The sequence below is a fragment of the Anser brachyrhynchus genome (genome assembly GCF_964034855.1).
Source record: "Anser brachyrhynchus genome assembly, chromosome: 3".
NCBI classification, from domain to species: domain Eukaryota; kingdom Metazoa; phylum Chordata; class Aves; order Anseriformes; family Anatidae; genus Anser; species Anser brachyrhynchus.
In genome coordinates this window covers 100,185,979-100,474,336 of record NC_137696.1, presented here as the reverse complement: position 1 = coordinate 100,474,336, position 288,358 = coordinate 100,185,979, and the positions used below count along the sequence as shown (strand labels likewise).

General features: G+C 37.6%; 3 protein-coding genes and 2 long non-coding RNA genes across 7 annotated transcripts; 1 reads left to right on the top strand and 4 right to left on the bottom strand.

Annotated features, from left to right (window-relative positions):
* Positions 1-7,799: 7,799 nt before the first annotated feature.
* BMP5 (bone morphogenetic protein 5) lies at positions 7,800-74,385 on the bottom strand. 3 transcript variants are annotated; one of them, XM_080586498.1, is made up of 8 exons: positions 74,068-74,357; positions 73,104-73,471; positions 50,481-50,673; positions 45,074-45,222; positions 34,074-34,271; positions 26,539-26,615; positions 24,571-24,681; positions 18,670-20,897 (listed from the first exon to the last, which is right to left on the bottom strand). In XM_080586498.1, the coding sequence occupies exons 2-8, from the start codon at positions 73,351-73,353 to the stop codon at positions 20,748-20,750; spliced, it is 1,128 nt and encodes a 375-aa protein (XP_080442624.1). In that variant the 5' UTR covers positions 73,354-73,471; positions 74,068-74,357; the 3' UTR covers positions 18,670-20,747. The 3 variants fall into 3 exon arrangements, with proteins under 3 accessions (XP_080442623.1, XP_080442624.1, XP_080442622.1); XM_080586497.1 differs by lacking the exon at positions 18,670-20,897 and adding an exon at positions 7,800-7,883 and having other exon boundaries at positions 73,104-74,385; XM_080586496.1 differs by having other exon boundaries at positions 73,104-74,372.
* A 6,330-nt stretch (positions 74,386-80,715) lies between these two features.
* On the bottom strand, positions 80,716-121,425 carry LOC308192784 (uncharacterized protein; the record flags this gene model as incomplete). Its single annotated transcript, XM_080586696.1, has 3 exons — positions 80,716-81,875; positions 82,415-82,895; positions 121,329-121,425. The coding sequence occupies 3 exons, from the start codon at positions 121,423-121,425 to the stop codon at positions 81,674-81,676; spliced, it is 780 nt and encodes a 259-aa protein (XP_080442822.1). The 3' UTR covers positions 80,716-81,673.
* An 11,908-nt stretch (positions 121,426-133,333) lies between these two features.
* Positions 133,334-271,606, bottom strand: COL21A1 (collagen type XXI alpha 1 chain). The gene is made up of 31 exons (XM_080586506.1): positions 271,430-271,606; positions 269,069-269,147; positions 218,659-218,778; positions 216,138-216,689; positions 211,196-211,364; positions 210,258-210,474; positions 208,225-208,398; positions 205,472-205,549; positions 203,115-203,123; positions 201,601-201,684; positions 199,244-199,306; positions 187,919-187,972; positions 186,265-186,318; positions 183,773-183,826; positions 182,850-182,903; positions 181,547-181,600; positions 181,415-181,468; positions 178,712-178,765; positions 160,211-160,255; positions 159,804-159,857; positions 151,989-152,042; positions 150,662-150,715; positions 149,396-149,467; positions 144,818-144,853; positions 144,099-144,143; positions 141,941-141,973; positions 137,919-138,065; positions 137,770-137,824; positions 137,277-137,477; positions 135,504-135,581; positions 133,334-134,777 (listed from the first exon to the last, which is right to left on the bottom strand). Exons 3-31 carry the CDS (start codon positions 218,744-218,746, stop codon positions 134,590-134,592), a joined length of 2,874 nt encoding a protein of 957 aa, XP_080442632.1. The 5' UTR covers positions 218,747-218,778; positions 269,069-269,147; positions 271,430-271,606; the 3' UTR covers positions 133,334-134,589.
* LOC308192669 lies at positions 249,084-265,018 on the top strand. The gene is made up of 2 exons (XR_013948977.1): positions 249,084-263,743; positions 263,848-265,018. It is a non-coding gene; the product is annotated as an uncharacterized lncRNA (long non-coding RNA).
* A 7,118-nt stretch (positions 271,607-278,724) lies between the features above and the next one.
* On the bottom strand, positions 278,725-287,404 carry LOC308192670. The gene is made up of 3 exons (XR_013948978.1): positions 287,180-287,404; positions 282,188-282,312; positions 278,725-279,537 (listed from the first exon to the last, which is right to left on the bottom strand). It is a non-coding gene; the product is annotated as an uncharacterized lncRNA (long non-coding RNA).
* Positions 287,405-288,358: the final 954 nt, after the last annotated feature.

Genomic DNA, 288,358 nt, shown 5'->3' with positions numbered 1-288,358 from the left:
CTTTTAATTATCTCAGTCCAGTAATGACTGGTAATCTCGTCACTTTAAGCTTTACTGTACCTGTTGTTCTCTGCTTACTACACCTGGAAAAGCAGATGTGGAGCCTCCTTTTCCAAGCCTTTCTTACTGCTTCTTTCTTCACCTTCTGGTCCACACCACTCCACCACCCCACTGGTTTAACAAAACAGAAATGCTACATTTATCTAAATTCTTGAAGGATGCTACATTATATATATAATAATGGAACATATAAAATATATTGATGCTTTATGTGTTAAACTAAGAGTAACCCCCTAGCTTGGTTAGCCTATCTTTCATTGGTTGAACTTGATTTTCCCTCAATGAATTCAAAGTTCATTTGCTATTTTAAGGGAATCCAGTAAAATTTTGTTCTGTGGGAGGGCAGTACAGTGGGGAAATAGTGAGGTTTGGCTTGCAGCAGAATTAGCTGGAGAATTTCTGGGTTTTGGCTGTACTTACTGTAATAGCAGATTAGTCTATGCTGAGAGATTTACTAGGGCCTGCACAAAATTAGAAAACCAAATTTTCTTATGGTGGAAACTTCTCTACCATGTGAAAGCCTGCTTAGATATTCTCTGCGCAATCTACCACTAGCTGCTTTCCTCAGACATCCGATACCTGCATCATAGCAATGCCATCTGAGGAAAACATTTCTTTTGATCCCTTGGATGTGCTTTCTTGCACATTTGAAAATGGAAAGAAAGTTAGACAAGGGAAAAAGTCTAGAATTTCATTCCCTGCACTGTTTCTCCATAGCCTAGCAATTATTCAGGAGATAAATGACTGGATTCTAATAGATACAGCAAAACAAGTTTCCATGATTATTGGTGAATGAACTACAGTTATGAAATAGTTTTGCCACTGTTTTTGACTAAACCTCTGCCAAACAGGTAGTTGTTTATCATAAGAATCTGCAATGAGCATTTCATTTTTATTCAAAACTCATTTATATTGATTTCATATCAGTAGAACTCATTCTGGCTCATGGCATTTTTCCTGATTTAAACCCGTACAGATCTGAACAGAATCTGACAGTGAAGAGAACTAAAGTCCTACTGATACTGGAACTCATAGCTGTTGAACAGAAAAGCTTTTATGCATGTGTCAGTGTTATTGAAAAATGTGTTATGTCACAATGCTTAGTGCATAAATCTTAGTTCAGTCTTGGTTTTCTCTAAGAGATCCTGATGTTTTCTCCCACATAATTTCTTCAGCTTTTCTTTTTTCCTCTTTGCTCAAACACTTTGTATATTTGTGTTTAACACTGAATAACTTTTAACAGAGAAAAACTATTTCCACATATAAATTGATTTTAGGAACCAAAAATATGCGAAAGCTACTTCATGGATTTCTGGCCTTGTATCAGGAAACTGTGGAGAAGTAAACATTACATCTCATCTACTGACCATGAGGTCATGGTACACTCAGTTATGAAAAGTCATTTATAAACTACTACCTTTGTGGTTTGGGGGAGGGGGATGGTTTTTGTTTTGTACCTTGAAAATCCTTAACCCTAAGGATTCACTCTTATGGGAATAAATCTGTAAGTTAGGTTAGCCTAGGACTGGATGCTGTTGTTAGAAGCAGGGTGTCATTATTTAAAAAAAAAAAAAAAAAAAGCAGCCACACTGGACAGGAGGAACAAGTTATTTGCACTGTAGCAAGAAATCCTCAGATCAAGCAGCCCCTTTCAAAGTGTGATTGTGGAATGTAGCAGCTGCTCAAGATTCTGCTAACTTGTGGGAGATTCATGACCAGTAGATTAATTTGCTTTTCACCAATTATAATTTATCTTACATCAGGACTGTTTACATTTTCTATGTCATCTACATGCATTAGCACCAGGTTAATGTGCAAACCGTGTATTAAATTATGTCCTGTATAAATCTTTCCTGCTAAATAGCAGAGTCCTTGTCCTTACTTCCTGAGAATAACCTTTGATCTCCACATCAACAATGAAAATAATTACCATCTCTGCCCAACCCAGGACAAGTCATTTCACTCCTAAATAGCTGCACAGCTGGAGACAGATGTGTGCCTCTCCCTGGATAGACCCTGCAGGGTCTTCCACAAGGCTTTATATCATACTTGTCATTCGTTTATCAGTGTCCAAATGTTGTACACTAGAAATGTGTGTAAAACATTCTCAGAATTTCAAACAATAACAAATCAGAATGGGGGAGGGGGAAGAAAAGGCTGCAGGAAAAAATAGAAGTCTCCCAGCTGTGCAAACCTAAGTAGTTGTATTAACAGCAAATGAATTCTGAAAGTTGCCTTCTGCCATCTCCAGCAAAAGTTGATTCAGGGAATGCAGTATTGATTTTCAAATCCAGTGCCAGACTAATGAAAAAATGTGTAAAACCTACCTTAGCATGTACAAAGACATCCAGACTATGGTATTCTATTCAGAGAAATAATGCATTTTTTTTTCAGGAACCTGATATTTCTGTGTGCTGTGGAGCACAGAGTATTTCTAATATCTTTTTTTTTTTTTTTTCAGCTAAAGAAGATTTTTCTCTCAAGTGTATATCTCATGTTGGATTCTGTTTTCCCCTTAATTTTATGACTATGTCTCTTTTAAGCCAAAATAATTTTCTATCTTTATTTTTTTCTTAATCATATGAAAGATTGTATCATTTCTGCTACATTATAAAAAAGAATATTGAAGAATGATATGATAAAGGGAAATGATGTATTTCTAATATTTTTTATGATACAATAAACAGAAAGAATTTAAAGGAGAACAGAGATGGAGAAGATAAATTAAAAATATTTTTAACATTACCTCATGAAATTCAATATCACAAGCTTATCTCAATCAATTATATGGCTACTGATAAACAGGTTATTACAGTTAAGCTTAATTTAAAAAGTTTTGTGTCTTAGGAGGAATATAAAAACCTTCAAAGCCAATTTAATGAGACAACTCTTATTGAAAATTTTTAAGAATCCTCTGAGATCAAACTTCATATGAGTTTGATCCAATATGGTAAATGCAACTCAAAAGGAAAAAGATGATGTTAAGCAGTCTGAATAATAATCTTAAATATATTTTATTTTTTGAGTTGGGAAATCAGTAGGATTCAAGCAGAAAGTATCAATCACATCTAAATAAGAGAAGAATTGTCTAATTAGGTTTATATTTTTCCCTCCTTTGCAGCCACTTACTTTGTTATCAGTCATCCCTGGTCTCTGCAGGAAGCAGGGACAGCCCTGGATGACTGCTCCATTGCTCACTACCACAACCCTTTTCACCTGAGAGCAGCACCTCTTCCAGCTCTCTTATTTCAAAACATCAAGGTGAAGTCAAGTGGGAGAACAGTCTTGAGGCAAAAAATATGAAACTGCCTGTTGTCTAATGGCCATGTTCACTTGATCACTCTTGTACTTTGCTATTTGAGAATTCAGGACAGCCTCTCTGGCTGAAGAAAAGATCTCATCCTCGCTGAATGCTCTTTTTGGTCCTGTGGCTCTATTTATCTTCTACTGTCAGTGGAAACACGTCCGTACTAATGAACAAAATGGGCCATGGCTCATCTTGTGCCTCAAAGGACAAATGGTATGGCATAGTGCACACCTATAGAGCCAAGTTGCTCTCCAGTCTTCCTATGAAGACAGCCTTATCCATATCACCTCCTGGGAGCAGTCTCCCAGCCCACAACATCCCTGAATTGAGATGAGGCATAAGAGAGTGTCAACTAGCATGAGCCAAAACTATGCCCAGAGTGAACAACAGTAATTATTTACCAGCAGTTCAAAGACGGACAACAGGATGGACATGGAAACAGGACTGACCCATGCCCTGGCCTTGTTTAATTTAAGTGGAGACGTTTAAGTGTAGGCTAAAATTGCCATCCTGACTCATGAGGTGTGTTTCAAATGTACAGAGGAAGCAAATGGTCAAATTTCTGTGGGCATTTGTGTATCTGCTGTGCATGGTCTTACTGTTTTATTAGTTATACACAATTCTTTAGCAGTGGAATCACAAAAAAAAATACTTCTCTTCATTCACATGAAAAACAAGTTTGTAACTGGCAATCGTAGAACAGAACTAAAGCTAACAATGCAAGACAAGGAGAAAAAGCTACTGTACTTCAAAGCTATTTGCTGAAATTCAGTTGTATAAGCAATCCCATTCTTTTCTGCAGTGAGATCTCCCAAAATAGTGAGCTGTGTCTGATGAAAATTAGATCAGCTACTATGTGAAGATCTCATATTACATTCACCAGAGAAACGCAGTAGGCTTTCTTGGTCTACATCTCTTTAACATTTCTGTGAATGGGAGGCTTCACAGTGACCACAGCGTTCAGAGTCCAGATAACATATCCTGAAGCAACTGGGGAGTATCACATTCTATATAAAACATTTTTCAGCTAATACAGCAAGCAGTGATACTTTCAAAAGCTTCTAAGTGACTTAAAAGCGTAAGTCCCCTTTTCAGCTGGGACCCTGCTTTGTATCAGGTACAGTCATCAAAAAGCTGAGCACCATGACCCCAGTGCTTTACATACCTCGCCATCCCCAGGAGTGCTCTGCAGGAGTTAAGTCTCTCTCTCTGGGGTCCAGAAGCTGAATGGAGAACTCACTAAGCTAATGAGCACATGGTGCTAAAGCAATTTTGGAAGATTTGCTGAAGCCTGTAGTGCATGAAGAAGGCCCCATGTAGCTGGAATTCATGCCATGAATTCCTTTGAAAGCTAATATTTTTGCAGTCTTAGGCATAAAACTCAATATCAGTGGTAAAAGGTAATCATGTCAGCATTCCCTTTACCTAAAAAGCTGAGTGTTAGAGACCAAGTTGCGGTAATTTGGGGTTCACAGCAGCGTGAGGGGATTTGATCCCACATTTCCCTCATGAATTCTTCAATCATTAAGGTAACAGCCCTCATAATTATAAGCATATTTTTAGTCCTGCAATGAGATTTAATGCTCTCCCTAAAGAAGAACAATTCTGTCAGGCAATATTAGGGCTACTTTGTTCCAAAACATCCATCAGAATTGAAAGCCACCCTGCAGATACCCAGGTAAGGCATATGTAACTGAGAATGGCAGTTGCATACCACATACCTGGCAGGGTGGAGAAGATGAGGAGGACCTGCAGGAATAATCCATGGGTGGAGAATGACAGTAGTTCCCTATGCTCCCATAGGATGGAGCGGGCTGGGCTGGGTGCTCAGCTAGATCCCAGGAAGATCTGGCAGTGTTGGCTTCAGATCTTGAGTCACCTGCTACCACAGAGACAATTCTGGATGTGCAGCAGCTCACGTGATACAGTCAGGTGATTTGGCTTCCAAATGAACTTAAATTGCTCATTAAAAAAATTAAGGACAGATTAAAAAATAAAGGTGCAAATCTCTCAAAGTTAAAGTAAACTTCACAAACACTGTGTTACTGAAGGGTGGGGAACCCATCTTCACTCCTGTGGTATTTTTGTGTGGCTTAATCCAGCATGCTCTGAAGCTGAGTTTCCACATCAGCTGAGCCAGCCGACAGTCCCTCTCACTCATGCTCCCACCCTTTCTACTACACTGACTTCAGCATTTGACAAGCATTGCACTGAACCCGGTCAATGTGCTGGGAAAACAACAGCCTTTTTTTCACATTAATTTTGTGCTGGATTTGCCTGCTGAAATGACTCAGCTGGAGATGCCCAAACAAACTGAAGGGAGAGCTCAGGACTCTGGCATCCAGCATTTAAATCAGGTTACGCTTGCACAGCAACCCAGTGAGCCTGCCAATGAAACAGGTAGGGATTACCTGGGCTTTGTTGTAAAGGTAAGGTGTCTAGCTACTAATCAAGTGCAGCCAGTCCTAGAACTCTCAAAGGAAAATATTCAAGCATTTTTAGAGTACTTCACTGGAAGGAATTTGAGTTTAGGCAATTTGACAATTTGATGATGCTTAAGTTGACATTCTTTTTTTTTTTTAATTTTTGTTTGGGTGAAAATATTTATTCTAGCAGTAAAATAGCGTTTGGATTCCTAGATCAATTTGACATTTTTAACTCCTGGTATCAAAGCTACTTTTAAAAATGTGCTGGAAGTCCCTAATTTGTGTAAGTGTCTTTGAGAATTTTACCCATTATGATCCCAAACTATTCAAGGATAACTGTAAATGCTGTAATAACTTCTGTGTTTTACAAGTCTGTAGTAGGCTTTTCAAGCAAACATTACATATGATAAGTACACATTACTATATTAACACCTTTATAGTCCAACTCTGTCAAAGGCAAACAAGAGTTGGACGTAGAGAGAATCTGCATTTAAATAACAATTGATTAACTGTAGTGCTTAACAACAAGATATGAAGGAAATTGCTGATGACTTAAGGAGATTCTCTAATTTTTTTTCCCATTAGTCAGACTCCTGACTCCAATTGCAGTATGTACTAAGTAAGCAGAAGTACCATATGAAGTAGTACTCAGCTTGAGCTTCCTTGGAAGATTGATTATCATTATGATTGTCACAGTTGCTCTCAGAACGGTCTCTCCTAGTATCTATTGTTAGTTATGTGTTTGAAAATGATGTTTCTGTGAATAATAAATTTTAATTTATATTCATTATAATGCTTACTTTATTACCTTACTTTTACACAAACTTACTTCCTGCTGCTTAAGAAAGAATTTATAAAAAAACAATCCATAACATCTTACTATCCATGAGGGACTTTAATCCAAATCTTGAAATTTCTTTCACTTCCTGAGATCCTCCTTGCGAACAGGCCCCAAGAAGGATCCAACAATCCCAGCAGAGTCTGCCATTCTCATATTTCTACTTATTCTTCATACTTTCATGAATAAGTTTAAAATGAAAGTACAGCAGTCACAGCACAAATGTGGTAACTGAAAAGACAGTAGATGATCATATCTTTATGCATTTTCACACATTGTAATTCATTATCAATCATATTTTTCTGTGGCTGTCTGAGCTCTAAGAATTGACAAATACTCTAAATAGCAGGTAAAAACAAACATAAGAGGAGTGATTATACCTAGTTTACCTACTCAAAATCTATTTCAATGGCAGTAAAACAGAAAAAAAAATCAGGGGAGCTAGAAAGGGAAAGGAGTTTATACTGCGATTCTAATCAGATTTTCGTCAACTAGTAAAATTGTTACAAGTGCTTTTTATCAAACAACAAGAGTAAGTCTAGAAATTACAGAAATTCAAGCTTTTCAATTGCATGTAGAACCCATGGGACTAAAATCTGGGCTTTTTGTATCTTTCCATTATTTGTCACTGAGATGTATGCTGGTTGTTGGGTGAATTCCAGATCCAGGTTTCCTTTGTTTGTGCACAGTGCTGTCACAGAGTGCCGTGACATGGGAAAGCTCCATTTCTCGTTGCTGCAGGTGTGTCAACTCTCCAGGTGATATCAATCAAATATAATAAAGCTACTCCAAAAAGCACCAGCTGCAGATCTAGCCCAAGGACTGAAGCTTTGAGCCTTATGCACGACATCTCAAAGCAAAGTCATATGTGATGGTAACAAAACACAGCCCAAGCAGTATTGTTTTCATGTAAAAAACACTGCTGCTCTTTGACAGTGTGAATTGGGACTGATCCATGCAGACCAAACACCCATGCTCAGCAACTGCAAAGTAAGAGCAAAACTTGTCTGAAGAAGGATGTAAGAGGACTACGCCATGCTCTACTTTCTGTGCCATCCTTCATGGAGCAGTCTAGTACTCTGCACACACTATCTGGAAGAAGCCACAAATCAGCCAAGCACAGGTTCATACTTCAGAGAGACCTAGCTCTTTGCAACTGACTTTTACCTGTCATCCAGAGAACTCAGAAAGTCAACTGCAGAATGTACAGCTTGGGATTTTCACATTGTGTTCTGGCCTTTCCAGTGGTATTCTGCATAAACCAATTCATTGCAGTCAACAGCACATCACTTGTTTGAAATAGATTAAATGAAAAAAAGGCTAAAATTCCATTCAAAGGCCAATCTGTATTCCAGGAGGAGATATTTTCCTTATTTATACATGCAAATAAAGCACTTAAAACAAAAAACATCAGAGAGAAAGACACATATGTGCAAATAGTTGGAGAATATGTGCTAACAAATAGAGAACTAAAACCATTTTCACAGCAATAGCAGGTGAAGAGGAAAATGAAAAATGGCAGATGAGGTAGCAATGCTCAGAAGGTTAAAATTAGTAAAGGGAGAATTATAACTGTTTAGAACTTGTCATATATCTCATGGCTTGAAATAATACAAATATAGAAATAGGTTTTCATAAAGATTCTGTGGTATGTTATGAAGCGCTGATCTAAAAGAACAGATGGTGCTGTAGAGAAATGGAGATCCGCATTACCTCTCTGCATACAATAAGAAGAGATGTGGAATTTCCTCAACTTCACACTCTTGACCTTTGCACTGTCCCCAAAACGCCTGTTATGCCTTACCTTTTATTTTTACAGAGCTTAGCTAGAACAGCGATTTGAAGGAAATGGGAGACAGATTTGTGGACTGGGTGATGGAGGACAGTGATTATAGAAAAGACACAGAGAGATTGATATGAAAAGCAGGCAGGCAGCCAAGATTGCCTTCAAGATTTGCATCTTAACGGGTAGCATGAGGAGAGAGATATGGTAAGGAACAAGAAACTGGTTAGGCAAATAATTGGTCAAACAGACCTTAGTATGGATGCTGGTGATTTGTGATCACCAGGTCAACAAGGATTTATGTGTACTAGTGCAGTGGATGGAGGAGCCAATTGGGGACCTTGATGATGGTTTTCACTTGGTTTCCAAGTGGTTTCACTTAGAAGCGCTTAGATATCAAGGGGAGCTTGCATGATAGATTTCTGAATGTAGAGACATTAAATATACATTACAGTTCACCAGTATAAACAGGGTTAGAGACTGAAAAGTTAAGAAGAGAAATATGAAAAAACAAAATGTTTCTTGGGGTGTCTCTGTTGTTCCTTAAGGGCTCTTGGTCCCTTGGGATGTTCAGCATCTACCATTTGTTCAGGAGATGAAACAAAAATGTATAGCCAGAAATCAAAACAAGATCTAAACCCATCTGGGGATATCACCTCACCAGTATTTTAACTGAACGCACAGTCTTCTTGCTCCAAACTATTTTGAGATAGTTATCCACTTTCTCATTATAGATGAGGTCTATAGTTCCATCTACCTTTTTTTTTTTTTTTTTTTAGTCTGAAAATAAATGTAGGGTTGGGAGTAGCAAGTATTCTGATCCAGCAAGTTCACTATGATTTTGGACATATGCTTCCAAAGTTAAAAAATGGAGATGACACTGAGTGTGCTAAAACTGAAGCATAAAACCTGAACCCTTTGGTTTCTAGTGACATCAATAGATGTCCTAAAGGAGCTATACAGTAAAGAATGTTACCATAACCACCTGTACTTCTCTCTGGCTTATTCACTCATAGATTAATGTCATCAGGGAAATAAAGATCAACACAACTGACAAGTATATTTAAGCACTGATTTCAGTTCTCTCTTGCCCTACTTGTAGATGGCAGGAGCGAACTGTGTACACCTTGCTTGAGCATGTACGCCCCTGGAAATATTTCTGTAATGCAATGAATCATCCCACTATGTCACTAATTACAGAAACCTCCTCTCAGTTCCAGTGAGCCATCAGCTCTATACGTTATGTTTCTCAGTCTTTTTCACAATATGTCAAATATTCTGAGAACAAGAACATCAGTGTTTTAGAGACTGGAGGAAGTCACTTCAAAGGAAGTGATACAAATAAATAAATAAATAAATAGATAGATAGCCTGAGCAAATAACCACCTTCGATAGTCACTAAAGAAGTTCTTTAGGGTGGAACAAACTATAACATTGAAATCAAGTGAGCACATCAGAATATAGGGAAGGAAGAGCCTCGATAAATAAGGTATAATTTTCTAATAAAGTACTATATCACATGGTGTGTATATGCAAATAACTTACATGACTACTGATATATCTGAGTCCTTCATTATCACTAAAGAATTTATCCTCTTAATTCACCTGTGATATTAATAAATGCTTCTATTATTGTATTACAAATGAGAACAGAATAAGGTGCCTAAGTCCTACCAAGGCAAACCTATCTTTGAAAATTTTCACCTATCACAAAAAGAAGCATATGGTAGACTAGAATTAGGAAACAAACCAACATTCAATGCCCGAAGTAGCACTATTTCTGTTCTGCTCTACAAATTTCAATCTCAGAATGTTTCACAAAAACTAATTTATTTCATTTGTCTTTTATAAATGCATCATCAAGACATGCAAATATGGAATTTTTGATTTCCAAAGTTTCATAGTGAATCAGAGACAGAAGCAAGGAAACAATCCAGAGATTAAGAACCCTTCTCTTTTTCTCATATAAATGAAGCCCAAGACTCTGGGCTTATAATCTTGAAACTGTATCTTAAGTTTTAGTAATAACTTATATGATATGAGCTAAACATGTGACCTCAAACATCAGTCCTCAGCCTTTCCAAAATTAATTGACTAAATAGTTTTTATAGACAGTCACTGCTGTTTTGTTTTTGTTTTTTTTCTTTACCAGCCAGACAAAAATGGGGAGAAAGGATCCTTATGTACTAGAACACAGCCAAGGGTTAAATAAAGTAGGTACAATATGAAAACTGTACAAATGAAGGGGCTCCTTTAGGAAAATATCTCCATTTGTATTGATTTGAATATTTACAAAGATTTACATCTTTGTGCTTAACAAGGCGAAGGTTAAATAAGGCTACTTTGAGTTATATTAAAACTTTACTAACTGGACTGCATGTATACTGTAATAGACCTTTTTAAAAAAAGAAAATATCTACCATACAATCTTGACCTTGGAAGAGATTGAGAAGACAAGTGCTGTCAGTGGCTCCTATTCCTACAGATCTTAGCCAGCATCAAAAATATCAGCAGAACATTTTCTATTTTCATTTAATTCTCTCTGCATTTTCATTGGAATTGTGTGTACATTTCAATATCAGGCTGCCAAAGTGAAGAAATTCTCAGCTCTGTGCAGATGAGTGTATGGCTAAGTGTCTAATGTAGTTAACCACTTCACTGCATCTTCGAAGCAATGCATGAGACAGGGGAGCTATCAGTTTTTGCAAAAGTAGGACCCTCAGAGATGCAACGAATCAAAGATAAAAGTACTCCTGACAGGACAATAGTCAGAAGATGGTGCTATTATAACAGAACTTCTAAGACAGCTGGGGTCCTACATGAAACCAAAGATTACAAGACAGGCTCAAGAGAAAGGAAGCCATAAGTGAAAAATAGCAACTTGATTTCAAAGCAAGTTGATGCTCAGCATCTCTCTGAATACTCTTTACAGAAAGGTACTCACTGAATTAGAGATCCTTTGATTTTTTGCCTTGGCTTGCTTGCACTGTTCACACCAAAGAGGAAACACATACACATACCAAAGAGGAAAAACATACACATTAAATTGCCATTCACAAACTTTTGCAAAACTGTTTGGATCTTATCAGCTCTCTTCAGAGACCCACAGATGATTAGGAACATTTTCATATATTTCTACACCATGTAGTGTACCTCCATGTCAAGATGTAGGTTCTGACTGACATGCTGTTAGTATTGCAAACAATCTGGAAACGTGCAATAACACATCTGCACGGCTTCTGGAATAGGGTTAGCTCAAGTATCTGCATAAAACTGCTGGATTCTGTCACATAAAAATAGCCTTAGAAACACTTCCTTTTCTCTTTTTAAGGGAAAAAAATGGAAGTTGCCCAAATTTTCATTGACAGAATACCAACTTTTCTGCAGTGTGAAAAGACTGAAGCATGACTGTGAAAGAGAAAAGGCTGATATTGGTGAGAAAATGAGCAAACAAGACTGTAATTACCAAAGCATCTGTTTGCATGTAAATGAGTGTGGTAATTACACAGATAGAAAGTGGATCTTTAGAAATGCATGAAATTAGAGTAGTTCACAGGAAGTTAGTTGCAGCAATTCATATGATGAGTGAGAGGGATTCTGCAGGCTTTGGGCAATCATGAAAACAAGATTATAGAGAAAAATACAGAACCATTAAGAAAGAAAAAAAAAACACCTATATAAATGTGGTTTGCAATCTGATGGAGTTCTGATTCTTGGTAGAAAACTACTGTGTCATTTTTAATATCTAGAATGCAAAAGACATATATTTATATCATGAAAATCTACCTGGGCACAAGTGTCCTCCTCATGACCCAGCTATGTCAATGGAAATACCATTCCTGGCTGCCCTTCTGGAGGTATTGGTATTAGTATACTTAGTAACCTTCTAGTGAAACAGTCTGTTCAACAACAACAACAAAGCAAAACAAAAAAATCAGCAGAAGAAAAGATCCCATTTGTGAGCTAAAATAGCATGACTAGCTTCATAGGATAGGGTAGAAGCCAGGGCAGAAGCCATCTGCACTGCCATTGTTGCACTCAGACAAGAATATTAGTGCTGAGCTTAGTTACAGCCTCATTTTAGAAGACAGAGCTACAATGAAGGCTTTCAGGGAACCTACACACCTGCAATCAGCTATGAACATATGCAGAGCTGTTCCTACTGCCTTGTAACCAAGGATTTTAAGGAGAGGGATATCATAGCTGTGTATTATATTTAGTTACTTAAATTAAAAAAAAAAAAAAAGGAAATATATGCATGTAATCTGATTCTTGCCTTGACAGTTATTACCTGACTTATTGGCTTATTTCTTATAGGTTTTTCAACAGCAGAGTTCAGTTTAGGGGAAAGATACAGAAGAGTGAAAGGAAAACATGGTAAGAAGCATTTAGCAATACTACTTAGTTATTCTACAGTAAATCCAGAGGAACACAATCTCTTCTACTGTAGTTTGTATTTACATCATGGGAAAAGCTAAGAGAATGGCAAAAAACTTAGAGACACTTGGTGGAAATGGGGTGTAACATGATTGAAGAGAGGGGTCAAATTCTTTCCTGCCAAAGATGAGGAAACCTCTGTGAAAATGTCAGTGAAGCTTCACTGAGTAACACTAGTACAGCTTTTAGCCAGTATGGGAATTTTACAATGAATATTTTTCTGTTGTTGAAATAGAGGCATATCTTTAAGCACTTTTCTGATAAAATGCTGACATTTTCAGTGTGCTTGACCGTGCATGGTTCTGCCAGACACCTCTCCCATTTGCCTGCAGTGGACATGAAGATGCAGATCTCCTGGACAGCCCCCACATCTGGACTGTGTCAGAGAAGGGAACCCTGCAGCTTCCAGGCTGCTTTCCATGAACCTGGGAACCCGCAGTCCCCAGCAGTCCTGGCTCCTCGTCAGGGTACGTCGGCACCCCGCCACCCCAGCCCTTGCCAAGCTGCCAGGGCTTCTGCAAGATGTGGACATAACCCTGGGTCCTCTGCTCCCACCAACCTGGGTTTGGATGCTTTCGATCTTAAATGTTGTTGTGATCTTTTTTTTTTTATTTTTTTTTTATTTTTTTTTTCTAACTAATGCAAGTTTGGGAATTTCAGTTCAATTCTGAACTGAGTGTTTTTTTCCCCCAGAATTGTATGTTATGACTTTCAGCCAGTTTTTGCTGTGGATAGATGATAGGAAAGAGCAAAAGCATAGTGGCTTGGTTATAAGGAGAAGAAAACTGAGAATTAAGCAGTTAAATTGTGTTCTGGCTCAAGTAAAGTTCTCATTACCTCACTGTCCAATACAGATAAACAGTAAGAATCAGAAATATGTTCATGAGGATTTCAAGGCCACTGCTAATTTTCGTGGATTTATATCAGTGTATCTGAGAGTAACTATCTGGTCCTTGGATATATGTCCTGAGGTAAGCAACATAGATCCTGCTAATTAACTCTTTAATTTTGTCTGAATTAATAGATTTCAAAACATGAAATTTGACCAGGGTCAGTAGTTTGCTTCCTTAATTCAAGTTTTTTACTAGCTATATCGACATAGTTAAATTTTCTTGGTAAATGCACAAATACTTTTCAAAGGAAGGTTTCATGGAACTCTATGTACTTACCTACACATCTTTATCCACAAGAATTTATAACATTATATCAAATCAAGAAAATCCCAGACAAGTGAGAAAAAGGAAAAGAAAAGTTAGCAAAAAGGTTTCTCAAAGTTTTACATCCCAATTAAACAAGTAACTGGCTTGGCAGGTCTTGTCTTTGTTCCATCCCTGCAGCACAGTGTAGGAAAGAGCATTCCCTGTGGGAGTTGTTAGTCTTGAATAGCAAAACAGATAACGTGGAGAAGGCTGAAAAGAGTTGTTTCAGAGCTTAAGGAAGAAACACTCATTTTGAAAAGGAATCCCGGTAGTGGGTATATAATTGGCCCAAATAAAAGGGAACACACTTTCTTGTGGCAAGTAATTCAAGACAGCTCAGCAACCAAGATAATCAGACATGAAAAGCATTGTTTATCAATTAGATCAATTAAGGAATTTTGATGTATGTGCCATGTTTCTCCACCTTGTCTTGTCTAACTTTTGGTCTCTGAGCAGCTGAGTAGCTCTAGGCTTGAGACTAGATTTCTCCTTTGCGGAAGGACTTCTTGGGGGCAGAGAAAAAGCCCTCTCCAAGTTTTCTCATTACAGCTTAGTTGAAGATCTTTCTCATTTTTATAAATGTTTCTATTCACAAGTCAGTTGGAGACCCAGAAGAGACCAGAACAAGTTAGACAGGCAAGGTCCTGTTTCCATATCTCTGCTTCAATTCCACTCTCTCGAAGAACTGTTCCCTGGAAAATATGTTGCTTTCCAGCCAACATCTGCCCTGAGATCCCCTGCTACAGAGATTTTAACATAGTCTTAACTCATTGATGAACATCTCACTGAGCAGAAGAAGTGTGTAAGGAGGAAAAGGGACGGAGGGAGGAATCACTGCCTTCAACTCCACTGGTACAGATTTACAACTTTGTTGAAAAGGTGCTCCAAGATCTGATTCAAAGAGATCTTGATTAATTCCATAGAAATAGCTTCAAAATATAACCACCCACACATAGAAAGGTAGAGTCTGCACCCTGCACATGCCCAGATTTTATCAGTCACTGCCTGGATTTTCACCAAAAAAAATAATCATGAAACTTGAAAAGTACTTGGTAAATGCAATTATAGGTCCAGGTAAAGCCCTAAGATTGCCGATAATCAGTAAGAGATACGAGCTGCAGTGATGGGACTCTGAAGTGTATCTGTCACTCCACAAACAGTGTGGGATAAGTGTTAGAGCATGGGATGCTGGAGATCTCATCTCCCCTGTACTGCTTCTCTCCTGCTCTAATCTTAGGCAAATGTCTCCACCTTTCTGTACCTGTAAGGTGGCAATAATAATAACACATACTTCTTTTATAAAGCATTAACATCTGCTAAAGCAATGAAAATATCTTCATTCCTATTAATAATAATAATTGATGGTGCCCATCTGGCAGCAAAAACATGCAGGAACAGAACACAAAGCATTTAGCTGGAAACGTAGCAGTCAGGAGAAATGGCTGTGTCATGTGTTGTAAATATGGAAAACAGAATGCAAAAGGCCCATTTAATTCACATGAGATTCCTGATCCCTCATGTACCACGTTTGGTGATGATTTATTTGAATTAAGATGGCAAGAAAATCTCCTCTTGCTGGTTTTTGTTGGATTTTTAGTTTAGTTTTCTTTTGTTTTTAATCAAGCTCTTGCTCAAGCCATGTGAGTAAGTATCCAGTAACACATTGTAAATCACAGTTTGCAAGTTCTCTGACTGCAGATGAGATAGTAAAAGATAATGCTGTATAATTCACATGTGGCTTGTTCGTCATTCAAGCACCACATGTCAGATTCTCCCAATGCACAGCCGAATGTGTGAGCAGAAAAGTTGGTAGAGATTGCAAAGAACATAATTTAAAAGTCTTGGTTATTAGAAACCTCTGCTTATTCCTGAAACAATTCAGAATCTTATGAGTACAAGCCTAAGAACTTTTTAAAACTACCTTAAGAGTCATCTTTGAGTCAATTTGCCATGCAGGCATTGCAAGGCAATAAAAAAATAAATGGAACAGAAAAAATATGCAGTCAGCAATTGAGACAACATTTACCAGGTAAAATGGATGAGAAAAAAATTATTCCAAAATGGTAGTGTCTGACAGCATGATAAAAAATAGGAATTTTAAAACAATATAATGGTGTTTGAAAAGTGTCATGGGTTGCCATTTCCTGCAGTTGCTCAGAAAAGGTCTATAGCGCAGCCACTGTTGTAAACCCAGTTTGTAGTCTTTGCTCAGAAATTGATGAATTGTAACCCAAAACTGCAATTCCTCTATATTGTCCATAATGAAAGCCTCAGTACCAGTGTCTACGGTATAGATGTAACAAATAGCACTCAGCTATGTAGAATTTAATACAATGAGGTCATGAATTGTCTAACATTTGGCTCCTATCATAATATGAATGCTAACTATTGTTTTACAGTCCTACAGGTACCAGCATTCAAAATAAACAGCTGCGCAGTCCTGTGCAGCTATGAAGGACTGGTTTCTTAGTCCTGAAGATAGCTGAACTTCTCATATGGTTCCTTTTATATTAACTACCTAGTCACTCAATACAAATGCAAATGTATCTAAAAACCTAAACAGGCCACTGCAGAAGGAAGAGTCACACGGTTGGAAAGGACTTGTCAGTCAGGATAAACTTTCAACAAGAACAAGGAACGATCATCCTTCTTGCTTGAAGACATCCATGCCAACGTTTGTCTGAGAAATCTCTAGTTGTTTCATAGTGATTGGATGCACTGCTATGTTGTCAGCTACCAGCCAGCTTTATATGAATTTATTTTTTGGCTAAAAAAAAGGGGCTAATGCAAACTGAAAGAAGCATGTTCTTGACTATCAGTAAACCTCTCCCACCTGTTTCCTAATTAATGAAAGATTTAAACCTTTGGCCAATTTCAGGAAAACTTGACCCTATAAATACTTTGTAGAAATGGACTTCCAGAAAAAGAAGAGGTGCCCATCAGGTTCCAAACTAGAGGAAGCCTGTTAATGTGGCTAGCACATCAGAGAATTTGCAAATGCTCTACACTTCAGTCAGTCAGAGCTCACCTTGCCATCATTGCACTCACAGGACTTTATCAACATCACAGTCACAGGACTATGTGCTTTTAAAGGAAGATTAAATAATTCTTGCTGGAATACTGCACGTTTCAGCTCTGACTACCACAGGGTGAATACTTCTAAGCCATAGAAATGGTCACTGGTAGCATACTGCAAACATTTGATTTTGGTCAAGAATGTATAGTAATAATGTTAACATTATGAGTAAATCGAAGATTTAGAAGCTCTGACCCATAATGAAACAATAATTTTCAGAGTCATAGAATCGTTTAGGTTGGAAAAGACCTCTAAGATCATCAAGACCAACCATTAACCACAGACTGCCAAGTCTACCACTAAACCATGTCCCTAAGCACAACATCTACACGTTTTTTTAATACCTCCAGGGATGGTGACTCAACCGTTTCCCTAGGCAGACTGTTCCAATGCTTCACAACCCTTTCAGTGAAGAAATTTTTCCTAATATCCAACATAAACCTCCCCTGATGCAACTTGAGGCCATTTCCTCTTGTCCAGTTCCTTGTTCCTGGGGAGAAGAGACCGACTCCCACCCCGCTACAAACTCTTTTGAGGTAGCTGTAAAGAGTGATGAAATCTCCCCTGAGCCTCCTTTTCTCCAAGCTAAACAACCCCAGTTCCTGCAGCCGCTCCTCATAAGTCTTGTTCTCTAGACCATTCACCAGCTTCATTGCACTCCAGCACTTCGATGTCCTTCTTGTAGTGAGGGGCCCAAAACTGAACACGGTACTCGAGGTGCAGCCTCACCAGAGACGAGTACGGAGGGACAATCACTTCCCTAGTCCTGCTGGCCACACTCTTTCTTATATGAGCCAGGATGCTGCTGGCCTTCTTGGCCACTTGTGCACACTGCTGGCTCGTTTTCCTTTTTCTTTTTCTTTTGCTCTTTAAACTCTTTCCATTGTTAAGGATGCATAAAACTTAAACAACTTTAAAAAGGATAAAATTCTCATGTCTCCTAAATGATAATGGAATGAACTTAGCAACTAACTATATAAATAAATACAGATTATATATATATATATAATTCAATACAGTTACATGCATATTGTTATATACATATTTATATTTATATATATTATGTTTAAATATATATAAAGCAAAAGCTAATTGATACAACCTAATAAACAAAAAGCCCTATACTAGGTACTCTTGTAGAAGGGATTAACTGAACAAGTTTTCATGAAAACACACCTACAACCTTGTTCAGAGCATGGTGAAGGTGGTGCCACTATCCTTTCTTTCAAACAGAGGAATGATCAGTTAGGTATTTAAGGAAATCTTAAAGAATATTTCTGCTTTCTAGTATATTTTGAGCAGAATGTGAGCAGTTTGGAGGTATGATTTGGAAGTGTAATATTTATTTAAAAATTAGATGTTTCAATGAGCTGCAACTTAAGACAAAAAAAAAAGTGATTTTGCAAACTATCTTCATTAAAAAATGAACTGCAACAAAATCTATGCATAACTATTGGCAATCTCTTGCTTTTACCTTTAAGAGAATAGATGAAGCTGGTGTCATTTTGTCATGTGTCAGAAGCAAAATCACAGTAGAACAAGATAGCGTTAGAGGTTTATTATGTCTCAAAATATAGAAATATATTCCAACAGCATATTTTAAAGAATAATATAACAATAATCTTCAGTTTCTTATTCTCAAAATGGTACACCATCATTTAAAAATATATTACTTAATGTACCCCAAACTTAGTTTCCATCAAATTCTATTTAGAATAAATCAAGTTCTAAAAAGCATATCCACCTACCCACTTTATACAGAAACAAGTAAATTTTCTGAAGGTAACTGAGGAATTTAAATTGTTTTATTTAGCTGTTCCAAAATGATAATTCAGTTGGGGACATAGTATTTTGATATAAACCCTTGTGCATGAACTGCAACTAAACATAGATATGTAGGTAATGTAAGCATAAAATAGAAATTGAAGTGTAAAATGGAACTGTTGTATCGAGGAGAAAGAGCTCCCAAGACTGAAATCAGAACTGTTAATTAAAAAAAAAAAAAAAAAAAACAAAACAAAACAAAAAATGATTGTATGCATAAAAAGATGTATGTAATATTCCAATAGCAAGATAAATTAGTTTCTGCAAAAAAGGCAGTTGCACATTTGCATGCATACACAGTCACACACACACTGATTTTATCAGTGTCATCATCTGAGTTTTCTGAAATATGTCTTAAATAACCACTAAAGTCAGAGTTTACATGAATAGATTGTCTAAAGAGAAACTGAAATGTTGTATTCATTTTTAACAACACTCTGAGAACTGTTTAAATGAAGCATTTTTAATCAAGGCAATTCATGATAAAAGCATATTATACTTAGCCATTTAATAAAGAGAAAACAGAGTTACTATTTTCCCATTTTGATAACGTGAAAACAAACAGATGTCCAAATATTCTAAATGTGGTAAATTTAAAATAAGCATATGGGTGGTAGTGATGGGAATGATAATCTGTAATAAATTGTGCAATTCACAACCACAGGATTTTATTTGAGGCCGAAAATTTAGGGAGGTTAAAAATGATTTGTATGGATTTAAGAATTTTCAAAGTTGTAATAACTGATGTTAAAAGGAAAGATATCCCATCTTACATCTTATTATTGAAACCAAACCTGTTAGAAAGGAAGATGGGACAAAAAGTAGGCTGCAAATTACCCAGCAGTTCGTTATGAAAGGTGTTTTTCATCTTTCCTTGTGAACAACCACCATCAGGGTCAAGTATATAATAACTTGTCTTTGTAATGGTAGCACTTGTGTGGTTTTTGTTTGATTTGACCTTATGTTGTTATAAAAATATTTGCCACGGTAGTGTGATGTGATAGGTAATAGACTGATGTGATTTGAGGTAAGAATGTTGTAGTTCAATTTTTAGTGTTAACTTGGAAAGTCAGAGAGAGATGCTAGAGTCTGTCTCCACAGAATTCCTGAAGCTTTGGGCCTTTTGCAAGCCCTGTGGCCCACAAGCCAAGAAGTAACACGCTCCTCCAGTTACACTCATCTTGTTAAAGAAAATAGTTACAACAATTATGTGCAATCTCTTCACTTCTATTTTCTATCTACTATTTATTTACTTAAACGCTGTTCAACATTTCACTTTTTCTACTGGAGCAGAACTTCTAAAAGAAAAAATATGTTTAGCCAAGCAGTTTTGTTTATTTTTTTTTCTGTGCCTTTTTCTAAATAAATACCTTTCCACAGTTTTCATTGGCACAATATGACCAAACGTATTTTAGTTCCTTTAACAATATGAAGCAGTAACAGAAGTTCTGGAGTTTCTAACTTAAAAAAAAAATCAGTACAAAGGTTTTACTTAAAAGTATTGAAATGGAATGAAATAGGTTCCAGTATGTTCAATTGAAAAAATTAGTTTTTGAAGTTCTACTGCATAGTAAGGTGACCCATAATATAAATGGTTTTGAAATTTTGCTCATACAAAAGAAACTATATACTTTTAAATAAATAAAAGCTACTATATACATTATATTGTACATTTAAATGAGAGATGACATGAAATGGAACAAATTTAGGACTGCCTTTTCATCAGCAAGGCTCATATCTTGACTTTATTACAATACTGAATAAACCCCTCTGCTTTAGATTATTATTTTTTTCACTCTAGTGGCAGCCGCATGAACGCACCACCATATTCCTGTATTTTTTTAAAATAACATTGGAACTGTCATCAAAGTAGAGCACGGAGATTGCATTCAGTTTTGTTGGTGCACAGCATGGCTTTGGTACATGATCAGGGAACATCAAATGAACCTGAAAGACAGATAAATACATAGCTCATATATCAAACAGAGAGGTACAAGTACAACGTCAGTGCAAGACATGTCTTTGCAATTCAGAGAGTTCTGTGGTTGCAGATTTTCCTCGGTTAGCAACTTTAAAGCACAGCTTACCTCCAGAATGTTGCTCTGATTTCAATCGTGCGGGCAGAGTTATACAATAATAGCAGATGGAGAGATAAATGAGGAGGAGCGGCCAAGATACAAAGTTGGTTTTCAGATGAAATTTAGAAAAGAGTTGAAGCTAGGCTGTAGTTCAGGAAAACACATATGTTAGTGCCATCTCTGCTGAGGATGATGCTTAACATGAAGCACATGCTCATGTCCTTGGTCTCACTGAGACTCCAGCATATGCTAAAATGCTTTCTCACATAGAGTCTCAGCATGGAGGAAAGTTTGTTACAGGCAGCAAAGGCTGTGCAGGCAAAGGCTGGTACTGAAACACTGTTTTCAGTCTACGAAAGAGTAAGATGTAGGTTTTCAGACAGCATGAGTGTATTTAAAGGTTTTATCTAGGTATCTGTGGATCCAATTCTACTTCCACTGAAGTCAAAATCAATTCATAATGTGGGTGCCAGCTGGACAGGAGGTATGGGGAAAGGACAGAGACAGAGAAGGCTTTCTGTACACTAGGCTGAAATATATCAATGAAAGGTTAAAGAGAAGGAAAACAGTTTTGAACAGCATCCCAGATTGAACAAGATCTAGTGGAAATATCTGAAAATTGGGGAAATACAAGTTCTTTGTACTTGAAAGAAGGTTGGATGTAATACTCTACACGTGCTGAAGACTTGGAAACTGGGGAGGCCAGAAAGGAGGGAGTTGTAATACAGAGGGCAAGAGATTATTAAAGCATGGATGAAGTCTTCAGCAGTAATAGGTTTCATTTGTATGTTAAGTCTTTGTAAATCTGTTAGAGCCATCTGTCTCGCAGTGATATAAGCCCAGAGACTTTGCCAGACAACAGAGAACAGTCTATCAGGAAAAGATTTTTACATAACTGTTACCATGAGAAGATCTTTTGAAATGAGCAATAATAAATTCTGAAGTAGCAATTTAGAAAGGGTTTAGACACATTTAAAAACAGTTTAACAAATGAATAGCAAAGCATTGGAGAAAAGAGTGATTGTGCCTTGTCTAAGCAGATGTTTGCCCTGCCATCAGTGCTGGTTCTGCCAGCCCCTGCCACCCCAGAAAGGAGCCCCATGGCCCTGCTAGCCCCTCACAACAGTGATGCTCACAGCCTTTTAAAGAGTGAGCATCTTTATTAAGGCAATAATTCCAAAAGCCTGGAAATCAGTGGGTCTACCTGCTGACCCTCTGACTTGAGTGACCATGAGGTCAGTTCCGTGCCAGCACCTTTTCAGTGTCTGATGGGAGGAAAAGAAAGCTAATGTAATTTATTAAGTACAGTCTATCTTGTATTTATATGCATCTGTGTCTTCTGTCTGCCTTAGTTCAGCCTCAGAAAAAGAAGAGAGAGAGGTACTGGCCCAGCATTTCTCCTATGCTTATTACAAAAGAAAAGAAAAGAAAAATGAGTCAGTAATGTTTGGAGGGGTACCAAGGAACAATCACTCCCCAAACCAAAGAGTGGGCCTTTTTAGAATGGTGTAATCAGTATGGCTGAGAGATGATTACATTTGGATTAGGGTGGGGTGTATGAATAATTGTTTCCCAAGCCATCCCCATGTGCACACCTTGTGTAAATCTGAATTGTGCGTAATTTAAACCAGAAAGCATACAACTACTGTTATCTCATCTAATTTATGTGCAGTTAAAATTTAATTAGCCTCATGATTTTTTGGCTGCACAACTGAATGCATATACAGTACATGCAGAGGGAGACACACAATTCCAAAAAGGCCATAAAAAGGAGGGAAAAATCTAAGTATCCAATTTAAAAAAAAAAAAAAAAGTGGACAATCTACACATATTTCTTAACCATAGTAAATTAAGCATTTTTGGAAAGAGTAGACGTAGAAGAGAAAATAGCACTGGGCCACTTCTTATTTAAAAGCCCATAATTGTAGAAAGGAACTCTAACCTGGGGATTGCACTGATATTGGCAAATTTTCTGGGCAATGTTTACATAATGCTAAACTTCTGCTTTGCTGACCTATTTCTTTGCAGTTCGGGACTGTATGTATTCTGTTCTTCATCATCTCCTAGGCACATTGCTATATTCCTTGCCAAATAGCATTTGATGTTCCACTTCACCTGAACCTCTTACCACAATTCTGTATATTTCCAGACTCTGACTTTTTCCCTTCTTTTTGTGAATCTTGCTGACTTCAGTTCTGGGATAGAGGAATAATGTTACACCGGTGGCTGGACTTGTAGAAGGTGCATAAATGAGACGTTGAACGGAAAGAAAAAGGTCTCAGAACATGCTGAGTTTCTAAGAATATCCATTTCACTTAAGATAGCAACATTCACAAGAAAATTTTGTTTTCTGTCAGAAACAAACAGGGAAGACCAAACTTTCTTTGCTTGGGGGTTTTGTTTTATTTTCTTTACTTTTGGTTTTGCTCGGGAGGGTAAAAGCTGCACACTTTTCTGAAGGGGAAAGGCTTTTCAGGACAAGTTTGTTGTTGTTGTTGTTTGTTTGTTTGTTTGTTGTTTTTTTGTCAAAATCAAAGAAGATCAGCAACAAGCAACACAGACTCATCAGGATAGTCAGGTGTAAGGACACTTTTCTATCATCAGTTTAAATCAGAGGGAAGCTTAAACCCATGTTTCTCTATTTGCAGTCAAGTGCCTTGATGTTTTCAGAAGCTCATTAAGGATGGCAATCTTCTCTCCTGATTTCATCCTCCCACTCCCTTCTTGTGTATCTCATTTCTCTGTTGCATAATCAGTCTGCTAATAGTGATGATGTTCAGAGACTGTTCTTCAGCTGGCACAGGTGAAAAATCATGACCAGACATCAGACCCATAGCATTGCATTCTAAAGGTCTCAATTTCTGGAGGTGCTGTGTTTTCGAAAATATAGCTGAATACTTCTGGGCTGGAGGAGGACTTGCCAGCTGCTCCAACTAAGATCATCCTTTTGGCTGCTCTGGCTGGTGCACAGGACTAACTGGCAGAGGCAAAAGGCTGCCTGCAAATCTTTTACATGTACCAGGCAGAGCAACAAATCCAAACACACTTATAAATAAGTTCTATTTGTTAGCCAGGCGTGACTGAACACAATTTCTTACATGCAAATGCATCTGTTTGCAAAGATTCACACTAAATTACATTTTAAAGCTCTCTGCCAACAGCTGACAATAGAGGTCCACTGAGTGGCCAAATGTCAACAATTCCGTAAGGTATATTATATAGATGCTAACATGGAGCTTCAATAAGCTACAAAAAACTCCGGGGGAGCAGGGGCCCCCTTTGGTTCCTGTCTACACAATTCTCCAATAATAAGACATGGTCTTTTGATGTATTATTGCTTTTGAAATGCAATGGAAACCTATCGCACAGACCATTCTGGACAGTTCATCTGCTCTCCACTGTAATCATCAAATCATATCTTTGAAATGGGTAATTATTTATAGAAATAATCAAGGTTCAATAGTAGTAAGCAGAGGAAGAAACAGGCCCTGTCCCAAGACATGAGTGCAAAATAGACAAGTATAACATAGGCAGAGGCATACCAGTGTCTGAACGATGGCGTGGTTTGTTGCGTTCATGTGGGCATTGAGGGGAAACGAACACTCTCCATCGCAGTAAAATGCAGCATAGCCCTCTGGTGCAATAATCCAGTCCTAAAACAAGAACAAATAAACCCACTCCTTTTTTTTTTTCCTCACTCAGAAAATATAAAACTATATCAAGCTAACTAAGACTTGTCCAAGGACAAAATGAACTTCAGAATGTGGCATGTTAAAATACTTTTTTTGCCAAAAAGAAAAAAATAAAAAAGAGAGAAAAAGAAAAGCATTTGCTTTCTTCCTGCAAAACTCCAATGAAAATTAGATTAAAGAGAAATCTGTGCTGAATACCAACTAATGAGGCTGTAACAGGAATTAAAGGCCCAAACATGTTTGTTAAAATACTTTTCTTCCCAGAGTGAAACTCTTGGATGCTTTTTTGTGTAACAAAATTAATTAAAATCTATCCTCTTTCTTCATCATATTCATTACCATTAATTGTATAATTTCATTAGACTAATGGTTACTAGAGATTACCCAGTCGAATGGTACCGAATCATGTATTTTGAGAACGTCTACCAACACAAACAGCATACGGAAAAGATGAAATGGGGGAAAATATTTTAAAATGTTAATGAAATCTATGCATTTAATTTGCTGAATTCTTCTTTTGTTAGGCAAAGGTATTGGAGTTGCTGTGGGAAAAAGGGAGAGAAGCAAGTACCTATTTCATGGTTTTTGTTTCTTTTTCCACCCTGAGACTCCACCCCGAATCTCACAGATCAACTATTATACAGTGTAACTTTGGTTCTCCAACAGAAACTCTGAACTTTTCAAGTATTTTTTGTGGAAAAAAAAAAAAAAAAGATTTTCTTTCTTGACTGACTGATTTAAGAGCCTTGTGCATTGGGGGGCATATCAGAATTTCACATTTCAAAAAATGAAAGAACTTGTGATACCTGACAAAGACAGAGAGACAATGGCTCACTTGTTCAGTAGCCTGAGCTCAAGTCAATACGACAAACTTACTCTGTCACCATGGACAGGGTACTTATGCTCTGCAAACTTGGGAAAAGACTATCTGCCTACTTCTTCAGGCTGCTGTGAGGATACACATACTACAAAATTCAGACAGGGCCTTGAGAAGATATGAGAATCTGAGCTAGATGTCTTAAGGATGAGCTTTCATTAAAGAGCACACTTTTTCTTCTCGAGACTATATAGTCTGTTTTCCTCATAGAGATGCCGTTTGAAATAATTCAGAGAAATGTGAAAGCAGACATCTCTGATTTCTTAACAACATATGCAACATTTCTAGGTTATAGGCTTCTGGTGGCCTTCTTGTTCTCTCTTTATAGACTGCTCCTTATCTTAAAACAAACAAACAAACAAACAAACAAAAAACTAGACTGATCTCTATTTTCTTTTCCTCATCATGCCCTATCTCTGTCTTTGTGACCTTTTACTACAAGTACCTTCTTTTTCTCGTTACTATACAACAGGGAGAGTTTGTCCTAGGAATTACATCAACTTAGCATCAGTGTAAAAGCCACTGAGCAGTGATCCAAGCTCTCCTTGCCTATGAACCCCAAAGAAGTGAAATCTCTCTGAGTTGCAGTAGACTAGAGAAAGGAGAATTTGAGTGCAAATTTCAAAAGTTTCTTTGCTTACTGTGGGAATTTTTGTTTTATCTACTGCAGGTCTACTCAGATCTTGAGTAATGGTCCAGATTTATCTTTTAGTGAATAAATCCAGATCGTAAAGTCAGTCATCTGCAAAATGTTTGAGAGAATAGCAGCCAAAAAAAGTAAAGAGATAGTGATAGGGTTGCATTGCAGAATGCATTTAAAGAATTTGTCTCTCATCAGTGAAATACCAATTACCATGAGAAGAACAGACTGTAAATACTGGGAGACAGTAAAATAGATTGTGCCATTTAGCACTGATAGGAAACAGAATTTATAACCATACCTGCCATCCCAAGTCTCGGAAACTCACGTAAAGTTCATGTTTCTTACATGCTTGCTTTTGCTCACTTGTGTTATAATCTATAGGAAGAAAATAAAAATTAATAACTTTTTTTTTTTTAGAAACATTGCTAGAACTGACAAGATTTAGCTCCTGAACAAACTGTAAAAAGGAAAGGTACAAGCATACTGTCATTTGTCCTCACAGAGTCGGTAATAATGTCAGTATAAACTAGGAAATTCAGAATCACCAGTATCAGCCTAATGCAATTTGTGTACAGCAGAAACGACACCCTCAGCATTAGGGAAAACAGTTCACATGACCTGTTTGCTCTCTAGCTATGTAACAAATCCTATAATATTCATATAGGTAATTCAAGGAGGACACCGACAGCCTGATCTAAGGTATACTGAAGTCTTCGGCCTGTTGGCACAGATTTAATTGTCAGGTAAAGAAAGTAGCCCAGTTCAAAAGATAAATTAACAAAGACAAAAATTGTCCTGAAACAACAAAACTTCCAAAGGTCTATTATTAGCATGTTTTTTACTCATTTTTAAATCATATTTTCTGGAAACATTCACCAGTCAATGATCTTTAGTTTTAAATCTACTAATATACACAAGTAGAATAACAGCTGCTCTTTTAAGGTTTGAATGTTTCTGTAGTGTCAGAAATATGTCAGGATCAAAGGACATGAAGAACCTTCCATATGTGCTTCTCCAGAACAATCTTAAGTCTTGAGAAAATGTAGTATTTGTTCCCCACTGCCCCTGAGGAACAGGAAAAGAAGGAGGTGTAGACATGCCTTCACTCCATTAGCAGCCCAGAATTGGTTTAGAGAGCTATTTGAGTGATGCAATCAGTGAGGCATGTGATGGAGCAGGGTTCCGTTTAAAGAATGCTTAAAGTGTGGGGTTTTTTGACCAAAATAACTATTCTGACAGAAAAGAAAAAAAAAGTTGGCTGAAATTCATGAAAAAAAAAAAAAAGACACTGAAAAACAAACAAAATCTTCATTTTCAAGAACAGATTTTTTTTAGATAAAGTTTCTTAACACTTGAAGCTGAAATGGGATGGTCTCTGTTTAAAAGTTCCAGGAAAATTGAAAGAGTGTCCTTTTTCATATAAAATGAAAAAGAAAAACACCACACAATTTTCATTGCACCCTGTTATAACATGGAAGAGCTTTCTGTTGGCTGGAAGAACTTCATGACTTGCCATAGAAACTGTAGAAGAGAGAAGGAGGTTCTTCTAGAATTTGTACTTTGATCCTACAAGGTTTCTTACAGTTTGATTGAATGAAAAGCTTGCATATATGTTTAGAAATATTAATAGTCTCATTAATTAAAGCTCACAATTAGGTACTGTGAAATCATAGAATTTGTAGGCTGCAAAAAGTCTCAGTGATAATTTAGTTCATCTTTCTGCTGTAACATGGAATTGGTATATACAGAGTATTGCTGACAGTTGTTTGCCTAATGTATAGTCCAAAACCTCCAAGGCAGTGAAATGTATAGCATCTGAGATAACCTGTTGTAGTGCTTCTCTATCTTTGTAGAAAACTCTTCCAAATAACTGTCCTAAATGATCTTTTCTGTGAATTTACCAATTGCTTCTTGTCAACTGTATCATTGTTTCCCTGAATTCTTCTCACTTTCTCTGTGACTTTCTGAAGATCTGATAGCCAAAACTGAACACAGTCTCATGTAAAGTAAAACAATTACTTGCTATGACTTTTGGATGATTTTCTAGCTGTAGACCACAGAATGGGAATTTTAAAGCAAAATCACACTGCTGAATGATCAACTTCAGATCCTTTTTTGATGTAATGCTGCCTAGTCATTTTAGGATTGCTTTGTATTTATATAAATCACCAGCATCATTGCAGAGTCACTGTCTGACATTTTGAGTGTTCTGGAGTAGTGACTGGAGAATATTTCTCATGATTCAGAAATGGGAAATGCCACACCCATCTTCAAGAAGGGCAATCAGCCTAACCTCAGTTTCTGGGAAGGCTGTGTATCAAACCCTCCTGGAAGCCACATCGAGGCATATGAAGAACAAAAAGGTGTTTGGGAACAGTCAACTTGGATTTACAAAGGCCTAACTGCGCCTAAACAACCTGACAGTTTCCTGTGATGAGCTGGCTAGCTTTGTGGGCTAGTCAGAACTGGGTGTTCACATTGCTTTTTGGAAGGTTTTTGAGATGGTCTCCCATAGTATTCTTATAGCCAAATTGATCAGATATGGTTTGGATAGGTAAAGAATATAACAAGTGGAAACTTGGCTGGACTGCTGGGCTCAGAGGGTTGTGATCAGTGGTACGAAGTCCAGCTGGCAGCTGGCTGCTACGGATGTCCCTCAGGGACCAGTACCGGTGCCAGTACTGTTTAATGTCTTTGTTAGCAACCTGGACAATGGGACAGAGTGTGCTCTCAGCAAGTTCACAGAGAATACCAGACCTGGGGAGAGTCATCCATCATCCAAATTACCAATAAAATGTTGGACCAAATCAGATCCAGAAGAGACTCAATGAGATATCATTAAAAATACCCGTCCAAATTTTACTTTTATTGATAACATGCTATTTGAATATATATATATATATTTTTTTTATCAAGCTATGTATATATTTTCTGTTGAAGGCACCTGGGCCCCAAAATGTCTCCTGAGATGGTGTCAAAAACTGTGCACAAGTTGAGATATATCCATTTGCAGTTCTAAATAACTTGTAATATCGTCATGAGTGTTAAGTTAGGCTTTCTAACCTATAATATCCTAAACCCCATTCCTTTTTAAAGGTGAATACTACTTTCTTTCCTAGCCCTAGCATTTTCCTAGCATTCTCTTAGACCTTAATGAGCTATTTCTCAATGACAGCCATTAAAGATTCAGCTCAGTTCTCCACAGGTAGCTAGTTACCTGCTGCCATGTGAGATACCGTCTCTTGGCAGGTAGGGCCAAAATATATGCCCACATCCTATACAGAACTCCTGCATCTTTCTGGAGTAGCCACTGAAAGCAAGGCAGGATACTCTAAGACACGATGAGTTTCCAAAAATCTATATGCTTTCAATATAACCAAGAACTCTTAGTCATCCCTTGTGCTGAATTGCCTGTAATCTAGCATGTTCTGCACATACATTAGAAGTAAGGCAGTGGAAGGGGAGTGCAAAGGAACTTTAAATTCGAAAAAATTGAACTGTCTCACTATTTCTTTACAAGGATCTGTATACTGATTTTCACTAATATCAGCACTTGTAGGAGGTAAATATTGAGCTTTTATGTTTCAGCCATTAATAAGAATTTTAAATTCAGTATATACAATGCAAGTCACTTTGAAAAAAAACAAAAAAAACAAAAAAAAAACTATGACTGAAAAATGTGGGAAAGATATGCATATGAGACAGTCAGGGAAGTCACAATCTGCTTTTAGATAGCACCCAAGCAGTCAAACTAATGTAAGCTGAAGACTGTGCTTTTGTAAGTTCTCTCAGTCATGACATTTCCATATTTAAGAATATGTACAGAAGTTTTAGTACTAGAATACAGCAGAAGTGTCTACAGTTAAAGGAGAAAGGCTGAATAATAAACGTGCATCACTGCTGAGATGTGTTGATTGTCTTGATATTCTGAATTACTTGAATATAGGTTAACCAGGAGTGGATGTGCAGTCACACCACGTTACCTGATATGGTGGTCTGCATTTTATGTGAAGACATGAATCTTTAGCCATGTAATCCACACACCTATGAAGAAAGCTAAACTCAGGCAATGTGTATTCCTTCCTTGAATTCTATCTTTCATACAAGACAAACGTGTCTATTGTAACATTGCATGTAAGAATCAAATGTGACATTTATAACAAGATTTGGTGCCAAGCATCCAATTTCATATAATGCAGCTTCAAGGCCCATATGCTTATTTTGTCAAGAATCAAAACTATAGGATATTATGGGTAAGTGACTGTTGTTCCCAACATTGTCAGGGATGGCAGTTAGGGTTCAAACCCCTACATAGCAGAAGGAGTTGTGGAAGGAGGGCAAGAAAATATAAGAAATTTATAAAAGAATTATTATTATTATTTATTTATTTTGGCAGGGAAAATAAAGACATTGAGACGTGACTATGTATACTATCATGTGTTCTTCATTAATTAGTGTGACATCAACCAACAAAATACAGGAAATGCACAGTTAAGCACTGTTTGTTTTTTTTTGTCTCATCACATTATGGCCAAAATGTATGTAGTTTACTGTGTAGTAAGTATTCAAATGTGGATATCCTCTAGTGCCTAATTATACATATATCAATATATTCTTTTTAGGTAAAGCTCAAAAAGAAAAAATAAAGTCAGACTTTGTTTCAAGGCAGAGTTATATGAGGTACTTTGGGAACAAATTGTCTTGTTTTGATTTGTTTTATTTTTTCATTTTATGTTCAGTTTGACCACGATAGAACTGGATAAGTAATAAACACTTCTATCCTCTGTGCAGGCAGGTGAGGTCTGAATGCTAAGTTTCTTTTCTGTGTCTTTGCACTACATTGAGTTCATGTTCTTTTGAAGATTTTAGGAACATAGGGATGCTGGCATCAAATCTGTTAATATTTACCCAGCTGTTATAATAATAACTGGTGCATATAGATTTTATTTTCTCCATTTTGTGTTTGTCTATATCCTCATGAATAATTCAAAAATGTGTTTTCCAGTGGAAGGGGAGAACTGAGTTGCCCAGCAGGGCTATCCTTTTTGATGTGCTGAGAATATAGTAACACTAATCGCTGGGGTCCAAAAACATAGAAAAGAAATGAGACAAAAAGCAAAAGACAAAAGGCAACAGGAAGGAAGAAGAAAAAAAAAAAAAAAAGAAGTGGGAAAAAAAATAGAAAAATAGAAAGAGAAAAAACAAGAGAAAATCAAAAAGAAAAGGAAGTAAGGATTGGAGTAAATTTGGGATTGACCTGCAGAGAAAAATATAACTGAACGCTGTGACTTATAAGTAACGACATACCTACGTGGCTCTGGCTACTTAGATGAACATTTGTCACTGTCAAAGTCTGACTTGGATGCTCTGGATATAGGTTGTAGAACAAGCTTAGAAACAAGCATCTACATCACACAGTGACTTTTGCCCATCCCTGTGTCTTTTGCTTCCACAGGGCCTTGCATCAGGGAATAAATGAGAATTGAATGTGGCCTCACAGACCACTGTGAGGAGGAGAATGGGCAGAGTTCTTTGGGTTTTTCTTTTGATGAAATATGAAGAGAAGAACTAGAAACCTCTGGAAGCTGTGTAGAACTAGCAGCCAGCCTCCTCCAAGAAGCTTGCTGCAGTGAAACCCATCCAGTGCACTTGTCCAGTTCCTGGGGCTGCTATACAGAAGAAAAAGGGCATAGCTTTTCCCTGATAGCAGGCTGTGCCTGTGTTCTGCAAAGATGTGAACATCTGGGAAATAAGAATGTGTTCTCTCCTTCAAATCATTTTTTCACACTGCAGCATCTGGATAGAATGTGCACATTACCTTTGCAGTCATCAGTGTGCTCATCCACAGATTTTAGTGAGATTTTTTTCAATAATTATCAAAACAGAAAGCATTTTAGATCACTTACAGCATGAAAATTCCCATAACTGATCTTTAAGGGCATACAAACAAAAGGAGTTTGTTTATGTGTGATATGGGTACTGCTGGTGAAAACTGCAAGGCAACAGCATGAAAGCAAATTTGCTGTTGTGCAGGAGCTAGTCCTACAAGCAGTTTTGCTACGGAGGACATTGCTATGTGAGGCTGCTATGTGAGACTCATCTACCTGTAGCTTTACCACCTATTCCAGCCTGCCCACATCTTGCTACCCCCATCTCCAGTCACAGGTTGCTGCCCATGCCTTGATGCAACTGCACATGCAATTGCTTCTTAATCTAATTTTGTTCTAACACTAAGGTTTTCTGAAACTACAATCTTTTTGACAGAAATATGGCATGGATCAACATATATAGTGATGCATATCTATGGCTATGCAGGCTGGGGCCCAAAAGAGGTTAGGAGAAAATTTGTTTCATAATACACATTTCACTAGAGATATTCTGATTTTTCTTGTTTTACAGCAGTTCTGGAGCAAGACTGGATGCATAAATGAGGCTGACCAGTGTTTTGAGACATACATACAACTCTTCATGAGGCAATTCTCATGCTGATGCAACTTGCTGGCATGTGTTAAGGCTGATTTTTTTCCCAGGTTAAACCAGCAGGGAGCTTGTGTTCATCTTTCCTGTTATAATCAAGCAGGCTTAACAAACCTGTGCAGTTTTCATTTCCTCATGGACTAGAAAGACGGGATTCAATTTGAAGTATGATACTTATATTTAGGTATCTTAAAAGTAATGTGCACTTAGATTACTTTTTCAATATATATATATATAATTCTCAAAATTAGTAGACATTTTCCAGAAAATATTAGAAGACTTTAACTTTTTTTGCTGTTGTTGTTCAGAGAGAATATTACTTACCCTGGAGGTAACAGAGAGTATTTTAGATTTAATGCAGTTACAAAGAGCATATTTGACTGTATTTAAAGAAAACAAAACCAAAAACAACACAAGAAAACCTCATGTTGTACTATTCAGTCCAAAGTCTTTATGAAAATAGCAGAAGTACATTGTATGGTAGCAGGAAAATCGAAGGAACGGTTTCTGCAGAACCAAAGCTGATCATACTAGAATCATCCAAAAGGCAAATTCATTTCCTTTTCTGAAGTGAATGAATATAGAGCTAGCATAAGCTAGCAAACGTAACTGATGTGCATGCTTAAACCACATCTGAGTTACAAGACTTCTGAAGAAGTTTAAATAGTTAATAAGGACAGAATGCTTAGTCAATATCACTTTATAAATAATGGATAATAATACCTTTTTGATATAGGGCATGTATTATTTTTTTAATAATAAGAAGTTAAAATTGCCTAGCTGGTGACTTTTTTGTTATTTATTTATAATTGCTCTCCTACAATATCGACTGACGGGAGTTAAAAGTTAGTTGTGCAGATGAGCTGTTTGTATTATAGTTACACAGAATATCAGAAAACCTTTCGATATTCAAAAACAAACAAACAAATAAAACAGTTGTAAACAGAGATCCCTGGTGCCTTAATAAATGTTAGGAGCTTTACAAAACGTAGGATCTTCAGAAGGAACTCGTGCATCCCTCTAAGTCACCTACCTCAGAAATAACTATGTTCCAGATCTGCAATTGAAACTAGAGAAATAGCAGTGCATTTTTTTCTACCTACACCTCAAATACAAATAAAATTGAGTCATACATGTAAGTGAACCAACTCACTGAAGGTAGATCATGCTCAGAGTCAGCATAACAAAAGAGGCTTAAGCAAAGCTATAGGGGCAGGCAGAAACATGGCAGGAACACAGTTTCTGACAGCTCAGCCAATGAGCAATGTCTTGTTAAACTGCTGAGACACCACTGCATTTGAGCAGGTGCCCATAACTCCTGTAAACAGAGACTGGTAATTCATAGCTTCGTCTTACCCCCAACACTTGGCATCCTAGAAGACTCCTGATGACTACTAGATTTGTTGCGGTTCTGATTTTTTCTTTTATTGTTGGCTGCTCGAACAGAACGGAAAAGCACTTCGCTCGCCTTGAAGAATGCAACCATGAATGGCTGTTTAGACTGAGGCCCTTGTCTTCCAACCAGGCCAGCAGATTTAACACTGATACTTCGACCTATAAGGCAATGGAAATCATAAGTTATATATATGAGGTGAAGTTCTGCCCCTACTGAAGACACACTGGGATTTCCACCAGTGGCTGAAGCAAGGCAAGGATTTTGCCCATAACCCTGAAGTTACACGAATAGAAATCCTAACCTCCTTTTGTTTAAGAGAACTTAAAGGACAAAAAATTCAACAGTTTACAAAAGTTTCAACAGCTTTACAGGTAATTTGTCATTGCATGAAGTCTCCATACACTGTGTATATTATTCAATACATGGATATTTTAATTCAGTCTCACGTATGCATCTATAGAAGTGAAAAAATAAATGAGTCCCATTAAAGTCTATAGGCTATCAAAAGGATAATGTAATGCAGTCATCTAGTTTTTGCATCGCTTGGGTGTCAGATGTGAAAACTTATATCCCCAAAGCAAATATGTGGCAAAGAGAAGCATGGATAATAAATATACCTCTGCTTTAAAAACAAATATTGTACAGTGTTACTCAAACTGATGTCCATTCACTAGTAAAGGTAGGAAGGTGTTCAGTTGCTCAAGAGAACAGGGTTTGAAATATGGACTTTATTGATTCTGGTTCTGCACCCAAGGGATGTGCATATTTCTCAAAAATATTTGTTCAGCCAGGACCATGTGGTAGCCTCACTATATTATAGGATCTAAACCTCAGTAAAAGAAAAGAAAGCAAAACAACTCACTGAAACTGCATCAGTGACATTTCAGCAAATAAACCCTTGCTCTTAACAGAATTTATTTTGGCAGCATAAACACTTTTGTGCATACGTGTATTATGCAGAGCCCTTCAACCGTCAGAAAACGAGACAGTGTCATGTGAAGCTGTGCAGCTGTGCTGGGTGGGGGACACAGAGGTCCTTTAAATGGGGAGGTGCAGGCACGAGCACCACCCGCGCTGCAGCATCAGGGCACCGGGGGACTCCTCTAAACTGGCTGGAAATGTTTGTTGTGCGGACAACAAAGGAGCATCTGCCTCGCTAACCTGCAATACCATTAGCTTAATCACCCTGAAAGAGAACTTACAAATAAGCCTAGGAATCAACCTTATAGAAATAAGCATATAGGTTTCCTTTTCAAACACAAACGTACAGTGGCTGTATGCCAGAGTCTATATTTCTTAGAAAAACTCTATCACTGGCGTAAATGAAAGAGGCAGTTTGATTTGTGGTTAAAGTAGTTTCCATTCTACTTCCACTGTAACAAATGTATTAATTCAGCTCAGACTTCCTCCTTCTGGCAGCCCTTTTGCAGTAAAAAGAGAAATTAGAAGTTCCAGCCAAATACCATACCTTGAACTGACCCACTTCAATACATAAACACTTTTACAACATGTTTATTCAGGTGTAGCACTTTAAATTGGTTTAAGATGTTTCCAGTGACAGAGAGCCCAGCAAAGGCAGGAGAAGAACTGAGAAAGTTAGCAGTTATGGAGCAGAGTAATTGGCAACATATTCTGAACAATTTTGATAATTACTTTTTTGACTGCAAGGGAAAAATATATTTGTTGAAGCTTCTGATTTCATTTTAAATGTCTTTTTAGTCTTGCATTTCTTTAATTCTTCTTTTCATGTATTTATGTATGTAACTATTAAATAATTCAGTAACATTAATTTCTATATGTTCAAATATTCTGTTGCAAGTCAGATATGAAAAACTGTACAGACTATTCTCTATTCATTGAACATGGACAAACCAACCTCTTACCACAAAGTTCCAAGTTTCCCCTCATTTCTAGAGGGAATATTTTTTATTATTTTTCTTTATTTTTCGTTCCAAGGACTTTCAGAATTTTAATTTTATCTGTAAAAGATTAATACCTTACTGCTGAATAGTATTTTAAGAATACTATTAGATTTATATACTGAGTGCTGTAAAGATGTGTGTAGGTTTTCTGAATTTAAATCTAGGTTCTCTGAATTTACAATGGTGGATATTGTGTGCGAAGCAAAATATCCTTCAAACCAATGTGAACTCCCTTTAAAATAACTTTTAATATTATTAAGTTTCCTCTGGGTTTCCTTTAGACTTCAGCAATAAGATGACTATTAAGATTCCACAAGTTAGGGCTTACTTACTTATTCAGGGTATAGAGATATACCATAAAAAATTAAGCCTGTAACCCACAGCCTTTTTACACACAGAAACAGTTTATGTGACTTTATTCCTTTATTTGTTTGATCTTCTAAGCAGCCAGCCTGAGTTTTTAGGACCCATTTTTTTCAGTTCATGAATAGTATATGCACTGAATCTGCTCCTAGTGAAGTCAAGACAAAAACGATTATTGGCTTCAGTGGGTTCATCATTAAACTTTTCTCTCTTGGTTTATCATATACCTTAGCTTAACTCTAACCTTCAGAAGATGAAGCAATCAAAATATACACTGCCCTTGAGACACTAAATTTCTTCTGAGGAAGATCTCTGAACTGTTTGGTTTGGAAATTCAAACTACATATGTTGTCTCCATTTTAGGTTGCTTCTGTGTAAAAGAAAGTTTGCATTTACAGAACTTCTATTGTTCTTTATTAAATAAAAATCCTGCTGCTGAAAAGCATCAAACATTTTGCTATAGCAGAGGATCAATCTCTTTGTCATAGTCTTGCCATAGTCTGGCGGTCACACCTTTTTCCATAGCATGGATTTCAGAACACAGTAAGAAAAATCTTACCCTAACTTGAACTGGTAGCAAGAAGCATTCATAGACTTCATTTTTAGTAAGTGGTTGTAGTTTATCATTGCTAGTAACCATTTAGAAAACCTTTCTCTTGGCCTCAGTGACAACTGGAAATTCAGGTCTCTCCAGCACAGTTGTTCCCTACTGTGATACTAGAGCAGCATTTCCCAAAGTCAGCTGAATGGATCAGGTTGATCCCACATCTTCCCTGGCTTCACCAATTGGAAAAACCGAAACAGCAAGGTGTATCTCCACCTCTCTTGAGCGTGTCTGAAGAAGAATCAAATATGGTCAAGCATTCTGAATAATTGGCTTGGTTTTATACTTTCATATCTTTAATCCTGAAGATTTCAAAGGTTTTTTTTTTCAGACTGTATAGATGCACACAGTGCAAGAAACCAGCAGTCGGTGATGCCCACTTCACTGAACCTAGCCACTGCATTTGAGCTACACCTAGCAAAAAGAAATAAGTGCAACAGATGGACTTACTCTGTGCAGGGACAATCTAGAGCCCTTGTATTCCTCACATTCTGGCACGTGCTTCTCAATCCTGCTATGATAATTTATTGTCTCTTTTCCATATTGACAGGTATATTTGGGGACTTAAAACTTGTTTAAAGCATTATGTCCCAAATCTGCTCAACTCCTTACTTCTTATTTATATGATTCTGAGTCCTTGGCAAGATATGTTTGTTTGACTTGGCATTTAAACTTATTTTTGGCTTTTATTCTATTTGATAGTAAAGTGCCCTTAGCAGTTTGCATAAAAGGTTGTATGGAAGTGCTGGTCTGAGTGACTGAATTGAATTAATATTATTTCCCTTTTAACATTCTGGCCTCTTATAATAAAGGAATATCTGTTTCAAAAACAGATGTTTTCATCTGTTGAATATCTGTTTTTCAAAAAAGCTGTGACATTCAGCTTAAAAGGTACTACCTCAACAATCTCGATAATTTTTTTTTATTTATTTTTTAACCCACAGAATAAGAACAGCAGTCAGAATCAACACTCTGGAGCTATTTGCTGTATCACTCCTGTGCATTATTTTCTGCTGTCACATGCAGTTACAGCATACAACTCCTTTCATAAACTGATTGAGTTCCATCTTAAAAATTCATTTTCTCCCCCAGCTACTCCAAATGGAAATGCAAGAGCGTTTCAAGCTTTCAGTAATAATCTGTCTCACAGTCCTGACCTGGAGAGATCACTTCATATTTCATGGCATTCTGAATCCTGACTTTTTCTGAGATCGCCAGCATGGATGCCAGTGACAGTGGTAAGATTTGTGACCTGGCTCTCTCTCCTCATGCAGTATATATTTTATGTAAGGCATTGAGCAGACACTAATTTTGCAAGAGCTTTCAGCCATTATGCGTCTTGGCCAGATTTACACTGGCAACACAGGACAACAAGTGATTCCAAGATCCATTATTTTGTCCTGAGTCATCGAACTGCAGCAAACCACTCATTTTGTTATGAAAAACAAGCACTTATTTACTTTCAAAAGTGTTCAACAAGCCACAAAACACATTTCACAGATTAACCGCTACCTCTAGATCACAGTAGTTATTTTGGTAATAATTTTACATATTTGTAGATAGAATTATGAACTTCAGTGATGTTGGGAATTCATTTCTGGTCTCTTGAAAAAAAATACCAAAACATTCCAATGCCACATCTATGGTTTCCTTCTTGTAGGGAGTGATCCCAGTGAAGACTGGGGAAGTCCTTTTGGAGAAAGACCCTGAGTATACAGGGTCCAATAATGTCTAACTTGAGCAAACACACTCCTGAGGTTCTGAGTCTGAAAGCTCACTAGGTATTTTCAAAATTAGATAGAAACTTGCTTGATTTCTCATGCCTGAACAGTGTTCTTGTGAGCAATGGGACTTCACAGAAACAAAAGAATTGAGGGAGAGCTTGGCTATCAAAGCTTAAATGAAGATTTATTTTTAAAATGAAAAGTGAAAAGCTAACAACACAGATATGATGGTCTATATATAAGGCATCCACAACCCTCCAACTCTAAAGTATTTTATACTCTCTCTACTGGATTACCTCCATAAACTGTTACACAAACTTTTCCTTTGGTAGACACATTTATCTACATGGACATAAAATACAGCTTTTGAAACAAGCTTCATGTATTTTATTGACTTGTCTGCTCCCTGGAGGCTTTAAGGAATTCTGAAAAATGGGTGGTCTTGGATGGTCTGCTGTGCATTTCCGAGGCTTCACAGCTTTAGTCAAAACTAAACTTCCAGCCTTGTTATTAAAATCTTACATTTTGTTGTTTTTATTCTGTTCACTTGAATGAATTTTGCATATCTTTTTGTGTTGATTTTGGTATTCATAAAGCTCTTGAAGAAAGCACTTGGGATAATTTGTGAACACGTTAGGAACCATGGCATGTTGTATAAGGCAGCAGTACCGTGTATGCTTACACAAAAAAATCAGATGTAATCATACATGAAAACTCTTGCTAAGTACTTGATTTATCCTTTACATTTAATGTACTTAAACTGTGAATTGTCTGTGGGAGTCCTAGGGCTTTTCTGAACGGTTAAGAATGTGTTCAGGAAGACCATAAAACAAGTAGGGATTAGATTAATTGGTCATCCACTAAAGAATACAATGGATAAAAACATTCTGAATGAAACTAAGCAAAAACGCTAATTATTATTCCTAAACTACTGGTGCTTAAATGCAGATGTATCCTTCATCTGCCTGGGAAGCAGGGCAGAGGGGGAGTTGCACAGCCACACAGCTAGGACCAGTATGCTCCAGTATGCACTGGTGGCTGGAGGAAGGGCAGGAGCCTATCTCAAGTAAGTGTGCCCATACTAACACGGGGTGTGTTCACATTGTTGGCTACAAGCAGATGCAAGAAAATGCTGGTGGTATTTCTGACCCAGCTGGAAACAGGTTACACCTATTTTCAAAAAGTAAGGGGTGCCCTGGAGCGCTCCCAGGTGCTGGAGCTGGACAATCCACACTTCTTGGGGCCATCCAAGGTGCTGCTGCCATGCTCATGACCAGTGCCAGCTGTCCCCAGGCTCTCCTGTGGCAGCTGCCGTGTGGCCACCCTTTTTCTGGATGCTGAGAGAGTCATCCCTCTGGCTCGTTTCACACCAGCAAAGCTCAGTGCCCCACGGTATTCCCGAGCATGTTTAATTTACTCATATAATTTTGGCCAAAGTCAGCTCTGAACCAGAACTCTCATGTAGCTGTACTTAGGCAGTGCTTGAGCCCAAGCTAATAAAACCTGCTGAGGGGCAGGATATATTAGCTTGGGTTCAGTGCTGTGCTAACATGGCTATATGGCTTCCAGATGGCTCAGAATTTAGGCAGAGCTATTGCTTGCCAAAGTCCATATATATATCAATATATATATATATCTTAAATTCCCCCTCTGTAAGGACACTAATGAAGGTGAAATCACTCCTGATGGTTTTGCCTTGTAAATACCAGCTCCACCAAAGGACTTCAATGTGACAACCCAGCAGCATCCTCTGGACTACCTGCCAGATACTGTGGTCACATAGGGTAGGTGCCAAGGTTGACTGGGGGCAACCTCGAGGTGAGATTGGTAACACTGAGTGTTGTAAAGGAGAGGTCAAGACCAATGTGAAAGTGTGCAGCCAATTGCCTGTAAGAGCCAGGGTGCTGCCACGGTTTGTTATGGGTTAAAAGCAATTTGGGCACCTCCTGCAGTGCATACCCCAGAAGAGAAGGTGGCCATGCTGCCTCTAAAGACTTCATAGGAGAAAAGGAAAGGACCTTGAAAGTCCCAAGCTGAGATGAAGAGAAGGTTAAAAACAAAACAAAACAAAAAAAAAAAAACAACACAGAGATACAGGGTCTCCTAGTGTCTCCCCCATGACACTGACGAAGGAGCTCCCCAGTCTTTCTTGCAGCATGTAGGAGTAGGAGCTAACTCCCCTTCCAGGGGACACACATAATAGTGTACCCAAGTACGTGCTGGAGAAAGACTTGGCCTTCCCCAGCCTTCACTTGGATCAGGATATTTTTGTTCAAGTTTCCCTTTGCTCTGAGGAAAAAAATAATACCTGAAGTAAGGGTCAGAGTCAGGGAGCTGAAGACTGTTGTTGTCTGCCTACCTCAAACAGCAAGTCTAAGAAAACCTGCCTTAGGACTACATGGTGACAGAAATCACCTTAATCGGCTTGGGTTTTTCAAAGTAAGTACCAGTTTCTTCCCCTGTGATGCACAGGCTGATGGAAAATAACTGCAAGCCACAGCGGTCCAGGAAAACACACAGAAATATGGGCTACGAAGGCTACCCAGGATGTTATATTGAGAGGTGTGTATTTGGGATCTGTTTTTTTGTTTTGTTTTGTTTCTTTGGTTTTTTTTTCCTATGGATCACCAGTAATCATAGTTACACACTTTCTCCCTCTCCCATCTTCTGTAGACAACATTAGGTTCTCCTCAGCACTGACATAAACTGCAAAAGGAAGGCTCTTGCAGATTTGTACTTCTCCATTAGAAGTGATGTGCAAATTGTTGCTAACTTCTAATTATAAAATTGTTAAGTGTTAATACAAAGGTGCTGATTCACTGGAACATGTTTTAAGTCTTTGGACACATATGGCATATATACAGGAAAAGCGTCACATGGAGCATTTCAAATCGTTTCTGCATCTGCATTGATTTTACGCTGCAATTCATCTAACACCCGCACTTCCATCAGTGTGAAAATGATCACCTCTTGTTTTAAACACCATGGAGAGTTTTGGTGTCAAAAGGAGGGAATTGGCCAAAAGGAGATGCTGCAGAATGCTAAGGAGACTTTAAAAAAGAGAATCAAAAAAAAAAAAAAAAAAAAAAAAGATCCTTAATTTCCACAGCCCCAGGGAAACAGTGCATTATATGTTGACAGCTTCCATATGTGTCATGCAAACCTTTATTCTTACTGCTCAAAATAAAACGTCCCATTAAGAGAAAAAGTCTACATTTCATGCTAAAATGATGCGTATGACACCAAATACTGTCTTAAAGAGAAAAGAAAACACATTCCAATGTCATGTGGCTTTTTGTACTTTTTCAGCATTTTCAAAGGGGGGAAAATATGAATTACAGTAACCAGACATTGTTCCAGAGTTGTTTTTATCATACTGTTATATTAAATAGCTACAATTTTTTGTATTCCTCATGTAGACATTATTATTTTATATTTATCTTCTTCAGGGATCACTAGAGAATTTTATCTCCACAAGTAATTGCTTAAAAAGTCACTGAAAGATAACCATAAGAAAGATTACTATTAATGATAATGATAACAACACAGTAGCACCTTGAAGTCTCAGCAATTACCAGTGTCCCATTTTAAAGGTGCTGTTATGAATACATCTGAAAAAAAATGAGTACGTATTTACAGACTCTATTATCCAGGGCCCCAGTGCAGCATCTGTCTACCCCAAATATGAATCTTCTGACTTAATGGAATCAGATTTAGTTTAACGGCCCATTGCAATAGAGAGGATAGGGTCTTATCACAAATATCTCTCCAGTTATGGGGGCAGAACTCCTGTACTTCCCATAAACTCAATGGGCAGCTGAAGGCATGTGGAAAGGTGCTTCAGACCTGCATGAACTGAAGTTTCCTTGAGCCAATGGCAGGTTTTTCCATTGCTTTGAATCAGTCCCTGGGTTTTGGTAGGGAAGTGGTTGGAGGAAAGGTGGGTGGGGTTCTCTGGGTTGCAGAGTCCACTACAAACTGAGTCATGTACAAAAATTCATGTTTCATCTGTACACAAACATGTCATTCAACTGCTGGTGTTTCTAATAGCTTCCAGAAGTAACAGCAACCCAATAAAAATAATCAAAGCCTTAAGAGCAAAATTGTAAGAGCATGAAAGGATGATTTTCCTTATGCTAAAATGAAGCGGTATAGCACAGGTCTTCCCAACAGTTTTGAGAATTCTAGTCTCTGGAAGGGCACTCTTCTTGCATGAATAAACTGAAAAGGGAACAGAAAGTGAGGAAAGAGAGGAATTCCCTCCTCACTTGAGCAGCTGTGTTGAGAAATTCAAATAAGCGAGGTGCAGAAGGTAAAGCTGCCTGTGGCTTTGGAATTTAAAATAGAAAATTATCTATCACCTTTCTGATCTTGGGAGTAAGACAGGGGAAATATTTATATAAGCTGTTCTTTTACAATTTCTTCAGTGTATTAATCTAAATGTTTCCTTTTAGCCATACAAACTTTCCTGCTGTTTACTGAATGAATATAAGGTTGAGGCTAGAACCAACAAATTGCTAGTTACAGGATTTCTTAATGAGTGTCTTTCATGGGTATTTCATTTTCAAGAATTTCTTTATTTGAATCTCCTGGGAAAAAAAATAAAATAAAAAATAAAAATAAAAATAAAAATAAAAATAAAAATAAAAATAAAAATAAAAATAAAAATAAAAATAAAAATAAAAATAAAAATAAAAATAAAAATAAAAATAAAAATAAAAATAAAATAAAATAAAATAATAAAATAAAATAAAATAAAATAAAATAAAATAAAATAAAATAAAATAAAATAAAATAAAATAAAATAAAATAAAATAAAATAAAATAAAATAAAATAAAATAAAATAAAATAAAATAAAATAAATAAAATAAAATAAAATAAAAAGAAGAAGAAGAAAAAAGTTAAGGATGGAGTTTATTCTGGAGCAGCAAAACTGGCTGGGAGCCAGTCCACCTCATTTGGATGACTGACGAAGGTGTCACCTCTCCAAAATGTTAAGGTCTTAAAACTGGCCTTAATAAAACCATGCTCCATGCTGCCTCCCTGCACAGCTCATGCTCAGGTGCAGGCCATTTGAAGAGTCGAATGCAGCAGCAATGTGGTCTACTTAGTATCAGTGCCTTCCTTTTCTGCTGACTATATCTGGACTTTGTGGGCAATGTTAGGTGAAATTGTGCACCCTAGTTCAAGACTTTTCACAGCACTGTGTCTAAAGGAGGACTTCGGGGCCCACGACAGCCTTTTGCATAACTCTCCAGCAGCCAGAGCACTTGCCAGAAAAGTATGAGGGTCTTTGTTCACAGCCCAGCTGAGCCTGAGGGAGAATGCAGATCAAAAACAATGAGAAAATGTAGCCAGAACAAAGAAAGAAGAAAAAATATATATATTAATCCTTACACCAGGGTTTCTTCTGCTACTCATTAACATTATGTCAGCTAAGGTTTAGATTAACTGGCATCATAGATCCCCTGACCTCTGACACAGAAAGCTTTTTGACAAGAAAGAGCTAAATCTGAAAGTTTGCTTGTAAAGTAGTACAGATTAAGTGAACCATCACAGAAAAAAAAGGTATATAATTCTCTTTTTATTAGTTTCTAAAGAAGTCTAAGAAAGAATACTTCTTCTAAAAACAGTGTTTTGAACTGAGATGCATTTTCACTTTTTAATAAACAGTATAACTGTGAATAATGTAGTAGTCGAGTAAATTTGTCCTATAAAAAACCCACAGTTATTACTTCAGATTTGTTAGAATTCTTTCTAATTTTCGGCTAATAAAAATTTTCAAGATTTCAAAGTTTTGACCCATTTCAAGGTAAAAAAGTTTTGAAGTTAACTTTTTTTTTTTTTGTTGAAGGATAGAAAAACAGTTTCCAAATTACCCTATTCTTAACCTTTCTACAGCATTAGTATCAGGGTCTAGGAGGTCATTTCTGAAATATTCGGAGGTTGTTTTATACCTTTCTCCACGCTTCAGCCCACAAAGATATTTAGAAACTTTATAAACCAAAAATTCCACAAATCTGCTAGAATTTCCTGACTGCATGTAGGTAATCATCAGTGGAAGAACATTAAAATGGAACTTGATTTTTCATGTAAGAACTTTTATCCCAAACTTCATTTAATCTAGCTTGATTCAGTTAGCCTTATAATTGTTATATTCCACAGAATTAAGAACAATAAACAGTTTCCAGACCGTAGCTGCAGCAGGACAAGCCTGTGTTCTTCATTTATAAACCCTCCATGGATTGCCACCCAGTAGAGTTAAAAAACACCCATCCAGAAAAGGTTCACAGCAACAGGATGACAAGAGCATATATGGAGCTATGATCTATAGTAACTCTCTTACCGTCCTCAGTTTCAGCGCAGAGCTGCAAGCCCAGATTGTTCTGTGGATTAATCACCCAGTGATTGCTGGTCACAGTAATGTCAAACACAAACCAACCCACATCAGAAGCTTGAGCCCTTCTTGTGTCTAACAGGAACAAGTCTGCATCCCTAAGTTAAAGAAAATAGAGAGTTACGACATCCAAATATTATTATATTTTGCCCTTAACTTCCTTGCTGACAATAACTTCCTCCAGCCCAAATGAATAATCCTTCGACACAGCCTCATCACAACGCAGCACAGCATGTGCTGTAGCCAGCATATAATTGTTAAGTATAATATAGGTATTTCCCCTTACAGGCCTTTCTGAAATGACTCTCATCATATGAAAGCTGCAGTTCTGGAAAATCTGAAAAAATCTAGCTTCCTGATATAAATACACAAAATATGTAATTGAGACTGTGTATAAAGGATTCATCTTTCAGCACCAGAATGTCTCAGGAATATTAACTTTTATAAACCATCCAGTGCAAAAGACAAAAAATGTCAAAATCACGTTCCAATTTCAACTAAATTCAAAGGAATAGCATTGCTAAAAAAGTCTGTTATTAATAACATATGACAGCAGTTATATCATATAACAAAACATGAATATATGACAGTTTCATATTAGTACAGATGTTTAGAAAATAAGTCTATATATCAAAGTAGAAATTATATACCAATTCAATAATGTAATTATTACATTTTAACCCTCGATTCCCTGGTATATTCTCAGATTTGTTCCCATGAAATTTTCCAGTAATTCAGAAGGGCTGCTCAGGGGAGTTAGTATAATTGTGTTACTAAATGTTTAGCATGGATCGTTTATTTGTTCTGTTTTCACATATCTCCTGACACAATTGGTTCCAGAACCACATCTGTATTACAAATAATTTACTGCAATGAATATACTAAAAACAAGATATTTAACTCTCATCAGTTTCATTTTACATGCTTCTACAAAGCAGCATGCATTATTAAAAACTGTTTTCACAATTTAGCCTTTTAAACTTAAATCTCTTGTTAGAGAAACCTATTCCTTTTCTGCCATAAATAGTAATCAAAACAACAATACGCAAGAAAAAAATGTTTTACTTTACATTTTGACTGTCCAAATCAACTAAAGACAGACTTGGCTCGCACAGACCTTAGAGTTGAATTGTTACCTTACAGACAGCATGAATATATGCTTAAAGAGGTAGGAGAGATGGAAAGAACAGTCTTTTGTATAATAAGTGAATTTAAAATTATGGTGATCCTGTCACTGTATTCTCATGCTGCTTAATCACAATGACATGGCAGGAATTTACTGTTTTATCTTGACTAACCACTTTACACGCACTACAAGCCTTTTACACTGAAAAAACATCTTGCGTAGCTCTTGAAACAGTGCTTGTTCAACACGCAGAAAAATAAGACAAAATGCACTCAGACAAGCATACAACATTTGCTTACATGTGAGAAATATCTACATAATCAGGTCAAAGAGCTCAGCAACAATGAAGGAATTTTTTTTTTTTTTTTAAATTAGGGAAATTGAAAGAGCTTTCTTTAAATTTGTCCTTTTGCCTTCCTTTAAAGGATAATCTTTTGCTGGGCTCTTACCGTTTGTGTTCTAGTAGAACTGTGTGAATGACCACACAAGGAGAAAACATACCTTCTCCCTCTGGAGCTAACATGAAAACAGTCTTACGATTTAAAAGAGCCTGACTCCCTGCGCTAGCACTGAACAAATTAACAACGTACCGCAAGCTCATAAATAGTACTCTCTGGAGTCTTAAATGCCCATTTTTTTCTCTAATAAGCAGTTTTATCGGAACTTTAAAACTGAATGGTATAATTCTGAATGCGACAGGCTTTGACATGGTTATTTGTAAATATATTGTGTATCATTCAATAAATTTAATAGAAAACTGTAAAACTGTTTAGAATAAAAAGTATTACAATATTACAGTGCCATAATTTCACATTTGTATTGTCTCCTCCTGAAATACATAATCATTTTCCCATATACATTCTTTCAGCTCCAAACTTTGCTGTGAATAATATAAAAAGTCCTCAAAAGTCAGTGCGTGCAATATCTATGTGCCAACTCAGAATAGGGGACTACTAATGGTGCAGCCCAGAAATCTGCATAAAAGACAAATTTTCTCCTGCAGTGTGGCTTTATTATTCTGTACGGCAGCAGAAATTCACACCACTTTGTCTTGGCATTGATATGTCAATCTTCTTGCTCACCTTCCTGCAAGCAGGATCTAGCTATGGTAATAGCCAGCAGACTGTTCTTACCCATTTACTCAGCAAACAAACCAAAAATTAGTTGTGAGTACCTAGAGAAAAATAGAACTCATTCTTAAGAACAGATAGTGAAAGCCTCCAGACCAGTGCAAATGATTTGGTCCACATAATAGTCATTTACTACAGAAATTCAAAATATTACTCAGGAAAAAAAGTTTTTTTTCCCCAGAATTCCTATAACATCAGGTGAAAACCTGACTCTTCAAAAGTCAGTGACAGCTCAGGGTTCAGTTTTCCACCATTAGCTAGTGTCTCAAATTTCTCATCACATTTTGTGACATTTTTAATTTTAAAATTCTCTTTTATTCTGTGAAGAGAAAAACAAACAAACAAACGAAAATCACACTTAAAATGAAAAACAGCTGCAAATTTTGGCTCTAATTTTTTTTTAAAAAAATCTATTTAAAATTACAACACATGATAAAAAAGTAAGGCATTATGTCGTAAATAGCCTGAAATGCAACAGTGAACACATTCAGGCAGAATACAGCTGATTGTCTTTACCTTTATGGAGTCTCTTTAAGTTTAGTGACCTCAGTTTGGACCCAAACGGCCCGTTGTCTACAAAAGAAATGCTACTGTAGTCAACAATCTCAGCAAAGAGGTTATGGTCAGAACATCTAAGAAGCTCCAGATCTCCTGGGTCATTTAAGCAAGGAAAGGTGGAATAAACCACCTATACGTTCCTTGAAACCCAGCAAAGTTTTTGACCAGATCAAATCATGACTACTATTACTATGTAATAGGCCATCCCCATAACGCTGCTTCACCTCTCGCCTCATTCCAGAAAGCTGCTCTAGTATCTTAATGCCACTTGAGGATTCCCTAATGTGGGAAGAATCCTTCGGGTTTAGTTAAATTAGTGGCTAGCTGCCACCAGATCATGAACAAGGATTTGGCCTGTTGGAGCACATTACTTTCGTCATGAGAAAAGATCAGGGTAGGAGTACATTGGCAGGGCCGAGTAGGAAAGTTTGCCTTGCCATTGGCTGTGCTTTACACTTTTCCTTAGAACAAATAGAAAACTTCAGTCTCAAAGACTGTCATTTCAGCAAACTCTGAGTGAATTCAATATGCACGCTTCAGCAGCCATGCTGCCACAGAGACAGAAAAATGTCTGAAACTATAAAGTCTGCAACACAGAAACCATAAACCATGACCACGCCTTGCCTAAAGGCATAGCAAAACCTGTAGCAGGTTGTAGGACTCCATCGGATACCCACATTTCCCCTTTCAGATCAAAGAAGGGTGGATGGCCAGGGTCAAACTGAGCAGCTCTGCTGTGGTATGACACTAGCAGGGAGCGTGGAGCACAGCAATTGCACAAAAATTTGCACCTAAATCTGAAAATTTTGCATCTAAAATCTCACGTACACATGTAGGACAAACCCATGAAGTCTGAGCCCCAAAGCAAAAGCTGTAACGTTATTGCAGAAACCAATAATACAATATTTTTGGGAGCTCTTCTGTCTGGAGTTATAAAGAAGCAAGTGGGAAAGGTTTCTTGTTTCTAATATGAGCACTAGAGAGGCTGTGATCTTCTCCTACCGCAACACATTGAGGCATTTACCTCCATACACTCCATGTATAAGTAGAGACCAGCAAAATCAGCAATAGGAGGGAAACATTTGACCATTAGACTAAGTCTGAAGTTTCCTTAGTTATACTAGTGAAAAACAAATAGGTGGTGTGTCATTACACATGCACTTTTCCAGCATTGTGATTCCATCAGAAGACAAGAGGATTTTATGCTTATAAATGGAAATATATAAGTTTATAAAATTATGTTTATAAATATAGTGCTTTTACTATCTTAGAAATGTGCAGATGAACTATTGAAAGAAAGTACTAGTATTCTCCAATGGTTTAATAGAGACAATTGTCATTTTAATAAGCCAGATGCTATTTAAGTTTCATCTTGCTTCAAAGGCTTAAGCTGTTTTCCCTTCTCTGAAATAGAACAGAAATCACTCACTGAGAAAACATAAAAACAAAAAATGAAACCCATTAAAACAGATTAGAAAACCAACTTTTCCCATTAGTTCTTAAAAATAAAATTAAATCTGTAGAGTTTGCAGGTAAAGAGATTTCATCAACCTAGCCTTGACCTGTGCTCTTCAAATGGATATATTTTTTTCCCTTCCTGTTTCTTTCCTTCCTCCAAGAAGCTTCTTTTGGGACCTATATCAACAGAAATTCTGCAAGCTGAACACAGAGGAAAAAAAATCCTGCACAAATCTAGTAAGAAAGCAGAAGATACTCTGGAAGGATAAGTGCTTTCCCACCTGTTGGTTCTGCTCCGTTGACACATAACTCCCTGTTTATAGCCATAAAGTTTTTTAACTTGGTGTTCAGAGATCTCACCTGGAAGGTACAAGCTCAAGGTTCTACTTACAAGGTTCTTACTTAAACTACTAAGTAGATTAGCTACTTTGCCTCATCAAATCTGGTCATTTACTCATTTTTGTAGGTTTTGAACAGTCTTGGAAATATGTCACTCGCACTGTTCTACATACTCGGAATCAGAGATTTGCTCACATGTGACGTTATATTTGCTTTGATTTTCAGTTATTGTAAGCACCATGTGTCATTTTATAGACAGTGCATGACTCCATCTTTTAATCACGTTCTGCAGAACATTAAAAGACATACCAAAAAAGCCACACTCCTTCAAAAGTCAGCAAAGTTGAACAGTCTATCTGCCTTTAAGGAGCTAGCTGAATCTTGGCTTGTAGTATGTCGGTGTCAGCAAATGGTGTATTTCCCAAATCTAGACGCTTCGACTGAGCATACAAATCCACCATTTGCTCACCAAGAACATGAACCTTCACCCCCTCTGTCTATGGGCAGACTGTTTGGTGAGATTGGATATGCAACTCTCCATAAACCTGGAATAAATTACATTGAAGATAAGTTTTATTCTTGCTCAGTATTTGTTGTCGTTGCCTAGGAATTAATGCAACACAAGCCACAGCGATAGCAATAATGCCTTTTCGAGGGTATGCTTATGGTCAGTTATCATCTCTCTAATTCAGATAGAAGCCTGGGACATTGTTTCAGGCATAATACACTCATGCTGGCAAGGTACCTGTTGGGATACTCCTTGATGATCTGGTATATGCTAATCTGAATCGTTTCATTCTCAAAGCGGCTGTTGCTTCGATCTTTGTATATCCGGAATTCGGCTGCTGTCACTGCTTCTCCATGTGGGATTTGAGTAAGGTCAAACCGAAATTCCTTGTAGTGCCTTCTCTGGTGGGAGAAGTCCTTGTCTCTTTCAACTGTTAGAAAAAGAGTTGAATGCAAATTAAAGAGACAAAGTGAGAGACAACACCCATTTCCCATGATTAATGAAGCATTCCCCATGCTTAGGAGTAAACAAACAGGACAATATAAAACTGTGCAAATAATAAAACCACAAGCCCAGACGTACTTCCAGTTAAAGGAAATTCCACAAGCTAAGTGTCTTCAGTTCAAAAGGAAAAACCCTCAGTGGCTTTTATACAAATTCCAGAAGCCAGAGTGGAAAGAATATTAAAAAAAAAAATTAAAAAAAAAAAAATAAAGCTGAAAGAGGGCATGTTGTAAAGTAACTAGAAATATGGAGAAACTTAAAGCTGCAGAAGGATTTAGGACTTCAATTTAGTTGTAAGCACAGCAGCAGTAATGCCAGAGACATAGGTGACTTTGGAAAACACTAATTGCCACCATTATCCAGGCAGCTGAGAGGAAAGCTGATCATTCCCTCTCAATGTAATAAATCCTGAAGTAGTGCTAAAGTGCACTACAACCACTATATATTCAAGAAGCGGTCACATATAAATTAACACATGCTGTAGTCTAATGGCATCAGTGTCATCTTGCTAGTGGTCAGAAGGAGCCGTGAATCAGGGCCCAGAGGTTCTGGCAACCCGTCAGCAAAGGCAGGGGCGCTCCTGGCTTGAGGCGTCCCCCCAAACATGCAGGGTGTGCAGGGCAGCTGCCAGAGTTTCTGACACCACAATTTAAAGAACAAAACAAAACAACTAATCTCATTATTGCTTAATTCAGGATCATGCGGAATTTTAAAGTGGAGTGGACAGAGCACTTTAGCTGATTTCAGTGTACAACTGATTTGCGGCTAATTCAGATGTCTGCTGCAGTTCTGACCCTGAGTTAGGAGCCACTCCTGCAAAGAAATATCTGTTTTGATGTGGCAAGTGAACGTACAGGCCATAGTACTGGCTGATGACCATCTTACAGGATGAATAGTTCGACTTAAGAGATGTGGAAAGGAAAATCATCCATGGTTTTCCCTTCTACAGAGAGTAACACTGACCTGTTAAGAAGCTGTGCCCAGTGCCCTGTGGCAGTGAAGTTCCACCTTCCTCATGAGGTGCTTTGCTGGACTGATGGTGGACAAAGCCAAACACTCAGAGCTGGGATTCAGGATAACCAGCTAAAGATTTGTGACTGCACCCAGCTCCACTAAATGCTCCCTCCCACAAACCTTGCTCTCTTACTGAGTTTTGGCATTATCTGTCCTCAGATCTGAGAGAGGAACAACCTCAGTTCCGAAAATGTGTAGGTATAGATTACTGCATTACATGTATAAACAATAAAATGCATGTATTATTACAATAGATGTATATTTATACTTATATGTTCATGTTTATGTGTACATCTGCATAAATTTACATACATACACAATGCATATGTGTTTGTATATATATATAAGTAGTATGCATGTTATAAAGTATATGTAGTCTTCCAAAACAGAAATCTGCTGAAAGAAAAAACTGTTTTGGTGTTGCCATATAAAGTTATGGTTATGGGCATATTAAAATGAAAGCAACTGAAGCAAAAGTATTTACATTATTTTCAGAGCAGTAGTTAGCAGCTAAGTCACCTGTGGCCATAGAGCTATCCCTTACAGTACACTTCTCTTTCATCCCTGCAAAAATGTAAACTATCCTCGTTTTTATAAGCACAATTTTTGAAAACGTACAAAACTGTGTTGCCTGAAGAATCACCAAAAATAAAATATATAGGCTATAAGAACACTTCATCTTCAGTGAAAATAACTTTCTCTTGGCTGACAAAAGGAAAATTGTCTGCTAACTGCATGGTTTACTTGGCTCAAGTGTGTATTTAGCTTACGTGGGTTTGCCATCTTACAGTACGTAGAAAAAGTAAAGCAGAAAAGAGGCAGAAGCATGTAAACGGGCTGCTCTGTACCTGAAGATGAATGTGCTGCTACTGAAGAGAAACAGGATACGGTCTATTTAGCAGCTCCGCTGCTCGGCTCTAAGCTGTGAGACATATACAGAGATCTAACTTGAGGTTTGGGGCCTGTTTGCCTTTTTTTTTTAAATGTACATTTCTGAAAGAACTTGGCAGAGATTAGCATATGCAAATGCACTGAACCAGGGAGGATTTTTCTAGTATGAAGAGTCTGCCGCAAGTTTCTAATGTTATAGCTGAGGATTGCTGGGCTAACGTGGAACAGATATGTCAATAATCCGCAAATGAAAAATATATTAAAGCCAGAATTAATGTATCAGTAATATCTTGGGTTTGTGTTTATTCAGCAAGTATTTACCAGCATTCATGGGTAACTAAGCACAACTCACTGTGAGTACGCACTGGAGAATTAGACTCTGAATAAAAGTATTAAATGCCAGTACTCCTGGCCTGAGCTGTTTTTATTTGGGTTTGAGGTTTCTTTTTGTCTAGTTTCTTACAAGTATATTCTAATTAATAACATTAGTTTGGAAACAGCAGTTGTCTCCATATACACTGCAGTTTGGACATAAACCTCTACAACACACTGCAATAATGCTGATGGGATTCTCTCAGGACCACTCACAACTGCTGAAAGAATACTGATAGCCCTTGTCCGTAGAGCCCCAAATTAATTATTACAGCTAACACAGATATTACTTATCCACGTATAACCCAGGAAGAGACAGCACAGCCATCTGAAAGGGACAGAATTTCAGATTTTCCTTAGTCCTAGATTTGCCAGGACAGAATTGGCAGGCAAGGCAAGACTTGGGAGTATCAAGAGCCTCCACAAATGAAGGGTTGTATAAAACAGGCACTAAAATTCATGAAAAACCCTGATTCCAGGGAAGTCCCACCCTCTGCATTGGAGCCAGATTCTCAACCCGTAAATTTCTGTAAGCCAAAGCACAAAACATAAAAACAATTTTTATGAATTTAGACAAGTCAAGATCTTGCATTATATAGCAGACTGGAAAAAAAATCACAACAATGTTGCGGTATTGTCTAGCGACTAGAATAATAAAATATAAAAGATAAATGTTATTTAATGATACTGAGTATTTTAATACAGAAAATAATATACAAATCTAGATCTCTTCTACATCTAAAAAGTGCCTTGCTAGGGAAGACTTTGAATGCACAGTAAGGTTCCTTATCGGGTCCATTGCACTGCTGAAATGACATGGAGTGCAGAGGTGCACCATGTCTCAAGTATTTTTATTTCAGTGCATCCCTGCATTTTTGGCAGCCCAAAAAATACAGGTTAAGATTTTTTAAAGTATTCCGTTCTTTCAGATCATTCTCGTGTCATTCCAGCTCTGCTCAGTTCATCTGCCAAAATGCCTCTCTGTGGGACAGATCATAGCATCTAAAAAATAGTTGACCAGAAAATCAGGAAGTCCTTTTTTAACCATCAGAGGCATATCATTTTTGTAATTAAAAAGGACTAGTATACCAGTGTCAGTTCTGATTACAATAAAATTCTTCATTTGCTGTCATTGATCAGGATTCCTAGCACCAGCTTTTTGAACTGGTATTTTTACACCACCTGAAACTAATATATTCAGCACTATGGTTACATCAGACAAATCATAGCTCAGGGGAATATCACAAACACCTGTGTGTGTAAGATAGGAAAGAATGATATTTTCCACCCATGTGGCTCACTGATGAAATATTCACACTGTACTAACACTCAGCCCAATCACAAAAAGACTGAAGGCAAATTTACACCACAGAGATACTTTGGAAAAATGAGTCATCTTTAATATGAAGAGAAATTATTATTCACAAATTTTCATTAACACAAGTATAAATCACACAGATGGATGTGCAATAAGTAATCAGTATATTATCAATTCTGCTATAAACGTCTGACTGAGCTTAAAAAAATGTAAAAAGTGCTGGCAAGAAGTTTATGTCACAGTGTATGAGGGACTATTATACGTGCTCTTTCATTAGCAGTTAGCTCCCCACTGACATGTGTTTTGCTTTTCCTGAAGAGGCTGGTATGTGGTGACATGTATGGAAAGTGAAAGCTTCTTTAGCATGTGGGGAGCAAACCAAAGCCAGGTTGAAACAGGCTGATTTTACAACATAAGGTCTTAGGATCCCAACTGGATTCACAAATAGTGAATCTTCCCTAATCAACTTAATGTCATTGTTTAACTACTACTTATACATGCCAAGGCATGGTCTTACAGACCATGTAACTATAAGGGGCCATTTGCACTAATCTCACTGAATTTCACTGTTTGACTCTGGATTCTTTGTATAAGCACTAAGTAAACCAGTCAGTTTTAATCACTTCAAGGTGATAAAGGTTACAGTAAGCCGATACACTACAAACGACACTCGTTTACATCTTGAATATAATGAAATGATAGTTTATCTACAGTGAACACTTGTGCTTATCTGACAGAAACAGGTCAAAGGTTCCAGGCGTTTTCTCCTGAAATTACTCAGTGCTGCCTCTAATGACTGATAATTGAAAGCAGAGGCTGGAAATATCAAATGTGGTAGGTGACAGATAAGCAACAGATTAATGCAAGTACTCTGTTACAGGACACTAAAAGGTCAGAGGCCCTAGGAATTAGCTATTGTGCTACTGTGAAAAGACAGACATCAAATAGCTATTTACCTCATTCTTGCTCTGTTCTCCAGCATTCAAATCCTAGAAACCCATTCTCTCTTCTACAATTAGACTACTTGAAGTGACAACACTTTTTACACAATACGGCAAAAAGGTTTTATAGGGTGTATTGACAAAAGAAAAGGTGCGATCCCAGAGCAGAATGAAAGATGCTTTGCTATTATGGATGTCAGTATGTTAATGAAATGCATCACAGAGAATTTAAGAACATTCAGCAGAACGTGATTCTCAGTTGAGGTAGGCCAGACTTTTAAAAATATACATTTCAAAGCTTTGTAACTTTGTGTAGGCTTTTAGGCTGTAGAATACAAACATTAACTTTAAGAAAGTTAAATTAAGCTTATCTCAAGAAGTATATCTTTCATCTTTTTATTCCTCAAAACACAAATTCTAATTCAAAGTTTGTTGAAGTAAATTCAAGTCTTTTCATTCTGTCTGTTGGTTTTTGTATAAGAATTAGTCTTCTAAAAAAATCTTAAATTGAGTGTACTTTTAAAGATCAAGTGCGATGACAAATACTCTCCAAAAGTGATCATTTAAAAAAATGTGCAGACAAAGGAAATACTTGTCTAAGCAAAGCTACTTTAATTGTAAAAGGTTATAATGTTTTTATAAAACTAAAAGAATCCTGATCAAGACTTGAGAAATTTATTTTGAGTTAGATATCAAAATTCACAAAAATAGTCACCTGCGCTCACGGGAATGTTTTGGACACCAGAGCCTGACACAGTCACTGGAGAGACACTTCTTTTTGTTAAGGGTCAGCTGCCTTGCAGCAGTCCATAATAAGAACAGACGAGTTTATCTACCTTTCTCCTTCAGTCAACTGTGGCTCCAGTCCATAGGAGTAAGAGATAGCTTTTTCTCAACAAACACTTCAACCCATACCAGATAATTTCAATGACTACATCTTAACTGCCAGGATATTGAGTAGCTCAGTGGTGGGACATCCTGGGCCACTGCACAAACACAACACAGGAGTTGGTGGTCAAAATGAAAAAATATATGTATATACATACATATCTGAATTTTTGTTCCTGCATTTGTTTTGCGTTTTTCTTTTTAATCCATTTATTGATATTAGGCATCTACTAGATAATCATTAATCTGAGTGTTTTAACTACAAAGCTTCGGAGTCATATGCCCACTTGCTTATTGTTCTTTTAGTACCAAATCTACTGCATTTCTTTCCAAACTGAGATTCATTTTCATCAGCAGAGCAAGTGGGGGCTGGGACCCCCACTTATATTCTGAAGCCAGTAGTAAGGGAAAGTGGGCGATTTAGACTTAATATGTCATTTCCCTTCCCATCTCCCTCTCCATGTTGAGGTGGGAACCAAAACCACATCCTCTGTTTCCTTGGTGAGTGGTCTATTAGGCAAACAAAAGGTGAATGAAGATGCAATCATTACCATCTGGTTTCTTCATGCAAATAGATTGCATAGAGTTCATAAATGTCTGTCCATATGCCTTAGCCATGTTCAGAATTTGTCTTTTGAACTGAAATCTTTTGAGAATTCTGGGCAAAATGGATCAGTGAATACTCAAAGCCCAAGAGCAGTCTTATTGGGATACCTTATGTCAGAAATGTAGGCACTTGAAGATGGGTATTCCCAAAATTACCTGTCTTCTTGAGTTACATTCCATTCATATCCTATCCTAAGCATCAAACTCATCATCAGTCTTAGTCCAAATTCTGAATCTGATCCTCTTCCAAATGAAGCAAAATTATTTCTGCAATCAGTGAGAATTTTGTTTAATTAAGGAGGGCAAGTCTCCAAAAATCTTACATTTCTCATTGTAGCAGTTCATTTAAAAAAAAAAAAAAAAGCTTTATTGCAGTGCTGTATATTTGACTTTCTCTGTATTTATTATTATTAGGCTGGTTGTATTTAAAGTAATTATAGATTTACAGATGTGGTTTTGAAAGAGTGATGTAAATTGGTTTTATAAAATATGTACTTTCTTATTAAAACACAAAGGAGAAGGCTTGGTAGGTCATACTCTGAGGCAAGCTACACTACTGTAAATTTAAAGTTATTTCACTAAAGTCTTTATTTTCAGTCAGTTACTGACATCAATGAGCAACATTTAGCTATTTTGGTTAACTAAATTAGGGACAGTTAGAAAATTATTTGATGAAATACTATGCAGTTAGTGGCAGTTTCAATAAATGAAAAATCATCTATTGTTTATTGAATCCAGACTTCTAATGGTAGAATATCCCTTCCATAATTGCACAGAATTACTGAAATGTATGAATTGCAAAGTAGTTCAAGGCAAGATAAGGTCAATGAGAAAACCTTCAGTGACTGCAGCTGAATCTAGAGCAAGAGTGAAAAGGAGAAAAAAAAAAAAGGTGTTTTAATACCCCATGCTCAAAAAAAAAAAAAAAGTTAGGATATTCATGGATCTTAGCCAACTATTTAGTATTACATCTTTTGAGAATGACCAGAAAAGCACTCTTCTATGATTGAATTTTTAATTTCTTAATTTTTTTATTGTAGTTAATAAGATCTGATAGATTTTTTACCAACAACAATAAAAAATTGAAAAAGTAAAAATAGGAAAATAGTTTGAAACCCTGAGTACTTATTAAGGTAGACTTTCAAATGATATGATTTTTACATTCTAGAAAGCGGTAGGCAGAGACTAAGCAAATAATGGAAAAATTTACAAAGACATTGTAAAATATAGGAGAATATGTAAAAATTATAAATTTCTTTTTTATTTTTTCTGGAATTATTTTGAGAATTAGAACTCAGTAGCTAAAAGCTTTCAGCATTCCTCGTGAGCAGGAAAAGATTTCCCAGGAACTATAGAGCAGTGCCTGCCAGCAGCTTTTATAAGCACAGACCTAAACAAATGCCTAGACCAAAGAGGCATAACTGAGCTGCGCTTTCTCAGGCACAATCTCCCAGATGTTCTGTACACCACGAGATTACCTGCGATGCCTTTCTGTAACTTCACACTATTCAAAATATGGGACAAAATATTTGTTTTAATGAAATTGCTGTTTTTCATTCAATAGCCAATGTTTTGCTGAAAATTTCACTGGTAAATATGTGGTATTCATTCAATTTACTGTTTTCAGTATCTTCCAAGTCAAATGCACTTGCTCAAGTCAAAACAAGTGCTACACTGCAGCTGCTCCAATGATAATTAAATGCTGGAAAGCTTGCAGTTGTTGATACAGAATAAGTGGAAAAGCAGCACCCTGCTTTTCTTATGCTGGTCTGATCCTGGCCAATGCAACAGTAGGAATAAATAACTTGAATAAGAGATTGGGTGATTCCTGCTGTAACACAGTTTTGGAAGTGAACAGTACTGTGAGAGCCTATGTCTGCATATTACCACAGATCGAATTTAAAGGGTAGTTGATAAAGCCATTCTTCACAATCTTTTTTTTTTCTCTTAGTTTCTACAGTATAATGTGCTGCATCCCTTCAACCTCTTGAATGCAAAACTTTCACTTCAGACATTCAGCTGCAGCACAAAGCACAACAAACGATACACTGCATATATGCCCTTTTTAATTCCACTAATAGTGGTAGAATATATCTCAGCTGAATCTTCCATAAATTTAGTGGATGAAAGTCCAGATGATGGCAGCCTCTAGGAATAACATAAGAGGTCTTGCTGGGTCCAATTTTGGGCAGTCAATAGTGATGTGTGCCAAGAGTGGGAAACATCACAACCAAATGTTCGGGGGAGGCGATGAAGAAAGGATCATGTGCAGTTTGCTGTTTTGAATGGAACAAGTAGAAGCCTGTGGTTCATCATTGTTTTAAGTCACTTTGTACTGCAAAGGCATTCTGATCATAAATACCTACGCTAAAAATGCATGTCCACTAGATTTTTGGTTGTGTTCAGTTTCATCAATGAAAAACAGATCCTTACTTAAAAAAAAAAAAAAAAAAAAAAAAGGAACAGATAGAGAAAAGATCACTGCATTACACAGTTCTGAGCTAATGCATAGATAAATTAACTAATCCTTACTCTACCATGACTGAAGTTGTTAATTATTTCTGTATTTTCAATGATGTCTATTTCTCATGGGCTTTGGCAAAACCAGTATATTTTGATACCTTCTGTCAATAGACTTCTATTTTATCTCATATGTGATTTTGTTTTTCTCTAATCACAAATTGTCGCAAAGAAAACTAACAATTATTCCCAGGTTTCTGACTGTGTGAGAAAGTCAGGATGTCAGATCAACACAACCTCAAGGTTAACAAATGACATAAAAAAAAAGAAATTCCTCTTGGGCTCAGCTGCAAGTGAATAGGAACAAAAGTTATACCTCTGGGATCCAATGGTCAGAAAATAGGTGTAAGTTATAACTGTTTTGACACTGTAAAAGTATACTGATGGAACATAACTTCTGAGAAGGGTGAAAGGGCATATATCATCATAGGGCAACTGGCAGGGGAGTAAAAGCTAAACACTAAAGCACATTCTATCTTCCCACATCTTCTTAGTTCCTGTTCACGTTAACCCTCTACTCACTTCCAACCCAACGGTGCCAAGCTACTCCACCATTTACCGTTCATAGAGGTTGTCTAATAAGCTCCAGCCATTCCCCACAGTGGAATTTGTCATAAGAGCACCCATGGAAGTCGTTTCTGCGTGTCAAACTGGGTATGACTGGACACGCACTGTTTTCTGCTTAGCCTGTACTCGCATCTGAGTATTTTAATACTACCCATTCCCATTAACACTGACCAAACATTCAGTAAAAATCTGTCCAGCTGTAATAATGTCAAGGAAGGAAAACCTCACAATCATCTCACTCAGAGTCAAGGAATGTCTATTACACATAATAATTTTAAATTTATTTTTATATGCTGTATTTTATATAGGATACACAAAGAGGAAGGGGAAGGAGAAAGGGAAGAGGATGAAGAGCCAGGAGAGTGGGTAAAAATGGTAAGGTCTGGCAATTTCATAGGACAGGTTTTAACTGCCAATTTGGGAGCTAGCTGTGATTATCACAGCTCGTTACCCTGACTCAGGCTGCACCCTCTCCTCTACAGCTCTGGTGGTCTAATCAGATTATGATTAATTCATTGCAAGGAGAGATTATTTCATCTACAAATAATTCCCCGTAATGAGTAAGTGCCCTCACTGGGAAGGAAAAAAACACCTGCTTTTATTTATTTATTTTTTTCTTTTCCCTGAAAGAAGCTTAAATTAAATCTTACCAAAGTTAATGATTATTTCAACCCTCTTTCAGCACAGAAACTCTCTGGCTGTTAGTGAACAACTAAAAGATCTCTGGGCTGGCCATCCAGCATTATGCCTACACTGCCAGAGGAAAAAAAAAAAAAGTCTTTGCAGAAAATATTTGTGCCATGGGGAAAAAAAAAACCAAAAAACTCAGATTTGCTATACGTAACTTAAGGACATGTGGTGATCCCTCACAGTAGGTTATTTTGGACAGATGCAGACAGAAAGATACAGGAGTGTCAAAATTACTTAAAAACAACCAACCAACCAACTGCAAGATAACTTCCAAAGAAGAGAGAAATAGCACAACACTTTGAACATATAGAAGTGTTAATTCAGCAATTGTCCATGTAAGATTATAAACCCACTTCCAAAAATTACAATAAAATAACAATAACAAGAACAATATAACAATAATTAATAATAATAAAATCATCATCATCATCATCATCATCATAAAGCAGGAACAATTACTGTCAATGTAGAAGACAAGACTAAGAGCCTTCTTTGTGATGACAGACTCCCAGAAAGGCTGAGGTTGGCAGGGACCTGTGGAGGTGACCTGGTCCACCTCCCTGTTCAAGTAGCGACGCCCAGGGCAGGCTGCCCAGGCCCACGTCCAGATGGACATACTTGAATACTTCTTGCATTCTCACCGTTATTCCACCTGGGGCTGCATTTCTGATCTATATATAGACATAATGTTTTATGGTATATCTACTTGGTTCCTGACAAACTACTTACAAAAGCAGTACCCTGGGTGATCACAGAGTTCTACTGTGACTACTGCCCTAATCTTTGATGATAGGCCTAGTTTTTTTATAAAGTAATTCAGAGCTGTCTGTTGCCTATCTCCAAAACTGGAAGCATCACGGCATCTTCTTTTCAGTTTTGTTTTCATTCCCATTTTGATGAGACCGCACTCCCTGCCTGAAGACAAGCTGGACCAGCAAATTTTAATGGAGTACCCAGTAAATCTCACAGACCAAGGTGATATAATGTTAATAAAAGAAGCTTCATTCCTGTATGGCAGCAAATGGCAATGTAAATACAAGATGAGCCAGTCTGGATTTTTTCTCATAACTTATTCAGGAGCTGTCCCCATTGAGCCCAGCTTTCAGCTCATGTGTGTGCCTGTTTCACTCGAGTCCCCTGATGAACATTAGGTCTCTTCCGTACATACACATTTGCTAGTATTTTTGCCTTTCTAATGAATACAAGTAAATATAGACAAAGTGGAACACAGCAGCTGGGAAACCAAAATGGGGGAAAAATATTGTTAATCCTAATGGCATCGGTCCCTCCTTTCTGACCCAGTGAACTGTGGCATGAACTTAAAATACTTGGTATTCACTCCTTAGCATAAACTGTCTCTGGATATTCCATTGTTATATATATATGGCAATAATATATATGTATATATATATTATAAAATATTATTTAGAGTGTACTTTATATATATATATATCTCCTTGTAAAATGTTGTCTCCTTATGATATACAGCCTCACTAAACATGATTAATAATTTCATGTCTTAAGAAGTGATAAAAAGTACGACTTTTTGAAGAGTCACGTGGTTAAAATAGAAACTCATCTCAAGAACTATAAAATGATATTAATAAAGCAGCACGCCAAGGAATCAAAGAATTTTATTCCGAAAAAATACATAATATTAAATGACTTTAATAAAGAATATTATATTGTGTTACAATGCATGTACCTCCCAAAATTCTGAACAAAAATATCAAGCATTCTTGAAATTCATCATATTTAATAGTATGATTTCACTTACACCTACTACAGGATAACACCAAAGAGAATTTAAACATTATGATCTTTTGGTTACCTTACTATGATATTCAGCAAAGTCTGTGTTTTGTTTTTAATCATGTAAGCTTGTAATTTAAATCAACATATAAAAACATTCATCTGTGTAAATGCAATTGTGTATAGCTGTACTGCAGGTTTAGCCTTTGCTCCCCGAAAGTCTTGGTACAGATTTTGAGCTTTTGCAATAATTCCGTTCACTTCGTGGTGTGAGAGTCACGGGCAGTACTGTATCAGCCTACAGCTTCACAGCACAGCACCAAGTAGCTTGTTCTTTTTTTGTCTAGAATGTGACACACGCTGAATGACAGACCTTTTACAATAAATCCATAATTATGTGTAGTTCACAGACAATTAATTCTTCATGACACTTCATTCTCCAGTAAGTCTAATTATCAGTGTTTTAATAAAATAAGAATGAAGGTATATTCCTTTGCCTTGTGTTTTTTAAAGTCCTGGGTCTAAATTTGTACTTGGTATTCGTCAGCAGTGTTCTGCTGACATTAATAGAGATGAAATATTAAATCAGCTAAGGATATGTATGTGTATGTATGCTTATATACAACATAGACACCACCTGTCTTTTTATTTTATAGCTTCCACTCTTTTTTGTCTTCATTCATTTTAGGAAATGAATTCAATATAATCTGTTTGTGAAAAGTGAGCTATGAAACAACAACAATAGAGAAAGCACATATATATATCATTTTTACTGAGAAGACAAGCAATATGGTAAATCCCAAGTGTTTCAAAAGACATCAACTATATGACAAGCATTACAAAATATGAAGTGTTTGAAGATGCTTTCTGAGTCTTTAGAATACCCATTTTCTAGAACTGCATCTGTTTCTGTGTGTTGATTTGTTTTTATTTTTATTTTTCTGCAACAACAGGAGATAATTGCTGCTTTTTAATGAACCCTTAGATGTTCCCATAAATCATCAACTCACAGAAAATCTCATACCAAATATTATACAACTCTCAATAAGCTCATGGGAACTAGCAATTCTAGGGAAGCATAAGGAACTCTGAAGTTTTGGAAAACCACAGGGAGATTGCTTGCGGTGACAGAGGCTCATCTCTTTTATCTCATCATATGTGAACTTCAGCCCTTGCAGTGCTGTTGATAGGCTTCTCACTCCTTCCCTGATCTCTTTAGAGAAAGCTCCAAGCTGAGAATCAGAGAGGAGAAGCCCTTCTCAGAACAACGAAAATTGAGGAACTTTATTCTGAGAAGTACTGAGGATCAAAATGGAGCAGTTTAATGATCGAATTTTGCAATCAATTGGACAAAGCACAACACTTATTGACCTAACTAGGAGATTACTCAGCACCTCATACCACTAAATTCTTCTGCTGTTTTAGTCTTCAGTTCTTTGGAGCAGATCCATAAACTCTCCTCCTTATTTCAAAATGTTACGACAGGATGTAATTAAGTACAATTAACAAGGAGGTCAAACGGTCATCTGATAAACACTGGCCCAAACAGGCAGCTTGAAAGGTCAGGGCTGCTAAAACCACATAGTATTGATGGGAAAGAATATTATGATTTAAAGGGGAAAAAATCCCAGTGACTAAAACTGCAGAGATTTACATGCTTGCTATATTACATACACAAACTCATGCACACACACTGATACGCATGCACACATGCCTCGGAGAGGCACCAGCCCACGCTATGGGAACAAGAGCAAAACTAATCACATGCTCGCTGTTCTTTATACCAGGTCTGAAATGTCAGATTTGGTTCTCTATTTCTAGTATTTGTTTTTCTTTTTCATTATTTTGCAAAACCGTCTCTTTTAAGAACAGTAAAAAGTCTTCTTGTCCAGGGCTTATAGAAGCCCTAAGATCCTTACAGAAGGACCTTCCCAAAGCAATGTCCCTGCTGTCCCATCATAAATCACCACAAAGACTACAGCTGTCATGGTGTTGCACACTAGGGTTGCTCATGCTCCACGGTCTTTATTATCCACACTACCACTTAGTCCTCTTTAAATCATACTCTTTCACATCAATACTATATGGTTTTATCCACACCCACGCTTTTGATTTCTCTGCTAACTTTTTTTGCAAAGCATACCATTAGAATCCCGTGGCTCCAGACACCAGTGCCATTGGGTGCCACCCACCTTCTGCTCCAAAATCAGACTCACAAACCATTTAGCAGCCCTGCTCTTTCATCTCCTGCAGCCCAGGTTTGCCTGGACTGAACTTAAAATCTCTACCTCCAAAACTGATGCTATCCATATTGTAAAAGTCCAACACAACACTTTTTTTGAACTTACTTTGAGGTAAGTGAATATTCCATCTATACTTCCCTCTCCATTTTTAAAACATGGGATATTTTAAATGGTTATACCCAGACAAATTATCATTAATTTATCACTGTACTGGATCATGGCCACAGCTTTTCAAGAGAAAATGAATAAAGTTTCATAAATTTAACTATAGTCAAATTTATAGTCAAATTTATGAGAATTAGAACAACAATAATTTAATTCAATAGGTACAGACTACAAGAGGGATTTTACAAACCAGGTTCTCATGGGGTCTGAATGGATAATATTGCTAAGCTGGTAGAAAACAAACCTAATAGAAATTTCAGCTGTTTGAGTTCCTGCCTCTTCCTGATTCTTCTCCAAAAACAGATTTAGGTGAAATTTTGCTTCCGTAGAGCTACCAGTTGTCAGCTATGGGTATATATCATTCGCCATCACTAGCTGCCCTGATTAACTTTCTAGGCTCTGACTCATTAATAACTGTTGTCTCAATTTGCCCTGCATTACAATGGGAACAAAGTAAAGCTGCAGTCTGGCAAGGTACCACACAGGCCACCGAATTATATAATTATATAATAGTGGCCGATCTCAATCTATTGCACTCGAGCAGTTGCTCAAAAAAGAGTTGGAAACTAAAAGTTTAGATTCACCTTTTGGAGCACCTCTGAAGAATCGTGGGAAGTTTCAGAGTGGGAAGCCACACTGTAAAACCTCTCCTTTTCTGCTTAGTTTACAGTCATTTTTTTTATATTGAAACAAGTTCATAATCCAGTCCCAAACACAAAGCAGCTTCTGCTAGGTGTACCCCACCCACAAACTTAAATAATGTAGTTGTCAGGGTTGACAAGTTCTGCCTGCTGTAGCACTTCTGTGTTTTATAGGAAATTTTAACTAGGGGTGTTATTTTAAGAGATGAGCAAATGGGGAAACCCCATGGCCTAGCCAATAAAATATGAACTTTAGGTGCAATGGAGCACTCATAAATATGACTCAGAACAAGGGGATTCATTGTTTCTCCCGACCCCTTTTAGCTGCTCCTCTGATCTCAACCTCTCAGTGTGCGTCATGGCAGCCCTCATCCTTTAACCTGCGGTTTTTAAAAGCTAGCTTCGACGTTATTTATGGCTGCCAACCTTAGTAGCCCGTCTGTGTACTCCCTGCACAAAGGCTGGAGGTGGGGAGGGCTGCGTTTTATTTTGCAGGAATGAAAATTTTTGCCTGGGGAGGTTGGGGTAGTTGCTCTGCCACAAGGGATTGTGAAGAAAAGTGCTCCCTTCACCTGCAAGGCTTGCTGGAAAAAGAGACCCAAATCCCAACTCATTTTCTCTTTCTTTTACTCGTTATCCATATTTATCATGTTCTATCTCATTTTCTCCTCTCTGTGTATCTCTGTTTGCACCTTCTTCCTCCTACCATTACTCCCCTCTTCTGTCCCCCCAGATTCTCTAGCATTATTGGCCTGGGCAGTGCCCTCAGTGCTGCAATACCATGCCCCATGTGGGGCTCCCCAGCAACACCAGTGTCTCCCAGCCTACCCCGTGTCCGCCCCGAACCTTTCCCAGGCCCACTGGCCGCTGCCTGCTGAGAAGAGGCCTCTCCTCCCTCTGCAGCCTGCGCTGTGCCCTGCCATTTTCTTCTCATTCCTCCATCTCCCGTGCTGTCGCGCGGTCTCACCGCTTCTCTTCCTTTAATCCCTTCTCCAGCCGAACGCCACTGACATAAAATTAAAGTTCAGTGACCCTGCCCAGACGGAGGGGGCTAGAGACAAGGGAAAGGACAAGCAGGAGAGGATGGGGAAAAGTGTGGGAAATAATTATGAAGTCTGGTAGCAGCCAGAGCTCTCCTGAAACCCTGGGGAGCCTTTCTTTAGCTGGAGGCCGCAATTGGCACTTCATAAACTGTTCATTCTCAGCTATGTGGAAACACCAGACGACACCTAGCATGATCAGACTATAATCAATCAATTTTCTGCAGAACTCTATTAGCCTGTGGGCCTGTGAAAGCAAGCTGAAAGGAACTGCCATGGCTAAAAAGAGAAGAGAAAGGAACTGCCCATCTCGTAATTACCCCCATAACTCAGGCAGTAAGCAGGCAGGTAGCCATGGCGAAATTCTTCACATAATTTAACATCCAGAGAAAATAATAACAGAAGCAGTAAGTGTTGGAGACCACATATGTGCCAAAGTTGTCCCGTTATCTAAGCATATAAACTGGGGTTTAGGAGGAGAACCAAGAGGATTTCCATCCAGTCCATGGCAGGCCAATTCCTCCCCTAACATCCTCCACATAGAGGCGTCTCTGCAAGCCGCCCTCTTTCTCTTTCATGGCTAGCCAGAGTCACTCCAAGATTGTGTTTTCCTGGGAAAATATGTACTGTACAATACATACAATCCCCACAACCCCACCCAAAGTCTGTGTTTAGTCTGGAAAGCAGCGCTTTCTAAAGAAGCAGCGGAACTGGGTCAGCCATTCTTCCCAATGGGAAAAATATTATTAACAATATATATTTATATATACGCATGCATATATATAGCTTTTCACCATGCACGTCTAACCATCTGCTAAATCAGTTTCTCTTCAGTTATCTGCAATTTCTTTCAAATCTGTCGGCAAGGAAAGTCAGACAGTTTTATGCCCCAGTTAATGGAGAGCTTGACATTTTTTTGGCTGGGTAGATAGAATAATTTACTTGGATTTAAAGTGTTAACTTTGGCAAAAAAAAATAATTGACAGTTATAAAAACATTATTTTGGTAGATGATATTCACGGATAGCACACAAACCTATTTTGAGGTAGAACTATATAGTTCATAAAGTTCATGTAACATGAGAGATTTCAAAGGAAATATAAAATATTTCAATAGAAAACAACAAATGTAGTATAATTCCAAAAAGGAATATGGAGAATATTTCTTGCTTAAAATCAAAAACAATTCCTAACAACGTGTGTCATCACACAAATATTGGTTAAATCTGCCCAATGAGTTGTAAGAATTGGGTGAGGATTTTTAGGGAATAAAGTGAGTAAAGCCTGTGAGTAAAGCCCTTTTGTTCTATAAATAAATAAATAAATAAATAAATAAAAACATGTTCTGTAAAAAGTTATCTTAATATTTAATTTGAGCATAGAAAATGCTTCCATATTAAAAGTTATTTCTAATGCCTGATTGGGTACCAATGTGACAACAAATTATTTCATCTCACTGATTGGGTGACTAAAATTTTATCAAGGGAGAAAAAAATCAGGATTTCAAGATACCAGTGAGGTCTTCGGATGAAGGTTAAATCAGACCCACTTGATCTAATTTCATTTAAATTTTAAATAAAAGAGTGAAAAATACCATCTTACTGATTTTGGGTTGCCTTTACAAAAGCTTCAAAAACACTCTGTCATTTTTTCTTGGTATTAGTCCAACTCCACAAATAAAGACATGGGGTCTATTTTTTATTTAACAAGTTTTATTTTATCTCTGTAATAGCATCCCTCTGTCCACAGCAAGATAATAGTACTATTTCTGTCACTTCACTTAAGGCTGTGTCAATATTTTCATTAGAAGTCTGCATTTTAAAGACTAAAACTGTACCATAGCCAAGGAAATTCATGTAAGGTTAAAAGTAAGACAGCAACATATGAAATTGAGTGGAAAAGAAAAAGAAAGAAAAAGAATAAGAAAGAAAGAAAGAAAGAAAGAAAGAAAGAAAGAAAGAAAGAAAGAAAGAAAGAAAGAGAAAGAAAGAAAGAAGAAAGAGAGAGAGAGAAAGAGAAAGAAAGAAAGAAAGAAAGAAAGAAAGAAAGAAAGAAAGAAAGAAAGAAAGAAAGAAAGAAAGAAAGAAAGAAAGAAAGAAAGAAAGAAAGAAAGAAAGAAAGAAAGAAAGAAAGAAAGAAAGAAAGAAAAAGAAAAGAAAAGAAAGAAAGAAAAAGAAAGAAAGAGAGAGAACTCATTCTCAAGCTTTGAGGGGAGAAGTTAATGATCCTGAGGCCTTTTTGCATGTATCCTTCAAACCCAACTCCCCTTCCACAATTCCTGACATTTTATGGCTTAGCACTCCATATCCCTCACTGGTGATATGTTAGCTGTGAGGGGAAGCTTGTAGAAACTGAATTAGTTTAATTTAGGAAACTAGCTACTATATACGCTCCAGATCTGATTGCAGTTAGCAATCCTTTCTTTCTCAGATGTAATGCAAATATGTTTGTACAGGTATTCAGTGTGGATTGATATACTGTAGGTTTCTTAAAGCATTTCTATAAAAGTTGTGCTCTACCATGTTAGCATTCTCGGCTGAACACAATGGGTTGTAAATCTTGTGAATTTATGTATTTGCTCAGTGTTTTAAAGAAGAACATAATCTTCAAGGCAGCGTATGACCTTGGGGTAGAGAAACTGAAGAAATATGAACAGCTTTCTGTGCCTCTAATAGGCAACATTCCCTTGGATTTCCCTGTCTGATTTAAGAACTGATCACAGCGGGTGTGATTTTAAATTATTAATTATTTTAATTAAGATTGTGGGATCACACTGAGTGTGAAGAAGATAAGGTGTCGTTCAATGGTGCATTAATTACTTTAAAAATCTCCATAATATTGGCATTGTTATCTAAACTAGCATGGGTAGGTCAAAGGCACACATTTTATAGTGATCTTCCCATTTGAGTCTCTGAAATTAATTTTTGATGCTAAGAACAAACAGCTTGACAGAAAAACACAAAACTTTTATATACTTATCCCCTATCATATATAGTACAGATCAATTCACAGGAAAATATGCAGAAAGAAGTTGAGTTGCTTAGCAAACGCAGCAATCTGTTTTGAGAAAAATTTACGGATGTGTTGTAAACAAATGAAACTACAGAACATTTGAATTGAATGAGAAGGAACACTTAAGTCCAGTGGATTTAATGATCACTATGATGCTAATGGAAAATTCAGTCCTTGAAATGCTTGAATGTATTTTTTTTTAAAAGTGCTGCTGTTTCTCCAAGTATCAGGCATGTGTATGTTTTTCATACAATCCCTCTCTTTTGGTGAGAGGTGAGGAGTGGGAACGCTAACATTTATCTTAAAAAAGTCCTTCCCCAACTAAATTTTTGAGTGAGCAGAAAAGTGAGTAGAGCTACATGAGCATTATTTGTCTGTTCTCTGAGGAACAGGGTATCCTATACATGTCATTTTGGGAGATCAGCCAAAAAGAAGATGCCAGAACTCTAAACAGTCAGGGATTTGCAACAATATAATAAAATATAACAACAGGATAAAAAACACCCAGTGAGGAAAACAAAGTCCTGAACTTGTAGGTGATATAATCAGATCTTTGAAAACCCCAGTGTATTTAGTGGAGGATTTATTCTTTGACTGCTGGACCAACCCCAGTTAACTCTTCTGCTACAATCATCAATATTTATGGAGAGCTGCCAATGCACACAGTCTTATACAAAATACAGGAGAAGGCATAGTCTCTGTCTTGTCGTATCTTTCAAGAAAGAAAGAGATGGAAATTCTGCTATAAATTCCAGTATAAAGAGCAGGTGTTTACAATTTCAACTTCAGGAGAAGTAAATGCAGTCTTGTTTTTCTCCCTGGTTGCTTGACAGACTTATAATTGCAGTTCCCTTGATGAATATTTTTTAAATTTGCTTTGGAAAATGAGGTATTTGCAGCTCTGACAGGTTGATTTTTATCAAAATTAGCATATAAGTTCCTATTTTTAATCTTTAATATAAAAATATTTTTAAACTTTTTTTAATCTTACTCAGTCTTTTCAATCTAATGCTTCATAATTCTTATCAAACATCTCAGCTACATATTTCTTGTTTAAATATATTTGTCTTAAATTATTATAACTGGCTGCAATTATATACAAAAGTTTCAATTTAAAATATCAAGATGATTAATAAAGCTTTATAATTACACTTTATGTAATTAATGGTGTGCAAGTATGAACATGGTGAATACTATTTCCAGAGCAGATTAATTTGATGCAAGTCGACTGAGGCTTCAAATCTAAAACCAGTTGAGTTATTACTGAGCTGCACCAGCATTTATTGATTTTAAGGTACAGTGTTAGCATTCGCTTATCACTGCATATTTTCCCCATTCTACATTAAAAGAGCATGCCCTCATCTGTCACAATCCTATATGGCATAAATCATATAAAATGGTTACCTGTTTCCATGATTTATTTTGTTATTATGTTAATTATACCGAAACATAGGATTGTTTAATAAAAATGTTGAAGGTAATCTATGTCAGTCATCAATATTTCTTATGCAAGCTACATGGTGGAATATGTGATAAACCACAATAACCAATGCGTATGGAAGGGAATTTGTAGTGAATTAGAGTTCAGCCTCACTAAAAGCTGAGGCATATTTTAATTTTACAGAGGCCAAACAAAAACTGGTATTTACTTTTTTTTTTTTTTTGCAAGTTAAATGAGTCTATTAATCGTAACCACTAGAAAAATAACACATCTCACCCCCAGTTTTCACAGCTTAGAAACATAAGATGAAAGATAGACTTTAACTTCTCCAAATGACTTTCTTAAGGCAACACTGCCTTCCAAACAAAATGAGACAAAATATTAGAAACTTCCCAGTCAAGGTAAAGCAGTGGAAACTTGTAGTCCTACAGAGAGGAGTTTTGTCTTGGAAAACGCAGCAGATTCAGGCCTGCACATATCTGACACTGACCCTTCAGAGACTTATACTCATGCAGTGCAAGAAGTCCTCCTGCAGTCAAAGATGTTTCTTGAAATCAAAGGCTAGTTCCCATGTAAATAGCCATCAGTGCCATTGATGAAATGGTCTGCGACATATTTACGGAGGGTTTTTCTAAGGACACATGAGGAAATTTTTGCAGGATCAGGGCCTTGTCTAATGCTTAAGAGATCAGAGCATTTATCATTTTTCTTTACAACATTGCCAATTCAAATTCAATGGACTCCAGCTATTCTGAGTGAATCAAGTCGTTCAATGATAACTTAAATATGCAGATAAGAAGTAACTCTTTCTTAAGGATGAGGAACATATTTTCCGAAAACAGGGATTTCATTTTCTTCTAATCTGCTATTTTGGAGCAAGAGCAACAAGCATATGAATTTAGAGTTTGGAAAAATGTTGCTCTTAAGGAAAAAAGATCTCAGAATTAAACACCACCTAATCTGCCAAATAATTAATGAAAAGTAATTTTATTTTTATGCCAACTACCTCTAGGGTATCACTTTCCTAGAGATTCGAGTTGTTGAGGAATTTAGTGTTTGGAAACATTTTTAATCCTTTTGCAGGGATTAAAGACCTGGTAGACATAAAAGATATAGAGTATGTGTGATAATCTGAAGGTATTTCAGAACATGTGCCATTGTTTAAAAAGTTTCTACAGAATGTATTATCCTGGAAAGCAAGGTTTTATCAGATTTTGTACGAGCTTACTGAGTAACTTCAAGTTTTCAATTAAATCTCCTGCTATCCAGATCAAACAAGAGGTTTTTAGATAGCTTTATGAGTCCTGAAGCATTTAAAATACTTATAAAAATAGTAAGTACATTTCATGAATTATTTGCAGTTTTCTTAATGAGATTTCTGTTGCCTTCTATTAAAGAAATCTGTAACTGCTTTTTTAACCACAACATAACTGGTAAGCATGTTTATTATACTCAGAAGCCAATATAATTTAGTTTTATCAGGTTTTGTGTCTGACTTGATATAATTTTCAAAAGCATTCCTTGCTTGCATGTTTCTGGTGTTTAATACTCTATTTGTTATTTAATTTATTAATGACAAAAAATGAGAACCATTGCAGACTCTGAGCACCATGGCAGTGTAATAAAACACAGTCTGTGGTTATTAAATAGAAATAACAAAGAAACAGCAACAGATTATTTAAAATCCAGCCATCCAGCTGAAAAGATAATAAAAATCTGACTCTTACAAACAGAAAAAAAAAGCCCTAAATAACCTAAGAAAGCTTTTTTTTTTTTTTTCCTATAAATGGATTAACTTTTCCCTCTTCATAACATTCTGGGCTTTAAAATATTAACAACCGATGTTTGTTCATGTCTGAGCTTTAAACAAAACAGTGAGGGAAATAACCGAGCAATAGGCATAAGTGTTTGATTTTTTGAGATTTAAAAAAAAAAAAAAAAGGAGTTAGTTGGCCTAAGGCTAGAATTTTCATTACATCAATGAAAGAAAGAAAACAGAAGCCAGCAGAGGGGAGTTATAGAAACTGACTTTATATAAACAGTGAGAAAAATCTTTTTCCATGGCCACCTACAACGTAGCTACTTTACCATTAGTACAACTTTTCTTTTGCTAGTGGCACAGCAGCCAGGGCCCAATCCTGCTCTTTCAGAACAGGTTACGCTCCGGCTGAGCGATTTGCCCCTCTGAGCCCTCCAAGATCAGGCTAACAGTTAGTCAAACAGAGCAGAAACAACAAATAAAAAATTTCGACCTACCTAAATTGACAAAGCTCATGACCATGTCAGCATCATTCAGAAAGTTGGTGTCGTGCAGGCTGGCTAAGGGAGGATTCTGTGTGGTCAGGGGGGTCATGCGAGATAATTGTATTCTCCGCGAATATCCATTTGGAGAGGCAGGGTATCCTTTCCGTATCCCTCTGCTCTCCCCTGCCATGGATCCCTTTAGTGAATACTCCAGCTCCTCAGTATCCTCTTCATTTGTCATGGCATTATACAGGTCCAGCATGAAGAGGGGTGCAGATGAAGCCTGCTTTCCTGGTGAAAATGGTCTGGGTCTGTGAGGTAGACCCAGGATAGAGAGAATCTCTCTCTGAATCTCCCTTCTCTCATGGTTCCGCAGCCTCCTGTAAATAAAACTCGAATGGACATGATTGTCTCCTAAACCTCCCTGTGCGTGACCCACCAGAACCCAGCAATTCCAGAGCAAGCCCACGAAAGCTTTGAGCGCAGTTAGGTTCATCTTTGAAAAGAAAAAGAACAAGGAAAAAAAAAATCTTTTCTCCTACTTGTTTTGAGTTCCTATGAGGTCTGCTTTCCCAGAGGCTGAAAAACAAAATTTACCTATTCTTCATGTCAATGTCATCTCTAAACGTAACATCTTTGGTGCTTTCTTTCCCCCCACCCTGTTTAAATATTATGGAATGTGTCAGGTTGCAGTTATTTCTAAGAAAGCTGAAATTCAGACTTCCAATTTTCCACTGTTGTTATCGTTTTTTCTGCATTTATGGAGCAGAAGACCAGTATTTTGTCAGCTGACCTAGGCATTCCTATATAAACCTTAGATAACCAGGTCTTGGGTGGGGAGCTGTATTAGCAAGAGCTGTTCTTCTGACACATTGTAGTTCCCAGAGTTATCTTCCCTTCTTATTCTGAGTTCTTCGTACACCTTGCGCTCTTCCCAAGATAAAATCCTGAGTCACAGATTTGTCTTGATCTGTACCTTGGTGGTGTAACACATATTTGTCCAGCAGCCTGGTGATAACTTTAACATCTTTTGAAGCGCTTGAGTGTAAAGTAATTCTAAAGCATGTACTAATCAAATTAATGTGTTGCCATGAATTTACTTGAAAAAAAAACCTTCTGTAAATCCATTCAACCCTTTTCAGCTTCTCAACTGTTATTTCCAACTCTAGCAGGCACAAATATAACAGCTCTCTTCAAGAGAGATCTAAAGACTAATGTAAGCACAACCCTGCTGGGAAAGAAGAGGCTTCTCATTGTAATTTGAAACGGGTATAGCAAAAAAGTCCTTAACCCTTCTGTTGCCAGACAAAGCTTTAACCCCCCCCCCAACACTCCCCCCCAGCTTACAGTAATATACCTAATTTGCTTATCGACTGCTTCTTTTCCTTGCAGCTTGCAGAATATCCCAGCAAACAGTTTTAACTTCAGCAGTTTTAGGATATGTAGATAGCTGAAGGCATGGCGTAACGTGGAAGCTCCTGCGAGCCTACTTATGAGTATATAGTTTCGTAACCTTGAATATGAAACCCTTATAACAGACCAAAATAGCATCCTATTAATTCCAGAAATGTTTATATTTTAGGTAGGTTTAGCAAACGAAGGTGACCTTTTTAATAAACTCTGTAGGAAATTTTGTCGGTTAGGCTTGATTCACTCTTCTCTAAAAATGTCGGGAATGCACTCCGAATGAAAACAAATTTATTCAGCAAGTGAGATTTCAAGTTGTGCATAGCCAATGGTGTAATTAAGGGTTATAGTCACAACTTTCATAAACTGTAATTTGCAATGATAATTTATTCAAAGTAGATTTTGACTCATAAACTGTTAGACTACATTTCCCAGTAAATATCAAAAGCTGAGATTTAATCCCACAACCTGTTATTAACTGGAGAAAGAAACAGCTTTACTGAAAGAAAAAAGAAATATTAAACAGATTTAAAAACTGCTACACATGCAGTTAAGATTTAGCTTAGGATTTTATGACAGCCAGCAACTTGTATTTTCCTCTCACTAAAACAAAATCACAGTGTTAAATTTCATACTGCTCAGATTGTTTGTGGTCACATTTTCTCACTCCTACAATTTGCCTCAAGTCTCGGGGAGATTTTCCTTTGAAGGGGGTGAGGGGGTGGGAGGAGGACAAAAAAAGTTAATAAAACACACGACTATGAGGAAAAAAACAGGTATATAAAATGCATCCTGTCGGGTTTTCCCTTACATGACTCGCACCTACTCAGCAAATCACACAGTTCTTGAGTAAACTTGGGAGTGTGACAGCAAGTACAGTCACACCCTAAGAAGCCAGGAACAATTTATCTAGTATATTAAGTACAAATGAGCTTTTCTCATATATTGTGAGTCCTGGTCTACATTTGCAGTCCAGTGCAGCTATCGTTAACATATAGCTGATTCTCTCCCATAAATCAGCACACATAATAGACAATGCTTCTACCAAGGAAGGATTTATCTCATACTAGACCTGCTGAATTAACATTGAAATTAATTAAGCTATTTAGCAAAAGTCCTATTATTCTTAGTAGAAAAACAGTCAAAATCAAAATATGCTTTCTGTCCTCATTAAGGTTTTTCCTCAAAACCCATTTGTTACAAGAAAAGTGTTATTTCTGGTTTTGTTTTGCTTTCACTTGTTCTGCTCAGACAGCTGTAATGATACATGGGACTTTACCATACATACGTCTTTTTTTGAATCAGCCCATCATGTATTTTGCAACAAGGTTTATTTCTCTTTTCCAGCAATGTATTTCCTTTTTTTCCCTAAGCATTCATAAAAGCCAGTGGATTGATTGCTCAGAGGATTTAAGTCCTCAGCCCATCAGTACATCCAGCAATAGAAACTTCCTATATTATCCCACTAGAGTGTCTGGTGTTCCACATTTAGTTAACCTTTTCCTATTTAAAAAGCCAAAAATGCCCTCAAGTTTGAGGATGCTGTTATGTTGTAAACATATTTCTAGACAGAAACTGAGTAGGAAAACATATAACCTAGTAATCATATGTTTGATGAAAACAGCTCCTGCTATTTTCAGATGGAGCCACAACCAAAGATGCAAACTAAACACAAAGGATTTATTTTACAGCAACCTCCCCTACACCAAACATCCTTGCCTAAAACGTAAAGATAAAAATATTTTTATTAGTATAAACACAATGTCCTTTTGTAATAAACCTGCATTCCATAAATAATCATTGTTAACATGGATATCTCATATATGGGAGATATAGCCAGGTCTAAAACTGAAAGCCTTTGCTAGAGAAATGAAAGGACTTTGTAATAGCTGATAGGTCCCATTTCATATTTCCAATATGAATCAATTTACTGCTAAAGAAAAACACCACATACAATTTCAGCATGTCAAGATATTTTATTTGATAATACATAAAAACAGATTGGCACAGATATCTGGATTCAGTTTAGGTTGGGGTTCAGTTTCAAAGTCACCTTAGATCTAGGTTTCAAGTTTTACAACAAAAAAAATATTCCAAGTTGTTTGCATAATATTAAAACTTAAAAAAATACCATGTTCATGCCATTTTCAGATGCATTCAAATCTAAATAATAGTTGAGGTCAGTATAAAGTATTGACCCAGAATCAAACCCAGGGATTTGAATAAGATGCCCCAGAGATTCCTGCATCTAAGACTGAAATTCTGGAATACAAAACACACACATGGATTGACTTCTTTTTTTTTCCCCAGATGCTCAACCTGGAAGCATCATAAGAAATTAACTGACCAGTGCTCATCCAGACCTTAGAAAAGTAAGAAAATATAGGGGAAAAACAGAATGACTGCACAAATGAGCTCACATTTGGGACAGACCTTTTGGAAGGAGGAACATGCAACCTTCAGAGCACCTGGAGGCCAGGGGCTCAGAGGCAAGAAAGCAGCAGAGCACCATGCAGGCAACGCAGGCAGCACGAGGCCGAAAGAAGCTGCACTAATTTCTTAAATAATTTGGCATAGATGTACAGAATGAGTGAATTCAGAGTTTATTACATCTGCACCAACGTAAACAATGTTAGAGAAAATATTATAATGAAAGTTGGAAAACCTGGGGTTCCAGATCTCATCAGTCTTGCATTGCAATGGATCATAACACTGCAACGGTGAAAAAAAAATTATCCAGCAGGCTACTGCAGTCATTAAGGGTGCAGTTGTTTGTATGGGCAGTACCTACCACTCAAAAATAAAATCAGCAGACAGCATCCCACTGGATCCTCGCTGTCACATCAACTGTGAGTGATTCAACACAACAGCAGGTCTCTGTAACTGCCTGGCACATGCAGAACAGAATAAAAGGCTGACCCTCTCCAAGCTATTTGCAGCCTAAATCTGAAGCCTACACTTGCCAGTTGAGTGATTCTGCTGGCTCTTTCCCCCTTAAAGACCAGCTAAATTTGGCATTCGTACTGTGCATAAACAGATGACCCTGCGTTAAAAATGTGTAAATCTGTCATTGCTGTCTCTCTGGAAGGTTATTTCTGAAAAAAAAGGTATATGGAGAAAGACGTTTATGAAAAAGTTTCATGAAAGCAGGAAAATTATCAGGGGTTCAAATTACAGATTCCCCAGCAAAAAAGTCTTCTGTACTCTTCCAGGGACAGAAACATTACACAGACATCCTAGTCAGGCATACCTGTTATACTACCTGCATCTGAGCTGGATTTACAATAGTATGGGCTGCATGAGCTGTACCTGTGAGACTTTGAACATAAATACGCAGATGTTTGTGTGCTCCAAATGTCCAATCCACAAAACATGTACGACATCTTTCACTTTTTCATTTTTAATTTATTGAGTAGAATGTTCTATGGAAGCTGTATTCTTACCCTGCAAGCATATCACAGAAAAATGAAGATATTTTTCTGTCAATGAAAGATATGTCTCCTAATGCAAAGGGAATTCCACTTATAATTGACAAAGAGTGAAAATTGGCAGAATTAGCTGCAGAAATTGGCAGTTGGAACATAAATTGATTACGATGCTTGTAAATGTAGCTTATCTATATAAAAGCCTTTTACTTGGGATGATCTTGCCATGTTTGCTAATTGATAGACAGGAATCATTTCATGTGCAAAAACACTACTGCTTCTGGAACAGAAAATTTGTTCAATGTGATTACTTTATTAAACCTCATATCGGGATGGAAAGATAGCTGTGCTGTGCTCTTCAACCACAGAGCAATTTCAGGGTAATCACCAGGGTTTTACCCAACATCTGAAATCTTTACATGTATTCCTGAGGACTGTTAAGTGTTATATAAAGACAGGGCTCCTGTTTTATGCTGCAGGCAGAATGCAATGCAAAATAAAGCTTGCTACGTACAAGTGTTCAATATTCAGATTATGGAGCAATTTATCCAGTTACCAATCAGCTTCCTGTAGCAAAAGAGTTTTTCATTCAGGATTTCAAAAGCTCAGGCAAAATCACAAATCATCCCAAGAGGTAAGTCATCAAGCATTTTATAGATGGCATTTAATAGAACACTGTTTAAAATTTACAGAAAGACCTCCAGCTTTAAAGTATAATCATCTGGGAAGTTTGTTCTATTCATAGTACACACACAATGTTGTAAAGCTATTCTCACAGAATAGCCTGTAGCGTTAACAATATACTCTTCTTTAAAGTTAAAAAAAAAAAAAAGTAGAGAAATCATTTTGTAATCTGCTTGAAGACTTACTGTGTTCGAGGACTGGGAAAAAAAAAAAAAAAAGAACTTGTTTCACACATACTCTTTGGAATACATGAACCACAAAATATACAATTAATAATATGATCCAACATCAGAGTGTTGTCATTTGCATAATTTACAAACCCAAAGAGCTCCCAGAAATCCCCTCTGGTTTACAATAAGCCTCTAATTAGTTAAAGGGAAAAAAAAAAAAAAGGGAAAAAAAAAAAGGAACTGCACTGAGGCAAATACAAAACACTTGGACAAGAGCAACATTTATAAGTAGCAAAGCATAGCACTTTTAAAGTTGATTATTCTTGGCTCTGCTTGCAGACGGGTTTTATTGTGCCCCACCTGCACACTGGTACTTGCTAGTCTCATTGTTCTCTGGCTAAAGTATTTCCATTGTCATTTTTTGTTGTTCCCATGCTGTCCCCAGTTCTTTTTCGGGGAACCTCTTCTGCCTCTTGCTGGCTGCCTTTTTGTTTTCACCTACAAAGACGTATAAAAATTCATTCCCAGACTGAGTTCCCTCAAGTAGCTGCAATGCACTATTGTTCGTTTCTTGAAACACTCTACCTATCTAAATTTAGGATTTATTTCTTCCCTCGAGCATTCTGCCACTAAGCTCTATAGCTGTGGCTTTAGCACCTCTACTGGCAACTGTATGATGCAGCAGTCTCGCAATCTTTTTGTAACTGCAGTTTTGTTTTTATACCTTTTTTTCTGTGCCTTGTTTTGCACATGCTACCCCTCTCTTTCCTGTATTTCCTCCCATTATGTCTCCTTACTTTTGGACGTGCTGCTTCTGATGCCACATGGCCTTTCTTTACAGCTTTTAAACTGTAAACCTTTTTCCTCTATCATCTCCATTGTCTTACTCCTTCCCTGCCCTTTACATTTCTTCTCTCCCTCCCCACATATCTGTAGACAGATGTTATTTTCTTCTTTTAAAATGACTTCCTTTGTTTAGCAATATGCTTCCCCTTTTGTAAGAGATCATCTGGCCTCTCAGGCAGTACAAGAGGAGCTGCTGCTCCAGTACTTTCAATTAAGTGAACACTACCATGAATCATGCAGTCCTTGAGAGAGCAGTCATCTCTTGCTGTTCGAAGAGGATTGCGAAATAAAAAGATATGCATGGGACCACTGCAAGACTACATGCACCCTAAAGCCTGTGGTGTATGCTCGCTGGTCTTTCCATGTGGACTTCTTCAGAAGTGGCGATCCATCAGGGAGATAGCCCAGACCCAGCTAAGGAATTGGCAACAGCCCAACTACAAAATGTCTTCACACAAACAGCGTTTTCAGGAAAACTGACATCAGAGTTAACCAGGAATCAGCAATACAATACCTGAGATTTTGTGAACAGTCCAGTATCATTAGAAAATGGGTGTTCTGCCGGCAGTACTTTCATACCAGCTCAGTCAGAAAGGACATTATTTGTATCCTTTGTGTTTGTACTGAACCACAAGAAGCCGAAACAAGTTAACAACCAAGCTCAACTGTGACAGTCAAGCGTGTGAACACATCACGGAAAAATCTGAACTCCAGGGTTGGGTCTATTCAAATAGACAACGTGCAGAAGCAGCGTGGCGGCAACGGCCATGACACAAGTTTTTAAAATAAAATATTGCCTTCCTGAATTTCTCTCATTAGACCATACTCCCTTCTAGCACATAATGCCTTTATCTTTCAAAATGATTACAATTTGCCACAGCTGATGGATTTTTTAAAACCCACAATGGGTAATTGTTGCCAAAATTTACTACTATAAACAGTCTGTTCAAGCCAGTATGTGGTAAGCTGGCAAAGCAAAGGAATAAAGTGAAAAGATAGTCCGTGCTGCTGGCATAGAAAACTCACTTGTTTTCCTTAGTGATTTGTTACAGTGGTTGAGAAAAACTGAAATACTGGACAAAGTATTTACCTACCTTACACTAAAATCTGTATATTGGAGTTGAAACATCTCTTTAGCTGCTAACCTTTCCTTCACGGACCTGGAGGTTTGAAAACAGGATTTGCATGATGTTAAATAGAATAATGCATGTATCTCGTGAGACAGGGTTAGGCAAGAAAAGCATAATTTACATCACAACCTTTGCATCCAAAACTGCAAGGTAATCTGAACAGGGAAGAGATATACAAGTCGTCCTTCATTTCTGCTTCTTTAGCTTCACTACCTTCAGTGCCTCTTAGCATTCAGACCTTTAATTTGGAACAAATGGTATTTCCTGGAGGAATTCTAGTTAAGCCATGTAAATTATAAGACAGCTACAGATGCAGACTGGGACTGCGGAACAGTCTTTTCCTTTGGGGAGTAGTTTCACAATGATATTTTCATGGTTTTTTACTATTTGTTGTTCAGTGCTACTCATCAAAAATGTATCTGCCTCTCTAGAAAATCAGCCCTGGATCGTAAAAATAAACTGGTTTTTGTTCATTTATAGCTCAGATTAGGATGATAAACGGGGAACTTCTGCAGTTTACTCAGTTGTTATATCAATAATGCTCAACAGGTATCGCTTACTTCAGCATAGCCCAAGTACACAGGTGTACCATCTCATCGTCAATTTTCAGAGCAGATGTCCAATATATTGCCTGCTCATTTTTTCTCTCTTTTTTTTTCTTTTTTTTATCTTTGGTGATAAAATGTGTACTGGGACAAGTTAATGAGAATTTTCTCTGACTTCCTGACAGCTAGTTTCCTCATTATCCTGTGAGCACTTCTAGAAAAACCATATACAATAGGCTGCTAAGAAAGTTTCAGCCTTGGTCTTGTCCACCCAAGACCTATGAGACGCTGTTGCCTCTGGCTCCAACCATGTCTTCCTCTGGCATAAGAAGGTGCTGCAGGTCTCTGCTGGGAGCTGGAACACTGAGGTCAGTCTCATGGCCAAAACATTGTCCAACGATTTCTTCTGAGGCCCCGGGTTAACTCATTTATGTTTGTTCTCATTTTTTCGTTGTAATTCAATGTTAATTGGTTTTCACTATTTCTGTAAAGAATGCTGAGGTTTGTTTTCCTGTATTTATGGATCTTTGAAGAACCAAAATCCTCTGCTTCCAAGCAATGAAGGATACTCTTGATGCTGATGAAAAAAACGAAAATATGTTTATACTACAGGATGGTCTGAAAGCTTCAAAACCGTAAAACTTCTGGCTCGTTTACTGCTCTCCTAAAAAAGCAAAAAGATGACCAAACAGATTATTTATATTAAATAAAAAATAAATAAGTAAAAAACAAAAGCAAAACTTTTTGGTCTAAGAGCTTCTTTGCCAAGTTTCAATCTAAAATTATTTTTATGGCTAAGTTATAAATTGCTTAAAAATGGGGTTTATAATGGAAATGGTGACAGACTTAACTATGGCGGCACTAGCAGGCGCCAGCATAATTACAGTCTTCTCAAGACATAACTTATTACAGGCTACGCAGCAGAGCCAGTATTTTGTATTTTAATTAAGAAACCTGGATTTTGTTTGTAATAATTGACTGTTACGCTGCCCCTCTTGCCAGGACACCCTTGTAAAAGAGACTCTTGCCTGTAGTAGTCTTTCTTTGTTAAATATTTTAAATAAATTTTATACTGTTGACTGGAAGATCGCATGCATTTTATAGGTCATTACTAACTGTCTTTTGGTGACTTCAGATGCTCTATATTTTTTAATGGAGACTTTTGTCCCTCTCATCTGTGACCAGAAAAGGTTTACAGGACCAGAAAACGTTTGCAGCTGAAGTTTCCGAAGATCGCAGTGCTGCAGGACCCGCGCAATCTGCCTCGACCTGCTGCGCTCAGGACGCGGCCAAGATGGCGCCCGCACCGCCCTATATCCCCCCGCTGCCACTCGGCGCACCGGGGTATGGCACCGCCTCAGGGGGCGACTTCCGGGGCCCCGCCGCTGCTTGCGCTGCCTGCGCTGCTTGCGCTGCCTGCACTGCCTGCGCTGCCCGGGCTGCCCGCACCCGGCGACTTCCGGTTGGGATGGGACAGGATGCGCCCGCTCCCTGCTGCCACCTGCTGGGGCCACAGACACGGCCACAGCCACAGCCCTCGGCCCGCGCCCCGGCTCGGTTGCTCTGCGGCCGGTGGCACGAACGGGCTCCCTCCTGTCTCACAGAGGGGCTTCACGTTTGGTTTAGGTTCAGTTGGAGCGGGTATTGCTCCGTGGCAAACGGCAGCAGCTCTGTACGTGCGCGCTGCCGAGTTGTGACAGGAAAGCTGCGCTGGCAGTGAGATGCTCAGTGACGTGCCCAAAATTAAGCAGGTCACACCACTTGTGCCATTTAACCACTTGTGCCATTTAACGTCCTGCAGTATTAACGCCCCCACCCCCCCCACACACACACAAATGAGATAAATGGAAGTGTGTAATTTTTTTACCCAAAAAAAAAAAAAAAAAAAACTGAAGCAGTTCTAAATATATTTCTCAACATCTTTTTGCTATGCTTGAATTGCAGTGGGTATGGTGAAGGCTCGGCTAGAAGCATTGCTCACAGCTCCTTTATTTCTCTCCTCTTGGCCTCAGAACGAGATTATTCCAACAAACTCTATTCAGTCATTTTCCCCCAGGGGCTATCTACCAACCGGAGAGATTATCAAAGTTAATTATGTCACTTCCTTGCTTCTCTCCAACACGCTCCCAGGCTAAGAAAAAGAGATAAAGGAGTTACCAGCAGATCTCTCCCTGCTTCCTCCTACAGGAGTTTTACCTCCTGCCAAGAGGACCTTCAACGAGTCTTTGCTGCCTTTGTATCTTGCAAGTGGAGCATGGGGGAAAAAGCAAAGGAGATAATCTACCAGTACAAGCTTTGAAAAAAAAAATAAAATCAAAATTAAAATTAACAAGAAAACAGTTGCACTGTCTTGTGATTTTCTTTCAGGTCCTGATACAGCTATTGGTATTACATTACCAAAGAGTTGTAATTATGTCCAAACAGCTGAATGAAAATGGAAATACAGTGTTTGTTTTTATTTTGTGTCCTTGGAGAACAAATGCAAAGTGGAGAGAAATTTAAGGGAGAAAAACAGCAAGAAAGTCCGCAGAAAATGCACAAAAATTATACCGCGGGCCTTCCTCCAATATCTATATTTGAGGTTTCAAATATCTCAAGTATCACTCTTCACCAGCTATTTATTAGGTGACATTGATTTCAACTGTGTGAGGAAAAAAGGCTGGAAAATATGCTTCATTGATAAAGCTCAGGCAGAAAAACTGGTGAACAAGCAATAATCTAAGGGATGACTGGAAAGACTGGAGGGTCTGAGCCTTGGATGCCTGCAACCAGCCAGGGTCCAATGAGGTCCCAAAGAACAGAAAAATCCAATTGATGCAGTGGTAGATCACTGTCTGGATGCTGACTCCCACTCTGCTTTTAATCATGGGAAAGAGAGAGGAGCTTTTAAGGTGAGATTTCAAACATGGCAGTGAGTCACCTCGCAGCCAGTTCCAGTCAGGGGCGCAGTGGGAGGGCAGCAGCAGCCACAGCCGGGGTGTCCTGGGAGGATGCACCCAGCGCTGCCTGAGCAGGACTGGAGGTGAGACCAAGGAAGGAGGGTGGGGTACAAACACAGGGATTTGGAAAAGACAATAGATTTGAGGACTGATGATGAAGAACTGCATGAACTGCTACTGTAGGTTCAGTTCTATAATATTTTGTTCCCCTTGGATGTATGCTAAAACACCTCTTGATCCTCGCGTATATTGCGCCACGCACAAAATGAGAGGGGCGAACGAACAGGCTGTGTGTGACAATGAAAAAGAAAGAAAACACCAGCTCCATCATCTGACTCCTTTATCCAAACTGACTAGACTGATTGCCTTGACATCATGTTTATCAGTTCCACATGTTTTTTGGTTTGGGGGCTTTTTTTAATTCCCAGCAAAGGATACCTACAAAGGTGAAAGCAGAAACCAGTAGAGTCCATCTCCTTAGAGGGTGTATTTGACCTCAGCAGCTTGTTATTTTCTGCTATAGAAGGGAAGTGAATAAGGCCTCTTTAAAACAGGAAAAAATGTGAAAAAGAAGATGCATTTCAGAAATAAAATTACAAAAGAAGGTGTAGCAGGAAAATCAAATAAAAAAGGATAATTCTGTCTTCTATGGTCAAGAGAAGGTCTGTATACACAGGAGTCCTTGAAAACCAAAAGGTTTTCCTCTTCAAGTGTCTGGTAATTTGAACTTGAGTTATTGTCAAGATTTAGTCTATTCAAGAACAGAAGAGAGATAATGAAAAATACCATGGGGAGTGTTTGGTAGAAACCAGAATTAGTTATCAGTCTCACAAGAATGATATGCAAACAGGAAACTAATGAAGCTAAATCTCTGCCACCAGATATCAATGACAGAAAAAAATATAACACATAGAATAAAAGATTAAGGCTTCTATTTAAATAAAATACTGTTTTTATGAATTTGTTGAACAGAACTTTCTATACAACATATATAAGAGCTAAGAGCAAAAGCTTCACTTTGTTTACCTAACAGGAAACCTTTTCTGTCTCATGTCATTGTGTAAATAAAAGGGTCATTAAATCTGAGATCTCCTCAGGAGCTGAGCAACAGGATTATGTAGTATCATTAGCAATTGTAAATCTGTGTGCAGGTTCTGCTGCAGCCCTCCATTTGTTCTCCAAACGAAATGTAGAGCATGATTACTCCTCAGCTGGAATTATTCTGGTGACTTCTGTCATAACAGTGGAATGATAGAAAACGTTGGCCAAATCATGCAGCCTGTAGTCAGGCAGTGCACCTAATTAAGTCAGTGGGAGATTTTTCCTTCATGCTAACTGTGGAAATTGGCCCGGTTTCTTTATCCACTCACAGATCAGGATCCCTGTCTTCTTTGTGCAGCACTGGCAGATGGTTTGAACACTGTCTGGCTGCTCAGTGTGGTAACAGTCCAGTCGATGATGTACCAACTCTATCCTGCATAGGGATGGCTCGTCCTGACTAGGATTTAAAGGTGAGTATTACAGTGTGCGAGCAAACTCATTCTAGCTAGCAGTAAAATGTACTCTGGCAGAGTTCCAGCAGAGCACTTAATCATATGCTTATCAGTTAAAAGGATGACTCAAATACTTCAGATTATGAACACGCTTTTATGCCCTGTTGCATCACACCCAGAATGTCTGCACCGTTAGCCTGTATTAATATTAACCAGAGACTAAAAGAGATGAAATGGGAAAGTGGGGTTTATAGTGAACTGAAATTCCAAACACTACAGCACACAACTGTGATATTTTGATCCTACTAATATTTTTCAAATGGTTTGTACAACCACCTGTATAACAGATGAGATCTTTGATTAGAAACTTAAGTCTCTGGTCTTCAGAGGAGTATTAATATATATATATATTTAATAACTTTGCTTTTAAGTCATCCTAAACCATCCCACTTATATTTAAATTGGTGTAATCAGTGTTTCAGCTTCCCAAGATGGATAGGAACATCCTAAGGTCTTTCCTTTTTCTGAAATTTCTTTTTCTTGCTATGGATGACAGAGTATTAAAAAAATCAGAAACTCTTGTAATTGCATAACATAGTCCCAGCTGTGAATGGGTGATGACCAAGTGAGGTTATCAACAGTGCTACTGATCAGGCATGAGTCTGGCACATTTTCTTTTTTTCCAACCACATGCACATTTTGCCTTCTGAACCACAGGCATGCCCTGCTTTTACACTCTGACCTGCTTCTAATGAATTAATACAAAAGCCTGAGTAAGGTTTATACAATGAAGTAATAAAGAACTAAATACTTACTATGAATTATATAAAATAAATTGATTTTCACTTACTGTGTTATTTGATGAAAGGTAATAAAGGGAATGCATCAGTTCCAGATAACTTCAGGGATTAAGTCTCAAAAGACAGTGATTGCACTCATTTCAAGTTGCAGAAATGCATACACAAACTAGAAATAATGATAAATATTTGGAAAAATACTTCAAATGAGAGAGAATCAGAAGTCTGGTAAAGCAGAAGTAGGACAGCAAAAAAGGGAAGGACTCCAAGGACTCCTAAATGAGATGATATTGCATAGAAAGTTTTTCATTGCAGCTCAAGAAAATACAAGGGAAGTCTGGTCATGTAAAGAATTGTTCAGTGTAAGCTTCTCAGGAAAAAAAAAAAAAAAAAAAAGAGTTGATATTTTGACCCAAATCTTTGCAGTTGCTACCACTCTGTTAATCTTTAGGTTAAAAATGGATATTTTTTACATCCCTGAAAACAAGGAAAGTTAGCAATAACTTGTAAAAACAAGTCCCCATTGTCATTGTTAATGGTAGTATGAGGCAGATACTAATGAGAGTGAGTTCACTCCCATGCCCAGCAGACTTATTTATCAAAAGAGCCGAGTAAAAGCAAAGACACCCCCACACAATCTTAATTAGCCCAATCAATGACAAGTGAAAAAATAGCAGTTGGTTTTCACATGACATTCATACTTCTGAATAAAGTTTGCACGTACACCATCACTTGCATTTCCTATTTTACCTCCCTTTTACAGCAATATGAAATACCTGCCATTTCATTTAGATGATTACTAGCTAACTAGAACAGTTGACACACATTGCCCATTACTTACATCTCTTCTTATTTCACAGAGGTGGCTTCAACTCAAAACTGATCTCTGTTTCCCCTGACTTCATTACGGTGCCAAATATGGTTTGACAGAAACAATCCAGTTCCCTGCTGGTGACTAAGGTGGAACTTCATATCATCCTGCCTAATGACATGCTCTGGATGAGTCTCAAAATTATTAATCTTGTAAGCTTAAGATCTGCATAGTCAAAAGAGAGAAATGGGTATGGCCAACACACATTTCATGTCCTAGGCACCGTCACCATTCTCAGGTAGGTACAAGGCACTAGCATTCAGTGACGTACAATTCTACTAAAAGGACAGCAGTGCTCCCCAAATGCTCTTCAGCTTTTCTGTTTAGCAGGCGGTAGATGTGGGAATGACTATGTAAAAACAGTTGTGGGTGGATTTGCAATGCGTGATTCTTTTGTAAGTATGGAGCAGAGGGAACACATGAAATGCACTGTGACAGCAATCTGTAGTAGCAGAAAGCATCCACCTGACTGAATTTATCTAATACATCTAGAGGTCGTTTTCAACACAGGTGCGGCATTTATTGCTCACACTACAAATATCTGTGTGTACACAATGCATCACTCCTCATTAAAATAACTGTGGTACGGTTATAAACTGAGTATATCTAGAAGAGAGGATAATACTGAATATTATCAATTGCTCATAAAAGTCACTGACATTTTGATTAAATTCATTGATCAAACTATTTACCAAATATCTCAATAATAACACAAATAATAAACCAAATACATATTTCAAATATCTAATATCTATAAATAATGAATTTTAAATCTGTCAGAATATGGGTTAAATATATGATAAATTTTATTCAGCTCCATTAATAAATTTTCTTAAACAATCTTAATCCTAATTGATGGTCATGCTAGAGTAATATATGGCAAGCGGTGGGGCTTCCTTTAGAGTTTGGTTTTGTATAATAACAGAATTCACCTTTGCGGAGACATACAGATTTACTATAAGGAGACAGCTATATGACAATCTTGATAGAAATGTTGGTCATACTGTGGGCAAATTTAATAAAGAAATAAATCAAACATTAAAATAATTCTCTGAGGAAACTTACTTCATTTGAAGGGAGAAATAAAGGTTCACCAGTAACCATAGTGAGCTCGTATTATTGCCATTGTTTTTATAAGTTGTTGCCATGACTTTTTTGACTTTTGGGCTAGATTGGACTTAAAACACAACAGATGGCTACAATTATGTGTCTGTAACTTTTTTTTAGAATAACTAAACAGAGCACAATAAAATAAACAGGCTTATATTCCAAAGAGACTCTCACAGTTTAAGACAACTATACATGGTTATTAAAAAATAAAATAAAAATAAAATAAAAATAAAAATAACTCTCTAGACCCTATACAATAGGAATAAAGCCTAAATGAAAAAACAGTTTCACAAATATGCTGTATGTATTAAGGACATGATCATGCCTGTAATCTAATTTCTTCAATTAGCAATTTCAGGAGTACTAAAATGAAAGCACATTATAATTTTGTGAATATTTGGGGACCAAGGGTGTATTCCTTTCAACAGCAAAGCTTCCACTGATTTTTTTCTCAACCAGAAGTGCTAGCTTGGGCTCTTAATAAGATAATTTTTAAATGAGTATAGCTTAATTGCAATATTTATTATCTAGAATTAATGCTAAAGAAGACTTTGGATCAAATGCTTTTTAGAAAAATAAATTTATTTAATTACCTCATGCTACTTCAATTTCTTTATCAGTGGACTTAGTAAATGAGAAAAAGAGTTTAATAAGCCAAAGGAAAAAGACTTGTGGAAAGGACGAGCATACTGGCTAACCAACAGGCCACTAAAACTGCAAAACAGTGTGATGTGAGCATCCGTACGTATTTAAGGCTTTGTTATGTAACATGGATTACTTTAACAAAAAGCACATTGAAAAGCATAAACGGCGTTTACTACTGAGAAAAAAAAAAAAAAGTATATCTGGCATGGAAAGTCAGCTAAAACATTGAGCTTTCTAGCTTTTTTCCCCCCTCTTTGTTAATTTTTTTTTTAAATGTGGCTGTTTATTTAATTCTTCTCTATAACTTTTCAAGCTAAGTCATTTATAATCATGTATTTTAGAGACATGGAGAATCTACTTGAGACTTCAAGTCTTATTGACAATGCCTTGGTCACGCTCTGCCTGGGTAGGTCAGCAAGGAAACGTCAATGGTATGGGAATGAGCCTTTCTGCTTCTTTCACTGCTAAATTCAACCCATACAGCAGAATTCCACAGTTTAGCTGCCTATCTCTGACTAAAGCATAAACTGTTTTCTTCAGAATTCATTACCGTCCATTTGGTGACTACATGACCGTATCTGCAAAATTCATGTGTCAGGCTGAAGATGGGCAACCTGAAATTGCCCTCATTAACAACATAGTCCAGCTAAACTTCACAGCCTGTGGATCCTGTGGACACATGAAGAGTAGCAGCAACTTAGACCAGCCTGAAGCCCCTATTCTACATGCACGTAATCCTCTATCCCTCCTATGAAAAGTAGACATAACTTGCCTAAGAATAGTCCTTTTGGGGGTCTGGAGACCTAATGGTCTGACTTTCTAAAAGTCAGAAATTATCTAAGATGTGAAAGCAAAGGTGACAAGCATGAGAAACTTAGAAAGGATAATAAAAGCACAATAAACAATAATGCACAGGCGAGATGTCCAGTTCAGCAAAGCCTTCCAGCACACACTGCCCTTTAAACACATGCTGAAATTCACTGAGGCCTGTTCCTTTAAGTAATCTATTGGATCTAGGATAAGTTGTAGAATAGAGTAAGTAGCAAAAAAAGACAACAGACATCATATATTTCAAGATTTATTTCCATGCATTTACCAAATCTCTGCATATTAAATGAGGTAAATTTGCCTTCATGGTGTCCACAACTTTTAAAGTATGATGATATCAAACTCAATTTGCTGGAACACTAATTTTAGCTAGAGCAAAATTCTTAGTAAATCTAAACATAGACAATTTATTCAGTCTGGCTATATATGTGTATTCAGAATGCCAGGGAAAATTGGAAAACACATTTTCTGTATCACTGAGAGTTGCTTCAGAAGTGTCATGGAAAACTACAAAGAGTGAAGGGAAACAGTGCTGTTTAATGCTGGCTAGACAAAGACTGGGATGGACACTGGTTAAGTTTAATCACCAATAAAACCTGGAATTTCTAATTTGACTGACATGTTGTGAGCATTGTTTGTAGAAAAAGCTTTGCTGAATGATTACACTGTACAAATTCATTTTCTGTGTTCAGAATTACAAAGAAGTGTAGCATTTGCTTAATTCAGTTTATTTTCAGAGCAGTACTGATTTGTAACGTATGGAACATGTTTTGTTCCCTACTTCAATAGTTCCTTTAAAGTCATCTCTTCATTTTAACTCTGGCTAGTTAAATGTTTCCTAAGAATCTTTATAAGCAGTAGAGGACTACATGAAAAAACACAGAGGACGCCACATGAAAAGGAAAACTCTACTGCAGTTCCTTCAAACCAAATTCCATCAGGTTCTGTTGAAATCATGAACTCACCACTTTCTTTACGAGAGTGAAGCTGACACTCTTGAACCCAAACGCTCTCCAGAAGTTTGATTTTATAAGATCTGCTGAAGGATGAAACAGTGAGGTCTTAGATTTGCCTAACAGGTGGAGAGAGATGACCACACCAAAGTGTAAAAGGCAATTGCCAGGTTGGTGCAAAGAGTTTGAGTTCAGTCATGCGGAGCTATTTATATGAGATTTCTCTCTCCTACAAGAATCCTGATGGGGGAGTTTTCTACAACTTGCTCAAACACTTCATGGAAAGGAGATTAGTTTGGCTTTAATTTAACCAACTAAATTGAGTGTTATTACTGGAAACAGCTCTAAGCTTTTCAATTCCCCTAATGAGGTCCAAACTTCTATGGATGCTATCACCTGAGACTACTGTAATATTTTATTTGGATTTAAATCTTTAACTTGGCAGCGCTGCTGCGTCTCCGTGGACACCTCTCATTTTAGTTTTATATTCTCCCAGGTGGTTGATTACTTATCCCTGTAACAGGATTCCTTTTCATATCGAGGAAGCTCTGACCTCCATTCCAGCACCGTACTGAAATTTTAGCAGACATGGGATGTTGTTTTTGTTTGTTTTGTTTTGCTATCAGGACCTAACAATCCATTATATTGGATTTATGTGACAGATTTTTCAAGGCACCTTAATTTGCTGAGCTTCTTTGATTCTTAATGTCATTTGGAACTAATCTCTTCTGCTAACATGAAAGCAAACTAAGAGCCAAGATTTTTATGGGAGACAGGAAACGTATATTTAAAGGAGTGTTGTGTTATCTTTTACAGCAACAACAAAGGGAATATAGACCCAAATTTACCCCCAAATGACATAGTTGATTTTTTAAACTGGTTTCAAGTGTAAGTCTTCTTGGAATATTTATATGGTATCCACAAGAGCATTAAAACCTTAGAACCACAACCACAAAGCAGAATTACTGGCTGCCCTTGCCTTCTGTCAGAGAAGTCCTAACCTGCGTGGAGCTCTGGGAGGTCTCAGATCAGTTGGAAATGGCATCAGGAGAAGCTAGTTCACAAAAGGAACTATTAACACTTCCTTTGTCTAACGCTTTCCCTCTGTTTTATATTTAGAAATAGAAAAAAAGAGAAAAAAATCATCTTGGCAGTCATTTCAACCAAATTGTTTTTTTTTTTTTTTACATGTATAAAAAAAAAAGACTTTTCACACATAAGAAAGGATATTTCTAGACTTTGATTAGACTATGATACCATTCTGTGTTACAGATACCACTGGAAAAGTTCCCTAAAGCAGTGTGGAGAGAAGAAGCATTATACAGTTCAGAGAACCTTCTTCCAGTTCTGGAATAAAATGTTTATTTAGCTTAATTAGTCTCTATTAACTGTTGAGGACAAGTTGATTTCTACAGTGCTCTTAAGATATTTATATAGTAATTGTTTCTTGAGATATACGATTTGTGAAAGAGTAGACCTGAAAATGTTAGCTGAGAAGACAAGGATGAGCTCATTTAAGCAATACAGTTAACATAAAGCATTGCTTCTACAAAAGAGAAGAGACATCAGTTAAAATAAAGGAAACAAGTTTGACAATGTTTATATTGCTTGCTTAATAAAAGGATGAAGAAAGGAGTGCAAAGAAGCCAACATCCAAAATAAAGGGAGATCTCTAGTAAGTTAAAAAATAACTTGCTTGTATCAGCACTTGTATCAGTAAAGTAATACAATGGCCTTCCTCAAACTACACTATAGACACAAAGGTATCCCTTGAAAAAACATTTGTGATCTGTTCTTGCTTATACAAGTTAATAATTTAGAATTTTGGGGGTAGCATTAGAGTATTTTCACTCTGGGAACGATTTGTGATGCCAAAGGTGTGGAGGTGACTTCAGGAACTGTTAGGAGGTCTCCTTTGTCAAGCAAGAAAGGGTATCCGAAATTAATTTATGCTGAGAATATTTACCCTGTTGACATCCAGCCAGCCCCAGTTGCCTTCTCCAGAACTGCATATCCTATTCTCTTACTTGAGTCAACAGATCAGATACATCTAGCTTAGAAATATATATGTATATCTGAGATAAGTTACCCCACTGCACCCACTGGCAGCAGCTCATTTTATCTTCAGGGTTTATAATATGTATTGTGCCTAGGAAAGCCTATACTGGCAGCAGCACACAGCAGCTAACATAGATGCAGGCATCTGAAATAAAGAGTGATGAGTTCAGACTGCTTCTCTCTGCCTCTGGCCATAGTCCCGTACGTGCCCTCTATGGCCAGCGCAAGCGGTGCCTAACTAAGCTCTCTGGTGATGTTAGCTGCTAAAACCAAGGGAGATTATGTTGCCTATGTGCAAGGAGTGATTTTGCAAAAGCCTGTAACAGATTTTCCCATTACTAGCAAAGGTCATACTCTGACTCTAAATTGCCTTTTCATACTCATTCCTAACAACATAATTTCAAACCCTAACTTCAGCGTATCAGACAGCAAGAGTCATTCACAGAAAAGATCCCAGATTTTTTTTTTTAAAACATGGAATAACTAACTCATTTTCCCTAGGCTTTCTTGGAAGTGACTGAACCTTCTCAGCCAAAAATTTCCACAAAGTTCAGCCTGAGGCACAGCCAGGATATAAAACACTGCCCTGAAGAAGTGTTACAGTTCAGAAAAGCATAAGGAGCTGGAAAATAGGGTTTAGGACTGGCAAAATGAAAAGCATGGGTGATTCTATTAGTCTCCGTAATGCACAGTTTACATAATATCTATGAAACATTTCAAGTCACCAGGACAAGTTCAGTGAGTATAAGCTAATTAAGGCAAACTAACTGAGCTCCAAGTGTTTTGTTTGGAAACTTTCTATTGATGCTCAGTAGCTGTTCTGTAGATATAAAACAACAGGGTAAATTAAGGGAGTCAAGGTCTTTGACACCTTTTTGCTTTCCATTGAATGTTTCAGAATGTATTATATCACCCTCCACCTGAGAGGTAGCTGTGTTTCTCCAGTGTTTCCAGCCAGCAGATGTTATTGAGGCCAAACGTGTATGGAAAACATCCACAGTAAACAATGGCATTAGCAACTGCAGTGTTTGTCTGACAGTCAGAGAAGCACTTAGGGAAAAATAAATCAAAGTATAGATACATATTTACATACATGCGTGTACACTAGAGGGAGGGGGATTTCTATGTATATGTGCAGTGCATATTTGCTGCATTATTCAGTGAAGATTCCAGCTGCTGGAACTGCAAATGCTCTAGGAAGAGCTGGCAAAACAAGGACTACTGCTCTGTCACGGTGTTGTACTAAAGCCACATTGAATTGAACATCCATGAAAATGTTAGTGAAAAAAATCATTGGGTAAAACGTTTGCCATACAACAACTTAATATGCTACCTAATATAAAAGACTTAAAATACATGTAGTATACTATACATACAGTCTCAAAACAAGATACACTTTATATTGGAAACACTCTAGTGATAGTACTTGCTTCAGATTATTTGCACCTTTTCAACTTGTTTTGGTTCAGTCTTCTATGTATTTATTTCATATTGAAATTTCTATGACCCACGTATGGTTTTGATGCCGCATCAAAGGCAATTTTGTAGTCAAACCTTCATGATTAAATTTTAACATTTATTTGCAATAATTCAGAGAGAGTGGGCCTACATATTCAAAGGTACCTGGCTAGTATATGGTTATATATATTTGTAAGAAACTCTGCAGTGTTTTGTCAAAAAGAGGATTTAAATCCAGTATTTTTTTTATGAGTTGCTGGATATTCTGGCCCAAAGTATCTTCTGCCATCTAGTGGGCAAAATGTCTCACAAACTTCTTCCACATAATGAGTGCTTTCAAATATCTGCTTGTAGATTATGACAATCAGAACACCCAACTTAAAATGCATTTACTCCAGTATATAATGAGGGGAGGATCTTACAGTATTTAGTCCAAAGAAAACCAGAAGGCATCAAAGATCATTACTTTTCCACTTGGGCTTCAAAGTAATTCAATACCTCACATAAATACGTTGGAATTGTCTGTCCTAAGAAGCAATATATTAGTGTATTTACAGATACAGTCACAATCCTGACCTTGAAGTATATCTCAGAAGCCTGAAAAGCTGTACTGGGTACTTTCATTGGAGGAGAGTGGCAGGACTACAACGAGCTCCAGTGGTGTTTGTCCATGTTTCCACAGTCGCAGTAAATGAAATTATGTCTTAAATCCAAACAGACATAGCACAGAGAAGTGTCTGCGCCTTCTTTGAGGCAATGGGTGGTTGGTGGGTCAGGGTCAATGCACAGCAGTTTCTCTCAGCGGCTCCCTCCTCTAATTTTTCCTTTTCTTCAGCAAGGGTCCTACAGTCCCTCTTGGGGATGTGCCGGGTCCACCATGGAGCATGTCCTACTCTTCTGACCTTCCTGTTCCCTCTTGTTCCCACTCAGTTCTCTCATCCTCTCCCCTTGTGCCTCACTCTGTGTTTTTACCCTTCCTTAGATACATTTCCCCAAGGCACCACTGTCTTGGCTGCTGGGCCCAGCCATGCCCTGTGGTGGGGCCCTTGGAGGTGGCTGTGACCAGCTGGGGCCAGGACAGGGCAATCCCGGCCTCTCCTCACAGAGGCTGCCTCATAGTCCCCTGCTGACAAGTTCTGGACACCCATATACAATACACCTTGTTGATTAACATGTATCTGGGTTCTAATTAGTCATTACTTAGTGTAAGGTAACTATGAATTGTTATATTACTTTCCCTCCACTAGGATCCCTGGTAAATATAAGCATCAGGGGAAGATTTATTGTTCCTGTCTCAAGCCCACTGTTTTTCAAGGGCCATAATGGTCTAAGCATTTATACTAAATCTAGGCAAAGAAAAGAAGGAAGGAAAAGGAAAAGGAAAAAAGCCAACCAAAATAATAATAAAAACAGCAAATAAGAAAAACAAATACCCTCATTGAACTCAGTTCTACTGGGTGATAAAATATTTCTGTCTTGGGTATGAAAGGAGTGATCCAACCCTCTCTTCTGACCATCTGGTGAACTCTCTAATCCTGAAAGAGAAGGAAAACACCTGAAACTGTCATTTCTGGTCTTTTGTCTTTACATCCCTATATGCACAACAGGTGGTCCTTCCAGGAACAATCCTGTTTCAGGTGACCAGGTACAGCTGAGGACAGGCAGATTCACTGGAAGCACACCAGAAGATGGCTTTGGTTGTCGTCAAAAGCTAGCAGTTAACATTCAGATGAGTATTATCTGCCCTGCATGTCAAATCTCCAAATGGAAAGAAGAGATGAAACAAACTGTTCTGTGTTTACATCTGAACCTCACATTATATAGTTCTCCTAACAGAAGATGAGGGGGAGAGGAAGGAAGAGATAGCCAAAGTTGCATTAGCTCTGGTCTCAAAGCTGCTGTCCTGTTGAGTCACCCAGGAAGGTACACTTTCCACTGTGGATCTTCTCAAGCAATTTAGAGTTACTGGCATTTACAGATGTAACGTTATAGAAAACACCCAATTTGTTAGTGAAGCTTAAACCTACAGGCTTGTTCAGAGCATACTTACAGCCAAAGGTCAGCACAGAAATATCTGGGAGATTCATCTGGCATGTGAATACCTGCTACAGCTGGTACAACTCATGCTTGATTTAGAGCAGAAACTGAACCACCAATCTTCCACATCCACAGTGAGTGTTTATTACTATTTGCTATTTTTCACTGGCTGAAAAAAAGCTAGATGTTAGCTACCTAAGCAGCTGGCCTGAATTAGGATTTTAACTCCAGAAAAAGAAATATAGATGAGGAGAGATCTAGATCTGGCACAAGCAAAGCAGATTGGGACCAGCACTGCAATCTTAAAGTTCTTTAAAATATAGACCAAGATGAATTTATGGCTACTTAGAAATTTATAGCTACTTAGATGAATTTATAGCTACTAGAAAAGCACAAAAGGGAATTAAAGTTTAGCATTAAGCCAACAGGAAAAAAAACAGTATTCTTTACTTTTTTGCATTATCATGAAGAATTTTATTTACTTGAAAATCCAAACACAAATGAACTGAACTACCTTGCCATTCAAAACTGATTACAAATCTTTGCCAGACAAGCACAAATAGCCACTATGCACAGATAACGTAATGAGGTGACTAGATAAGAAGCTTCTTTGTCCCTGAAAACTATGCAGGATAACATTAAAAAAAAAAAAAAAAAGTTCTGTAAAGAATAAAACAATACATATTCCATGATCTGGAAGTTATTCCCATTTATGCAACAAGATTCTTTATGGATGTGTCTTTTGAATTTTCTGTGCCTCCAAGATCATTGTAAAATGTAGGTGTTGAAACCACTTCTCATGCTGTGAAACTTCATAAGACTTTAAAAATGGATTAAAATTGACCAACAAGAAAAGGGTGGCAATGGAAATCAAGATTTCATGACTTTCTGTCTTAGGTTCTGTTCCAGATGAAAAAGCAGTTCAGTGAGAAAACAAAATGCATCAATTTATCCCTTGATTAGGTCACCGTGATTACACAGTTTCATTGGAAAAACACAGATTGCCATCTTATTTAAAAATTATAGTGTGAATCACAAAATTAGATATAATGTTGCAAATCATCCTGATGAGGAAGCAGAAATAAAGTTCTATACATAATCATAAAACTGACATTGTTTCTTGATTCTCCTGACTAACCAGGCAGTTTTAGTTTTTTCTTACTTAAACTTAAACAACTCTAACTTACGTTTTCTTTTCTGAGTTTTCCTGACTCACCACCAATAGGGTGCAAAATTTAGTTCAACAGAGAAAAGATAAAGTTGTCATGGAGAGATGGGGACCTAAGGAGTCTTCCCTCTTTCATTGCTTTCTTTCATTAGGAGGTGCAAACACTCACTGTCTTCCCACACTTGTGCAATTGTATCTTTATATCTTCATACACAGCAGTGACAAGCTTCCCTTGAAACACTAATTATCCCCATGCACAATTCTGAAAAATCGAAGCAGCTCTAGTTTTCTGAAATATGTGCTAAAATATTTCTTTTTGTTGAAAATTACTGTCTTCTTAATGGTCAGCTTTCTACTGCAAGTTTCAACCTGACTGCAGTGAGCAACTTCAGGATGAAAAATGGGAAGAGACTTAAAATGCAATTCACTATAACTGTATTTGAGACAATAAATTTTTTGAAAGGGACAGCAAGAGCTATTTTGTAGTTTTTTATTTGTGCAGTGCTTAGTCTAGCTTACATGTAATAAATACTAATAATCACTATAAGCAATAGCATAGACTGACCTTTAAGTTCCACAGGAGTCATAGTGAACAAGAGCTGGGCATAACTGTATTTTTAATTACATTCTCTCTTTCATTACCATTTAATCAAACAAATGCCTTTTATAATACAGCCCACATCCTCTTAAGCAATCAGTGATTTTTTTTTATATATAACCTTACCAAAAAGGTCACAACAAAAGTAAGCCATTAAGTTATCACAGATAAGCCTGGAAGTAATTATGTAAAGCCAAACAAATCCTGACAGATAAATTAAACAAATCAAAGTTCATTGTTAGAAGGACTAGAGCCTGACCCAGTAACCTCATGTGTTTGTTCCTCTGATTCCATGAGAAGAGAAAAGGAGGTCTTCAAAAACCTAAGATAAGAAAGATTAGTATTAAACATGTTTATTAGCATGGCAGTCTTTCATGACCAAGGATAGCTGGATCCCATTGTGCTAGACTCTGTAAAGGCACAGGGTAGCAAGTCTACTGTGATAATCAGAAAATCACTCATCAATTTCCTTAAAATTTACTCAAACTAGAATTAATTGGTAAAAAAAAAAAAAAACTTTTTCAAACTTCACTAGTTGTTTTTTTTTTGTTTGTTTGTCTGTTTGTTTTTTACATAAAAGTTCCAAACTGATCCCACAATTAAATATGAAACAGGGACTGTTTCACCTCTCATCAGACTCAGTATAATCATTTGAGGGTAGGTCATGGACTGGGATGGGGTTGTTGTTTCTATTTTTAAGGCATTCACAATTTATTTTTTTTTTGTACTTTAGAGTAAAGACAGGCACTATGCAAAATATATATTTTTTGTTGTTTTTCTGATTGTCTGTATTTCTAGTAGAAAAATTGCTGTATGATGCCTACCTTGTCATAAACATAATATCTGAGGAGCCAGTTTTACCAGCTTTCATAATAAGATGGATCAACCTTGATCAACCTTTTATGCAACAACCACATATGCATTCTAAAGAGCTACCACAAGCTCAGAGATGATTTTGTGAGATATGAGACCAAATGAAAGTAACTACTGAAAGACTGCTGTTAACCACACCTTTTTTGAACATGGATGCAACTTAATCAAACTATAAATTAGGAATCAAACCCTTAATCAATGAAAAATCAATGAAAAATTCTCTAAAATCTGTAAAACCTGGGCTGAAGATCTGTCCCTCTGTTTTCAAACTTCCCTTTCCACAAGATACCACCAGTAACAACACTGCAACTCAGTGCAGTACATATCCTATTGATATGAGCACAGTTTATTTTTGTAGGATTATGTTTACTTTCCTCTTTTAAATCCTAAATAAAATAAGAGAGAAATTTAAGTCATATGGGAACTAATAGTCCCTACATATAACTAGTCTCCATAACAATTTAAATTTATTATTTCCATTGCATAAATTCGCAAAGTTTCAGAAATCCTTTGCGACACAGTTGGCATTGAAAGGTAACAAGAGGTTTTAATTCATTTAGGTCAGTATGTTGATTCCAGGAAGTAAGTTTCAAATGATGGGAGATTTTTCTGTTCAAGGACATTATATTTCAAATAGTAAATGCAAAGGAATTCAAAAATTTGTACACCAGATGGCAATGTATTCTTAAAAATAGCTGAAATAACTGTTTCATAGAGATTGTTAGATCATTGCTGCTTATGAGTAGTTTACCTGTAAGACTGTAGTGATTAACCTATTACTGGAAATGAGACGAACCAGAAGACATTGATCCAACTGCTCTCGTGTGCAGGCCTGACTCTTCATCTGACATTCTCAGCAGAGACCTTCTTTTCAACAGGGTAGAATTTTAATTTCAACTTCACTTTTTAAAGAGCAGTTTTCGGTAGTACTTAATCCACTCACTTAAGTTGAGATTTCAGATTTATATGAGCAATTGTCTTGCAGGCACTTTATATGAGAATTTCTAGAACAGTCAAATGGAAAAGGATTCTTAAAGCGAAGGCCTGTACTAAAAGAGCATTAATGTTCAGCTGCAAGTCAGCAAGCAGGAAGTCAACAGGGGTTCATCTGAATATATTCAATCTTGTACTAACCCTTGTCATCTCTAAAAACTGTCAAAGAAAGGTGTCTAGCAGTGTTCAACAGAAAACAACAAGGCATATGTGAAGCCCTAACAATCTTCTTATATATATATATTCCTGAACACATTTCTTAGATTATACTCTAAGATATATAGATCTAATATAGCTAACAGCTAAGCTACACTGGCACAAGCTTTGCATGGTGGTAGTATGTTTCACAGTCCTAGAAATAGAGGTTTAAGCCTAAAAATCTTCTGAGTCTTTACCGCACCTCCATAATATTTAAAACTATTTCTCACAGAAATTCCTTTCTTCATCTCTGTGCAGTGAACTGGTTTTAGCCTTGGTCTTTCAGTGTGGAAGAAAACTGAAATGAGTCTTTGGACTTAGGAATGAGAACGACACCCTTCCCCATGAAGAAAAATCCAAACAAATGCTTGTTCCAGGAACTGGAGTTCCATCATCATCAGACATAAACACCCCCTTATAGTTCCTGCGATCTTTATCTATAAGTAGCAGGGACTTATTTGTCATCAGATATTCAGTGTGGATCCAAAATCTCTTCCAGTGTGCTTTCTACAGTGATGGCTGGAAAACTTCCTGATTGTCTCATCCAAAGGTCCCATCTTAGTCACCAGTTTGATCCTGCTTTAAATAAATTTTATTTAATCCAGAATTAATCCTGCTTCTCACAACATCTCTGTTTTGGTGCAATTTCAGATTCATGTCTCTCACCAACTTTTATCAGCTTCACCCACCTAGACTACAGCCCTGCTTGGCACAGATTTTTACCTTGTCCCGTATCAGTGTCCTATTCAAGGTGAAAACAGAATTCTTGCTCTTTCTTTGGGGGATCACTTCTCAGTGTGATGGTATGTTATCCTGAGTTATAGCATATTCCACAAGCACAGGTTGTATTGCTCTTTCTGAGGTTGTGTTATTTTCTGGTTATTTCAGGTCCACCTAAAATATGCCTTTTCTACCAAAAAAAAAAAAAAGTCAAAAACTTCTTCATCCACTTAAGACTGCAATGGAAAATTGTAGCCCACATTTATTGGTCTTAGCTTTTGAAACTAAAATCATGAATGTGTACTTCAACTTATGAGTGGACATCTCTCTAATACTTATGGAACAAGATAGGAACGGCCATCTGAGGATCTCTAAAGAATTGAGACAAGCCTCCTTCTGAAACTGCTTTAATGGTAAGTGGTGGCCTTCTTATTCCAAAAGTGTATAAATACCTGTTCTCCAAAATCTCTGAGAAATAGGTATAACCTGAAAGTAGATGGTCATGGCTATAGGAAGAAAAAAAATATTTCAGGTAGTAAAATCTACTTCTGCTGTGAAATGTTCTTGTGGTTGGAAGAGAATACAGTGCACCCCTAGAAATAAACAGTTCAGAAGATTAAAATCTCACCATCAGCTGAAGTGCTCAGCTACTAGCAGCAAGTTTGAAAATGTTTAAATACATAAAAGAGAAGCTATATGAGTAATGGATGTTCTTGATACAGTGGCTGACCTCCTCCCCACAGCAATACATACAGAGCTGTGTACAACATTTGTTTTGGGTCACTCCCAGTTTTGTTGTGGATTTTTATTCTCCAGGTTACCCATGTGGTTTACAAACTGTCTTGCTCCTGACATGCCTTCAGTGCTGACCAACCAAGTGCCCTTGCTCCGTGGGAGTCATTTGACAGAGTACCAGTCAGTCTAGGGATGCTGCAACAGACCCCATGGGTGAGACCTCAGCAGAGATAGAAAGAATATCTCTGCTTGAAATAGTTCTAGGTCATGTGAAAAAACTCTTCTCTTCAGAGGTAGTCCATTCCGGCAGTAATATACCAAGAACCATTGTTAAGGTTGTGATGCAACCTGACGTTACAAAAAATTAACACATACCTTTAAAAAGAAAAATCTACACAAGAAGATCTCCACTATATAAAAACAATTAATAATAATAATAATAATAATAATAAAACTGGAATTTTCAAAAGCATGTTTGTTGTTGTTTTCATCAAATATTAACAAACGTGTTTTTTGCTTACCATGTTTCTCCCTCACATCATTCAATTATTAAAAAAATGGGCTCAGAAAGTGAGTCATTAGGGGTACTATCTAAAGTTTTGCTACTGGAAGTGCTGATTTTACCTGCTTAGTTTAGTCAATAAATAAATAACTGTGTTTCATCAACATGAGGAAATTTGTCTTACAACTGTCAATATAAAATGCATTTAATGAGTGCATTCTATGTGCCTGAACAGTGGAAAATACATCTTGTTTTCAGCTAGTGTATACATATGTTGCCCATATGGTTAGAAGATTTAAGTCTGCCCTGAACACTTACAAATATTTTCCAATAAATTCTGTTTTTCTCCTTCTTTACTTTCTAATCTAAGGTCTTCTTCATTATTTAAAAAAGATAAATATTTTTAAAGTTTCAGTTATACATGCTGTTCTTTCTATGCTACAATATTTTCAAGGGGTTTTGGATACACTTTCGCCTTCAGATGTGCAATCAGAAATCTACCAAGCCTCAAGGGAAGCCTGGCTTCTGTTTTCATAAAAGAAGGAGCTAAATTGTTCATAGATTTGGTTTTAAAGGGATAATGTGCATTGTAATATTTATTTTTCACCTAGGTTATTTTCCAAACAGGAAAATAAGCATCTGTTAACAGAGTTTGAAAAAGCAAGGTACATGTAGCAAGCATTGTGTGCAAATTCAATGCAATTCCACTGACTGTGAAGAACATATGAGGTCAAAGAAACAAAAGCTGGGAATATTATTAACCCAGCCCTAAATCCAGCCCCAGCTCCCAAACGGAGATGCTGGAAAAGAGGTAGGTACCCTTGAGATTCTGCCTAAAGCTTCGTTTTATAGTAGACAGCTGCATTGTTAATTGGGGCTTATACCAAAGTAATTGCCGTCATCTTCACTAGCATGCAGTGCTGGTTCTAGAGAACAATACTCAGCAATTTCCATTTAGATCAACCAATGTAACGTTTCCAAACTAATTTAAAAAGTCTTTATTTAATACTTATTTCATAAATCAGATATTCAAGAGAGAAGACAATATATTTAACACTAAAAAAGACTGTTACTTTTCCATTACATTTTAAACTATTTAAGGACTACAATGTACCATGTGATGAGTTCTTGTTTATCTACCTGATACCTCTGACCAGTGCAATTTAAAGGAAAACATTTGTAAGCATGTTTCTAGGGCCCCTAATGCTTGTCACTTGTAAACAGATGACTTTATTAATGAATGCCTTCCAGCAATAAAACTGCTATTCTCCTATGAAGCTGAAAAGGAGAACATTTCACTGGAAATGATTTTACATGTGAAATTTAAGTTAAATGGTATGGACTGAAGCTATTACATTCTGACCTCCCAAGTTGCATAAATCATGGCAGTTGGATTAAGTGCTTGAAAAACATCTAGAATGAAGTGAAATTCCTTGTTGACTGATTCCAACAGTCTACATGAATGCTGTAATTTCCCTTGTTTTCATTTCTACACTATTCTGAATTCCCTTACCACCTGCAAAAGAGTTCACAACACTTCCCTGAAGGGAGGCATGCAGGGAGGAAATTCACATCACCAAACTTCAAGCAAATACCTTTGTCTTAACTAATATCTGTATACAGCTAACAGAGAGACACAGGCACCTCCAAAGGGCAATTCTGAATCAGAGCCATGAATTCCCTCCTGTATCAGTGTCTTTATTTGATGAAGGAATCAAATTTAAGCTACTCTTCAAATACCCTCCTTTCTCTTTCTGTCTCACAGAGAGACTGCCGTCCAACTTAGGTATTTGAGTCAGGCATTTATAATTTGACAACACAGAAGGAGCCACATGTCCACCCAAATAGATATAGTGATATAGACTATATGTTGCATTTTCATGGCTTCATCTCAATAAACTTTCATAGGTTAGTGACACGATCTTTGGCACCATCACATAAAGCATAAGCTAGTTTTTCTTTTACAGGTAAATAGGATGTTTCTGTTGTCACCTTTTGCCTGTATTCGTTGGTAAATAAGTGTTCAATACAATGAAAAGTGAAAGAGGAGATCACATCACACTGCAATCAGTTACGACCCTGTAACAATTTTGATCTGGTCTTCTAGTCAAAACCCAGGCAAAATGAATGACCTTCTTCTACTTCTGCAATAACAACAGTTCTTGAATCTTTCTCTAAAAGATTCTAGGATTGCTCTGCAAATATAAGCTCAAAGAACAAACAACATGATGTAATTCAAAATTAACTCACTGTGTTACAGGAAAAACAACAACAACAACATCAACAACAAACACAAAAGCCTTTATTTGTCCTAATCTTCTTTTGGAATATCACTGCAAGAACAAGAGGATCTAGCTGCTATTTTTTTTTCCTACTCTTCAGTCATTAATTTCTTTATTAATATGGGGTTAATATTCCCTATATCCTTGTTTTGCTGAATAAGTAAAAAGCCTAAGTTCTAAGCAATCAACAATTCTAATTAAATTATCATGTCTTGGGGGGGGGGGGGTGAGGGGGGCAAGACTTTTTTACTAAATGAAATCTTGTTAGTAACAAAAGTATTGATCCTAATGCTCAGGGACACAGCTTGATAACTACATCAAGTGATGCAGCTGCTAGTTCTGAGCTCTTCACCAGAAAAAAATGACCCCCAAGTTTGTGACACGTGAAGTACTTTGTATGGGTCAGACAGCAACATTACTGTGTTGCAAACACAAGTGTTCAGTGTACAATATATTAACTGTACATTGTTAAATACAGAGCAATGGAAACTTGCATTTAACCATGTATGGTAAATTTCAGTTTATATTTCAGTTCATTTGCAAACTAAGGGAAGAGGAAGAGCCTACCATAAACACTTGTCCACTTTGTTAAACATCATCAATAAATGACCCAGCAGTGCAGTTCCTATTTAAGTGCATAATGTCCTTACATATAGACGCATGACAGAACAAAGTTAAATAAACTTGGGGCCCCTGCACACTTCTCTTTTCTCCTGTCTCTCTTCTTACTGATGTCCACATATTACCACATTGGCCTACTGCTGGGAACACCTATTGTCCCGGGCGTGATTGCTTCCCAGAGCAGTAAAGAAATAAGTGTTATATCACTCAGTGGAGAACGCACTTTGCCCATAACAAGTATTTAAGAACCAACAAAAGGAAGTACTTTTTCACACAACACATAATTACATTTTGGAACTCATTGCCACAGGATGTTGCTAAGGCCAAGAGCATAAATGGAATTAAAAAAGAGACTAGACAAATTCATTGAGGAAGGGTCCACCAGTGGCTATTAAAATATGATGGTCCAGTCGCTGCCTCTAGCTCAGGAAATCCCTAAGCCATTGATTGCCAAAAGCTGAGTAGAGAGGAAGGGACATATAATTCAGAAGATAAGGTTCAGTATTGGTCTGTTATTCTTTGGTCTGGATACTTACAAAAAATTCTCAGTATTGTATGACATACTGACAGTCTTACCCACAAACTTTTGATCTCAAGTTAACCAAAAGATAAGCAGATTTGGCAAAGATCTCATGGAGTTGGTATAGGCAGAGCAACAGATGACAGATTTTTTTAATGCCCCAAAGCTGTAGCATCAGTTCAGCTTTTCTTAAATATATACCCAAGACACAAATATGTAAGATATCCAACTGCACTGCAATAGCCACTTGCTATTATAATCTATAAATATTACATAACCTATTAAGAATAGTTGCAACAGAATGAAAACTGTAGTGAAGCACATAATCAATGTAACAGTCATCACAGATTTAAGGTCACATGAAAAACTAAATAATCCAAAGCCTAGAGTCAATCCAGCTGCTGAAATGCAGACAATATGTGCCATGAAATAAATCAAGGAGAAAAAACACCCCTAAAAACAATAAGAAACAAAGCTGTTTACATTTGATAATCAAAATATACATTTTGCATTACCATTCATTTCTAGTCACATGTCATAAAGTCACATCTGCACCAAATGTTGTACTCCCTCTCTTTGAACTCCTTTGAAATGTTCCCTTGGTCTTTTTAAAGGGGTGTAAAAACGGGCTCAGAAAACTAATTCAAGATCTGTTTTGTTTCTTGCCAAGATTTCCTTCCAGATTATTAAGAGGGCCTCAAAATTTAGCTAAACAAAATAATCGTGTTGGAAAAAAATTAGTGATTCATTTGAAAAAAACATGCTTCTTGGCAAAAAGGAAATGGAACTAATAGGAGACAAAAGCAATAACTAAAGCACTTCCTTATAGAAATAAGCATGCATGAATGTCAACACTGATTCCTTATTGTCAGCACACATGATATGATATCGTATTTACTCTGTGCTCTATACAATATATTTATATATGGCAGACAACTATGGGCAAAACCATTTGAATAAGCCAATGCTGGTTCATGACTTAACTTTTTATCCAACAAAGCATCTTCACAGCATTCCTCAGAGAGCTAGAGAGTCTATAAAAGATAGAAATAAAAATCTGCCTTGTTAGAAATTATTGTCCATTGGGGAAACTCTAAATATGAACACAAAGCTTGAGTATAGAAAGACTACAATGCTTGGCCAGAAAACAAATGTTCCTAGGGGATTACTTTTTGGATTGACTGTGACTTCAGTGCATTTATTTCTGAATCTGAAAATTTCTAGCCAGTAAGAGTCCAAAACCACAATTTCTTCTTTAAGTATTACATCAGAAGTGTTTTACATACTGCCCAACTTACAGTACGTTATAAACGGAAATAAATCAATGAGAAAGCCCCGAAGACCAAATTTATTGCAAATGGCTCAATCCTAAAGCTTTTGCTTGTAGACTCACTGAGTTCAACAAGGCAGTTCATACGTTTAAGTGCAAAGGCTCAGAACACCTCAGGGAAAATGAAGAGTGGATAATTGTTTCTAACATATCATTTACATGTTGTGAGCTATTCCCGACTGGCCGTGGGGAAGTCTGCACTGATTCATGGCTTCAGACACAGAGAGTTGAAGAATCTGGATACTAACACAGCATTCATGGAGGAGAGAACACTGAGACTTGCCTTGGGATTGTAATTTTTTCACGTTTACAAAGTAACAGAAGTGACTGACATCTGCAATTGTCTATGTTATAAAATCAATTTGTCAATACAAAGAAAATTATGTTAGTGAAATGTAATACTGAGAAATGGTAATTTTAATTAAAATGACCGTTCTAGTCCATGGAAGAGTCAGTGAGTGTATCACTGTTTGTGCACAGACAACTGCATTCACGTGCTTGTACCAGCTCCCTAGCACCTCTGCACTGCAAAACTTCTAAGCCCACACAATTAGAATCAAATATTTAATTAAACCTCAAGTACATCACTCGTTAACATTCAGCAATGGTGGTACTTAGAGGAAATCACACATATGTCACTAAGATGAATATCTGCTAAGATTCTCCTATATCATTTTACATTGATTTCAAAAGAACTTTTACTTAAGGCAAAAGCCCATCAATTTCCAGTCCTCTAGCAATCTTATAATTACCTAATGTAAGCCCATTGAAGTCTACTGGAGTCTTTCCAACCCCTTTAATATCTCTGGGGATCAAATACATCAACTGAATTGACTAGGTAGTACTGCTAGGGCAGGTTTCCGAGGGTTCCAGACGAGTTCCCATCAGTTTCCCACGTATCTTCTCCCCAAGCAGTTCTCTGATCAGGGAATAGCAACAGCTATAAGTCTGCTGACTTTGGATAAGGCAATAAGGCTGTGACTACTGTGCCTATAACATCTGAGTCTAAGGCTTTCTTTTGATGTATTTAAAGGATAAGAGCTTAATTATTTTCCAGGGGTTTATGTTAGGAGTACAGATGAAGACTAAATATGAATTAGAAGAATAGAATAAAATACTATATAGAATAAAAGAATAAGAATAAAATATGTAAGTCAGAAATTAACCATGTTTTACCTGATTTTGTTTCTCAAATATTTCTCTAAAATAAAGGAAAGCATCTTTATTTTTTTCAGTAATCCAAATGTTTCAATTCACCTGTCCTTACATAGGCAGCTAGTGCCGTTTGGGAACTGCAGAATTCTCAAGTTAACAGTCTCAAGTTGTGCCAGAGGAGGTTTAGGTTGGACATTCGGAAGACTTTCTTCATAGAGAGGATAGTCAAGCACTGGAACAGGCTGCCCAGGGCAGTAGTGAAGTCCCCAGCCCTGGAGGTATTTAAGAGACATGTGGATGTGGCACTAAGGGACAGGGTTTGGTGATGGTCAGTAGGTCAGATTAATGGTTGGACTTGGTGATCTTGAAGGTCTTCTCCAACCTAGATGATTTTCTAAGTCATTGTGTAGTTTTTGGAAGCAGAGGAGTATTCTTCATTTTGCAATAAATAGTGCATTTCAGATAATCAAATTCTGAATTACAAAAATAATAAAAATCAAATGTCATAATAAAATTTAAGTAAAATGATCATAAATAGGCAAATCTCATCACACGTGACATTACTTTAAAACTGACATTCATGAAAAATATGCTGGGGAAAAACTGAAGTACAGGCCACCTGTACTTTCCAGCATATTAGTACTAGACCTGAAAGATAATGTCTGTTTCCCACAGCAGAGGTGATTTTGGAAACTATGTACTAATTTATAAAAACCCAGAAAATTTCTGGGCTTACCTGGCCAAGTATTAAATTTTACCCATATAGTCACTGTGTTCACATAAGGCGGGAGATCAGGTAATGCCTCCAACAGTTACAGTTCATTCCACCCTCAGGAAATCTTTCAGTTAATTGCTGAGGCCCCAGTTGAGGCAAAGACTTGCAATGTACATAATGGGTGTGAATATGTGAACAGCAAGGTAAAGTCATCGCTACTAATGGGGAAAAAATATAAATTACAATTTTTTTTTTTAGCCTGATGGGATTCCAGATAAAAGTCTGTATATTTCTGTATGCACCTATAAACCTCTCTCAAAATTTGGCCTAATGAGATTAAATGTCACTGAATTTTAGCCTCCTAAAATTTTATGTCCCTTTTGAAAGGAAATGCTTACTTTATTATGACTATTCACTTCCACTATGTTTGCATTCGTTTTCAGTTTGCATTCGTTTTCAGTTTGCATCCCGAAGAGCAACTCAAACAAATATTACAGAATATTGATTGAAAACATATATGAATTACAATCCCAAATCCTTTAAATCTTTTTATATATTTTGAAAGAAACAGACTTGTCGTTATCTCAATTTAAACTGAAGAGACTGTTATTATCATATACTGTAATCATCTCTGCAAAAGCCAGTTATCGACATTAATTTTACAAAATTACTAAATAAATATTGCATATACATCTGAGAAAATAATATCTTGCAGACAAATTACAAGGCAAACAGATAAAATTTGCATTAAATATATATATATAGAGAGAGAGAGAGAGAGATCTGTTGTCTGTTTCTGAATTTAACTGTGCTAAATCGAAGAGCCCTGAACTTGCAGACTTACTTGGCAGACAATAATTATCATGTATGCATGTACTACCTTTATGATCTTTTATGCATTCTTTGGACCACTGTTGTCTTCCATCTGCACTAGTAGCACCCTCTGGAGTGTACTCGCCCCCGCTCTACAGGTCCTTGTGCCTGCTCACATCCAAGCCTGCCCATCTTACTTACACTAGGCACATCACAGACTTTTACACAAGCTATCTTGTAGACTTCTGGTGTTTGTTCTTTTATTTCAGGAACTCTTCACAGGCTCCACTAAGAAGTCACCCAGCAAAGTACTCACAGGCAACAATATTGTGCGATTGCAAACTGTCAAATTGTCCAGATCTTGTACTTGTCCACGCGACCTCTCTCTGAGATGGAAACATTTTAACATACAAAAGGTAAACCATTCCAAATGCTGTGTGTAAGAGAACTACATCATCCTCTCCAAAACAGGTCTCAGACTAACCTGTGTTATGTTATTTCTGGATAATATAGGAGCATCATGAAGAGATTCACATTGACATAGTAGGTATACGATATGTTTGCCCCTATTCCTACAGGGGCAAACAGAGCAATTTAAGATCATATTATGATCCTATTAGAACATCATCTTTGCCGGAAGACTGTTATGTTTCAACAGATCACTGAACTTTGTTAATTTTTTAATGTAAAATGGAAGAAAATTATTCATCTCACTCCTTATTTCATGAAAACAGCTAGTACTTTTGTTAAGCTAAGATTTTTTTCCTTTTTATTCCCCATTAACTTATGTATTCAGATTCCAGTTATATAGATATAAAAATATAAATATATACAAATGAATACCTATCTATCTATAAATATATATATAAAATATTTCTTTATAAAACCAGAAATAAAACTCAGAAATAAATCCACTAAATTTTGGCTGAATCGAAGTAAGTTTTATATTAATATTGTCCTAAACTATAAATTACTCAAAGGTTTGAACAAGGTCCAGTTTCCAGAGTACTTAAAACTTGGCCCTAACTTGATGGAACATGACCAGGAATCACCAAAAGACTGACAAAACCTAGGGAACCTGGCCTGAGAATACAACAAAAGCCAAAGCCCGTAGAGGTTCCCATTGACATGCTGTCAGTTTATTTTAATGTCACTGAGACAGTGACTGCCCCCTCACACAGTCATTTTCTTTCACAGACTATAACTTGTATACACATTAGAAACATTAACGGAAAAGGATCGTTGAATGCTATCATAAATAAAAAGTTTAATCAAAATAAGGTAAAAGCATTAATGCGATAAAAATAGGGTTTGTTGCAGTTATGATTATTTTGATTAAGAATGAAAGAGACATCTTTGGAAATATAAGCAAAGTCAGAACATCTGGAATCTGAATTACTTCTCCGTGCACAGCACTTTTAATAGAAGCTCTGGTTCTGTCAGTTCCTAAAACTCTTTGTGCACTTGCCTGCAACTGAAATGGGCACTGACGGTGATACCCAAAGTAGCTGCTAGCTGCAAATCAGGCTACTTAGGCATCTTCATTGTGTGACACAAAGCAGCTGGACATAGAAGTCTTATTTTCTATGGGCATGAGTTCTGTTAATTGGGTTCTTGGATTGCTAACCTCTTAATAACTAAGCAGGTCATAAAGACACTGTGTAGATTTGGTGACTGGGTCAGACTGTCAAAAACACCTAGCAGTTAAATCACCCTTTGTAATTCTTAGATACAAACATAATCATAGACAAGTACATTGAGATTAGACTGAGGAAAGGACATTTTAGGCCATGGAGTAATTCCAGAATGGAAATTTAACCAGAATCTCTGAAGTTAAAGCCATGCACTTGACATAGAATTTGCCTTGTTTAGGGATAGTGAGAAAAGTATACATATAAGGAGTGACATATTTTAGGATAGTCCAGTAGTCGGAAGGATGGGAATGGTCACAAGTTCCACTAGTTTGGAAAAGGAATGGAGTCACAGTCATTTTATTATGAGTTATTATCACCAAGTGTATCATCACTTTCACCTTTTCATCATTATATCATATCTTTGAAACAAAGCTGAGCAAATATGTGAAATAATTTTAATGCACAAAGAGATGACAGCATCTCCTCAGTTTGGACAGAGATTAAAAAAAGGGAGATATGATAGAGGTCTATAAAAATATGAAATATGTGGAGAAATTGAATAGAGAAGCACTATTTACTGTTTTTCTTAGTACGAGAATCAGGGAGTACCCAATTTATTCACCAGGCAGAAAGTTTAAAACAAACAAAGGAAGTCATTTTTCACACATAATTAAAACTCATGCACAATTAAATTGTGGAACTCATTATCATAGGATGTTGTAAAGGTCAAAAGTCCAAAAGGTTCAAAAAGGCATAAAAGGGCATTCTCATGGAGAATAGATCTATCAGAGACTACCTAATGTAATATTCTAGATGAGACCTAAAGTGCAGGAAAGCTTATAAGCTGTTGTCATAAACTTATTCCAGGGAAATGAGCAGGTTAAGCATACTCTATTTCCATGAAATTTATAATAAGTGTCTACTACTGGTCATTGCAAGGCACAAAATAAAAGGCACAATGGACAATTGACCTGATTCAATGTGGCAGTTCTTATGTTCTTTTCTGCTAGGTATTTATTTGAATGAAAAGTAAATACTGAGTGTTTGCCATTTTGACTTGGTAGAACCTTAAAAATAAGTTGGAAAAAAGGCAATACAGGGTGCACAGTTATAGTCATATGCTCCCTAGAGCACCATGATTAGAAGGATGAAGAGTTCCAGTTTTTCTTTTGGTTAGATTTCCTTTTTGCTTAAGAATAAATGAGGGGAAAACTATGTTTCTTTTGTATTCCTGAAAAGCAGCCTGCATAAGGCACATTTTTAATAACCTATTTTTCTGCCTAATTCCACGTAATCAGCCTCTGAGCATGTAGTATGATTTGACAAGTTATCTTTATCACTATGAATTGTATCATCCAAATAATTTTTTTGAAAATCAAGTTTTCCTCAAAGATCCTGATGACATTTATGAAATACTGAGGCATGTGGGAGAGAGCCAAAAAACTGAAGAGACAGACTTAGCCACATATTGTTACTACTGAAGAGAGTGTTTGAATATATTTATAATTACATGTTTAAGAAAGACAGTATAAGTGAACTTAGAGCACATCATCTTAAAATATGGCTGGAGACTATAATAATGTGTCTTAGTAAGGAAGTTTCCAGCTCTTACCATGTTTACAGAAAGAAGTGCCATGTTTTAACTTTAGGCAGAAAAGTAAGTTTCCATAGGTAATGACCATAGCAATGAGTAACAAGATGCACTTTGGTAGCCAACACATGTGGTAGTTCTATTAGCTCAGTGTTTTCGAATAAGAATCCCCAAAGATCAGCTGCACACGGGAGCTGCTTAATTTTGTGTCAGCTACATGTACTTTTTTCCAACTCAGCAAACTGTGCAAATAATTTGGCTAGATTTTAGATGGTTCCTGGCAATTTAAAATGCTTGGAAGAACATAAACTAAGTAGCTTTTTAGTTTGTTTTGCCATCAATGTATTTGAAAAATTAAAGAAAAAAAAAGTAAAGAGGAAAAGTAGCAAAGAATCAAATACATCAAAATAAAATCATCTTCAGTGTGGTAACTAATAACCAATTATGATGAATAAGATTATTTCCAAGTTTAGAGGACTTGGATGACTATCACGGTGTTCGGAGATCCCCTTTTGATTCTAACAGACTTAATACATTCTGTCTTGATCTTTCATGATTAATTTGGATTATTCTATTCCCAAATTACACTACTGTGTAAATTCTTGCAAACTTGGTAGAATTTGCTTTGGTTAATAATTAGAGATATCAAAAGAAAACCAAAGCTTTTTGCTGCCATGTCTCCAGCAGATAGTCTTCCTGGAAGGATACTAGCTATTTGTTTGGACCATCGTAGTTATTAGTTTCAGAAGTAGGTCTGAGTACACACCATATTTTAATTTGATGCCATGATGTGATGAAAGCACAGCTAAAGTAGATGGGAAATAGCTGTACAGAATTCAATGCAACCAAAAGCACAACTGGTTCAACCAGCATTAAACATGGGCATGCCCCAAATTAGTTTGTACAAGCTTATAAAATACAGATGTTTGTAACAGATCACATACCCCCAAGGCTGTTTTGATGCACATTTTGTACAGGAATGTGTGGAGTATATTGAATCCTTCTCATTTATTTATTACTTGCCCAAAGCTAGGCTCAGTCGAGCCCTTCTTATTTTCTTCTTCCTTTCCCCTCCCTCAAGAATACCACTAGAAAATCAGATTTGTGTGACGGCACTGTGCCCTCCAGTAACTCAAAAGGCTTTCCCAATCTATCAGCTCCATTACTTCTGCCTTGATTGCTGCACTTGATTGGTACCATTGATGAGTGATTTTTATAATAGTAACTCACCTTTTCTGTTCCTACCTGTTTCTCTTGCTCCCAGGCATCTTTTCTGCTTTCATTTCTTTTCCCTTCTACATCATGCCTTTAACATATACAGTACAGCAGTCTCTTCAGCAAACAACAGGACTCTATAAAAATCTATAAAAATGTACTTTTTGGTTACAGAAAATTAATAGAAAATAATAGCTTCTGTGATCACAGAAATAGGAAGCATTTTCAACAACTAACAGGGCTTAATAAAACTGCTGATCTTATAGATCAGCAACTTGATATAACTTCAAAGTTGGATATAACTTCAAAGTTGGCTCTGCTTTCAGCAAGGGGTTAGACCAGATGACATCCAGAGGTCCCATCCAATCTAAGTTGTTCTGTTTCTATGCCCTGCAAAGAGATTCTGGTTACTAATATTTGTCAGAACTCCCAAATGAGAGACCCATTTATAATAACCACTAATTTGTATGTTTTTCCACAGTCATCATCTTGAAGGAAGATACCCCAGGCTTCAATGAGCATTTCCCTTTCTGTAACCACCTAAATAAACACATGGAAAAGAGGAAAGTGAAGAGGGAGCTGCAGAGGAAGTTCCTGTCAGAGTTACAGAAATGATAATGAAGATCGCAAAAATATGCAAGGACAAAAATGATGCAGTCTCCGTGTTTCATTGCAAGAATCTCCTTGGCAGATTTTCCACTTCTTCCATGAAAGCTCTGTGCAAACAGGGATTCCAATAAACATAAATATATACTGGTCAGGATTTTTTAAGGACTGGGTCTTACATCCACTGAAAGTCAGGAGGGAAAATTAAATAAAAAACTATGTTACAAAAGTTGCTTCTAGTGGAACCTCTCAAGAACAGTAGAAAAGTTTGAGAAGGAAGTGGGCAGACTGAAACTAGAGGAATATACATTTGCATGAAGCAAATTATAGCCTGTCAAAGCATAATGCAGGTGTCCTTAGGCCAGCTTAAGGAGGACAGAAACCTCCTATCAAGCAGAAGGGAAAAATCGTGCTTGATATTGATTTTCAATATGAATACAGACTCTGAAAGAAGGGCCTCACTATCTTTCTGACTTTTTCAATCTGAAAGTGTGAAGGCTCTAGGGCTTCTCAAGCAGCAAGGACTAAAGTGCATTGTTTGTAGATACCCAAAACAGTACGGGGTGGAAAAGCCTTTTTCTGGGCAACAAATGTAAAAATATTCAAAACATAAGAGCTGGTACTAATGGGAGTCCTAAAACGGAGAGGGGAAATGAATACTTCTATACTCCTGTGATTTAGTAACATTCCCAGACAACTGAGTTAGTGACTTTCCCAGGTAGCAAAGTCAACCGGTATGGAGTTGACTGTCTAAGCTGTCTAAAACATGGTGTCTCCATGCAAATGACTTGGAAAGAAAAGTCTCCGGAGTGTTTTCACTTCTGAACTGTACCTGGAAATTATTTGGAAGAACATCAATCATCAAGCCAAGGAGTCTTCCATCAGTTCACTAACACAAAAACATTCACTGGCAGTGCTTCACTTTCTAGTATAGATTCAGCCATATGTTGCCTTTTTTTAATACACTACTATGTAGATGCTACTTCCAACATAATAATCTTTAGTATTCAGTAGATGAAAACAGGCATTTTTAGACAGAATTAAATTTAACCCAATTTGTGCATTTACTGTAAGATGAGAAAAATCACAGTCTATTTCTGATTATGGATTACAAGTTCAGATGCAAAAGTCTGTAATGTTTATGTCTATATATGCGCAGAAGAATTCCACACAAAGGAGAAACTATCAATGTGTAGTGAGCAATCCTTGGCTACAAAGGAGAATGACTGTTCTTTTATACTGGATTTTTAAAACAGGCAGAAATGAGTCAAGGATAAGAAGCTGGAAAGCAAGTCTTGCTAGGGTGACCATTCATTGTATTGATTTCAGACTATTCCTGCTGTCTAAAAATATCATTTTGAATTGCACTCATGTTTTCCCTAACCTCTTCCAGTCAGCTGTCCTCTGCAAACATCCTATTGTTCTCCAATGCCACATATGGGCCACACATGAAAATTTAGAATGGCAGTAGCCCCAGGGGAGACTGGCTTCATCTCACTGATGTCTCCTTGGGAGCCAGCTACCAACAACATCTTTCTGACTACAGGTCTCCACACAGTTTTGTAGCCACCTCACAGTCGACCATACTTCCTAACTTGTTCATGACAGTTCCATGTGGGGCAGACCTAAAGGCTAAAAGTCAAGTTGTATTAAAAATGATACTTTGTACATTAGACTACTTGTTCTGTCAAGGGAGGATATTAAATTAGTTTGAGAAGACATTTTATTGACAAGTAAAGTTCTGCATTTTTTGTCTGTTCAGTTTTCTCAGTAAATGGGTCCCATTCAAAACTACTTTTTCTTCTATGTTTAATTTCTTTATCTTTTGCCAGTTCTCAGGGATTCAGTTACCATCTGTGAGTTCCCTGAGATCACAATGATTCAGAAATTTCTTCATCTAGTTTTCACCTAGTACCTTAAGTAAACTCTATAGTCTCATGTCATGCTTCACTTATTTATCTAAGCATTCACTTACTGACCCTTCTCCTTTCATGTCCCATATTCTTATTAACATTAATAAGAAGAATTGTGATAAACCATTTCATTTTAGTCAAACATTATATTAATCTGAGTTTTCTTTTATTGTATCTTGAAAATTTTGTTTGAAACTTCACCTTTATATTTTTACACCTGCACACTTATGCCTCATGCTTATACCCTTTTTAGAGGACAGAGATATGCCTGTTCCTGCTTTCAGTGGGATTTCTTCAATTTTCCAGTCACTGAAGAGTACTTTTTATTCCTTTTATCTTACTATGTTTCTACTTTTCCTCTGCATCAGAATAATGTTAAGAATATCTTCAAAGCACAGAAAAAACTTCTTATATTTAGAGTTAAATTTGACATCCCTTAAATATATCATTCAAAGTATTTTAAGCTGCACATTGAAATTGAAAAGAAATATGAAGGTTTTATTGTTTAAAGATGTTCTCTGAGACACTCATAATACATTTCACTTGGATGATAACATTAATACTTTATGTGGACTGTGTAAACACAGAAGTCTTAAAGTACCCCATGAAGAAAATCTTGTTTACTATCTTCATGCTTTCAAGAAGTTTATACAACTTAAAGCATTGTTTCTGTGAAGAAATAGACGGGAAAAAAAAAAGGCAACATGAAATTTAAAACAAACAAACAAGCAAACATAAAATAAGATATGGTATGTGACCACCAAAGTCTAGGCAGAAAATCTGCAGAAGGAAAAGTAACTATGGAGTTTCCTGAGTAATTCATATGACAACAATGAAAATACAGCTACAAGCATAGTGTATATTCAGCATCCTTATAGAATGGAAAAATACCTTTCTTCTTCCCCCAGATGTACTTCTACTTTATCTTTAATTTTATTGAGGGAAATGATTAAACAAGAAGACTCCTTTCAATAAATAAATAAATAAATAATTGTCTAAAAGAATTTGCAAGCATGACTTTAAACAGGAAGTTAGGATCCCAGAAAATGAGTGAAAAAAGTATGAGTGTAGATAAATAGCAGAAAAGGGGAAAATACAAATATTTGAAGTCAGAGAATACAGTTTAACTAATTAAATCAACATCCTATTGGAGGAAAAATGTGTTAAAAATGTAAATTTAAAACCATAGCAAGACAACAAAAAATCATTAATAAGTATACAGATAAGCATGATCATTGGAATATAGAACACCCAATTTTTCAAAGCTTTTCAAGCAAAACTGCGCTAAAGAAAAGAAACCATTAAGAAAAAAAAATTCTTCCAGGAGATTAATAACTGGTTGAAAAAAAAAGGGGGGGGGAGGGGAGGGGAGGGGAGGGGAGGGGAGGGGAGGGGAGGGGAGGGGAGGGGAGGGGAGGGGAAGGCAAGGCAAGGCAAGGCAAGGCAAGGCAAAAAGAAAAGAAAAAAAAAGAAAAAAAAAAGAAAAGAAAAAGAATCTACCCAGACCAACTGTTTTTAATTCCATGTGGATTCTCTCTCATAATTAAATTCTAACATATTTGTCTATATAATTTCTCAGCTAGTTTTTGTGGTCCATTATTTAACAGAAGTTTTGGCTGAAGCAACAAATAAGGCATTGGGCCTTCTGCCTGCCTTTTTAAATACATCCCATTTGTATAAACATATGTATTTCATTTGTTTGATTGTAGTGGTTTTATCTGCCTTGCCTTATTTTTTTTTTTTAACTTTATTTTTTTTTCCTTTTCATTCGTATCTTTTTCTCCAAAAGCTTCGTTTGATTTTTCAGGAATGAAAAAACATACCAGGTTGTCAACCAAAGGAAACATAATGACTTAATAGTTCTTATGGATGGAATTGCAGTCAAGAAGAATTTTATAGCAGGATAATTATAAATCTCGGAGTGGAGGATTTTGTCTTTTATGTGTAGAGTAATTTAGCTCATTGGAGCCCAGGCCGATTACTGGAACTGGCCAAGCCCACAAAACAACTAATTGAATGTTTCAGTCAAATCTTGCTATCCTGAAATCCCCCGTCCCCAGCCAGCCACTGCCAGACTCAGAAAGCAGCTCAGCCTCACCAGTGTCTCACCTTCTCCTTTGAAGTTACCCAAACATTTATTATGCTGCTTCATAAAAGCCAACATGAAGTTGATCTGGTGTCTGATTTCAGCCCTGTCTTCACCATCCATGCATGGGCATACCAGGAATAACTTTTTGGCACAAAACAGCCTCACTGGCAGCGTGACTGAGTCTCAGCATCCTTGTGCCTGGCCCAGCCACCTCCAAACACCTCAGGTGTCTCTGGGAGCACACCAGCCTTTTGGGGTTCCCCACTCTGCCCCAGGAGAGAGGAAGAACATACACATACACCCCTTGACCACATGCACAGTCAGTATGAATTGTCCTGGACTAGGTTGTCTGCTGCCTAAGTCCTGCTGGAGCCAGGCCTGTCTCTCACAAGCTCCAGCCGACAGCAGGTCCTATCTGCCAGAGCACCGCAGCAGCATCTGTCACAGCCCAGCCACTAGGCAAAACAGCTAGGAATCAGGAAGGAATTTCAACTCTCTCCTAGGCTTGAAGACACCCAAATTCCCAGCCAAAACACTAAAACACAAGACTGGAGTGCTGCCCCTCTTGTTTAACTCTGTGAAGTACAGGAGCACAACACCGTGATTTAACTGCGAGTACTGCAGTCACCTCTTATTTCAAAGCCAGCTTCTGCAGGCAATGAGCATTCAAACACCTGTAAGCTTCACTGGGAGAGGGGGTAGGATGCCTGTTTTCTAACTCTTCAGTCTAGACCAGGAACCAAATGCTCTCATCAGTGTTTTGGATGAACAGCTTCACAATTAGCTTACTTTATGGGAGAAGGCAATTACTTTCATCTTGGTATATATTAAGAGAAAATCTTCACGTGGCTAACTTCAGATATGGCTGACAGGATGGTTTTACTCCTCTCTTCAACACTAGCATGATGCCTCCAGGGCAGAACCCAGGGCCATTCAATTCCCTCTCAGCTCACTCCCAACAGGTATTTACTGGCTCAGGAAATCCAGGTACCTCACCCAGGGCTTTGAAGTCCGCTCTGGAAGCCAATGGTTATACCGAACCTGGCTTAATTCCCTTCCACCCACTCTTCCAAACTAAAACCAACCTCTGGTTTCCTTTAGTTGTAGCACCTTATTCATTAATTATGGACTGAAGCTTATACATGTGCTCAAAGGTTCGTTCTTACTCCAAAGAATTAGGAAATACTTTGTAATAGATTTGCATCCTCCTCTATTTTGGAGTAATATCAGTTAGAAAACCAGTGTAACAGCTTCATTCAGAAAAGCAAGTATCTCTTCAGACCTGGAATTTACCTTCTTCTTACAGGACAGACACTTGCTGAACTGAGGAACCCAGAAACTACGCATGCGATATTCCTTCAACTATAAGTCGGGGAACACTGTCAGTTCTGTTGTTGCTGAATAGCTTTTAGAACATACTTTTCCTCTCCAAATTCTGTGCTAACTTCTAGTAAGGAAGACTATGCTCCATAATAAACATTGCATTGTTTCCCCCTTATCAGAATTATATTTAAAGGGCACAAAATATGATTAGCCCTTGGAATGGTAAGGTACTGTCTTTCAGCCAACCTGACTTCACACACCTCTACTCGAATGGTCTCTTGTGTTGTTAGCTTTCAAATGAGAAAGATCACAAACATGATCATGCATATTATCACTGAATATAACTTCTTTAGAATCAAATGACTATTTCCAAAGTACTCAGAAATGTCTGCACTTTAATGAGGTGGATGTGTTTTCTCTTATGAACGAAAAGAACACTTGGATGAAGCACAAACACAAGACACCATCTTTGACTTCTGCGCATGACTGAACTTCAAACTTCTTAAAGAGCTTGAGGAATGAGTTTCATGCTGGAATATATCATTCTCTATGAGTATTCACAGCAAGGTGAACTTTTAGTAAAGTTGAAGCTGAGCTATTTATTCACTACCTTGAGCACAGCATAGAGTAGACAGAGAGATGTGGTCCAGCTCTACAGCTAAAAATAGAATTTGTAGGCAACGTGTACATGTACTCATAGTACCAAAGTCTGTGGGATGATAGGTATATTTTCTCTGAGCATATTTTTATACAGAATATCATGTTTCGATCACGAAGGAATTTCTCCCACAACCAGATAGGTCATGACCACTGGGAGTATGAGAAAGAACTTGGTTCTCTCCCTATTGCATGGAAAATTGTTCACTAGAAAGTTGTTCCTGGCTTTATCTAGGAATGTCATCAAACAAATTTGTGGCTTCTTCAGAGACGTAAATCACTGATGACATTTTTGTTTATCCATCCCATTTTTTTCACTGTGACTGTTGGCTTGTAACAGTAAGGCAGATAGAGACAGCCAAAAAGACAGCATTAAAATATGGTACTAACAGCTGCCTTGGGATGTTTCCCTTTGTCTTAGAAATGTTACGTTAAAGGAAATTCACTCCTTTAGCTTTCAAGTGACTTGTTAAAGGACAATGCCAGTAATTTATGGACTAAATTCTACACACATACACACACACGCACAAAGAATAAAAACTGATGCCACAAGGCAGCAGCCAATGCACTTCCAGACTGTTGCTTCTAACCTTTTTGATTCTTAGTTGTATCACACAGGCTGTTAGTTTTCTTTAAAACTTTTTCTTTAAAAACTAGTGGGTCATAGGTGGTTGAAGGTGGACGCATTCCTAAAACTAATTGATTCGTCTGTATTCTTCAATTCAACACTTGTTTCAGAAACCCTACCCAGAGCCCACTGAATTTCTTCTATCTGTCTGATGAACTTGAAGATGTTTTCTTTACCAATGAGATCATGTTTCTCAGCACTAAATGATTTGGTTCAACAGGAATCATAGCGACTGTTCTTTCCTCATAAAAGTTTGACTAACTTTGTCTTGGTAGCAATTTCTAAACAAAATATGAAGCAAACAGTAAATGTTTACATTAATGGTTAACATATGAGATCTGCACCTCACATTCCAGGTCACAATTATTATATCTGTAACAGCTGGAAGCATTTGGATATGTTCCTTTCGGTTCCAGCATTATTATTATTATTTATTTCTGTTACTTCTCTGAGTAACCTTTATATTGCCTAAAAGTTTAGGGTTTGTGTTTTTTTGTTTGTTTTTCCTTCAGAAAAGAGTCTGGGACTTAGCTGCACTATCTAAATTGATATTTTCAAAGAAAAAGTCTTTTTGTACAAAATATTATGTCCCAGCAGTACCTGCAATTAAACATTTTCACATAAAGAAAGGCCTATCCATGGGAAGAAAATAATTTGCTTGTGATGAGCCCATGATAATTTTGTCCCAGCACAGAAGTTTATACGTTTGATAAAGTTGTTGTTAAACACTGCTTCCTGTGTACAGCTTTGGGCAATATTTATTCCATTATTTACAACGTCACAAATGAGTAAAGCACTTATACATGACTAGTTTGAAGTCTGAAAACACTTCAAGGTCTAACAGCCCCAAGGACTTTACTAATCTGCTTGCATGTACATGTGTGCTTCAACAATTCAGTGATGCAACGGACAAGCAATAAAGAAAACAAGAAAAGGACGCAATTTCTGAGGGCTCACCTATCTGATAGCTCAACTACTACATCCTACCTTTAATGCAACCTTTTCAGTTTTCCTCCATAGTCATTGCACATGACGTTTTTATCAATGGATATATTATTTTAAATTTATTAAGGTTTTTCATTCATTTGTCATTGTTAGTGCAAATTTCCCTTTTCTCTGCTTGTAAATCAATAGCTACCAGACTCCAGCAATTCAAATCCAGCTCTTTTCTGTGGTTTTCTTTTATTAATACTCTTAAATATGCTGCAGAAATTTTCAAGTCCTTAATTTCCTTAAAACAACAACAACAACAAAAACAAACCCACATAGTTATTTACTTCCTTTTATATTATTTCGCAGTTTAACATGATTGTATGTCATTTAAAATCCCAACCTGGCTAGGACTGTTTTTACACATATATTTACATTTCTTGATTATGTTTACAGCAGTGACTTATATGTCATGCTTAGTTTCCATTTGAAAAAGGAATTATAAAGAATATGTATACTCTGACGGACAAAATTTAACCTAGATACTTGAACATTTGATAAAAACAAAGCTTTTACTTTTTTATTTTTTTAAAAAAAGTTCTCCAGCATTGAAATATGGCCTACAATATTTGAGAAGACAGAACAAACACACTGCCTCTTGCAAGTAATGTGGCACTAATTGGAAGAAACCTAATTACCTGAGCAAAATACAAAAATGCAGTCAGTTTTATAATCAAAAACAAGTTTTTGTTTTCTGGTTTTCAGTATGCTTTTGTTTTGTTCCAACAGTAACTTAAACAGCACAGAAGGCAATTTTGGAAATGATCTAGTGTAATATAGTGCTTGGAAGTTTTTTAATGCCCAAATACAGCTTATTTCCACCTTCCTGGGGAAAAAAAAAAAAGTTTTACATTAAAATAACTCTATCTGTGCTCTCTCTCTTTCTTGGTGAGATGTGCTTGATACCCAAACTTCTTAAGTGTCTCAGATCAAATTCAGAGATGGTTTGAATCCATGCAAACTACAGCTCCCAAGCAGTTCCATTGCTACAAGAGACCTCATTCCAGCTCCTCAGACAGGCTGCACACTAGGTGAGGATCAGGCACCCACCAAATAATCTTATACAATACATATAGACATTGTATGTGGGCAACCCCAGGTGGTCACAGCCTGTATGGCTTTCTAAACCTGAACACAGATGTGGAAGACCTCCCGGAGGCCAGGCTGGGGCACTCTGCATGCAAGAGAATTGCAAGGTGAAGACTGACTGCGGGGAGAGAGAGCACCTGACCCTGGTTGTAATGCGGATCTGAAAGCAGAGAAATCATTCACTGGACTTGGAATTTCTCCCTCAGTCCTAAGTGACTCTAGAAAGACCCTGAAGAACCTATGTGGAGGAGAAAAACAAAACAAAACAAAATAATAAAATATCTCCTTGCTTTTATATGTACAAGGAAAATAAGTAGATGAGCTTGTCTGAAACCAAAGCGCACAAGCACACATCTTTCTTTTGATGATCCAGCACGGCAAATGAGCTCGCTGACTGTCAGGGGTATGCTGGAACATCTCCCATAACCATAAAAGAATTCCCATTAGCACACTCACTGTCAAAATGAATTTCCACTTGTCAACACCCAGTGCCCAGGGCTCTCAGGGCACTTTAACAGATGACAATTTGTTTAAACATTTGTTTAAAGCATTTAGATGGAGGAACATTTTGCTATGTATGCATAAAGTTCTGCAGAATCCAAATATTTTTACTGGAAATTGAAATTTCACTTCTTCCAAACACAGTATTTCTTTACTTGGCATATGGGCACAACAGATGGAGTAAGTATGATAAATTGTTATAATGCTGGAAAAACGTTCCTCTCAATTTTGAAGAGTTTGGAACTGGTGTTAAGATTTTCCTGTTTGACCACCTTGGAATCAATGGTACTTTATATCATTAATGCATACATTGCATAAGCTTGCAGGAATAAACATTCACAGCATCTTTATTAAGGTATAACAGAGCATTCTTCAGCAGATAGTGAAAGTTTTCTCATTTCCAGGCATTTTAGTATTACAATTATTACTGAGCTTGCCCAACAGAGATCTCTAACCTGGGGTGTCCACCAAGGTTATCAATGATTTCCACAGTAATAACCTCTGGTTTTGAGTAGCGTGATACACTGACTGTTTAATCAGGAGGATAAGAAAAGGAACACATCTCTCAGATAATCTGTATTATATGAAAGGAACCTACGTTACCAGAAATGAAAGCATTTCAGGACTAGATTCCTAAAGATTAGCTTATAACCAGTAGAACTTAAAAACAGACTTGTGTGGGAAATGTTCTTAATTTCACAGAAATGTAATATTATAAGTTGATTTAAAAATTGAAGGCACCAGCCTTTGCCTACCTCATCAGTACTTCAGGAACTGCAGGAACTGGCACAGAAAAGCAGAGAAGACCCTGCACTGGCTGATGTGATCAGTGACCCCAACAGCCCGAAGGAGAACTCAGTTCCCAGGTGGCCGAGAGTTGGTGCCTCTCTCACACACACACACAGGGACAACACCATTCTCCATCCAGCTGGCGAATACCTTCCCACTCAGTTTCCATTTTGACAAGAGATCTTTTTTTTGAACAAACAAGCAAACAAAAACCTTTCACTTGAGAATATTTGCCTATCCCTGCTTAGGAGTTTACTTTGGTACAGCTCAGCTAACAAATATTAGTAGAATGAATTCTACACATATGAAGCAAAACATCTGAGTACTGGAGACGACAGGTGGAAGTACTGGTATACATAAGCACAAGATTTACTCAAAGAGGTACTGGGAATTACTGGAAGCATGACATACAGTGCTGGGTTTGTTCCAGACCCTTGTGGATCTGTAGGCAGTGTTTATGACATGAACAGTCACACACCAGGCCCTGGCAGCTGCCAGAGGCTCTTCTCCCAAACAGAGGCAAAGCTTCTGTAATTCTCCACCTGCTCTCCATTGCAGCTCACCTGCGGTTAGATTACACCCATCTACTTGAACAGTAATACCTTTGACGTAAGTAGCTCTTTTTCCTCCCTACCATTTACCCTGTCATATTTGTAGATTTCACAGAATCACAGAATTGTAGGGGTTGGAAGGGACCTCGAAAGATCATTGGGTCCAACTCCCCTACCAAAGCAGGTTCCCCGGAGCAGGCTGCCCAGGTAGGCGTGTGAGAAAGCCAAATTTTAATGTATACTTTATGATCAGAAGCTGACAAGAAGTAACTTGGAGCTGTATGTGATGAGGGAGCTTGTAGTATAGCTGTGAACATTCTGGTGACTCCCAGAGTCACCGACTGGCTTCTGCACCTCCTACTTACAGGAGCACTGGAGGAGAGACTGATGTAGAAGCAAGACGTGGACAGAGACACACAGACAGTAGAGTGTAACAGATGAAAGAACATCCAAAAATATTTTTGATAAGAAAACAAAAGTGAGACTATAAAAAGCACTTTGCGGGTAGAGCAAAAAAAAAGAAAGAAAAAGAAAGAGAGCAAACAAATTATTTATCAAATGAAAGAAGTGAAAGAATGTATTGTAGAGACCCTGTGAATGGACTCCAGGAGCCTGCAGATGACAAGACCTGTGAGAGATTTATCCCTAGCAGGCTGAGGGGTGTTGCTGCTAATTGCAGCCAAACTCAGTTCCCAGCTACAATGGGAAAAAGCAGAAAGCAGTAACCTAGATAATGAATGTCAGAGCTAAGCATCTGGGGATACTAAAAGTGTTTTTGACAACAAAGAATATCTTTGTGACATGCCCGCACCTGGAGAATTTTTATATGTATTTTATATATGACAGGTTTGCCTTCAACAATATACTCTCTGGGAGAGAAACATCTAGTTTCGACTCTGAATTGTTAGCAAACTAGTTGGCCTTATAGAGCAATCTAGAGAATATAGAGCAATCACAGAAATAGCTAACAGGTAACTAGTGGCTATCTTACTGTCTGTGGATTTTGTATGACTATTATATAGGTATCTGGAATAGATAGAGACTCTATATCTGTGGGAATGCTGTGCAGTCATCTATCCAGGAGCAGAATACTTGGCGTAGAAACGTATGTCCTGTTGACCAGAGACAAATGGAGAAAAAATAACCAAAGCCTTCTCATCTCCTCTCCATGTTACATGTTCCTGTGTAGTACAGTGGCATAGGAATATGGTTAGAGTAAAAGCAAGTGCTAAAAGACCACTTGGTTACCTAGACCATCTCTTTCAGAGATTAAGCTTTTAGGCAGAGTAGAAGGCAGTAATGCTGTTAAAATCAGAGAGATAAATTGCACTTAAAATTAAAAATTTTATGCTGTCAATACTGTTACAGTGTTAAGTCTAAGAAAATGGAGATACTATTTATATTTTGGGTTGGGATTTTTTTTTTCTCTGTAAGATTTAAAGGCCAGATGGTATGTGTATGGTGAAGTCCTGCAAAGTGCAATCCATAGAAATTTCATGTATTTTATTGCCTTTCTCTCTCTTTCGTTCTGCTCTCCCCCCAGTAACTCATACCCATGGCCTATCTGCTTCGGCACACACTTGCAACTTGTCCATTCACAGGGTCTCTACAATACATTCTTTCACTTCTTTCATTTGATAAATAATTTATTTGCTCTTTTTTTTTTTCTTTCTTTTTTTTTTGCTCTACCCACAAAGTGCTTTTTACAGTCTCACTTTTGTTTTCTTCTTAAAAATATTTTTGGATGTTCTTTCATCTGTTACACTCTACTGTCTGTGTGTCTCTGTCCACGTCTTGCTTCTACATCAGTCTCTCCTCCAGTGCTCCTGTAAGTAGGAGGTGCAGAAGCCAGTCGGTGACTCCGGGAGTCACCAGAATGCTCACAGCTATACAAGCTCCCTCATCACATACAGCTCCAAGTTACTTCTTGTCAGCTTCTGATCATAAAGTATACATTAAAATTTGGCTTTCTCACTCTGCCCGGTTTGTAAGAAAGTGATGTTAAAGTGGTCAGGGCTATGCTGTCAACTCCTTAACCAGTAAAACGTATTGCAATGATTCACTACTGAGTTATTATCAGCATATTATTCTAAGGTTTCTCAAGGTTTTGCCAGTGTACATAATGTGAAAGCATCCTCAAGGCAATGATGTAATTGTGGGGAAATATGATTTTAAAAAAAACAACTGCTATGCCAAGCATTATAAAATCTACCTTCTTGTGGCAGACCCAGATATTTGTTTTATCCACCAAATAAGTGTTTGTTTTAGCATTTTTTTTTCTTTTTTCCCTTGCTTTGTTATCTACTATGCCAAGCCATTAAAGGAGCATTTTAGTAGCTGTTTACTTTTGCAGACAGGTACTTTGCAGATAACACCCATAGCTGCCTTCCTAGCAGCTCCACAGCAGCTCACATATGCCTGGTGGTATAGTGCAGGTTTGCCCAACAAACAGCGGTGTGCACAAAGGGGTTATTTATTTGATTCATAATTTAGCAGTGAATTGCTCACAGTGTAGATTGTAAATGAATACTGAATTTTGTGCCTCTATAGCTTGGGTAAGAAGGAACTGCCCTTGAGAAAGCTGCCGCCTGCTGGGTGCCTGTGTGTGACAGAAGCTCTGATACAGAGAGGGGGGAAAAGAAAGAACAGAAGATTTTCTGAAGTTCAGCCCCTTCCTCATAAAGGCAAACTAACCCAGGTCCGATGGCTTGGGGTATTCAGTACAAGACCTGTCATAACCCACAAAGACAGGAGTCTTTCATCAGTTCTAGGTTTAGGATCTTTTTTCTAAGAAACATTATAAAAGGACTTATTGCGTAGATAAAAAATCTTTTTAAAGTTTCATAGCACAGACACTATTGAGTGCTAGTATTTGCTTGCCAATTTCCAGAGTAGAAGTTAGATAATATCAGGGTGGGACAAGTCTTACGATCTCTTGAAGTCTCATCCAGAACTTAGGTGCCGGCTGCCAGAGATTCCTGGTGCTCAGCATTGGCAGAGTCTTCTTGAGCTCTCACCTCTGGGAGGTCTGTCACTTCATATCCAGGAGGCGTTATTTTCACAATGTATTTCCTCTCTCTTTTTTTTTTTTTATTTTTTTGAGGGGACAGGGAGAAGCACCATTTATTCAAAATATATCGTGTTAGAATGGAGGAATAAAGTGAATAACCTTTTCCTTCTCCTTCATCTGATACCCAGGCTACTGTACTGCTTATGCCAGTATTTTTTCTTCAGGATCTTGTCCACATTAAAGGCAGCATTCACTTGCACATCAATAAGAGCTTTGCACACCTTGAAGAATCATGACCTAATTACAAGACAGCTTCTTTTTTATTTTCCTTTGCCTCTCATGTATTATTGTATTTTTCAGCACTTCAAGAAAGTTATTTCTTTGAAACTCAGTTTCTAGGCATTATTTCCTTTTTTTTTTTTTTGTGATATTTAATAAGTGATTTCAATGTGTCACAGAGATACCATGAATTTTTTTCGTGCTTTACAAAAGGAAAAACTGAAAACAACAAATGGAACACGCTCTGGAATTTACGAGATTCCAGCACGAGAAAGATACTTTTTGCAGACAATATGGACATACGATGCCATAACAGTCACACGGCTAAACCTTCTGATGAATTCACACCTACCTCTTCTTTAAGTGGAAGAATGCTGTGTACTTTTATCAACGGCAAGAGGAAACTGTCAAAAAGTGTCAGATGACCCACACGGAGCACTTACATAGTTCTATAAGCCTATGGCAGACAACCAAGGAGCCTCCAACCTGCCAATATACCTTCTGGAGAGCTAGCCTAGTGGCCAGACGCTGCTGCTGGAAAAACAGCTTCTAATGCTTCCATCTTTTGCCAAAAAAAGGAAAGAATAACACAATACAATACACTGGGCCATCACCAGAATATTTGTTACCAAAAAGTACGTTATGCAAATACCATGACTACTAGGAGTGGGAAAATGCTTATAAAGAAAATCTCATGAATCTCATAGTAATGATTTCCCCACTGTAAATTGGACTTAGATCCTCCAGGATACATAGATGACATCCTCTATGAGAAAATCTTGCCTATCAACAGAAAAAAATAGCCCATAAGTATTTTTTGTATTAATTCAAGTTTTAAACATTTTAAGAGCATCCCAGATGGCAATGGTCCTTACAATGGTCTACAGCCACTGCTGAATATAGATTCCTCAGATGTGCTTTATCATCTATGTTTTCCCTGTAAAGGAAAATATTACTCTCTTTCCATAAGGGCTTGATTCAATCTGTGTGACCTATAAAAGAGAGATCCTGACAGTGTTCACTGCCAGGCCAGTCAGAAGCATTGATAGGAAATTTCATTTTATTGCAACTTGATTTTTCTGAGAAATGAGATTCTCTAGTTCTGAAAGATGCACAGCTAACAATTTTCAGCTCCTCCTCTAAGAGACCAACTAACCTTGAAATATACAGCCTACAACTGAAGCTGACAATGACATCTGGGCTCTGAAGCAGCAGTGACTGTGAGAGTTCAGCTGTTACAGCAATTAGACTTTATTCTTTTTTTTTCCCAAACTGGAAGACTATAGTATCTTTCAATTAAATGAGGAACTGAGAACCATACATACATATATATACACCATACAAAAACACATACATACATGCACTCACCAAATAAATATGCACATGGAAGCCATCTGTGACATCTGGTCTTTTACTAAATTATGTGTATGTATACAGAGACACGTCACTCCATATGTGCTTACTGCAGACTTCCCTAAGAAGTTCATGATCCTCAGAGGTGCAAAGTTTTGAGCTCCACACACCACTTGGCTTTCATTAAGAGATCCAGCTCCCACACTAATGCCTTGCTATTCTGCATCTTTACATCCAGGGACATACCTCAATATATAAGAGTTAAAAGCAACTAAGAACTGTAATAAAGTGGCAAATGTTAAATCCATTTCACACACGCACAGATATGATGAGTTTAAGCCATATTCAAATTACTGTAGTGAATTGTAGTTCCTCTACTGACACCAACAGGCATTAGACCAACAGGGAGTATATTGTTTTAACTCCAGATCACAAAGCAAGATGCTACAAAAAAAAGAAGTCCAAAAATTCTTCTTGCATCTTGCCCTTAGCTTAAAAATTAGCCCAAGCTCCGGTTTTAAAGACTATCATCAGGACAGTACATGTCAGTTCTAAGAGTTTCTCATAACTGTTTCCAGGTATCTGGTTGTCAGGTGGTGACATGTTTCACAGCAAATTTTTTATTCACAGCTTCTGATTGCAGATCAACACCCTCATGAACCTCATACAGTTTGCATGAACAGTATTTAAGACTCTCCTGTGGATCACTAATCTGCTACTACTCAAATTTATGCCACTTGTTTAACCTCTTACTTCAGGATTAGTTGAAGACCTGGGAAAAATATTCATATTATTAGCTAAAATATCCAATCAAGATATGACCTTGAATACATCTACATTTTATTCTATAATCCCTGTACATCAAATGAAGTCAGAAAATTAAAGGATTGTAGATTATCAAGCCAGACAAATTCTGTAAGAATTGTAAGAAGCAATAGTCTAAATCACAGGTTCCTAGGCTGTAATTTATGCCTCTCATTGGGATGCAGGATGCTCGGTAATAGTTTCTGGCTATTTGATTGTATAGAATTAGGTTTTCAAAGCATTTTTCTTCATTTAAATAACCTACATTGCTACTGGCTTTGAAAAAGGCACCTGAACAGGTTAGATAGTTACTATTTCCTTTGGAAAATGAGAACTTGTCAAAGCCAAACCCTTTTTGGATATATTTAAGAGGTTCTGCAAACTCAAATTTAGAGCAAAATACCAAAGATACAGCAATACTGAACCTCAAAGCTAAACAGCTCAGCAGGTAGGGCAATCAAATGGATTCAGCTTCAAATCTCCTTTTGCAGATCAAGAGATTTAAGCTGGCTTTTTTTTACATTCAGTGAAGCCTCTTAATTACTAAGTTTTGAAAATCAGTCTTTCTTGTCAAGCATCTTATCACACAAAGTGAAATAGCTCCAAATGAGATTTTGCTCTGAAGATGTAACAAAGGCAAGAGATTGTACTCTTTATGCAGCAATGTACAGAAATACTCACGCTAGGTCAGAATGAGCTATGTTAGATACCAGAAGGAGTAGAAAAAAAGTAAATGTCAATCTTTTATTAGTATAGACACAAAGGTAAAATATATAGGCTTCCAATTAAAGGAACAATGCAATGAACAAGGAGATAAAGTAAATGGGAGCTATTCAAAGGGAAATACTGGATTGCTTCAAGAATTGTTTTTTGTTGTTGTTTTGTGTTTTGGTTTTTTTTTTTGAATTGACAGTACTGTTTTCCTTATTGACCTTTACACAACAAGTAGAAGCATGTTAATGAAGACCAGAACAAAAGAAAGGAGGATCAGAACAGAGGAGGGATTAGCTTGGAATTAGGACAGTCATAAAGCTCTGAAATGCAATGCTACAAAGCACAAGCTCATACACTGAAAAACTAATAAGCACAGCTACTTTAAGCTGCAGTCCCCTCCAGTAAGAATTACCTTATCCTGTAGGAGTTCACCTGCTAGAAAAAACAAAAGCAGAAAAACAGCAGAGGTCATAGATCTGGGTAGTACTACATAAACACAAAAGACCTACATGACAGTTGTATAGCTTACAGTGGAGAGCTTTTCAAACAGATATAGAATTAAAGTTTTACTCCTTGAAACTAGCAGAAAAAAGGCTGTAAGGGAACACTGGCTTTGTAAAAGATGCCAGAAAAAAAGAAAAAAGAAAAAGTTACTCCAGCCAAAGACAATACTAGCATAAGAATAAAGTTATATAAAATTGCTATTAATAGATGCAGCCTGGAAAGTACAAAAAGATCTTCAGTCAGAATAGTTTGGAAATAACCTTCCAATAGGACTAACGGGGTGACAAAACCAGCAGCTTTTGAAATCAGGTATGTATGTGAATTTGATAAATGAAATCATAACCTAGATTACCAAAAAATCAGACTGGTTGAACAAATCAAGACATTTTTGCTGGTCAAATGCATTGTGTTAATTTTTTTCTTACACTTGATAAAACTGAAGTGTTTAGATATAGAAGGAAATGTTTTGTGTAGATGAATGGAAAAAAAAGTGAAATATTCCAGAATTTCCTTTTTTTTTCTTCACTATTTTTCTGAGGTAGAGGAACATACAGGTGGTGTTTTACATTACAACAGAAGCAAACACTAGGATTTCCTACAAGCACGGAATTCTGTTTTTCTGCTTCTGTTCACTGCAGTCAGAGGTCCTTTGGACTTGCTCTTTTGTTGTCTTTACTTCATCCCAGGACACCTCCCAAAAGGTATGGCTCACTAGTCACAAAACCATACATCTTACTAGAAAAAGGTGTCTTAAACATAGACTTAAATTAACACACAGACTGGATAGCTCAGAAAGGTTCTAAAAAGCATGCTGTGGTCCTGATTCCTTCCTGACCTAGCAATGTGTTTCGCTTCCAGCTCTCAAAAATAAAGAACATAAGATTGAATGCAAGTGAATAAAAGGTTTCTAGATTCATTCTTACACAAATTCAGTCAATACTTGCTCACGTGAGCAAAGCCCCACAGTGTGTGCCAAGGAACACTTGTTTGGGGAGCAAATTTTATGCACAGCTTCATTTCTCAAGTTGATGTCTTTCAAGGATCATCCTGGAGGTTTTTAAACTAGGTTTATGAGAGACTAATGCTTGGACTCCAGTATGACCAAGGCTGTGGCTTGGCTAAGCTACTCACTGCAGCTCTTGCAGGCACCCTTCACAGGCTGCAGCCCTTGGCAGGCAGCAGCCACTGGGCACCATGCAGCAAGAGCCTGGCAGAGAGGTTCTGCTCCTGGGGATGGTGTTTTATCCAGAGAAAACGGAAGGACACCAAAAAAAACGGCACAGCTGGAAGGTGGAAATGTCCCTACCTGTGTTGCAGGCATCACTCTTTTCTGTGACACAGGACACGAGCAACTCTTTCAATCGCTCAGCAAACCACCACCAGTTCTATACAAAATTTTATTTTACCTTGAATGTCAAGCATATTACCAATCTGATAGTAGGACAACAGAAAAACAACACATTAGAAAAAGCCACTTATAAAGCATTGGATAAGCTCAGTACAACTCTGCCTTAATTTAAGAAAAGGATTTCAAATTCTCATGGAACTGTGCATTTGCTGTTTATGTAAAAGCAAGCAATACACCTTATTAGCAAAGCATACAAAGAAAGTTACACAAAGCTGGCTTAAAATGAAAAAGGAAACAGCATAGCAAACATTGCAGCTAGTTAGCCAGCAGTTAGACCTTTCTCCTTGTAAACCTACTTCTTCAATTTGGCAGCTGCAGTCCTTGGGGAGAAACAGCAAAGGGTACCTAACTTAATCCATAATTATGCAGAACTGTTACAGTGGGGTTGTGCAAACTTTTTTATTAATTATTCTTGTCAAAATACAGCTATAAGCCAGCTATAAGCCAGCTATACCAATATTCCATTCTTTTTATTTTATTTTTAAATATTTTCATATAAACTGAATCACCCGCATGGGACCTTTTTGACCTTCTGTAGCTGAAAGTACCATCTTCAGTAAAACCTTGGCCCTTCTTGAATCAGTAGGAGTTCTACCTTTGCATTTCACCTTGGTTTTAAAAAGGGAGTTACATGGCAAACAGGTGATACTATTTCTATAACAAGTCCAGATATTTCTCTTAATTTATAAAAATCAAATATATGCTTTTGCTCACACAACACTTGGAGCTATGACAAATGAAAGGTACACAAGCCAATGAAATTCACACACATATGAAGTTAAAGCCAGCCACATCCTTTCAAAATCAAATAATGTATCTGTTGGCTGCATGTGAAAAATTTCACAGTAATTTACACCTGACCAATACCTTTTAAGGCCTAATCCTGCTGCCAGTGGAGTCTGCAGCTGTTTTGCAAAGGACTTCAGTGGCAGCAGGACTATGACAGGACACTTAAATACTAAATACCAAATATTATAGTTAATTTTATTCCTATTAAAACTGATGATCTCTTTAAAAACACTTGAGATTTAATTTATGCAAGTTATAAAAAATTATTGGAGTTCCTTTTGTAAAGGATTGTATAACCTTTGGGATCCTTATTTGTAATGTTTATAATGTCAGAGGTACTTTTGTTCCTGTTTACGGGATTATTGCTGGTCACCTTCCTGAGACTTGAAAGACCATTAAAGACAAGCACCATTCCTATTCCTCTAAATTATTATATCACAAATTAGTAGTTCGGTCCCTTTCTAAAGGGATCTCTCCCCACAATTACACTAAAACACAGTGATGGGTCACAAATTCCAGGGGGTCCGACTGGTCCTGGCATTCCCGGTGTGCCACGATCTCCATCTTTACCAGGCTGCCCACGCTCTCCAGGACGTCCTTCCTTACTCATACCCGGGGGACCTTCTGGACCTTAGTGACACACATAAAAGAAATAAATATATTACATTTTTATTAAAATGGAAACTAGTATGGACACGCAGAGGCCGTGCTCTTTGCTGAAGTACCAAGACAAAGAAAGTTTTATTTTCTGAAAAAGACACTTCTTGTCACAAACTACTGATATATGTGTATAGCAAAACTGTTATCTTATTAAGATTTAAAATAAAAATAAAAAAAGCATGGAGAGCTTTAAGTAAAAACAGCTTTTAAAAGGAAACATGAAAATCTGCTTTGGTATGCTTATACTTTATCATATAATCTGGAATTACTGGGGCATGAATCAGAGTCCTCTGGTTTTTATTTATTTCTCTAGCTTTGGATCAGGCTCTAAATTCTCTTCCAAATACTCAACTTTGCATGTTGGAAGAATACTTTCCTTCTCTAAGCAATGGTTACAAGTCACATGATTATATAAAGGCTCAGTTTTCAGATAATGTCTGATTTCAAGACCTGTCTGTTTATAAAAGGGAATCTCAGATACCAATCTCTACAAGATGTGCCTTATATTAAATAATGTGTTGTATGACAATTTAAAAGGCATGCATGAGATAGGCTCCAGCCATAAAAGATATATGGTAATTAAAGTGTACAAAAACTGTTCACATTTTTCTTAACTATATTGATATTTGTATAAACTTTTTTTTTTAATTTAATAAATAGCATGCACTGAATCTGCACAAATAAGCCATCTCTCACCTGGAGGTCCCGGGGGGCCTTGGATCCCAGGAACCCCAATTCCTTGATTGCCTTTTGCACCATTTTTCCCTGGCAGCCCTGTGGATTAGCAAATTCATGTATATCTTTGCACACTAAGAATATTTTCATCAGAACAACCAGAAAGTCAACATTTGATAATATTTATTGAATAAAAAAAGGGATGTAAATATTCATTTCCTTGTAACTTGTATGGTGTACCTGAATTCTTGATTATCCTCACTTCCACTAAATTAAGAGCCAATTTAGCACCTAATAAGCAGGTGGCCACTGTGAATTGAGTGAATAGATGATGAGAATTTAAGAAATTTGTTAACTGTATTGCCTTTTCATTGGCAAAGTTTTTAACAAGTTGCATGAAGAAAGTGTAAATTATTCACCACAGTCTCTGTGGAATACACACTACATAGGTAATCTTCTACAGTGCACTGCAGAATTAAATTTTTTACCAAAGAAGTACTCTCTGAGAGGGACAAAATCTGTGCTCTCTTATACCAGTACAGCCCAATGAATCCAATTGCTTCATAAACATAGATATCTATTTTTCCCTTATTTAACTTTATATTTAACTTTAAGTCTGTAAATAAACCCACAGAAATCAGTTGGACTGCTTGTATGGCTGAGATACCTAAAAGTATAATCCTTAGCTTCACTAGTATTATTAAAAAGAAACCTGAATTTTCAACAAAAGCATAAAGAAAGGAATAAAAATCCTTATGAGATGAAAAGAAAAAAGGAGAGAAAAAAACAGGAGTAAGAGGGGTATAAAGGTGTCATATACCAAAAAGCAGCCTACAGGTAGCAGACAGTAAATAATCAGTGAATAAACACAGATTTTAAAACAGCTGAAACAAAGAAATTTGGAAGAAAACAAACTAGAAAATATGGAAAATACACTGAAGCTCATGTCTAAACATATCTGATCTAAAAGAAAGAAAATCTAAATGCAGTTTAAAATATCTACAGGAGACTATAAGGGAAACAAAAATCTCTGTAAAAAGATCAAGGGAAAGTACAACAGAACTGAACACTAGTTACCTATTTGCATTCTTGTGTTTTCTCTTCTTCTGACATGCATACTTCAAAAGCAAAGAAACCTTTGCTCAATTACACTTTGTGATACAAACCCAGCTATTCCCTTACTCCACTGCACTAGTCCCATTCAAAACTGGAAGCAGAAAACAAAGTCATAAAGGCCATTAGCATGGTGACATGCTGTCCTGGTTTCAGCTAGGATAGAGTTAATTTTCCTCGTAGTAGCTGGTATGGCGCTGTGCTTTGGATTTAGGATGGGAATAATGCTGACAACATTAGTTGCTGCCGAGCAGTGCTCACACAGAGCCAGCCCCTGGTGCTGCCCTGCCAGCGAGGAGGCTGGGGGTGCACCAGGAGCTGGGAGGAGACACATTCAGGACAGCTGGCCCAGGCTGACCAAAGGGATGTCCCACACCATGTGGCATCACGCGGAACAATTAAAATGGGGTGGCTGGCGGGGGTGGGAGGAACTGCCGCTCGAGGATGGTTGGGCATTAGTCAGCAGGTGGTGAGCAACTGCATTGTGCATCACTTGCTTTGTACATTCTATTATCATCACCATCATGATTATTACTTCTCTTCTTTTTCTGTCCTATTAAACTGTCTTTATCACAACCCACAAGCTTTTACTTTTTTTTTTTTTCCTCCCGATTATCTCTGCCATCCCACTGGCAGGGGGAGTGAATGGCTGTGTGAAACTACAACACACGCACACATTACCTCTTGTCCCACGAGCCCCAGGGCGACCCGGGACGCCTGTCAGACCTGGAATACCATCATTTCCTGGCAAACCAGGAAATCCTCTTGGACCTTCGGGGCCTCTCGGACCTGGTGGCCCTGGAAGTCCTGGGGAAGCGCTTTGGGACTGACAGTGGTTGCAGTTTTGTAGCCTTCCACTCTGAAGAATAGCAGGCAACTGGGCTGTGAGAATTCAAACAAAAAATTGCTTAAAGTGTTGTAACAGTAAAAGATAAAAACGTTTCCATCCACCCAGTAAAACAAAACCAGCTTCCTCTCTTTATGCAATATGGTACCTTTAGGAAACAAGATGCTAAAGTATGGAGTCTGTGGTGTGGAAATGTGTTTCTACAGCTGTATGAAAACCAGTGATAAATCAGAACAAAATACTGATCTTGCTTTCAAGAAAGCATCTTTATAATTACAAGGAAATTTCTTCAGTACTTTAAACAAGGAAAGAGCCTTTCAAACTTACTTCTCAGTACATCTGAACACACCTGTCGAATAAATTCTTCTGAAAATTCTCGTGCCTAAATTGAACAGAGAAGAGTTATAAAAACAGAGAGCATGTAAGTTTGGGGTTCTAAGGTACTCAAAATGACAAGTATGAGGTCCCATACATACAGGTTTTCCATCTGATCCAGGTGGTCCTGGGGGCCCTCTGTCTCCTGGCTGACCTCTGACACCAGGAGGTCCAACCAAACCCTGGATACCGGATTCTCCCTTTTGTCCGTTGATGCCTCGAATGCCTGGATCTCCTTTCTCACCTTTCTGGAATGAGAACCAATGAAAAGCCAATCATATCTTTACATGCCATTTGGAAGCTATGTAGCACCAAGCAAACACATTCTGAGAAAATCTTCACTGACAATCTTCATAAAATTAATATAATCAAGTTGTCATTGAAAATTAATTTGATACTGATTAGATCCATTTCACTAAAATGTATTAAGCTTTCAGATTCTTTAACAACTGTTTCAGTACAATAATTTACCAAGGACTTACATTTCCATCTTAAAGAGACTTATTTGACTGACTAATTGATATAAAACAAAAATCTCTTCATTATTAACATATAGAAGAACATACTTAGTTAATTTCTCATGAAAAAGTGAATAATTCATTACAGTACATTAACATCCTTCTTAGAAGGCTGGAAAAATTACAAGTGAAATTCTGGCACCATTGAAGTTCTTGGCAAACCTCCCATGTACTGTAACAATCAAGACTTTTACCCTACGTCTGTAGCGTATAAGACAGAAGAAAAAATAGTTTGATTTCAGTTAGGGTTTTTTGTTGTTTTGTTGGTGGTGCTTTTTATTTTTTTAAACTTCATTTACTCTGTATGATTGATAGCTGTAGTCCATTTGCTTCACTGGAAAATGTTAAAATAATAGTGTATGTATCTTTATCAAAGCAATGGTTCTTCTGTGTATGAGATTACCTACTGCAATAGTTCCTGTGGAGCTCTTTCCCTACGCTGAAGCCAACAAAACTTCAGTAGAATGTAATTTGGTACATGCCCAAGATTAAAGTTAGTAAACTGTCTTTACTCCCTGATGAGTTTTTTCCTTCCATTTTTTCACAGCTTCTGCATAGTGTTACCAGTAAGTTTAACTTTTTCTTTCCCATTTTCCAACTATTTTGATGGAATTACGGAAACAAGGCAGCAGAATCACTATATATGACAAACAAACTTACTGGAGCAAACAATGCAAGTTTAAGAAGTACTTAGGCATATAGTCTTCACAGACTTATGCTGATTCTTAAATTATGTTTTTAAATTACTTTATATCCTTCTATATAGCACTTATCAAAACACTTTACATCAGAAATATATATGGTTCACTCAAAGCTTTCTGGATTGGTATGGATTAGTAACAATGCCCAGAGTTCTCCAAATGAATTACTACAGGTAGCTAGGTTCAAATTTGGTGTCTGCTTACTCATTTTTATGCACGGAGCTAACAGACAGGAATTTCACCTTGCTACGTTTAGATGGTTTATATCTCAAAACCATGACATGGTTACTGATACCTAGCTGAGGAAAACAAGTTACTGAAAGAGAAAGTACTCAGAACTGCATACCTGGCATCGCAAAAGGACCGCTGTCTGTTCATGTTAACTAAGTTCTTCCATTAAGTCATTTAGCTTTGCTGTAAATAAAATTTGATGCCACTGGGGCAGCGCAACCCTACTGTGAGAAGCCATCACAGAAAAACTTACTCAAGTGACTGGTTATCTGTGCATTTTAAACATTCTTAGGGTGGTTTTTTTTTGTTTGTTTGTTTGTTTTGGGGGAGGCAGATATTTTGCTTCCATTAGTTTTACAAGACCCACTCAAAAAAAAAAAAAAAGGCATTAAAAGAAAGCGGGCAGTTTTTCCTCTTAATAACCAGACAAATGAGTAAAATGCGACAGATGTCAGTAAAATGCCTAAGAGACTCCTGGGAAGATGCTCCACCAGTAAGATACCAAGCATGAATTGAACAGCAGTCTATATCCTCCTCCCTTTACAGAAGTTATACGCTAATTCAGAACTGTCTTTTTCCAGGGTAGCTGTATTTTACTTTCTTGTTACTGTCAACTTGAATATTATAGTCACAGAGATTTGATATTCTAGTTACCACCAGATAGATTGGTACTTGTTCATTTCTATTACACAATTCCAAATGTTTTTACACTTAACAGCTATTTTAAAAATACCCTCACAAGGCCAGCAAGGCTCAGGGATAAACATATGGAGCGCATGTAGCTGCCTGTGGCTATACCAGAAGCTGTACGTGTTGGGATCTGAAAATAATGTTGTTCATGTAGCCAGAAGTTGTTTGTTTTAATTTCAATTACTTTTACAGCTATGGGTTATGTTTACACAGAGACATCTGACTTGCAAGTTGATTTATTTGGAATTAAATGTTAAAAGAGCTAGAAAGCATTAAGAACCAGTGAAGTATTGTGAAAATCGCATCTATTGTAGAAAAAACATCATGGGAAAAAAGCTGCCAAAAAGCAAATGAAACTGCTGAGGGAACATTTTCTGCAGTGCATCATGGTTTTGTAATGTTCAGCCACATCTCATGTGTGGCCTTGTTTATCGACCCTTGCTATTGGCAAAGAAAATCAATAAAAAGGAAAAAAGCTTAGTAAATGCTGAGAATTACAACCTGAAGAAACTTTTTATTAAATCAGACTGTAACAAATGACAAAATATTTTATAAAAACAGAAAATAAACTAGTTTTATAGGTTTGATAAGTAAACCCCACGACATCACTGTATCTTAATGTACAGTAAGAATATTATTGAAAGGATTTGTCAAAATTTTACCATGATTTAAAACATGTAAAGAGGCTACTTCAGTGGTACACAAGTAACACCTTAGCAATTTTGGCTACAATTCAGTAAAGCACCTATAAGCAAAACTGTAATTTTAAGTATTTTGTAGAACCACAGTAGCATACAGGACAATTTAAATATTTGATTGCACATGAGCTTTGAAGAATATGTCCAGTTATTGATATGCAACACTACTTTAACAAAAAAGGGTTGAACAAAGACATCTCTAGGTAAAGCTGGAGCAAGATGATATTAACAAGACAGCATGCACCCTGATTTCAGTAAATATGAATCAAAAACAACTAACAAAGTTAATCTTTTAAATACCAACACTCAAAACAATGTGCAAAACAAATACTGAAAGGTCCGACCATAAATATATCTACAATAGTCAAAAAGAACTAGATAAGAAAAAGAGATGTGACTTCTAAAAATAACCCAGAGAGCAACAGATTTAGTTTCTGCCAGACAAGTCCAAGTGGGCTTCCGGATATGCCCCTCAAGTTTCAGGCTGAGTTGGAAATCATTCCTGTGTAAACATGGTAGTAGAAAGAAAGAAGTCTGCCTTGCATTTTCTGAGTCAGTCTCAAAGACAGAATCCTCTAAAAAATAAATTAAAATATTTTTATATGCTTCACAATTCCTTTTATTGAAATAAAGGCACACAAAGAAATCTCATTGGTCAAGTTTGAAATGCACAGATAAATAGTTCAAATGTGGAAGCCCTTGTCACAGACTTTTAGGGAAGCTAAAAGTACAGTCAGGGTATCATCACAGTTCATAAGGTTTTACACAAATTTCTGATTGACATTAAATGCAACAGTTTGGATCTACAGCTTAAATGCCCCGAATCTGTTGACTGGTAAAATGAGCGAAGCAACATAAGAGGAAGGATCTTCATTATGTATTGTGCTCCGTATTTTTGCATTGGCTGATGCTGAAGGTAAAATACTGAAAAAGAAGGATCATTTTGACCCAGTATTTTGTGACTTCTAAATTTCCAAAAGTTAGCTTTTTTTTCTTCTACTATTTGCCTTCTTCAACCAGCTCCTTTTCTGATTTTTTTTATTCTCTTAAAGGTATATTTGGCTTTTTCTTAATTTTGCATTTCATGAAATATGCATTTTGCTATCTGTTGTCTTTTAACTAATACTTATTTCTGTTCTATTCTCTGATATTTTCAAATAATTTCTCTTCTATTGCTTATGCATGTGAGTATGGAAATAAGACTTTAAATATATGTTTTACACAACACAATTTGCAGAAACAAATAGAATAATTTTATAATACTCTGTCATTACAAAATACATACCTCTCCTTGTTCTCCACTTGATCCTTCTATTCCCTTGGGGGATTAATTAAAAAAAAAAAAAAAAAAGCAAGTTAAGCCAAGTTACTTGGAATAAAAAAACATTTTTTTTTCCTTTGCTTTCAATAATTAATCACAAATGTTAATTTTTAAAGATTGATTTCTATTTGTATAAAAAACAAATTGTATATAAGAATTAAAAATGTATATCATGGTGGACCAACACTTTAGTAATACTTTAATACCATATCCCAAAAGGGTAACTTGGGATTATATCATACATAATATATACCATGTGTAGAAATAGCATATATATTATGTGTAAAGTATTAGTGTAGAAGTAGCATATATTATCTACATATTATTAGTGTAGAAGTAGCATATATAGACAAAATCTTATTTACTCTACAAAAGACAAAAGAAATAAAGTTTTGTGCTCTAGCAAAAGGAAACTTTATTTTGTGCATGCTTCATACTGTCTTACAAGAGAGAAATCAAGCTCAGAGCCTTCGAAATACCAACTGAGTTTGTAAGCCAGATTTTGCATGTTGGCAAATGGTTGTAGTGCCATTTCTACCAAATGGTTCAATGGTGTTATTGATCATTAAATGCCAGGCAAGCTGGCAGCTTAGCACAGGTTTTTTCACTTTGCTGATGGACAAGCGAATCTGTATTATATCTTGGAGGAGCCCTGGGGGCTTTAGAAACCTTGGAAGGACCTAGTACTGTCTAACAAAGTATTTGAATGACTGATTCTTTGGTTGCTGGCCAAACTAGATAAGCATGGGAAACAATTTTACACTAGCCCATTATTATTTTATCAGCTTTCTCCAAATAAAATAAAATAAAATAAAGCAAGCAACAGCTACTCAGCTGTATCATTCTATCTGAAAAAAAGTGTTTTGTTTTGGTTTTTTGTTTGTTTCACCTTATAATTAAAATAATAAATGACTCATGGAAATGGGTCTATTATTTTCAAAGGTAAAGCCCAGAAAGTTTAATTTGTAGAATGTCAGAGTATGACATTACTTTTGGTTAAAAACAGTCACTGGCCTTTTAGTTTAAACTATTTCTTTTTTAAAATTTTTGCTTAGCTTTACTACCAGGCTCCTGTCAAGCTACATACCCCTGAGAGTGATAAAACCAAGCTAAAATACAATCTAGACCTCCTGCCCATGCTCCACTGGAATCAGCTCCTTCTTGCTAGACAGACAGCTGTATCAATGTCGTAATTCTGAAAAAACAACGGTGACTTCCTTCCAAGTCTAGTTTTAGATACGTACCTCTGACAAATACTTCTCTGTTTGGACATGACATAGATTATGTAGTTTACAAGCATTTATAAATACTAACAGTTATTTTCTGTGGTATAACAAGATAGCCAACTATGACACAATCAGAATACATTGGCTCAGAATTGAAAGAAAAGAGAAATAATAGGATCTCACTGATTTGCAGCTGAAACAGGAAACATCTGTAATTTATGTGCACAGAAGATGTCAATAATGACTCTCAGTATACTATTGGGGGTAATAAACTGCGTGAAAGTGCAGCATGGTATACACAAAATCTTAACATCACAAGCATCACTCTTACAACTTTTCACAAAGGCCACTTTGTGCTGTTATCTGTTTTATATTACTTGTAACAGTTTAATGAAAATTTTCCATAATGAACTCTTTCATAAAATAACACAGGAAAATGAACTTCCAGACTGTTTCCCAAGATATAATATCCCTGAGCCACAGAAACGTGGGCTCCAGGATTTCAACCTCCTTTTCAGAGTGGATCTAGCTAGAGCAGGCTGCTCAATGCTGTGTCCAGCCAGGTTCTGCCACAACCTGTGTAAGCAGCCTGTTCCAGTGTCTGACCCACCCTTGCAGCAAAATGTTTTTCCCATTGATCAAGTTGGAATTTCCTGCATTGCAACTCATGTCCATTTCCTCTTGTCCTTCCCTATGCACATCTTCTCTACTTGTGTTGTATTTGTTATATTTAAAATACTTAAGGTGTTTAAGAGGTAATTAACACAACTATGTAATCATGTTCTATGTAAATATATTTCACACAAAAAAATAAATACTTATGCTGATGAAAATAATCTTAAGAAACAAACATGAATCATAGCTGTCGTGAACTAGGATTATCATTTTGACAGTACCTGTAAGCCTGGATTTCCTTGTCTTCCTTTCTCTCCTTTTCGTCCCTTCAGAAAAGAAGCATGTTTTCTTAAAATATATATTTATTTGGGAGAAATAATTAAACTATCAAAAATATCACAAAGACACAAGAGCTGGGCCCAATCAATCTAAAATTTACTCTTCAAGAACTCAGAGCAGAACCAGTACAGATAGATACAATATCTGTTCTGAAAACACAGCAGTTAGGATATGAGTAGTGACAGTATCCTCACCTATTCTTGTAGATATTTCCATGACTTTTAGATAAGAAGGAGGAAAATGCCACTGCTTATAATATAATAGTAGGCAGAGGCCAGGTGGCATTACTGATTACGAGGATTTATGTGGTGCCATGGTGACTGGAGCAGGCAGGGACAGCGCCTGTCCCAGGACGGTGGGTGCTGTCCCTGTGCCCCAGGTCAGCAACACAACCAATATGCCCAAGCCTGCGTCACTGCTGGAGCCACACAAGGTCTGCACCAAATGCCATCACAACCTGCTCAGCCCAAAAAACATAGCTGGAAATTCATACAGGGCATACCGGGTAGTTTTGTTTGAAGAAGATTTAGGGCTCAGTGCTTTTACTCTTCTTCAATCAAAATTCTTGTAGAGCTTAATTAAATAAAAAAAAAATCCTAACTAACTACTAGCACTTTTATTAAGTGTTATCAGATGATTTTGACTAGAAAAAAAGTTGTACCTGGATACCACTTTCGCCCTGGCTTCCTTTGTCCCCCTGTAAAATAGTATAAGAAAAGTCTCCATTTAACATGATTCATCTCCAAGAACTGTACTCTCTTTTAATTTAATGCACTAAATACAAGGGAAGCATCTAACAGCCTCTATTTGCATTGAACGAAAACAAATGTATCCCCATGTACATAAACACTGAAAAAAAATACAGTTATAATAATAAAGTTATAATAAGAAGAGAATCTGCCATAGAAAGAGCTGTCAAAAAGAAAATTAGATACAAGTTAAATGGCAAACCCAGAAGAAGCTCATCTACTGAATGTATGGGAGGGGAAAGGACACAGGGGAAGGAAGGGCAGTACTTCTGAAGGGTTAAATTTCATTTGGATGCTAACCACTAAGTGTGCTTGCCTTTGCCCACAGAGCATAGAGTACAAATAATTTATGTAATGTACTATAAACCCATTGATTGCAGAAGTTATATATGACACGGCAAAAAAAATGTTTTTCTTTCTAATCAGAAAAAAATATTATATTTGAATTTAACCAAAACTTTGTAGAGAATAAGTTCCACCCACTCCTTTTGTCTTTGATTGAAATGTTTATAGTAAGTTAACATTTATGTGGGTAACTGACAACCAGATGGTGCAAATGACACTATAAAAGGCGGGTACCTAGGTTTATCAATTCGTCGACCACCATCTAATTGTCAATGGAGAGAAACAGTCAGCTCTTGAAAACTATTTATGCCAATTAACGATAGAGGTACGTAATCCCAGAATGTGCCTATCTCTCTTCAATGACTGAAAAGAAAACTTAAACGTTATGGGAGACCTCTGAAATCAGAGTGACTATTTAAATAGACACGAATCAAAATGGTGGGCTGATAATGCAGCAACCCATAAAACAAAAGACAGATCAGGGGAGAGGGAGGCAAAATTGCATTTAATAGAGGAAAAGAATTGGGATGGAGTTTTGGGGTCCATTTTGCCAGTTTTCTGATAAAAGACAACCATGCTATTACTTTTTTTTTTTCCTTTTCCTTTTCTTTTTTTTTTTTAAGAGAATGTTTAGTTAAATGTTAAACAGTAGCATAGAGGAGATTTTGGCCAGGGTAAATATTTTCCTAATTGAAAATCCCACAAGAATGTATTTATGCCAGTTGTTGTATTGTACTTGAATGTAAAATATTTGGTTCGCTTCAACTTTTAAAATGAGCTATAGCTGAAGGGCTTCACTTTTATTGCTGAATGCCCAAACTGCACTGAATAATTCAAGACTTTGTCATACTTCCGACTTGTAACTCCAGTTAACCAGCAAAACATATTCTGACTTCCATCTTCATAAGAAATGGGTAAGAATTACCCATTGCAAGAATTACTGTCTTCACTTTAAAATTTAGAGACTTTCCATAAGTTTTAACACAATCTCCCTTCTTAAAATGAGTGTTAATGTCTTGATCCATGACCCTTAGATATTGAAACTGAGAATATATTGATAATGAAACTAATTAAACAATTCTTATGACACTAGCTCAACACCAGTCACTCTTGGGTTTCAGTGCATTTTGAAAGACTTAATTAAGCCAGGAAGTCTTTGCCCTTATGTGTTCTGGAAAATCTGCCTCAAGACTTGTCAGAAGACTAATTTTTCTACTTCTCCTCTTGGAAAATGGAACTCAGTTTGAAATAAACTCACCTAAATTTGAATCATTCTCTAGCCTCCATTACTGCACTGACCAGGGACTGCTTTCAGTTGTCTACATATAAGCATATAAGCACTTAAATAAGCACTGTTTTTTAAGGTGCTCTAAGCATCCTAAGGCATCCCCATATGTGTTTCATCTAAGACATCTATATGTGACTGCACATATGCATGCTGGCATATATGACACTGGACATAGAGGAAACCTGTAACCTTCTGGACTAGAAGCTAAAGTCTAGTGGAATACCTCCCATTGTGATTATAAATAAAGCTTTAAATATAACACCACCCTTATGGGTGAAGAAACAAGCTTCTTTACCCTCCACCCTTACTTTCCATAGTGAGGTACCTGATTCATCTATTTCTGTAATGGCTTTATATGAAGGTCATCATTCTTCAAAAGGGGCTCCTTGACATTGCTGGTACTGCTACACACACATTATCATTTTTATTTTTTATTAACATCTTACTTCTATCTGACACCCTACCTGAACTTCCTTTGATTTTAAAGGACTTCCTGTTTATTCTGAAATCTGTAATTCAGATATGTAATGGAGAAATCTTTAATCTTTAAGTTGAGTCTTCAGCATTTCCCGGGGAATAGTACTAGGCTTCCAAAACATGTGTCCGATACATCACTTAAACATACTCCATTTATTTTTATTTTTAAAAACTTGATGCATAAAAATGTAAAGCTATTGTTAAACCTGTTCAAATATAATTTTAAATTAATTTAACTTATTTATCTAAATTATTTTAAATTAATTTTAAAACTTTAAATTTGGACTGATAGCATATATGGGAGCATTTTTAGCCTTGACAACTTGTTGCTTAAATAAATACCTAGTCTGAAAGGTTTCATGTAAAGCTTGTTAGTCATAATAAGCTATACGTTAAGGAAACAAGCCTGTTACATATCAGATAACTTACATTGCTCCAAAAAAACAGCATAACATTAAAAAAAGCCTTATATTTGTATATGCCAATTAAGAATTTAAAAAATAATAATAAATCTTTATCTGACCTGCCATGTTCTCCCTTAAAAATACAACAAAATACTGAAAGCAATAGCAGTACTTACTATCTTGCAAAGCAATGAAACATTTATTTTTCAGGACACACATTATTGCTTTTAAAGCGTCCAGAATAGAGAAATCCTAATCAAAATTTAAATTATAAATATAATGGATACAAATAAGAGCTTCAGTTACAATTTGAATTAATTGATTTGCAGCAATAAAGTCAATAATTTGACTTCAATCAATTTTAAACCACATGAAAGGTCTTTAACCCTGAAATCTTGCAAAATCATGTTTTGAAGATCACAAGAACAGCTGTTCCCAGCTGTTTCAAATACACATCGAGTATTTCCTTCATATCGATTTGCTTAATAGCATATGTAAAGGGTAAATTCTTGGTATTTCTCTACTTCTTGGTTGAGTTACATAGAAGAAAGGTGCCATCCTGAAAACAACATCATTTAGAAAACACAACTTTGTTCTTTGTTATCCACAGGGCATGAAAAGTAACGATTTTCAATTACTACTAATGTTCAGGTTCTTAAATCCAGTTCCACAGACAATGCATAGCTGATTTTTCCTCAAGAGATTCATTTCACACTCCAGTAAGTTCTGAGAGTTACAACAAGAGATTCTGTAGGTATTTTAAAACTGGAAATATTCTACAGGCTTTCCAGCTTCCAGTCAAAAAAGTTTGTGTTAATGGCTGAGATGAAACTGAGAAGTTTCAAAAACATGGAAGATTTTCAGAATGATATCTTATGGAACAAAATCTCAAGGGAAGAACTTAATGTAATGTTAATTACAGGTTTTAGCATGCAAAAAAATGTATGCTTGAATTTCCAAATGTACCAAAAAACAACATTGCCTATAATCTTTTCAACCAGGGACTCCTTAAAGACTCCTTAATACGTTTGTCAGAAAATCCTATACAGCTACGTATTAAAAATAAAGGTTACTATTCAGAAATTCAAACATAAATAACTAAATTCTATGATGTGTTCACAAAGTAGTTCTTTGGCAATGAAGAATATCAGCATAACCATGTCTATAACAGTGTTTGATTGATGGAAGGTTGCACCAAGCAATGGTGAGATCCTGAAGGCATGATCTACCTGAGAACTCAGTATGCAAGAGGAAAAAAATACAGATTCCTGCCTGAAAAGAAGAAATAATTGTCAACCAGGACAGCAGAAGTAGGATCCATCTAACCTTTGCCATCAAAAATTTCAACATTTAATTTAGCTAAGCTAAAGTCTTATCTAGGCTTCAGATATAGTCAATGGTAATAGACAAGTACTTCCAGATTTACCCATTCCTAAGCAAAGATGTGAATGAATGATTCCCCAGGGAGTTCAGACTCTCTCAGTTAAACATGGAGAAAAACCTGGACTAGTTGGCTAGATCAAATAGCTCTTAATGGCTAAGGGTAATTGAGCTGAATCTGTCCCAGCTGCCTGGGATTAATTGTTCCTGTTCTTAGGGGAGATCCACAAAAAGACTTTGCACAATAGAATTTGTAGATATAACACTGTGAGACAATATAATATGAAGTAAATACAGAATCACAGATCATACTATTATGTACTATAATTCATAATGGAAATTTCATTAATATACCTATGTAACAGCACTTTATGTTACACAGTTTCTCCCTTTTGGTCATTCTCTCCTCCCTGTGAAAGCAGATTGTTTTTCTAGCAAATGGACCTTCCAAAATATACTAAATAGTCTCTAATAATAATGATATATTTAAAAAAAAAAAAAAGGAAAAAGGATTTTCCTTGACAATGACCACTTACAGAATAAGCATTTCCAATAAAAGATGTAAGTAATATAAAACTAGAAAAAAAACAGCTTACCTTTATACCCTGGGTACCAGGAATGCCTGGGTAGCCTGGTTCACCTGGGGCACCAGGTCCTCCTAGATCTCCCTGAATAACATAATAGCTCTGTAAGTATCAGTGATATGTTGTGAGTAAAAACATATTGCTTGTTTTTTCAAGGTCATGTGATACAATTTGGCTATGGTATTTTGAAATTTTATAACTTAGGATGACTGAAATGTTTGGAGATTTTGTGAAGGGATGTTGAACACCCACAAGCCACAAAAGACAATCCTAGTTCTTAGTATTCCAGTACCTATCTTCTATTGCCTTCTAATACATCTGATGTTGATTTTTTCAAAGTTACACAAATAAAACTATCTGAAGTTTGCAATGTTTGCAGGTTTGAATTTCATTACGAGGCTGGAAATTATATAACATTTCAGAACATACTGGTCTTATTTTCATCTCAGTGTAATTTAACCCAACTTTGTTGTCTCTTCAACTTTAGAAGACTGTAATAGAAGCCAGTGTCATTGTGTACATATGAAGCCCAGAGACAGCAAAAGACTGAAGAAAAGATGAAAAGAAGAAAACGAACTAATTCTTTTCTGCTCTTCCCCACAAAGCATTCCCAGCACTATTTTTTTTGACTAAAGACAGTTTCTCTTTTTTGATCACTGCCTTCTGTTTTAAATGGCTGCTCTTCTGGTGATGGCTGAGCTGACCAGTCAGAGAGTCCATCCCAGTCCCATCCTGTTTGTGGATCGTGGAGTCATCTTTGGATTGAGAAGATAAACTCCTTGTAGTGCTGCTTCCCCATCCAAACACATGTTTTAGAGCACCCCTCTGGCATCAAGGTTGCTGGTTCTCCTGAGTCCTGGCTCAAGCGCAGCACCATAAATTCTCTCATATGTGACCCCAGGCCACAAGGCATTACCAGCACTACAGACAGCAAGCCAGAACTGATAGACCAGTCAAACAGCTGTACCTGCCACAGGGGTCAGCAGATGTGACACTGTAAGTGTTGGTTTAACCCCAAATGCATAGGAATTTGAAGGAGACAACCACATGATCTAGCTCAACACAAAATACTGTAAAGCAGGTTTCAGTGTGACTGCTGCCTTGTATCCCATAGTCTAATACAAAGTCAGTAAAAATAACCTCTCAGATGGATTCTGATGTGATTTTATGTTCACTGCTATTCTATTTTGAAACAAAACTGCCTTAAACTTAAGAATTTTATCATGGAAAAGTAAATCAATCTCTGCTTTAACTAAATACTTCCAGATTCATGTTTACCTTGGCTCCTGGTGATCCTGGTTTCCCCTGTAGTCCAGGTTCACCTTTATCACCCTATATAAAAACACAGAAACGTGACTGATACATCAGTATTTTTTACCACATACGGTATTACTAGCGAATATAAACAGACACTAATGGATAACCAGCTTTTAAAAATAAGGTGTGTGATCAAAAGTCTACAGTACTGCTCCTTTACAGGAAACTTGCAGGTTCTTAGGAAAGATGAAATACCCGTAACAAAATGGGATCCACCTGCCTGTTCTCAACCATTCCTTCCCCACCTGCCTCATTGTTCTTGCCCAGTCATACCAGGTTTGTGTATACTGACTTCACATTTCCGCCATACTATTTAATAAAATTCTGAAACTCCTTGGACCTGTCTGAGCAAATATGTATATATACTGTAGCCAATGGAATTAGGCGTATATTCAGCATAAGGATTTTCATTTAAATCTAAGAATTACAGATTCCTTTATAATGCTTTTCTGTAAGCATGAAGTTTTCCTCTGGAAATGCAGCTTATATTCTGAATGAGAGATAAATACAAAAGAAAAAAAAAAAAACAACAATCATTTTTCACAAATAGAAATAAGACTTTTTTTTTTGATCAATCTTCTTGACCATGGCAAACATTAATGACTTTAAAGAACGTTGCCTTCAGTACACAACTTTAAAGAAATACATATGTAGTTTTAGATATAAATAATGTATGGGTGGAAGTGAACCTAAATGTAAATACAAAGTTCAGGAAATGGAGTCTATATTAATAAATTTTCTCTAAGATATACAATTCAATGCTTACTAGCCAAAACTAATTTCGGATTAAACTAAAAGGTTACACTAAAAGATCTAGATTTATAGTATCTATTTTGGTTTCTGAGAGCATGGGTCAAATTAATTCTTGCTGTAGCTGTAGTGCAATCAGTAAAGTTACATCTGAAATAAATTTGGCTCCTCAGGTGGAAAAAGCAGCACGTAACTTTATTTAACACAATTGAAATATAAATAAACGTAACATGGGCAGAGAGTTCTGATGTATACTGAGAATTATCTGGCTCCGAGCATTGCAGAACATTTTCCAGGACGGCAAATCCTCATGACCATTTCTGCAGCAGTTCCAAACCTCATGGGATGACAGGCACCATTTACTAAACTATATTAAGCTCTCTTGAGACCATACTATCATATAAGGTAATATATGGAAATCATATAGGTACTCACCAGTATTCAGTATACCAAAAATTTAGCTGCAAAATCTGGACCTTTTGACATCTATAAAGCAGTCATTTATCAAAGTCACAAGTGAATAAACACAAATGCTCACCTTAGGCCCAGGAGCTCCAGGTAGACCAAATGAGCCTTCCGGTCCCATCATGCCCTATGTATTTTTGAAAAAGGCAGAGACATTTCTATAATAAGCTAGAGGAATAATGTCTTCACTGCAGTGTAAATTAGTATTACTATTATGTTTCTACAGCAAAATAAATGGATAGGGAATATAATGGTTTTTATCCTAATACTATACAGGATATAGCTCTGGGTTATTTAGGCCTCTTATTGCCTAAGGAAGGGCCACTGTGCAATGGAAAAAAACATTCAGGAAAAAAAAAGAACAGTGCTGTCATAAAATACTCCTGAGAGAAAAACTTCTGCAAATTAAAACTCCATCTGTATCATCTAATTTTTAACATAACTTTAAAATGTCCTTAGCTATAATTGAAAGTGACACAAGTTTCTTAGTTTCCACTTAGGGTTCCCAAAACTGAAGAAAGTATCTGTGGTATTTCAGAATTCTCTCTCTTCTTTCTGACTATGTGACCCTCCAAGGTTGCCATGCCTTGATTCCCCTTCCAAGCCTTGAGGAGATTTATCTGGATCAGTTAACTTGGGGCCAAACCTTTGCTTTTTCAGCAGTCTTCGAGATTGAACCATTCATTCAAGACCCCAACAGCTTCTGCCATTTCAGCACATGTGCACAACCAGTGCATTGCAAAAAAGAGTCCCTTGGACTCCTCTCAGGGAAATGTGTTGATGAAGCCATATTTGTCTTTGTTCCATACATAAACTAATAACAAAAGGGTATTAAACCATTAAATTGCTGGATTTCTCCCTTTCTCTTTAAAGCTACTCTCAAGTATAATTTAGAAAAGAAATCTTATTTTCGAATCATACTTTCCAAGAAGGAATTCCCATTTATGGTGTTTTCTACATCTGGTGTCAATATATGTCTTTCTCACCACTTCATCTCACTTCTTTTTTACTCTAGAAGTGTGTTAATAAAAAACAATATATTATTGTTTTATTTGGACTTCCATATGTACTCTGAAATATGATCTGCTGTAAGAATGTACTTAACAAGACAGCATAAAATACAAGAAATAACACAAAGTCAAACAATTAAATAAGGTCACGTAATCTAATTTACTAGAGATTAAATGTTATCAATGCTTCTAATTGTTAGTATTTTCAAGAACTACTCTTATTATTGTTATTTAAGTTAATCTTTGCTTTCATATTGATAAAACCAACCACCATCCATTTAGTACAAAATGTTAGGAACCATTCAGTTCAGTGGTAATATCCCAGTCCTTCCTCAAAAGTTGCATGTGATCAAAAATAAATGTGTCAACAGTAATTTGTTACACAGACAGTAATCCAGTTGTGACAAAAAAAAATAATTAACTTTACTAAGACTAAAAGGATGGCTTTGTTTTTGAAAATACAAGAGAAATTTCAAAATATTTAGAATGGGAAGTAATTTTTGTATGCAGGGTTTTCACCATTCCATCACTTTTCTGTTATTTTGCATGTGCTGCTAACTGAGGCAACAGAGGTTAACTCAGGCTTCTATTGTGCTGTGTTGTAACAAATTATTGGGCACCAAATTAATATATTAACATCAATAAGCACAACAACTTGCTTTTTGGGCCACAGATACAGGGCTGTGAATACAGAACACAAATGGTATCTATCATAAAACTCGAGTAATTATATAATTATTGAGTAACTATTACATTTCTATTTCTCTAATATAAATATTATATATATACACATCACATATATACCATAGACATCACATAACTTCCAACACTATCCTAACTTTGAAGGTTAAATCTGCTTGTTCTTACTTAAAAAACAGTCATCAGAGATGATTCAGTTAATCTAGAATAAGCTATTTTTTTGGTGAATAAAGGTTTACTATAGCCTGTGCCATTTCTTTCATAATTTTGGAATAGAAATTACCATTTCCTCTTTATTTGGAGTCAAGCTTCCGCAGTCTGCTTCCACTTACAGCCTAAGAGACAGTGTATTCCCATTAACCTTTTGCTTAGGGCGTATGTTCAGAATCAGCTTTGTTACGGATAGTGTAAGAAAATATCCTTTTCATTTTAGAACTGAACCTTGATTACATTAAGACTGTCTTAATTTACATGCATATCAGTCCTGCTTCTTCACATTTTCTCTATTTCCATGTATATAGGAAAATAAGCTTTTATAAATTTTCATTTCACTGTAAGCCTGAATTCAGTTCTGCTTTTTTAAAACAAATTTCGTATTATCTATTGACCTTCTGAAATACAGCTCTGTAATGTTTTTTGCATTCCGTGATGGCTACTTTTCTTCTCTGAAAACTCTTGTGAAATTATTATTTTCTCCTCCTTGGATTCCTGTTCTGTGCTCATTTCTAGCACATTAATTAGTAGAGAAAAGGAAACACAAGTTTGAGGAGCAATAGTGGGAAAGGATGAGAAATGGAACTTGGGGATTTCTGGTTCCTCTCACATTGCCAGCTCAGTGTGGCCTTGTGTTACAGTTCATGTAACGTGCTGTTGAGAACCTACCCCCTACCAATTCCACGCTAGATTACTTCTAGTTTATGCCCACACTAGTGCTTGGATTAGAAGTAGTTAAAAGTTCATCACAAATGTCCCACATTCATTTTATATTACAAGGGAGAAATAAAACCCAGTTGTTCTGACTTCCTTTCTTGCACTGTAACTAAAAAACTACAGGAAGGTAACTACATGAAATCAGTACTCTGCAAGAAAAAAACTTTCTGATGCAATATAAGAAAGGCTTGAGAACATAATCTGAAAACTAGGGCATGTAAAATTACAAGAGAAAAATATGTCCTGAATAAAAATAAACAATAATTCAAGAACATAAAATGTAGTGTTACTTCCCTGTTTTCCAGATCTGACACTATTTATGTGCCAGATAAATTAATAAATTACTGATGTTGGCAATGTAATAGGGATAGTTATTACTGAAGAAGAACTTGTTACTGAAGAATTTTCCCAAGGTATTAATAGCCCATCCACAAGCTTTCCATCTGTTTTTTTCTGGAACAAACATATTCAGTGTGACTAATACAAGGAAAATCCCACTATCTTTTCTGGCTAAAATTCCCTAATACCACATAACATATTCAAATATTCCATGCATCAATTTTCTACTTATTTTATCAGGTGACAAAAGATACATTAAATTGAGTTGTCAGGAAACATTAATATATTATTTTCAAGTGTATCACAGAACCAGATGTTATTTACATAAAGACAATTTGAAGAAAAAAATAGTGAGTTACTTGAATAAATATGTACATTTTGGAATCCCACGTCTTTATTGTAGCTGCTGATACAGCCTCCCCTCCAGCATTTTGTTCAGCTTTATTCAGAAAGAACTGGAGAAAAAATTTCCAGTGATAGATAATAAAAATGATTAGAGGAACAGGTGAGAGACCAAATGAGCACGTATTAACTAGAAGTATTTGAACTTCCCAGTTCAATGCTTCTTCCAAATGTGATCCAAACAACTCCAACAACAGGTTCTCAAGGAAATTTATTCTTTCAGAGAAGATCTTCAGGGAGCTGAAAAAGTTCTTTAAGTTCATAAAAAGAAAATTAACCAGTGTACTCATGTTATTCTAAGGGGCTTTTGACAGCTGTAATATAGTGGTCATGCCTATGGTGGAGTAGGGAAAAAAATACTGCTGGATGGATGCAGCGTAGCTGTACATTGTGCAGGAAATTCTGAAGTTATTGGATGACAGAGTGTTCCAGAATTTGTAAAACACAAAACTAGATTCAGTCTTCCTCTCCATCTAGGAGTGCATTGGTTTCAATTGATCCTATATTTTATTAAGGAGCTTAATCATGACAGAAGAGGTGAGATCATCAATACATTTACAGACATTCATGTCTGTATATAATCTATATAATATAATCTATAATCTATAATCTCTATTATCTGGAAACCAGAGTCAAGTTTTTCTACACCTAGCATTATCCAGGGGGCAAGTTTGGGGTGCTCTTCTCTGTCTTAGTTCTTCTGAATCTTCTTTGACGAAAAACAATAAAACAAAGTGAAAAGAAGAAAAGAAACACAAAAGATGATGAGATTTGTGGACCATACTACTTTGAAAAGTCAATTTACAGCTTAACAACTTCCTCAGCTTCTTCAAGTGATAGTCCGCATACCCCTTTGAATTCCACATGGCTGTAATTTTCAGCACAATCATAGCATCCTAAAGGAAAGAGTCCTTTATAGAATCAGTAATCTCAGCATCATTCTGAAAAATGCAAAATGGAAACTAGAAGACCATCTCAAAAACAGTGACAGATGAGGTGTACTTGTGTGGGAATAGAGATATATTACTGAACAGACAGCAAGTGCTGACATGCACAGTGAATAATGATTCCTGTTTTGGACGTGCTCCTGATTAACCCGTCCAATTACAAATGAAGGCTAGCATGTGATTCAAGTACAATTCAGATGCAAGATAAAATAGAAACTTTGGATGGATCTGAAAATATTTTCTCTCTGAAAAGTAAAGTTAGAATACTATTCAGGTTTACACATCTGAAGTCCATCTACCTTCTGAGTGGACATATAGGCAAACTTTCCAGAAAAATAAATAGAAAACAAATATCCAGTAAAAAATAATCTTCCAACAATGGACATAACATCTTTTAAATCAAAGACCTTCTCACCAAATAATCAACTAAATAATTCTGTATAAAATTATTACATCCTAAGAAATTTGGAGCAGAAAAAAATACGGACTTGCTTTCAGGAAGAGGACAGTGGGAATTACAGATACTGAAAGGACTAACTGATATATATAATCAAAAAGATTAAGATTAAAACACTAAGATATAATCAAAAACAGTAAGGATTGAAAGGAATCAGATTTAGTAATGAATTTGCTCATGACCCCATGAACTATCAGTAAACTTAACGGGGTTAGGTTTTTGTGTGACTCAGCCACAAAGAAAGCCAGAGGAACAAAAGGTCCACAATGAAATGCGTGCATCCTGTTTTTTCAAGGTTCCTGTCGCCCACCAAAATGAAGCATGAGCTGATACAAGAAATTGGGCAAACACCACTGAGAGCAGAAAAGAAAGGTCCCTGAAAAGATTATTCCTGACCTGCAGTGAAGGGTAGATATTGACAGTAAGATGACCATGGCAGAATAACACCAGGCATTCTGATGACTTAGAAATGTACATCAGTCCCCTTTTAGAGAGCCACTATTTGATTTTGCAGATATAAGCAGGATTTTCTTTAAGTTCAGGATGTGCCCTACCCTTTCTTCTACTTTTTTAACACTGCAAAGTAGCCACTGAAACCCCTTCCACTTTGGGAGTGGATAAAATCCAAACTGATAGTTCATGGGGTCATGAGCAAATTCATTACTGATGAAGCTTTTTCATAAGGAAAGATCTTGAAAAGAGATGTAATAGAAAAATTGCGAGACAGAAAATTTATGAAACTGAATGACACAATCTGTTAATGATTGCCAAAATCCAAGAATCTATAGCAGTGTACTCTCACCTGTTGCTAAAATATCAAGAGGCTTAATGTGATGGCAAGGACAGCAGAGAGAACAGTTCACAGCTTTCACCCCCAGTTTCAAAACTTCAAATATGCCACTGGGCTAACAACTTACATTTGCCATAACCTTGCCTTGTGATGTTGATATTGTGACTCTATGCATAGCTTCCCTGTTTAGGGATAAAAAGATCTGTGCCACCTATACCTACAGACATCACTTTCAAAACTGCTCAGTCTCTTCTGTTTGCTAAATGCTATCTGCTTAATTCCAGTGATTTTTCTAAAGCTCTATCCAGAGTATTTTCTTCTTGCTACTACTCAAACCCCTCAGCCTTGTCCAGTTAATTTTAATTTACTACTTCATTTTTCACTTCCATCTCAGATAGACTGAATTATATGTTAGTCTCTTGTTTATTAAAGCAACGCTGTCAAGGTATTCATTAGAATTTGATGTTTTTTCTTGGTGCTGGTATTGGAAACTTTCACTGTTACCACAATGAAAATCACAGATTTGGACTCTGTGATGATTTATCTTCAAATATATTTTCTAAGCTAAGCAAGTTAAACTGTATCTTATAGTTTCCCATATAATCATATTTATCTCAGTAGTAGCACTATAGAAATGCTGAAATTTCCTGATTAAATATTTTCACTGAAATGCTTTCTTGGCTTTCTAAGAAAGGGAGGCTGTGTATTCTATTTGCATTGAGTGTCAACAAGCTCATTACATGCAAAACAAGCAACGAATCTCAAGATAAAGCAACAAGGTGAGAAAAACATAAATTTGCTTCTTCCCGTTGCTGACACATTAAAAGACACATCAGACACATAAAATAGAACATTAACACATTAAAATAACTGCACGTGCCAGTCAACTTCAAATCAGGAAATGCTATCTACTTTTTTCTCTGACATGCTACTAATTCTGTAGCCTCAACACAACTGCATAAAATCTCTTATACTGCCATACAGCTCTATACAATAAGAATAAACAATGAATTTCTTATAGGTTAAAACATCTTTGTCATTTAGTCCACCATGGTCCATAGAGATAATAGCATCTATAGTTAGTTCTATACAGTATTTACTTCATTTTAGCCATGATAGTCCATATTAATCTGCTCAAAGTCAAATACAGAGTGAAACATAGGTTCCTTAACTAAATAAAAAGTCACTTTGAACAGTATAGTTATGATGCCAAGTTGGGCACCTTTCAGGAAAGTCAGAAGCATTTTAGTCAGCAAAGAGGATAAAATACATCAAGCACAAAACAAAAATATTGAGGTATATTAAGGATGGTTAAAAATGGAACCACATAAACATTGCTGAACATTAGTGATGTGGGGATCAGGCTCTTCTCCCTAGCACCAAGTGATGAGTGGAAATGGCCTCAAGTTGTGCCAGGGGAGATGTACGTTGGATATTAGGAGAAATTTCTTTACTGAAAGGGTTGTGTGGCATTGGAACAGGCTGCCCGGGGAAATGGTTGAGTCACCATCCCTGGAGGTCTTCAAGAAACATGTAGATGTAGAACTTAATAGTATGGTTTAGTGGTAGACTTGTCAGTACTAGGTTAAACGTTGGACTAGATGAGGGGTCTTTTCCAACCTGAATGATTCTATGATTTCAATATAAAAAGATAATTATTTTTAAAGCAGCATATGTTCAACTAACAACGAAGATCCTATTAATTAATGAAAGATTTCTAACCATCTTCTGTGATTTCTAAATGATTATAAAGAACACAGAAATCACTCTACTTAAGCAGTAACTAAGATGTGTTAAGCTGGACTGTCCAAAAAGACTAAATTATTTTCAATTTCCTACATTACAAAATAAAAATTTCTTTTTAAGCATTTTGGGAATTTTGTGACCTCAGCTATTCTCACAGTCCTTGTTGAAAGTGAATATTATTAGAAAAACATCCCGATATTCACATTCAGAAATCCATTGCACACTATGACAATATATAATCCAGTCTATACTTTCATAATAAATTGACCTGAGTACCTTCAGAGTTAAATCAAAGTTAAAGTAACTCAGAGAGTAAATTCACACTAATGACAATGTGTTTGCTGGATTTGTTTATCAAATGTGTAGTCTGGAAATTATCAATTTTAAAAGAAAATTGTGTATATATTTTGGGGGTAACTTATAAATTAGACATGATCTGATCCTATTTGCAAATGTGAAAATGCTAGGTTGCAACCATATGTGCTTGTTTGCTTATCACAGGTAGCAAACAACAGCATAAGAATTATTGGTACTTCCTGTTCATAATAACACGATTCTGCAGACTTACAGTTTCCCCTGGTGACCCTTTTGCTCCTGGTTGACCCGGTGGTCCAATTTCACCCTATATTTTTTGGATAAAGAGAATAGTTGTGTAATTAATATATGTACGATTAACAGTTGTGTTAAATTCCCTTTAATTATGCACATCTGTTTGAGTAGGATTCAAAGTATTATGACATTAACTTTGTTACTTTTAAATTATGCATTCCTTCTGGAATAGTAGAAATAAGACCTAATAAGAGATGCCAAACATGCCATAAGCATTTTGGAACATGTCTCTTTTCATTTGCAGCATGATTTGTTGTCCTAAATCTCCCCTGTGAAAACTCTCCTCTCAGTACAGGTTGAACCTTTAGCATAGAAACAGTATATATATGCACAGTTTTTAACTCTGTTTTGAGTTATTAACAATACCTTTTGTCCTTTTGCTCCTTGATTTCCAGGGATTCCAGGAATTCCCTAAGGGGGGAGGAGGGAAGAAGGGAGGAAAAAAAATCTTTTAAATATATGGAATATTTTATCCAAAAAATAATATATTAAAAAACAAGCAAACAAACAAACAAACATGTCCTCATATATTTAACATTTGATATATAATAAGGGTTCCAAATATGGGCAGGAAATAGAAAAATTAAAAAAAAAAGAAAGAAAAAAAACAGGTATAAGAAAAGAGCTTCAGCTGGAAACATGCAAACTATTTCATCTGGGGATACAGCGAAATAGCAAAGTTCAGTCCTTCCCTGGTGCTTTCTTGCCAGAACTCCACATCTGCCCTGGACAGGCTCACATACTCCTGGTTGCCCACCAAAGGTTGCAATGCTGTACTGAAAACCCTGACATGGGGAAGAAGCCACTACTCATTATTCATAGGATTCCCATATAAGATAGAGCATGCCTTCCTTCTTCCATCAAAAGTCCTGTCCAACAGGACATCAGGTTTGAGTACCACAAATCCTGTTTTCCAATTTAAATTACAGTGATTGTAACAGAACACAAGAGAGAGCTATTATCATATGTGATGTGTGCTAGCTCCCACTTTCATAAATTCTTGAAGATCTCTATCATTTCCTCACCATCGTCATTCATTTAACTCTACAATGTATCTCATACTGGTTTCTTACAGTGACCATTTATCTGAATATAGTTTAGCTTTAAAACAAAACTCCATATATAATGAAAACTGTAATCTGTATTCAGTTAATCTATTTTTCCTCCTAGTTAAATCCATTCAAATTTTTTGTACAGGTACTGTTCTTACTTTACTATTATCGATCTGCAGCAAGGATTTGGTATATAGACTTTGTGATTTAATCACATTGAAATTAATATGCTATAGTGAAAATAAGTGGACTATTCTAGACAACACCAAAACAAACACATTCTATGGAAAAAAAATCAACATGAATGTAACAACCAGAATAACTTAATAGTTTCCATATGGACTACATTTGTACACTGCTGGCTTGGAAAAGACAGCTCCATTGCTTTGCAGATTATACCCGGCTTCTCATTAATGAACCCATCAAGCAGAAGCAGTTCATTGGTCTTTTTGCACAACTTAACTATGGTATCCTCAGCATCTTGCAAGTCACCTAAATTCCAATGCATGTATCATTAAAAGAAGAGATCAAAGAATATAGTACAAATAACTGGAAAACAAAGTCTCATTCTAAGACTTCCATTCATCTTGCATAATGTAAGTCTTCTGGCTAAAATTCTGTCCAAAACCATCTTTTGCACAAATAAACTGATAGGAAATGGAGTGCATTTATCACCACATTAAGAACTTCCAGACCCGTCCATGACTTCTCAGTATATTTATTTAACAGTTAATTTCTGTAGCTGTAAAACGTAAAACTAAACTATAAATATCCATACCAGAATTTCACGCAATGATGAAAAAATCTCCCAGTAGGCAGGAATCTTCTTTTACTGAAAGGATGCACCAAAGCTTTCCATGTTTACATTTCTAAGTTATGTGCAGGGCTGAGAAAAGACCATTCCACATACTTATCCAACACAGGGAATGATTTACCATTATATAAGCATGCGTAAGAGAAGAAACAGAATGTCCTGCTGAGCTCTGTTGAACTTTCTGGGCTAAAAGAAATTGCTGATACAAGACATTTAACTTTACCTTTATTCAGTGGCAAAGAAGGACAAAACTCAAAGAACAACTGTAAAACTAAGTCACTGGGCCATTTTTTTCCTTTTCTTTTCTGATTGATTCTGCACTACTGAAATGCAGGGAATTTAAGCTCTTATTTCAGTGGGAGATGATCCAGACCCTCAAAATTCTCTTATGGCTCATTGACATTCACTCAGCTAAGAATGAATCTATCACGTATTTTAATCTGAGTGATTCCCAGACTACATGGGGTGGAGATTTGCACAGTTATTCACAAATCAGTTCGCACAGGAGAAGGAGAATGAAGTGGCTAATTTGCCCTTAAAGAATGCTTTTTCCCATAAGGATTATTTTTCTCTATAGCTCCCATGGTTCAGCAATTGCAAGGACTAATTTCTGTAGGTTCAGTTCCAGGATGTTTAAAACAGTAAATTTTGTTTCCTTCTCATTGTCTACTCCAAATCTATTACCTCCTTTTACATGGATAATCCCTGGTCATGCCAACTAGAATTACTTGCACTTTCCCAGAGGGCAAGGTTAAAAAGTAGCTTAGATATCCAGAGTTTCTTCCCTATCTTCTCAGTCAAAAGCCAAACCAAGCTTTGGAAATGTAGTATCCTTGTTCCTAAACAGAGATTTAATCCACAGTACATATCCTCAAAATTTGAGCTTGCTTTTTCTTTCCATCCACCATAAGTAATAAGGCACTTTTAACAGGAAGTTATGCTTAATAGGGTGACATAACTATCAAAGAAACCTTACTCTCACTATCAAAAGATGTATTCTTCTGAGCATGAGGTGAAACGACAAGTTTCACTCCATTTGTTAGATGAAAATGCAATTTTTGTGAAGTGCATATTGTAACTAAAATTATCACAAATGCCTGTGTTTAATCAAAACTTAATATGAAACAGATTCATCATGCAATTTTTCTGCCATTAAGGGAAACACAATGTTTGGAACTACTACAAATGGGAAAATTGCCACCCACAGGGAGTAAGAGAATCAATGCTATGGAATAATTCATGATTCACTGGGCTAGGGAAAAAAATGCCTTTAGGGATTATTTTTTTTTTTGATTTTTTTTTACAGAGCTTCTAAGCAACATTTTGTTCATATGAAATACAAAAAAGGTTGTAATTCTAGATTTTCTTTTCTTCCTCTTTCCAGAAAACTTATTTTAAATGGTTCATATTTATCATATATACAGTTACAATAGCAATAAACGTAGCATTACATTTATAACCAGAATAACTACAGATCAAAGCATCTACTGAGCTTTTATGCTTTCTATCCTTAAACACATTGGACCATCTTATCCTTCAGAGTCAGTTCATTTCTTGATGTTCTTTTACCTCAAATTTCATGTAAGGCTTAGTCAATTTGGTATTTAAAAAATAAGTTTATTGCAAGTCTTACCACTGCCTTAGTCAGCTCTTTCAGCATCAGCTGTCTGACTTTCTTAACCACCTTAATTTCCTTCAAATGTCTTAATCTTTCCTCTAAAATTTTCCCCTAAATGGGAAGTGTTCCCTTACCCTTTTATAAGCCTATATTAATAATTTTAGCAAGTGCTATAGACACATGAAATTTAAAGCCAGCAAGATATCCTAGTAAGTCAAATTCATAGGTTTAAAACTTTGGCTTCTCTACTGCAGCCTTATCATGCACTACTAAGTTTGTGCCTAAAAGCTAACATGATCAATCACATATCAGTCTGACAGCTAACTAAGATTTTTTAATTTGAGATACAGCTGTGTTTCCCTTTTATTCATCCTCCTTTGCCTGATGATAGGTTTCTACAGACACAGCTAGCAAAGCCTCCTGAGAGTCTTCACTAAGATTCTTGACTAAGAATCACAATAAAAGTAACTGTAAACTAGGATATCCAAGGGTAAAAGGAGTTCTGGGTGTCCTTTACATGTGGGAAATACCACTGCTTAGCCACTGGTCTCCCTGCTTCACCACGGAGTGAAGTTTGCCTGGACATGGAACTAAATCCCTTGATGCAGTCTTCTTCAGTAGCAGCCTCCACAGCTGGGAATTCCGGATACGTAAAAGCAAGAATTTGTTTCAATTATGATGATGAGCTTAAACAATTCTGTATAAATACTCTATGCTATCCCAGTTTTAGCAATTTAAATAAATCTTCCATTATTTGATAATATCTGGCAGATATAACGGATTTAACTGTAAAAGGAACATGGTTTCACAATCCCTGGAAAATCTGTCTTGCAGCTTTCCTTAATCATGAAGTGTCTATTTTTGTTTTTGGATGATATTAAACAGCTGGATTTTTTTCCATACAATCCAACTAAAAATCCATTAAGTTGGCCAAGGCTTTATATACAAATCAACTAGGTGTAAGCATTTTTACTTAAGGTACAAGCTACACTTCTCAAAATATTTCACCCCCTTTTACTATTTAGCATCATGGATTATTTATATCTCCCTCATGCCTATGAATAGCAGAAAAAAAACACACATAAAAGCTTTTGCAAGAAGAAAGCAAAAATTATTTTACTCCTAAAATGAGCATGTATCAGCTTATTCTATTATTTTCTGCTACTACCATGTGCCTGGTAGAACATCACTCTTTGGCACTGGTCAACAGCTTCGGTATGGAATGCGAGAGTTTCTAGACTACAGAAAACATATGCATTACCATAAAACCTTCTCTCTAGAAGATACAAGATTATAGAATATTTTCAAAAGATTCTCTGTTATGAGCAAACTGTTTTGCGGTTAATTCACCATGAAGATGGAAAGAGCATTAGTGTAATCATCTTATTTTCTAAAGGCAGGTATACAAAACTGTAGCCTTTCAGCAGTCTGCTTTAAACAGACTTCAAGATACATGAGAGATTTAGTGGAGGTATGTTAAAAAAAAGTACAAGTCAAGTCAAAATTTGAATAAAAGTACAGTAACAGCCCAGATACTTTTTAAAAGATTAGAGCAAATCCTTGATAATCCTAGAAGAATGAAAGACACAAAACCAACTTGGATAATGGATAAAACTCTTCTGCTGTGGGAAGTAGCAAAATATGTGTAAAAGAAACTCAGAAGTTGCATGTTACTACTGACTACCTGGAATTGACAACAAATAAAAATGGGCTAAATACAAAGAAGGGTTCCCACATACATAGTGAGTATCCACTAGACTAACATTGCAGCTTTAAACTAAATGCACGAAAGGAGAAAGCATTACCAAGATCCTTACAGTTATAAGACCAGAGTTTGCAAGCACTTTTTTTTTGGCAAGTTGCTTATGAAAAATGAAACACGCATACGTTACATGTGGAACATAGTGACCCCCTGTTGCACTGCCAATAACACAGAACTTGGAAAACTGTAATTTGAAAGCTGGAAATTTTAATAGAAAATGAGAACTGTGCATATGCTCTCACAGGGTGAAACTGATGTTACTGTTTATTGCAACACACTTCAAAATAATATGAATAACAGACTCATCAAATCTCTGTGGATCCAAAGCTAGTCAGACAAAACCCATGTCCCCAGCCCCACAGGTGACACTGCAATGTCCTCCCTCTGCCTGTCATGCCAAGCATCATGGACTGTGCAAACCAAGCACATCCACTGGCTAAAAAGCTCAGACAGCTTTAAACAGCTGACAAACCCAGCCAGGTTTCATACCTACATGCAAACACGTTGATATCCAAGCAGTTACATATCTTCAAAATGTTATAAAATTTCTCTGCTACTTACAATTTATGCAGAAAAGCTTCTGATTGATCGCACGGTTTTGAGCACCTTGCACATCACAGCACAAGGTCAGGCTGAGGATGGCTGAGGGGCACTGACTGTTGCTCTGCTCCTTGCACCCAACCCTCCTGGCCATCTAACACTATAAGAATTGCAGTTCTGCTCACACAGATCACACCGGTGAGAAAAAATGTAATTTTGGGCTATCCCCCTCTCCTGTAGTAAGGGGCCATGTATTTAAATTAGCAAGGAGTAGGTTTAACAACAAATCACACTTTTTTCCATATGGTGCATACTGTGAAACTTGTCACAGGATGTAGCAAAAGAAAACAATAAAACTGTGTTCCAAAAAGGACCATAAAATTACTAGAGAATTAGTCCACTGCTGGCTATTAAGTAGGGTGGGCCAGCATGCACTTTTGGCTAAGGAAGCCCCTAAAGACAGTCAGAATCTGGCAGTAAATGACGGGGGGAAAAAAATTCTACATACTCCTATTAGGTGTCAGAGAAAAAGTTCCGTGATAATTCCTTTGGTCTGTTTGGCAGTTCTTACCTGTGTTTAAGGAACAGCTAAACAAATTTGGTGTGGAGAATGGGATGAAACCCTTCCAGAGCACAAAGTAGGAAAATCATAACCTGATTCAATTAGTAATTGCTAAGACTATATTTAATTACTAAAACTAAAGCACGATCGAACTTTTGCAATGTGAGTCAAAGATTCCTTCTTAAATGGTCTAATATTTCTGCAGTGTATCACTTCATGCTTTGTCTTACTGGATCCAAAAACCGTGTTTTTGCTGGTGCTGTAGTAATTTATTCCATATTGGTCCAATATGAGTAAAAGGTGTAAAAATCCTCAAGACAATTTGTTTTGTAGCTTGACTTAAAAACGGGATCACATAACACTCTGTTCCACATGCTTCATTAGCCCAGAGTACTACTTGATTCTGGTGTCATCTTTTTTACAGCAAAGGCTAAGAATGGCAGTATTTTTAAGTTGTCTGTCTGAAAGGAAATAGTTACTGGCCATTACTTACATAAAAATGAAGCTTTCTGATACAACAAATGAAAAATGACGTATTTTTACTCTATTTTTTTCAGTTCGGGAAGGACAGGCCTTATACCATCACAATATTATAATCTTAGCAGAAGCATTAATTAAAACCTACAAAAGGATTTAAATTCATTCTGATTAAAGATTGTTTAGGTTTTCATTTCATTATGGATGGAAAGCCAGCCTATATTCAGACAAGGCTTTACGGGGTTTCAATTCACTGTAATTTTAACATGTATATCTTACATACATGAAAACACAAATTGAAACATGTATCTCCAAATTTTCTAGTGCTTTTTCTACTCAAGGCTTGAGTATCAACTTCTCAATTTCACATTTAAAGCTCTTTGTGGACAAGGATTGTCTTCACTGTTTCCTCAATAGAGGTGAACCAACTGGTCTCACAAAACAATTGTTCAATCCTCTTTATAGCAAGAATATTGAGTATAAGCAATAGTAACATCATTTCTCTGATGAAAGGATTTTTTAGGTTCACAAATACTGCTGATCTGCCTTATTTAACTTCACAGTATCTTTCACTATTCCTACACTACATAGTATGTGATGATTTATCTTGAACACTTGGCAGGACCCCAACTAAACATACAGTACAAGAGTAAGGCAATGCTGTTTGTTCTGAAGGACACCTGGAAAAAGCATAAGAAACTAGGTACTTTAACATTCAAGCTAACACTTGAACACAGAATAAAAAATAAAAATGTTTGTTTGCTCTTCTCTTCCACACTTTCTGGAAGGGTTCAGTTCAACAAACTTTAGTCCATCTAAAAACCTTACTTTTATTAAAAGCCAATCTTCTAAACTTGGCTTCCTTTATGGTTCATTAAAAAAATAGGCAACTTCAGAAGTGATGATCCCTTCTATGTGAGACCACTTTCATGATGAGATGAATAACCCTATATAGATTCTTACCAGAGAAGAGTACAGGGAACCAAAACACAGAGGTGGACTAAATTATGTCTACTTGACTATATTAGATGAAATGAAAGATGAACTGGGTAATTATCAGAGCACAGACTGTAGATTAGCTGGCCACGATCAGCACTTAGAACTCCAAAGGAGTCATAGCTAGATTGCTTCATATTACCACCCTCCACCATACTACCACCTTCTCAAGGAGGCTGTAACTCAGATCTTCTCAGGACATATGTACAATAAATCTTTTCTCTGGCTCATCCCCTATCTTGAAGAAGAATGAGGACTAGCAAAAATGCTCGCTACCTTGTTACTACCCTGTTGCCTGCTGAAATTAAATCAGAAGAAGGAAGGTCAAACATCCTTTGGGTCACCCCGTTTCTACTTGTGGTTAAGGAACTCACCATAACCATGCTGAGAATACAACAGCAATGAGAAAAGCAAATTAACTGAAATAATAAATATTTATGACTGCTACATACTAACTGAGTGTCTTCATTCATCGCCTCCTGTACTTACTGCCTGTTTGGTTTCTATGTTTAGGAATCAACTGAGGAAAGTCTCTGTTCAGTTAAATGTCTCCAGAGTCACTGGAAACTCCAACAGATATGTACCTAAACTGTAAATCTAAATGCTAATTCCTAGTGTTCAAAATGTATTAAGAAAGGATTTAAGGAAATATTTTGGGTATGTGTTAAAGATTCAGATCTCTCTTCTCTTGATTATTCTCTAGCACAAACATTAACAGAGACAAAATTCACACCAACAAGACAGAGCTTTCCCTAGAAACCAGAAACACCATGTCCCTGTGCTCTACAGAACATTTAAATACTGCTAGGAATTTGCCTATGAGTCATACTACTGAGATTCAAATCGCACTATTACTGTTATGCCAAAAAGCAATGATACAAACCACTGAAGATGGATAATTGGTATGCATAAAAGTGAAATACTTTGAAATTGCACACTCAAACAGAAATTGCATTATGAAGCATTAGCTCCTATAGCATTGTCTGCGACTAGGTGGAATTACCAACACACAGTTTAAAAAGCCTGGTCTGAATTTTTCAGTTACACACCATAAATGGTGAAAAAAAATACATACACGCTTTCCTTTTATTCACTGTAAGTGATAATCTGAGTTTAAATAAGACTTTATTGTCTGACAAGTATTTAAAAATTTAAAACAGCTTTATTTTACGATACATGTTAAAACAATGACAAAAAATCCAAATGCATCTTGATTTTCCACAGCTTGCTTCTGTGACCTGACATGATGAAAGACCACAGTAAGCACAGTGACTCACCACTTAGGGTAAGCACATTATTACTTACATATTCATGCACCTCACAATCTAACATAGTCTAACAAATATTACCCTTTCTGTGTGATTGAACACAGCTGCTGAGCAATAGTCATGAACACAAGTGCTGTGTTTACAGATGAAAGCGTTACAAAAATGGCATTGTCATTAATTTAAAAGATTGCAAATACGTCCTATGTCTTGCATTTTCGCATAAAATGTACTAACTAAATGATCATTTATTGTTACTAAAAATATTTTTAATTCTATCAGCATAGGTACTAAACACTGACATATTTTATATCTTAATTCTATAATACGTGTGAGAGTGGGAACTTAGCATAGACAAAAACACAAATAACAAAGTTGTCATTGCTGCAAAATATTTAAACACAATGAGAAAAAATATCTGGCATTTTACTTACTTGTAACTTCTTAGCCACAGTTCACAAATGGGATAGTTGTTCCACTGGTTGTCAAATATTTTATTCTTTACAAAAGATTTTTTTTTCATTTTTTGTTCTTTTCCTTCCCACTAAATGGCAAAAATGTTTCTTTAATGATTTCAAATACTTTATCATACCATATTCTGGCTAGGAGGTGATGTGTATATGACTAAATAAGGCCAAAATCATGTGATGGAACTGCCACCCAGTAGGGACTGTTGGGTGTTTGAGTTGTCAGAAGTTCATTAAAATTCATAAGCAGTCCTCTATGCACAAACTTATTTTTATGATCCTAGGCATAATTTTTCTGTTGAGGAACATACAAAATGCATTTGGATAATTCTCATTTCCAATGTGCTATCTAGATTACTGACACATTTTACAGGGTCTTGAAGTATTCCTTGAAATACGTGGGAGTTGAGAAAACTGTAAGGTGAGAATAATGGGGAGATGCTGCTGTTAGAAGATTAATCAGCAAGTATGAAATATTGTTCACTGGAAGTACAACTTTCCTGGCATTAAAATGGCAGATGTCAGCGCAATACACGACATTGAAAATACCAGTCCAAATATTCTCTGCATGCACCCTGTACTTCAGCAAAGCCTTTCATGGATGAAACCACCACACAAGTTCAGGAATGCAATAAATATTATTACTGACATCAGCTGGATCAAAAAGAATGCAAATTAGTCTTCTTTTAAATATCACATGTCATATAAAGTGAATATTAATCACTTGAGGTATACCTATTTTGCACCAGTTATATGACATAACTTTCAAGGTCTGGAGTAGTTATTCTTTTCTTATTGGGGTAAATTAACGCATCTGCCTAGGAAGTATTAGATCAGATCAATATCAGATTAAACAAGTAAACAAGTTCATAATTTAGTAATCCTACTGAGAAAATAACATTTAAAGAACTTCTGAACTTTCTAACTTGAATCAGAGATACCCAGACAGAGCTGAGCTGGACTGACACACAGAGATTACATATTTATCATTCTTCAATCCAAACCAATTCAGTAAGCAAACACATTTTTAACTGAGATTTGGGAGTTACGAAATTCCTGATAAAGAATGTAGGATCTATTTACAGCTGTGTGGATTCTTCCATTCAACAGAAATCTCTACTTAAGTCCAGTAATTTGTTAGAATGTCTTATTTTTTTTCCAGTCCATGCAGTTGTATGTTAGCTAATATATGTATCCATTCATCATTTGTTCGCAATAACATAAAACATTAAAAATATTTTTAACTTATAATCATTTGCAGAAAACTGACTTTTTGCTCCCCAAAAAAATCATTAAAAATCAAATTGTATAGCTATAATGTTTAAATACTGAAAAACTCTCTCTACAGGAAGGTACATTGCAATACTAATACTAAGAAAATGTTTCTGATACTTAGAAAAAAAGTGACTGCAATATCTACATGCTTACAAACATCACTGTAACTGATATCAAAGACTCCTGTCTCCTAAATGCACGAACATTTAAATGGGCAAACATTTATATGGATTTTTAAGTAATATTACCACAAGAGAGGAGAGGCGATGTATACTGTATGCATCCATACTGCCAAGCTGATTCACTTTTGTTTTCATACCGTATCTCTGTACTCCATCTCACACAAGCTGAGAACACAACAGCTGAAACTGCAGTATGAAGTAAATATGAGCATTGCCTCAGTGGGAAAAGGCACATATGGAACAATGTGTGTCACAGCTCTTACTCTGCAGACTTACGGTCTACACTATAAGCATACGTCAGGCAAACCCTTCATCTGAGAATTAAAGCTCACTTTCTAGTACAGCTAGTAAGTACAATTTCAAGTTTAAAGTCTCAACATAAAAATTCCCAATAAACACTCAAAATTACTTTAATAAGTAGAAGAAATTACGCTCTTCAGATCTATGGGTTTATGGTTTTGTGTATAAAAAGGACTAGTTCATTGGAATCATTGAACACAAATAAATTAGCACTACCAATATTTCTGTGCTTAGAAGATACTGATTTTTTTTTTAAAGTGCACATAAACTGTTTCCTGCAGGACAATTCTTACAGAATCATGCTTTTAAAAAAGATTTCTTAATTTACAAAAGATTAACAAGCTTTTAAGAGAGATTTTAACAAAAGAAAAATATCCATTTATTGTAATGCAGTTCAGCAAGTCAGTAGGGAGATTTTAAATGACACGACGTATTGGTCAGAGGTACTTCTACCACTAGGCTTACAAACCAGCTGCAATGGAGGGGGAATGCTTGCACATAAGTTTTATCAGCACATGAATTAATAAGAAAAATGCCAGCATAGCTATTAAAAGGTCACTGCAGAATACAAGCATAAAACAGAATACTCCTGAGTACTGTTTATAATTATTTATAGTACATGCCATTCGTGTCCATAATAGGCTTACAACTACAGATCCTTTAGTACTCCCTTACATGTTTTAAGAAATTGCCTCTGTTAACATTGCATCTATAAAACAGTTCTAAAGAAATGTCAGCCGGGTGTGCCATCTCTTCTCTGTTTGATTTCCCAGAGTAAGTTATCTGATTTGAAATGTTGCTAACTGAAAAATTCCAAAAACAATACTTTCCTTAGTCTTTGTAGACATAACAAAAATAAAAAGATATCATATAATTACAGAAAATGAATATAATTAATCTAATTGCTTGGTGCGTGCAGCCAGAAATTTCAAAATTAGAAATCACAAAGAACAGAAAGAAAGTGAGAATTAGATGGGAGAGAACTGTTAGATTTTACAACTTAGAAATGCAGGCATTATTTTCCAAGTCGCATTAGGTCAGTGGGTCCAAGTCTATTACAACATTTATTGTGGCTCTGGTCCAGACTGAATTCAATGAGAATCCTTCCATTGACTTCAATACGCTTCAGATCAGCAAATATGTTGTCATGTCTTACATCATTTTTGTCATGTGGGAATAATAGAGCCATTGAGATTAGTCTGTCTCAAGTTCCAGAAGTCTTTAATCGACTGTTTCTTTACAGCACCATTCTCACATTTGTCTTCTTAATAGCAATTAGCTCTGCTGAAAATGAAGGATGGAATGTATGTAATTAACATAACTTGTCAAATTGAATGATGAAGATAAGCTATACTGCAAATAATGTCTGTTAAAAATATATACACCTTTTAAGTGGACTTAAAAGTTATAATTGACAGGAAAACCTCCATTCAGTCTAAAAAATGTGGTTGAGCTTACAGCAAGCACTGTATAATTAAAGAAAGATTATTGAAATTGTTGTGTTGTCAAAGCTGTCATCTCCCCCTTCCTCAAGTAGGAACAAGACTAACATCTGTTATAGTAGCTCCAGCAATCAGAAAGTCATCAGAAGATTCTGTCTGCCCTGACTACTCTCACAATGCAGCAGAGCCTCTTGAGGAAAAATTAATGGTACACTTATCTTTTACTTCTTTTTTTTTTTTTTGGCTGTGGGAGGAAGCAGGAAAGGAGAATTTCTATGATTAAAAAAGCACTTCTGCTTCTAAAGACTTAATTTAGAGGAAGAAGAAATTAATAAACAATCATTAAAAAATTAATCTGACTAGCTAAATCTGCTTGTAAAGAAAAAATGATGTCCAGCATGAAGCCTATCAAAGTCTTACTGCATCAGCTGTTTACATCAAAAAAACCTCATCCCACTTGCATAGTAATTTCACTTTATATGTAAAAGTCAAAGACAATTTTTTCAAGAAAAAAATCAGGTATTCTTTTGAGACCCACAGGACATCATTTCCAGAGAAAACACTGTCCTTACTTCCCTTATGATGATAATGTTGGCACATTTGAAAGGAAGCCAACAGTGCTCAGCCGCCACTACTGAGGTTCCTCAGACTAGTGGAAAAGCACTGATATTAGATTTGAAGCTAAGAATTGTGATGGACTCACACCAACCAGACTGCAGAGTCTCCTGTGCATGCTGATCACTTTTCTCTTAATGAATGACTAAAGAATCATTTCTTCTAAATAAATGAATTTCATAGCAGTGCCTACTTCAAGGCAATACAAAACTTGAATAAACATTTAGTACTCAAGGAAGCATTGAATACTAAAGCACATTGTGTTGCTCCTTCTGTTTCTGAACTACAGTGATTGGACTGACAATGTATTCACACATGATGCTGCATCCTCAAATACGTTTGGTATCAAAAACATTTCCGTAAATAATATTGATAAAAAATGACCACTAAAAGTACAAAATTTAAGCTATTTTATCAAAGGCAAAATGAATAGTATCTTCCTAAAGAGACTAGCATAGCTCTTGCACTCATCTATCTACTGCAAAGGTTTTGATTGTGATTTTTTAATTTTCTTCCATTAATAGTTTGAAGCAATTACCGATTTTTCCATCATTAACACTCCCACCCCATTACATGGGTAATTGCTTTCCCTCTCATATTGTCTACCTAACTAAGCCAAGTTAAATGAACAGAAATCACGTTAAAATTATTTTTTGTTCTGTCTTAGATATGAGGAAGGATTTGAACACCTTAAAATCTGCACACTTCATCCAACTATATTAGTTAATCTCAAAAAGAAAATTCTACACTCCATTCTTTTATTTCAGATTTTTCACTCAATGCTATATGGTTGGGGTATTAATATTCTCTCCTCAGTGATGCTCATTTGAACATACACAAGACTAGAAGTATAAAAGGGTGCAATTAAATTGAAAGAAAAACTGCTGCAGCAGGTAAACGATGAAATATAAATTTCAGAATTTCCTCCATATTGAAAATATTTGCTCACTTATATATGCCAGTTTCTGAAATGACAGTGATACGATAAACTGTACAGCTGAACTAGAGAAGAATAAAGTTCATTAGAATCAGCAACGTTTACTTTTAAATAAATAAATATTATTTCCTGTTATGACTGTCAGCTGCCAGGCATTTGCCCTGAAAAATGCAATCTGTAAGGCATACTATCAGCATACATTTAAAACAATTGCTACTATTTTTGTGTTTGTTCTTTCACAGTTTGAAAAGAAATTGCAATGAAAGATGAGAGAGGCAATGCTGAACATAATAAATACTATTTAACAAGGCATCTTGCCTCAAGGAGGTGTTGCACTCTACGGGTTCCACCACAATTTGTTGGTAGGAAGGAAATGTGGAAAACTGTATAGTAAGGGACTGGTAGTAGTATTACATGACACACAGAAGAAAGAAGCAACAAAAATATATTTTGTCTTGTATACTACCTTATCATTAAGTCAGGAATTTTCTCTCCTTGGACCCTGTTTCTATAAATCTCACCATGGCTATAGATGCAGCAGAATTACACTAACCTTATGTCTGCTTTCAAGATAAACAGGCTACCTGGTTATACCATTTTCTGTGCCATATTTTAAAGATTTCTGCTTTATGAAGAAAAATACAGTAAATTCTGTAGTCTGTAGATTTATCTTTAGTTTATCTTGAAAATAATTCTGCTACCATACCCCAGCATAAAGCACACATTTTGTGAATATTAGAGACCAATTTTCAGAGAATCTCACTGATCTAGACCTGACATTCCTGGTGCAGTTATAGGAGAACAACAGACAAACTAGCAGTGTAGGTATAACAATGAGAGTCAGGTCAGAAGCTGCCAGCCGTGCTATACTTCTACCCCTGTCACAAACAAAAGACCACACGTCGACGTGTTAGAACAGGTCCAGAGGAGGGTGACAAAGATGATCAGAGGGCTGGAGCACCTCTCCTATGAAGACAGGCTGAGGGAGCTGGGGATGTTCAGCCTGGAGAAGGGACGACTCCAGGGTGACCTCATCGCATCTTTTCAGTACTTAAAGGGAGCTTATAAAAAAGATGGAGAGCAACTCCAAGGGATGGTGGCATCCCTGCCCATGGCAGGGGGGTTGGAACTAGGTGATTGTAAGGTTCTTTGCAACCCAAGCTATTCTGTGATTCTATGACCACATCTGAGGTCTGATGATGTGGCCTAAATATTAAGGGCAAGCTCTATCCTTTTAAGTATTTGCAGCTGTATTTCTGAAAAATATGATTTCTGGAGAATAAACATCAGCAGTTGCAATTGTTCAAACATATTACTTGTGGCAAGACAGCATATGCTAGGCATAGAAGAGTGCTACAAATGTCCTGCCAGCTTCACCCACAGACACTCACTTCAGAGTTCCCATCTGCAGAATTGTAAACACAAGTCTAACTTTATTTTCTCTAAAACCGAACTCTGACAAAACTACCTACATTAGAAAGGAGAACCAGGCTGAAATTAAGCTCAAATATGTATTGATTTATTCTACCCTCTAGACAGCTGGCCCCTCAAAAAAACTGTATTTATCAAAACAGCCTGTCATCAGAAAGATGCATGACTAGCCATTAAAGTGTCACTCAAGTGACAGCATGACTGCACTTGGAGCATGGCCTATTTGTCATTAGTAAGCTGAGCTTGATTACTAGCTTTACTAAATGCTTTGTCAAGTATTCTGTCCATAATGTCAAATGTTTTCTTACACAGTGTAGGCAGGACAGGAGGGATGGCCTGGATAACTTCATTTCCATCTAGTACTGCTGAGGGAAAACAACCACATCACTGGAATTAATTACTTTAACAACCTACTTTTTCCTGCTCATACATCTGAGGATTAATAAGAGCAGTAGTATACCAGAAAGAATGCTGTCCAGAAAATAATAACATCTCTCAGATGCTGGAGGCAATGGGAGTTAGTTCAGCCGTGAGCTCCATTCTAGACAACTGCTTCCTAGATGTTGTCTCAAGATGCATTCATTTTGCAACCATGCTCTTTTTATTTGCTAAAGAAAAAGGGATCATAAGATCGCTATTTTTTAAGAGACCAGCTTTACAAATTTGCCATTAATGTGGCTGAATGGAAGAAATAAAGATTGTTTGCGTGTATGCTTGTGTGGGTGGGGTATCCATGCAACCTACTGAGCTGCTCCAGGGCCACAGCTGCAGCTGGCTGGTCAATACACACTCGTACACTTTCAACAGTATCATCCAAGGCCTGTCTTGAGCTTAGGCTGCCTATTTCACTATCTAACCGAGTACACAGCTGAGTCTGGTGCTCCCTCCTACATCTAACCACCCTAACTACTAGGGTACCCCACTACAGAAGACCACGCAGAGACTGCACAGTGAGAAGTCATGTTGCCAGCAAAAGAGCAGGGAGGAGGTACTCACGCATTACGCATCAAATACACGCTGTTAGAACAACAGAAACAACAGAAGTAGTAGACTGCACACACTTTGGCCTTGAAGTGACTGCACAGAGATGTTCTTCGCTCCCCCTCCAACATTTAAATAGACAGGGACACCATATCAGCATACACACTCTGGTGCTACACCAGCAATAGAGACAGGCAATCAATGTATATAATATGACTCGGTGTCTTAGACTTCTTATTGGTTACCTTGAGGCAATTTCCTGATCAGCATGTAGACTTTCTGCTCTTCAGAAGAACCTCCACTGATTAAAATTGAAGCATATAGTACAATCTGGCTTGCCCTATTAGGACTGTGTATACCTTTGGTAGTTGTTTATATATTGAAAGTCTTCCTCTGTATTATTTTTATGGTGACCTTAAAAGATTCTGTAGTGATCTTAATGTCTTAAATCTGACACTTCATTTCTCTTTAAAGTATGGGATGTAAGTGATGAGTTTATATTGTTGTTTAAAATGTTACATTGTGAAGCATTCATATTAATTTTAAATCAAAATATATTCCTTTAGTAGTTAAAGGTCAGTCTTAACCAAAGCTATCATATCAGAAAGAAAGCCATTAAGGTATTTAACACTTAGTTTCTCCTAGTTCAGAAATGCTTTCTCCTTCCTATTTTTAAAATTAATTAAAAAAATGACTATGACAAACCAACATATTCTCTAAAAATGAAAGAAGACAAAACAAGGCTAGGGAAAATAATGGAATTCTTGTTATTATATTAACAATTTTTTTACAGTGTACAATAACAATATACTAAAAAAAACTTCACTTGGATTTTATGTTTCTTAAAGAACATTCACTTTCAGTTTTTCTTACATCTGAAGATACCATAGACTGTAAAAGATTAATACATCTCACAGTTGCTTGGGGCAGAAAAAGAGTAAAAAATAAAGCCAAAGGAGGAATTACATGTGTTCTTCACTTAAACCAGCCAAATGGAAAGAAAGACTTTTTGGAATGATTGCCTTGTGCATTGCCGTTTACTTTCAGTGTGTTTATGAGTTTTTGGTGAATATATAAAAAATCTAAAGGAAAGAGCTTGACAATATGTCATCTGAGAGCATCACCTCTACCTTGTAGCTAGCAAAACTAATGGATTTCAGAATTATATAACACATTGCCTCTCATGGTGTTACATTCAGTAAAAAGTTTGTGAATGTAAATAACTGCTTCTTCTTTTCTTACAGTTCAAAATGTAATGCAAACTGTAACACATCTGAACGGCAGTGGTTCAACAGCTGAGCATTATTTACTGCTCTTGGCCTACAGAATGATCACTGATGGTTTCCAAGCAGCTGGCTCACTCTCAGCACTGAAAACCTTCAGCTATTTCTTCAGATATCATAGCTCCTCTGCTTCAAGCAAAGACTGGAGGCCTTAAAGAGATAAAGAAACCAGTAGGACACAGACTACCTATCTCGTAAAAGTAGGAGAAAAAAATGAGCTGCCCAAACACCAGCAGAGAAAAAAAATGTCTCGGGAAACAAGCAAAACAAAAAGGCAGCAACATGCTCCTCAGGTAAGCCAGAAGACCTGAGATTTAGATAACATGCACAGTATAGCAAGATGCAAGAAAGTAAATGATTGAACAAAGGAGGGGGGAGGTAGAAAAGGGAAAAATAAATGTAAGTACAATCAAGTAATAAAAAAGAACATATTCCATGTTGCAAGAATGCTTTTATGTTCCATATGTTCCATAATTTATGTTCCATATTTTATGTTCCATAAAAGCAAGAGTTAAAGACACCCAGAATATTTCCTCATGTAAGTAAACACCAGCATTTAGCGAAACCATCTTATCAATGGAAAGACATCAGTAATGAGACTTCATATTATCTACAAATATTGGTGTATAACAGTAGCATACTTAAAAATATTTTCTTTTAACAAATCTTGCACTTTAAAAGCTTGTTTATTTCTTTTACTAAGTCCAAATTTAAAGATAAACACCAGAAAATAAATATTCTTTAAAAAAGACATAGTAACCAATTCAAATCAAAATGGGTGGAACATAAAGTGCAATTTCCATTAACTAAAAAATAAATGGAAAGAAAAGACAGTATGTAAAAATATGCCAGCAACTGAAACACTTACGGGCTCTCCACGATGTCCTTCTTGTCCTGGAGATCCAGGCTGTCCAACTTCCCCCTTTAAAATGAAAAAGATTGCTAAATACCATATTCACAACAGGGTTTCTTCTGCATAAAAAAATAATGATTTTAAACAGTAAATTATCATTTTTATTATAAGTAAAATGTAAAGCAAGCTCAAAGCTTCAGCAAACAAATGTCTCAAAAACAGTTTCAAACACACAAGACATGTTCTCAATCCAGAATTCTCCCATGCTGTGTCCAACAGTTGTTAAACAGTTTGCAAAAAGAGATGAGAGAGAGAGAATTGTCTTTTGAAATTTGAGAACAGTTGAATCAGAACAGCAGTTACTCATTCAAGAAGGTCATTTAACAATAATAAATTGTTATTGCCTAATTGCAAATACAACTAATAGTCTGAAAACGATTTCAAAGCACTTCAGAACTACAGTAGTACCAGACATGATCAAATCTTTATGTTCTTACTCAAAATATGTATGATCCCTATAAATATTCTGAAAATTTGAAAAATAATTTCAAAAATAAAAGTAGATAAAACAAATGCACAGATCAATTATATATTAAAAAAACAATCTAGTAATAATTGACGTTGAATTACAAAGATATGGTCTTGAAGTCACAATGGGTAGCATCTGAGTTGCAAGCCCTGCTTTTTTTCTAAATTCTTTCCCAGAATGAATATTGTAAAACAAAAAGAAGGCTCTAGCAGAAATTTCCTTCAAAGACAGCCTGTTTGTTACTGCTCTGAGTTTAATTACGGACCCAGAACGAAGCAATGTTTTATAGCAAGCAGATGTTGAAGTCAAACTGACAAGATGTTTGAATGAAGAACATAACTTCTGTTAACTATTATATTCTAAAACAAATAAAAACTAATGAGTTGTCATATTTTTGTACTACAGTAATTAGATCAAGAAAATAGTCAAGAAAATATCTTTTAGTTTAAATGTACACAGGTTCATGTAACTAATATACTGAATTATCTCTACATTGTTTAGAAGCATAAAAACATATCAATACACTCTCCAAATTCATGCTTTATCAACATAATACTCCACTCTAAAGTGTGTTAAGTTGTGTGACAATTAAAATTTTATGTTAAACAACTGCAACTATTACCTTTCCATATTATCAAACACGAGAAAGGAAAATATCTAATTGTTTTTTCCATTTCCCATAATAGCAGACAAGGAATTTCACCACCAGCTGGGCAGAGATAACTGCATATATATAGTGAAAATAAAGCAGAATTCATTTGAAATAAAGACGTGAATTCCTATCACGACCAGCAGAAGTATAGTCAAGGCAATTGACAATCTTGATTCAGCTGATCAGTCACCAGGAGCTCAATTTCATTGCCCACACATGGACATTCGGTCATATTTGAGATACCCAAGCTTGTCTTGTATAGACATCCTGGGCTTCTACTCCCACTCCAGAAAGGCATTGGCTTTCCATAGGATTTAAGTCATATTTGTCAGCTCCCTTACAATGCTTTGGACACTAACACATCTCAAACATCACTAGGTGCTTTTATGTAGGCTACCAAGCTGGTACCTACAAGTCTTCCTTCTTTGAGCTGAAATGCTCACCAGACTCCACTGGCATAACTGATTAGGCCTCCAATGGCTTTAATGAAAACACGGTATGTCCGTAGACCCAAATTTAGCTATGTGTTTTAAGAACATCTGTTAAATTGTCTTTGTATGACATATTTGCCACTGTGAGAGTCATACTGTTGTAAATATACATTAATAATGACAATTTGTATGCAAGTATAAATGGGATTCAAAGACTAAAATGAAATGAATGCAGGAGTTTACCTACTGTAAAATTTAAATTTTATATGTACATATTAAAGGCTTTTATTTCAGATATGCTCTACTAACAAATTTTTGAATTGCAGAATGCTTAGTTGTACATTGAAGTTGGGCAACTTTTAGACTAACAGTGCTGTATGGTTGTATACAAGTGATAATTTTGAACTGACTCCCCTCTTTAACTTCAAATTAAGACATCTACATGTGTTTTTCTACCAGAATACATTAGGCACCTAAGATCTCATTACAGTCAAGAGGTGCTTGATTCAGTTACCTCATGCCATTTGAGGTGCTGTAAGGCAGCCAAGGCTTCCACCTCAGACAGGCAGCTACCACCTACAGAAGACCTGCATCCTTCTGAAATGGCACTGACAGGTCTCCTGGGATATTCTAAAGCAGCAAAGAACACTGCAAACTTATGAGTGGTCTCAGCAGTTAACAGTCAAAAGCTGAATCACTCTAAACAATCAATTAGAGCTTGATTCAATTGTCAACATATAGGCAATGTAGAGCCATTTCCTGCTGCAAATAAGGGTGAAAATGTTTTCACCATGAAGACAGTCCATGATGGAACAGTCTGCCCAGGGTAGTTGTGTTGTCTCCGTCCTTGGCTGAGGATGGAGATGCCCCAAGGATAAGCAAATATCTGATTATCACTAATACACTCAAAACTACTGCCTCAGTTCACAAGCCAACTGATATCAATGAAGTCTGCCCAGTCACTACAGTAAACTTTAGCATTTCCAGCAACATGTATTGTTTCAATTCCCAGTTATTCTCCACAGAATAAACTGTATGTATTGGGACAAATAGGAATGCTATTTAAAACTTCATCAAGATATATATGAATATGTATTTGTATTTACCTTGAAACCAGGAATTCCTGGTAATCCGTCTTTCCCACTTCTGCCAGGGTCTCCCTGTGGCAACAGTTAACAGTCATCAGTAAGTAAATTAACAAACAGAAGTTAAAGGTAAATTGTCCTGGCACAACTTACGGATCGCCCAGGCATTCCTGGAAATCCGGTATCACCTTTCTCTCCCTTGGAGCCCTGAGAAATGCAACAGTGAGAATTAAGTAGTACTAAATGTCTATGTTAAAAATTCAGCATATTTAATCAGCATATTTATATACATTATTTTTTATGTTGAAAATTTTTGGAAGATGTTTTTCTTCCTTAAAACAAACAGTAATTGATTAATAATTATGACCTGTTACACAAGTGCAAATATGCTGTAAAAAGCCTTTGCAATATTATTATTACATATCAACCATATTAAAGGCATGGGCATATTTGCAAAAATATTTATTTAAAGGTATTTGGTGTTATATTAAAATGTATTACATAAATACATTGACAGAAGTATGAAAAGGGTTCTCAAGATATCTAAATAAGCAGACCAGGAGTCTAATGTTACTAGACAAAAGTGTATCTTCAGTGGAAGTATTTCTGAATTAGTTAATTAACTCTGAATTTACAGAATTAAATCCTGTATTCGTATAAGACATAAATGATATTGTATTGGTGTCCAGGAGTTGGTAGCAGGGAGCTACAGAGCAGCGTTTGTGAAGAGAAGCTGGGGCTGCCCCATGCTGGACACAGCCGATTCCAGCAGCCCCACCACAGGGCACAGCTGGGCCCAGCAGCCAGTGGTGGTGCCTCTCGGAAATGTATTTAAGAATGGGTAAAAATGCTGCACAGAAGTGAGGAAAAAATGTGAGGAAAAAAACCTGCAGACATAAAGGTCAGTGAAGAAGAAGGGGAAGAGGTGCTCTAGGCACCAGAGCAGAGATAACCCTGCAGCCCATGGAGAGGACCATGGTACAGCAGATATCCACGCTACAGCTCTGGAGAACCCCACTGGAGCAGGGGAAAAGTGTGAGGAGGAAGGAGTGTCAGACAGGAACTGACCACAGGCCCTCATTTATCCTTGGAGGCGCATGGAGGTGGGGAAGGAGGTAGAGGGATTGGCAATGAAGGAATTAAGTTGAGCCTAGGAAAAAGGGTGATGAGGTAAAGGTGTTTTAATTTTTGTCTCTGTTTCTCACTATCCAAACCTATTTTAACTGACAATTAATTAATTCTCCCCATGTTGAGTCTGTTTTGCCTATGAAAGTAACTGCTAGGTGATCTCCCTGTTTTTATCTTGACCTAAAAGCCTTTTCATCTTATTTTCTTACCCAGTCTTGTTGAAGTAGAGGAGTAACAGAGCAGCTGAGGGGGACATCTAGCAGCCCGCCATGGTAACCCCACCACAAATATCAACAGTGTTGTTGTTTTAATTTGTCATTTTACTTGCCTTTTTTCCATATATTCCTGGCACTCCTTGATCTCCTTTAGGACCCCTTTCTCCCTAGACAAAATGAATGTGTATAAGTTGATTTTTTTTAAAATAGAAGTAGTTACAAACAGATATATATACAAAGAAACATAGGTAACAGACATAAAATGAAGGAGGCAAAGAACTCCTTCTGATATAAAGAAAAAAAACTATCAAGACAGTGAATGCAAATCTTGAATTTTCCAAGCTTTCCTAGAAGAGCCCAGACTGTCCAACACCAACAGCTGTGGTGAGACAATCCACAAATAGCAGGCATAGTGCTTCTGCTTTCAGTGGAAGCTGAGCAGAAGGCACTTTGAGTTTCTGGTCACTTCGTATAGGTAGGTACCTAACAGAAAATTCAGCTCTTTGTAAATTCCTGCACTTTTGTGGAGACCTTATCTGAAAAGTCTGAAACACAACTTTGGAAAAACTAAGAAGTAAATTGAGTTGAATACTAACACAGAAGAGCAAAAATATGTTTGACGATGTTGTGGGGAATGTACATGTGGAAAAATAAGCTCTGGTCAGATCAGAACTACCCTTCAAAATACCGCCCCTCAAATCAAAAAACTTCAAGAAAATTAAATAATTATTTTTAAGTTCCTGGTACATTATTTGTGATGTAGAAGAGTACGATTAAAGTCAAAGTTTAAAGTAATTCACATAAAATCCAACAGAACAGAACAAAAATGAAAAAAAAAAGTCAGTTTCAATTGACTGATACATACTTAATCAAGGCCTACGGCATGTATCACCCTTCAGTTTCAACACCTTATCTATTCGTTTTATGTATTTCATTAAGTACGTCAGTATTGTATATATAAACATTCATTTTTTAAAAACTAAACTACAGAACGAGTGGAGATATATGAATATTGGAACAACTATTTAGTTTCAACCTTTGGTGCTGGCATGCCATGTAATCCAGGAAAACCAGGTAGTCCACGGTCACCCTAAAAGAACAAACATATTTGAAATGCTTATGTCCAAAATAATATTAATATATACTATAATAGCACTCATAATCTAAACAATCAACAAGTAGAGGAAAAATGTTATATATCACAATACCTACTACATAATATTGGTATGCTGACTGATTAGTTTGTTGATCTTTAGACAAGATTTAAGACAGAAAAGAAAAAAGTAACTAATCACTAAACTTTTAAAAATGAATTTTACTGTAATCTCTCAATTAGGGTTGCTGAGGTTCCAAAGCAGCAACTTAGCTCTTTGACAAGTGGAAAAGAAAAAGTTTTGAACAGAGCTTTGAATACCACTGTAGAAACTGTTGCAATTCTACCATCCACTCTTAATTCCTAAGAGTAAGGAAATTCCCTAAATCTGGGATGGCTCTGCTCCTACCTCTTAACTGAAAATACCAAATTCCTGCTGACCTTATCAAATTTCTCACCAGCTTACTCTAGTTGAGTAATGTATTCAATAATAAGGTATTATGTACTTTTGTGTAAAAAAAAAAAAAAAAAAAAAGAAAAAGAAACATAAATCGATAAAACATTGGCACTTTGATAAATGAGTTCTCATTTCAATTAAAGAAAGAATGCACTTTGCTAGAAGCAGTTGCAAGTGAAAACACAAGCCAAAACAACAGTTTTATCTATTGTTCTCTGCTATCAAATGTCAGGAGTTCCCAAACTTTTGGTATTGGTACTAAGGATATTTATCTGACAATTTATCTGCAAGTTCTCTTGAACTGTTACAGCAAAAGGCTTAATTCTAACTTGGCACAACCTAACTTGAAACAATAAAAACAAAGTAAGTTGCTTATCTCAGTAGACCGGACCTAATTCTCTCAGGACAGAGTCAATCACCAAATTGTTTTTGAACAATAACAGTGTTATCTCTCTGTTAATATCGAACTTCAAATGGAGCAATATATTTCAATTTGTTTAATGTACTTAGTCACAAGAGAGGAATAGTAAATTATGCTCAGGAAGTTATTTTATATAATATTTCAAGTTCCGAGCCAAAATACCAAAAATATGGTGGCATTTATCAAAACCATCCGTGTCTACAGGGATTTGTAGAGGTCTGTCACATTCACAGAAGACAGGGACATGACCACAGGAATGACAGAATGTGGGTTAATGCAGTCAAAGTATCTCTCAACAAGTAAGTATTGAAAGAAGGCAACTGAAATGGAATGCAGTTCAAAAAAATCATCAAAACTTATAAAATAAACCTTTCATGCATCCATTGCTTCATATTGAAAAAGAATGGAGCCCCAATTTCTGCTCAGAAGTGGTGATTCAATTATTAGATAAAACAACATACTTGGCAATGGATGTAATTTTAAATTAGTTGCTGTAGAAACTTCACAAGTAATGGGATGAAATTAAGAGATGAAAATTTGGGCTGAATCATCAGGAAAAAAAAACTAATGGCAAGACCTACTTTACAGTGGAAGAAGTTTTCTAAAACAGTGGTGGAAGCCCTATTTCTTGGCACATTTTAAACAGGGCTGGACTGAGCATTAGGAAATATTCTATCTGTCACAACCCTGCACTGCCAGAAGAATATTGTTTTTTGTCAGCAGTACATTTCTTTCTGCATATGGCCCAATACTGACTGATCAATTAGATTAACATAAGATCCCTGAAGCAACAGAATACATAAGTACATTTTTCAGCTTTAATAATGCATTTGAGAATTCTGCTGAACAGTTATGAATTCAAGGACTTTTAGGATGCTTTCAGGATTGGGAACATTAGAAGAAGGAAATTCTTCAGTAAAATCTGTTTGGAAAACCAGATTTCATTGTACAAAAAAAAAAAAAAAAAGAGTCTGAAGTTTAGACAAACCAAAAAGAAAATAAGTTTGTATCACAATAGACTTTAAACTTTTCTAAACACATTTCTCATAGGGCAAAAGCGTGACAGAAGGTTGGACACAAATATTCACATATCAAGGAGACTTGCCAATAGCCAGAGTTTGGTTTATTCGTTGTGCATATGGGAGATCCAGATTCAAGTTTATCCTGATTACCAGAAGGGACTTTATATATAAAGCTTCCACACCTGTCTGCAGTTCCAAGCTACTGGCTACACCTCAGCTAGAATTTTTCCACAGAAAGTTTTGGTTTCAATTAGTCAGTGTTTTCTGGTTAAAAAGTGTCACCCAAAAATTCTTATCTAGCTCATCTGGATGCTCACTCAAAGAGGAAAAGGGTGAAAAGAGACAAAAAGAAACCATTCTGACAGATGTCTGTATCATGCTTCTAGGTACACATATTTAGATACGTTTTCGAAGTATAAAATATTCAGTGCATTAAAGGTATTACTAGCAGTGCTAATAGCTATATAAATTTTATTAAATAAAGCAGACCAGATTCAGAATTGAGGTAACATTTTAAATTTTGGATTCTCATTACCTTAGCCCCATCTTTCCCTGGCTCTCCCTTGATACCTGGTAAGCCACGTGGTCCCTAAGAGAAGAAAAAAAAAAACAAAAAAAACAGCTCAAATATTAACACACAGTGCTACAGAATGAGACTCAGAAATGTAATGCAATGTGACCCAGGGAATTATCTGTGAATTGGCTGATCACAGTATTTTGGTAACTGGATACCAAAGCAGAAACAACACGAAATGTATCCAGTGTGAGACTATGCCCCACTGTCATAACCCATGACTGGGGAACACCAAAACAATTCTTTGCTCTAACTGAGGAGTACGCCAGGCAGATACGATTGTCACACAGACTGTACCGATGTCCTCTTCCTTTTAAGTGTCCATCAGAAAGCCTTCACATATGCCATGATTCGGCCTGGCTCTTGGCCCTGGCATGCTTTCAGATATGTAATTTAATAAATTAACATGTTCTCAACTATTCAGCCAGAATGGATCATGCTACATATAAAATACAGCACTGGTTTGCAGTAACTGTCCCAGTCAGTGCTCCTAAATTTCTACTGTGAAGAAGAAAAAGAAGTCTCTTCAGTTAGTCTTGGCTTTATCTGAAATTTTTGTTTGGACATGCGAATTGTGGGTAATCAGAGAATCACAGAATGGTTGAGGTTGGAAGGGACCCCTGAAGGCCATCTGGTCCAACCCCCCCTGCTGAAGCAGAGACACCTAGAGCAAATCAATCCTCATGACATGGCTTAAGATGACTGTTATTGATTCAAAGAAAAATAGATGGAACCACTGTTTGGCTTCTAGATCAGGATGAAAATGTCCACACCCCAGCGCCTGCTCCTACAGACCTTGACTAGCAATGATTAGATTTGCAGTCTAATTGATAGCCTAACTACAAACCCCAAGGCCATGTGAGTATCAAAGCAATTCACCTGAAGATTGCCCCTGATTTCATGTAACCCCTTGAGCCTTTTTCACTCTTCATACTGCAACTCTCATTGATAAACAATGAATACTGAGAGACAGTTGGCAGCATTTAGAATCACAGAACCATAGAATCATCTAGGTGAAAAAAGACCTTCAAGATCATCAAATCCAACTATCAGTCTGACCTACCAAGTCCTAAGAATAAACCCTGTCTCCTAGTGCTTCATCCATACATCTCTTAAACACCTCCAGGGATGGAGACTCCACCACTTCTCTGGGCAGCCTGTTCCAATGCTTGACCAATTCAACACCCTTCTTGTAGTGATGGGCCCAAAACTGAACACAATATTCAAGGTGTGGTCTCACCAGTGCTGCATACAAGGGGACAATCTCCTCCCTAGTCCTGTGGGCCACACTATTTCTGACGCAGACCAGGATGCCATGGGTCTTCTTGCCTACCTGGGCACACTGATGGCTCATGCACAGCTGGCTGCCAACCAGCACCCCCCGGTCCTTGCCTGCTGGGCACCATTCCAGCCACTCTTCCCCAAGCCTGTAACACTGCATGGGGTTGTTATGACCCAAGTGCAGGACTCGGCACTTAGCCTTGTTGAATGTCCTGTGACTGGACATGGCACATTGATCCAGCCTATCCAGATCCCTCCGTAGAGACTTCCTATCCTCAAGCAGATAATAATTTATCTCAGATTTCCAAGCTGCAGGAATGAAATAGGAACTTACTTGAACCCCTGGAGTTCCCGGGATACCTGGAGTTCCTGCTGATCCTTGATATCCCTAAGAAAAAGGAATCAAGACTTGTTACTTTTCAAAAGTTATATTCACAAATTTTCAAATACCTACTTAAGGAAAACAAACAAAAACAATCCCCCTAGTTACTGGAGAACTGTAATCGCAACTGTGTCATTTTAGATCACAAAAATATCAGTAAGCGCTATCACAATCTTACTTTTGAGATTTAGATTTAAGAAGTTTTAATATCTGCATCTGAAATTTGCAGCCTCCAAACTTTATGCTAGGTGATTTTTTTCAGGCAATAAGGAAAATCCATTATTTTAAAATTGTTACATGGGAATGTAACAAACATACTGTTTTATTCACCATTGTTAAAAAAAAAAAAAAAAAGGAACAAATTAACCCACATATGCAGACACTTTTTTCCTCTTTCTCTTCACAAAAGTAGGTGAAGAATGCCAGGACTCTTAAAGGCTTATTTCTAGTTACAGGAAAAAGCTTTAACAAATAAGGCATGTTCTAATACATTATGCAGCTAGTTTTATAACATCTCTAAATAATCACAGAATGGTTTGTGTTGGAAGGTAACTTTAAAGATCATCTAGTCCAACCTCCAAATAAAAATAAAAAATCCAATAACAATAAAAATTCCATTCTCAATACTAAGCACTTAGCTATTAGCTTAAAGGTACATAACAATGTATACGAGTAAAAAAAGCAATCTGAATGACTGGGACTACGAAAAGAAATACTAAATAATTCATGAGTTGAAAGGAGAATTTCAGGAATGCTTTACTAGAAATCAGCATTTGCAGAACCTTGACAGAACCTCAAATATATGCCTGAGGTGTACTGGTAGATTGCACTCAGTATGTACTGCAAGGATAGCCAGTTTTCTATGCAAAACTAACCAGCACTTCCAAAGAATGCTTTAACAGAGGCAAGTAAGTGAAGAATGGGGAATTCTAGCTAATTCCATTAAGAACATGTCGTTCCAATAGACAAAATGAGCTGCAAGGAGAGGGTTGTTTGTTTGTTTTTGTTTTTGTGTGTGTGTGTTTTAAGAAATATATTAAACGAGAAGATAAATTGTCCTATAAAATTCTGAGGCTGAGATCTTCCAACAGGCAGCCCAAACTAAATGGAAACATTATTTTGTTTGATAAATCCCAGAAAACAGACTATCCAATTTCAACTACCCAGAATTTGATCCTCGTTTGACCTGAAAGAACTAATAATCCCATTTCTAGTGAGCGAGCTTCAGTTTTGAAAACCTAGAACAAAATGTATTGGCTGGATTCCCACACTGGTACAGAGGAACTAATAGAATCTTTTCAATACAAGGAGGGCAACCTGTACATCTGATTTCTTCTTTAAATCAGTTAGAGCTGCCTGGAAATAATAATCAGAGCTAAAATTATTTCCTGGGTTAGATACAAGAGAGTACTTGCTGTGCCCTCTTCCCAAAAGATGTTTGAGCAAATGCCCAAAGAGCCAGCTGGTAATGCTTAGAATAGAAGTAAACAGAATTCTAGGTCTCTGTCCTACATGGATTCTTTATCAACCAATTCACTTTTAGTGCTCAAGGCAGTTCTAGCAAAATCAGCTTTAACTGTAAATGGTGTAGCATTCCAAGATTGCTTATAAGCCTCCTGGGTAGCTGAAACAATTCACCAAGCCAAAAATGCCTTTAAAAGTTCATCCTTTTATTTCTGCTCCAAAAAAAGCAAAAACTTTGGATTACTTCCTGTAGGATATAGTCCTATATAAATAAAACTTTATTTCACGTTTTAGATCTCTGAAATGCAATTTCCCTTCCTTCTTCTAACTGAGTAGGAGAAGAAATAGAGGAGGATAATTTCCTGGCTGAACCGAATTTCAAAATTTGCGAGATGAATGGAGGATGGCAGAAGAGTTTTCAGCTTACAAAACCGCATCTTTAGCTCAGAGCTAGATCTTGTAATGTGATCTCAGAGCAAATCAAGCATGTGTTCAGTGTGTTTGTTCAATGGAAAGCTGCAACAGAGAAGATTCAAAAGGAAATTCATAGAAATATACAAAACCGAGAATGTCTGATAAAAATAACCTAGCACTTGTTTGGACAAGTTAAAAACACCTTCTATAAATTATGGCAAACAACTTTGATAAAAACTGATTGTCCTTTTGCATTACTACTTCTTTTTTCATTTATCAGAAAGAAGCAGTGTGTTCCTGTATCACTGACAATTTGCATAGCCTCCTTTTGTTCCCTTTCATTAACCTAATTGCACACTTATTTGTCACTCACAAAACTCTGATTTAAAAACACATATTCTAAATGACAAATGTAGTATGGATCATCAAACTATATGCTAAGACCTACATTTTTCTTCAGTAAAGTCAGATTAAACCTTCCTTCCTAACAAAGCTCTCAACAGAAGTATGTATGTGGCATACATACATATGCTCCAAGACCAGCTATGCCACAGCTGACATTTTGTTAGATGGTCAGAGGTGAAAGTTCACTTTTCATTTGACTGCAGAGGTAGTTCAGGACTGCAGACTCGCTTTCAGATAAGGTGAAAACACTACATTTTCCACTAAATAGAATTCTTTTTGTCTAGGCTTGGTTTTCTCTCATAAACTCCTCAGAAGTTCAAAAAATGGTGTGTAAAGGTATTATTGCTACCCCTGAACTTAATACTAAGTTCTGAATTCTGTGGCATAAACACAGGCATCTCATGCCTTTTGATATTCCCTAGATACCTACACAGTGCTAGAAGAAAGAGGCACAAAATATTTGGAAGGCATTCACTCTTTTGAAGCAGCAGCGGCAAGCGAGACAGCCCTATGGCATGAGAACCCTGCACCTTCCAGGGAATAGTAGTTAAAAATCTGTCCATTAATACGGGAATTTAGACACCGAGTATCCCTGCACACACATAAACACTAAATGTAGGTGTCTTAAACTGAATTCCACCTGTAATGTTTTATCAATGCTGTGCAACAGCACTACTCCACAGCACTTTGTTTATATTCTCATTCATTATTTTTCAGCAGTGCAACTGATCACATAAAATCTCCCTCTCAAGCTGTTGTGGATGGGAACAGAACTGATAAATTGTATGTGCCTGAAAACTTGTAAAGGCAAAATGATAAACAGCAAGACACCAAGATCTTTAGGTACCAGATGGCTGGGTACTAAAAAAAAAAACAACCAAAACAAAACAACAGAAAAAAAAAATTCATTTTAATACTTAAATAACACGACAGCAATTTATAAATAATTCTAAGAGGAAAAGCTGAGCAGATTACTTAGGCCAAAGAACTTATATAAAGGACACAGACAAATTAGCAATACCAGTGCTGTCAGTACAATAAGAGTCTTGCCATGAAAATCAAGGTGGCTTATATGTAAGGCAAAAAAATTGAGCTAGAAGGGCATATGACAAGTATTAATGCCAAAGATGTTTTAAGTGCAATAGCAGAGTAAATGTCTGAAGTACACCTTCAGTGCACTTGCATGCCTAAGGACAAAAATTCAGACGGTATTTATGGGTGTATCATGTTAGAAAAATAAAATAAAATAAATAAAATAAAATTAAATTAAATTAAAATAACTGATAAGTCAATGTCATTTGCACTGTGCACTTCCTTACTGAAAAGCTTTTGGAGTTATGGAACAACATAGATGATAAATGGATTACAACAGGACTACTTGGGAAAGACATGGAAGAAGTAAACAAGCTCCATTTGGCTAGGAAATAACCAAGGATCAACCAAGGATCAAGTAATGGTCTAAAGATATTTAAGGACTGTAAACACTAAGTAAACAGAACTATTCAGGGTGATGTAACTAATCATAATGGAATTCATTTGTGAAAGAAAATTTTGACTTCGTGTTCAGAAAACATCCCAGCGGAGAGGTCTGCAGACCCCTTGTGAAAGTCTTTTTGCAGAAAATCTTTACTACTTTTAAAACAGGTATCTAAAGTGTTACAAGAAAAGCTTTCAAACCCTATTTATTAAACAGATTACATGTGAAAGGAGAGAAAGTCCTACAGCTATTCAAACACATCCACGCCTACACTCAAATTCGCAGTCATGGTATGACTTTATCCCTCATTGGCAATATCCCTTCAGCAACTAAAATCCTGTGAGGTTACAGAAATGTTAGAAAGAAATTGATGTATTTGAATGAAATGTTTCATCCTTTCTCTGAGAAGTTGTCTATCATCTAAACTTTTTGCCGTAGGTCCTTCTTCTTTTTTCAATGAGCTTTTTTCCTTTCCTCCCCCAAACAACCTACTCTAACACTCCTCTCTGCCTGTACTCATCTGCCTACTGCTGCTCTTTTCCTGCCCCTCTGGACATGTTGAAACATAAAGGTTGAAAAAGACCTCCAAGATCATCTGGTCCAACCATCTCCCTACCACCAATGTCACCCATAGTCACCAACCATGTCCCTAAGCACCATGTCCAACCTTTCCTTGAACATCCCCCAGGGACGGTGACTCCACCACCTCCCTGTGCAACCTGTTCCAATGCTTAATTACTCTTTCTGAGAAGGAATTTCTCCTAATTTCCAAACTGAACCTCCCCTGGTGCAACTTAAGGCCATCCCCTCTAGTCCTATCACTGGTCATCTGCGAGAAGAGGCCGACCCCCTGCTCCCCACAACTTCCTTTCAGGTCTCCCCTCAGCCGCTCCTCACAGGACTTGTGTTCCAGGCCCTTCACCAGCTTCATAGCCCTTCTCTGGACACGCTCCAGGGCTTTGATGTCCATCTTGTAGTAAGGGGCCCAAAACTGAGCACAGTACTTGAGGTGCGGCCTCAACAGAGCAGAGTACAGGGGGACAATCACCTTGCTGGTCCTGCTGGCTACACTATTCCTGACACAAGCCAGGATGCCATTGGCCTTCTTGGCCATCGGGGCACACTGACAGTTCATGTTCAGGTGAGCATCAATCAGCACCCCCACTTCCTTTTCCTCTGCACAGCTTTCGAGCCACTCTCCCCCAAGCTTGTGGTGTTGCACGGGGTTGTTGTGGCCAAAGTGCAGGACCCAGCACTTAGCCATATTAAACCTCATCCCATTGGCCTCTGCCCATCTACCCAACCTGTCCAGGTCCCTCTGCAGGGCCTTCCTATCCTCCGGCAGATCGACACTTCCCCCCAACTTGGTGTCGTCTGCAAACTTACTGAGGGTGCACTCAATTCCCTCACCCAAATCATCAATACAGATATTAAAGAGGATGGGCCCGAACACCAACCACTGGGGAACACCACTGGTGACCAGTTGCTTGCTGGGTTTCACTCTGTTCACCACTGCTCTCTGGGCCCAGCATCCAGCCAGTTTTTAACCCACCAAAGAGTGCACTTGTCCAAGCCATGGGCTGCCACCTTCTCTGGAAGAATACTGTGGGAGACCATGTCAAAGACTTTGCTGAAGTCTAGGTAGACTACAACGGCCTTTCCCTCATCCACCAGGCAGGTCACCCGGTCATAGAAGGAAATGAGGTTGGTCAGGCAGGACATGCCATTCATGAACCCATGCTGGCTGCGTCTGATCCCCAGGTTGTCCCACACATGCCAGTTGGTCATCTCTAGCAGATCTGTTTGGAGCTTGTGCCTTACTCCTTTTTTCAAGAGCATCTTTAGCATTAGAGCTCTGACTGGTAACTCAGGAGATCAAAACAAGAGTCATCTTGTCTCTATCAAAACATGAAAATGAAGGGTAGATCTAGCATTAGATCACAAAGGTAACTAAATGCAGCTTTTACTTTCCAACATAAATTTATTGGTGACTCCTGATCAAAGATCTGTCATCACATGAACATTATTATGGGAAAAGAGTTTTCATTGACTCATTCACTGTCTTTTTCATTTTGCTTTGTTTTGTCCTGTTTATTTCTTTCTCCACATTATTACACTTCCTTCAACTGGCTACTCTGCCATCTGCCACAGCTTTCATAGCTCTGAGACATTAGCAATATATTTTAACTGAGCATGATGTTGTGTGATAAATATCTGTATGGGCTCAAACACCATAGGGAAGAAAAAAATTCATCAAGACTATTAGAAACAACATCTTAAATTCTGACTTGGAAAGTTCCCAAGCTTTAGACTGCTGGAAAATGGGATGATGTACTAAGCAAGTATAACTTCCTGCTTGCTGCTTAGGTGTTTGTTCCTATCATCTGCGCTTGGCCACTGCTGAAAATAGTCAGATGGACTTTTGTCTGTACTAATGCACAGAGATTTTTGATGCATAGCTGTATGTAACACAAGTCAGCAGCAGGCATCACCCTGATTTCAAAGTAGTAGGTGTCCATAAAGCCATTACATGACTGTATCAGTCAGAATGGAGCAAACATATTTCCTCTAACAGTAACAAGGTCACAGTATTACTAAGGAATATATATTTCTCTGGAATTGAGAACAGCATTTTACAGCAGAATTATCAGCTATGTTTGGGAAAGTTTCCTGAGAAAAGTAGCTGCAGAGCTTATATCAACTTAAATCCCTAGACAGACCATCCAGCAGCACAGGTAATCCTATGTATAGATGAAACTATTACCCATTTTTCTTCCAAGAGTTCTGTTGAAATAGTTGGCCATTATACTAAATTCATCATAAAAGATTCAGTCTTCAGTTGATTACCACATATTATTGAACTCTACGTATTACAGCTGTAACAATGTTCTAGAGGTTTTCAAAAAGAAATATTGGAATGATCAGAAATTACTTATTACTTACAAACATACTTACTTATTACTTACAAACTGTCATGAATGAAACTAGAAGGAATACTAGAAAATCTTCCAGATTTGTCAGCCATGTGGTTCAAAGTTCAAAATTGACAGATAAGTGTATTTTTTTCATTTCTTTCAGCAGGCTGATAACCTATCACCTCTATTAACCGCAAGTGATTGCTGCATATACTCTGTTCATTTATTTTCCCTCTTAGCTTGAGTTTTTCTGCAGGATGTATAAAGTATTCTTTGGAATAAAAAATGGCTTTGTGACTGCAGTCAGACTGCTGAGCATTTTCAGGGCCAGCAACTACTCCAGCTGCTTCTTTCTGATGAATAATGCCCATTAAAATGAGTTCCAATTGAGATTCAAATACTATTTTTACACTTATGGTTACTTATCAATGCAATTTCATGATTTCAGGTTGTGAATAACATTTTTAATTAAAATGTATTTTTATTACAAATTGGGCTTCTCACTTCTGTGATTTTCTCCATTTACTTTGATTGATCTGTTCTCCTTGTATCAGAGTATGGAAAATAAACAGAGGTGGTGATTAAAGGGAAAAAAAACCAACAAAACAAACAAACAAAAAAAGAGCCTTTAGCCAAAACTATTTAAAAAAAAGAATGATTAGAATGATTGACATTGAGTCCTGTTTATGTTCACTTCCCTCAAATGTTACAGCAAACAATTCTACTTGGTAATACCACGTGAACAATTATTTTCTGGTAATATTGAAGATATTCATGGGAATTGTTCTGATTTTTTCCAGACTAAAACTAACTTTAAGTGTTACAACCATCTAGCCAGCCCACAAAAAATAAACTAAATTTTCTTTGATGTTTGGCTTTAAAAATCAGTTACATATAGTAATATAAATGCATGCCTAAAACCTTTCTCACAGGAAGAAACATTTTGTTGACCAGTTATACTGTTCCAAGAAAATGAATACCAGATAGGCAAACTGGAATAACTTTAGAGGAGAACATAAAAATGTGTTTGGGAACAAAAAAGATTGACTTTCCAGGAAAAGCTTTTCATGCAAAAGCCATTTGATTAAACAACACTGACTACACAACTACCTGTAAGCCTATTGTGCTTGCTTTTCAGAGTTCTTCAAGGAGATTCAGCTAAAAAGACTGATATGAGCAAAGTTATCTCGAACAAGGAAAATCTCTGACAGCACAGATAAACTATTAGTAGTAGTAGCAAATAAAGCTAGTAGTATTAGCAAATAAATAAATAAAAGAGAGAAAAAGACAGAGGGAGAGATCTGTTTTTCTACACAGTGTATCTACAGGGTCTTCTATCGTTCATGGCTAAAAGCTAGCCTGGAAAGCACTCAAGAATGTACTGTAAGGAACAATAATGTACTGGCCAGAGCTGCAGATGATCTAATAGGCTTGCAATTATGTCCTTACAAAGAACAAGTGCAAAAAGCTACAGCTGATCTTTCAAAAAACTTAGTAAGTTAATAAAGCTATAGGATTTAACTATAAGCACTTCACATATGAACTTCAATACAGCAAAATGGTAAAATTTCTCCCATTAGCAAAGCTTTTAACTTTTGTCTAAGACACTTTTGTTAATCTTTTCTATGTTCAGAGAATGCCCATCTATGCACGTTATGACTCACTCTCACAAAAAAAAAAAAAAATGTAACTGCCAGATTTCAATGTTACAGAAAGACTACAGCATGGATTTATTTCTCCTCTGTGATTCATACAGTTACAAATTTCAGTGCTTATGAGAAGATATATAGCACCAAAGTGAAAAACGGTTAATAAAAGTATGAAAAAGTCCTAACATCTTGTTTCTAAAGCAATGCTGTTGGCATCTGACTGGATGCTTAAGAAATAAAATCAATCTATTTTTTAAAGGAGAGAATGGAAACTGACAGTTCCCTACCAATATCCAGTCCATTCTGGCTTCACTAACACTTACACAATAGCATTTCATTTTTCAAAACATCAGAGTTAGCTGGATTAAAGACAGTTCTACTATGCTTATCCATATTGCAACTCTACTTCTAGCAGTCAGTATGGTCACACTGTGATGTACACTCTCCCCATGTAACTCTGGGCTGATGCAGTTTGTATACCTGTCTTTGTACAGGAGAACAGGAATGCTCTTCAGAAACTGAAGCACTGTCAATAATCAACTGAATAAAAAGGTTATTCTGATGAGATCGTAACTACCCTGCTCAGTTTCCATCTGTTCCTATTTTAAAATCCATATTTTCATGATTGTCTGAAAAAGTAGTATTTTATATCACGAACAATTTCAATTCAGAATGTTTTCTGTATTTTTAGTTGAACTTTGAAGATGATAATTTAACTTTTTTTAAATTCTAGTTTAACTTTGAAGGTAATTGTTATCAAAATCCATTTAAGACAAAAGCACAGGAAAAATACTTACAGCAGGAAAAACGAGGATCTTTACTCATGGAACTATTTAAAAATTCATGTTCTCTCTGCTCTCCTAGACCATCAGGACTACCATTCCCAGGTCTCAGTGTATGAAGTCTGATACTTTAAAATAGAAAAACTTCCAATTTTTAGAAGTAATTGTGGTTTTTTTGTTTGTTTTCAGTGGCTATTTTTTTTCCTCTCAAATTAACTATACTTCCAAAAGGAATCACTACAGCTAAGTCAACCATCTGCTGTTCCTAAGAAAAGGCCAAGATGTAACTAAGCAACAAAATAGGAGAAATATGAACTTTTTATAATGTGTACCAAGGAGCTTTCTCTTTGTAACTGGTAATAGCCATCGCCCTTAAAACATACACACTTCCAAGTATCAATCTCACTGTTTCCACCTTTAGCTGACATAGAAATGAAATGCATGGCAAGTACTAAAAATTAACGAAAATAGAACCTTAGGTGTTTTTATTAAGCCATTGAAGTTGGCAGGTAGTGTCTATTGAGACAAAACAGGTGCTGGAATTGAAATGCAAGGCCAGATTTGGAAAGGACTTGGGTTTAGTTAAAATATCATAATCAATCTTTCCACAGGACAGAACAATTACTAAAAAAGAGCTAAGTTGAAAGGTCCAATATAGCCATTTGTTGTCCTTCTCTGAAGTCTCTCTAGTTTGTCAAGCATGGACTAAAATGGCTCAGAATAATTTAACATCCCTTCTAAATCTCAACCAAAACCACAGACTATTAATCCACAAGCCCATCCATAAGGCAATGTTTCTTTCATAATGATTTTGTCTGCTCATTTCATAAATGATTTTGTCTGCTTTTGTGTGCTCAACCACTTATATTTTTTAATTTTGGGGGTACATTTTTCTGTATTTTTTTTCTTGATAGCAGTTGGGACCCCTCCATAATTGTGTTTTCTGATCTCAAGACATGATGCCTACCGTCTCTTCTACTTCACCAGGGAGATTTCAAAATAACACTACAACCTAAGGACTCAACCATAAAATTTAGTCCTCATGATAAGAATGAAATGCTACAATTAATTAATAATCTGTAGTTATGGGCATGCACTTTTCTTTTCCTGCTTTTGGTACCCAAGTATCCAGCAGAGAAATTATCCTCTTTTTAGAAGTAAATTATTTATAATATCTTTTATCTTTTTCTTGATTTACTTTTTTAATGATTACCTTCCAATTAATACTAATTAACATCAGAGGCCATATTCTGAGAAAAGAAACATGACTGGTTGAGTCTCCCAGCTTTTAGCCTGCCTTCTCTCAACACACCAGAGGCACATACACACTACTGCTTTGTAGATGCAGAGACTGCCAGCTATTAACAGAATCTTGCTCAACAGAGCAGCTCAACTGTCACTACCTGAGAGGCTTCCAATTAGATTCACAGATCTAATATATTTTTTCATGAAACTTTAGAGTGTCTTCATTTATTTATTTTTATATGACTTTATTGCAATAAGAATGCTTATCATGAAGACGAGACTAGCCACTGTCGAACCTGGCATTTTTATTTTAAATACATGTGTTATTCATCTATTTTCTTCCATTCTTTACTATCCATACTAATGGAATGACAGCTTAAAAAGTAAAAATAGGGCAAGAGAAAAATATGGGTATTTTTTGTTATGCGTGTTTTAACACATAATGTGTAGAACTGCAAAAGGTATTTTTACGTTGTATACATACATCTACATATTTTGATTGACTACTTCCATAGGAGGCAGACTAAAAGAAATTAAATGAACCAACGTTAAACATGAGAAGCAATCTCTAAAACAAAATCAACAGGATTTTAGCTGCACTAAACTGTTTCTAATGCAAAAAATCTAAGCAGTAAAGTTTGAAGGTCAGAAGGTGTTAACTGTTGCAAACTGATGCAAAGACCAACAAGAACAGTGAGACCCTGTTCTCTGCTTTATAACAGTGCCTACCTCATGCCATTGTATTTATATTTTAGCTTGAAACAATACTGTGATTCATAGAATTGTATTCATAGATTTTGTTACATTCACAGTTTCAAAGAATGGAGACAAAAGCATCTAAATTTCAGAATCTGGTATTAGTGGTACATGTCTTTTCTCCTGCTAGTTTTGCATTTGCAATATATGACTAAGTTTTTAGTACTCACAGGCTTACCATCTGGACCAGGCTGACCAGGATAACCATGATTCCCAGGCTGACCAGGATCACCCTACAGAGAAGTAGTATGTTGACACAAACAAGACATGAAAAAGCATTTTAAAATTAGCAGAGAGCAACCTTAACACTAATACATCCCATAAAACACTGGCTGCAAGCCCAGATACCTGCTATTGAGGAGTAATTCCTACACCAAAAGGGAACTGATCTTGCAACCCCTCCCTGGGACAATTCTTCCTAACTTCTGGTTCAGGACTTGGAGAAGCAAGCCCACACTCACTATTACAGAGCAGGCTTGACCCATAGACTCACATGCCTTCAAGCTTTTCAACATTGCCAGCAACAGGGATAAAAAAAAAAACAAAACAGTTTCATCAAATCTCTATTAAAACCTTGTTATTCTAGCATTTCTACTGGGAGGAAAACTCTCACCTGTACACCAAAGATTTGTCTGAGTCTAGTTCTTAAAGCAAAAGCATGGAAAGGCAAGAGCCAAGATTAAAACCTGTTAAATAACAAACTCTTCTCCACACAATTACTGCTGTCTATAAATATATATATAATTTTAGATTTCTTCTTATAAGGCCTTTGCAATTATTTTGATAACCTCTGTCATGACCATAGTAAGGGAAAAGAAAACAGTTTCTCAGGGACCAAGTTTATTGTAGGAGAGCAAAAGCATATCTCCCTACTCAATATATCCTCTTGGTGTATTTCAGTTCTCTATTTATTTTACTAACAGACTTGATCTTGACTTAATTTGGACCCAGAAAAATACATTAAGACTTCAGCCATAAAAATATTTTATTTCTGCAGAAGCTTTAAGCATGCACTTTAAGCATTTCTTCAGCCTGATCCACCAACAGACCAGGTCAGCTACAACTGCAGAACTGTTATAAACAGGGAGGACATTAGGAGGGAAATAGGAAATTAGTTTTCAGTATGATTGTGAAAAAACATCTTTTCACAAATAAACCACAGAAATGTAATGCTCAGCTAAATGGGAAAGGACATAGAATAATGTCTCTTTAGAAAAACCACAAAGAGTAACAGTTATTTTATAAATTAATAGCAGGTTCTCTGGAGTTATTATTGTCCAAATTAAAGAGTCCATCTAAGGGAAAATAAATTGCTTTCTAAAGACTTAAAATATCTGTTATTTGTATTTTATTTTTTTTAATTGAATTAATTTCATTGTACTCCATTAATATCACAAACACATAAATTAAGTTTAAATTTATAAGGTTGCAAAGTCCAGTATTCAAAAGTTGATATGTACTGTAACTGTGATATCCTATAGATCTTAAACTGGCTGTCTTTTCACTCTTTCTGCAGTCTTTTGGGTTAGGCACCATCTTGTCAACTGTATTATTCCATTATCCTAAAACAAATATCATACTGCAATGCAATTGGAAGATTGCATGTCACCTTAGTTCTGACATTTCATACTCTTTCATGCTTTACAGGATGTACAGGATGATAAGTACTTCCTTCTATCTCTCTTTTTTCTTTAATATGCTAAAGAAGAAGGAAAGGGTAAAAAACACAAGAATTCTATTACATTAAAAAATAATCATCACATAGTTTCCCTGATAGAAACTAGATTCTACATAGATTCCCTGATCAGAAACCTTTGTCATTATAGGAAAATGCCCTTTAACTGGAGGTAGCTGCAACAGACTGTTAACCCTTACGTGATGAGAGTATTTTCTTTCAATCATTTGCTTAATGAAAGATATGCATTTCAGGGACTTCTGGTCTACCCTTTAAGGAAAGCTAGTAACTGGGAACAGCACTATTTAGCACAGTTATTGGGGAAGGTACTACAGCAAAATACTAGTGATCTGAGACATTAGGCATCTGAGACCCAAGTCTATTTTGCATTTTAATTCTTCACCAATACTGATGAGAGGTCATAAAAATCAGAACAACTAAGGTGGAACTCTCCTTACTCTCCCAGTAAGCATTTAGTCTATTCTTAAAGAAAGAAGAAAATTCTCCATTAAAGACTATCCTATTAGCAAACCATTTCATTCTCAAACAATTGACAGTGCAAGATCATGAAACTGATCAAGTGCAAGATTTCTTGCCAATGCTGAAGATTGGCAAGAAAACACAATTCACAAGCATTTTCTTCGAAAGTAGAAGACATATCTGTGTTATCAGGAGCTATGGCACCCAAACCTGGCCCTGTGGATCCTAATCATTATATTCATCCAGTGGAAACCAGAACTAGCAGAACTAGTCCCCTACTTTTTTAACCTGCTTGACCATGGATGATCAACGTAAAACTTCAAGAAATAAAATAAAGTAGTGCATACTCAAGAAGAAAGAATGGAAACTTACTTTGGGGCCTGGAGGTCCTTGTTTCCCTGGAGGGCATACACAGGGGGCAGGCGTGGAGCCTACATCACTAGGGCCATTCATGCACTACCAAGAGTGAAACCAACCATCAAAACACATGGCAAAAGCATTGAACAAACGTATCATAACATTATATGAGGCTGATTTTCCTTAGGTTGCATAGGTCCTAGCTTTCACTCCTTTGTTCACCTGGAACTTTTGCTCACCTGAACACTGCCTTACAACTACTTTGCATGCATGAATTCACCATTTAACAGAGAAGAAAAATAAATAGAAAAGTAAGTACTAATACTGAGTTGGTACCTGAAACTCTATTTGCTCCTCCACAAATCTTTTGTCAAATAGCTTGGTAATTTTCAATCTAGCAACATGCAAATCTGTTCTCCTCAACTAACCAAAAACCATCATTTGAAGTGTGAACAATTATTAAATGTAACTATTTAATAAAAGTTTTTAAAAATAATTAATAAATAATATGTAGAGCATAGTGACAATAACTGACTGCATGGTATCGTGTAACAAGCCTGAAAAGAGCATAAAGCCCATGTCTCCCACCTCATGGGCACATGCCCCAGCCATTAAGGCACTTGAGGAGAGGTGAGGTCTGCTGCCACTAATTACGACCAGTAACCCCACCGGTGTCTATCATCTAGTAAGGAGAGTTCAGTGAACTCCTTCAAACCACACTCCCTATACAAACAGCAGTAAACACTAAACCTTGACAGATCATTTGAGGTATCTACTTCCCACCACTGAGTTCACATGAAACCCCAGTGTTTTATTAAGGCAGGCAAAGGGAGAGTTACTAGATCAAATTCATTTGACCAGGCACCCAAAATTTAGGTGCATCTGTACTCAATTTATAAGATGAGATTCAGGTTAGATTCAGTGAATTCTCTTTGACCTAGTTCTTAGAGATGTGGAAAGGCATAAATATGGGAATCCAAGCTATGAAAGAACAGATTTTGTATTTATTATCTAACACACATTCTATAACATCTTTTTTCAGATTTTCTACAGTAATGCAGACTTTTTAAAATGGTCTCTGAATAGAATTCTCTCTTAGGGTCAAATGACTGTTTAAAATGCAAATTCACATTTCCTTCATAATGGTACCAAGCAGGAGTGGTGTAACCAGGGTGGCTAGGGGAACTATCATACTAAGCCTTCAAACCAGCTCCCCTTCAGGGAGCTCCCATTCGCATGATCCAGGAACCTGACCATTCACTTTGCAACGGCATCCAGCCCTGCAAATAAGAGCAATTCGATTGAACTGGGAAAAAAATCAGGCCATTTATTCTAATAAACGTGGGCTTCTACAGAAAACTGATTTCGAATTTGCCATTGAGAGCTCAATTAATGGAAATCCAGCATTTTTAAGCTTAGCAAACCTCTGTCCATTTTTCAAAACAAAGAGTATATTCCCTAGTATAGTAAGTTATATAAAGTCATATACTACCTTAAACTGAGTTTGAGCAGTTTAGGATTGAGCCTACCTCTCCATTCTGAAACAAGAAGAAACACAGTTTAAGAATAAAGCAATATTTGCAATAAACAAAATGAATTCATTTGTAAACATTACCAAAACCAATCATAAATTTGGGGCTGTAAATACCAAGCAACTACAGTTCAAAATTTCAGACTTTCTCAGGTGTGTGTACAGCTGCTATCAACATATATGAATTTTAGTATCATTTATGGGTCTTTCAAAAGGAGCTGCCAGTAGCAGTTTTTCAAAGGCAATGACAAAGCTTAAAGTAAAACTGGACCATGTAAATATTTATACACTGAATGTTTAGATTTGGCTCACAACTTTTGCCAGGACCAAATTCTCATTTAAAAAAAAATCCTCTACTTATTCATTGATGTCCAAGAATGTACCAAAACATTTCTAAAATCTCTGATTTCTGCCTGAATCCAGCATCTGGGAAAATATGTAGCAGCACAGAGGCAAGGCTGGCTTTCTGTCACTTGCTTTCCTGTGTGACTGCATGGATCTGCAGTATCATAGTACATAGAACATAGTATCATAGAACAAACCATCCCCAAATATTTCAGCACATCAAACACGTAATTGACTTATTAATAATTTAGTAGCCACCATTACCTGCACTACGTGCAGGAGTTTTATGATGCACACTGTCACCACAGACTTTACACACAACCAGTGGAGAGAGGTGGCTTCCTCTGTATTCAATTTTCATCTCTGGCAAAGTCTAGAGAAAGTTGTCTTTCCCCAGTGATCATAGTGGGAGCTTAAAATTACGATGCAGCCAGTCGTCTCAGGGAATTTAGGCTATAATTAGTACATACAGCCCCTGCTTAGTTCAGGAGCTCTGACACAACCACACTATGATGGAGTACAACCACAAACCACATATGCCTCCAACTTTCATTACCTCCTTGGAGATCATCCAACATTTTTATTTCCTGAAGGAGTCCAGAATTTCATGAGTGAAGCCCAAATTTAATTTACAACAACAGTAAGTGAAACTAAACTGGCAAAATGTGATCTCTTTGCTCAGACTTCTTGCCAAGTTGTAGAGAATGCAAAATATGATGGAGTTTTTAGCGTTTGCTTTCTTTAGCGACATTTTTTTTTTCATTTGTTCATTTTTCATATCCTACCTACTCATTGCAAAGAGCAAGAAGATATGTTACAGGTAAATAGCTAAATATCAAGTTTACAACAGATTTAAAGCTAACTTTACAATAGCATTCCTGAACCCATTAGTTTCCTACACAGACAGTCAGATTTCAGAACAGCTAATAATCCAGACACCTACTTGTTGCTTAAATTAAATGTGTGAGTTTTAAATAAGACTCATATTGAGTGCTGATTATAATAGAAATACTGGCCCTAATTAAACAGGAGCCAAACAGGGTGTATGCAAGTTTGGGAAAAAATGAAATATCTGGATGTTGAAGATTCATGGGCACTGTTGTCAAATTGGCAAGATGGTCCTAAGTCCTAATATACCAAATCAAAACATGCCGAATATGTTTTTGCAGACTAACACACTGGTTTCTGATTATCTTAGACACCAAACAAAGGATGACATTTTGAAAGAAATTGTAAATATAAACCAATCTCTTTTGAGATTTGAGTTGAATGCTTTTGAAAATCTAGCCCCAACTGTGTATCATGAATGATTTCCAAGTTTGTTTACATGTGTTTTACATTTCACTGTATAATTAACTCTATGTAAGAGGGCAAAGAAAGGATCAAAGAACCCCCATAAGCTTTGTAATTGTGTACGAGAATCCTAAAACCCTGAACTGTATTTTATTTTTGTCTTATCCATAACATACTTTGTGAAATCTTGACTTCGTTTCAGTCAATGGGATTTTTAAATCAGACTTCAGCATTGATACTTCTGATACGAAAAGGTGATTTAAAAATATAGGTTTGTTGGGTACATATAGAAATTTCAGATATTAAATGACCTGGCAAGTAACAAGTATAGAAGTATACCAGATAAGTTAAAAAGCAATATTTAAAGTATTTTACACTGCTGTAACCTAGCTGTTTTATTTATTTGTAATGTTTAAAGGCTTAAATTTCTAACAGATGATTCTGAGATTCTTCTATACTGCTGTCAAATTTGCACCATCAAATATCTAAACTAAAAAAATAAAAAAAAGAAAAGCTTTTAAAATATGTTCATGCAAAACTAAGGGTGAAGGCAGACAAATTCTGGATCACCGTATACTGCAAAAGCAACAAGCATTCGTTTGCACCAGCTGAATCAATGTAATGTTATTTATTTTAGGAATTCACTACTAAGTCAGCATTAAACAGTGATTTGTAAGAATGCCAAGTAGTCTGCAAAAGTTTATCTATCATACTCACAAATCCTGGGATCTCACAGACTGTTTCTCGATTATTTTGCTCTGGGTCACAGTAGATTCGCAGCTTTTGTATATCAAACTATAATTCAAAACAGAATAAAAAAGACTTTTTTAGAAAAAGTGTTAATAGTTTGACATTAGTTTAAACTAGACCTTTCTTAAATTATATCATCCACAGTTTTTAAAAAAAGAACACAATATTAAAAAGCAATAGAAACAGGGAAGTCTGTATGTCTACTATAGTTAAAAATCAATTAAAGATGTAGAAACATCAGGCTTCTCACAATGATTCATACATGCAACCAATTCAAAATTCTGTAGCATAATTATTTAAAGAAAAATAATCAATCCAAGGTTTTGTTTTCTAAAGTAATAGAAATCACCACCCTTAATCCTTGGCAATAAATCCAAACATGCACAGCACGAATTACACCCGCTGCCAACACCATTTGGAAACAGTTACAACTGCACAAGCAAAGCGTACATTTTCCTTTTTACTTTAACAATGCTGCTGGTTCAATCTTTCTCCACTGTCCTGTCTCTACTAGATGTAAGATTACTAAATTTTGGCAAGGCATCAGAAAGCATCCATGACACTTGAAATAGTTAGTTTTAGTTTAGCTTTGTAATGCAAAACTGTAAAAAGCAGCTGATAGAAACATTGGCACCAGGAAAGCAAAAGTTTGTGCCATTCTGCTCTGTTACTATACTACAGAAGAATGAAATTTCTGAAGTTAGTTTTTCTGTCATGAACCTACCATGACCACAGAGAGGAAAATACCCTGTTACACTTACAAGAAATCACAGACCATGAATTTGACTAGCAGGGGGAATACAGCTCGGAATATCGAGTCTGGCAATGCCATACATAGTAATATAGATTTTCAAATTTAAAATGTCTTAGCTACAATTTTCAACACTTAAGTATGTACACAAGTTTACCATCACTGTACTGGAAAGCATGTAGGCCAGTAAGACCTTAATTAAATTGAGAAGTCTTGCAAAACACCACTAGAAAACTTATAAATCAGAGAAAAGAGAATGAAAAATCACCAAAGAGTTTCTGAAGGACCTTCTACCATACTTTGTTTTTCAAAAATATTTCAAAGGATTCAAAGGAAAAAGGATTCAAAGGAAAAAGGATTTCATAATACATTTTCAGGGAAAGTTGGCATGCAGATTCATTAAAATATTTATAATCAGTTTAAATAGAAATATTCTGGCAAAGGTTGACTGCTAATGCTTTACAGAATGTGTTGCAGTCTGAGAAACTGGACAAAAAATACCTTTTTTAGATTTTAGAAATCAGATGGAAATGAGGAAGATTTTCCACTTTTCTTCTAGTCCATTGTCAGGAGAGGATCTTATACAGTTCTACACTCCTAAAATGCTTTCATTTTTATTATAGACAACATGTTTGGCTAGTAACATTCTTTAATTGAGAAACTGTATTACTGGGAATCTATAGAAGTCCCATTTCTGCAGCAACTTAAGAGAAAAAAACAAGACACAACAAACAACACTAAAATCCTAGAACGCACAAAACTATGAAAACGGGATAATCCCATGCTGACAGGGAAAATACATGAGATGATTGGTTACACTTCCAAAATCTCTACTTTCCTTGACATAAGTGCCTGAAGTCCTACCAGAAATCTGTGAGAAGCATTCGTTATTTTTCACAAAGAAGTATTTTAGTATACAAACTACATTTCCACCAGAAATGCTGAGTCACGCACACAGTATGTCATCCAAGTTTCTGCGTACATTTTTAGAATATGGTAATAATAGAAATGAAGCCTGGCTACAAATGCATACAATTGAGAGCAATGATTAACAATATCTGAAGAGAGTTAATGAAGATGATGCAAAACACATTAATATGTTTTAATAGGAGTAGCAAGGATCATGAAATTAAACAGTAGAGTACAAAAAAGCACAGCTTTCAAAATGACTAAAAAAACCCACCTACTTAGGTAGTTCAGTATTTCTTAGTATTGCTTCTTCATTCTCAGTCTAATTTGTAATGCTATTACCACATTGTTATAAGGAAACAATCTATTTAGCAAACATCTGGAACACTGTCAATGTTATAGTCCTCACCGCTGCTCTATACATCCTTTACCTACATAGCCTGATGTTGTTACCAGCTTTTTGGTGTCTCCATACAGCTGTAAGCAAGAGGAGTACACATTCCTCACAATGGAGGAGAGCCTCGGTACAGGAGTTTCAAGGCTCTTTTCCAGCACAGCAGAATCAAACAGTGCTAGTTTGTGCACCAAATATTCGCAGTACAACATATCTAGAGTTGACGTGCTTCATACTTTCTTGACAGCTCAATGAGAAGGAAACTTCCTCAAAATTGTGTTCTCTCTCTATTGTGCCAACAGAACCCATGCACTGGAAATTACACGCAAGCGTCAAGCACAGAGGATGTCCCGTGCTCTGGGATGCTGTTCCCCAGATTTGAGCAACTGCACTGCAACAAATCAGTGCTTCGGCAAAAACTAACACCCACTGAAGTCAGTGAGACCAAGTAAGTACCCATCGCACAGGATACACCAGTTGTGCTGGGTCCTTATGACAGTTTATGTTCCCTCTTAACTACTAAAATTTAATATATTATATTTCAACCTAGAGTAAATTAGAAGAGTACGTTCAGGAAAAGAGAAAGTAGCAATGAAATGTTAACCTACAGCAGAACTTCTAAATTAGCCTGATATTTAAATTACTGTGTTTTTAACATAAACATACCTGTACAGTTTCCTCCTTTCCAGAATACTTTCCTATTTGGGTTAGTCCACTGATGTAAATACCTAAAACGGGATGTAATGGCTTTGTTTCAATTTCTTGGTCATCTATATACAAAGTTACAAAGTCTTCTGTTACTAAGAGACGAACTTGATGCCAGCCTTCATCAAACAATGTCTAAGAAAAGTGAAAAAAAAAAAAGGAAATGTTTAAAACAAAATGTCTTTAATTTACATTACAATAAAACTTCTTTTCAACACTGAAACTACCTGTCAATGGTTGAGATGATCAATGTTCCTGGTTTTGTCACACACAAAAAAATTATAACTGTACAGGCAAAACAGTTGTAGCCAAGTAATAATATAATTGCGAAAATGATATTTGCTAATAAGTAAGTCTATGCTTCAGAATTATTTTTAATTCACATAGATTTTTTCAGTCTGCCCCTGAACATGCTGAAACGTATTTCTTATAAATATGAAATCAGAGACCTTTTTTTCCAGCAGTATAACAGATATAACATCTCAAACACTTCAGATCTTAAATCATGGTAAAAACAAACTGGTACTTGAAAACATATACACACTTAGACAGCATCTCTGTTTCCACTGTACTTTCATTTGTAGATTCGGATTTTACTTGAAACGGCTCTCATTACGAAATAAAATAAACAACAAATCACAACATAAAACATTTCCATTTTCCACGGTAACACGATAAATAATCATTTAAAAAAGGGTTGTTAATAATGCAGTGATATTTATAGTGTGTTTAGAGATGTGCAGATCTAAAAAAGGTATAAAATTATTGTCCTCCATAATAGCAAATATAAGCATAGAGAAAAACAGAAGAAATAAAAAAAAGTTGTCTTTGCAGTTCATGGATACCTGGGACTGCAGGAATAAAATCGATTTTTCCTTGTAGATCCCCAAAACACTTAAAATATTTCAGATTGACTTAAAAATGAAATTTCCAGCAATTTCCAGTAAAACAAATGTAACACTTTGCTTCTTTAAAATGTATATATTTCACCTACAAATAGTTATAAAAAGGCAGAGGAAATTTAGAAAGAAAAAAGCAAAATTCTCCATTTAATAACAGAATAAAATACTCCTTGCCAACAAAAGCCTGGTAGTTAAGACCTTCTCTTGGAAAGTAGACCTTCTTTCTCAGAGTACTTATATATCAAACTCCTTCAGCCTCAGCCTCATTTGGAGGAAGGTTTCAAATGCAGGCCGCCACTTCCCAGAAAATTAGAACCCCCTTGGCCACTAAGTGCTCCATCAGTAAAACCTTTCCCACTTTTTTTGCTGAAGTGTCCCTCTCTCTCAAATTAATAAACACTCCCCGAGACAGGTATGGGAATCCCTAGGCTGTGTATTCCTATACTGGTACAAACACACATGCAGAGACATTCAATGTCTTTCACAGGAACTTAGATCATCTTTCTTACAGAGTTGAGTGCTTCGCTGGAAATTGAAAAAGACTGAAAAGGCAATCTTCAGATTACACTAGGAGATGGTTTACACAAAGAGAAGAATCCATTTAGTGAGAAAAATAAGCAGCTGAAAGGAACTTTTACTCAACAGAGAACTAGACAAATCTAGGCGGAACTTATTTTGTATGCTGCTCTTCTGGAGAAGAAAATAGCAACTTTCATTACGCATTTTCAAGGGAATTTAGATACTTAACAAACACTCTCTCTAAAAATCGTCTATTGTTATTCCAATTTTCTAGCCTCTACATCAAACACAGAAAATACTTTCCAGCATATGTTAGGCAAAGTGCTGCGTGCAAAACGTTCTCTGTGATTTTCACAATTACCTGCTGGAAACTGCTGAGTAGAAAGCACCTACAAAGCATTTGCACTGATGACCACTGTGGACTCTCAGGAAACATGGATGAAGTACTCACCATCTATTTTTAAACATCTAAGCAGCCAAGAATAAGATCATGCATTGTTAAAAAACATGAAGGGCAAAGGAAAAATGTGTATTTAAATGAGTATTCCAACATGATGCCTACCTATTTCTTACCTTTACACGAGGTGCAGCAAAAGTAATAACCTGTGTGCCATTTATTAAACTCGTTGTAGTGAATGATAATGTTTTCTCTTCTCCATTAATAGTGACTGCTATCTGTGGTCTCTTATCCAGGCTTAGAATTCTCCACAAATCCCATGTCTTTTTTACTTTAAATCTTTGAGTAGAAACAAACACATAGGATGGAGGCAGACCTTCTGGAAACACATTCCTAAATAAGGGGGAAGTGGAAAAAAAAGGACAACGCTTGAACATTCAATATAAATCTGTCCTGGTTTCAGTTAGGACAGAGTTAGTTTTCCTCCTAGTAGCTGGTAGGGTGCTATGTTTTGGATTAGGATGAGAAGAGCGCTGATAACATGCTGATGTTTTAATTGTTGCAGAGCAGTGCTTACACCAGGCCAAGGACTTTTCGGCTTCTCGCTCGGTCCTGCCAGCGAGCAGGCTGGGGGTGCAGCAGGAGCTGGGAGGGGACAGACCCAGGACAGCTGACCCAAACTGGCCAAAGGGGTATTCCATACCATCTGACGTCATGCTAAACAATATATAGGGGTGGCTGGCCGGGGTGGGGGGGCCGGCTGCTCGGGGATAGGCTGGGCATCGGTCAGCGGGTGGTGAGCAATTGCATTGTGCATCACTTGTTTTCTTACACATTATTATTGTTAATACTATTACCATTATCACTATTATTATTATTATTGTTATTATTATTTTCCTGTCTTAATAAACTGTCTTTATCTCAGCTCACAGGCTTCACTTTCCCGTTTCTCTCCCCCATCCCAGAGAGGGAGGGGGAAGGGTGAGCGAACGGCTGTGTGGTGTTTAGCTGCCGACCGGGTTAAACCAAAACAAAATCTTAGAACAAGTCTCTCTCACTTTAAACAATCAAACAAACAAAATCTTTTAAATTTTAGACCTATAAATGTATATACCTTGTCAATTCTGACAGGTCAACACGGGAGGTTACTTCATAAGCTTTGGCATTAGTAGTTGGTATTTGAATTCTCTTTTTAACCTTTTTCTTCACACCTAGTCCTAGAAGGATATCAAATCCTTTTTCATCTCGAGCTGCCACTGGAATTCTTGTTGGACAAACAGATTCTGCAAAGTAATAAATGAACATATAGATAAAAATAGGATTTAAAACTTTCAAAAGATACCCTCTCACTTACCTAATGTCTTTTGTAGCTGCCTTTCAAGAAATAAAGGAGAACTGAGAACCGCCAGTTAAGTATAACAAGAGAGAAATGACATGCAGTATCCTCTGAGACATAAAGTGAGAATACTGAGATGCCATATTTTACTGCAACTACATATTTCTATTTTGATTTGTAACTAATTGTAGTAAAAGGTATTACAATATTTGACTAAAAATAATACTAGATTTAATTTCTAAAAATACATGGTTTCAGAATGCTACAAAATTACAGATGTTAATTTCTATGGTACACTAACAGTTTAGATTAATTCAGCATCCCTCTTTATTAACAACTATTTTTTTCATTTTTCAATCAAAATTTCACCAATCTATTTTCTTACACTGGAATCTGCTTGAAGCTATTCTCACTACAGAAATATTGTGTGGTATACTTTCTGTGGAAACAAAAGTTGGCTGGATGTTATCTTTGTTTAATTCTTTTTACACAAAAATAATCTTAGGCAGTGGACTAAAATGTTTAAAAAAAAAGTGCAAGATAGCAAAGTGAAATGTAATGCTAAGGCCAGTATTTTTACTAAACTAAATCAATTAAAAGAAAGCAAATGTTTCATTTTATTAAAATTATGCTAAATTATTTAAGTTTTCATCATTTTCCATTGTTTCTTCAGAAAAGCATCCGTTCATAGAAAGGAAAGAACTTAGGAACGCATTTCAAAGAAGGGGTGGAGAGTTCTCTCAACTCCTTCTGGACCAGCCGTGGGCTGGAGAAGTCATGTTTCAGTGCCAGGGAATTATCAGTTCAAAGGTCTAGACTGGCTTCACTTTATAATATGAGCAACACTGCATGTCTTCTCTTTTTAGTCAACTTAAGGGCAGTCAGAAGCTACCCTGTTCATGGGAAAGGACAATTCACACTAAGGGGACATGCCACAAGTACTTGGGGCAGCAGCAAGAAGCTGCATACATTCCCCTTGGTTTTCTTTTCCTCCTCAAAGCAAAATGTCACCTGACTCCCAAATTAAAAATATATTACAAGTTATTTGTCTGGTTCTACAAGAAGAATTCCAAGAACATTCAAGAACATCATCCAAGAACAAGGAAGAATTCCTTGCCTACATTAAGGGAACTAAAATGTCTACCTTCTGAATGCTACAAGGAAAAAAATACAATGTCCAACTCAACTTTCCTTCTTACTCATCTCAAAACACAAGCCTCCTCTTCTCCAGGCTGAACAGACCCAGCTCCCTCAACCTTTCCTCATGTGAGATGCTCCACTCCCTTAATCATCTTAGCAGCACTTCACTGGACTCACTCCAGGAGCTCCACATTTGTCCTGTACTGAGGAGCCCAGAACTGGACACAGTACTCCCAGTGAAGCCTTACCTGAGTAGACAGGGAGGATCACCTCCCTCAACCTGCTGGCAGTGCTCTTTCTAATGCAGCACAGGATACCATTGGCCTTCTTGGCTACAATGGTACATTGCTGGCTCATGGTCAACTTGTTGTCCACCCTGACTTCCAGGTCCTTCTCCACAGAGCTACTTTCCAGCAGGTCAGGCCCAGCCTTTAGTGATATGCGGGGTTATTCCTCCCCAGGTGTGGGACCTGGCACTTGCTTTTGTTGAATTTCAAGATGTTCCTCTTTGCCCATCTCTCCAGCCTGTCGAGACCCTTCTGAATGGCAGCAGAGCACCCTGGGGTGTCAGCCAGTCCTTCCAGTTTTGTATCACCAGCAAACTCAGTGAGGAGGCACTCTATCCCTTCATCCAAGTCATGGACGAATTAGTTAAATAATACTGGACCTATTGACCTACAGGGGACACCAATAGCTACAGATCTCCAACTAGACTCTGTGCCACTAAACACCACCCTCTCAGTCCTGCCATTCATCCAGTTCTCAATCCACCTCACTTTCCACTCATCCAGCCCACACTTCCTGAGCTTGCCTGTGAGATCACGGGAAACATGATCATGGAAAACACGAAACAGGATCAAAAGCCTTGCTGAAGTCCAGGCAAACAACATCCACTGCTTTCCCTTCATCTATCCAGTCAGTTATTCCACCATAGCAATCAGGTTGGTTAAGCATGATTTCCCTTTGGTGAATCCATGTTGACTACTCCTGATCACCTTCTTGTCTTCCACACGTTTAGAGATGGCCTCCAGGATGATCTGTTCCATCCAGGGAGTGAGGTAAGGCTGACTGGCATGTACTTCCCTGTGTCCTCCCTCTTGCCCTTTTTGAAGACTGTAGAGGCATTTGCTTTCTTCTAGTCCTCAGGCACCTCTCCTGATTGCCACGACCTTTCAAAGATGATCAAGTAATGATACCTAGCAATGATACCACCAGCTCTCTCAGCACTCATGGATGCATCCCATCAAGGCCCACGGATTTGTGAATGTCAGGCTTGCCTAAATGATCTCTAATCTGATCCTCCTCGACCAAGGGAAAGTCCTCCTTCATCCAGACCTTCTCTCCCTGGTCTCCTGGGTTAGGTATTCCTGAGGGCTGGCCTTCTCAGCAAAGACTGAAGCAAAGAAGGCATTCAGCACCTCTACCTTCTCCGCATCCTCTGTTGCCAGAGTCCCTACTCCATTCATTAGGGGAGCCACATTTTCCTGCTTTTGTTGCTGATGTATTTGAACAAGCCCTTCTTGCTGTCCTTGACATCCCTAGCCAGATTTAATTTCAAATTGGCGTTGGCCTTCCTTGTTGAATTTCTGCACGTTCTGACAGACATTTCCATATTCATCCCAAGTGGCTTGCCCCTGCTTCCACCTCCTGTAAGCCTCCTGCTTATCTTTCAGTTTTGTCAGGAGTTCCTTGTTCATCTTTCTGGAAGACATGTTCAGCAGCTGTTTTCACACTGCCTACTCTAAAACAAACACTGAAGTTCCCAAAAGATGCACAACAGCCCTCCATCCGCAAGACAATTCATATCAGCTCTACTTGCTACATAAGCCACAAAACTTTAGCCTTCTTTTTCCAAAAAACAAACACTGCCCCTATGCTCTTGTATCTACGTTCATTAAATAACAAACATAAAAACTCCAAAGAGTAAAGGCAAGTATTTTTTTTAAACATTACAACGCAGATGATTAAGTCAGAATTTAACTTTGAGGAAGTTTCATGTGGCTGATCACAGTCAAATCATTGCTGCTTTACCCTTATGGAGTAAGGGGTATACTTCCTCTCCCAGAATCAAATCTTAACAACAGAAATAAAATAATCTACCACTCAGATATAAAATTTCCAGTTTACTAGACTTTGAGTTCACCTGTTAAAAACATTGCAGTTAGAAACAAAGCTGGCAGTGATCACTATTCCCATGAGGTATCTCTGAATGCTATTGTGAGGGAAGAGTGTGACGTAAGGGCATGGAAGCAAAGGGGCACTTGAAATAAAATAGTAAAACACTTAAAACAAGTAAAAGGAAACAGTATTTTGCATGTAAGAGTTGAGTCAAATGTCTCACTTGAATTTTAAAGGATATTAGTAAACATAAAATAATAGAATAACTGAGGTTGGAAAAGATCTTTAAAATCATCAAGTCGAACCATCCACCTAACTTATAAGTCCACTGCTAAACCATGTCCCTAAACTTACTCCTGAAAGCAGGAAATACATCTCGATGAAATATGTCACTTTTTCTGAAGTTTATTTAAAGAAAATATTGTGTTTATTTTGGGGAATTTGTCCCTGTATGAAGTTTTATTAAAGAATTTAGCTGCACTTAGCTGATTTAATTTTTTGACAGACTTTACCTTACTTTACATCAGCCACATGGAATTATTATGATTTTCATAATTTTATCAAGAAATAAACACTATTAACCTCAACATAAATATGACCATATTTTTTTCAGGGAAGTCAATACTCTCAGTGAGAAAAAATGAAAACTTGTTTTTCACTCTTATTAAGTGCAGAAATACGGTACAACTGAAATACGACTTCCATCAATTATTGGTAATAAAACGTACAACATAGCAGTGATGCATACTCATTGTATAATACAGCCCTTCTGAGTAATATATTTTAGAAGACATTTGCAAGCTTTTTTTTATATTCAGGAAAGCCGTTGTTTTACAAAGTTATCAGAAAACTCAATGCAATAACGCTGCTAGCATTCTAAAACTGAAAAGTTATTTTACAATGTTGGTCTTGGCTAATTCTTTTATAAAATCCTTTTTTAAAAAGATCATAACAGCTTGCTACAATTCCAGGCACTTTTGCCAAGTCTCTCTTCTGGGTTTTTCAACACATGCTAGAGGAAGAACTCCTGTTTGTAATAATAGGCTATCCTCTCAACTGTCAAGAAGAAATGCTGAATTGTAGATTAGTATCAACTGAACCTAGGAAAAGGGATAAAGTAAGCCCTGTGGTCTCAGCACTCTGAGAATTGCTCAACTATTTTAGGGTTTCTAAACTCTATCAATGCAAAAAATTTGGTGCTTAGGGCAAAATCCCACATAGTGAAATTAAACACATACTGTGCTAACATACTGCATCTTTCTGAAGTATATCTCTTTGTTTAATGGAGAAAATAACATTTTGGGAGGGATTTTGGCAAACAATATCAAAATGAAGCAAGATCATAGTATAGGTTATCAAGTGCCTTAGACTACACTAATCATGAATTCTGCTTGTGAACTAAAGGAAAATGGGTACAGAAGTCCATTCTGCACACCTTCTAAAACATTTTATGATCACTCACCTTCACAGAGTTTCTGCTTTATAACTTCTTTAATTCTGGATATTGCAATATAATCTTCAACATAAAATACATAAGTTGATGAAGGCTTGTTAGCAATAGCTTTAAGTTCATCCTCTTCAATTTCTGAGCCAACACCAATTGCAAACAGAGTGATTTTATTTTTCCTTGCTTCTGCTGCTATATCTTTGACTTCATCTTGGGACTTTCCATCGGTGAGAACAACAGCTATTTTTGTTAAAAATCTTGAAGATTTTGCAAAAAGATGGTCATAGGCAAATTGAATAGCTCTTCCTGTTCTTGTATTTCCTCCCAAGTAGTGTATGGATTCCATTTCCCTGATGAGGTTTTCAGTGGATTCATGTGTTCCCAGGGGGATTTCAAGTACAGGGTAATCACTGTACTGGACAACTCCAACTTGGATAAACTTTGGTCCTATGTCAAAATTTCTTGTAATATTGACAAGCCATCTTTTGATTATTTCAAAGTTTTCTGGGCCAACACTGTAAGAGCCATCTAAGATAAAGACTAAATCAGCCGGAGCAGTTCTGCAGCCTAAAAAGAACACATATCAAACAAATATTTTAGTGAACTCATCCACTCTTCTCTTCCACAGGAAATTTTTTTTCCATTTTAATAGTGTTTGTATTAGAATCTATATCAATAAATACATTCCATTAAAAAAAATCAGCTGACTTTGTTAGATAAAACAAGATTGTTTCCGTAAATCAAACGGATCCAACTTCATATCTGAAAACCATACCATTTTCTGTTTTTTACATTATCACCAGAAACAACTACGAAATATTCTGGAATTCAGTTCCTTAGCTGCCAATTGTATTTCATGCAATCAGCAGAGAGGAATACTTTTTTTTTTCCCATATCTCTTTGTCTACAGAGATTGGTCAATATAAGAACTCATTTTTGTTAGCAAAATGTCATGGGTTTGTCTGGGATAGAGTTAATTTTCTTCGTAGAGGCTCGCACAGAGCTGTGTTTTGGATTTCTGATGAAAATAGTGGAGATAACACATCAATGCTTTTAGTCGTTGCAGAGCAGTGCACACACAAAGCCAAGGACTTTTCAGCTCCTGGTGCTGCCCTGCCAGCGGGGAGGCTGGGGTGCACGAGGAGCTGGGAGGGGACACAGCCAGGACAGCTGGCCCAGGCTGGCCAAAGGGATGTCCCACACCATGTGGTGTCATGCTCAGCAATAACAGCTGGTGGAAAGAAAGAGAGGGACGTCTGGAGTGATGACATTTGTCCTCCCAAGGAACTATGACGTGATAGGCCCTGCTCTCCTGGAAGTGGCTCAACACCTGCCTGCTGATGGAAGTAGCGAATGAACTCCTTGGTTTGCTTTGCTTGTGTGCACAGCTTTTGCTTTACCTAGTGAACTTTGTCTCAACCCATGAATTCTCACACTTTTACCTTTCCAATTCTCTCCCCCATCCCACCTGGGGAGAGTGAATGAGCATCTGTATGGGGCTGAGCTGCCTGCTGGGGCTAAACCACAACACAAATCAAACACACTGAAGAGGAATGCTATAGTCTACATACTGCAGAATTCAGTAGTAATATCCACTCCTTCTGCAAATATGTTCTAATGCACTTCTGACACTATTACTTGGCACTTACAAAACTAGTTACTACAAAGTCCTGAGTTTCGACTGCATGTTGCTCATAGTATATTCTGATTATAAGAAAAATGATCAGTGAAGAAGTCAAACTCCAGAACACAAAATCACCTATTAATTTAGCAAATACAATGCACTCTCCTTAGAAATGTCATCATAACTGCATGATGATGTGGCATGGATTCAGCACCTCTAGCTGTAGCCACTCATAAACGGAGCTTTCAAACCAAATTGCCAACTACAGGCCACAGACAGACACAAGTGTTTCTGTATGTCAGTGCTATCTATTTTACATGCGCATCCTCAGATGGAGGGAATAACTTTCTGGAGGGGAGAGCTACCTCCCATCCACTGTGAAAGGATCTGAGATAATGGATACACAAGGTACCAAAGAGATGGCCCAAATCAGGAGAGATTAATCTGATCCCATGGTATGTGGGGTCATGGGAGTTGCTGTGTATAACTGTGCCTTCTGTTTCATGAAAGGCTGGAGCTCCACGCTATGAAGAAGAGTTTTGCCTTGTCCTGACTTATGTCTACAGAAACTTCTTGTCAAGACTTCACCTTCCTTGAAAGCAAGTGGCCACAGCCAGATGCTTTTGCAGCGCAGGTGATGGCAAAGAAAAGAGACACTGGGAGAAGTTTCAAGTGGTGAGCACAGTGTCACTCTTCAGAGTACAAGAGAGAAGATAAATAGCCAGGTCCAGGGACACAAATCACAGAGTAGTTTAGGCTGGAAGGGACTTTGGTTAGCATTGGACCCAGTGCTTTGCTGAAATATCCACCATATATTCTGTATTCTGTGCACGTGGACCTGAACATGGATATTATAAATATAAGGAATGCTTTGGAATTGCCTTTACCTGAAATACAAAAATTAAGACTTACTTGCTCTTGTTTCTCCATCTTCAGCTGAGATGTAATCATGAAGTATCAGAATTAACAGTGTCTGAAAAAGTTTTACGATCTGTGCCATGTGTATTGTATTTTCAAAATCTTGAGATTAAACTGGAAAGGGAAGAAATAAAGAGAAAAAACAGTGCCATTATATTACAAAAATAAATAAATCCAAATTTATTTGTTTTAAAACCTGTGCATGAGGAACAGCTTTGAAACGAATCTGCAGGCTCAGTTGTGAAGCCAACCTGCAATGGACCTCAGACCCAAAAAGCATCAGTCAGGCACGCAAGCCCAAAATGGAGTTTGTGGAAGCTCAGTTTTCACCAAGGCACATGCATATATATATTGTATGTATATTCCTCTTGCTAGGTACATACATGAGTAGGTTATATGATCGGTAACAGCTACACTTACCCACCTGCTATCGCCCTCTGATGCCATTATCCAAAGTCTTGACAGCTCCTGCTCCAATATATGGCAAGTGTTTACGTACCAGGTACTGCTGTGGGGAAGTTACTGCAGTCTCAACACATGCACCTGCCTGCATCAGGGAGTCCAGCACACCTCTGACTCCTCCACCCTGGAGCTGGGTCTGCCACCAGAAGTCAGGGGCCCAGCAAACACCAACCCCCATCAACTGTGTCCCATAAACCTCAGGGTTATATAAATGATATGCATCTTCAACTTTATATTGTTTTAATTTGGTTTATATCATCTCCTTTGTTATCATGGTCTGTGAATGACACCTCCAAAAGAACATAGTTCAAAAAAAGCAAACCCGCAATTTTGGTCTCATGTTGCTGTCATAAGTATTCTTTAACATATTTACCTAAATTAAGTCACATTTTTTACTTATTATTATTATTATTTATTGCATAAAAAATCATAATAGGAAAAGATACATTTCTGGAGTACTGTTAGTGATATATTATCTCAGAGGAAGAAAAAAAATTAATGAATCTTTTATATCATCGTCTCATCCTTCAATGCAAAACGATTTTTTTCTAAGTATATTCCCTTCCCTTTTCACATCTTTTTCTTCTAGTCATAAGCATTTACTTATGCCTACATCAAACTGACGTACGCTTTTATCTAAGCAGACAAATATATGTGAAAATATTTATTACACAGCAAAATTAAACGTCATTATATTGGAGGGAGGATGAAAGTTGCTCGCATTTGCTCTTTTTGTATAGCCAATCTTTAATTTTGAACTCTTCAGGGTAGGCAAGGTGTCTACCATATTACTAGTAAAAAGGTGTGTTCTGAAACTTCTGTATGCTGGAAAATACTGTTCTCCAAATATACACCAAAACAAAATTCAGCATACCTAATGCAAGTGCCTCTTAGGAGAAGAAATAAGTAAATTGAAATAAGTAATCATCTGGATTTTTAGTCAGCTTCTTTGCTTTTCCCACTGCTTATAAACCATTCATTCCATTAAGATAAAAAAATATCCACAATCTCAGGGAATGTACAAAATCAATTACCAGGAAATGCAACTGATACCTAGTATAACCCCCCAAAAATTAATAATGCAAAAAACATGATTATGCTATTAAATATCACATTCAGATCATGGATAATTACAATGTAACACCATACTTTGTTTTTCATATTACCTTACGATAGAATGAGCGAGAAACCAGATGTACTTTGTGATCTATGGGATAGGATATACGATGCACTGCTCCAATGATGCTACACAAATACTGGGATGTCAACTTCATTTAAATAGACTAAGTAGCAATTCCTTGTCCCAGCTATTGGAAAAAGGATCTGTTTAAACTATGAATTGCATGTATAAATACTAAGATTTTCTCACGTATTACATGCCTACTATAGTGTAAGTGGACAATTTGCATTTTTCAGACTTGATGATTTGTAAGTTTCATAATTTTAAAATCACTTTCAGCCTTTTCAGCAGCACATGTTTACCGAAGGGTAAGACGTACCAAATTGAGCAATACCAAAAAAGAACATATGAAATGAAATCTGTGTGGGAATTTGACTAGCAGGTCACTAAGAAGCACAACTGTATTCTTTATCAGAAACTATTAGCCTATAACTGAAATTAAAAAAAAAAAACAACACCAAAAAACAGACTACTTTGCATTAATACGTATCAAAACAACACAATGTTGGCCCCAAAGAACTACAGAATCCCACAGATTCCTTCCACCAATATCCCAACAGAAAAAAGTCTAAAAAAATACTATGGAACAGCTTTGAAAAAGAAGATTGAGTATCACAACAGTACAATAACAAATTTCTGTTATTTGTCATCTCTGTGGTTGTCTAAATGGTTACTTACATAAAATACACAAAATTTATGCAAAAGGAAGCTGATACTACAGCAATAAAAAAGAAGGGACTTCAATGTATCTTGACCAAAAACAGTACAGTGACTGCTAATATTTCACCTCTTTTTGAAAATAAAATAGCACAAAATCTACAAAATTATTTTAACAAGACACTCCCCACAACACAAAACTTGTACGTGCTCCCTGCCACAAGTGAAGGCATTTCGGGTCGCACAGGAATGCCAGGATGCTGCTCGCTTCCATAAACCCCTGAAGAAGCCATTAATGCCTTCCTTAAACTGCAACGCCCCCTTTCATCTCTGCTTATCTCTCCCCAAACATTTACCCACTGATGCCTTGAGAGATGAAGACCCCGGTTCAGCAGGAACAAGAGAAGCTACAGGAAAGAGGAAGATGCTCAGAGCCTTCAGCACCACGAGAAGAGCTGGCCTGGTGGGAGAGAAAAGAGCAGCTCTGAAGTCCTGCTCACAGCTCCTGTGCTCCTGAGGAAGGACCTTCAGACTCTCTACCATTTCACCACGGAAGAGGTATGTGTGAAAGCAGCAATTACTGGCTGCTCTGGTGTACAGGGACGGTCAGGGAGTCTGGTTTAGGAGCAGAGGGAAAGGTCTTGTCAAAACCCCTGCAAATAGGAGATGAGGGATGTTACAGGGGAACTAGACGTAAGGAAAGGAAAATTCTCGGAGATGTGCTGTGGTGTGTCCCAGTCACACACCAAACAGAAATATGTTCTCCCCTGATTTTTTCAGTTCTGTGTTCTCCTTCTTGCTCCTTTCATTCATGGATGTATTTTAAACAGGCAAAACCTAACGGCACAGCCCTCATACTATCCCGCTGTTCAGCTCTCATCAAGTTGTCCTTCTCCTACGCAAAACATGTCCTTGTCCTTGTCCTATGCAAAACAAAAGTCCCGGCAGAAAAAGAAAAAAGAAAAAGAAAAGAAAAAAACAGTAGAACAAGAAAGCAAAAACATTAACAAGGTCCTCCTGGCCTCAGCCCCATGTACCCAAACAGCAAGAACTTTTGTTCACCATGCAGCCATGGCCTCTAAAAGTGGGGCATATCCGACCTCCTTGCTCCACTGATGAAAGAAACAATGCTGCAAATGCTTCACAAGCTATCAGGCATCGGTGTGGGAAGCACGGGAGGGAATTACAAGGCATGCATAATATACATCTCAATTCTCACACTGAAGAAATTTCCTTTCTTCACTGGTGAATGCTACAGCAGCCTTCAGGTTAAGTCTTTAACCTTGAAAGACATTAAAGTAATTAAACTATTACATTAGAAGAAGATTTCTCTTGGTGAAAACCATTCTCCAACTCACAATATTTCTTAAAAAAAGTCATTAAAATAATTTGCAAAACAGGCTTATCTGATTTGCAGAATTAAATTGTATTCCCTTAGTGGATCAAATTTTCCATCTATTTGTGACAGTCCTTCTGTATTTCATTTACAACAAAACCTGAAAAATATGAGATACTGAACTTGAGAAGTTCATTATTAAGTACAAAGCCAAATAAGTACGTGGTAGTCCAAAACAGACTTACTAATAGAAACCAAAATTAAAAGGATAAACCCAAGACTTAAGCAACCACCCATTGAGGATTCCAGGAACTATCCAGCATTCAATTTATTTAAAGAAAATAATAATATAGCACAGCACTTTTAATAGTCAAAAGAGATGCCAAACCAACAACTCTAGAGACCAAACTTCTGTGTCTTGTCAACACAGTAATTACAGCACAGGCAACAGAATTGTACTTGAAATCACTTACAGAAAATTCTTGCCAAAGTGCCTCACTGCTACCATGGAGAGGCCACCATTAATATCAGCCTAGGACCTCTCCACTGACATTGCCAGAAGACAAAATTAGTCCCTGCTGATCATGTCCTTTCCATCTTTCTCTTCTGGAAGAGAAACAGCAAGTTGCCTTTCTGAAAGGTGGTCCCCGCTTTCTTCTGTGCCCGGAGAGAGCTCTATCAGCTGCTGGGAGAAGTCAGGGTCCTTGTGCCAACTTGCTGCTGCTGGAGCTTAGAAGCTGCCTCAGACCGCGTGGGGAAGCACTGAGGGGTGCTAAACGAGCCCCAGCGTTGCACAGGCAGAGGGACAAGGGACTGATTCTTGTTTGCTCCTTATCTTCTCTGCACCTGCAGGGAGCCAAACAGTAGGCAGGCATAGCTCAATGTATTACAGTGAACTAAGTGAAAAATTTGAACAAAAATTTGTTTTAATCTGTTTAACAGAAAAGAATATTTAAAATAAAAATTTTAGCCTGTCTCTACAAATCATCTGTTCACGAGTAAATTTGTGGTTTTGCCAAATGTAACCAGGAAAACATATTTATCATTTTTTCTTCCTACCTCTTTATTATACCAAACCAGTTTTAGTATATGGGAGACCATGAAACAGAATTCTATACAGGACTGCTAAATAAATACACAGACATCGCATCCGGCTGAAGTAAAGGTTTGGGCACTGGGAGAGTATTAGTAGAGAAGTATCATATACATTACCATGCTTTCCAAAGCATCCCCCCCCCCACGTCTCTTTCATTTTTCCACCATAAGAGGACTGTGTACCACCCCCAGAGGCTTCGCAATTCTAGTGATGCACAGGGCAGCAGAAGCAAGCCCTTGGCTATCTCCCAGCTCCAGAAACCTGTTTAATTCAAAGCCACAAGGGCCTATCAGACATTAACTGAGAGAGGATACTGGGCTGAGTGGACGTTTAGTGTGACTCAGTATGACCATTCTGTTCTTCATTGTAAGCTTTTTATCTTGTTGTGTTTTTTTTTGATGTTGTTTTCCCTTGCCTCTTTGGTAGCAAAAGGGATGTTTAGAGTGAGTGAAAACAAGTCCCCTGGTGTAAAACAGACTGTCTTGCACAGAGCGATCCCAAACATCTTATGAAAAGGCCTCTGCTCTGTGTTGGGATGGCAGAAGCAAAAGCATGCAGCTCTCAAAACATCTTTACTACACAAAAGCGCATAGAGGGAGGCTCAGACAACAGCATCTTCTGTATGCATACACAGCAGAAGAATTTCACATCGAAATTAAGTTTTCAGCAGGAAATTTAGATGGCTAAGCAGGTTAGGCACGATTTCCACTCTATATTTAAGGTGCCTAAAAGCAACACCTTCTGTCTTGAAAGGCAGCCTACTGATGCAGTCTTTCCACAGTAGCTTTCCAGTGCCCAGATAAGTATATCACTTTACTCTAGGAATACCTTCTGAAAAAACTTTCCATTTAGAGAAATTTGCAATCTTCCAGAATCAAAAATATTTGCTCTTCAGTGCAGCTTTGTCACTATTCAAACTGGGTAACAGAGAGAGAGATTTCCTTTCTCTGAAACCCTGGCTTCCCTGCCACATAAAGATTTCTTGCTCGAGAACTGTTACAGAGGAGTAATGCCTTTCTTCACTTCTTCCCATTGCTAGTTACTGTCTAAGAAAGAAGCCGTGAAGGGTATGATTTTAATCTTTTCCAGCATTCCAGGAAAATAATCAGACTAAAGGTTATGTATATTATCTCATCTTCCAAGTATAAATTAACACTTCTCTCGTATTACATCACTGCACAAACATCTCTTAATTCAACTAGGGATCGTTAGGTTTGGCCTACAAAGGTACAAAGATTAAAACATTACAATAAAAATGATTAAAAGGACATACTGGAGATTTTTTGTATTTCCAAAACTTATGTAATAACATAGAAATTGTACAGCGAGAGAAAAGCCCTGAAAATCCTGATTTATACGCATTAAATGATGTGGAAAAGTAATGCAGTATTGTATCACCTTCTTTTTATACACAGTCTGGGTTTTCAAAATTCATGGGTCTTACAAATAAAATGCTGGGGCAATTTCTATTTAACTGTTTATTCTTATTCCTGATATTATTAGTCCTAGGCATTCAAACAGTCAATTAGGTCATTCCAAGTCAGTTACTTTTTAACAAAGAATACATCTGAATCTCTATATATTTCCACTTGGATTTCGGTCCCATTCTGCATTCATATTTTCCACATTGCTCCTCTTCATTTATTTTTTGGGGTGGGTGGGGGGTGAGGGGGTGCACAACTGATGAGGGTATTATATTTACAATCAATTAAAAGAAAAACAGCTTTGCCTGGGGAGGGTGAGGCTGTTACCACAATTTAGGCTCAGTTTAAACGTAAATAGATGTACGTAAATGCAAGACTGTACATCAATAGATAAAATCTCTTACAGTAAAAAAAAGTACATCAGTACTCCCATACCATTTCTTTCTATGTTGGAATGAACTATTTTGGTACAATCACTGGTATAATTACATTCATACTAGGACTGTTCCACAGCACTTCATACTTGATTACAGAGTAGTTCAGATGAGTTTTTACTAAGGGGGGTCAAGAAAGAGAATTATGTGTGTAAATTATATATACTATGAGTTTTCTATATTGTTATTATAGTTAATTCTAGTGCAACAAGAATGAAAAGTAGTTGTATAGCGGCTTTTTTCTGGCTAAGCAGTATTTATACTTATTTATATTAATGCTGTTATGCAGACACATGCAGTTATAGTACACAGAAACATTTTATTTCCTAATCCTGAAATCAAGCAGAAAGCATTGGATGGACTCTCTTAACACACAGGTGAATGGAGATTTTATTTGGGCCCTTCCCCAGGTTCCCACCTATCTTTCTTTTTACAATAGTGACAAAGGTACGAGGTGACTGCTTTGTTCCCCCTCCGTAGAAAAGCCTACCTGGTAAATAAACTAAAGAACAGAAGCAGAGCTGGAGAGACACATGAAAGAAGAAGCAAGGAGAGATGCAGACAAAAAAAGCCTATTGCAGCTGAGTACATCAAGTCCACGGCTGAGGCAGAAGGAGCTGTGCAGTGACAATGGCAAAGCGACCTGGTTAGCTGAAGGTGAATGTCCAAGCACCTGCAGAAAGTGAACAAATATTGGAGAGGTTGGATAAACTGCAGCAGCCCATTCAGAAAGGTGAGTGAAGTGGGTGTGCACCCACATCACCAAGCACTGCTGCAGGGCTTCTGCAAGCCTTAAGGCGACTAGCACTCCCAAAGCTACAAAAGGCTCACAAACACACAAGCTCCACACTGTAAAATTATTCCATTTTCTTCCCCCACATGGGATATCTCCTGAAATACCAAATGTGCCACAGTAACATCACATCTCATCTGCATTCTCACACATCATATGCTTCTGTGGTCCCTCGAGCACACGCTAGCACGATCTGTTCAACATTTGCTGCTGCTCAAATGTTATTTTGGATTTCTTGCCCATGGCTCAAAAAAGGCACTAACAACTATTTCACGTTTATGTTTGATGTTTCATTCACCTATGCCACAGGTGAACGTATGCTACTGATACATATTTTAATCCAAGCAAAAACAAATATTTCTGAAAGCTAAACAGTCCTCTTAAGTGGGATGGGGCTGACTGTTCTTTCTCATATGCTTCAGCACAGCACAGCAATCACAAAGTCTCCTCCAGTTTACAGCAGAGAAAGTTTGTATTCATGTTCCAACATCTGAAATCACAGAAGGGTTGCATTTTTAAATCCAGTTTCTTTCTGGCATTTTGCACTTTGCTCCCACTCCAAGATGACGCTGTGCCATGTTACAGCGATTAGTTATTATGGGTTAAAGAAAAAAGAAGTTTTACCACAGCACTTGAGCTGCTGGATTGATACACAACTGATTGAAAACAATATAGGATGGGCAACTTATGTAAGCAACCACCACTGGCAGCTCAGCATCCTGGCTGCAACAAATGAATTTGAGGTCTCCCTGGAAATCATGATGTCATCCTGCCTGTGAAAGCCCATGCTGTTTTCTCTCTCTTTATCAAGCAACTTGAGATTCCACAGAATTTTCCCTCCTTGGACAGATCCAAAGGAAACAAAACAGCTAATCAATAGGATAAAATCTGACACTCAAACTGTACAGTTGAAACTAAAGTCAGACATGATAATAAAATTCTGTGTAAGGAATAGTTGAACTTACTCCTACTGGAAACCCAAAATTTCTAATTTTAAGTGTACATATGTATATGCATGTTTAAAAAAAAATAAATAGAAAATTAATCCAAATGACAATTTAATCCTGGAACAATAGCCTAGGAGACAATTCTGTCTGCACTGAGGAATGCAGAACTTAACTGGGCCAACAACAAGTGTTGATAAAGAAAGGAAAATAGTCATTGGGGCACATAGCGCAATAACTCAAAATTATAAATAGTTTGGTAATGAAACCACCAGAGAAATTGGCTGAAGTCTGACAGAAAGGTACAACAATCTGTAATGAATGTTGATAGAAAGACGCATAATGGTAACATAAAAACTGAACCAATGCAAGTAAGAACTTCTAATGCAATTTAAAGACTAATTAGGATTATACCCAGAGAACTAGAGATACACAGAACTGTTCATCCACTACTGCCACGTTCTCAAAGTCTGCAAAAAGCAAGCCAGCAAAGGATTCAGAGACATTGCCGTTGCGGCCAAATTCAGCTGGGTCCTGATATGTCAGAGAAACATTTCTGCCTCACTCCTTCCTTTTCCCCATACTTTTTTTTTTTTTTGGCCATCTTTTTGTTTTTGTTCTCTACTTTCTAAAAAGAGAGCTTAGGGTTGGCTTAGTTAAGACCCATTCTTTGCAATGTGATGACTGCAACATTTTCAGTGAAATCAAGGAAGCAGCAGTAGGAAATACGCAACAGGTGATTTAAAACAAGCTTGCTATGCAAAGAAAAGATTAAGTCTATGAGCCCTGTCTGTCTCTTTCAAGTAAGAGCATCAGAAGTAGGAGTTACATTTTCTGTCTTCCTGTCTTTTCCGTCTCCTATTCGTTTTGTTTATCCCTCAAGCAGGTTTGGATTCCAACATCAAGCACAACAGATCCAACCCATTACGGTTATTCGTCATCTTCTAGTTAACTCCATTCTGTGTCATGTGAAGTACCGTCAAATGTGGGAGGGGTAAAAATGACAACACAGAACTCTGCTTTAGCTGAAGGTTTCAAAACTTTATTTGAAATCTTAGCCCTTTCTGATTCTTTCACAGTCTTCCCTCTTTTCCCTCATTTCTGGCAACATTCCATTAAAGGTAAAACAAATTGCCGTTTTGTCTTTTTATTAATAGCAGTCCACAGCCATGGGAAAAGCTGGCTAATGTCTCAAGCTTCAGAACCTGATTTTTTTGTTTTATTAAATGAAAGCCATTGTCAACATCTTTGTCTTTTCAGGACTTTTCATTCCACTGAACTTAGTACAACAGCCTTTAGACTACACAGAAAGGTATCATGGAATAGACTGGCCTTTAAAACATTTTATTATATCTTAACATTTTGCCAATAATATGTAAACTCACAAACATCAAAGCAAGAAGAATCATATGAGCTAAACAGACAAAAAAGAATTCTAGCTTTTCTAGTTCTGGTTCTTAAACTACAGTGGGTTTTCATTCGTTTGTTTTAGCCTAGCCTTTTTCTTACTGAAAATAATGACAAGTCGTCCAAAGGAGGCTGTGATTGCTGAAGGAATGGAAATAGTAGCAATTCTAGAACTAGCAAAAAACTTGAAATAACTCCAGTTCTCTTCAGTGGAGCTAAGTCAGACCCTCTACATTTTAAACATTCTTTTGAGGAAGAAAACAAATTTAGCACATTCATGCTCAAAGAGGAAACATCTTTATAACATAAATATGTATTCTTTCAAGTATATCCAAAATTTGATGCTTTAATAAACTCTTGCAGGTCCAAATACACTATGACCCCAGGCAAATCTTAAAACATGCAAGGTTTACATGCTTAGCTAACTTCCACCTGCAAAAAGACTAAAGATACTCCAGTAAATATTTAAGCTCACTTTCTTTAAAATGTGATGACTTTTACAGCCTGTTATGTGAAGATAATCATTTTGATTACATTTATAAAGTTTAAGACTCCTTCCTGGTCCTTACCATATGTCTTTCTTTCAGTCCACCAGACAACTGAGGACACAGAAGCTGCGGAGTTGGATAAATAATGAATGGAAAATGCACACCAATAAGGTTTTGCAAAGGTGCAGGGTCAGGGGAAGGAAGGCCAGTGCCATCCAGTCCTATATGAACAGTGTTTCTGGGTAGCCTCTTCCCAGGAAATTGTTGTGTATCCCCCTCTGCTCTCAGCTTTGTTTCATACAGGTAAATAGCATTACGAAAAAAACATTCAGTACAAACCATACAAACCTCACCCTAGATGTCATAAATCACTTTCTGACAACACAAAAAAACAGTGTTTCCCAACAGCCCAGATGGGTGCCTGAGCAAGAAGCTGTTTTAAGTTGCACAAAGCACACACATTTAGTAGAGAAATGCTGTTTTAACACCCATACAGTTAAGTGAAAGTTCATCTTCTTTCTCAAAGCCATTGTGTGATCTTGGAAAGGGAAAGGATCATCCAGGATATTTTTATGACCTAGTTTGACCCCTATATGCATAAAGCTGTAGAAACTTTACAATAAACTGGATTAAAATGCGCTTTTTAGAAAATATATCTAACCTTTGTTTTAATGACTGAAGAGCGCATCCCCCCTTTCCCCACTCCCCCCTTTTCTACTGTTGAACTACCCTCGATTTTAAGGCACGGCACCGTATTTTGAACACTTAAGAAACTGCACCATATTTCAACATTGAATTTGTCTGAACCCCCATCTGCTAGTTCTGTTTATGACTTTCTTAGCAAAACTAAAAGGTCCCCCTGCTTCCTTCTATCTACATGTATACACACTCCAAGCCACCACTCAGTCCTGTCCTTCGTATACTTGACTCTCATAAGGTTCATACTGCAATGCTTGTTTTCCAAATGACTTCTCCTTTCTATTATTTTCCTTTGAGCTCTGTTTTTGACATCATATTTCTGAGGTGTTGACATAGAAGAGGGCATAGTATTCTAACATACTTGCTATTGTAAGATCCCATAATTCCCTGTTTCCACTCAAGTCTTGTACTTCACACGCTCAAACATACTGGTTTATTTTGCCCCAGCACTGTAGCAACAGCACACATTGAGGCAATTATCTACTGAAGAGTAACAAAAAAAAAATAATCTCTGAAGTAACCTACAAAGAGTATACCTCTGACAAAGAATGATTATTAGGGACGATCTCAGAAGCATTATGAGGGATACACTGTTCGTGTGTATCCCTCACTGTCTGCTAATCAACCTGTTTCTAATTATTTAAAGGACCTTATTTAAATGTCCTTTGCTGAACAAATGTAGGCAGTGTGGACGCAGCAGGGAAGAATGCTGCATAGCTACAAGTCTTTAAGAGCGAAATGATAGGAAAATAAGATCTTGGGGGGACTCCGTTGGAGTCTTGGGGCATGGGAAGCAGGGATGGGGAAGTTGCGTGCAGTCCTGGTAAATACTGTTCTGGGGCTGTGAGAGGCTAAATGAGAAATAGGAATAAAATTGGGGTAGCTTTCTCTCTCTCCAGTCTGAATACAGAGAAGGAGGAGGGGAGATCTTAGTGCAGTCTGCAACTACCTAAAGGGAAGGCGTAGGGGAGGTGGAGAGAGGCTCTCCCCAGAGCCAAGCAGCGGAAAGACAAGTGGAAACAGGCTCATGCTGGAACAGAAGAAATGCCAGCTGGATGGAAGGAAAACATTGGAAGAGGTGGCAAACTCTCCATCCTTGGGGTCATTCAAACCTGAACTGAATAAGGCCCAAACCAGCCTACACCAAGTCTGCTTTAAGCAGGACTAGGCTGGACGATCTCAGCAGGCCCAACCTCCATGTTGCTGTGTCTCTGCAATCCCTTTCCAGGGTCTCTCCTTCTCACTCTTGAGTACAACATTCAGGCCACTTGCTCTTAAGCTGCATGACCCTCCATCCCTAAGGCACACTGCTCTTCTCCAAGCCATTTGCTTTCCTGAGCTATTCAGTTTTAGGGCCTGTGAAGGTAAAAGAGCAGTGAGATGAAGAGCAGACAGGAGGAGGAAATGAAACAGGGTAAGGAAAGCAGGCCTGGACAGCCCTGTTTCCCTGATGCCCCAGAGGGCAGAACTGGGCTCAGTAACCAGGAGACAAAGTTTGGCTATTCATTGAACACCATGCCACAACACCTACACTGTACCTTCCCCACCACATGCACAGAACATGCAGCCATATTCCTGAACATGAGGTGTTTACAAAACGTCTTCCAGTTTGACATCAGGAATGATAAAATAAACTTTTTAAAAACTATTATTATAATCACAGAATGGTTGAGGGTTGTGTTTCCAGTCCACAGTACCAGTCACAGCAACTCTCTAGCCTATACTTAGATCTTGTTCCGTTCTAGTGGTTTCATGTAGACTTCTGGCACTTTATTCTCCCTTCCTTAAACATTAAATAATTTTTTGATGTTAAATCCCATTATACAGGCCCAGCTCCCTCAGTCTTTCCTCATGTGAGAGTTGCTCCAGTCCCTTAATCATTTTAGAAGCCCTTCATTGGACTCACTCCAGTAGCTCCATATTTCTCTTGTATTAGGGAGCCCAAAACTGGACACAGTACTCCAGGTGAGGCCTCACCAGGGCTGAGTAGAGGATCACCTCCCTCGACCTCCTGGCAATGCTATTCCTAATGCAGCACAGGATGCCATTGGCCTTCTTGACTACAAGGGCACGTTGCTGGCCCATGGGCCATTACAATACCTCAGAGATGGTCAAGAAGGAACTTATGTGCTCAAAGGCAATATGGGCCTTTTTAGCAGACTTCCACCAGCTCTAAACTTTCAAAGTGGCTTTTTATTGCCTGTGTTTGTTTAACAAGTAGTGGTGGCCTTCCTCCTTTCACAAGCATCTCCAGCTCTTGTCTTTTGCTTTTGAAGGGTCAGTGTTTGTATTCATGTGTGTTAAAGTCATCACATGTCTTCGTGCTGGATTTTTCTCAGGTGATAACTCCCAGTTGGATACATAGTTCCACATTCTTGTCTTATAATGAGCTATACCTTGGGGATGCTAGGGAGGGATTGCCCTCTACCAATCTAGGAGAACCACAAATATCACCTCTCCCTATGAAAGAGTCCCTGCACCCTGATATATCCATTTACCTCCACTAATTTTGCTTTCCCTTTTCTCTCACTCCAGACTATTCATACTACTGGCCACTTGTTTAATCTTCAGACATTCAGTAATGAGGATTTAATAGTACAATAGGAGAATATTTCCAAGTCACCAGGATACTGAGAAGAGACCTACCCTCACGTCAGAGGTGTTTACCATTACAACAATGACAACAGTCAGGGCCACACAAGTTTGTTATGCACTTGGAAATTCTCAGAAATCTCAATGTTCAAAATTCTGGAAAATTCTTCCTCGGCTGCTGCAGACAATTCCCCACAAGCTGGCACTGCAAGGATGGAGAGGGGGTGGAAGGCAGCATCCTGTTCCATCTTGCCAGGTTACAGCACATGGGAAGAAGGCAAATTCCTTCCTCCCACTCTTTGTCTATGAAGCAATCTTCAACATATGGGTCAGAGTCATCTAGGACCCGGAGATGATATTTCCTACCATACTCAGCAGTGATCCCAGTCATGAGCGCTCATCATCTGCATAGGTTTCAGCCAGGGACTTTTTTCTTCTTTTGAGCAATAATTGAATATGTTAAGCATCCCACCTCAAGCTATTCTGAAAGATTTTATCTAGTACAATATTATAGCCCATACAGTAACTAGCTGAAGAATTTCCTATTCTATCCCCTTCACACCTTTCCACTTGCTTCTTTTCTGCTCAAAAGATCAGAACAAACAACTCTGCCCACTGTCTCCCTTTGGCATTATGTGACTTAGAATTTGTTAATAATAAAGCTGTACTTCATACAGGAGCATCATATTTCTGAATCAGCTAGCTTGACTTAAATTAGCAACAGGTAAATTAAATGCCCCTAGAGGCTAGAGCAGTGTAGACAACTTTTTTATTTCAAAAGCACTCTCCAGAAATACTTTAGGAGTTCCTGTGCCCTTTTGAGAAGAGCTTGGTAAAATTATTAAAAGAAGGAGAATATAAAGAAACTAATGGTTCTCTCTATCAGAACCATAGAAAGAAACTCTTTATTTATCCCCAGAGCTCTCAACAGTACTTCTGAGCAACACTGAGAGGAACAGATTGTACCAAGGGACAAGGAATTTAACAAATTCTTTTAGGAAGATATCTCTTTGCTTTCCAGAAGAATGTTCACCCCTCCATTTCATATCACACAGAATTAACCCATTTGTACTAACAAGATAGGTTTAACAACAAAATATAAGTACTCCCAGAAAAGTATAACACTCTGAATTTCTGCCATACAGTCTCAGAAATGAGCACAACATCCATCTTCAAACAATTTTTTGTTCATACCATACAGCTAATCACACAATAAATCTGGCTAAACAAGATGATGTTTCATAGTACCGATGTAGAATCATAGAATGGTTTCTGTCGGGAAGGACCTGAAAGATCATCTAGTTCCAATTCCCTGCCATGGCTAGGGACGCCTTCCACTAGATGAGGTTGCTCAAAGCCTTGGCCTTAAAACAATTCCAGGGACTGGGGGGCATCCACAGCCTCTCTGGGCAATTGGTTACAGTGCCTCACTACCCGCTGAGTAAATAATTTCTTCTGTATAAACAATCTAAATCTCTTTCAGTTTAAAACCATTTCTCTTTGTCCTACCACTACACGCCCTGACAAAGAGTCTCTTCCCATCTTTCCTGTAGGCCCGCTTTAGGAAGGCCACTATAAGGTCTCTCTGGAGCCTTATCTTCTCCGGGCTGAAACACCCCAACTGCCTCAGCCTGTCTTCACAGGAGAGGTGCTCCAGCCCTCTGATCATCCTTGTGGACCTTCTCTGGATCCACTCTAACAGGTCCATGTCCTTCTTGTGCTGGGGGCCCCAGAGCTGGATGCAGTGCTCCAGGTGGGGTGTCACAAGAGCACAGTAGAGGACAATCACCTGCTGGCTATGCTGCTTTTGATATAAAATTTTATACTTAACTGACTCACAAACTGATGTGATCAACCGCTCAACTTTAACAACCTCATCTGAGAAGAAAAGAAAGAAAGGAGGAAAGAAGAAAACAGTCTCTAGGCTATTTCTACAGTATCCTGGATTGTATTATACAATATCTACAATATTCTACAATAAATACCACATCCATTTTTCCACCTACATTAAGCAACTAGCTCTGATGACTTCACATACAAAGCAGTCCACATTAGAAGCTATTAGAATACAGTTGCAAAGTCACTTAATTCTTTTAGAGTTTAACTGAAGTGACCTAAATCAAGCAGTTTGTGAGAGACTGTTAGATAAGAGTCTTACTATAGTGAATGAGTTAACTATAACCCTATCCTTCCCACAACACTGCATTTAGCAGCACTAACAGCACACCTCTCTCTTCATATTCTAGATTTAGATATTTTTCAAAACATTCTACTGCAGATTAATTTTCCTAAATCATTCACATACCTCAAAACATACAAAACACATGTAACATTTTCTGTAGAGTCCACATCACCAAAGAAGGTTCCAAAAAAAGGATAAAACAACGTAGCCCACTTGGTAGGACCTATGACAAGTTGGTTACATAGCACATTGATGACACTGGATAGGCCTGAAGAGATTATATGTCATGCTTTCTTTTTTAGCAGTTATACAAGCAGGTATACAATACATTTCCCAGATTTAAAAAGCAGGTTTTATATCTTCATAGATTCTAATATATGGTTTTCCAAAAAAGTGAAAGGAATTAAACATGCTATTATGCATGCCAGAAATTTGACATTTCTAAATAGGCCAGATGCATTTTCAGACATATTCCAGAGTTCATTCAAGTTCAGAAGGGCTTTCTTTTTTTTTTTTTAATGTTATACTGATGCTCTTAGAAAAATGGTAAGAAAAAAAAAAAACAAAAACACACAAAATACTGAATACACATACAAGGGAGAATCCTAATATATTGTGTTCTCACTGCTCTCCAAGAACAGAAACTCCCGAGCATCACTTAGAGTGTTTCAGAGCAAAAAGTGTTTCCAAGGTTGATTCTGGCACTGGAAACTAAGGATTATACAGCTGGACAAAAATACTAAGCACGCAGTCCTAGTGACTTCATTTAAAGAAGACTTGTGGAGATAAATTCATCTGTTAAATGTCAGTTCCAATTTTTATTTTTTACAGTAAATGGAAAGTCATGGTTTAAATGCATTACTAGCACAGATTCTTCAGACCATGGTGTTCCACAGTCTCTCCTTTGGGAGTGATCCATTTTAATTATATCCAATCCTTAGCCTCCTGCAAGCATGTCTAAACAGCTTGGCCATTTATCACCAGAACACTACAGATGCTGGAGGTAACAATAGCAGGATGGTTTTGGTTTTTGTTTTTATCTTGGTATTGTTTTTTTTTGCTTGGTTGGTTTTTTTACTTTTTTTTTTGGCCCCAGTTAATATTTAAATACTTGGTAAAAAAGAGTTAGTTACAAGAGGAAATGCTGCTTTTCATAGCAGAAAACAAAACCCAGACTCAGAGTTCAGTGCCTACATTTATGTCCTGGAATATTAACACAAAATTGTGTTTTTGATTTGCTCTCTATGATGAACAAGATTTCTATTAATTTCTGTAGTGATATTAGAATATATCTATTAGCATTTTAATTGTTGGATTCATAAACTGTTGTAACTATAGTAATCCAGCAGCGTGAACACACAGTGTTACACATGATAAAGAAGCAAAGAAAGAATGTTCTATACCCAACTTATCCAACAGAACACAATAAATAGTTTATTTTAGCCAACATACACAAATAGAGATCAAAACAGATCCAGGTAAAGAATTTCTAAACATATTCCATGTTATATCAAGTTCCCCATCCATGAAGTTCACTTCATAGTGAAAGTTTTAGTAGATTTAATTATTATGAATTAAAAAAAAAAAAAAACAGTTTAAAAATATATTACAGCTTTATTTCTACATTACAGTCCTCTAGTACTGTCCAGGTAAGAACAGGGTACTACTAATAGGTGTTGAAACCTCTAGCAGATGGCAACCTTCTTGTGAAAGGCAGTGTGGAGTCAGGCACAGCCTTTGCTGGGTAACTCTTGTCCAGCAGTGCTACAGAGCATCACTAAGTACGTGTCAGAGACACTTCTTCAATTTTGCTAAGAGATATTTTGAATAGAAAAATTCTAAAGAAGCTACCAAGCATGTTCTTGTTTGTAGCAGTAGGAACAATGAATTCATGTGTTTTACTTTTGCAAGTTTGTTTCTAATACAGCCACCCCTGCCCCATGTCTGCCATTATCCTTAACGGAATCCTTAACTTTTCACATAGCTTTCATCTTTGCCTGGTAAGAAGCATAATCTCTACCATACATATATACACAGCCCATTTGGCCCAGTGTAAACGCAAATGCTTACTGAGTGATGTGGCCTGCTTTCAAAGGTCTAACACCTAAAAGGAATCAAAGTTCTCTGGCGTTGGCACATCTCTGTTATGCCACAAGAACCACTTTAGAAACTGAGAATATTGACACCTATATTTATGGCTCTCTGCAGTGCTGGCAAAAAAGTTCTTGAAACATGCAATGCCACCCATAACTAAACCAGCCCTCACACCTCTCTTCTCCCATGCCACCTCTGACCTGAAGCTCACCATTTAAACATTTGCCAGAAATGTTGAGGTAAATGGTTCAAACTGCTCTAGATAGATTGAGGAAGGAACTAAATCCAGGTCTTCTTTATTCTGGTTAATGCTCTAACTACATTAACTACATAGCATAAAGAATTAAAAAAAAAAAAAAAAAAAAAAAAAACACCTTTCTATTCATGGAACTTGTTCCAAAAACAGGTCTTAAAAATTCCTGCTGGATCAGGATCCGCAGGTGAGACAGGGAATTTCTGCCTTGTAAATCTTTCTAGGAATCAGGCTTGTGTTACATACCTACCCTGCTACATGGTCTAGGCATGCCTACCATCAGACATGTAGGTGTGCAGGAATTTTTACTGACAGAAACTTAGGCATAGTGACTTCATTTACCTCTGGGGTTGAGTAGAAGCAGGAGTCTCTCTGTCATTTAAATGCGTGACCTAGGCACCTAAAGTCAAAGTTACACATCTAAGTCCTCAGGTCTTTGGGGAATGATATTATCTAGACTCATTTCTGTACCTGAGGGCAATCCACAGGTAGGCCAGAACATACAAGTGATGCAGAATGCAGACGCTTTGCATTAGTTCTATGTTTAAATATTTAAAAAATATAAAATAAATAAGGCGTTTACCCACAAGCTGCAAAACTAGCACCTGCTGGCTTAGACCAATCCAGTTATTATACATAACACACAGTTTGCTCCTACAACTTAAAATGACTGTTGTTTCCACTCAAAAAGAATCCAGAATAAATTAATGATGATCTCATAAAATCTGCATCTGAACTGCAATTTGTTGTATTCAGGCATAAATTATTCCAATTGATTCAATGGGATTACCTACTAAATAAACACAGCACTACCTGTACAACAGGACTTCTAAATAAACCAATTGAGGAAGTCATCAAACTAAGTGGACAAATTCATCAGGGATCAGTATTGGGACCAGCCCTGTTTAATATCTTTGTCAGTGACATAGCGAAATTGAGTGCACCCTCAGCAAGTTTGCCAATGACACCAAGCTGTGCGGTGCATTTGACACACAGGAGGGAAGGGATGCCATCCAGAGGGACCTGGACAGGCTGGAGAGGTGGGCCTGTGCGAACCTCATGAGGTTCAACAAGGCCAAGTGCAAGGTCCTGCATCTGGGCCGGGGCAAGCCCAAGCACAAACACAGGCTGGGTGGAGAATGGATTGAGAGCAGCCCTGAGGAGAAGGACCCAGGAGTTCTGGTTGATGAGAAGCTCAACATAAGCCAGCAATGTGCGCTTGCAGCCCAGGAAACCAACTCAATCCTGGGGTGCATCAAAACAAGTGTGGCCAGCAGGGTGATGGAGGTGATTCTTCCCCTCTACGCTGTTCTTGTGAGACCCCATTTGAAGTGCTCCATTCAACCTTGGGGCTCCCAGCACAAGAAGTACATGGATGTACTGGAACAAGCCCAGAGAAGGGCCATGAAGATAACCAAAGGGCTGGAGCACCTCTGCTATGAAGACAGGCTGAGAGCTGGGGTTGTTCACCCTGGAGAAGAGAAGGCTCTGGGGAGACTTCATTGCAGCCTTCCAGTACCTAAAGAGGGCCTACCAGGAAGCAGAAGATGGACTCTTTGTCAGGGCATGTAGTGATAGGACAAAGAGAAATGGTTTTAAACTGAAAGAGAGTAGGTTTACATTAGATATAAGGAAGAAATTATTTACTCAGAGGGTGGTGAGGCACTGGAACAGGTTGCCCAGATAGGCTGTGGATGCCCCATCCCTGGAAGTGTTCAAGGCCAGGCCAGACGGGGCTTTAAGCAGCCTGATTTAGTGGGAGATGTCCCTGCTCGTGGCTGGGGGTTGGAATTAGATGATCTTTAAAATCCGTTTCAACCCAAACCACTTCATGATTTTATGATTCCATTCTAGAAATTGAAATTTTAAATAATTGCTATTCTATTTCCAGTTACAGAATGATATGCCAGGCCCTACCTTCCAGCTAATACTCCTTTCCATGGGAAGTACACAATCATAATTCAAGAAGTATTCTTTGATGTTCTATTCACCCCGGTTTTGCTACTACATTTACAAAATACAAAACTACTGACATCTAATACTATGAGAATACTGACTGAGTACCTCTAGGCATATTTTTAGAAGCTATATTTGCCAGTGCAAAAAGGATGGTATTTAGAGGTACACAAGAGTTTAACAGTTATATAATTAGTTTGTGAATTCCAGATACTCTACACTATAAGCTAATTCATAAGTTTCTTCATCACTTCAGAATCACTTTGCATAAAAATGTCTTCACCCTCAAAAGAATCAGATCTGAGGAATCTCTGATGTATAGTATCAACATCCAAATAAGTACGTTGAATATCATATACTGTTCTCTTAATTAAATAATAAATTGATCCACTGTTTGACTAAAATGTATTTTCATCCAAACTTTATTTCAAGATGTGCAATTATGTTCTCTGTATGGGCTGTGTAATGATTTACAATTAATTTACAAGTAACAGAATTTAGCTATAATAACAACTATATCATAATCCATAAGCCCTCAGCTTGGTGTCATCCGCAAATTTACTGAGGGTGCACTCACTTCCCCTGTCCATCTCACCAACAAAGATGATAGCAACCACGTTTGAGTTCTATTTTATTGTTAGTGCAATGGAGTTTCCAGAAACCACCATATAACAAAATTTTCAAATCATTTTGATTTCCGAGCAAGATTTCATTGTATGCAGTTGCCTATGAAGGCAGCCCAATTTTTCAAAGACGTCCTGTAAAAACAGGAAACAAACTCAGAAGTGAATGTGGTTCAGTCTTGAGGAGCAGAGAGAATCATGTCTCCTGCAAAGTACAGAGACGTTTGCAAGTGAAATGCTCGGGACTGGACAGCTCCCAGGACAGCTTTGTCAGACGTCTTTTTCTTGCTACTGCCAGGTAGCATAAAAGCACAAACTACTCATTAACAGTAGTGATTACTTAGCATAAAGTACCTGTGCATTCACAAAATTAAAGTTCTCCTTTGCTGGTAATACCTCCTTTGATACTAAATACTCTATTTGAATCCAGATCGGAAAAGAGAAAAATTGAATGCCTTTACTCTTTAGGAAATCAAAATTAAGCTATTTTCTTGGTACTGCTTGATTTCCTCAAAGACAACTATGTGCTTCTGAAAAATTAGGTGCAGCTGTCCTCTCTTTTGAGCTCCTAAATGAAATCCTCTGCCTCCTAGCTTCCCTCCCCTTTTTGGCAAAATTTGTCAATGTTCATTTCAGCTGAGTCATGAGCACACCACGGCCATGTGGGCCTCTTTGCACAGCAAATGGACTTAATCACAGGGGCATACAATTACATTCCTTCCTCCTCATTTCAAATTCATCAGGGAATAAGAAACAAAACTCTATTGTCTAGGACCTTAAAAAAAAAAAATCAATGCTATTCCTATTCATCAAGTCTTCCTCCCCTTCCCCACCCCTCATTCTTTTTCACAGTAGTAAAAAAGCAAGAAAAAAAAAATAATCCTTTATTGCTTTATCTTCTATTGTATTTCAGTTTATTTTTCAACTTAATAGATTGCCAGCACTTTGATATATTATATCATGAGAAATCGTTGTTGATCTGTGTAAGTCTACATACAATGTGGAGGATTTTCAATTTTACTTCTCAGGGATAGGAAGAATCATCTCCAAGTCTCTTGTTGCCATTATTTCCCCATTGTTTTACTGTCAACTTCCAGCCAGAGCTATTCAAAATGCCATTTTATTTATTTGGCTGGTTTCCTTAGGGTTGCCATTTGATCCTCACTTTTCTCTGGATGTTCCTGAAGTAAAGAAAGGACTCTGTTTCAGTAGGTGAAAGTTTTAGTTTCTTTTCAGTAAAGAAACATAATTCCCCACTATATAACACCTTTTAATTCTTGTATTTCCACCTAGTGGTTCTTTTGTTTTAAATTACTATGAAATAAGGGACTCCACTCTTTACGTAGCTCCATTTTCTTGGCTGCACTTTTCCACATGGTTTTGTTTCATGAGTTGACAGTTATGGTTTATCTCAAAATTTCTCTCACTTCTCTCACTGCCTGCCTAGGTCTGCTCCCTCTGAATGGGAAGCCTTTTAAACAAAATATGGTAACTCTGTAGAAACCATTTTTCTTGGTAAGGAACTTTTTCCAACATGCTGACACGCACTTCAATTCAGCTTCTATACCATTGAGAGTGATCTGCTTTATCTTGCAATCAAGTGCTATCAAGGCTAAGATTTTAAGAACTGGAGACTCCTGTGTCTGTCTCCCATAAGCAACCAATGCCTGGATTAAATGGAAGTGCAGTATTATGTAACTTTCCCGAGGGTTTTTGACTTGGACATAAATTCTAATCTCAGACAGCCACTCCCCACAGAGTGCTTTTTTGTTTTGAAACACTTCCCACAGCTGAGAAACGAATGAATCCGTGACCCTAACAATCCAACAATGGTCCACACTCATTTCTTCCAACTTCAAGCCATGTTTTCCAAAATTCACCCACCCTGTAAGTTATTGCACAGATGTGCCTTCCTTCTCTTCTCCACATATTACACTGTAGCTACACTTAGTATTTTCTCTTCTGCCGTTTTTTTTTTTTTTTTAATTGGGAATCTGATTCCATCTTCTTTACTTGCAGTGCAGAGAGGGGAAACAGTAGAAAACCAGGGTCAGATTCCAAGTGCAAGAGGTAGGAACACGCTGAACTGGTCAAAGAGAGCCGCAACTAAAGGAAGAGATGTTCATTTTTGACAGCTGTGCTTAGATCACTGTTTAATGGGAGTCTATCTGGGCCAGAGCTCCAAGGAGCCACACAGGACATCCCAGGTGGTTAAAAGACTAAGAAAAAGAAATTATTACACTTGCAGACGCTAAAGGCAGCACATACTTTTCTAATTGCACCTATATTTGAACATTTTAAGTGTCTGATATCAGGAAAGGAATTGAAGTACCACTTTGTACATCTGCCTTCGAATCATTACACATTCATTACACAGATGGTCTAGAAGGCTCACTGTAGGATCATGTGGTCCCTTCCTGGCATTCTGCGAATTTCACCAAAGTTCACACAATTTTGCACACCTGAGCGAAGCAAGGGTTATGCCACAACATTTTACACTGAGATCAATAATCTGGTATTTTAATAAATCATAATGTTTTTACAACTATGTAGTGTTATCTTGACCTCTCCACATATGATACCACAGGCTGTTGTGGAATTAGGGAAGCAATACTCAAAGGTGATAGGAATTGCGGTTACCTACTGAGATGAACAGAAGCACAAGGTATTCTTGATAATAGGCAGCTGGGAAGTCTTTGTGAAGACTGAACCTATGGATACTTCCATTATTGCAGCAGCTACAGCACCCTTCTCTTACATGTCTTCAAATCACCTTAAGTGGGCTCAGCAAACACAAAATAAAAATGCTGCAACAGCTTTGACTAAAAATAAAACTTTTGGAAATCGTTAACTCTGCTTAATGAAGAAAGTACAGATTGTTATAAAATAATTCGGAAAATACAAGCTGGCATGCTTTAAAAATTGTTGGCTTACTCTCAATCTAGAGCTTGTTTTTTTTTTTCCAACTTTCTGTTGATGTAGGATATAAATCATTTCAGGCAAGTTAAAACATGTTTTATCATCAACATGGCTCTAAAGATTTACACAAAAGAAAGGGGAAAGTAATCAAGACATTGAATAATGCAACTCAATATTGTAAATTTGATAAATTGGACTAAACGCAAAAAAAAAAGACAGACCTTTGGTTATTTTAAATGCTCTTTAAAATATACAAAAATGTTCTGAGCTAACCAAATATCAGCGTTAATGTACGCTTTAACCGCAGAAGTTGGAACACTCTTCATACCAGCAACTCAATTTCTTCCCTTCAAAAACAGCTTGGGTAAATATGCATTTCTAGCATGTTCCACAGATAAAATCTTTTAAAAAATCCCACAAGTTTTGTCACACCAGCAGATGTACAGTATTCTACAGCCGTCACGTTCCATGTTCAGACAGACACATTCAGAGCTATCCTAGAAAATCTTAACTTCCAAATTAAAACATACAAAAATCCAACACTCGCTTTTTTGTTCAGGGCCCTTCATAGCCATACATAAACCTGCACACATATTAGCTACTAGAACATTACAATTGGCAGATTTTACCTATACTGAAGAAGATGGGGATGGCAGAGCTACATCCCACATCACTGACGAGCACCTCCTGGTCACACAGTCCCTAAGTACTTCTGCCACCACTGCTAAGGATGGGTACACATGAAGCATCATCAGGAACTGCCATACACCTCTCCCATACATCTCTCTCATGTCAAGCAGGATCACAAGAGAAGCAAGCCTTGCTCTTCAAAGTCACTGAAGTGCTTCGTCTCTGCACAGTCCCCATATCCTACCTCCTTTCATTGCCATCCCAACAGACAGAACAAGTGGTGCTAAGACCTTAAACCTCGTCCCAAAGTCTGGGAGGGGGAAAAGAATCACAGGGGCCAGTGAATAGAGAAAGGAAAACTGGTAGTGAATAGAGAAAGGAAAACTGTTAGCTTCAGGAAAAAAAATGTATTGCTGCAAAGGTACTGAGAGGCACCCACAACATGGGACAGTGGAGAAGACTTGATGTTAAAAGACTTGCCATTAAAAGCTTGACATGAGCCAGCAGTGTGCCTTTGCAGCCCAGAAGGCCAACTGCATCCTGGGCTGCACCAACAGAGGGGTGGCCAGCAGGTGGAGGGAGGTGATCGTGCCCCTCTGCTCTGCCCTTGTGAGGCCCCACCTGGAGTGCTGTGTCCAGGTCTGGGGCCAAGCACAAGAAGGATGTGGGGCTGTTGAAGCAGGTCCAGAGGAGGGCCGCAAAGACGATCAGAGGGCTGGAGCACCTCTCCTGTGAAGAAAGGCTGAGAGAGCCGTGGCTGTTCAGCCTGGAGAAGGCTCCAGGATGACCTCATTGCAGCTTTACAGTACTTAAAGGGGGCTTATAAAAAAGATGGAGAGCATCTTTTTGCTTAATCAGACAGTGACAAGACAAAGGAGAATGGTTTTAAACTAAAAGAGGGGAGATTTAGATTAGACGTTAGAAGGCAATTATTCATTAAGAGGGTGGTAAGGCACTGCAGCAGGTTGCCCAGAGAAGCTGTGGATGCCCCAACCCTGGAGGTGTTCAAGACCAGGCTGGACAAGGCCTTGGCCAACCTGATCTAGTGGGTGGCGTCCCTGCCTATGTCAGGGGGGTTGGAACTAGGTGATCTTTAACGTCCCTTCCAACCTCAGCCATTCCATGATTTTATGAAGTCAATGAGGAAGGCTAGTCTGAATGAAAAGCATGAGGGAACAAGAGAGATCCTGCTGTCACAATGCTCCTACAAACCCTTCCTAAAAGCATCCCAAGCCCTCCTCGTATCTCTGTCCCCTTGTCAGATCCCAGAAGACTCCTGCCCCCCAGTCCCACACCCAAAGCCAGGTGGTCCTTCCAGCTGCCTCTCAACCCCTCCTGCCCCAATTCCTCCCAGCCCCTCCTTCTCTTCACCCCCCCCCACAACCTCCAGAACCCACTCATTTTACCACATCACTATTTATTTCTGTTTACATTGCTAAGAAGCTTCCAGCTTCTCTTTGTTATTAGTGCAGTGTCTCATGCCTCTAACCAAAGCTACTGGAACTAATCATGGGAGAGAGAAAAATCTTGGAATGTAAAAGTCTGAATTATGAAGAGGCCTTAAAGTACTAACATACAAGGAGGAAATTTAGATTTCCTATGTGCTAATGCAGCACTCTTTAAAGGCTTACTTTGAACTGATAGAGAATTCAAGGAAAAATGTAAATCTCTCACTGGCATGAAAGGTAGTTTTATTCTTCACCACACCAAGTTCAAACAAACTTCCCTGCAATTTTTGCATGTTCTTTGTTAGAGAGAACATCCCTCATTCCAGTGCCTGTGTGTTTTACTTAGAGCAACTATTAACTTCTCACTATTTAAACCCTGTTTTATTACAGCATAAAACACGCTGATAAAAAGATCAATTATTCAATCCAACTTTGAAATGAAATAAATCACACAAAATTCCAAAAGGTTGACATATATTTACTTTGTACTCCTATTTCCATTCATAATATTATTCAGTGTGATCAACACTGCTCATCTCCCTGGTTTCTATCTGCTGTTAATCAGCACTAGCGTGCCTGACATCTCCCCTGGAAAGCTAAATCAATCAGCACTGCTTTAAAACAATGTCTGTGCAGATCAAGGGCGACTTAGAACTAAGTTGCTTTTATAAATCTCACAGTACCCTACTACCACAGAAACTAGAGAGGAAAAAAATCATAGAATCACAGAATATCCCGAGTTGGAAGGGACCCATAAGGATCATCAAGTCCAACTCCTGGACTCCTGGACAAAGCCTCTCAAGTCATTTTGTCTATATCCACACCAGTTAGGTTTTCTCCTACCGTATATTGTTTTTTTCCACAGCCAGTCCACTTCTAAATGAAGCAACGTGGAGCAAGGCTCACCCTATTTTCCCACTCATGGGCAGAGAAGAAATGCCAAGTCTTATTTTTTATTTAACAAGGCAGTACACACGGTAACAGTCCAATAATCTCCTCAATTTTCTGCTTGTCCCTAAATTTCACCAGTAGAGCTGGCCACTCACCAGCCACAGCGCATGGCCACCACTGGTGCCTCAGGAGGTGCACTGGATCCTCCCTGGCAGGGGATGCACGGGGAGCGTAACATCCCACATGCTACAGCATGGGCAAGCCAGGGCCGTGCTGAACCACAGATCTAGACCATATAAAACACTTGTAGAGGGTTTGTGTAGTGGGGGGAGATAAGCTCTCTGGTGTTCTCCTTGTGACTCTAACCCTGGGATGGATGGCACCATTGCCTTCCAGTCTCTGTAGGCTCCCTAAAGACCACAACTTCAGATAGTGTGCTAATGGGTAAATTTCACATTTCCAACACAAAACTTGGATCAGTGAAGCTTTGAAACGCATCAGGGCCTTCACAGCACTCACAGGGCTTTACTGGCCCCTTCCCACAGCCCAGGGCCCCATGTCTGGGGCTCTGAGCCTCTGCCTCAGCAAGGCTGGGCTTCAGCTCCCCACAGCCACAGGTCTTCAGCTCCCCGGCCACAGGCCTTGATGGGCCAGGCCCCCAAAAAGGCCCATGTCATGGTCCAGCCTTGGGCTGTCCCCATCCCCAGCAGGGTGCCTGGGCTGCCCAGGTGCCCCCGGCTGCCCTGGCTGGGGCAATGAGACTCTGTCCTGACAGCCCCGGGGAGCCCCTGCTGCTCCCAGCCCTGACAAAACTTGTGATTCAGAGAAACTCAGACAACGCACACAACAGCAAACTGAAATTGGGAAAGCTAAAAGCAAGACAATGCATTTTATACGCCCTATTTTGATCTCTTCCAGCATTTTGAACTAATGCTACCCAGTGTCACTGGCTGCTCCCTCAGTGCGGATATGATGAAAAGCAAAGGGAGCAGCAAAACAGGAAACGGTAGAAAACCCTGCATAAATAGTGGCTCTTCTACGGGATTACCGGTTCAGCTCTGGTCATGCCAGCTCAAAGAAGATAAAAAATACATCTTGAAAATACAGATGACTAAGAGCATAAAAAAGTCCTGTCTTATAAAGAGACACTGGGAAGATTAGTTTTATTCAATGCTTCTCTAAAGCAGTATGGGCAAAACACAGGTGCATAAAGTAATGAATAACCTAGAAAGAAGGATTAGGCCTTGTCTGCTCTCATTCTCTTTCAAGAAAAAAAAGTTATCCTTTTTTTGGCCCGTGAAGCTAATTTCACAGGCCACCAGTAGAAGCAAAGAATGCAGTAGAATTTTAACCAAAACTAATATGTAAGCTGATAACAACAACACAGTAAAAAAATAAAACTTGAGCAAAATAGCAAAAACCTCAAGGTAAAGGAGGTAAGGGAAGAAAAACACAAAGAGAAATCCCTTTTCAGCTAGCTATTTCCATAATTAGTTGGGCTAAATTAATTGGACTGGGTAAAAAGTCTTGTTGATTTCAGCAGGACAAACTACACTTTTCAAGTATGTTTTAAGAAAAGAATTATAATGCAAGTAATTTCAAAAAGATTGAGATAAATTGAACCAAAGTACTTAAGTTTTGCCATGTAGACTTGCCAGAAACATGCTTGTGTTACCAAGGACCTGAAGGGAGCAATGCAATACAGTTTTCAGAACTGTACTCTGGAATTGAGCTCAAATTTCCTAAACATTTACCAGTAAGCCAATTTACTGGTTGATGGTGCCAAACCAAGATGTTCTTTAGCAGATCATCCACCACTGTTCTAAGACCTCAGCTGGAAATGCGGTTTGAGCAGAAGGAAAAAGGATCACAAAACCTAGTATAATAGTTAGGCATGTGGGTGAAATACAATAAGCGGATTACTGAGTAGTGTTTACCTTATTAAGCTGCCTCTTAGAAATGCATGATTGTCACCAAAAGTGTGAGCTCACAGGCTTGCCTTCTGGTAGCCTCTGCCATGCCAGTAGCCTGTAAAGCTCCCGTAGAGGTCATGTAGTGTGTCTCTCTACCCTTGCCATGGTCACCCTTGCATTCAGCATTTCTAGTAAACATTTATTAGATCAGATCTTAAAAACCTCCAGTGAAGAAGATTCCACACCCTTCCAGGACAATCCAATGCTCAATTACCTGTGCAATTAGAGAGGACTTTCCCTGCCATTTACCTAATCTCTCTTGCTACAGTTTAGCATGCTGGTTCTTGTTACAACTTCATTAGGTGTGAAGAGCAGTTTATTTCCCTCCACTCTGCAGCAACCAATTACACATCTGAAGATCGTTATCACATCTCTCATCAGTCTTTGCTTCCCTAGACTATAAAAATCCAGCTCTTTTGCTATTTTCTCATGGGCTGTTTTCTAGTCTAGTTTCTGACTAAACTGCCTGCTGGAGCTGTGGTGTCCAAAATCACATATCGTGCAGACACCAGACACTGAAGCTGTAAACTACCATAAGATGACATCATATGTCTACAACACTCTAGTTCAGCATCCCAGAATGATGCTTGTCTTGAGTGTTGTTTAAATATAAACGCATATACAATTTGTAGGTTTCTTACTGACTGCTGCTCAGTTTCTGATCAGCAGCAACTCCTCAGTCCTTCCACAGAAACTCCGTTTTGCCAGTCTCTGTCACCTCATGCTCGGACATCACGTTTTGCACATATCTGTAATACACTGTATCCTATCAGAGTCTTACTGGTTGAAAACTACATTTCTTAAGGAATATACTTAGCACAATTCTTCGAATACATATCTTGTGCCCATTCTTTAGTTCAGTACTACGTATTTGCAAGACATAAAATAAGCATCCCCACAATCAGTAAGGATTGGGGAAAACTTTTAGGTAAGCTTATTAAGCGAGTCTAATAAACCCACAATGTTTTCTCAGGCGTATGAAAGTTGGAAGACTTTCAGAATCAACCAGTGACTGGTTTTCTGGCCCGTGACATCCCTGAATCAGAGACCAGATCCTTTCAGCACTGTAAGTACCATGTACATCTAAGCATTACACAACTGTACAGGAGTAATCGGAAGTGGCCCACGGAGCAGATTTCTCCTTCTAGGTACAGAAACGAATATAATTGCAGTTATTACGAACACCTCTACTCTGCTTGTTATTGTAATGCCTGAACTCCCGTGCCACAAACTATCAAAGGAGCTTAAGTACATATATGTAAAGCCAGCGATCCATTTCACCCCTGTATCAGGATAAGGCAGATTTCTGTATGACGCAGAACGATATAAGGTAACGTAAATGATTTCATCTTGTCCCAACTAGATAAGCGAGGGTATCAAGCCAGCACAACCTGCCCACAAGCACTGAAATCACACCGCGAACAAGCACACTAACACCACACCAGCGACACGCTCCGCTCGCAGCTCCCTGTCAAAAAGAAGGCACGACACTTCGTTATCTCAGCCCCACGGCTCGCTGCCTCCCACCAGCCCGCACTGCAGCGGGGGCAGCTGCCTCGCCTCCCATCCCATCCCATCCCATCCCATCCCATCCCATCCCATCCCACCCCACCCCACCCTACCCTACCCCACCCTGTCTCCCCCCAACTCCACCGCGACCCCCGAGCCGAGGCAGCCCCGCGGGGGCTCCGGGCTCGCCCCTGCCTCCCGAAGGGGAACCTCGCGGCTTCCCCCTCGGCCCCAGCCGGCCGGTGCCGGCCGCGCTGCCCCACCTGAGGCGGGCTCGGCTCGCTGCGGCGTGGCTCTGCCCCACGCCAGCTCGGCGGCAGCCCCGGCCCCTCGCCGCCGCCGCAGCCGGCCCGGCCCGGCCCGCCCCGCCCGCTGCACCGCCCCTGCCCGCCTCCCGCCCGCCCGCCCCGGGGGCTGCAGGGGCCCGGCACGGCCCGGAGAGCGGCCTCCGAGCTGCAGGGGCGCTTGAGGCAGCCTGGTGATGGCGCACCTCCCGGTGCAACAAGTGGGGGGGGATGTGGGGAGATGGCGGCGGGCTGGGCGGCCAGGGCCACGGAGAGGTTCAGCTTTCTGCAGTGCAGCTGTCCCACAGACCGGCTGTGATCGCCACGCTGCCCTTTCCTCAGTCCGTGGTACTGCCAGAGCTCAGATGAGAAGCCTTTTTTTCTGTTCACGCAGAACTATTGGCGCTTGGTACCCAAAGGCCTCCTTCCCTCTTGGCCTCCTGCGCAACACACAGAACCGCAGAATGGCTGAGGTGGGAAGGGACCTCTGGAGCCCATCAGGTCCAGCCCCTGCCCAAGCAGGGCCACCTGGGCAGGCTGCCAAGGACCACGGCCAGGTGGCTTTTTAAAATCTCCAAGGAGGAGGTTCCACAGCCCCTCTGAGCAGCCTGTGCCAGTGCTCAGCCACCTGCACAGTAAAGATGTGCTTCCTGATGTTCAGGTGGCACCTCCTGTGCCCCAATTTATGCTCTTCCCCCAGATCTTTCAGGCTTGCCTAAAACCTGTGCCTGTGTACAAGTTTGTGTTCGTGCAGTTCAGCCAGGAGACAAATCTAGGTTCAAACACAACCTCGGGTGTGCTCTGAGATGTAGCCTGTTTTGAGGATCACTGAACAGCAGCATCTTTTGTGAATGAACAAGGCACTAAGTGTCCATGTTATACACCCTCATACACAGAGGCACAGTCCACAAAAACATCTCCACATTTGGTAGAAAGAGCTATCACCTTCCAGTTAACTGCAAATAGAAAAGAATTTAAAAAATAAAAATAACAAATAAAAATCAACACTCTCGTTGTCTGGCTAGCCAGACACAGCAAAGAAGCAAAAGATGAGTTTCATTCTAAATCTTACCCCAGAAATGCATCATTTAGGCACCTGAGAGGTACATCTTTGGCAGCAGCTCCTTGTTTCTTATTCTCACTCCGACCACACATTGAGAAAACTGATATACATTGCTTCATTTCTGAGCATATCTCAATTTGTGATCATGCAGTTTGATTGTTCTCAATGAACTCATTCAGTTATATGCATATACATATCTACCTAAACACACACACGTCTTCTGTGTATATGTTTTTCGTATTGAAAAGAAGAGCCATGAGAAGACAGATGTTTAAGAAATTCTGCATGTGAACTATCATAGAGTAGACAATACCTATTTTAGCTAAAAATGTTAAAAAATAAAAATAAATAACAACTATATCACTGACGGAGAACATAACAGCAAATGCCATCTCTAAGAGGGCTTAAATCTAACCAAATCAGTATTTTTCAACATGTTGCACCTCTGGGCTGTTGTTCGTAGTAAGAGAACATCTCTACTGACATCATTAACATTTTCCACCCTGCCCTCAAAACCAATATATTGTGAACCCTTAAACATGAATCAATTGCAAATTTGGTGTTCTGTTTAACAAATACATTTCCTGGGAATTTATTTCAAAACATTATAACACTATACGCATAAACTTCGCCTTTAACAGAATCTACAATGAAGCCTGAAAAATTATAGCAGTGGTCCCAACTACAATTAGCCATCATATAACTTAAATCCAGCAGCGATAACCCAGATTTCACTAATGATTTTGTTTTTAACTTAAAACAGTGAGATAGGAATGTAAGTTATGCACAAAAGTGGATGTGAACATAGCCCCCAGTAGATTACTGTCATGCCATTACAATGTTTTTTCACCCATTAAGACTCTCCTACTGTTAAATTACGAAAATGGTGAATTTTGGCTGATTATTTATCAATAATATTTGATATTTATAAGGGAAAAGAATAACATTGTCATGTAAAGCATAAAAAAGGTACGGTGTCCAATGTGATCATATGAAATAGAAATGAAATGAAAATCCAGTCTGAAATCTAAGCATGAACTGTGCACAAATTAGTCATTTTGAGGTCCCTGCTACATTCCCATCTTGCTTCAGGCAATCAGAAATTGTGTCATCCTCCTCCCACACTGTGAAAGCTCTCGATGTCTTTCTTTGTGTCAGGATTCTGTGGTTTCAAATTAGGTTTCTGGTTATTCTACAAACAAGTTACAGTAGCCAAGTCTATGTCAACAGAAAACTTTCCTTGTGGAAATTCTCAAGAGTTATACTAAACCCATAATACCTAAATATATTTAAGATTCAAGTTTTACTCACTGAAATTAAGACAACTACATTTAAAAACTTTTTCTCACATGTCTGTGTATCTCTTCATGAAAAACTAATCACATTCTGCAGCCCTTATTCTTCCTTGCTAAAGCAATATTTTAATTTTGCTACTTTTTCCTCAGTGAAGTTTGAAAGGACAGAATATTACAAGTGAAACAGAAACATAGCTTTGCGGTTTTAACTGAAATGCTTGGAAAAGATAAAATATGCATTAATGTACAGTTCTTTATTGCATAGTTCTGCTTCTGTAACAGCTTGTACAGGAGTGGCTTTACTCAAAAGATGGCACGGTGTATTGCTGGGTATATTAGTGTTTGCAGGGAATAGTCCTGAGGATGTGAGTAATGGGGGTAGCGTGACTCATCCATGTAGAAATCTTATGAAGGTCAATTCTCCCAAGACCCATCTCACCAACCACAAGTTCTCCACCTCCTTTTCTCACAGCAGCAACACAGGGTCCTCTCCCATGCCCTTTGGTGTGGGACTAACTGGTTGCATGACATGGTGGGGCAGGAAAGACTGGTTCATGAAACAGCATCTTTTAAATTCATCAACTGTCTTGTTCAATAGTTAAAAAATGTATCCGTTTAGATTATTTCCAAAGTAATACAGTGCTCAGGTAATTTGAAAGATTTACATAAACTTCTGCATTTGTTACTAGTAAGTACGTGTAAAACAGTGACATTTCAGTGTATTACAGAATACTAGGCTGGTATCAATTGTACATTCAAGCATAAGGATATTTTCTACTGGTTTCAAATGTAATTTCTAGTTTTCAGATGTAGCCAGCACAAACTTTCTGTGTCAATGATTTCTTTACTTTTGGCCAGACTTACAGCCAGCCAATAAATAGTAGGAAGCCAGCCAGGAACCAGTAGGCCCAGAGATAAGTGCTGATGCTGAACCAGCCAAATTTACAATTGCATATGATAATTTTCATGGGACCAATACTTCTGTTGACCTCAGCAGATACCTAATGAATAAAGAGCACTACACTCCTCATAAACATACGCTTGCCTGTGAATGGCAATATTTAGTGAGTGTTTAGGCTGTACAGGATCACACCTTGCATCCTAATAATGTCCACTGCATTTTAGACAGATATAACTTTAAGCTGTATATGAAATCACAGTAAATTCACGAGTTGCAGTAATCACACTGCTTAGAATTTACACTATAGAAAACTAGCAATGCAAGACATTTACTTAACTCTGCTGTCAGCAACCACACCACATTCTTTAAATCATCTCTGCAAGATCAGATTATTTTTTAAGGGACAGAAGCTTGAGAACTTGATTGCATACCAGCGGTTCTGTATTTTGCATTACCTCTCCAATAAATATACTTTGGTTTACCATATAGGCACAGCCAAGTCTCTGAAATGAATTCTGCATTATCATGATGAGAGCAGGGGCTGGGGCTGGGAAAAGAGAAACTAGAGCTAATGCATGAGAAATAAACAACTGGAAAATAGTAGTTGGAGCTGAGGATTTGCAAAACAGAAGTTTCCACAATCTCTGTCATTTAAGCCATTGCTTAAAAAAGCTTGATGTTTGGAAATTTGTATTTCCATAGTTAAAGTGATAGCCCTTCACAGTTTAATGATGATAACGTAGGCAATATGGGCAATAGACACAAACACTTGAATTCGGTGCCCAATTTAAGAGCCCTGGCTCTCTACAAAAACACTGAGATTTCTGCAGTAGATGACAAAGAACATTTGCATTAAGTCTTTATCCTTCATTAGTACTACAAATTTAAGATGAAGTTACATAAGGTGAGTAACCCTCATGGATTAAATAGGTCTTTTCAAAAAAAAAAGAGAGTTAATACATTTGATTTTTAGTAACTGTAGTCATTAACACAGAAGAAGGTGAGTATTTAAAATGCACAGAAACTTAAACTTGGAAAAAAAATTTAGTCTTTGCCCTTAAGGCCTTGGCACATTTTACAGAAATCTTAGAGATTTCCATTCACAAAGGAAAAAAAAAAAAAGAGCTAGGCTCCCCTCTCCTCACTGCATAATATTATATTAAATCAGTAGGCCCGTGTAAACCTTTAAAACTTTTCAGAGTACAACTCTCAGCATGATTTAAAATACAGACTTTGGTCCCAGGTATATAATTTTTATATAGCCGTGATGTACAGAAAGTTCCTCCAGTTAAAATCACAGTTAAAATCACTCTGATTTGCCATTAAAAAAAAAAAAAAAAAGTAAGACTCACCATGGATAGAAGGCTACACATATTATACTCCACTACTTTACGTAGAGTAGGGAACTTCCAGCTTCAAAAGCTGTTCTGTAACTTAGGCATCCTGTAAACCACACCATGAGCTATTTTATCCTCTTGTGGATTAATGTAATCCATATTGACCAGCTGAAGCTCAGGTCTGAATTTAGACCTGCTGTAGGCAAAAAGTGTTTCCAATATATCTGCACTGGCTAAAACACAAAATTTTGCCTGTGATGTGATCATTAACTTAACAGCAGCTCAATAGCATGCTGGCCCCAAATCTGATTTTGATGTAAGAAGAATCATTCTAGGAAGCACCTCCACAGGGAAGTGCTTCGTTTTAGCAGTGGATTTCTATGTTGATGCTTTGGATATAAGGGGAAGAAAGCTCAGTCCTGCCTCAGAACGCTAGCCTGCCATTCACAGTGGTTCTGGCTGGTGACTTCTGTACATAAAAAGCAATCACCAGCAAGTCAGACAAGCCCAGGATTTCTGACCTAGCATATTCCAGAACTGAAGAACAGGGTAGAGTTTAGAAAATACTGTACATAAAAAGTGTGCTTAAAAATTAGTCCTTTTCCATATTATTTTATAGGCAATTCTCAATGTGAAAAGCCTGTAAGTTTAAAAAATTGCCTGGCTTGCCATTATTGTTTTAAACAGAAGAAAGGATGAGCAATTCCTGTATCATTCCGCTCAAGAGATGACCTGAGTGTGGTTGAAACTGCTGCCGTTGCCTGTGGCACCAGTAATTCAGAGGGCAACGTGTGCCCGGGAACTCCAAAGCCTGAGTGAAAATTAACTTTGTAAATGGCTTGGCAAGAATTTTACAGTGAACAAATTGAATGCGGTGCATGTGATGATAGCTCCAAGCAACAAACAGAAACTGTCACATAAAACTTCACAGGTTTCTTGTTTGTTTCTTCAGGGATAAAACAAGAAAGATTGCTAATGAAATTGGAAAATACTGAAGGACTTCAGGGTGCACGGACCAGAAGAGTGAGAAAATTTGTTTTCTTAGCTGGCCCCAATCTACATGATGTTTACAGACAAAGTAGACTTCAGAGGCACTGAATGGAAGAACAGCCAATACTGAGGGGAGCCAGCTTACAGGAGAAGAAAATCTGGTGTTACTGTAAGACTGGTGACAGATTTTGGAAGGACCTTGGCAACCCTAGAGCTTCTTTCTGAGTTTCCTGTAGCACCGGAGACATCCATGGTTGGGAAGTGGCAGAGATGTTACACAGGTTGCTGACGTGCCAGAAAGAAACAGTGCTCAGGGGGCTGGGCTGAAGAAATTGTGCTTAATACTAACCCTCTGCCACAGCAGATGAGAAGAGAAATGCGGCTTACTTTGCATGCTTCCTTTCACAACTGATTTGTGTGTATGTGTTGTTACGGTACTAACATTTCTAATCAAGATGTTTGGGTAAGGGATTTCATCCAAGTCATAAGATTCCCCAGAGCACTAATGAAACGAGCTTGCTTCTGGATAACATTTGAGCGCTCAAAGTCAATAAAAAGAAGTGTGACCTCCTGAAGCAATGGCCTTGCCGGCAGGGTGAAGAGAAAGAAATTCTCCCATTACTCTCGTTCTGAGGAATGGGTCAGAATGTAATTAGAAAGACAATAACTCATCATGTAAATACATCTGTAAGGTTAAGAACCACTCTTTGAAATTGGAGCTGCTCTTTTCCAGAACTTTCATTCAAGCTAGATGAAGAATTTGAGACCTGAGAGAAAGGAATGACCAGGAGCTAAAGGAAGATCCAGCCACGGGGAGAGTACACAACAGAGCTGGTGGTTCAGAGCCACTTAGAAAGACTGAACTCAAAACTGGTGGGGAAACCCAGGAGTGAAAAAAGTCTGGGAACAGACCCAGCAGAAATGTCCACAGAAAGGAATGAAAGCAAGTGAACAGAGCAATTATTTTGTACCTTGTCTTCTCCAAGTATAATGAAGAGCTGAACAGGTATGATGAGAATAGCAATGAAGCATAATTCATGGAATAGGAGCCCCACCCCCTCTGAATTTTCTAGCATATCACATAGTAGTTAAAAAGAAAATAAATTTCATGCTGGAGGATGGCTAGAAGCAACAATCACCATGATCTTCCATGGTCACAATTGTATTAAACATCTGATACAGACATGAAGGGACATAAAGATTTCTCTTTACAGAAGTCTTAATTCACAGAGACATAGAGATCACCCACTTTATTCTACAAGAGACACTTTGGATAAAAGATAAGGACCAAAATATAGTTTTCATTTACCCAATACATGGATATTCTTTAAAGTGGGGGAGGAGAGGGGATAAAAACAATTGTTATAGATAACCTATGGATTGTTTCAGTGATACAGACTGCCTTTTAGACTCTTGAAAGCACTAGGGACATTTCAGATGTTTGTAAAGAGTATAACTCAAGTCCCGAGGATCAAAAAACATCCTCACATCCTCAAATGACTTCATTTGTTCCCATAAAACATGGGTGGAACATCTGGTAGGAGTGGAAAGTACTCCACAACTTTCTAAAAGCCAGAGTTTAAATTTGTAAGAAATAATGCTCATTTACAAAAAATCTCACAGTTTTCCTGAGACAAAAAGTCAGCAATGGTGGGCTGGAGCCTTGTGTCCAAAAATATGGAAGAGTAAAATAATGGAAAGTTCCTACAGATGTGAGGAGGGTGCAGAGACTTCTACAGGAGCTTCATGTGAAATTTTTACAGAGCAGAAAATACAAGCTACTCTTTTGGACTAGGAAACAGTCAGAAGATAAGCCTGAAGGATGAAGGGGCTTCAGAAGTATGCTGTGCCAGAACCATTCTAACTACTTGACATAAACCTGTGATAACTCAAAGGTTTTTGTTAAGTTTATACTTAAAAAAAAAAAAAGTTCAATGGGCACAGAACAGAAACTGTGAAAGCAAAAAATTAAAAAGATCCATGAAAGTTCATTTATTTAGTTACTACGGCGATCCCCCATTTTTGTCATAAACTTGCTGGGTATAGAACTGACAGGTACATAGGCCTGGGATTCCTGCAGTGCCTCTTAGGACACCTGTGAATTCACAAGCTGTCTAAATAAGCATTCAAATAACACTACAAGGCTGGAAAGTGAAAAGTAGTTATATATATATATTCAGCTACAAACCTAGTGAGAATAACTTCACCATGAAGTTGGGATGACTTCTAAGAATTTTGTGAAGTTACTTTGCAAAGTAGACTTTCAGTGACACCAGAGAAGGCTTTTAGCTGACCTAGACAGAGGTACTACCTGAGCAGTCGTATTCTGTCTCCTCTAAGGAAAAGTCCACGAAGCAGATGGAAACATTCAAAGAATTTCAAGCTAGATCACATCAGTCTCAGTCCCACTACAGGCTAAACCTATAATCAAATACTGAACCCAACTCAGCAGATGAATGTGGCTGCTTGTGCCAGATGGAAGACTGCGTAGATTCCTAAGGGTTACAGAAAAAAAAAAATCTGAAAAATAATTTTACATCAGTTATTAAAATGGTTAGTGAAAGTCAATAAAAGTCGTTCATTACTATTCATTCTTAAAAATGGTAGCTTAAGGCAAGACGAGGGCATGTAAATTAATGGATTATAAACGAGGGAAAAAAAAAAAAAAGCTGTCAAGGAACCTCAGAAAATCATAGTTCCAGTCCTAAATGATTTCTACAAGGTGTTTGCCTAATTTATTCTTATCTAGCATTATTTATTTACTTATTATTGCATGTTATGTCCACAACTCTTATTTTATCCACCTTGGACTTAAAGAGATCCATCTAGATCATTTTTTTTTAATTTCCCAATTTTAAGAGCAATAAAATAGCCCTGTTTACTACACGCCTTCACAAATATCAAGTCAAAAGTCCATTTAACAATTTAAGAACCATATATTTTTTATATTAATTATAAATTAATAATATTTAAGTTCTTATAAATTGTGTGTCCCTGTCCTTGAAACTACAGAAGCCAATGTGAGTAACGGCAAAGTCAGACATTGAAAAACAGTGCATCTGTGCTAGAGAAAGAATTTATAAGAGTGAGATCTGGTCCTGTTGAAAATCTGTGACGGAACTGCCGTGGGTTTCCTTAGGGCTAGCACTTGAGACTGGGAGATATATCTCAGTGTCAGTGACTTGATTTAAATACAGGGTCATATAGGTCCACTTTCTTTCCTACTTCTCCCTCTCTCTCTCTTTTTTGTTTGTTTGTTTGTTTAAGACTCAGAATCATAGAATATCCCAAGTTGGAAGGGACCCATAAGAATCATCGAGTCCAACTCCTGACACCACACAGGTCTACCCAAAAATTCAGACCATATGACTAAGAGCACAATCCAAACAATTCTTAAATCCCGACAGGTTCGGTGCCATAACTATGTCCCTGGGGAGCCTGTTCCAGTGCACGACCACCCTCTCAGTGAAGAGCTTCTTCCTGATGTCCAGCCTGAACCTCCCCTGTCACAGCTTGACACCATTCTCGCGGGTCCTATCACTGGTCACTAAACAGAATAGATCGGTGCCTGTCCCTCCACTCTCCCTCGCGAGGAAGTTGTAGACTGCGATGAGGTCTCCCCTCAGCCTCCTCTTCTCCAGGCTGAACAGGCCAAGTGACCTCAGCTGCTCCTCATATGTCTTCCCCTCTAGGCCCTTCACCATCTTTGTAGCCCTTCTCTGGACGCTCTCCAACAGTTTCACGTCCTTTTTGTACTGTGGTGCCCAGAACTGCACACAGTACTCAAGGTGAGGCCGCGCCAGCGCAGAGTAAAGCGGGACAATCACTTCCCTCGACCGACTAGCAATGCCGTGCTTGATGCATCCCAGGACACGGTTGGCCCTCCTGGCTGCCAGGGCACACTGCTGGCTCATATTCAACTTGCTGTCAACCACAACCCCCAGATCCTTCTCTGCGGGGCTGCTCTCCAGCGTCTCGTTGCCCAGTCTATACATATAGCCAGGGTTGCCCCATCCAAGGTGCAGGACCCAGCACTTGCTCTTGTTAAACTTCATGTGGCTGGTGATCGCCCAGGTCTCCAATCTGTCAAGATCTCTCTGCAAGGCCTTTCCACCCTCAACAGAGTCCACAACCCCTCCCAGTTTGGTATCATCAGCAAATTTGCTCAAAACACCTTCTAGTCCTACATCCAAATTGTTTATAAAAACATTGTAGAGAACTGGCCCTAAAATGGAGCCTTGGGGGACCCCACTGGTGACCAGCTGCCAACCTGATGCAACTCCATTTGTCATAACCCTTCGATCCCTACCCATCAGCAAATTGCTCACCCATCATATGATGTTTTTTATCTAGCTGTATGCTGGACATTTTGTCCAGTAGGATCCTATGGGAAACCGTGTCAAAAGCTTTACTGAAATCCAAAAAGATTACATCAGCTGGTTTCCCTTGACGACTAGATGGGTGATCTTATCATAAAAGGAAATCAAATTTGTTAAACAGTTAAGGAGTTTCATTTTGTTGTTGTTGTTGTTGTTTTTGTGGGTTGTAAGTGAATGGATATATAAAATTAAGAAGCACATGGCTAACTAAGTAAACTGCTTATTTCATGTTCTAGCCTCCCACATGGAAGTCCTGTATTTATTAAAGTATAATAGAAGTTTGTGAGAAGTACTCCCATTGCATCGTACTTTCTGTCAGATTGTTCAAGATATTATATATTTACTTTCTAACGAAAATCCATTTATATCCGTAAGTGTATATAAAATAAAAATCATGATTTCCAGTATTATAAATGACAGTGCTGGGAATTATTCAAGGTTTGCAATGTTTTTCCAGGAGCATATTTTACAACTAACACACACGCTTTTTATTTTTATTCCATTATTTTAATACTGCATATGTAAGCACCCATATTTTATTATGCTCCTCCTGACAGCTCCAAGAAGCAGCCACCATATGTTAATTTTATACTGAATACTAAATCCTGACAATGTCAACCATCTACTTACTTAATTACCTGAGCATAAAGACAGCTGTCAAAGTGTGATAAACAAAAGAATAACTTTATTACAGAAATTAGATAACAGAGATTTTTGTCAAAGGCCGTTATACATTTAAGTTAATCAGAAATATTCAAGAGGGGTCTAAGATTCAATGGGTATTTTCAACACAGATACCTGGAACAATTCCATGGTAGCATACGTATGGAATCTCCAGAACTGTTAATTTTTCCCTCTTAGGCTGCCTAACACACACAAGTTCCCAGTAAGTAAATGGATTATTCCTCTACTTCTCTTTCAAAAGCTAAAATATCATCACAGAGCCAGGAAAACATGGAAAGCATGGAAAAAGGTAGGGGAAAAAATCAGGAAAAAGTAAATAAAATTGAATTGCATTTGAGCAAATATACACTCCTGAAATGACACGCTGACTCAGTGCTGGAAGGCTTCTCTGGCTCCCTGGTGGCTTGCTGCAATGTCTCAATGATTTTCTGACTTCTTTTCAAGTCTTCTGGACCCTGGGTATTCCAGAGAACAGGCATGAATTTTCTTTCCAATTCTGTAATTTTAAGTGCTACTGCTCTAAGTATAATCGAGTCCATCCTGTTATTACTCAAGGTTAGGCAATAAACTGCTGCAATAAAATTGTGACTGTAGCATAAAAGCTGATCCCAGTGTCTTTAGGGACTTGATTTCTGGAAACTTAGCAAGTGAAAGGACAATTATACTTTCCTTAAAGATCAACAGATATTAACATTCTTCTCATCATTGCTGGGTACTGCCCTTTGGCACAGAGGAAAAAGATGACAGAGTATGTTTTGTGTGACACTGAGCTGGTTTTGCCTGGTAGTTTTGGTTTTGTTTACAAGTATCATGGTAAACTGGAATCAAATAATTAAAAGGATGACAGCTGAGAAATAAAAACTCATTTAAAGAAACTCCAGAAAAAAAATGTTAGAATGGACCTTAGAGAAGAAAAGAAATGATTATGAGCTTCTTTTTATAAGGGTTTAGTTTTACGTTGCAATACACTGAATTCTACCGAAAGCCGAGAAGAGGGAAGGGATGGTTTTGCATATGAGCTAGGAAAAAAATAAAAGCAAAACAAAATAAACTAAAGAAAGAAATAAACAAAACACAAAATGCTGTTATGAATAAGCCAAATGAAGACGACTGCCATTACAACCTCTCAGCAGCCCCAAAGGGAGGGAGGAAAGACAAGGTGGTGAGGTGGGACCGCAGAGTGAGTCATTCCAGGGTTGGTTTCTGAAAGGTCAGTGGGGAACGGGACAGGGACCAATCAACATTAGTCAATTGCTCTGTGAGTTAACATTTCCCCCACCCTGGCTTTTTTCTCGGGTTCCAGCATGTCCTTCCACTCAACATTTTTTATTTGGAAAATTTGGACTATTTCATTGGAAAACGTATATGCTTAGAGTGGATAGAAGCAGTTTTGTAAACCACTGCACTTCCAAAGCCCATGTCAGCATCATGCAATGTCACTAAAGCCATAACTTCTCCTGGACTAACAGCATTAGCCCATGAGTATTCTCTCCATTTTTTGTATAAGTTAATGATGCTCCTGTTTGGTTATACTTTGTGTTAAGTTGTTGTTTATTTAAATAGACAAAGGAATAACAACAACCAAATAGCACAAGCAAAAGATAATAATTCTGTGTTTTCTCTAAATGAAAAAATATTTCCGTCTCAATAGCTGAGTGTAGTGTGTCTTAAATTCCATTTTTCCTTAATACAGAAAGCAAGGATGAAAAATAAACATACTTGACAATGTGACAGCATTTGAATACAGTACAGCACTCCAAGTGTCCCTCGCAATATGTTCAGAATTCAACCCCCCACTAGAGCTCAATGGACTATGAAGATGCATTCCCAGATCAAATTCTGACAAAATCAAATATTTTATAAAATGAAACTAATATCAAGCTCGTGTCTATACTCCCCACTCCCCTGACACCACCCCCCCCACACCCCAAAAAAAAAAAAAAATTGTTAATTTCTGGATCCTCTATACTCTCTCAAAGGGAGAGAGTATCAAAATGGCATGGTAAGGGGACACAACTGACAAATACACCCTATTCTAGCATCTCTTCTGCAGCTGAGGAATCAAAAATCCATGTGAACTCATATGGATTTTTATATTTATTCATTTCTTCTTCCTCAGCCTCAGTTTTGGAAATTTGTTTTTTGTCCTAAACATAATTATTTTTTTTTAAGTATTATCATTCACCTGTTCAGCTTTTCCTTGCTAAAAATACAAATTGTGGATCCAGTAGAGATGCTGGTTTGGATGAAGGCTGACATGAAAACACGTACCAGGAAATAGACTCAGTGGGACCCTGCTCTAACAGGGCTGACCACTGCTGTGGTCCCTCTGTGCCACCACCCCCACAACTGAGGCTGACTGGGAGAATTGAGTCTGTCCAGTACATTTGGACCTGATTAATGCGCAAGCCTTCATTGAATGTGCCCAGAAAACTACCTTTCTTATTTTATTATCTTGCATAAAAATATATACACAATTGGAAAATATCATTTTCTAACCCTTACCGTTCTTGTCTGTTAGCACTAGAATGAGTACTGCTCAGTTTTTTAAAAAATAAAAAGCAACACTATTTGCAGCTATCATAGCTGTTTGCAGAGAGCTTATTTTATTTACCAACTTCTACTGATCATCAAATACAGATAAATCAAGTTGAGCATAAAATTGCATATAGAATATAAATTTTTGTGTATTCTTCCATGCAGGTTCAGCAGTATCATATCTTCAGATTTAAACTCAAAGATTAGGTAAAATTTAGGTATAAGTTGTTTTGCCTAAAACTATGTGCCAATGTGGTATACAACTTATAACAGTTATAAATACTTACATTTTCACAATGTTGTGTATATCTAGCAGTGGTATTCAAAGTGGAATAATAGAGCTAGAAGAAATTAGTTTAAAAAAGGGAGTAGGAGTCATGCCAGTGCAAGATTCAACAGTTTGTTTCCTTCATCCAATTCTTTGCAGAGATTTCAGTGTGCTGTTGAATAGCTTGGGCCTGATATAGATGACCTCATTTTAGTTATTATGATTTGGCATTCGTTGTCCTCTAAAGAAAGAATTCTAGAAATATGCTATTGGGAACTATCCTCACACTCTGAGAGGGTAAAATAAAAGCATCCCAGATCAGTCACCCCACATACAGCTAGAGGTAATCCTCCAGATGCTGAGTACGATCCATTCCACCACATACACTGCCCACCTGCAAGGCTGTTTTTTTCAGAGGGCCACTATCCTCACAGCCTCAGAATAATAAAACACATAATAAAGAAGTTCTTGGACATTGATTTTAATAGGACAAAAACATTTGTGGGGACTAACCGTACTGGTTACTGCATCTTATGCTGGCCAGGCAGTGGAAGAAATCAGGAGTGCCAGAGAGAGTAGAGAAGGAACAGAGGGAGATTTGAAGCAGGGTTATTTGGACAGCAGATGTAAAGGACAAATTTTGGCAACAAGGCTAAATCCACTGTAAAAAAATAAAAATAAAAATAAAAATAAAAATGGTGACAACAGTGGTTCTATTTCTTCCTTGCACATTTTATAGAGAAAGTATTTAAAAACAAAACAAATTCACAAGAACAAAAAATAAAATAAAAAAGAACACAGGACGTGAACCAAAAATATTATATCCTTTTAAACCCCCTGGATCTTTTGGGTGAGCCCTAGGCTTTCTGGGATTTACAGTGGATGGATTACATATTCCAAATTATTTTCCAAAGAGGAATTACGTTCAGTTGCCATAACAGGAGGTGTACAGACATGAGAAGCATACTGGATCACAATCTTATCTTAGGCTGGTCTGCTTCTGAGAGAATTACACATACACAGGGAACCATGTAGACTGAAACATATTTCTAGCAGAAAAAAATTAAAGATGAAAACTTACCTCTTAGGTCTTGGTCACCTTCAAAGCCAACTAGTCCATACAAGCTCTGTCCCCTTTATCTCCATTTTCACTATGGTCACCCAAAATCCAATGAATACAGTTGCAGAGACTAACCATACCAGGTGGCTTTAATTACTACGAAAATCATCACCTGCCCTCTAAGTCTCTTAACTACTCACCCACTGTGTTATAAGTGGTGCAACTCCTTCCTGGAGCTGGCAAACCTGCCTTGAGTTACAAAGCCAGCAAAACAAAGGGACAGCTACTGGGTAAGAACAACCAAACCAAGGACCTGGATTACCCGGGAACATGTACCTTGGAAAAGGATCTGCATATCCTCAATACTCACAGACAAGGTATTTTTTAACTATAGCAACACTGAGAAGGTAGAAGACATACACATCCTCATCACATCTCTCCTGTTCAAAGAAGAAGCAAGACAACAGCAGCTGAAGCAGTGGGCCCAGTGAAGTCTCCAGCTTCAGCACCAGTGCTCATCCTCCAAAAGGTGCAGGAAGAAATGCGTGAGATGACAAGGCAGCCCAGGTCCTTTCCTTCTCTGAAAATGCTCAGAGGAGGAGAATAAAAAGAAAGAAGGGACAAAAATACGAGCATGCAGAAGCTTCCTTCTGTTTATATATGGAAAGGGAAAAAGAGTTAAAAAAAAAAAAAAAACTTTCCTGTTTATTATCTCTTCAGATATGTTATTTTCAAATGCATTCAGCTCAGGTGGAAAATTCAAGTAGTGTTGCTAAACAATAGTTTAAACGTTGTCTAAACTAATCTGTCCATATGCTTCTATGTTATGTTTGAGTATGTTTTTTTCTGATGTACTTCTGCCACCCAGTGGATTACTCATATGAAAACTCCCCTTAGGGTTTATTTCAAAAGATTTCCTAGAAAACCTGTTTTTTTGTATGATTTTGAGCAGGTAGCTAATGCGAGGTCTTCAGTGAGCAGCCACTAAGTGTGAGCTTCCTAGTGTGAGCAGCAGATTAAAAGGCTGATTAGTAGAGCAGGGAAAAGAGACCATATAAAGTTAAGTACTTTGGAATATAAATTTCAGGTTTCTGTTTCTTTTTTTTTTTTTTCCCCACCACAGTTCCCTTGTTCCTCAGTTTCACATCTATGAAGGAGACATGAAAATATTCCTTTGCCATATAATGTCCCATCAAATCAAACTGGCTCATCTTTGAGAAACATAGAAGCTACTCCAGCAACACCTGCCTGACAAAAGTCCTTTGGAAAGTAAACGATTTTTTTTTTCTAGTAACAGCTCAAATGTCATGAATTAAGAAAGCCTATAACCACCGACTGAAGTCAGCAGAAGATTGAAAAAGTGTTCCTAAGGGAGCATCATCTATTCTGTACTCTGAGCAGTAAACTGAAGCAAAGTTGTGTTATAAGAAATGTAATCAGGCTTGAACTGAGCTTTTCCTAACATTGGAAAATTTGATATTCCAACACTGAAAGTAAAGGAAATTTTGCTGTAAAATAGCAATTAAATTAATTTTCCACTAAAAGGCTTCCTAAAGCTTGTTAAAACTCTTGTAAATAAAAAGAATGGAAGAAACCTAGCCTTTGCTTTATCTTCAACAACACATACCAGATGTAAAAAGGGAAAGCTTTACAGAAGACTCTGAACAAGGTCATGCTATGAAATCATCACCTAACTCTGCAAAGCTTTACATATAACTAGCCATAACAGTTGTGCACACAACTTAGTGTTTACAGGAGTAGAACTCACAAGAGAGTTTATTACAAGTCTCTCAAATATTCACCCTTTACACAGGGATAGAGGCCAATCTATGGGATGAATTTTTCCTCACTGAAATAGAGAAACTGGAAATGTTAAACACTAATATTAAATTAAAGTATAAATACCTGTCCCTCTCACTCCAGTTCCCCTAAATGATTAATAGAGGACAGCACTTCCAGGAGAAATCATTGATAAACCTCATTGCATATTGTCATTTTGTTTACGTACATATAGATTCCTACAAAAGCTGAACCACACACAACACAATCTCTGACAGAGATTTCAGCTCACATCTCCTAAGAAGCCTGCCTGAAGAACCAGTTCAAAGTGAGGGGACAAGGATAAATTTCACCCATGGAGTGTGTTACAGGGAATTTTCTGACAAGAAGCTCAGTACCAAAACCCCTGCCAGCATTCACAGGCATACTTACTCTGGAAACAGATATTGAGGATTGCTGACCCCTTGTCTCTCAACCCACATCAAGACTTCCTCACCACAGAGAACTGGAACAGCTGGCAATGACGACTGAAGCATCCACCCACATTTCCAGCATGTTAAAAGGCAAATTAGTCTTGTTTATTGCACCAGTTTCCAAATTAATGCAATTTCATTTTCACTGGGTGTTCATCATTGGTTAGTTGAACAGGTTGTGATACCTTTGCAGAAAACAACAGTTACACTGCACACCTTGAAGTGCATTATACATCCATGTTAACAAGTAATTTTCTTCTTATTTTCTTCAGCCAACAATCACATCAGTCAGTTTAACTCATTTGTAACTTTTGCCTCCAAAGTGAAAGGAAATATTTCTGCAGTATTGCTGAGGTGAGGTTAAAACCATGAAATACACTATTCCTGGGAAAAATAATAATAATAATTTAAAAAAAAAATCATTCTTAAGCAGTGATAGCACACACAGTGGTTCAGGTAAGTTCTTATTAGTTGCTTCTCTGACTTCTGCTTGACCCAGAAATAAAAAAACACAGAACAGAAAACACATAACTTGTAATATATACATATATATAAATAAAATATATATAATATAATAAATATTATATATATTTATAATATATAAATATATTTATATTTATAACATATAAATATATAATATAATAAATATAATAAAATATATAAAATATATATAGTAATATATATATCTATCTCCTGACCTGCCTCATTAAAGCAGCTTTAAAACACCTGCGCTCACCACCAGCCTGTCCCCTCTGCTGTACCTCCCTGAACCAGCCCATTGCCCATTTGCTCCTGTCCTCATAGCTCAGTCACACATCACTTGCAGAAATGTGTCTCTGATTTGCCTTACAGACCTCAGGGGGAAGGTTGGGCATGGTTGTTATACTCAGCTTCCTCTCTCCCTTGACTTTCTTTCTGAGGATGTTAATAAGACCAGAACAGAGGGTTATCTGCTGGCAGCTAAAAGGGATTAAAGCCCCAATTTCCCTTTGTCCAGTAGCTTTAAGTTGATGGTTCATCCGGGAAAACCTTAATTCAAGGGGGGGGAGAGAGATGTAGAGAATTAAATATCTCAGCAATTATTTTCACAGCAGACAAAGTAGTGAATGGAGGCGGGAGACCAGCCCCACGGAAAGGAATCTGGGGGTTCTGACTGACAGCAAGTTGAATGTGAGCCAGCAGTGTGCCCGGGCAGTCCAAAGGGCCAGACACGTCCTGGGGTACATCACATTGTACTGTGTGCAGTTTGGCACCGCAACATAAGAAGGACATAAAACTATTAGAGAGTGTCCAAAGGAGGGCTGTGAAGATGGTGAGGGGTCTAGAGGGCAAGATGTATGAGGAGCAGCTGAGGTCCCTGGGTTTGTTCAGCCCCGAGCAGAGCAGGCTGAGGGGAGGCCTCATGGCGGCCTGCAGCTCCCTCACGAGGGGAGCGGAGGGGCAGGCGCTGAGCTCTGCTCTCTGGGGACAGCGACAGGACCCGAGGGGACGGCATGGGGCTGGGACAGGGGAGGGTCAGGCTGGGTGTGAGGGAAAGGTTCTGCACCCAGAGGGTGGTCGGGCACTGGGACAGGCTCCCCAGGGCCTGCTGGAGCTCAAGAAGTGTTTGAACAACACTCTCAGACACACGGTCTGATTTTTGCATGGTTCCATGGAGTCAGGAGTTGGACTCAATGATCCTTGTGGATCCCTTCCAACTAAGAATATTCTATGATTCTATTTTATGAAGTAGCCTCAGCTATATGATCTTAACCCTTCCTGAGGCCTGTGAACCCAATGGCCCTGTTTCTTCAGATCAATCTGTATTACATTAACAAGCAGAAAGTGTGTCTTGTTCGGCTTTTACCTAGCTGGAGATGTTGTGGAGAGAGGAGGAAGTCTGGTGCACCTTGCAATGAAGCAATGACCTTTTCTTTTGCGTTTGCTTTGTTCCACACCAGGATTGTGGCAATTAGGCTGCTCATGTTTTCAAAGGCCAATGGGAAGAACAGCTTTGATATTTTAACAGTGGTAAACAGTAAGGAAAAGGAAAAGAAAAAGGAATGGAAAAGGAAAAGGAAAAGGAAAAGGAAAAGGAAAAGGAAAAGGAAAAGGAAAAGGAAAAGGAAAAGGAAAAGGAAAAGGAAAAGGAAAAGGAAAAGGAAAAGGAAAAGGAAAAGGAAAAGGAAAAGGAAAAGGAAAAGGAAAAGGAAAAGGAAAAGGAAAAGGAAAAGGAAAAGGAAAAGGAAAAGGAAAAAGGGAGGGAGGGAGAGAGAGAGAGAGAAAGAACGAAAGAAAGAACGAAAGAAAATTCCAGTACGAAAGAACTCTAGCCAATGAATACAAAGTGGAGACAGAGATAGAATGGTCCTTCTAGAGAAGCATGTACATTACAGCGAATATGTACATATACTCCTGAATATGTGTACTTTCCTTACAGATGTAACTGAGAGAGAAAAGATAATAGAAGCGTTGAGGGAAAACAATCATTACACATTTTTATATTCTTTCTCCTTTGAAGATTTGTAGGAATGTAGTTCATAAACTTCATCTTATAGATAAGAAAATGGAGACCAGGATCTGGTAACAACTTGCCCAATGCTGTAATTTGCTGTATCATATCTGGTAAATGATAACCAGGAATGTTAACAGATCTTCTGCTTTCCAGTCCCACATTACAGGCTATAAAACTTCCCCAAGATGCCTCCTTCCTGCGTCAATACATAGGTTGTTCCTCTCCTAGGTACACATCACCAGGAAGGACTTCTGGGGCCAGCTTTGAATAGCTTTGTGACCATTCCCAGGATTTGCAGGAGGAGCTGGGGCCTTGCACCTGCTGTGGAGAACCAAAAACCGATTGGGGCTGAAAACAGTAAACTGTTTTATTCAAGGATGCAAGGGTACAAAAACTGCACTACATAAGCAGTGGAATTAACTGTTCATATATATATGTCCCGTTACTCATCTAAATGCTCCAATCCAGTGCATAAGCTTTTTATTTTGTTGTTACTGGAATTCATCAGAGAGAAAATATATTCTTGTAGAAAATAAATAATCCGGCAAAGAAATGCAAGTAGCCTTGTGAGATGAAATTGCTGTAAAAGTTAGAATAAGCCTGCTGCAGAGCAATCTCCTGGAGTTTATCTGGGCCATGTTTGCATGGAAAGCAGCACTTGGCTCTAGTTGCCCATATAGACCCATGAAAATAAGTATTACAAGCAAGAAAGAAAATCTCTGTCCTAGGACATCCTGACGTAAATAGTGCAAATGGTCACCTGAATGGTCAATATTGCTGTTGATTCCACCCCAGTATCCCAGGCAAAGAAATACTAAGGATCATCTGGGAAGCTCAGAACAAAGAATACCAAAAGTACATATACTTACCATGGTCTCTTCATATACTTAATGGCAGTTCTGTGTTATGGTTTAATTGGGGGGAAAAAAATAAAGGAAGCTGGCTTTGCTGGAAGAAAAAAGAAAAAGAAAGAAAAATCCTTGTTGTTTTTATGAACTCACTTGTTATTATTACCCTTAAATGTAAATGTCTTTTGTTCTTTGCATGTACGTGTATGTATTCTGATGTTATTTTCATGTCATCTTAGAAAATATTTTGCAAAGCAAAAAAAAAATTATTGTTGTTAGCCACTTAATCATCAAATTTCAAGAACAAAACTCTTGGGCCTTGGTTGTCTACGAAACCAACTAGTCCAAAACCTCTGATGCCTTTATCTCAGTTTTCACCATGCTCATCTAAAAGTTAATGAGTACAACAATTTACACTCAAGTGGAAAATAGTCCATTGCTCATAAACTTTGAACATGGAATTAACTGAGCAAAAGACAATGTTAAAAAAACCTTTGAAGATATTCTACCCTTTAGTCCCTATTTTCCAGGATCACCAAAACCACCGTAAAATCCTTCTGGTCTACATTCCCCACCTCAGATACCTGTAAAACTTTATAAGGAAACTTCCTAGCATGGTTCAATATGTGTATTGAAGCCAGAGCACCAACAGATGCCTGCTTTACTAGGAGCAGTGCTTAAACTGTAACAGTTGAGAGTTGGCTGACCATGGTCTATTGTGTTGCGGATGAGGACAAGTCCCACAGGCAGCAATGGTCTGCATCCCCTCCAACAACTGTGTGTGAGCACATTATATAACAGTTTTATTTCTGAACAGAGATGACGTGAAGCCAGTAGGGAAGCTGTTAAAGGATTCCCTGTTGTACTTGTAACTCTAAGTCAAAAAGGGAAGTTAGGAGGAGGTTGGAGATATAGGGAGAGACTTCTCCCTGCAGAGGAATGAAGCAGAAAATGCACAGCAGCAAAAGGTGGAGAGACAACACTAAAAACAACTAAGGAGAAATGAAGGGATTAGGAAGACAAAGTCTGTTTAGAGCAAGGAAATAACAGAATAAAGCCATTCAACATTTGTTCACAAGGGCAAAGCCAATAAAACCGAATGAACAACAACAAAATCCCAGATGTTTAACTGTGTGGCAAGAAAACTGAGATAACATTGTTTGCTTTCAGTTTGGCATTGTGGTCTGCACATACCAAAATGTGTTAGTGGGAGTCAGTGCCATGAGGGAAGGAGTGTTAAAGGTAGATGAGCACTTCAAGCCTTAAAAAACTATTTTCTATACAGTTAGGTCATTAACATGTTATGTCTCTATATGAGGTGGTGTATATCTATGAGGTGGCAACCCAAAATTTGCAAAGTGAAACAAACTTATTTTTACCTTTTTTCCAAATCTGCCATGCAATCCCTTACAATTTCATTCTACTCTCAGAAGAGTATTTTATTTATTCTTGGAAAGCATCACTAAGAATACCTCATTGCAGCCGTGGTATTTAACTTCTGATTTGTAAAATAAATCTTTTTCGTCTAAAGTTCATGGCACAGTAGGTAGTGGTTGTCAGCAGAATAACAAAGATGTACAAAAAACTGTGAAAACAAGAAGAAATAGTCCATACATTTTTGCTGCTGACTTTTTAAAATCTCCCTCTTCTTTTAGATAATGCAATAAGGTTTTTGGCAGCAGCACAGCAATGAACATAACAACTCCAGTAAAAGAATTGCTTTGGAACTTACTCTTCTCTGGTATTCGTTGCTGTAGGTACCAGAAAATACCAATCAACTATACCTAATGAAATTATGATCCCTCATAGGTCCCTCAAGTAAGGGAAAGGCAAATTATGCTCCCTCAAGACCCTGCCCATTTAGAGCAGTGGGAGATGAATGCTGTGGTTATGAGTCACAGTTTGCTTTCAGAGTTGTTGAAAATAATGATACAATTAAAGTTTTAAAACTATTTCATATCATTTGGGGGCAGTTTTTAGAAAAAAAAAAGTTTATTAAATTATTGCTCAGTTTGTAATAGCATTAAAGTGGATTTATCTAATCTTTTACCGTAACTTCATTGCATGTTTCTCTAAGCTAAAATTAACACAGTAAAAATCTCAAGTTCTTGGTTTGGGCATTTTATTTTGTTTTGCAGCCTTCTAATTTCTTCCATAGCTATTCTCTATTTGTTTTCCCTGCAGGAAAGCAAATTCCCCTGGTTCATACTGAAGTCAGTGGAAAACTCACTTTGGCTTTGGTTCAGCAAGAACAAAATCAAGTATAATACTACATTAAAGAAAGTCTTTTCTGTTCCTTGTATTTCACGTTTCATGTCATTCAGTGCTCAGCTACACTTGGATTTGCAAAGTGGGCCTATTTTTCTCTCCCACTACACTTACCTCTTGCCAAAGGTATCCAGGGATACCCTGACATCCTGGAGAACCAGGGGGTACGTTTCCACAGAGGGGATATGTGCTGGCACATTTCTTCCTCAGACTGTCTGCAAAAGGTAAGATTTGCTCTAAGAATATTCTTTTACACAGTCCTGTCACATGAGTTGCTGGAAAAGGTAGTCCCTGTAGTTAAAGAGCATTAGAAACATTAGGAAAATAAAGTAGAAGCAGTGGAAAGAACACTTCCATTAATAGCAAATCCCACCAAAACGCCTCCCAAATTTCCTGTGATTATCTGGTTAACAATGTTTGGCTGTACTGCCTTCTTCTAGCATCCAGCTAAGGCAAAAATGGTATTTGTAGACCAAATATTCAAGCACAATTATTTTTAAACATGGCTCTTCCAAAAATAAGGGAAAAAATAGAAGAAAATGTCTGCACTCTTATCAGTTTGGATTAATTTCCTTGTAAAGTTAAATTCAGATTCGGTGAGCCAGAAATCTTCCCTAATGCATTTTCACTAACCTGAGGAATAACTATTTGCCCATTTTGTTCCCATTCTGATCCTTTTGCTGTGTTCATTACAATGATTTCCTTCTGTGTCAGCTCAGTTCTTCTGAGTATCTTCTCCTTACCCTAAATATTTGGTATCTTTGATGATATTTTAGCTCCAGAAGAACAGCAAATCTCACAGACTGCCAGCTCCAGCAGTGCCTTTCTCCCCCGTCTGACCTTGGTATCCAGCCCTCCCTTTTCTGTTTCACCAACAGCATCTTCAAGCCCTTGCAGTCCTTTGCCTCCTTTCCCAAACAAATAGCTCACTTTTAGTAGCACTTTGTAAATTACGCCTTGCTGTAACACCATTGGAACAGTTATTTCCTGGCTTTATTCAATTGTTTTTTGCAAGGAGTTCAGACAGAAGATGAGTGCAACAGAAGGAGGGAGAAAGGAACAAGTGGATCAAAAATATTCCTTTACTTACAATTCCTTCCAGTCCTTTAACACCTTTTTATTCCTTTAAAATAAATATAAATGCTGATATTGCATCTAATTTCACAAACTAATTACTTCCCTTTGGTTTACATACCAGCTTTCAGTATGCAGAGTCAATATTTTACAGTTTATTAGCATCTTCATTCAGACTCAAGCAACCTACAAATTATCCATCCTGATGATGAAGGTGGGGGAGCTATGTTGGTGCCAGAATAATATAGGAAAACAATGAGTGTGAAAAGTTAATAAAAATCATGAACATGCAAAGAGTTAAAACAATATTTTGCGAGTTGTATTTCTTTACAAACATGTAACAAACTATCATTTCATCTCTTTTACCATGTGTACCTGTAAGGCTAAATTCTCCCTTAAAGCTGGAAGAAAAATTCTTGCATATAAAACATTCAGAAATCTCCACAAATGCCCAATTATTTATTTCTGATATAATTAAAATCTTAATTATTCCAGTCATTTCTTCTTTGAATGATAATGTTTCTTCATCCTTTTTCTAATAATAACTATCCTGATGGCATTTATTCAGTAGGATTCTTGAAAACTGTTGTGGTTTAACCCGGCTGGCAGCTAAACACCACACAGCCGTTCGCTCACCCTCCCCCCTCCCTCTCTGGGATGGGGGAGAGAAACGGGAAAGTGAAGCTGGTGAGTTGAGATAAAGACAGTTTATTAAGACAGGAATATAATAATAACAATAATAATAATAATAGTGATAATGGTAATAGTATTAATAATAATAATGTGTAAGAAAACAAGTGATGCACAATGCAATTGCTCACCACCCGCTGACCGATGCCCAGCCTATCCCCGAGCAGCCGGCCCCCCCACCCCAGCCAGCCACCCCTATATATTGTTTAGCATGATGTCAGATGGTATGGAATACCCCTTTGGCCAGTTTGGGTCAGCTGTCCTGGGTCTGTCCCCTCCCAGCTCCTGCTGCACCCCCAGCCTGCTCGCTGGCAGGACAGAGCAAGAAGCCGAAAAGTCCTTGGCCTGGTGTAAGCACTGCTCTGCAACAATTAAAACATCAGCATGTTATCAGCGCTCTTCTCATCCTAATCCAAAACATAGCACCCTACCAGCTACTAGGAGGGAAAATTAACTCTGTCCTAACTGGAACCAGGACAAAAACAATACTTTCTTAACAGTTTACAAAACAAGGAAACTAGCTCTTAATGGACAATTTTAATTTGTTAAAGTCATAACACTTTAACCTGTGCTATATTTACATATTTATTTCTATTATTCAATATATCCTGTTATATTTGATACCTTTCTTCCTATTACACACCTGAGAATAACAGATCACAAAATGTATTGTGTTTCAGATTTATTCTTAATTAGTGCTGTGTGCCAGAGATGAAGAATTCTTTAGATCTGGTCCACATTTGTTAGGCTACAGACATATTTCAATGGGTCATTTTCAAAGGGCAAATGCTGAGAATGGGTGTTAGTAGACTACAAATAGAATTAAACAGGCTGTTAAGTATTCGCAATTATATTACTCAAAACCAAGAGGTATCGTTCAGACTCAGGCAGAAGATTCACACACTAAATGAAGGTGTTACAAGTGCATCTAAGTCACCAATCCAATAATTATCTCTACAGTATTTTGACTCTTTTCAACTTATTCTCAAGTCTTGCCTTCATGCACTGCCAAAAATATCAGAAGCTGGCTGTCTGCACGTGTGTGTGCTAACAGGAAGGCATAGGTGTCTCTTGCTTGTTACTCATGCGATTACCAGATTTTCTGGAGAAAAAGAAAAAAAAAAAAAAGAACATGGACATTGCGAATGCGCAGAGAACTGGGCCTCTCTGAACTTCTGTTTCACTTCTTGGTAAATAATAAAGTTTTCCAGTGATTTACAGCCAGGTTCTACATGATGCCCACACATCTCTGTCCAGCAATTGAAGTCAGGTTTCCTCTCAACCGGCCCACAGAAGAGCCAGGAAAACACAGCCTTGGTGTATGTGTACCCTTTCTGCTCCACAGAAGCACTTAGCACCGTAAAGGGGGTGGAGTATCTCAGTAGGACCTCAGATCATTGCCTCTGGTGACCTGCTCATCGCCAGGCACCATCAAAAGACGTGGCAGTGAGCACACCCACCTTTTCTGCACGTCAGGGTGCACCGTGTTTGCAGAAGAATATATGCCAGAGCGCTTTGTTATGGCTTGCTCATAAACAGTGCAAAATAATCACAGCAGCACTGAAAGATTTTTTCTCTAAAGGGGTGAAATAAAGAAAAATATCTTTGTTGCTATTTTGGGTATTTTATGGTTGTTGGTTTTGTTTGTTTGTTTGTTTTTTTGCTACATTCACACATATTTACACTTAGAATTTGGACTTGTTTCCAGCTAGCTGCTGATTTGTTTTCCATATCTGTTTACCTCTGAAATATATTTCCTCTCCGCTTTAACCCTAATTGCCCTGAGCTGACTATATCGTAATAAAAATCAAATAAATTACTAATCATCAATTTAAAGGAAAGCCTCATGACTAACTACATCTCTCGGTACCTTATTTTGGTGGCTTCCCGGTAGCTCTGCATAACATTGTAGAAAGCAGGAAAAGAAAGTGATAATCATTGTATTTCTTAGCTACTTGATGGCTATCCGTGTTAAGCTAAATCCCAAGTCTCACAGCTATTTGTGTTGATTACAAAACTGACTGACTTCTGTTGCAGTAATTAGTGACAATTCAAACTCCAGCAGCCCCAGGGAGACCAGCCAGGCCTGGGCTTCCAGGAATTGCTGCAGCTCCTTTAGGGCCACTTGCTCCCTGTTCACATTTCGTATTTGTGAATCTGTCTCACTCCTGTGATCATCAGCTACCAAAGGAAGAAAATGGGGAAGTTTTGCTTAAGCAATGTTTCCTGTGACTCCCCCAGCGTATTTGTTTCATGTGGACTTTGTGGTACATCTCACAGTGCCAGCCAGTGTGTAAAGAGGAGGCAGCATCTGGTTTTGTCCACTCTTCTCCCTATTTCTCGTAGAGCACATTCAGCTCTAAGAACTGCCCCAAGAGCTCTGTCTGAAGCCAGCGGCCATCTCCCCATCCAGAGAATGATTTTAGCCTGGTCTACAAAAATCTCAGACAGACAGCTAATTACTCTGTATCAAGCACATATATAAAAATTGCAACATTCGTAATCATATCATGCACATTTAATCCCTATTTCATTTGTTATATGTTACACCCTACCAGCCTACCAGTTAGAATGATTTCAGGTCAAAAAAACTAAAGTAGTCTTGCATAGATTTTTGGATAAGGAAGCTAAGATTCACTGAAAATTCAAGTCTAGACTATAAGAAAAAGCATACACCAATTCATGACTTCTGTGAAAATGAGACAGACTTCATTCCAGAAGAGACAATTCAGAACAGATCACAGAGCAAAATGTCTCAAGAATCTGTTACTCTTGTCACGTTCGGAAAAAAAAAGTAAAGAAGTAAAGAAGTGTGACCATCTGCTCAAGAAAGATGAGCAACAAACAGATGGCAAGTGAAAATTACTTCTTCCTCGAGCTGCCCAAGGAGCTGATTCTATCCAGAGTATTTGCAGACTTGCAGCCCCCTGCCATGAGCAACAAGTAAGGGCCCCCCACCGCCATGCCCAGTGGGAATTTTCAGCTTGTAGGGTAAAAGTAACCAGGACTTGTTTACTAATGAGAAGGATGCATAACTTATTTATGATCCTGAAAAGCTGGGTGGAAGTAAAGATGCAGTTATGTCTAGATTTTCTATCCGTGTGAATCAGAGCTCCACAGGGAAGGACTGCTTTTCTTCTGCCATTGTGTTTGTAGACTCCAAACTGAAATGATGGACATGTTCTGAACTGCTTTCCAACATACATTAGTGATGGAAAATGCTTTGGCTCTTTCGCAAGCTATCAGAATAAATTTTAAGAGAAGAGTTTAACTCATAATCAAATATGGAAAAGTTGACTCAGAGAAAAATCCCAAAGACTGGGTAATCTAGGCTTAGTCACTGAAAGCTGTTTCTGGGCTTCTTTAGCATTTGCACATCCTTAGCATGGATGTGCACATCCACGGATGTGGAAATAGGTTTGCACATCCTAGAGAGCTACACTCCTTCCTAGTAACTCAGAGCTCTGTGAGTCAGCACATACTGACTTCTATTTCGTGAGTAGTTTTCAGCCATACTTGGTATTTTCATCTTGCCAGCAGGCTACTGAAGCCTTTCTCCTTTCTGCCTTTCTGCTTGTGGCATGCAAGCAACCTTATTTCCAGTGGCACAGCTCCAGCCTCAAATACAGAAAACGATGCAGATCTGTTGCCCTCTAGAAAGGAGGAAGGGAGCAGCAATGCTCTTGCAGCAGTTTTTCTTTGCATGACCACAAGATTATGAAATGAGAAAGTCCCGAATAATCCACAGGATGGTCTAATGTCTGCAGCTGTGATAGCCAGATCCCTGATTTCAAATCCATCCCCTACTTTGAGGTCTATAACAATGATGGCTACTAAGGGAAAAACCAAGCCAGGAGGCATGCCTCCATCCACTTGGTTTCCCTCCCTTGTGAATCAATGTCTTTTCCTCTGGACTTTCCAGCACAACCCTAAATCCACCACCCTTTGCCTCACTTTCCCTCCCTCAGATCTATTCCTCACTCACGAGCTGTAGCAAACACATCCTGAAGCATCCATCCCGGAGGTGAGCACCCACTCCCTGCCCTCCTCTCTGCCCTTCCCAGTCCCACTGCCTCCCAGAGAAGCCAACTTTGTGTCAGGCTTACACAAAGCATTAAAAAGGTGGATGCCCTACTGATATAAACAGAGTAAAACTTCATCACACATCACACTTCTATCAACTACAGTAAATAAAATTGCGAGTAGTTACAGAGCACGTCAGACCACACCAGAAGCAGCAGTCACCTACTGCATGTTGATACTGCTAGCAACAATGTCCCTTGGAGCAGACACAAGCTCAGGCCCTGGTCTTTAACTCCTACCTCACCAAGAGTATCACGGCCCATTGCAATGAAGAACCACACAATGTATTTTGGGTCACAAACTCTTGAACGAGGACATATCCAAGCTGGTAAATCCACCTGGCACAGTGTTGGCCTGCACAGATTTAACTCAGGTTCACAACCAGAAATCTGAGCCGTACAGTGCTGCCTCCAGCCCAACAGATGCTTTTGTCTACAAACCCGTCAATCGCTTTGCATGCAGCCAGCTCACCTATCGCTTCTAATTTCAGAATTAACATGAATGAACTTCAGATAGCTCTGTGCTGCTCCATAGCTACATCCACACTCTGCATTCCCTCGGTGCTGTAATTGTGAAAGCTTGCTTCCACTGTTAGGCACAGGGGCCATATATTAGCAACTAGAACTGGATTACTTGAGAGTACACTGGATTTTGAGCTGTCCTATTTCTGTCTAGGATTTTCTTGATGGAAACACACATCACATATGTGATGTGTATATGTATATGTGTATATACGTATGCACAAAGAAATGAGGAACGCATGCACATATATGTATGCTGTCTGCATGGGTAAACCCCAAACTTGTGGGCAGCATGAACCTACTAGTGCAGACAGACTCTGATCTGTGACTCCTCTGCTCACGCAGCCCAGTTCTGATGCTTCTTACATGCACAGTGCAAAGTGATCTGGCCTCACAACAGAGGAGATGCAATGACTTTGCAGAAGCTTTGACTGAGCTGCAGGAGTCAAAAAATCCCAGAAAACAAATGTTAAAAAAAAAATAAAAATCTTAATTCTGAGTACACTTCCTTGAAAAAGGAAGATATGACTGAATGAACCTGAATATTATTTGCTCTGCGTGAGAGCTATTCTTTGTGTATGGATTTAATGATACCTAGGATACATATTAAAATATTTATAGTACTGCCGGAAGGATGTCATCAACTTTTAGTATATCTTATTGCTTTGTAGTGAGCATCGTACATTTTAGTATAAAATTTAGTACCTTTATAGCTTGGAATCCCCAAACTCCCATAAACTCAAATTCCCCTTGATCTCCCTTACAGATTGAATAACAACTATCAATATTAGACACAGATGTGTTAACCTTCCCTAGAAATCTACACCAGTAGTGTAGCACACTGCTTTAAAGACCTCAATGCAACTCACATGTCTTTACCTTCCTACACCGCTTCCCATGTTACTTGTCTGGCATCTGCAGATTCACATACATGCACAAAATACAGGCATGGTTGGAATGAACCAGCAACACAGTACAGCAGCTTTGGGGAAGGAACGAAAAATGATTCTATAACTAAAGAAAGAGAAAATTTTGGTCAGAATAAGGTGATTCAAGCCTCAATTGAGACAGAAAAGCAGATAATTAAAAACAACAAAAACAACAAAGAATGCAAGTAACCCCAGAGAAGTTTCTGAATTTCATCAGAAAAGGGGCACCAAGGTATCATTCTGTAAAATCCTGTAACACTAGTTCAGTATTAACTCAACAAGAAGAGAGCTGTCCTGATTCATTGGCATCACCACGTGCACACTGGGGCTTTTCCTACCATAGTATTAGAATGCTGAAATTCATTTCTCAGTTTTGAAATCACTACTAGTGCCCCGTGCATTGGCGGGGAGACTTGCATTTTACTTTCTAACAGTTCAATTACAAATGAGCTGCAAAATTAAGGATTGTTCATTATGTTGTAACCTCTGATCATCACACACCCCCACTTTAAAGAACTATCTGGCCCTTATTTTCCTTCCATGCTTTCTACCAACATTTTCATGGTTTGGCACACAGGAAAAAGCAGCACAAGCAGCTGGCCCAGACCCCTGATGTGGCATACTGGACATCTGCTGCCTGACCAGCAGAACAGAGGGTGAATTCTCCTCGTCTTTCCCAAAACATGGAGTGCAAACTACAGCCCTCTTCTGTATTTAGCCATCACTTTTCACAGAGCTTGTAAGAGCTTGTTAACTCTGAGATGTGTAGCTCTTTTCACGTTTTGTTGGAATTGGCCAATGGGACATGAAAAGATGACAAGAGTGACACAAAAGCCTGATGTAGGAGACAAGTTGTACAATCAACCTTCTCTCCTTTTGCTCCAGGTTGTCATTGTCCTCTGTTTCCAAGTATTCCAGATACTCCCTAAAGGGGAAGAAAGTCATTTATATTAACAGCTGCTTTCATTGATAACAATTTTATGGCTCTATTGTAACTGAAGACGATGACATTATGTTACATGCATTTCAACTCTGGACTCTAATAATGCACTTAAACTACGGGAGACACACAAAGGTATTGCTGGGAGAATTTATGACAGTCAAAGAGCTCAACCCCTTTGAAAGAGAAACGTATTCATAACACGGAAAATGCTGGAGCATTAATCAGCCTGTCAGCCAAATTGCCATTTTCTATTTTGCTGATTTTGTATCATTTTCATCCAATTACATAACTTCAAGCCATAAGGAAATCATGCAGACTGAGTTCCTTATGCTAAGGTGTATTTTAAAATGTGTGTTTTAAAGAAGCTGTGCAAGGGATGTATCTAAGGATATAGCTCTATATTATTGATAAAAGAAGTCTATGCACCTCTCTCAAGCTTATTTTATCTGTAAATGGTAAATATATATCTTCATAAAGATTTAGGTGAAATAATGACATAGTGCCTTCTCAAGGTACTCATTTTTTTCTCTAAAAGTTAACATAAAAATATACCAAAATAATATTTAGCATGCTTGGTTTTCCCACTTGTCAGGTCCTTAAAATACACAGCACAGAAAGCAAAAACTACTCCATCCATCATGCAACCTTCTCAGACCTTTCTCACCTTCAACAACTACTTTTCCCTAAAGAAAAAAATGTTGTTCTCATTAAGGAAATCAAAACAGAAGTTAGGCAGATAGCACTTGAAAACAAAAATCTATTAAAATCGTACAATTGTGCCAGGCCTCTGACATTTCCACAGCCTCCTGGGTCACCCAGAACTCTGCAAACAATTGCATTGTTTCACACCAAGTGAATTTTACTATTGCTGAATATTTTTCAGTGACTGCCCCTGAATGCAGTGTTTTCCATTCACCTTCTAGTTACACATAGAACATCTTCCTGGTTTACTCCTTTGCTCAACGCAGACATGAGGTGCTGTGCAAACAGGAACCACGGCACTAGCCCTCTTATTAAACCCTGCAGTCGCTCCAGCAATAGCAAATATCCAAGCTAATAGTAAGGACTGAAACTAGAGAATCCGGCAAGCATGACAGCGAAGCATGAGAAATCTCCACATCATGCGTGTGCAAAATGTAACAGCACAGATAAGGTCACGCAATGAGCCAGAGCCTACCATGACAGCAATGATTAAAACCTCTCAGCTTCCTCCATGTGCTTTTTGATTTGGCTGCTAGGATGACAGCTCACACATAGTGACTACCAGGAAGATTCGGCTTGGGATTTATTTTTTTTCCCTCAGAGAATCGAAGCATATATATTTTTTAATGAATGGTTAAAATCTCAAACCCCACAAGAGCAATCCTCAACAGGCCATGGTGTTTGCTTCTTCCCCACCAAGAGGAGCCAAGCAAGGCATAAAGAGGGCCAAGTCTCTAGAGCCCTGGTGCTTTTCCACAGCCGGAGGGCAGAGGTGTGGGAAACTGTTTGTAGTTTAATGTGGAACAACAGTGTACAGGCAATCCAAAAATTGTGCTGACTGACAGATTTTTACTTTTAAAGGGAGCAGCAAACCTGCGCTGGAGCCCAACACAGATGGACAGAGGAGCCTAAGCCCTGGTGTTACTGCTGTCTGCCCACCATACTCACCTCACATCTGGCTTGGTAGCAGAGAGCTAGTCACTCAGACCATGTGAATGACAATATCTTGTTTTAATATCAGAATCAAAGCATATGGCTATAATACTTTTAATTCTGTCAGACTGTCCTTTCTGCCCTTGGTAGCTGTATTACAAGAAAAACGATTTGGAGGGGAATCAGCAGCACTTCCACACAGACACGAAAAGCTCCTCGTGGACAGCAAGTCATGTTTTCCAGGCTACCTGGTGGCCTGGTGCTCCACATCCACCCAGTCTCCCACCAACACACTCACATGCTGGGTTTCCAGCAACACTGAGCCCAGCGCTTCCTCCAGGCTGGCCACAGACACATTATTTACTTTCTGAATCATAAAAGGGAAATCCAAAGGCAGAGCTTTGCTGGCAAACGAGTTTCTGCAACTCTGAAGGCAGGAAAAGGAGAAGCAGAGAAGAACTGGCAGGTCTTCACTCTTCGGCATCTGGGAAGAAGATTTCCAGGACAAGGGGTGGGCAGGCAGGGAGGAGGCGGGGAGGAGAGAAGAGCAGCCCCCAGCTGTGCCAAGCACAGGCAGACAGCTGGGGTTCGGCAACCAGCTCTTGGGAACTGGACTGGGTCCTGGGTTTGATTTGGATCTCTCTGTGCGAGGAATTGCAAAGCCTCTTTCTCCCAGAGGGCGTTAGAAAGGCTGGAAAGTCGTACAGCAGAGCTGCCTTTTGGCAAACACAGGGAGTGCAATCACACAAACATCCCGGGGCTCTGATAACTTCCACATCAAGCAGGACCTCCTCCGTTACCGCTGGCTGGGCACCCACACGGCCCTCGGGAGGTGACCTACATACCACCAGGCTGGCCCACAGGCCCAGAAGGTCTGCTCCATTCCCTCCAGGCAATCCCCTTCTGAACCCTGCCCAAAGGCAGCATGGACTTTGAACACCAGCCTCCTCTCAAAATATTGAGGAAAAAAAACACCTTAGTTTCCAAACGCCCTCACCTCATATGCTGTGTGAGTGGAGCCTGGAGCTTGCTCTTTCTGTATGTAATCTCATTTCAGCTGTGCAGTTGATAAGGACGCTGGATGTTCTCAGACAGTGCAGAAAATTAAGAGGACCTGGAAAGCTAATATTAAGTAATCATCGGTGAAAGCAGTCATAGTGCTGGGAAGAGAGAGCAGATGTGCTGTGCAGGGAAGCGCACAGCATCCTTCCAAGCAGGCTTTTTCTGCGTTACAGTGTATTTCAAGTTGCTTTAAGAGTATCTGGAGACACATAAAAGAATTCCTTTTAACTAGGAACAGGATGGCACCAATTAATAAACAAATGCAGGAATCAAGCACAAAGCAGATTGCTAAGCCTGCTCTGATCCTGTGCATGCAATATTTCAGCTCCTGTGGAGACGTTGCATAGTCTTCTAATCAAATACCAAATATGAGGCAATTACATCTCTGCTAATCTCATTTTTTCAGCAATAAAATAAAAATCTCAATTGTAAAAGAAAATTGCAGTCAAACACTCATTGTCTGCAGCTTTTTCAGGGATGACACTTTTAAAAGCCCACCGCCTAATTTTCATCTAACTAGTTTCTCTCCCTCTTAATTTCTTCCATTCTAGGAAGAAAAACATTAAAATTAGCACAGTAAAATACTTCAGAAGTGCTGGTTTTGGTTAGTAGCCACAGTACTGCATTTAGATACAGAAAGTCTGGCAGCACTGCACAGAACTCTGTAACCTGTCAGGGTGAAGCACTCAAGCAGGAAATCCTCTTTCCTTTTTGAGCCCTGTGGTTACCACTAGAGGGAGATGTTGATTAAATAATAGTTAGGTGTCATTAGGGGAAAAAAATAAAAAAATAAAAGGCTCTTACAAGATATAGTTACATAACAAGAAAGAGGAAAAACAAGTTTCCTACGATTAAAAAGCTCTATTATTCTGCCTCTAAAATAAAAACTTTTTTTTTTTTAATCTGATATCTGAAAGGTCAATAAATAAGGAAAAGAAAATAATCTACCTGGAGAGTAAAGGAGAAAAGCATAAACATAAAGAGTTTTTTGACACACAAATGAAAAACAGAGTACTGAATGTAACAAAAAAGAGTGCATGCTTTAAGACATTGCATGAGGAACAGTTAACATCAGAGATGATGGGAATATCTACGATTGTACAAAAGCTTACTTTAGTAAGTAGTCCACTTGTGAGTGTCACCGGTGAGCCTTGCTGGTCAAGCCAGTCAGCGTCACCCAACATGGGACACGGGGAGGAAGCCGCCTGGCTGAGGTGCTTACCCAACCCGAAGACTCATCAACCGATGGTTCCAGTTGCAAAATATATTAATTTCTGTAAGCACTGATCTCCTTATGCATTGAGACAAAACTCACCTCCTGGCATGCAAGCAATAACTTTGCATTAGTTTCTCTCACGCTCAGTGCTGTCTTGTGCCAAGAACCATCAAAAGCTTTGTTCCCACTGATGATGGCCCTGAGCATGAGAGCTTTATCTGGAGTGGCATAGAAGAGATGCAGAAATTGCCTGTCTGTCAGGACACAAATGATGATGTGGTCTTTGCCATCAAGAATCACTAACTAGCCATAAATTTGTGGACGGCCATTCACAACCTCAAATGTCGCAACAATGGAGTCCTCTGGTGGAAAGCCATTTGGGTGAGCCACACTGTAAGAAAAATACGTGCAAGGCCTGTCAGAGCCTGCCTGCTGGCAAATACAGAAACGATCCATTCCGTAAATCACATTTCTAATGATTTTCACATAGCTATTTGGATGGTACTGTAATGCAGCAGAGAGACCCACATCAAGAGATGCTGAGGAATAAATTTTAAGATCAGTATTTAAAGGATTTGGCTCCATGAAGCTTCCTGATTCTAATTCGCCATGTGTCTGGGGACTTCAAAGAAGAAAAGGTCAATCTGTGTTTTTATCTCAGGCAAACTTCTGCTGAAAACACCAGGGTAGCTCTTCCTGTGGGTCTGTGCAGCATTCAGCAGTGCTCTGCCAGCCACAAAGGTGACCAGGGTGAGGCCACTAAGAGCAGGTTGTACATCTCCCTGATCCTTTGAGGTGGGCTGCCTTCCAACACAACCGGAGGAGTGATCCTGAGGTGCTTTTATGTGTATTTACTGCACTAAACACCCTCCCACCCACCCAGGATGTAGGCCGTGGAAAGCACTTGGCACTATATCATCATCTACCAAGACGTTTTGATTAATACGATACTGTTTAAACCTCCTCACCTTCTCTTTTTAACAGTAATTTATTTATTTAGCAGTATCTCAACTCTCAATGATAATAATAAAAACAATGACAACAACAAAAAACACAGAGATCTTAATTTATAGGTTACCCAGAGCTTCTCCTACACTGCATGGTAGGATTTTGGGGATGGACTTATGCCCCTGAGTTTGATTCTTCAGCTATGCTTATCTCATTTCCTTCAGACTATCTGAAATCCTGAAGAAGCTCAAACACTGCAATTCGGGAAATACTTCTATTACTTTCATTTGTTTGATATGGAACCACAAAAATTAGCGCTTGGTAGAATTTTTGGCCCATCTGTTTGACCTCGGTGGCCGAGTTGCTCTCTGGAGGAAGTTGCTATCTGGAAATGCTGCCAACAGAAAATTTATTTGTTGTGGTTATTTCCAGGCCTGTATCTTAAAATTATCAGGTTTGGCAACTCAAAGGATCACTCCTTTGATACTGCTCTTCTTTCAAAGCTGGCCTGGATGCCAAGGGCATGCAGAGCCCTGGCAATGTCCCCAGGGGTATTAGCTGCCCCAGAGGAAGTCCAACAAAGACACTGTTATCGACCTGTTTCCTGACCACCTACTAAATTTGGGAGTTTACGATGATTTGGAAAGGAGAAGGCAATCCCAGCTCCCCACAAGTTCTGAAGCTGCACCTAAATCATGTCTGATTTCTCCTTTGGGAAAGCTCAGTGAGATCTTTAAAAATTCCCTTGTTTCGGCTACCTGATGTACTCTATAGTAAATGTGATCTCAAAACGAAAGACTAGTTGGAAGGTATGAGACATTTCCTTCCCCAGCTCTAACAATGACTTCTCACCCTGGGAAAAAAATAATCTGCTCTTCACAATTGCTTATTTCATAGGTAATTAGAAGTAAAAAGGGAATGTTTTCTCAGGAAATGTGTTTCTTACCCAGCCATGTGAAATACAATTGCATCCACTTGGTTACTTTACAAGCAGGCTTCAGTTTTGTAAGCTTGGCTGGAGTGCCTCACTGCTGTTAGCTTTCAGACTATGGACTGTGACAGCACTCGATCTGTTGCAGACCCAGCCAAAAATGGACAAATGTATTTAGTGGGTTGCTTTATAAAATAGCATAATCTTTAGATGCAGAACTCATATTTTTTTTCTGTTCATTTTCGCCAGACAGAAAAATAATTTAAGCTAAACTGTATCCCAAATGAAGGTATTCTTCAGGTGTTCTTCTAATTTTGTATATGCACAAATGAAATAAATACACAGAATTACATTTGTAACTTAAAAAAATAAATAAAAGACCTATTATAACAAAAGTTTCTATCAAAAAAAAAAAAGAAGAAAAAAATTGTCCTTTAGGTCTATTTTAGGTGTTCATTAACACCTTTAATGTTATTAATTTGTTGGACTATTTCCATTTCAAAATATCATGTTTAAGTAATGAAGAAAAAGCACCGTTACTCCTCTTTATTCTTCATTGTAACATATCTGTGTAACAAACAAAAGTATTTTCAGTCAACTCCAAGTTAGAATTTATCAGCTATGAGGAGAAAAAGGTTCAGAGAGAACACAATTATGTTCACATATTGGCTAAGTGCAGGCACAGTGAAGTACTGAAGAGAATCACCAGGAGGACTGAAACAACCTGAAATTGCATTGTATGACCTTCAGTACATGTATCTATGAAAGAAACCTTTAACAGTTAATTCTGATCACTGTTGATGATAGTCCACTGCTAACAATCTCTTAAGCACTAGTCTTGCAGCGATTTCTACACCAGAAAGAATACATGTATGAACATAAAAAAAATAGCTGATATCCTTATAGATGCTCTTATTTAACATGCACTGAATCTCGCTCTAAAGATGCTCTACCTCTTCACTGAACAAAAAATACGTAAGTCCTAAGAATATAAATATCCTTTCACTATATAAATTCAGTCTAGAAATATACTCATCAATTCTTTTGAAAATTGAAGAATCATCCACCGTAAGAAAGCAGTAAGTAACATCTTCCATAGCTAGATTTTTAATGTTGTTAAACTCCTTATAATTGTTGGAAAAGTAACAGAATTTCAACTAACTTGTACTTAGAACATTCCAGACAGCACTCGGGATTAGTACAATTCAACCCTCCTTTGGTTGAAGTAAAGTTAAACATTGAAGGTGCCACTTAGACTTTACTGTAAAAGTCTGTTTTAAGAATTTAGCCTTCTGCTTTTCTATAGATCCTTACTGGATGGTCAATGTAGTTATTTATTTATTTCACATTGATGGTTTTCTCTTCCCCATATCCTGAATTTAATTATACAGACATTAGTCATAATTTTACATGGAAAGTTATGGCATTAAACAGATTTACTTCTTATCATTCTCACTGTAAGATCCAGCCCTAAAGCTACTGATGTCAGAGGAATTTTGTTCTCAACTTCACTTTAAAAAGATAAGCCTCAAAATTACTCACAGAAAAACACATCTTGATTTATTATATCCTCCCACCCAGGCCTGCTACTTGCAAAGCAAACTTTTGCTTCCTTTAGGACAGTAGAGAGGTAGGGATCAGGCCCCTGGCAAGAACATGCAAGGTTCAATGAGTAACCCAGATTCTCAATGCATTTCCCCGAGCCCCCTGATCAATTCCTTCTATTTCTGAACTCTGTTAATGTCAGTCTGCAACCATCCATTGACAGACTTGCAGTGTTGTTTTTATGATGAGATCCCCACCGCAAATGGCTACTGCTTCTATATACGTACATAAAGTTTGTATATGGACGTAGCTGTTGAAGACCAAAAGGAAGACTGATCAACGAGCTTTACAAACCCCCTCCAAAGCCTGTCGATAGAAACAGATCCTTCTGACGCTAAGACACGTTGGAGTGCTTCCAACTGGGTGATGTGAACTCTGCAGCTGAGCCCAGCTGTAACCTGTTTAGCATCAAGCCTGCAATTGCTGGGTCTGGCAGCAGCCAACCTGCATTATCATCTTCCCCCATCAGCCCATCCCTGGCCACGAACAGAAAAAAAAAGCAGAATAAGGGGATATGTGTGTACTCATATACACAAATACTTATCAAGGACAAGAATATTAATATGCTGGTAGGATGTTGCAACAATAATAACAATATGCATAGTGCTTTAAATACTGATATTCAAATAAATAACACCACTGCAGCCATAGAAATCACTTCCTTAAATAAGGATCAAAGGACTGGGTCTCAAGTGCCATCTTTCAAAACCTTGCTGTTAATGTTCTATTAGTATATTCACTTACTTTTATGTATCTATATACTTAATACAGGGAGATGTTTATTGCATCACTTCATAGCTACTAAAAAAAAAAACACTGTTAAATTATATGTAAATTTACATTAAAATAGAGTCCATTGCAGTACCTACAAACTCTGCTTTCTTGCAGGAACATGGGACTCCTAGGTTTTTGCTTCTCTTTGGAAGGTTCTTCTCCAAATGGAGTTGCTTGGAAAGTTTTATCAAGGCTGAAGGATATTTCTGGATTGCTTTTCTCCCATCTGCCCAATAGCTTTCAGATATATGAATATTTACTGGGAGGGCAGTGTAACTTAGCTTTGGTTAGTAGGTAAAAACTGCTCAACCATCCTCAAGGCTCCAGATTTCACACTTACTGAGTCTTCCTTAGAAGATTTTCATCTCCTCATTTTACCTGTATGTAGTTTTTTAATGTTTCAGCAAGTCACTTACAGTCCAGTAGTAAAAAATATCTGTTGAACTAAAATCTAACAGAATATTTCTAGCTGCTACTTATATCTACTATAGAATTTATGGCTGTCTATGACTTAACACAAGAGTTAATAAAAGTCTTAAATCATTACAATAAATCAGATTGTTGTTGATAATTTTAAGGCATAAGTAAACACAACAACTATTCTCCTTATTGGAGGCAATTCTGTTCACACA

What these genes read in the sequence shown, in the direction of transcription:
- BMP5 (XM_080586496.1), bottom strand. Translation starts at nt 73,587, where the DNA reads ATGAACCTAACTGCGCTCAAAGCTTTCGTGGGCTTGCTCTGGAATTGC. An exon ending in ATCAAGGAGTATCCCAACAG is followed by an intron (nt 45,223 to 50,480) that starts GTACCTTGCCAG and finishes TCTTTAACTTAG; the next exon opens with GGATGCAGACTTGTTCCTGT. An exon ending in TAGGATGCCAAGTGTTGGGG is followed by an intron (nt 26,616 to 34,073) that starts GTAAGACGAAGC and finishes TTCTTCCTATAG; the next exon opens with ATTATAACACAAGTGAGCAA.
- COL21A1 (XM_080586506.1), bottom strand. Translation starts at nt 218,746, where the DNA reads ATGGCACAGATCGTAAAACTTTTTCAGACACTGTTAATTCTGATACTT. An exon ending in GACCTGTCAGAATTGACAAG is followed by an intron (nt 210,475 to 211,195) that starts GTATATACATTT and finishes CCCCTTATTTAG; the next exon opens with GAATGTGTTTCCAGAAGGTC. An exon ending in AAGGAAATCCAGGCTTACAG is followed by an intron (nt 141,974 to 144,098) that starts GTACTGTCAAAA and finishes TAATCCCCCAAG; the next exon opens with GGAATAGAAGGATCAAGTGG.